The sequence below is a fragment of the Magallana gigas genome, chromosome 9 (assembly GCF_963853765.1).
Source record: "Magallana gigas chromosome 9, xbMagGiga1.1, whole genome shotgun sequence".
Taxonomy (NCBI): Eukaryota; Metazoa; Mollusca; class Bivalvia; order Ostreida; family Ostreidae; genus Magallana; species Magallana gigas.
In genome coordinates this window covers 19,961,968-20,201,247 of record NC_088861.1, presented here as the reverse complement: position 1 = coordinate 20,201,247, position 239,280 = coordinate 19,961,968, and the positions used below count along the sequence as shown (strand labels likewise).

Sequence of the window (239,280 nt, the reverse complement as noted above, 5' to 3'; positions counted from 1 at the left end):
TGAATTGTTATCGGTCACTGAAATGTATCTAAGTAAATATACATGCATATTTTTGAAAATGTATACAAATATCGTTACCGTTTTATAATTTTCTCTTGCAAAGTGTTTTATATACTGACTTATCCCCGCACAAGTCTTTCAAATTCTACATGTATATGTATGAATTGATGTGAAAATAAGAGTGATTTTAGTAGGTAAGGGTATCTTACCTTAAGATGTTCTTAATAAGTTACTACCGAGCTACATCTTAAGACGTGTCTATCTTAAGTTTATCTTACTAGGATGTTCCTTTTTTCACAAGTCCTATCTTAGAAAGAAGAAACACTATTAGGTCATATCTTAATAATTTAATTCTGGTTGTAACGCGGCATCTGATTGGATATAGTAATTCAGTTTTTGTATAACATGGTTTGCACGTCACAGGACACGTCACAATGCAATAACGTCAAAAACGTACTAGTCCGCCTGATGTAACTTTAGAATTTTGAACAGATAAATATCAGTTTTAAATGTAAAACGCACTCAATTTGTTCGGTAAATAACAGAAAATTAAATTTCAAGGAATTTACTTAATATATACCAAAATTATACTGTTTTTAGCCGGGCTTTGCTGAAAGTAGAGTCTCAGCTGTAGGCAGGCAATCGCCAATGTTACAATGAATAGCACAACTTCAAAAGTAAACAAAAACCAAACAGCGTTAAAGTAAAAGCATCCGCTATACCAAATAGTTACACAAAGAGCCAGGTTTTGACAAAAGTGTTGGTATTTTGTTTCTTTTTTTTTAATTTCGAGAGAATTGTCTATCTTTTTTTAGTTTTCTTATTAAAAACGTGTTTTTAAAACAAGATTATGCATTTTGGACACATACAATGCGTATGAATTTCCATGAACTACTTTGCTGCGCGTTAAAGAAATGTTGGTTGAATACATAACGCTTGTTGAATAATTCAAGGCAGCAACTGTTGAACTTTTTTCTACTAGACAGACATATTTTTTGTTTATAGCCGCTTACAAAATGTGGTCGCTCTCTGACGCTTTGCCGACATTAAAACATGAGAGAGAGAGAGAGAGAGAGAGAGAGAGAGAGAGAGAGAGAGAGAGAGAGAGAGATTTTCAATCTTTACTACACAATATACATAAAGACACACCAAAAGAGCCCGGCTTTCAGTACTTCAGTACTTTGATTTTAATTAAAGCGCTAAGCATAGCCTAGCGCTTTATTTTCGTTAGACTTCTACTTCCGGTGCATCGAATAACCGCCCCATATGAGCAGAAGTATACATCATTTAAACTGGTTAGGGAACCAGTTTCAGGGGTTTATGCATATAACTGCACGGGCTATTGTGAATCATACGGGCTATTGTAAATTTAATGTACGGGGCTTACATGCATCATTGCAGGGGGTGTCACTTAGTGATGAGGAAATACAGTATAGTGTCAATACAGAAGCTGAAATGTTATATACATACACTGTTTATCCTTAATATACATTCAGAAGCTGGGTTAGCGCTTTTCAGTACTATGAGTACTTTGATTATCTTGTTTAATTCAGTCTGAGTATGAGGAGTGTGATCACACATAATATTAACAGATCTCTTCAATAATAATATACATGTGCTCTATTTACACATATACTAGTATACATTGCATTTTGCTTGATCCTATCATGGTTTAGAAAATCAGCTGACATTTTACACAGTTTCATAAATTTATGACAAATCAGTTGTTACAGACACCATTATAAAATTCGAAAATCATATCGCGACAGTGACATGTAGGTACCTAATGTAATTTTTAGTAACAGGTGAACAGGTGTACATGAAGGCGGAAAAAATGGGAAAAGGCGCTATACCCTTTTTTCTATTCCGAGATGTGCAACTATTGGCCTTAAAAGTAATAACATGCGAAGGCCTTCCTTATTGCATTCTTTCAACACTTCTAATATTTGTTAAGTGTTGAGGAGGATCACTTAAATCTGAATTATATAGACGTGTTCCCTCATTGTACGCGTATAAATACCTCAATTAATAAACTTTTAGATTTATTGTCACTTGTTCTTTGATACTTTATGAAATAAAATATGCCGTGCTTTTCATTGTTTCTGAAGTTTATGAGGTACACATTTGAGAATGTAATAACATGTACATAATTTCCTTGTGAACGTGATGGCAAGAGGTTCTTGGCTTGTTTTCAGAGTCATTGGTGAATTTTTCACTAGAGATGAATAGCGATTTTTAAAATCTACAATTTCTTTTACATGTAATAATTACTTACACCAAAAGTAGTCATCCATGGTTTTGTGGTTAAATTGCATTAATACTTAAGGTATCCGATCCATAATAGCCCATGTTCAGTGAATCGCGATGCATGATATGTATGGGTTTAGTACTCAGTATACTTGGGCATACTTTTCATGTTAAGTATCAGTATGTAATTATAGTGGACTGTCTTAATAGTTGACCTTTTCTTTTTATCGAAGAGTTGCCCCACTTTGCTTTTAATCTATAAAATTCAGTTGTAAAAAATCTATATGGTATAAAATTTCAAATAGTTTTCCTATTCTTCATGATTACTTGCAGTTTTCCACCAGAGATACTGATAATACTTGTAAAAATGTGTTCTATGGTAACCACAGAATAATGTCAACTTTTTCATTAAAACATGTATCTGGAGAATAGTCAACACTGTACTGCTCACAGACGGCTTCGTTCTTATTATCCATAATCATTTATAACCAACAGCTGGTCACTGGTCAAGCTGAAGCATCTCACAAGAAACTTAATTTGTCACTTGCTCCCTCACTTTAACTCGTCAATAGAAAATACAATACGGTTGCATTTTGAATGCCCTCCCTCCCTAACCCCTAATCCCACCCCCTATCCCCCACCCCACTCCAAAAAACAACAAATAAAACATATCAGTTTCCCCACAATCCTTTATTATACCTTTATTGAATGTATTCATTTCGAAAATATTAAACCATTAAACTTTTCAGCAACGTTTCTATTATTATTTGTACACGATCCCTCATATTTGGTTTTCAAATTAACCATGACTGTCACTGTTGAATCAATATTACTTTCAGGAGTGAATTACATTGTTAGATATTGAAGCTGTTTGACGGGGGTCCTCCCTGTCAGCGGCGCTGAATTGTAACAGTACTATTGTTTATTTTTACAAGGTTTTTTTAAGGAATAAGGAATCATTCTTTGAGTATTATGAGGTGATAATTTTGGTCGGGCTTTATGATAGATTGACCACGCTCCGACCGAAATTATCACCTTATAATATTCAAAGAATGATTTCTTATTACTTATATTTATTATTATATTATTTCCAATTTCTAAACTTTAAAACAACATTATTTTAAAAACACTATTTTTCATATAACACATGCTATGTATTACTACGCGGCGCAGCCATTACCGTTTTTCGATTACTCAGTATGCTACAAGACACGCCCACTATGTGTCACTCATGTTTTATGAAGTTATTGAATTTCAGTGTTCAAATTTGATTCGTAATGTTATCATAGACAAAGACAGTTTAAAATGTAAATATTTTGACGTATTTACAACGAACACAATATATAAAACACATATTATATCCTCGCATATATGAAATACCGTGGAAACATTCAAATTCGGGGGAAGGGGGGTGCAATGTTCGTGGATTGTTGGTTCTTTGCTCATTCATGGGGATACATTAGTTTCGTGAATTTGGGTTTTCAGTTTTAGTAAGAAAACTAACTCGTTCGACATTTGTTTCTGTCAAGGATGTAGGTTCGCTGGGGAGGGCTACTCACGAAAAATTAAGCCACCACGAATTCTAATAATTCCACAATACGTCCTCAAACAATGACATACTAAATTCTCTCCTCACTTCTGCGTGTTCTCTGGGAACGGCCGTGTCAATTACCCCTCTTCACTTCGTAGACTCCCCCATAGCTAAATAAACCGCCTACTTCCATCTCTCACAACTCTATCATGCACAATAGACAAATTACAACTACAGAGGTTAACTTACAAATGATAGATACTGTGGAATCATTAAATTTCGTGGGGGCCAACTTTCGTGGATGGCTTATATTTTACAGGTGCGTTGGGACTAATTTCGTGTATATTCATTTATATACAAAAGGAAATATGACACTTTTACCTTAATTAACAATTCGTGGATGATGTTATTTCGTGGATGAGAGGTAACCACGAATTCCACGAAAATTGAGCCACCACGAAATCTAATGATTCCACAGTACTCTTGGGAAGCAGGGCTACAGTGCCTGCATCGCGCACCTAGTTACAACCTTATCAACTCTTTCATACAACTACCACCACCTTTACTCAACATTTATTAATGATAATTACTCCAGGGGATATCAATGTTACTGCTGCTTGGTCCGATTTTTTTTTTCCCAATACAGTTTTTAATGATATTCCGTACAAACCAATTCTAGTAAAAATTATACACTTTCACCTATTTACATCTTCAAAATCGGTCTTTCAATGATAGAAATATTGAAAGTAAATAAAAATAGTTTCTGTATGGTAATACAAAAAGTTCCTAAGTCATCAACTTACTGACACTAGGGGACCGTTTGATTCGTCCCTCGATTACTTGGAAATGTCCAGCTCGTATGTATCGATTGTAAGAAAAAACGAAGTTCGTATTGCTCTTGTTAAATATTTTTTTTTTAATTATTTGATGATTAATCTTAAAAGCTGACTAAAACAGCATTTTCTAAGTAAAATGGTATATTTCTTCATGGTTTTTGGCCTTTATATCATTTAGGATAGGCATGTCCCTAAAAATTTTTTCAGATATTCTGATAGGTTTTGTTTAAAGAAGTAGATGAAGATAGAAATTTTAGGGGCACTCCGGCCTTGGGGTCGATTTGTGCAAAACAACGACACGAAATTTCGATACTGATATTTATCATAGTATACAATTATTTAATGCTTGAGCAGTCAATAGACCAGAATATTTTTCCCGATGTGCAGGGAACAGCTCAGTATGATTTACTGATCATAGATCATACTGAGCTGTTCCCTGCACCAAGGGAACAAAATTCTGGTCTATTGACTGTTCAAGCATTAAATAATTGATTTATTACCTAATTCCTTATTTAGTTTTCGGGGTTTACAATTATGCAGATGGTTTTCGAGCCATTATGCAATATACTAAGATTTTTTCCCCATCTTTTACATGCACAAAACCTGTTGCATGCATTACAACATCTCAATTTAATATTAGTTTACATAAAGAAGTGGGAGTCTTCAACCCATTAGATTTTAAATACATGTAGACTTTTTCCTTATATGAGGTTTTAAAACTATTGATTATTTGATACTCCATTTTGATAACATTGAATTAGGTTTCACCAAGTACCTGTACTAAAAACAGCGTCTATGTAAAGGAATATACATTCCCTGAGAACTATCGAAAGGATGTAACATTAACATATCCGCGTTCTGAAATACGTTGCCGGTCCAATAGATCGCAGTCTATTGACCTATTGTAATAGAACAACAAAATCCCTTTGATTAGGTAGGTGGTCTATATTTACAGCATAAAGGTTCTGGATAGGTCTGTAGGTGCTGAAATACTGGCTATTTTACACAAGAATCATTCACTCTGTGTTACTCGAGACAGGTGTGTGGCAACACACTTTGAAAAAATTACGCACTTTGAAAAAAAATGTCAAAGTGCATTAAATTTGGGACCAAATCAATTTTTGATAGTTGCTTAATATGTCCTTTGTAATAAAAGAACGCATATATTAAGATAATGTATTATAGAAAGTAAACTAAAAAATAAAAGTTAACGATAATTAAGTAAAAAATGTCCATAAGGCATAAGTCATACTACTCGGACAACGACTGTGAAACTTTTTATATTGACACATTATGAGAAGTAGAACTTAAGAGCATGTCTACGAGAAAACCATGCAAATATGGAAAAAATCTGTGGCAGCAAGTCTCAAGAATGAACAGAATTGTATCATAGATTTAGAGGATACCCATCTAAAGTCAGATATATGATGTTTGTTTTTGCACTGGATGTTTCTATTTATAGTAACGGCCAGTATTGCCTTCTGGTTAATTAGCCTCTAATTATAAAATCCAGTAAAGTTAAGAGAAAAATTGTCAAATTCAGTAATTAATTACAAAATGTATAAACAATGTTTGAAAAAAATAAGACTATATTCTTAAAGAGGAAGTTCAAACCTTTAATCGTTGCATATTTTTTGTCATATTTCTATTTACACCATGAAGTCCCAAAGAGTGTAAATGTTGGCAGGATGCCAAGAAATGATATTTATATATTTTTGTCAATTTTTCAGAAAGAATTTCTCAGAAAGTGGCGCATTATTTTTTGAAATATCGAGTTAATAAGAAACTGTCTGATGTATTGTTACAAATATTTTAAATCCATCTTTGGACTCTCAAGGACTAAAAAGTAATAAATTAACAAAAACATCCCATTTTCAAATAAAATAAAAATTTATTGGTTTTTTATTTTACAAGCGATTTTAATCCACTGAAGTCAATATTTGTAATTAAACATGAAAAAACACCTTATTTTGCTTTTAATTTAAAAAAAAAAATAGTTGTTATAGTTGTTATCATTGTTTCTCAAAGAATTCTTATTCATTAGATTTGCATTTCATGACTACTGTTAGAATTGTCCCCCCTGTTGCGCTCTTCTGTAGAGAAGGTAAACTAGTCAGAATGTTGACAAAGCTATACAAGTTCAAGTTCGGGCAAAGTATTGAGAAATGCTGTGAGTGTTCTTAATATATATTATGATATTGAATGATTTTAATTGCAAAAAATTTGCCCCATCTTGTTAGTGTTATTCACTGTATCACATATTGAAGTTTGATGGAGACTTGTATCTAGTCTATAAACTCAGTGCTATTTTCGGTCCCGATATATTTAAGCACCACATTTGGGCGATTTTTAAATAAAATATACAAACCTGTGATAGAAGTGCAATTAAAATAGATGAAGGGGAAATTTTCGAGATAATTTCATTCACAGATTATCATATTTTACTCGAAAAAATCCACAAAAACGAGAACTGATTTCTTACAAAGATTTAATTTATAATGGGGTATGTTGAAATTAGATAGAATGATATATCATTAAAATGACATATGTCCTACGGACATCACATTTCTGTACGTGTATATTTCACTGGCCATCTATAAACCACTCGGGTTAGACTCTTATAAGCTTTAATTTTGACTGTTTGAATTTCTTACATGTAAGCAAACAAATAATTGTAAAAGTGAGTAATTGCACCCTAAACTAGTTATCCCAAATATTAATAAAACATAACTTGTCTTTGTGGGATTGTTATTTAGGATGATATTTAATCACAATCCATCATAAGAAGACCTGGTCCCAGAATTATGAAGCAGTCTAATAAAAAAGCGTTTACACTCTTTTATTGTCTTGTGATTAAAAAAATTGAAAAAAATGAAATGCTAATAAAAATGTGTCTCTATATTATATTACGCTGATAAGCTCATATTTACAAATTTGAAACGTAATTTATGATGTATTATATTTTTATTAACAATTTTTCAGGCTTGATATTGGGTCCCTCTACCCCTCAAACAATAAAAGTGCAATCCTTTATACTGTCGGACAAAAATAATTACCAAATCTACCTCATTCTATGATTATGTAATGTGATGGACATTCATTGGCAATGGGTTCCAGACCACTTCCATATTTTAAATCAAAGTACTGAGGTACTGACGGGAGTTGATTTTATCGATTATCATTTATTCAAAATCAACGATATGTGATTTTGCATGGCAAGTAGTATCAGTAATCGAAATATTTCTGAGAAATTGTATGGATTCAGGCAAGATTGAACTCCTGTCTTGTTCAACCAAACGCTCGGCTGTCTAGATCTCCGTTTATCTTCGACAAGCAATAGAGAGTGTTTTGTCTGATATTAACGGAGACAGCCAAGCGTCTGGTTGAACGAGACTACATTGAACTTTAACGTAGGAATACATACGACTTAAAAAAATATCTAAACTGTTGGTACAATTTAAAATCTTCTTATTTTCATGGTACTTCAGTACTTTGAGTTTTGTAGTTTTGCCCCTGTAATTATTCATTTGTGTATCTAATGGGCACTCTGCTTGTCTTAATGTGTAGCACTGGCAAACAATGTGGTGTGGGGGTATGTAAGCTTGCTTACTTTTTCTTTCATTAATAGTGAGATTTTTAAAAAATAGTTAAGTCCTTTTCAGCTTACATGTACATGTATATTCAAATTCCCATTTTCCCATGATATCTCGTGTTTTTATGGCATTGATTTTATAAAAACCTGAAATGTGTTGAAGCAACCCTTCAGTTCATAAAAATATTGTTTGGCTCGCGAATATGTCGGGTTTTTTTCCCATAATACACATGTGACAATGTAAAGCTAACGCTAAACTACAGATTCTGGAGAGTTTTAAAAGTAGAAAAAAGTCCAACTTGAAGATAATATATTTGCAATATTATTGAGAGTCCAAAGACAGATGTTTGATGTATTATAACTAGAAACAGATTAAGTGAAATTAAAGTGCCACTTTCTGACTTTTAAGCATTAAAAAATGCAGATTTTTACAATTTTACAAAAAGTTGGAAACATGCCAGATTCGTGACCCATCTGCACTGAACAGAAAGAATATTTGGGAATTCTCACAAAATGAATTACACAAGTGTATCTTGTTAATGTTAACTCTAAATGACTTTTTGAATTTATACAATGTATATAAACTAAACTCAGAATTCTTAACAATAATTCGGTGAATTATGCAAAATTTTATTCTTAAAAGGGTCAAAATGCTATTTTTAATAACAATGCTGCAGAACCAAGTTTAGACTGACCACATCAAAAAAAATTTTGTGGCAAATTATTTCATATACATGTAGATGCACACTGTTACACACAAAATATGAAGTTGATCAGAGAACCTTGCTCCCACCACCTTTTGCATGGTTTGCTCATAAGTGTTTACTGTGTATGACCTAAAAGCAAGAAGTGGGACGGAAATCAATATGCTTTTTGTAAAGACAGAAACCCAATACCGGCCCTATAGGTCAAATCCTATGTTATATAAAAGTGTTCCTTTGTAAAGTTAAGTTTACTAGTATTTTGTAAACAGACTGTGTACATCATTTTGACCATAATCTTGAAAACTCATGAACTGTCTATCACTATTCATACACATTATAAAACCGTCGTTTTACAACGTTTATAAAATTTAATATAAATCGGACCAAGCTTTAAATGTTTCCTTCCTTGAAATGCTAATGTATAACTCAAGTCAGCGAAAATGAATCTAAAATTCTTGGAACACACATTCACATTCACTGAGTTTATTGGCATTTGCTGCACTATATGAAGGAGTCATTCTCCGATTTTGTCTTGCTAGCAACGTTTCTACTTATAGTGAGGTTTTCAGAATATAAAATTGAAAAATCATATATAGTAATAAACAATACTACAATATTCTTGTCAGGGCGATTTATTTTACATTACATTTTTTATCTATGATAAAGTTACTAAAATGTAAAGATAACATCAAACATTTGATCGATAATTGCTTTTCTACCTTTATTCATAAGTTCAAACAGGTAAGGATGTCAATTTAGACACATTAGTGAATTCATGTATATCCCCTCTCTCTCTCTCTCTCTCTCTCTCTCTCTCTCTCTCTCTCTCTCTCTCTCTCTCTCTCTCTCTCTCTCTCTCTCTCTCCTCGATACAAGTAACATTGCTGTCTCTCTTTTTCTAACCAATAGTTCCTCATTTATTGAATGTTTCACTCTTGTTCTTGTCTTTTTTAAACTCAAAAGACTTCATTTTTGTAATAATTATGTAATTATTTCGAGTGTGGTAATTCCTGAAGCACCAGTTGACTCACAGAGGATGCGTGTTATATTCAAGCCGTCGCTTCCGGCAATCCTAGAATTTCTTCCGTTTGTGTCTAGTCTAATACAAAGAAATGAGTTTCTACTTATGTTGACATGCAAGATAAATATGTTGACATGTAACTTAGTTATGTTTACATGCGAAATAAATATGTTGACATGCAACTTATAAGTTGCATGTCAACATAACTAAGTTGCATGTTGACAAAAATATGTTGCATGTCATCATATTTATCTTGCATGTTAACATAACTAAGTTACATGTCGACATAAATAAGTGGCATGTTGACATAAATAAGTTGCATGTCAACATATTTATCTTGCATGTTAACATGAATACGTAGCATGTCGACATAAAATGGTAGCATCTAGCATCTTGGAAGTCACATGTGGGCGTTATTTGAGATTTTTTGAGATTTTGTATAATTGTCACGGTGTAAAATTCAATCTTTCGGACTATTTTTAATTATTGTGTAAATTAACTTTTTCGGACTTTGTGTTAATTGCTACAAAAACTTTTCATCTATTTCGACAATTGTTTTATAAACGTTATAAATTCCGCGCAGCATTAATCCCACCTGAGGCACAGTGATGGACAGCTAATCTTTTAATTGACTTCCGTTTATGTTTATTGACACTTAAGCTTCTTTCATCTTATTAATCCTTTTATGTACATGTTGCTAAAATGTCCAGAGTTACTCAATAGCTGTATGATAATTGATTTACTTACATCTGTACTTATTATGTTAATCCTGCATTGTGTTATTCCATTGCTCATTATATGTTATTCGGAATTGTAAATTATAGCAGTTGGAATCAGACCATCGGTGCTGATGCATACCAAACTCGTGTAAAAGTATAGTTCATGTAAAATCTATATTAAAGTCTGAAAACTAAAACGCGTGTTGGCTTGTTGGAGGTTTTATGAGGCTGGGTCCAACAACAAGAGAATAAGCTCACGGTTGGCCCAGTATTAGTCCTGCACGGGAGAGAGCCCCCCGTAATATAATTCTTATTTGATTGCAGTTATCTTGCATATCAACATAGTTATGTTGCATGTTGACATAATTATCTTGCACGTCAACATATTTATCTTGCATGTCGACATATTTGATTGGAAAATAACTTGGCCACAAGGGGCAGAGATATGCCACCATAGTATAAAGGTTGTATTGTTATCTTTACTCTGTTTTTTTTTCTTTTGGGGGGTAGGGGATTGTGTGTGTTAAATCAAAACAACAATGGGTAGGGATTTTTAAACTGTAGAGAAAATTCAGACTTGCAGATTTTGGCATAATTGTTATTAGACAAAGGAAAGAACGAAAGTTTGAATGCGGAAACTTTGTGCTCCTCATAAGTATATCATAAAAATAGAAATGACATATAATTTTGGATGATGTATAACCGATTTGTTGAGTCTATACATTTTCATGATATGGCTATATTGAAACTTTCAAATTGTAAATTTTAAATTTACTTTCACACCTACAGTGCTTTTTAAAATATGTGGCAAAGCAGTGTGAACTATATTTGCCTGATTGAAATAAAAAAAAAAGATTTGTATAAATAACAACTATTCTCATCGGAACAGGAAAAGATTCATCATACCATAGTCCAACTTAAATCCATTTCATGAAACACAAAGCTGCACGCACAGACACATAAATACTCACGGCGGCAAATGCCAAAATGGAAATGAGATAAAAAATGTTCACGGAGGGCGTTTTTTTAACAGGATAGTACAAAATAGTTTGATGCTTAACTTAGATTAACATGATCTGAGAACAAGGTTGGAATTAAATATAGGTTAAATAAATTTACTATTTTTATCATTACATTGTATTCATTTTAAAACAGCAGACAGACTTATCTAAATTGATATGCATGTACATGTAGACAAGTATTAAAACTGATTTCTATATTTTATTTACATAAATATATATATACTAAATCAGATTGGTGTATATTTTTTCAGCACTTTGAATTCATGGAAAGCACAAATGTGTGCCCAGGCACATATGGTGATACACATAACACGCGCAAACAAAGAAAATTCACAGTATTGAAGGATCGTTTCTGGGGGTGCGGAACCTGCTGCACATTGAGAGTTCACCCTAAGGCCCGTAGTGAAGTAGTGCTCAAATATTGTAATTTATTCGTGAATTTTATATCACATTTTTTTACAATCTGCAGCTGTTTGTTTAATTGAAAATTATTGCCATATGTTTTATAATATGTGTGTCTTTATGTGTCTAATATATACACGTACTTGCTTTCGGTGCCGACCGGGTGATAGACACCTCCTTACAAACATTGGTATCTGAGTTTGTAGTGTTGTAGGGTTTTATTGAATTTAATAATGAGGTTCGCAAAAATTACTTATATATAATTTGAAGTTTACAAAATATATTGTTATACTTTCATGTTAAATACTGAAATCTGATTGGTTAAGACGCAGTTAATAATATTTACTATTACCCTCAGCGTTAGCAACGCACTTGGCAACGGGTAACATTAAAAAATGTTACATGCGCGAAAATTATGCGGGTACGTTTCGCTGTAGAATTCACGTTATTCCTATATAAAAGCAGTAAAATTTTCTTAAAATTTTTAAAAAAGACATTCAGTATAACATTCCGCTTCGCGTCGGTTGACAATGGTTTTCTTGGGGTGTCAATTTCAACTGTTACCCTCCCAAACAGGCACTATTTATATAATGACAAATTCGAATACTTTTGGAGTTTTTCATGGAATTTCCGAACTCCGAGATACTAGTTTATTGATGACTGAGCAACACATTGCCACAACATAAACGAACCCTCATAACTATATTGATGTCCGTTTGTCTGACATCTCTTTAATTTGGACAAAACGCAAGGAAATTTAACGAAAATTGTAATAAACACAATGTTCAAAACAAAGGTTTCGAAAAAAAAATCAAACTTACCAACATCATAGAAATGAGATATCATTGTTTAAACTTTGCAAATAAAATGATGCATACAAATGTTAGGTTATAAATGAATCCTGTAAATAAATAATATCTTATATGCTTAACTTCTTAAATAGATCGTGGTCTGATATTGTCTGATAATGGTTTTCCTCGGTAACATCCTCTTTAACCGTTGATCGACATTTGATGTACTTCCAACATTTTAAACTTTTGAACACCAGAAGAAGGAGGATAGCAGACACAGAGAAGCAAATGATCATCACAATAAAAAGAGGACCCGATGCGCCGGCAGATGTATGGATGTCTTGTTCCCCTGTGGATAGGTTAGACAATATCAAGTTATAATACTTATTTTATATATCTTTTTCTTAAAATTTCTAATATACTCAACTTTCCTTATCAAACATATTTGCATGTTAAGTACAAAACACATTCAATGAAAAAAAAAAGTAAATATATTTGTTTTCTCTCTAATTGAAAATATATATAAAAGATAATGATGAATGTTTAAAAAAGTAGAGCTGCTGATGATAAATTTCAACCCTTCGTGTATTTCCTTAATCATCTTTCCAGACATTTCCGTTAAGTTAAATGGCTGACTAGTATTATTCATCTTGGGATCTCGGACAAATTCTACATTTTGTTCCAAACTAGGTATCCTTAAAAGCTATACGAAAATGTATTCAAACTTGAGACATGCTTCCCTTGCATTTGCTCTCATTTGCACATGCTCATTAATGTGCAATTGGTGATAATTGATCAGTTGTTAATGAATGTTGTTAATGAATGGCCTCTTCCTTATTGTCAACATACTTTTATCATAGATAAAGTAGGGACTTTGATATAATATTATTACTTCTCGAATGAATAACATTTATTCAATGGTTATCAACATTTAACATTCATCAAACAAACAAAAAATCAAAATATTTTTACAGGAAACCATCATAAAAACCAGCGCGAACAATTAATATATTAATCAACTTACATGTTTTATTTTCACAACCCGTGGAAAAGCTGCAATTTTCTTTTGAACAATTACATTCTAGTAAGCATTTCCATCCATAACTTGGATATACACACTGTCTGCTACAGCTAGGTCCCGAATATCCAATGTTGCACTCTGAAAAATTAATTGTTTACATCATTACCGTTGTCAACGATTTACTTCATCAAAGACCGAACGTCAAACGATCGTGATACAAAATCTATGGTGTCATTCATTTAGGAAATTATCTTTTGTCATAATTACATTGAATAGTTAATAAACATCGGTTCTTCATTTCAATTTATTTGATGAAGACAATCTATTGATAAGTTATCTGTGTTCGACGAATTTTTTTCAATTCGATCTAGTGCACATGACTATAATTCATTACACCATACCTACTATTTTTTAGTTTATATTGTGTTGGATACAGTTATTTTTATACTTTTATATAGAAAAAAGAAGTCAATAAAACCAACCTGTACAGTTTCCTAAATCGCTATTCCATTTGTAACCAGAACAACATCCATGTTCATATCTACATAAAATAGTTTTAAAAATGTTGAATGGTGAGAATCACAAAGTCTGATGTCAAGGCTTTCAAACGATTTAATATATTTTACGATTACATGTATCGTTACAAACACACTGACGATTTCCGTATGATGCATGTATCGAAAACTGTAACAAGGTTACACAAGACATTACCTGGAGCAGTTTTCATTATCTGAGAACGTAAAATACAAACAGCTGACAAGAATAGGAACATAGGTTAACACGATACTTCTACATTTCATTTCGCCCGTATGCCTTTTAACACTTTGGCTTTGTTAAATTGTTATCAATATGAAATAAGGAAGTTAATATTCCTTTATAAACCGCGGCTAAGTATATTTAATAATGTTCCCTGTCTGAGTGATACGTTACATCGCCACACGCGCACATCGTTTCTACTTATACATCAACTGCAGCTACTTTCCCCGCAAGATCCTCAGGTTGACATAAAAGTAGACAAACTTTTGCTTATCCAGAAGACTCCCCTGATTTCCACCCTGTTTTAAAGACAACCGAAATATATAATGTGTATATATATTGACCTACAAACATAATTCAAAATACTGCATACGCTTCAATCAAAGGCATTGAGAATGTGGCTGAAGTACAAGCCAGATTGTAGCAAAGGGAGAGAACATATGCCCCGGACAAGAGTTTTTCACATAAGCTAAGTGGAAAGTATTTTTGATTTGAAAAGGGTTTTTGCGTGGTCCGATAAGACCATTTGACCTACAATCTCTATTCAATACCATTACTTAACAATAGCCACTCAGTAAGTGAAATATGAGCTACATGTAGATAAGACCAAGGGAGAGAAAATATGTCCAGGACAAGGATTATATATATATATATATATATATATATATATATATATATATATATATATATATATATATATATATATATATATATATATATATATATATATATTCTACTATGACTGTAGCCTTAGACATAGAAGTATGGTTCAATGTCACTGCTCACCCTTATCCCAAAAGGCACTATGTAGGTGTAGTATGAGCCAGATTAGGACAAGAGGAGAGATGATATACTCCAGACAAGCGATCTCGGGTGGACAGACGGAATGATGGACGGAATGACAGATGGACAAACAGACAGACTGATCACCATAGGGCACCCGCTCTACATATGTAACAGCTTGACAATGCTATCAATACAATCAATTGCAATCTGCACAGAATCTATTCTTATATTAGTTTATCGACGGTATTTTTGTTAATTTGTTAATTGATAAAACCGTAAAACCAAAACAAATCGTGCGATACTCTTGTCATTATTTTTATTGCAGGAAAAACACATATTAAAAATTTATTCAATTACATTACGAATCAATTTTGAACCCTAAAACCCGATAACTTCATAGAATATGCGCGACACAAAATGGGCGTGTCTAACCAAGACTCGGTATTTGCTGCGCCGCGTAGTAATACATAACATAATAATTATATGTGTTTCATGAAAAAATAGTGGTTTAAAAAATGTTGTTTTAAAGTATAGATGTTTGAAATAATTATGCATCTATGCCCTGTGTATATAGGAATACGATGCTGTTATCGAAGGAATGCAACTTTAGATTTTCCTTTTCCTTGTTAACAAATTGATTACCTCCCCCTTCAGTAACTAATTACTTCCCTTTCGTGTATATATTTATCATACGAACGCATCCCAATCCCCCTTTTCCCATAAATCCACATCAAGAAGTAGGTTTGTGCATTATGTGTTCAGAAATTTTTATGCAAAACATTAGTTTTTCAAAGCCCAAACCCATTCTTCCTTTACAGTTTTTTACTTATGATTATGTGATTATTCATTGAAACACGATACTGCTGGTTCTAATTCTTTATTGCAGACTATCCACCATTAATCATACCACCTGGCACGGCTGCACACCTGAAGCATATCGAGCGACTCTTCTCTTAAATTGTTAAATGCCCAGTTGTTCTTGTTGAAAACTTTGACCTTGAAAACTACCTCCCTGTGTCAAGGTCATATATGCTGAAATTGTATATGATTTGAACTTTGACTTTGAGTCTTGCACTTCACAGGAACATGGTCACATTGCTGTCATTTGATAAACTTACAGTTGTTGTTGTTGTTGTTTGAAACTTTGGCCTTGACTACTGCACCTCCCAGGGTCAAGGTCACATTTGTTCACATTGTAGATTAATTTAAAGTTTGAACAAACATTGTATATAAATTCTAAATTGAAAAATATACATATATGTATATGTCAGCCGTGCCCATTATCGCCAATAAATAGCTTACAAAACCTTTTTTGTTTTTCTTGCAATCTCTGAGATAATATAAATATCGACAAGTTATTGCAATGTTTGTGCTTATTATATGTATATATCTATGCAATGTGTATCGTCCCGATCCTCTCAAATTGTCGTTTAACTGCATTCCACCTGTATCTCAAACGACCGTGTAGTGAGCGACCAGCGCGCTAGTTTCCCTTCGTCATCGAAAGCAAGATTTTTGTCTTGCCTAGATGGCCCAGTGGTTGGCGAGGTGGCCGCTCACTGCTAGGAGAATGGGTTCCAGAGGTCGTGAGTTCAAGCCCCGGCTGGGGCGGAGGTGGAGCTCCAATAAGGTGAATTTCTCTGTGCTTTATGTATATCTTTATCATTCACTATGGGCAGGTATATGTCAATTTGAGAGTTATTGCAATGTTTGTGCTTATATATATATATATATATATATATATATATATATATATATATATATATATATATATATCAGGCTTGGGGCGAATTACATTGTAAAGTAATGCATTACATTACCATAACTTCATGAATTTGGGCATTAAATTACCATTACCATTACTTGATTTTCTTGAAGTAATGCATTACATTACCATTACATGAGTAAAGTAATGCATTACCATTACCATTACTTTGTTTTAAAAACCTAAAGCTAATAAAGAGTTTTTGCAAATGTTTCAAATATAAAACACTCTTTAACACATCTGCAGGTTCATGTTCAGTATCAGGTTCAAATGCAATGACTATACAAGAGTCATTCTTTATTTGCTCAATATATAATCATTTTGTGGCATTATGAACACCATATAACATAAGTAAAAGATACTTATACACATTTGGCATGATACAATGTCAGATATGAAATAGAGACAAGGAATTACATGCATAACAGAAAACAATTTCCGGAATAATGTTGCGGTTATTAAAAGCTAAATAGAGATATTTCCCCAGATTACACAAATCTTTATAATTTTGGACACTTAACTGTATTAATTTATAAACCTAGGGTTTTTCCCGTTTATATTTCTTAATATATTCTATAGTCTGTTCCAAGTTATTGCTTCCATCGCTTTTTGATGATTTTTAATAAAATTACACATACCTGTGAAAGGAATACAGTTGAAATCGTTAAAAGGGAATATATCCAAGATATCTCATTGAACAATTATCCCTTTCCACTCAGAAAAATTCACAGGAACGAAAACAGATTCCTTACGGAGATTTATAATGGGGAATGTTTACATCTTTTCTCCATTCGGAATACACTCGGAATACATCGCACAATTTTTTAACGTTATCATCCGGGCTTATTAATGGCTGTTGCAATGCAAAATCTCCGTAGACTTTAAATTTCGGGAGGTGTATTGAAACCTGAAGCGGTAGAGGGGGCGTTTCAAAACATATAATCTGGACTTTTTTTATATTAGTGGATGAACGTAGTTTGAGCACAAAGGTATTTACTATTATTGAAATATCAAGCAAAAAGTGGTGGAAGCAAAAACTCGGGACAGAGTATAATTGGATTTCCTTATACTAAGGACACTTTAAGACAAAAGATTGCTGTTGCACTTTATGAACTAAGTTTCAAAGGGTTGCATCCTGTTAGTTTGAAAATCTTCCCAGCTATACTAAATAAATGTTTTACAGGAGCAGTGGAAGCTGGGACTGAAATATTGTTTGGCAATCTTTATCTCAGGATATATTAAGCGGAATAAAAATCTTGTATTTTCTATCAGTCCAAACTAATGTACTAATGTAATTAATATGAGAGAGAGAGAGAGAGAGAGAGAGAGAGAGAGAGAGAGAGAGAGAGATAAATTCCATGACAGCAGAATGAGGTTAAAATAAGTAGTTCAATGCTATAAAGGTTTTATTGTTATCTTTACTCTTGTTTTTTTTATTTTTGGGAGTAGGGGGGTTGTGTGTGTTAAATCAAAACAACAATGGGTAGGGATTTTTAAACTGTAGAGAAAATTCGGACTTGCAAATTTTGGCAAAATTGTTATTAGACAAAGGAAAGAACGAATTCAAAGTTTAAATGCGGAAATTTTGTGCTCCTCCAGGCTCCGATTTCACAAAAAAACTTAAGTTTTTACCTAAGTTTAAACTGAAATCCTGAGAATATACTCAGCTGAGATTTTTCTCAAATTGCATTTCACAAATCAAACTTAGTCATTTCTCAGCTGAGTTGATTTTTTTACTTAGCTGAGTCAAGAATTTTCATTGTCACAAGTGGCCCCTTATAACTTCTCTTGGTTTTTTTATTTATTCTCAATAAAATCAAACGTCTGCTTATGTTTTCAACAGAGGAAAATCGGATTAAAATAACAAGAGTCATACAATGTTAATCAGTCATGAAATGTAACGTTACACTTTGTTATGCTAGTTATAGATGACATATCTTCATGATCTTATATATTATATAGCAAACAAAAGAACACATTTAATACATAATGGTTACCTTAAAATCAATAGAAAGTAGAATCACTGCACAGTTATTCCATTTAACGAGGCCGGGTCTAATTTGTTCTGCCCTAGATTTTTGGATGAAATTTTTTACATGAATTTCTACTGATATAATTATTATTTTAAGATTAAAAAATAAGACATTTACCACACCGTTTGTTTAGGGGGTCATCTCAAAGTTTGTTAATCTTTAACATAGGCCCCTATGGGATTTTGCATGAAATGTATCAATTTTGCACATTTTTTACATTTTTTTTAAAACTTCTGCCCTAGGGATTTCTTTTTATGTCCTACATATTAAAGTTATTGCTAAAAGGCATCAAATGGTCAAATAAAAAAAACCTTTTACCTCCTGGTTTGTTCCAGGGGTCTTATCAAAGTTTATTTTTGTATGCCCAATTTCCAAGATTCGTCAGATAATGGCTATTTTTTATTTGACAAAGGCGGAAAAGGTGATCTATATAGTATTATTAAAACATTGAGACATATTTAAGTAATAAAAAGATATATAACATCACATATTAAGGGTCATTAATATAAAATACATGGTTACTGTCTTGAAATATATGAATTAAGCTATATTTACGCGGGTTAAGAAAACGTGACAGAGGGCTAGGCTTGCTGAATCCTCTTCACGTTTTCGACCCGAGCCCAAATATACTTATACTTCGAGACATTTATGTTTATTCCACAATATAACATTAATTTTACGCATCAAACGAGCTATTTTGAACAAACTTTGCTGAATATCTGCAGTTGAAACTATCACGCCATGGCGTCAACCAAGCAAAAAGATGACGTCACAATCCAAATGAAACGCTGCGCGAAAGCGTGCGTACTCGTTCTGTACTCGGCCTCGTTAACACAAACAAATGAATTAGTTCCCTTTGTTTACATTTTTGTCAAGGGAGATAACTCCGCCAAAATTACTATTTTTTAATGAAAAAAATATTTATCAAACCTGGATGAAATATTGCATATACGCTGATCATTGAGTGGAATAGATCTAAGAAATGAACATTACAGACAATATAATACTGTATTAATGATGTTAATGACATATTCATATTTGAGATTTGACATAAGTCTGCTATGGAGTAAACTTAAGTTTTTTCTCAAATTGAGTAAAAAACATGACTAAGATTTTTTTGTGAAATACAGAGATTTGAGTTTTCTAAAATTTGAGAAAAAACTCAAATATTTGAGAAAAAACTCAGACTTAAGTCTGAGATTTGACTTAAGTTTTTTTTTGTGAAATCGGACGCTGAGTATATCATAAAAATAGAAATGACATATAATTTTAGATGATGTATAACCGCTTTGTTGAGTCTATACATTTTCATGATATGGCTATATCACTTGCGTCGGAAGCAAATTGGAAGTGGGGGGGGGGGGGGGCTAGACTGATCCTCAGAAATATTGAGAGAAAAACCTAATTCCCAAAATCATGCAAAATCCTAATCCGTTGGGGGGGGGGGGGGGGGGGGGGGGTTAAACCTATACTTCCAAAACAAAAAATCTTGCTTACCATAAAAATTTTCCCCCAAAACCATGAAAATCCTAATCAGTGGGAGGGGGGGGGGGGCTAGTATGCCTTTGACTCCAACTTCTCAATCTTTTAAAAGTAGATTACAGTGGGGGGGGGGGGGGCCTGCACCCTCTATTCTTCTATGTGCCTAATGGTTAGGTCTAACTATGCAAAAAAAGTTGGGGGGCTAAGCCCCCCCTAGCCCCCCCCCCCCCGGTTCCGACGCCTATGTATATTGAAACTTTCAAATTGAAAATTTTAAATTTACTTTCACACCTACAGTGTTTTTTAAAATATATGGCAAAGCAGTGTGAACTATATTTGGCCTAATTTGAAAAAAAAAAAGATTTGTATAAATAACAACTATTCTCATCGGAACGGGAAAAGATTCATCATACCAAAGTCCAACTTCAATCCATGTCATGAAACACAAAAGTGAATGCACAGACACATAAATACTCACGGCGGCAAATGCCAAAATGGAAATGAGATCATTTTTTTTTTTATTTCAGGGAGAGCGTTTTTTTAACAGGATAGTACAAAATAGTTTGATGCTTAACTTAGATTAACATGATCAGAGAACAAGGTTGGATTAAAATAATTATAGGTTTAATAAATTTACTATTTTTATCATTACATTGTATTCATTTTAAAACAGCAGACAGACTTATCTAATTTCATATACATGTACATGTAGACAAGTACTAAAACTGATTTCTATATTTTCCTTAAATAAATATGAATATTAAAATCAAATTGATGAATATTTTTCGGCACTTTGAATTTATGGAAAGCGCAAATGCGTACCTACACGCACACATACACATAACACGCGCAAACAAAGAAAATTCACAGTATTGAAGGATCGTTTCTGGGGGTGCGGAACCTGCTGCACATTGAGAGTTTACCCTAAGGCCCGTAGTGCACAAATATTGTAATTTATTCGTGAATTTCATATCACATTTCTTTACAATCTGCAGCTGTTTGTTTAATTGAAAATTATTGCCATATGTTTATATATAATGTGTGTGTCTTTGTGTGTCGACTGTATACTTGCTTTCGGTGCCGACCGGGTGATAGACACCTCCTTACAAACATTGGTATCTGAGTTTGTAGTGTTGTAGGGTTTTATTACATTTTAATAATGAGGTTCGCAAAAATTACTTACTGGTATATATAATTTGAAGTTTACAGAAAATAATGACAAATTCGAATACTTTTGGAGTTTTTCATGGAATTTCCGAACTCCGAAATACTAGTCTATTGATGACTGAGCAACACGACATAAATTAACCCTCATAATTATATTGATCTTCATTTGTCTGGCATCTCTTTAATTTGGACAAAACACAAGGAAATTTAACGAAAATTGTAATAAACACAATGTTCAAAACAAAGGTTTTGAAAAAAAATTCAAACTTGCCAACATCATAGAAATCAGATATCATTGTTTAAACTTTGCAAATAAAATGATGCATACAAATGTTAGGTTATAAATGAATCATGTAAATAAATAATAGCTTATATGCTTAATTTCTTAAATAGATCGTGGTCTGATATTGTCTGATAATGGTTTTCCTCGGTAACATCCTCTTTAACCGTTGATCGACATTTTATGTACTTCCAACATTTTAAACTTTTGAACACCAGAAGAAGGAGGATAGCAGACACAGAGAAGCAACTGATCATCACAATAAAAAGAGGACCCGATGCGCCGGCAGATGTATGGATGTCTTGTTCCCCTGTGGAATGGTTAGACAATATCAAGTTATAATACTTATTCTATATATCTTTTTCTTAAAATTCTAATATACTCAACTTTCCTTATCAAACATATTTGCATGTTAAGTACAAAACACATTAAATGAAAAAAAAAGTATATATAATTATTTGTTTTCTCTCTAATTGAAAATATATATATTATAGACAATGATGAATGTTTTAAAAAAGTAGCTAGAGCTGATGATGATAAATTTTAACCCTACATGTATTTTCTAAATCATCTTTTCAGACATTTCCTTTAAGTTAAGTTATTTACTAGTATTATTTATCTTGGGATCTCAGACAAATTCTACATTTTGTTCCAAACTAGGTATCCTTAAAAGCTATCCGAAAATGCATTCAAACTTGGGACATGCTTCCCTTGCATTTACTCTCATTTGCACATGCTCTTAAATGCGCAATTGATGATAATCGATTAGTTGTTAATGAATGTTGTTAATGAATGTTGTTAAGAATGGACTCTTCCTTATAATAATTGCCAACATACTTTCATCATAGATAAAGTAGGGACTTTGATATAATATTATTACTTCTCGAATGAATAACATTTATTCAATGGTTATCAACATTTAACATTTATCAAACAAACAGAAAATCAAAATATTTTTACCGGAAACCATCATAAAAACCAGCGCGAACAATTAATATATTAATCAACTTACATGTCGTTTTATTTTCACAACCCGTGGAAAAGCTGCAATTTTCTTTTGAACAATTACATTCTAGTATGCATTTCCGTCCATAACTTGGATATCCACACTGTTTGCTACAGTTAGGTCCTGAATATCCAATGGTACACTCTGAAAAATTAATTATTCAGTACATCACTATCGCAGTAGACGATTTACTACATCAAACACCGAACGTCTAACGATCGTGATACAAAATCTACAGTGCCAGTCACTATAGGAAATTATCTTTTGTCATAATTACATTGAATAGTTAATAAAAATCGGTAATTCATTTCAATTCATTTAATGAAGACAATCTATTGATAAATGAATCTCTGTGTTCGACGAATGTTTTTTTAAATTCGATCTAATACTAGTGCACATGACTATAATTCATTACACCATATCTACTATTTTTTACTTTATATTGTTTTGGATACAGTTATTTTTATACCGATAGAAAAAAGAACTCAATAAAACCTACCTGTACAGTTTCCTACGTTGCTATTCCATTCGTAACCAGAACAACATCCATGTTCATTTCTACAAAAAATAATTTTAAAAATGTTGAATGGAGAGAATCACAAAGTCTGCTTTAAAACGATTTTAGGTATTTTACGATTACATGTATCGTTACAAACACGCTGACGATTTCCGTATGATACATGTATCTAAACTGTCACAAAGTTGTACAATACATTACCTGGAGCAGATTTGATTGGAGAATGAAAAATACAAACAGCCGACAAGAATAGGAACATTGGTTGACACGATACTTCTACATTTCATTACGCCCGTATGCCTTATAACATTTTGGCTTTGTTAAATCGTTATCAATATGAAATAAGGAAGTTTATATTCCTTTTTAAACCGCGGCTAAGTATATTTAATTAAGTTCCCTGTCTGAGTGATACGTTACAACGCCACACACAGTCACATCGTTTCTACTTCTAAATCAACTGCAGCTACTTTCCCCGCAAGATCCTCAGGTTCACATAAAAGTAGACAAACTCTTGCTTATCCAGAAGACTCCCCTGATTTCCACCCTGCTTTAAAGACAACCGAAATATATAATGTGTAAATTGACCCACAATCATAATTCAAAATACTGCATACCCCTTATAATCAAAGGCATTATGTGGGTGAGTACGAGCCAGATTGTAGCAAAAGGAGAGAAGTTTGCTCCTGACAAGAGTTTTTCATATATTATGCTAAGTGGAAAGTATTTTTATCTATAAAGTATTTTTGCATGGTCCGATAAGACCTTAACCCTTGACCTACAATCTTTATTCAAGACCACTCTGTGAGGGAAATATGAGCTACATGTAGATTAAACAAACGGGAGAGAAGATATGCCCAGGACAAGGATTTCATATATATAATTCTACTATGACTTTAACCATAGACATGAAACATGGTTCATGAAACATGGTTCAAAGTTACTGCTCACCCTTATCCCAAAGGCACTCTGTGGGTGAAGTATAAGCCAGATTGGGAGAAGAGGAGAGAAGATATGCTCCAGACAAGTAATCTCGGACGGACAGACAGACGGACAGACTGATCACTTTAGGGCACCCGCAGAGCGGGTCCATAATAGCATTTTGACAATGCGATCAATACAATCAACCTGCACAGAATCTCTTCTTTGTGACGGTCTCACATTAGTTTATAGACGGTATTTTTGTAAAGTGATACAACCGTAAAACTAAAACAAATCGTGCGACTCTCTTATCATTTCTGGGTTTTTTTATTGCATGAAAAACACATATTAAAGATTTATTCAATTTACATAAACATTAAAAACACAGATTGTTTAATTATTCAGTCAACACCTGCTCGTTTGTGTTATAAAAGGAATAAGGAATCATTCTTAGAGTATTATGAGGTGATAATTTTGGTTGGGGCGTGATCAAATCCAATAAAGCCCGAAGGGCTTTATGATAGATTTGATCACGCCCCGACCGAAATTATCACCTCATAATATTCAAAGAATGATTCCTTATTACTTATATTTATATCATTTTAAACCATCTTACGATTAAATATTTAAATATAAATAAGCAAACCCCGCTGGCGCCTCAATTTGGCTTAATGAGTTATATAGTACAAAATCGACACAGGAAAATATAAATATACGACTTTGAACAACTTTGAAATATTATTGATTTGACATCCTTTTAGCGACTTGCACTGGTTTTGTATGACCATCGTTTGACGTTCGGTCATTGATAAAGGTCAGCGTTAACCACTGTCACGTTTTTAAAAGTTGTACCAGGCATGCATATGAATGTAGAGGAAAAGAAAACCAAATTATATTTTGTTATAAAATCAGGAAATATTAAAACATAGAATATCATATTTACTTATGACATGTCAACAAATTTAGGTTGGAATTTTCTCAGTTAACAAGAAAATCTTCAACTCATTTAATTTTTGTTTTTGTTTTGCAAATGTGTATTATGTTTTTAAAAAAAAAACTATGAAAAATTGAATTGCAAAGTGATTTAAAAAACGTCTTCAGGTATACTACCCCTTCATATTAATTTGACATCTGAATCTTGTTATATCTTGTATAAAACTTGTCTTCTTCAAGCTGTAGGTCAAATTCATTTTTGTAGGAATGAGAACATGTCTTGACCCCGGAACTGGCTATAAAGTGGGATTTTCCTCCTCTATAGCCAAATTCCCCTTCCCCCAGCAGAAGGCATACTACTATTACTTATTAGGTTAGTTACTGACTCACTACGGAAATATATTGGGTTGATCAATCTCATAGATGGCGAGGCGAAAACCTAATAAGTGTTTTGTTTTCCCAAGGACTATCAAGCGACATATTCATTCACAAATAGCGGTGATCTACGCAAAGCAATGTACAAGATGCCTTACATCTCGTCCAGTTAAACTCATTTAAACTCTTAAAAATGATCAATACCACCTTTCAAATACACTTAAAAAATCTTCGCTTCACCCATATTACTTACAATGTTTTGTTGCTATTCAATTTTAAACCTCTGCAGAGATTTGAGCCAATTTCGACGCTGCCATTTTGCTCTGCTCCAGACATAACAATGTGACGTCAATATTCAAAGGGCAACTACTCTAATTTAAAAATAATTCCAAAGGGCAACTACTCTAAATATTTTAAGGACTTACTGAACACGATTTCTGTGTTAAATAATATGATATATCGAGATGAGTAGGTGAGGCGGATGCCAATGACGGCCATATTGCCTAATATAAATCCTCAAAGAACCTACATAGAGATATATGAGGCAATCACGTGCCATGTTTAATCCAATGAAAGTGTGACATTTCAGTCCGAGGGAAAACAAATGTATATAGTAGATTTCCTCCCTTTCTATGCAGTCATAGTTATGGCGAACTACTCACAGCAATTATGCCTCATCTTTATCAAGTTAGAAATTTGATCCCTCTAAGTTTTACGAGCATAACTTGATCTGTGGAAGCGAGAGTTTTCCAAACTGAAAAATGGTTTACCAAAGTAAGAACCCCGGCCTCGTATTATTACATATTAGGTAAACCGGATGGACCCACGGTCACGTGTCCCGTATAAACCAATGAAAGTGTGTCCAAGGGAAAGCAAATAGCAGTAAACAGCGTATAACCCAGAGAAACTACTAAACTCATTACTTAAAGTTTAATTAATTCTCGCTAAAGCTGCTTGGTCGGTTTGATTTTATAACAAATTGTGTTCGATATGAAGCGATGGTTATTCTGAGTACATGTATGTGTATAATAATAGACCTAGCAGTAGTTCTCCCGATCAGTTAAGCCATTATATTTCAATGACGAAATGATGTACATGTACAAAATTTGTTAACAAAACAAAATTTACATAAAGGACACCGCGCTACTTCGCCCCTTTTTAAATTTTGCCCTGATGTCGAGTTGGGTATTGTATATTACTACTTTGATATTCGCCATAAATAAAGGTCATAATGTTTTGGCAAATTAAAGATAAACCTGTTCACTTTATTCCCACTCATCTTTGTGAAGTTTGTTGGGTCCTTCCACCTTTCAGGTGAAAGACCTATTGTATTCCTTTTTTATTATTTTTTTTTCTTTATTTTTTCTCGGGACAGCTTTATATATATATATATATATATATATATATATATATATATATATATATATATATATATATATATATATATATATATATATATATATATATATATCAGGCTTGGGGCGAGTTACATTGTAAAGTAATGCATTACATTATCATAACTTCATGAATTTGGGCATTAAATTACCATTACGATTACTTGATTTTCTTGAAGTAATGCATTACATTACCATTACATGAGTAACGTAATGCATTACCATTACAATTACTTTGTTTTAAAAACCTAAAGCTAATAAAGAGTTTTTGCAAATGTTTCAAATATAAAACACTCTTTAACACATCTGCAGGTTCATGTTCAGTATCAGGTTCAAATGCAATGACTATACAAGAGTCATTCTTTATTTGCTCAATATATAATCATCTTGTGGCATTATGAACACCATATTACATAAGTAAAAGATACTTATACACATTTGGCATGATACAATGTCAGATATGAAATAGAGACACAGAATTACATGCATAACAGAAAACAATTTCCGGAATAATGTTGTGGTTATTAAAAGCTAAATAGAGATATTTCCCCAGATTACACAAATCTTTATAATTTTGGACACTTAACTGTATTAATTTATAAACCGAGGGTTTTTGCTATTTATATTTCTTAATATATTCTAATTGGATTTCCTTATACTAAGGACACTTTAAGACAAAAGATTGCTGTTGCACTTTATGAACTAAGTTTCAAAGGGTTGCATCCTGTTAGTTTGAAAATCTTCCCAGCTATAATAAATAAATGTTTTACAGGAGCAGTGGAAGCTGGGACTGAAATATTGTTTGGCAATCTTTATCTTAGGATATATTAAGCGGAATAAAAATCTTTTATTTTCTATCAGTCCAAACTAATGTACTAATGTAATTAATATGAGAGAGAGAGAGAGAGAGAGAGAGAGAGAGAGAGTAAAATTATTTTCAAATGGGTTATAATATATATTTTGATTTTCATCATGGATGGACAGTGCATTCATTTTGCTTTTAAAGGTGCACGTCTGTTCCTCTATTCTTTTGGGACATAGCAAAAGGAAGGGGATAGGGGTGTTTAGCACTTCTTATAACAATAGATTGTTATGATACTTAGATTATCCTGGGGGCATATAGTGTGTTGTTGACATTCTTTGCTGAAGTGCAAACTAATTGGAGTAAATTGTTTAAATGATTTAAAACTCTTAATAACAACACTCTTAAAAATGTTATTAAATTGTGTAGTTATAGTCCTCCATGAGTTTCATTTTAAATAACTTTTCCTAACTCTCTAACCCTCATATTTATATATGTTCACCTCTGACCAATTTATAATTTATATGTATATTATTTATTGTCCTCATGTACCATATGATTGAAATGGTTTTGAGCGAATAAATGAACTGAACTGAACTGTTATATCTACTAATATTAACATATTTTAAAAGTCTTTTTCAATATTACAACTAAAACATTTTTATCTGAAGAATTATTTCTTTCTTCTTAAAAATAAATTTAATCAATTCAATTTCAGTTATTCATCACATTTTTTAAAGTGAACATGCATAAATAAGCATAGTAATTCAAAGAAATGCGATGTAATGCCAGCATTACACTAGATTTTGGAAAGTAATGAATTACATTACCATTACTTGTAATGCTAAATTTGTGGCATTACACATTACTAGCATTACTTTGTAAACATGTTATGCATTGCAATGCATTACCATTACATTTAGCATTACCCCAAGCCTGATATATATATATATATATATATATATATATATATATATATATATACTAGTATATTGAAACAATTAATTTTTTCTTTACATAAATGACCATTAAAATTATGACAGCAAATGGCTCTTTGCGTGATAACTTCTAAAACTTACAGTTATTGCCCTTTGTGTACAAAATGTTTGATATCGCTACTTCTCTGAAACCATAAGCGATAAAGGTTTGAAACTTTTACTAATGTTTTTAGTTTACTTAGAGGCGTCTTTAATATACATGTATTAATTACTGAAAATCTGATACCCCTTACAGCAGCAGTTGTCCCTGAATAGAAACACGAACAACTTTGAACCATTCATCATACAGACATCGGACTACTTGGAATGTACATGTAAGTATATACCTTGGCCGATCAAAATAAGGTGAATGTCAACGGTCAAGGTCATTCAGAAATCCGAAAATTATTGATTTTCATATCTCTTCTGTAGGGCGGTAAAGATATAAACTTTTTTCATGGATATAGTAGGACTTATTAACTAAAGTCATTTCAAAATATCCCTTTAGTCCCCACCTTATAAATAGTTACATGTAAAGAGTTTATGTGCCTTTTTATGAATTGCTTGTTATCGCTACTTCTCTTAAACCTCAAGAGATAGAAACTTGAAACTTTTATTAACGATTAAGTGTGTTTAAAGGATTTTTAATTTATTCATTACAAAAGTATCTGATGTCTCTTTTATTTTTCTTGAAGTATCGAAAGAGAAGAAAAATTTGGTATTTCCTATCAGTTTTTTTAACACGAGACACTATGCACCAACACCATTTATTAATATGATACACAAAATAATATGAACTATAATATATGTTCAGATGGTTTTGGAGCAACGATGCGCTCTATACTTCCGACGGTTAAATATGGAGAAAAACTTGTGAATTTTTCATGTGTTTGAGATATTGCCCTTTTACGAGACGTCATACAAGAACGATGTTGTTCAACTTTTAAATTGCTGTCACTAACATATTTAGTTTTATATTCTATTAAAATATCAGAATGATATGATGTTTTTTAAAATTTGTGAAAAGGGGGTGGGGGAGTGTAGTCAGATATTGGACCTATTCGCATATATGGTCCTTTCGTTATTTCAGTGACATACATGTACTATCAATTAACATCATTATGCATGATTTATTTGTGATTTATATTCTTGTTACATCATGTAAATTGATTTTACTCATATAGATATGTGTACTATAGCAATAGATTTCCAATGAGTTTCTAACTATTTTCCTGATTGACTGATAGTGGTCCATCGTGATTTATGCCCTGTCAAAACCTATAAAGTAACTTTTACAGACAAATAAAACCGGCAACCAATCTCAAACTGCTTGCTGTTTGTGGTAAATGTTACCGCGTTGACCCTACCGCGTATTGAAGTTCTTAAGATCAGTCTATTGAAAGGTACACAACAGGTAACGATTCTGCGAACAAAACAGTCAACTTACAAACCTATTAACCATAACAAACATTTTATCATTGCAACAAATACATATTATATGAAAAATTGTCAAATAGGTACTTTAAACGATGGAAAACAACGTTTTGATCCAAGACCAAAACTATTCCGTTTCATTTCTTTGGCAACCGGTAGCTAGTTTTCTAGAAGGCCTTAACAGTTATCAAAAACAGTTTAGATGACCGGTTAAGTATAGGAAATTGCAAAATACCTGATAAAACGGACTTACCTGACTTAGACAGAAATTGAACAAATTTGCCGAAGAAAAAACAAAAAGCCAGACCCCCCCCCCTTTCTATTCCCCTCCCACTAAGTTAGTAGAGGGTATCTAGACTCCCAGGACTTCACTGATTTTTGCTTTAAATTATCCTTTTATGAGTATATATATATATATATATATATATATATATATATATATATATATATATATATATATATATATATATATATATATATATATATATATATATGAAGATGGTGCTTTCTAATATGAAGGTGGTGCTTTATTATATGAAGATGGTGCTTTATTATACGAAGATGGTGCTTTTTTATATGAATTTTTAAGATGGTGATTTTTAATGTGATGATGCTTTTTAATGTGATGGTGGTCACTCGGAACTTTATTTTTGAAGACCGAGTAAAACATTTATTATCTCGAAAATTAATAAAGCACCATCTTCATATACATGTAATAAAGCACCATCTTCACATGAAATAACCACAGCATAATATACATGTTTATAAATGCATATATTTAAAAAAAAAAGGATATCTTATTTCCTTATGTTCTTTTATAAGACATTTATCGCATATCTAAGGCAGTAGTTTGAATGAATTTTATTCATGACATGAATTGAATATCGGATGTGGGAATTAAATTTTCGCGGTCGTAATATTTTGACCGCAGGTTTCAATATTCTATGGAGATGGAAGGCGATCTTAAGCAGATTTTAAACCCGTATACAAAATTTTGCGAGGTTAAAACATTGTATGACATCGTAAATTGAATTTTATGATTTAACGAAACGTCTTAAAATATAGAATCAAGGTTTGTTCAAATATCCTTAAGTTTTTTCTACATGCAAAACCAAAAGCTGGACGGAAGCTGATCTGCCCGAAATTCCTTTTCCAATAAAAAAAAATCCTTTATATATCAATTTTCATAGATGCATCATTTTGTGATCAAACTACATGTATTCAATCTAAATTTGTGGTACATGTATAATTCCTCATCGAGTGCGCAGGTATGCTATAAATACCCAGTTATGTAATTTAAAAAATCAACGGGGATTAAGTATTTAAAACGAAATTAATATACACGTGTTGAAAAGTTGCACAAGGTATTCTGCTGGAGACTACTGAATGGCTATTTAACCGTTTTATACTGTCCTTATCAAAATCTTCGTAAGAAAGAAAGTGAGCGCACAAGATTGTAAGTTTGCAGGAATCCTCGACACGAATCAATTAAGATTTAAATGTCTATAACCTCGAAAGGCTATGTACAGGTTTCAACAAAAATATATTATGTTGAGAGTCGAAGTACATGGCTATTCCGGTTATTAAAAAACCCACAAAGCTTTCAAAAAATGGCAATGAGAGGTAAACCGATAACTAGTTGGAAATGTTAATGAAAACATATTTTAATGAAGTTATATTGTGTATATCCTAAAAAACTAGTAATAAGAACAGAATTTTTTTATAGTGTTCATACAGCAGATCTAGAAATCAATAAAAACAAATTAAAATATACCGGTATATTATAATTCAACATCATGTTATAATAACAAACATTTAAAACAAAATAGTTTAATTTTTTTTAAAAATACCACCAGTTGGATTTGAACCCAAAACACTGAATGTATGTATTCACTAAATCCAGGACGAAACCACTGAGCCACGGAGACTTGTCGATATATGCTCTATAAAGAACTGTTTGAAACAACACTGTCATATCAATGGACTTTGTTTTTTATCCTTCAAAAAATAATTTGAAAAAGTACATAATCAGTCATCTCTGGGTCATCTCTCCATCTTTTTTTAAAAAGCGACATTTTTAATGTTGAAATATGTTACCTTTACACGTTTCAAATTTGTGGAGAGTAGACCCAGAGACAACAAAATCATTTAAAAACAGTTGTAAATAAGTAGGATTTTGCATGAATTGCATCGTGTTGCTTTATTTAGACCCATATTATAATAAAACCTTTTGCATTTCAAATATTTTTCCACTCATTCCACATCCAACAGAAACCAGATAACGGTTATAATTCGAAAAATATTCAAAATCAATTGATGAAATTTTCACTCTCCTTGTGCGCCCAGATTCCTGCCGAATCTACATCTTAAGCGCCCACATTCTTTGTTTTAAATTAAATGTATACTTGATCATTTTCGTCAAAGAGTGATATGTCAAAGACGAAATATCAAATGTTTTCTATCTGATGATTTCAACTGTTATTCACCAATAGTTCTGTGCATTTACAAGGAAAATCAACGACAAAAAGTGATGGATATGGGAACTTAAAATAGACTGTAGTTTATAATTTGGCGAGTTATATCTAATTCCCTAGGTACTGGTCGAATCGTAAATCATATCAAACAACATGAACAAGGGTGTAAAATTTAATCAACATTCATTTTTAGTAATTCAAAATAAAGAACTTGTTTATGATGCTTGTATGTACATGTAGATGAAGGCTTTAGTATTTTCGTAAGCATATATAAAAGTAAGTAGTCGAAAAGATCTCTGATGGATATTATAAATAATCATGTCAGAACAGGAATTAAAATCAAATTTGGCATTTAATCAATAAAGGCTTAATAATCTATGGACTCAGACCAGGAAGTAAACGACACTTCCGTGTCGAGAAAAGATCTCTGAACTAGATTAAATTTTACATGAAGGTAAAACACCACTGTAAAAATATGCACGTGAATAAACAGGTAAGTTTTAGAGTTTGTCTAATACTGTGCATACAGTTGAGGAACGAGGATCAATCTTTAATATGAGGTGATCAAATACAGTCCATGGTGATCAAATCAAATAAAGCCATTCGGACTTTATGATAGATTAGGTCACATCAACCGTATTTGAAAACTTAATGATTCCTTATTGCTTATATTTATTTAATTTGCAGCTATTGTCCAATTAAATATTGAAATAGTAATTGTAAAAAATGAATTGCAAAATCGATTCGTAGTGTTTTTATCCAAAGAAACAGGAATTGGAACATTTATTGATAAAGGGGAAAACTTGTGAAATAGACCTACCCCATGCACAATTATTATATTGTGTATGATTTACATGTAGCCTGGCACACGTAAAGCATTTGTCTGCAATTTCGAGTTGATTCAATTATAAATTTTTATCAATTCAAACAGGTAAAAGAACAGGCAAACTTTTATATCCCTTCTATGGTTGATGATATTCTTAATGTAAAAACTAATTTTATTAATGAAAAAATGTTGATGATTTAAAAAGTTTTCAATATATTTCTTTTACAGCTAGAAACGTTTCGTGATGTTTCATCGGACAGCGCGTTTTGCGATGTTTCATCGGACAGCAAGCAATGTCGTCCTTTTGTTGGTTCTCTCAGTTAGCATATGGACAAGATCGTCTCTCTGTGTAAAGGTAAAATAATTCTACAAATATAATTAACATTATAATATACGTAAGGACATTATCATAATGGACTTATACAATGTATAATTATGCATTTTTTCAAAAATGAAAAGTTGTTGCTTCCCCATTTTGCCTCATATATAATTTAACAAATCACATTTATTGACATAAACATGTAATTAACTTTTAAAACAGGAACTAAGCATCAATGAACATGTCAAAGAAGTCAAACAATGTCCGTTTACAAAGAATGGGTGGATCAAGGCAGCAGAAAAGAAAAACTGTACAGGTTATTCAGATCAAGGGAACAACAAACCATATGTATACCATTGTGTCATCAACGAATGGGCCAACGCGACAGTTGAAGTTTGTGCCGAGAAAAAACTAATAATCTGTAAGTCAATGTGTCAACAGTCTTCTTCTATATATTTATGTAGAATATTTAGGTACATTTAGAATATTTAGATAGCATACATTTATTTATTAGTAACCAAATTCGATGTCACATATCTAATTAGTTCAATTATCCTCAAGTGTGGCAACAAATACATGTAGTAACTGCGCATGCAATAATATAAAATAAACTGTTCAACTGTTCAACGACAATAGGAGACTTAAAAATGAAATGCTGTATACAGGGTTATTTTTGCCCCGTGTTATTTTCGCCCTTCTACACTTGCGAATAGCTTCGCCAAGTCTTGAAATCGCCCAGATACAGTTGTGTTAAAAGAGATGTAATTTGAGACATTTAAATTCGCCCAGTCTGACAACGAGTGCGAATTTTAACTGCTTACGAGGATTGATGCTTTAATTTTTAAAGGACGGTAATTTTAAATCCCGTTGCAGTACAAAAATGCCCGGAATACAACGTTGAAGCAAAAAAAATTCAAGGCAGTGCCATGAGATCATGTAAAACAACTAATCCCCCGTGTCCACGCGTGTACAACTCTACAGATGCCTACAAGTGTAAGTAGAAAAGCAGGGGCGGATCCAGGATTTCAAGTCGAAGGGGGCGCCAATTAATTTTAGGAAAGGGTAAGGTGGCCCCAGTGGGTTCAGGGCAAAGCCCTGGTGGGGCTTAAGGGGAAAAGCCCCAGGAAGCTGTTGGATTTGTGTAGGGAAAAAATGTTGCTTTAAAATCTAGACTTTTGTGATATTTTTCTCATGATTATACTTAAAATCCGATTTATCAAAACTCTGCTTAGAAAACATTTCCTTGTAAATGAGGGCCCAGGGAGCATAGACCGGGAAGCTCCTGGATTCTAGAGATTTTGTTGGATGAAAATAATTTTTTCATATAAAGACTTTAGTGTTATGTTTAAATTTTTTCTAGTGATTATACTTAAAAGTAATTTTGTTATTTACAATTTTCAAAAATTTGTAGATTTAATATCTGCAGAAATCCCATTAAAATCCTCTGTCTTAATTGCAAAAATATTACGGAAGAGTCAGTTAAACCCTAGCTAGGATAACCTAGCTAGAAGTGGGTGACTTATCACATTTGAACCCGAGTAGAGTGTACTAGAAACTAAAATGTGCTCTCACAAGCTAAACATTTTTTATTTGCTAGAAGAATAGGATTAAACTTAATGTTGACAACTTTTTTTTCGGGCGGGGGGGGGGGGGGGGGGCTTGGTGCGCTTTTCAAGGTTAATTCTGCAAAACTTTTTTAATCTTCTACAATAGCAAATTAAACATGTGACATAGTATTATATTGTGCATAATTTGTTTGATTATGGAGAAAAATACATTAATTTTGCATACTAACTCATCTTCTTTTATCTGTAGATAAGAGTTGTTATAATTTCCGGATCGATTCGGAAAATAAACAAAATTGGTCAAGTGAATCAAATTCGACACGGCCACTGTTGATTTTACAAAACAATCCAGTTGAAGCTGGTAGCGAATTTTGGGAAATGATTTTTCCTCTTTCAATGTAAGTTTGAGTGTTTTAAGGCAAGTTCTGTTAAAGCAACATGTCAATAAGATAATGTATACAGACAAAGTGCTGGCATTTAAAAGGATGATCAATGTACAGCTATTTACGTGGCGGTATAACCCTTCGGCATTATACATGTATATAAAACGTTTTAATTAATAAATAAAACTGATACCAATACCAAGACATGTAAATGACATACATTGTGACGACTTAGGAGACACCGTGGGTTTGTATAAACATAGAGGTGCACAATTTACAGAGAGAAGAAACAACACAACATTTCAAAACCAGATCCGTCATTTTGGTTAATACAAAAATGACAATTTGGTGAATATTTCGTCAAATATCCGCAGCATGTGATTTAATTCGTTTAATTTTATTCTGTTCATCAATTTGAAAAGCTGTGGGGGTTTTTTATTTGATAAATATCTAATTAATCAAATTATAACATTTGGTTCAATATTTAATCTTCATTCAGTTATCATTCGAGATTTCCAAGTTTTTTCTTCTTTAATCTACTTACAGAGGAGTTGTAGTATTTATTGTGCTGGTGATTTCCCTTTTGGCTTTTGTCGTACACCTCCGAAGAATAAAAAACTTGTATACAGATGCACAAACATGTACGTTTTTTACCATACCTTATATGGATCAGCACAAGAACTTTATCGTTTATAGAATGTACATGTAGATATAAACATGTATTGTAATGATTGGGTTTTACAGATGATTCCGAAGAAGTGTCAACACTTGTAAACCATGTGCAAAATTCAAATTTGAAATGAGGTAAGTGCATTGCAAATGCTTTTGAATTAATTGAATACTTAACTGCCACATTTTTTTTAAAAGTATGTTTTATTAAAATTTTTAAAAGGGTATTTGTTACCTCTATCACCTTCGCTTTTGTTTAGGGCGAAAAATATACGTGGTGTGGACTGGAGATACAAGCTTGGTGAAACTAAAACGGCACTTGTCAATCAAAAATTCATCGTAGTTTGTAAAGCAAATTAAAAATATTTATTATCATTCTGTTTATCTATCATATTCATTATGTTTTCATTATACTTTCCATTTCTGATGCTAGAAGCTGCAAGTATAAATGGTCATGATCCTTTGTCTTGTGTGTGTTGTATTATTTACAGTCAGTCTTATGTGTTCTAGTATTGGTTCATGTAATAGGTCACTTTGCCAATTCATTTGATAGATTTGCGATATTTTTTTTAAAGATAAGGTGCTTGTTATATATGCATTGTCAATAAAAGAAAAAAATGCACCAATGCATAGATATTTGAACAGCTTGGTCTTCCTTTATCTAGATTTAAATACAGGTGGGATTTTATGAGGGGAAGCACTCATAAAAATCTCACTGTGTACGTGTTAACATACATGTATTGCTTTGTTATGTCATTGCATCAGTCCTCATACATGTAGTTCGTTTAGGTATACCTTTGAAACAATTACAAAAGAAATCATTGAAACATTTGAATTCCTCCATTTAATGGTTGTGATATGCTAACTGTTATTGTAATTGATAAAGTGATGACACATTCTACGATACCCGAGATACTTGGAGATCTAAAACTACCAGGATGTTAATTGTCATTGGCTGTATACAATATTTGTGTGTATCTTACGTCACATTTTAAATCCCCTCTTAGGATTTTTTTTTTAAATTAAGATCTTTAATTGTTCGTTATAGATATATAAACACAGAACTGAACAAAGTTCAACCTATTTACGGTAAAATTGGAAGAACCGTTTTGTATACGCAAGAAATAACTACATGTAGAAACTTACTGCGCAAAATGACTACGAGCGTGTCATTGTAAGGACAATGTTGGCACATGCATTGATCAGCAAATGCGTTAAACAGAATTTACTTTGTCAGGGTTTTTGTTTTCAGAGACTTTTCCAAATTCTTAAAGTATTCTGGAAATAAAGCCATGTTTTGCGCGTATTAATTTTCATTTTTTTCAACATCATTTAGATTTCCATATTTTTAAAGTGCTTAGCCATGATTCATTTTTTTTTACTAAAAATTAATATAGAAATTAAGGGGTAATACATTTCCTGCATTACCTGCATATTTCTTCGACGCGGAAGCTCGGGATATTGGAGCTGTCTCGGGGGACAATTTCCTTGCTACTGTTAATTGGTTTTTAATAATACCAAAGAACACTTTATACACTATGTCATCGATATAGAATATACTCTCTCTCTCTCTCTCTCTCTCTCTCTCTCTCTCTCTCTCTCTCTCTCTCTCTCTCTCTCTCTCTCCATGTAGTTCGAGTTGAATTTATTGTACCGACTTCGATGTCATAAGAACAGATCTGATTAAACGCGAGAGAAGAAGTGAGAAGTTTTCATGACTTTTCACGAAAGGCATATACACTAACAATATTTCACGGTTAACATTTTATACTTAGTAAATCGGGTTTATTCGTCGTAATTTCACTTTCAAAGTATACACAAATGTAAAATAAGCATCTGTTTGAACAAAAATTATAAAGTACGATGCAATGTTTGCTTTTCTTTTAAAAGAATCAATGACGATTGACTTTCCGCTTATACACGCAAACCTAAAATAGATTGTTCAAATAATTTTTTTTATTCATAGGCTGGATCAAACGCTGGAAAATGCATTTAAATTTTCTATCGTAAATAGCGCTCCATTAAAAATTAGTTCTAAAAAGTAGCATTGATAAGAATTACTTTCTCGCCACTGAGACAACGATAATTTGTGAAGAGTTTTCTGTGATGATAATGGATGTAATTACGAGTACAGGGTCCGAATGTATTATCTTTTATAAGAGTTTAACATAACTTCTTAATGAAAAGAGGCCCATGCGCCACATCGCTCATCTGAACAACAGTTCCTTGTAACATTCTATTTCGTAGCATATGCTATTTCTGTTTTAAACTTTGGACCCCTTTCTGGAGCCCCAGTAGTTGTCCTGGGTTTATTGTCAACTTGGCTTTAACAATTTAGAATTTTCACTACCTGAGGATCCTTGCATAGTTATCTCACAAACTGTAGTTCTCGAGAAGAAAATTTTTAGACACCCTCCATTTATATTTCTGTGTTAAACTTTGAACCCCTCTTAGGGCCCCAGTATTAGTCCGATGGTCACAGCTTTATTAATTTACAATCTTCATTATTTAAGAATGCTTGCATAGTAATCTCACAAACTGTGACATTGTAGTTCTCATTAAGAAGAAGTTATAAAGGTTTCCTGTATATTTCTTTGTAAAACCTTGAACCTCACTAAGTGCCCAAGTATTAATCCAGGGGTCACGACTTTAACATTTTAGAATCTACAATTATAGCCAATAATGTATGCATTGTAGCTCTTGAAAAGAAGAGTTTAAACATTTTTCTTAATATACGTGTTAAACGTTGAACCCCGTCTGGGGCCCTATTTTTTGTGCAGTGGTTCTTGAGAAGTTTTTTAAACATTTTTCTTACGTATTTCTTTGTTAAACTTTAAACCCCGCCTGGGGCCCCAGTTTTAGTCTGGGCGTCACGATTTTTACAATTTAGAATCTTCACTATATGTACATGTACAAGCTTTTGTGTAAATATTGACATTTCTGGTGCAGTGGTTCTTGAGAAGAAATTTTTTAAAGACATGCACCCTATTGTCAAGTTTGGTTAAATTTGGTCCAGTGGTTTTAGAAAAGAATGTAATTAAAAATGTTAAAAGTTAACGACGGACTGACTACCGACGGACAACGGATGATAAAAAAGCTCACTCGAACCTTCGGTTCAGGTGAGCTAATAAATACCTTAAAAGGATAAAAACCAGAAAATTTCGTATTATTTAGGTTTTTAAGAACTACCTAATATCTTTTATGAAATAAATAGCATTTTCCTCTTTTTTACTGTAGTGGATATATTACAATATTACATTATTACATGTAACAATGATTGCGATAAAAATAATCCGTTCTCTCAATTTTGCTTCAACTGTCCTTGATTTCACTTTTTTCGGTAAAAGAAATCACAGATACAAGTACAATGTAGGATGCCCTCCTAGTTTCACCAATGTACCGGTATTTATCGTTTCGAATATTGTGAAAGTAATGAAAATAACCCGACAATGGTTTTTTACAACAAGTATATTCGTAAGAAAACTCCAGCACATACGATCAGGTTTATACATGTATATACATACATTAAATTTTTTCCTTTTTTTTTACCATGATAATAGATAAACAAATAGAAACACGCAAGGTAGAAAATAGGAAAATATTTTGGGAAAAATTTGATATTTCAAATGAACATTACCATACTATTATGAACATACGACGTAAATAGTTTCGTTGATTTAATTAATGGATAAATTGCCATCAAAAGTTGCATCAAATGTTGTATTTAAATACAAATAGCTTTATTTATTTTTATTGGATAGCTCTTTCAGCAATGTATTCGTTTGAACACATTCATCTGGACTCAAAATTTTACTTGCATTTATTTACAGTTAATCGTGCAACAGTTTGTAATGGGTAATGGACAATGAGATAACGAACTGATAATCAATATTGTAAAACATAAATCTTTAAACGATTGGAAAATTATTTTTTAACGCCATGTACATGTAGTTAGAATCAAAGTTGATATTATCAGTCGTCTCAACAAATCCAAAACAATATACATCAGGACAAGATGCAGTTTATAGACGCTGTCAGCCTGGGATACAACCGCTTATAAAGCAGCCTTTATTTTCGGTACTGTCTCCTGCACACTGTAGGCCTCCGTACATCGGGGTAGGGTTGTTACAACTTCTGCTCCTGGTAGCATGGACGGGATTAAGACACGTGCACTCGGACCATTGACTCCACAAACTCCATCTACCGTCAACTACAACCAAACAAGCCTGTTATGTACAGTAGACAACAATAGCTCTATAGAATCATTAATAACGCCAACATGTACATAAACATGTGTATTGCTATCCCTGTGTCATGTTGTAAATTTTGAATTTACCGGGTGGGTGTAAATACAAAATTTACAACATGACACCTGACTGAGATGCTTAGGAAAAGAATGTGACATGTTGACTAGCTCTTTTTTTGTCAAAGAGTTAGTTAAATGTTTCAGAGGAAGTGTTGATATAGTTTTTAATGTAATATTGATATTAAATTCACTTACTCAAAACAGGTATTTTTTGTCGCCCCTTTACGTTTTTGAGTTGAGTTGAACATTATACATATATTACATGGCTTCGAGGGCGACATACCAGAATATTTGCCCCGAGGTGACAGGAAAGCCCTGGAGTGTTATGTCGCCCGATGCCGAAGGCAGAGGGCGACATAACACTCCAGGGCTTTCCTGTCACCGAGGGACAAATATTCTGGTATTGTCGCCCGAGAAGACATGTAATATATGTTATATAACATTTTTAAACAAATCAAACTCGGGTTATCAACAAATTTATTTACATGTAATTCACAAGGCAGAGGTAAATGTTTTTAAAACACCTACGCTTGAGTTTATCACTTTTGTCGTATTTGCCGAATTTTTTTCATCAATTAAACTATCGAGTTCATCTGAATTTAGATGAACAAACCGCAGACGTTGGCCTGACATGTTTAAAATTCGCGGATCTGTTTACGTTTGCTTAGCAACTGGCTCGTTGAATTTTGAACCCGACGTAATTAATATGCAGAATTCTTGCACGCGATGGTGATATTACAGTTTCGGGAGGGCAATATAACTATTTCCTGTGAAATATAACTGTTTCCGGGAGGGCAATATAACTGTTTCCGGTGTGATTCAGCAATTTTCAGGGCATAGTAATAAAATTATCTCATTTGTGACATAACGAGAAAACTTATTCAAAAATGGTATATATTTTATTGACTAATGCCAAAAGGATTGGACACAAGTTCCAAAAACTTAGAATGTCCTTCCTTGTACATAATATATTACAGTGCCATACAATGCCAGTTAACATTGATAACAGTTATAGAACATGTAATGAAATACAAATAAATCATTAGTTTTAAATCTAGAATTAGAATTAGGATGGATAAGAGAGTTATGCAAATAATTTAAAAAAACTTAGATAAATCTACCACACTTTTGTATAAATGTATGAACTTCTTTAAATATTTTTATGTTTTCATCATAAGATAAAGTTTTGTCACCCCAAAGTAACAAATGTACATCAATTATATTCAAAAAGTTCAGTAATAAAATATTATACATAAATGATTGTCTTAATATTACTAAAACCGATTTGGTTTGACTTTTCCGATCGCGTCGCATTCAACTTTTTCAGCTACGTCATACATAAACAATACCCGCACCTTCACCACAGTTTTTTTATTGGTGGATTCAGCTTACCGCTGATTGGCTGCTGGTTAACTGAGACTAAATTATGCACGGACAGAACAACAACATATCAGAGAATGAAAAATTCACATGGGTACTCGTGACTGTCGAAATTGGGCTATTTTTTCGAAAGTGTACACTTGTGATAAAACAATACATACGGTACATAACATATATAGCTGTAGCTCTGTGTATAAATTTTGGGTTAGAAAATATAAAGCTACAGTGCATACAATACTTACATGTACAAAAAAACTTTACGGCAATTTGCCGCCTATAAAAATAACACTATTTTTTAAAAATATTTACATCATACCATACCACATTTTGTGCAAATAATCCATTTAAATAATTCTTCATTTAGTTTACTACTGTTAATAATTGTAGCTTTACCCGCCCCAAACTTTCTCCTATTAAACAACCTTTAACCGTACTCGGAAAGCGGATCAAGAACTGTATTTTTTATGTATGTAAACAAACCAGTGTTCATGTATGGAGCGGGTGATCGGGGGTTCAGAGACAGGTAAAATAAAGAAATCTGCAGTAAATGGTTTGTGGATATTTTAGTATATATATTTACACCGAAAGTGATAGGGCAACAGAAGAGAAACGAATCGGACACTTGCCTATTGAAGACGCACATGTACAAACCTCCTTGCACTCTCCACTTCCGTCTCGTTCTTTCACACCATCGTTCAATACTTTTATTGACTGTCGATTGCCGATCGAAAGGTGTAGAAATCGAGGAATTCATACCTATCACTTTGACTGGCAAGTTAGTAGGTAATACATGTGCATTATACATTTACGGTATATATATACATGAAAAAAACGCTTAGCACATGCAACTTTTAAATATTATATTTTTATAACGCCGTACTCTGGACCGTAGCTTGAGGCTATGGTTTAACGCCCGTTTACACACACAGAGAGAGAGAGAGAGAGAGAGAGAGAGAGAGAGAGAGAGTTTAGCACAGAATTTAAATATACGAGATAGCCGATTTTGAATGAATAATATTGGGGGGAAATAAACTGTTCTGAGAAATCCTTCAGCTCTGGCATTGCATAAGCGTGTACTGATAACTCGGCCTAAAAATAGGAGTTAACCAATCATATAGTTTTCACACCGGCGGCGTGTATAATTTATGCATGACGTAGCTGACAGAAATGATCGTGACGCTATAGGAAAAGTCAAACCAAATCGGTTTTGATAATAATGAATATTTTTTACAAACGAAGAACAAGTGATGTGCATCTTCTAAACTTCCACATGAACACATTGGGATGGCTATTATGTTACACCGATAAAGATCACAATTGAGAACACAATTATGCCTTAATTTCGTATGAATGATATTTAAGAATCTTTTACCAAAAGAAAAATACTTAAGAGGTTTTGTATAATTGCTCTGTAGTGATTTCTTAATAATATTTAACGAAGTAGCTTCCTTGGTATTATTATTCAGACTATTCCACTTACGAATAGTGTCAGGAAAGAATGACTTGTTAAAAGCTTCTAATTACTTTTATTTTGCCCTACTTCACTTCCAAACGGTTTTGCCCCCTTTTTGACTTCGCCCAGACAATGTTGCGTTCATAGAGAGATTATTTGAGATATTGAAATGTGCTCAGTCTTAAATTCGACCAATAGCAACAAAGGTGAATTAAAGGGACGAAAATCAAAACTGGGCGAATATTTTCCTGTATAAAGTGTTTTTAATAATCATCTTAAATTCATTCCAACATTCTTAATGTTATAATTACATTTACTGCTTTTTAAGGAGGCTGGATATGGTAAAAAATAAACCATAAGATCTGCCTCGAACTTTTAGATATGATAATTTGGCCCGAAATTGTTATTTAGCAAAGAAAAAATTCAAAGGTTTTACAATTAAAATTTTGAACATTTTTCTATACATGTATCTTTAAGTGTTTGTTTGTTTTGTCAAAAGAAGGTAGATGTGGCCTTAATGTAACCATGAACATCCAGTCCTTTTAAGTTTATGCATGAAAAAATCATGCAGAGATTAAAATCATGTTTCGTGGAAAAATTCAGATGGATAAATAATAATGGTACACTATTGTTTTCAATGAGGCTTCGTGTATCTATAGATTAAACATACTTGGACAGCCGTCCGTGTTACAGGCCACGGTTTCGTTTGATAATCCCCCGCAATTATTTCCGCCGTAATTTGGTGAGGGGTTATTGCACGACCGTTGACGGGAATGATATCCCCCTCCACACGTGACCGGACACGTTTCCCAGGCACTCCATCCACCCCAGCCACCATGAACTTAAAACAAAAACAAAACAAAAACATTAACATGGACGATCTATCTATTCAAGTATAGATATATAATAATAGTTTATTTCCAATTTTGGGCCAAGAGGGCATACAAGATTACAGATATTAGATAGAAATGCCTTAAAGATAGATTCTACATATAAAAATAGTCCATATATATATATATATATATATATAAACTATACCATGAAAAACAACCCACAAAACAGCAGCACACATTGACTCTTTAGTGCAAATGTACTTGTAGGTATGGATTATACTAATATCTCTTCCCAAGACAAAAACTGTTAGACTTTATGGCGGTTAATTAAGCATGGCAATTTCACATTCAAGCTTTGGTCTTCTTTTCAATAAATCAGGCTAAACCAATAACGTTGTGTAACAGTCTGTAGATGTTTACCTGGGGGCCTCGGTTCTCTCTGGAAATTTTTGATGTTAACATTTAAATGCACATAATTTACTCTACTATAATAATACAATGAACTCCAATGTAATCATTTTTTTTTTAAATCTGCAATTTCAGTTATCCATTTTTGGCAATATATACCGGTCCAACTAGCTAGATTGTAGTAAAAAACAAGACCGGTGAATTAATCAAAGTTCTTTCATCATTGAGTTCCTTTTGCTAGAAAAAGATAGCTGAGGCATGCGTATGTATATAGCTCTCAGTGGACGTTGAAAGCTTTAATCGATTTAAAAGTTTAGTTTGACTTTTAAATAGGAATTACACGAAAAGAATAATTCGTTTCATTTAACGATTTAGCTGATAATCCAGTAAATCAACAAATGACGTCACCTTCAGTTTTGATTTTTCCCACCCTGAAGATGAGGATTTAAAATATTGTCTCACAATGCAAAGTTCGCTCACATTGAACTTAATTTTAATTGAGACAATTTCCCGATTGTTAATGCATCATCAAAAAATTGAGATTGAACCAGGAGGTGTTTATTTGTCGTAGCACAAATTGATTAGTATGTCGTAGCACAAATTGATAAGTATGATCCATATCTTAACCCAGTTGTGCATGTTTACACAGAAAATGTACACACGTGAATATTCAATGAGATCTTTACTTTGAAATATCAAACATTTAGTATACACAATTCCAGAACCACCACCCCCCCCCCCCCAAATAAAAAATATCTTTTACATTTACGAAAAGTTTTTACCCGGAAGTTCACATCAGTCAGTTGACTTAATACAAAAAAAAAAATAATGTTGTTACCTGGAGGGTAACATATGTAGCTCATGGCCGACCAGGTTCCTCCAGGTGGACAGGTAATCTTGTTTACTGGTCCTACTCCTGTGTATCCACTGTTACAGACATAGGTAGCAGTTATTGGTGAAAACGTCCGCACACTCAAGTGTCCATTAGTTAAAGAAGGGTAGGGCTCTGAACATTCTGAAATGTATTGGAAAAAAACTTAACTGAATAATAGAGTCGAATATGAAATCTACTAGTCTTAAAAAATAGGAGTCGATCAAATGCATTCCTTGATTAAAAAATGATCAATTTCGTAATCGGGTGCTACTTAGTACTTAAAATTCGATGTTCAACGTTACAAAGTAAGATTGCCAGTCTGAGATTATATTACAAGATAAGAATGCAGTTTTTATGCAAATATTTTTGATAATCAAAAACAATAAACTTAAGGTCTTTTGACGTAATGTTCAGTTTCATGTTAATAATAAGAGTTTTCAAAAGGAAATGTAATTAAACATATGTGATGCAATCAACATTTTTGCAACCCTCACCTGTTTCAATACAGACGCTGTTTTGGAAAAGTGTAGAAATGCAGGTGGAGTAATGATTACAAGAGCTGAGACCACATTTTTTATCTCTTCGATCAGCCTGAAACGCAAACACGAATATTAAGTCACAATATGATCAATGCAACCATACATGTACCTAGTACTTGTAATAGATATCTGCTTTTATTGTTAGATGATTGCTATAATGATCAGTAAAGGACTATATATGATAAGGGCCTAAAATGGCCCCATAAAATGAACATCATCATTTTACTATCATTCTTTGTTTTCTTAGTACAGATATGTATGTGATGTGTTTACATAATATTCATTTTGGTTCAAGTGCCCACAATTTAGAAATATGACATTGTAAAGACAACCTTTTCCCGCCAATTTTGCATTTTTAGCGTAAAACAGCTTGTTTTCAAGCAGTTTTTCCTTCCGAAAACATAGAGCGCATTCTTGAACAAATAAAATATTTTAATCAGAGATGTATCTAGCCAAGACTAATAAGTGACAAAAAAATGTTCCTTGTTCAAGCATGCGCTCTACATTTCCCATTCGTAAATAGATAAGAAAAATGTCAATTTTTGGTTGATTTTGATTGAATTATAGAAATGGCGTCACTTCTGACGTCATATACTGCCAGTAAATGCAAATAAATCAAATAAATAGATGAAAAATATATTTTATATCAACTCTTCTAAAAAATTAGTTAACATTTTACGGTACCCGAAACACTTAAAAAATGGCGAATTATGGGGGCCAAATTTAACTCTTATCATATATAGTTCTTTAAATTGCAAAAAATAATTTATCTTTATTTAAAAATTTTTGATATAAATCCGCATTAATGCAAGATGACATTGAACCGCAGCTTTAAGTTGAGTTCTTGTACAATGTAATCCGTTGCCAGATTTAGTTTAAATTTGACAAAAAGTAAGAGATGGTACATGTAGGTTGCGTTAAATGAAAACATGAATTGAGTCCATTGCAAATACCTGTAACCGTTTCGAGATTTTGTTAAAAATTTGACAAAGAAGTAAGAGAAATGGTAGGTTGTATTAAATGAAAATAAGTATTAAAACAACATTCCCGTAACATGATGTATGGATAATATTTTTTTCCCTACAAACGAAAATGGTTTCCAATATAAATATTTGTATGCTTAATTTGACCCCCCCTCCGAAACCCTGTTTAAGGTAAATGGATCATGGTTTCAACAAATACAAAATTAGATCGTGATTTTTTCATGTTTAGCAGGCTTCATGGTCAGTAAATCAACATTCTTAACTTTAAGATTTTAAAGACAACCCACTCTGCCACTACAAAAAATTTCTTTACAAAACTTTTCGAAAAAAAAAATGTTTAAAAAAAAAATAATACTGGTTTTCGCCCTTTTATGCTTTTTCAAAAACTTAATTATGCATTGCAAATCGATTTTGAAGAAAAAATCAGAAGTTTAAATACGTTGATTAAGATGAGTTAATATAATTTAAAAAAAAAAAAGAATTGAATACTATGAAATAACTCACTATTGCTTCCAATTCGACGTGAACAAAATTGGAGTTGGATTCAAAAGGCGTATCCTCAGTTTTCTTCTGATTAAGTAACTCACAATAGTTATTTTTCCGATGATAATTTACAGATAGACAATCACCGTGAGCTTGGCATTTCTCATAACAATCGTTTGGTCCGATTTCGTGGTAAAAGTTGATGGGGAATACATCAAGTTTTCCTTCTTTGTCAGAAACATACCGACCGAATTGACATTCTGGTGTACTCTTATAAACTGGGTATGTAAAACACAACAGGATAGCAATAAAGCAAGGCTCAATATTAAACGACATCACGTTTGGAAAAAACTAATACAAGATTTCTACGATGAATTTATGAACACGTTAACTTTCTATCTCTGATTTTCAATCTGATTTCCCCCGTTTTGAGTTGTGTTGAATAGGAATAACGTTAACCTTTTATGACCAAAAAAAAAATGTATAATACGTGTCATTTAAACAACTAATGAAATCAATATTGACATATTGATGCTCTTAAATGGAAAAGATAGAATCATCTTAATTAGTTTAAACAATATTTATTGATATTTTCCAATAGCAGGTACATGTACTTGGCATAAAGTACAATAAGATTGGGAAATAAGCCAAAAGGCTTATACAAATCCCTCTCTTCTGTGGAACATATAAAGTTTCAGGGCGCTGCACTCTAATCTTAACTGGGAATGTAGAATTTGTCCATTTCTGGATCCAAGATTATAATAATCGGGAACGATTTAAATATTTTTTAAAATTGTTTAAAGAAGGGTTGTTTTGTATTGCATTAGGTAGTGTATTCCAGAGCCTTAACGTACTTGGAAAGAATGACTCATAATATAGCTTTGTTCGTGCGAAAATTTCTCGTATGGAATTATTACTTCTGGTATTATGCGTTCCATCTTTAGAAGTTTGAATCATCTTAATGGGTTTTATTGCTTTATTTTATCCCATTCATTGAAGACAATGACATTGATGCCAGGTTACTTCATTTAGTGTCATAGCAAACAAATGTGTATGAAGTTGATTAGTAAATTAATTAATTTACTAATTTATTAATTTAATTAATTAGCAAATTACGATTTTTTCTGGACACACTCAGAATGCTGAAAAAAGTGGCGCAAAAATACTCTACAAAACATTTCTAGCTAGCTAGTTTTTAGCTTCAGGATGGATGCAGGGGTGTATATATATTGATCGATGGATGAATGTATGTAAAGACAAACTAATCGATTTATTGATTGAATTTGACCATTTCTGGTTAAGAAATGTTATCACTTAAATCATTCTTAAATTGCAATCCGTTTGTCTAAATGTATTCATTATGATGGTGTCCTGTTCTTGCGGGGGGGGGGGGGGGGGGTTTCAAAGCAAAAAGCATATTTTTCAAAAGAATCAACACTTCAATCTTAAAACGATCAAAAATAAAATTGAATAAGCCAATGAATACGTAATCGTTGGTAACCTTTTTTTCGAGTACCATGAGATTTGATGGTATAAGCAAAGCGAGGGGCCAAATCAAATGGCGAGGGACACTTTGCACATGTTTCACAGGAGAAAGTAGGTCTTTGAGATTCTCTCTGACTTCCCTTGTTCGTATTTGTCTGTTATCTTTAGCATATGATTATCTTATTAATTAAAAGTATGGTAATTTTCCTTCTGTTACTAGTAATTTCAGTAATAGTGATTACAAAAATACTCCCCTCTGGTAAATTTACCTGCAGCTATATCCAAAACAATTCACTAAGGTTATGGTATTCACATCCTAAGGAAAAGCTTTTTTTTTAGCTTTATTTAGCTTTAATGATTTATATTTTATATTTATCATTTACTTTATTTAGCTTTAATATACATTTTTTAAGGTTTGGTCATATCATGTCGACATGTTTTGAAAATGAGGATTGAAAAGTGAAAAAAAAAAACTCCGTATTTTTAAAGGTGTGAAACATGTACGAAACATAACCAACTAATTGGAAAAAATATTATTATAGAAGGTACATTTAGCATACAATATAACTATAAATTACAACTCATGCAATTTACGTCTTAGTCCAAAATAGAATACCAAAGTGCTAGGGGGATGAAGTGCTCGGGGGTTTTTGGCCAAGAAAAATAGGAATATATTGTTTCGTTAAAATGTCCAACTACTGGAAAAGAGTTTTTGTAATGCACTGTTTGCTTTAGAAAGAAAAATCAAGTCACATTATTTCTCGAACAAAGACTTTTCTCAGATATCTAAAAGGATTTGTTTGTTAAAATGTTACAATATTGATGCGTTAACAGATTCAAAAGCTGTAAAGTGATGTGCTTTTTTGTAAAGGGCAATTTAAAAATTCAATACGTTAAATGGTTCTGCACTTTTCACTATTTACATGTCTTATTACCGCTAACAATAAGTTAATATACATAATAAGAGTTATACAAAAATATGTTAAGGTATATACTTCACTTATGCTTATGCATTTTTCTCTCATACTGCACCTTTCTCTCATACTGCACCATACCATTGTATTTTATAAAAGTATACTGTTTCTGATTTTTTAAATAAATAAAATACAGATTTGGAGCTCAGTGGTATTCTATTTTCTCAAAAAACATAAGAAAGCTTACATTGAATCGTTAATTGCTTCTGAATCATAAGACCTTGTATCTACTTGCAATAAAATAAACAGCATAACATACATGTAATAACTATGTATTGCAAAGAAAATTTAGTTGTCTTCTCACATACTTTTATGGAGTCATGTGACTTTAAAAAATAATAATCGTAATTCATAAAAACAATTTTGCATAAAAAGAGTTTTATTGGTTTAGACTACCAAGTAATTGTAGATAATTAGTAAAGCGCTGGGTCTCCCGTGGATTAATATTTAACCTCTAGACCCCTGGTCATTTTTTTCGAAGCTATGAAAATTAATTTTGTAATTCATGTAACCAATTCAACTTTTCAAAATAAAGAATAGGCGAAAATACATGACTGTGTAAAGGGGTGAATGTATGTTTGAATTAACAAATTGGAATATTACAATGACTATATCTTTATCCGGTTTTTTTTTCGGTTAGCTTTGTTTAGATATATGAATGTAAATAGTTAATTCTACTTTCCAAGGATCATCAGTTGTTGAAGGTAGAGCGCACTATATTTTAATTTTATTCTTACCATGTCATTCCGTTCAACATTTAAAATTCAGTAAATATGTCTGATGGATTTTAATTAGTTATGAAAATAACGTTTTGTATTGATATTTTTCTTTTTAAATTTAAAATTTCCTGTCTCAATTGTGATTGCCTTTGGTATCATTTGTCAATATCGTACCACGAGTAACAAAAATTAAAAACACGGATCCGCTTTAATATATATTGTTACCATACACGTAACTCCTTAATCGTTTATGCAGACTTGTAGCGGTATATTGTCGAAGATAGTTCAGACTGATTTACTCAAAAACTTTTATTTAAGAACAGCTTTGAGATTGAAAGACATTATCAATTTAATTAATGATGTATAAAATTCCTACTGGCTAGTCAATTGAATTACTTAAAAAGGATATTTCAATTGTTTAAGATATGATCCATATTTTTAATAGTATACAAAATACATGCACTTAATTATGTAACTACAAACTGTCAGAAGAAACATAAATAAAGTTGATTATAATTAACTTAATAATTTGAGGTTCTAATTTATCCTCAAAAATTCATCACTCGAGTTCTCGGAGAGGATGAGGGTGTTTTCCTTAATTGCATTGATTTCTGTTTCATTTGATAGACTTTTATACTGTCTTGTTTTGACAACTATTCATTGTCTTAATACTGATAAACCGAGTCAGTTCCTCGCTTTAGTAACGCTATGATTGGAAATCAATATATTTAATGAATTAAATTGGTTTTGGACATAACAATGTTGTTTCATCGTAACAAGAATGTATGCGTATATTGAAGGTGTATACGTCACTGATTGCTGTTTTACATGTAGTAATGATTCCTACATGTAGTAATCCTTTATACTAAAATCTAATATAAGTAGTGATTCTATAGTCTGTTCTTTTTTATTTATATTTTTTCCCTGTATGAAAATGTACCTGTTTGTCTGCACCTCTGATGATTTGTATTTGTATGTATTATATATATGTTCCTCTTATACCAAATTATTTGGTCTGAGTGAATAAACTGAACTATAGCAAAAATAACAATTTAATGAGTCAGACTATATCCTATAAACGTAATCAGTAAATCTATCAAAAGAATCGGCGAGTCCATTTTAATGAAATTTCAATAACCGTATGTCAAATTGACTTTTATGACGGTGATTAATAATCTATACATATCCAGTAATCAACACTGAAGGCCATGAATAGAGCACGACAGCTTCTGTTAAAAGAATGGTGTGACATTCGACCATAGAAAACTAAAGCAAAACCAATAATTTTGGGAGTTCTCCTTTATTTTGCATGTACTTAATATTTGATATACGTACCACTATAGAATCCTTTTTTTAATCAAAGATAAAAAGAAACAGCAAGGAAGATATGCATCATAATTTAAATTTATTAAGTTTATGGTAGGCGAACAGTGTTTACATTCAATCCCAGTACATTTTTACATGAAGCTCCGCCCCACATTTTAAAAGCTTTTAAAAATTTCAATTAGCGTGTTCGACGTGACTTTATATGTCATTAACATTCATTTCTGTGAAAACATTATTTGCCTGCTGTATTTTTAATGACTGTAGAGTTTGGTGATAAATAATTTCTTGCCCGATCTGCTTAAGTATTTCATATATATATCATCTATTTTACTAAGGTTCATAGATTTCATTTTTTTTATCCATTAAATGGACACAAACAAGTGCGAAGTTTATATTACTTGGTCTACAAAACCATCGATAATGTGCCATCCATTACTATAAAAAAAACCTGTCCAAGCTTTTAACACCAACAAGGGTTTTTGTTTTTCTTTACTCTCATTTGAAAAATCAAGGTGTATTTTGTTTGAATCACTGTATAAAAAGGGTTTGCTGATATATGCTGGGATGTCATACTTTCTCCTATGATGTCTATCTACATTTGAAATAATCATGAATCAAACATATAATATTATCTATATCAAATATTGATTAACATATTTTGTGTACAGACTCAATATCACTAATATTCAATCTGAATGGTTTTGAACCATTTTTTAATTGGAGAGAAAAATTGATTTTTAAGCATTTAATGCAACTGTCAAAGAAGAATATTCAGAAAAACATTTTTTATATTTCATAAAGTCGCTTCTATCATCACTTATTCAAAAAAGAGATTCATTCTTTCACTTTCATGGAATGACCATAACAGTCGAACACGTGATCAAACCCGATAAAGCCTGAATAGCTTAATACATGTATTGTAGAATTGATCACGTACCGACTTTATTCATTTTTTAACAATTTGTTGTCATGCAAACCCTCTTGCTTCCCAAAAGTGCACACCATTTCTCACATCTCGATTTTTTTTAGCACAGTAGACCATGTATAATCACGCTGAGCAAACCAACTACGAGATGCTGTTGAATGTCCAATTTTTAGGTAATATGCCAGCGGCAAGCTAAATGAGGCCGGTTCGGGTTTTTTGCGGAAAAACTACAATAGCGAAACTCTTTATTATTAAACCATATATCATTTACACCATTTCTAGTTTATCTGCGAAGTTTCACGAAAATCGACCTTCTGAGGGGCCGTCTCAAAATAGGGGTACAACCGTATCCTGTGAAATGAAGTACCCTATATGCAATATTTTGCCAAAAAATGACTAAGTTCAAAAGCTGGGGTTCTTTTCATAAATTATCAAAAATCAAAATCCTAGCAATATGCACACCTCTGATATGTGTTCAATTGATCTAAAAAAAAAAATAACTTCCTATCTTGAAAACTGTAGGAGGAGTTATTCGTACAATGAGGGTACCCTTTTGGCAGCCGCCCGCCCGCCTGCCATTTCCACCATTTTAAAAAACCGGATTTTTCCGTTGGAAAACCCGGTTAAAAACTGTTGTTTTTGGAAACTGGATTGTTGTTTATTTTGTGTTCAGGAGGGGGGGGGGTGTTTGTAATTCTTATTTTTTTGTTTCTTTGTGGATTTTTCTTAATCTGTAAATATTTTTTTCTCCTTAGATTCTATGATACTCAGCCTCAAAGTATTTTGTCATTCTAAAATTGTTATTTTTCTTTAAAACTGTATAAATTAATTGAAATAAAATGAAATGTTTAGATGATATCCATGCATTTTACAAAGTTACTAGTATTGCAAATTTGCCTACGATGGATAAAATGGTATAAATAAACAAGTTGGGTTTGAGTTGGAAGAAAAAAGTATTGGTTGCTCGAACTCCCTGTGTAATTGAATGGTAGTTCTCCGTGGATCAACTACGCCAAACATATTGTTGTGTGGCATTAGGGAATACTAACATTAGAATTATAATGAAAAATGTCTGTATGAAAGTCAAATTTTTGATACGGATAAAAGTTTCCGGATAATTTAGAGTTTTCAATTGAAACTTGTCCATAAAGGCTTCTGTTAACTGGAAGAGGGAGTTGGACAGCCGTCCGTGTTACATGCCACGGTTTCGTTTGATTTTCCCCCGCAATTATTTCCGCCGTATTTTGGTGAGGGGTTATTGCACGACCGTTGACGGGAATGATATCCCCCTCCACAAGTGACTGGACAGTTTCCCCAGTTATTCCATCCACCCCAGCCACCATGAACTAAAAATAGAGAAGTACAAGAGTCAGTGTCATCAAAACGCTTAGCTGCAGGACTGTAGCTCCCGGTCTGACAAAATTCGGATGGACGACCTGGGAGCTACAGTGCCTACCATAGGAAAAATCTGCAATTTACGGTGCACAAAAAATTGCGCTAGTTTTGGACTTATTAACCTTATTTTCACACAAATTCTGTCCATTAAATTATTCAGTCAATTTACTACTGAAATCGTCACTTTATTTGCCTCAGACTTTCTCTTAAAAATGATAACCGACCTCGGAAAATGAAGTATGTTAATTTACGTCGAGATCGAGAGTCGCCATTTTTAAATGTAAACAAACTTGCACCACTTTAATTTACAGGGCTGCTGATGGTGTTTAAAAAAATATCAGAGGCAAGTGAAGTGACGATATCTGTAATAAAATGTCCGAGGATTTTTTTGGGATCAAATATTTGTACAGAATGTGATCGTAAATGAGATTAATCGGTCCAAAACTAGCGCATTTTTTTTGTGCGCAGTAAATTGCTGTTTTTTACTATGGGAGGCACTGTAGCTCCCAGGTCGTCCATACGAATTTTTTCAGACCGGGAGCTACAGTCCTGCAGCTACGAAACGCTTGCACGTACCTACTACGAAACACGGGATATCCTACTATTTTGATGGTTGTAGATCCTATTTAAGATGAATCACTAACCCCAATTATTAGGGTAATATATGTTTATTCTCTCTTTAAATCTTACGTAATTCAAACGTCAAATAGATAAATGTCCTGAATGGTTATTCACTTACCCTCTTTAGGCTCATTTTGTTTGAAAGAGGCATGGTCACGATTTTTGTTGACCAAATTTGATTTTTTTTATTTTAATTGTTTACAATGCTTTAGTGATGCAGCCAAAATTTGAGTATTAGTTGTAGAGTTATATTGCAAGATACAGAGCTTACAGATCTGTGTCAGGTAAACAAGGATCATGTGTGGCAACGCACTTTAAAAAAACATTACGCACTTTGAACAAATTTTCAAAGTGCGTTAAATTTGGGACCAAAGTGGTCCCAAAATTAACGGAGTTTGAAAAAAAAAATTCAATGTGCGTTATTTTTCAAAGTGCGTTGTAACAATTGTGCCATGTTTTTGTTACATTGGTTATTCAATATACCGTAAAAAGTTCTTTTTCAAGCTGATTTTTCAATCTGCTGATATTTTTTTGAACATAGATAAAAAGTTCCTAACAATTGTCAGATCAATTTTACTTCTAAACCTAGAAAATTCAAAATGTAAATAACCCACGACCTGAGCTTTGTTTACATATAACGATGATTTTTTTTTTCATTGTAGGCTCTATATTTCATTATATTATCTTCCAATGAGTATGATTCGTTCATTTATTACGGAAACGTGTAGTTAATTCATAGCTCTATAGAAACGTATGGTGGCATATCTCTGCCCCTTGTGTGCAAGTTATTTTTCCATCATATATGTCGACATGCAAGATAAACATGTTGACATGCAAGATAATTATGTCAACATGCAACATAACTATGTTGACATGCAAGAAAATTGCAATCAGATAAGAATTATACAAAATCTCAATAATTCTCAAATATCGCCCACTTGTGACATCCAAGATGCTAGATGCTACCTTTTTATGTCGACATGCAACTTATTTATGTTAACATGCAAGATAAATATGCTGACATGCAACTTATATATGTCAACATGCAACTTATTTATGTCAACATGCAACTTATTTATGTCAACATGCAACTTACTTATGTTGACATGCGAGATGAATATGTTGACATGCAACTTAGTTATGTTAGCATGGGAGATAAATATGTTGACATGCAACTTATAAGTTGTATGTCAACATACTTAGTCGCATGTTAACATAACTAAGTTGCATGTCGACATAAATTAGTTGCATGTCGACATAAAGAAGTTGCATGTTAACATAACTAAGTTGCATGTCGACATAAATAAGTTGCATGTCGACATAAAGAAGTTGCATGTTAACATAAAGAAGTTGCATGTTGACATCAATAGGTAGCGTATCTAGCATCTTGAATGTCACATGTGGGCGATATTTGAGATTTTTTATTTGATTGCAGTTTTCTTGCATGTCAACATAGTTATGTTGCATGTTGACATAACTATCTTGCATGTCAACATATTTATCTTGCATGTCCACATAATTAATAGAAAAATAACTTGCACACAAGGGGCAGAGATATGCCACCATAGAAACGGCTAGACTGAAATTTAAACGCCTCGTTTATCGACTGGTTGAAACCAACAGTGACTGAAACAGACAGGAAACTGACAGGACTGAAATCTACACGCCCCGTTTGTCGATCGGTCGAAACCTACAGCGACCTAAGAAAAATTGACTGCACGAAATAATCATAATAATGATCAAGCATGTCTTGCATTTACTAGAATTTTTGTAAGAAATATAAAATCATTAATATAAAATTAATGATTTCTAAACTGATGTAGAAAAATTGATAGGGAAAAAAAGTCGATTAAAGAAATCAAACATTAAAAGCTCGTCTAAATAATTTCATGGTTTATTGGCGTAAGGAAGAAGTAAGAATTTTATTGAGAACAGAATGCTTTTTAACGTTACATTCGAATTCGTGGCAATTGAAAAGATAGGAACATAATTATATTGGTCAACATACTTTTTTTCCTTTCGACGATTTCTAGAACATTTATACTCATGCAAGTTTCGCTTGATCAATTTTACCTAAGAAAACATTTTATCGAGTTATATTTCTATCCAAAAAAGCTGGGTCAATTGATTCGTTTGTTTTAAAGATAGTTGACGTTTCTATAGATCAATAGTTAGCCATGGAATCTACTTTGTCATGTTTATAGCTATTATAGGTACGGTATGAAAGGGTACATATATGTATATATAGTAAACTTTATGTATATAATGCAACTTTTGGATTGAAAATGAAATTAAAGATCAAAACCTGTTTGTGAATTTCTTGATTTTCCAATGACAGTCAATTCGTATTTTCAATTTACTGTTTACCGTAAAACAACGATGACGTCACTCGACTAACCGATCGATATCTTTAAATGGAGTTTCAAACGATGTACAAATTGAATTTTTATACCATGATGTTCCCTTTGTGACACAGATAGATACATTTTAACTATCTTCGCTTTTGTAGTCTCCTGATCGATACGGTTACCACTGGCTTAATGTTCATTGAAACAATAACATGTCTTTATTATATGATTCTGCAATGATCGCTACCTTCATAACCGCATAAATCTTCAAAGATAACATCTTATTGTTTATATCTACATGATCTTACTTATAACAAATTTATATATTCAACGTATAAAGTAAATAATATTAACTAAATCATCGTTCATATACAGAAGAACGTTAGATAATGGAAACAGCCTAACCAGTGACTATATGAATTTGAGTCTGAAATCATTATGTTTATTCCGTGTTGTTCGGGGTATTTTTTCGGTTGCTGAAGTTTTCGACCAATCGATAACCTTTTTATTGTCTGCCCCAATTCATTGCATCAATCACATTACTTTTTGATGATTTTTAATAAAAAATAATACAAATACCCGTGAAAGAAATACAATTGAAATCGATAAAAGGGAAAGTATCAAAGATCTATAGCGAAAAGTGGTGGAGGCAAAAAGTCGGGACATAGTATAGATCTGCTTCGAGTAGATTTTAGTCCTGCAAGCCTTTATATAGCTGTGAATTACAATAACTTCCCGTTAGATAAAGAAGGTATCAAACGTACTGTGTGTTAAAGGGGCATGGTCACGATTTTGGTCAAATTTTATTTTTCTGTTTTTATTATTTACAATGCTTTAAAAATGCACTTCTAACGATCAAATGAGTTTTGAGAGTTAGTCGTAGAGTTATAAGCAAGATACAGGGCTCACCACTCTTTATCATGTAAACAAGGCTCGTGCCCTGTTTTTGTTTACATATGTTAAATATACCAGTAAAAATCTTTTTCAAACTGATTTGTCTATCTTCTTATTCATTTTAAGCATAAATAAACAGTTCCTAACGTTTAACACATTACTTTTGGTCTAAATCTGTAATTTTCACTTCAACATTCAAAATGTAAACAAATGCTTTCTTTACATAGCAAAGAATTGTAAGCTCTGTAACTCGCTTATAACTCAACAAATGACACTCAAATTTTGGTTGCATGTTGCATATTAAAAATGCCTTACTGAAGCATTGTAACATTATAATTGGAGAAATAATTTTTGACAAAAATCGTGACCATGCCCCTTTAATATATTTCGAGTTAACATTCTATATGTACGAAGAAACGCAGGAAGAACTGTTACATACATGTACATGTATATGTTTACAACTAGGATCAAATCAGTCAGAAGACTTAATACAAAAAAAATAATGTTGTTACCTGGAGGGTAACATGTGTAGCTCATGGCCGACCAGGTTCCTCCAGGTGGACAGGTAATCTTGTTTACCGGCCCTACTCCTGTGTATCCACTATTACAGGCATAGGTAGCAGTTATTGGTGAAAACGTCCGCACACTCAGGTGACCATTGTGTAAAGCAGGGTATGGTGCAAAACATTCTGCAAAAAGAAGTACATTACTTAATTTGTGTTTAGATGCGTCATCTATCGAACAGAGAATATTCAACTTCGTACAGTTAGATCCAAAATATCGAATTTTTTTTTTTAATGGAGACAGTTTTTTATTAAAATATACTGCAAGTTCTGAACGTTGAGTTGGGCCTCCTTTACATAAAAACATGCATTCTTTTACTCACTGGATATCATACAATTATCGACTTCATTGTAAGCCGATATGTGGTTGTATGGACCTATGTCGGGTGATATCGACCGAAGACACAGAAAATGATATTGACGGAGGGTTTAATGGTTTGTTCCCGTTTTGCACACATTTGAAAATTAGGTATCGAAAAAATGTGTGCGAAACAGGTCGTTATCCTTTATACGTCACTGTATATTCTCGAATGATTTATTATTGGACAAAAATGATCCAAGGTCAAGATAATAAGATTGTGTTTACTGTTTACAAATATTTAGCAAACCAATATATGTATAATAATGACTGTGTAAATCCATGGACTGATTTTATACGACATATTTTAGACTCATGTGGGTTCTCTAATATCTGGACTGAACAATGTACTGCAATAGTTAATGATAAGTGGATTTCTGCCGCCATCAAACAAAGATTGCAGGACCAGTTTATTCAGAAATGGGCAAAAGATATAGATAATTCATCTAAAGGTCAAATATATAAATTTACAAACAAAAGTTTGGTTTTGAAAAATACTCAAGCATTCTTACTAAAAAAATTTGGAAACCACTGTTAATAAATTCAGAACAGCAAATCACCGTTTACCGATTGAAACCGGTAGATGGTATGGAATTCCTGTAAATGACAGAAGCTGCACACTCTGTAATAGTGGTAAATTAGCGGACGAATACCATTTTATTCTTGAGTGTAAATTTTTCTTAACTTTACGTAAGCAATTCCTACGTACCAAGTATTTTCAAAAACCAAGTACATTAAAATTTAGGGAACTGCTGATGACAACGAACATCAAAACATTGAAAAAATAATCTCTTTTATATTGAATATCCAAGAGCAAGTCTGCTGTCCAGCCCAAACTATATTAGCATTTATTATTATTATTACTCTCCGCGTATTGAACACCAATGAAACATTGTATTAAATTTTTATATGATGATCTATTTTTTTCTACCACTTTTTGTATTATTACTATTTTTTTTTCTCTTACGTACCTATGCTTACTAACACATGTAATACTATGTTGTATTACAATTTATATATAATTTATTAGACCCTTGACATCACAATTTAATGTAAATATGTTATTGTACCTCATGTACCATTGTATGATAATGGTTTGAGAGAATAAATTGAATTGAATTGAATTGGGAATCTAACCAGGGGAGATAATTGCTTAATTGCTATAGTCTATATCACAGTCCCTGTGAGGGCAAATTGACAATAAAATAAATAAAACATATCTACTCCTTTTTTGATATTTACATTTATTTTATGTTACAATATAAAATGCATAAAAGCACATTTACATAACAATTGACACGCATGTCTTGAATTTAATTTTAACACCAATTTGTACATGAACAATTTTTTATTATTTTATTTAAACAAAAGAGATTATTGCAAAAATTGTTGGATATGTAATGCTTTTGTTTAACTTGCTGTCTATAGGAAATGCATGCACAAGTTTAAAGAGAAAATATATTTTAATATTAAATTATTGCTTTTGCTGACATAAATGGAGGAAAGGTGTCTTTTGAAAACGCTGCTAAATATTTCTCATTCATGCTGTTGCTTGAATAATCAAAGAAAATATACAAACTGTATGACGATAAATCGGCAATTTTATATGCTTCAAAAACTGTAAAGAGATCAAATGTAGACCTAATTCATGCATGTTCAAAACTTAGACATAACTGTATCTTAAACTTCGACCTTTTCAGAAAAAATATTTTGGAAAGCCCTAATAGCCAATGCGAATTACCAGAAGATTCTTATCATTTGTTTTTTGGTTGTAAAAATTATACCAATGCACGAAATGAATTGTTTTCAAACCTTTTGAACTTAAATCAAATTAATATTATTAATTGTCATTTACTTTTGTGGGGAGATGAATCTCTGAGTGTCAATTTAAACCAACATATTTTTTTAGCTGATCAAAGATTTATAAGAGATTGTGGCAGATTCTTGTAATTTCAATTTTACTGCCTAAACCAAATTCAACAGATCTGTTTATACATGTATGTTTGTTCAATAACTTAACTATATTAGTAATATCCATTTCTAAGTACTTTCCATTCTAAACTACTATACAGTTGTAAATTATTATACTTGGTAAGAACCTCGTAAGTTGTAAGAACTTGTGTTCGAACCATTTTGTATATGTTTATACAATAAAATATGTTCAAACCATGTTCAACCTTCTTAACATTTTTGTGCTTCGTGTATTTAGCTACTGATTTGAAAAAAATCAGAAAGTGACCCGCAATATATACTAAAGCGGTGATGTCATAAGAACTACTGTCAAAGCCGCTACTTCAATTGCAAAGATTGAAATATTTTTTGATAAAGATCTATTTCCTTTCATAATATTCTTTCTGTTGATACCAATCAACCAATTATAAACATGCTTTTTACATATTTTGCAATCAAGTTGTAAAAAGAGACACGGAGTACCCCATCATTTTCACAGCGTCTTGACGTTGTGAAGATGATCAGTGAGTGGAAATTTAAGACTATAAAACATATCATTATCTTTTTTTATTACATAAAAAATGGTGATAGTTATAAGTTATTAGACCTAAAACACAACAAAATATCTATATTCTTCTTGTTTCATAGTAAAGGCGCTGATAAAACACAGGTAAAAATCCAGGTAAAAATCTTTGACTGAAAGCAGACTATAATTGCTATCACAACACAATTCACACCCATTGTTCTATACCCAATTATCAAATGTGTGCAAAACGGGAACAATATATTGACCGTACAATCAAGTCTATAATTGTTATAATCACTCGCATCACAGTTATCGCTGTCAAAAACTTCGTTTAGAACAAAATGCTTAGGAAGTGTACATTATGACGTCAAAATAATCTATATTTTAAAATATTTAAAAATGCATTAATTACAAATCAAGCTATCCCTGCTTTCATTATCGCATTATGAACTAAGAAAATTAAATGCCGCCGGTAAATAGTTTTGATGACTTTTCACCAAGGGCAGATAGTACGGAAACTACTTAGCATGTTTTTACCTAGAAAATATTCATAGATATGTAAATAATATATATTCTACGGGCGCGCCTTAGCGTTGATATCGGAAAAAGACGAATGTCACATAAAGTACTCACAACCAATGAAAGTGACGAAAATTATTGTTGTATCTCTCAATATATCATTGCTAAAATTGTATGGAATCATTCAATTAACCATTACCTGTTACAATACAGATGCTATTGGAGACAGTGAAAACACAGGTGGAAAAACGATCACAGGTAACCCCGCCACAGTGTTTGTCACTTTGATCAACCTGAAACGCAAAAAATATGGATGGAATCATCAAATCAGAGAGCTTTACCTAAAACGCGTGTTAACAAAGTGGGAATCTCAAAGGAGCTGGGTAGTTGTGGCCATTTATAGGCTATATTTACCTCCGCGAGACGAAGAGTTCTGTATATAGTTATAGAAACATGCTCAATTTTAAGCTATCATGTTTAGTGTTTTCTTTATCAAAGATAACTTTGCCAAATTAAAAGATATCATACATCAAAGTTTTAATAAATCTGATGGTTAATTTGTTGATCTTCCAGCTTCCTTAATGAATTAAAAATAAAGGTTTTCTTATATATCTACAATACATGTACAATATGTAGACAAATTACATGCTTTGAGCTGATTTAAGCGGGGTTATTTTGTGAATATTAAATGATAGAATAATGATAACACAGAACATAAATGTAATTAATGCTGTCTTATCTATTAATGTTTTCTATGATAAAATGTTGTTTAAATTGATTTGATAACAGGCATCAGATGTATTGAATAGCAATGGGAGAAGTTGAAATATATTTTTAATGCGTTTTAAAATCCTTTAGTAGTAATACAATGCATCACAAATTGTATTTATTGAGATGTTCTAAAAAAGTATTGTTGGACATAGAACCATCTTAACAATACCTTGGACTTTCCGTAGGGCGTACATGTAGCTATGTATTCTCTGCGTCAAAACAAATTAAAAATGACGCGGTTTCAGGCAAAATATGCACCGATTGCATAGTCTTAGCTTAAAAGCCAGACAAATCTTGTTGATTTCAAAGAGCCATGGCTCTGTGGCTAGCAATGAAATAGACAGGCCTACATCATATTGCTGTTGACACATCTACCCAAAGTCCAAGCTCCTGTTAAAATAGTTGTAATTCCATGTGGAACTTTGAACCCCTCATTGGGGAAAATAATAATCCGAAGGCCAGTTTGATCATTACAGATTTTACAATATCCGAAAGATTGCATTATAATAATGAGGGTGCCTTTGCGGTCACCTGTGTACCATGATAGCTCTCAGATAGAACCGTCAGGACCCAGGGGTCATTAATTTCACAATTTGGTATGGACATCATTACTATGCATTTTAATTATTTCAATTATATGTGCAAGTGAAAAAGAAGACTCTCAGAAGATTTAATACTTTTCACTTTATGGCCCCAACCTTTGGTTTGAGCTACTGACGCAAGGGCCATCAGCTCAGGTAGAGTGGTACATGGATACGCAGTGTAACCATGAATCAAATTTTGTACTATTATACATATGAACGTAGAAACAAAGGTTCTCTAAGATTAAATCAATTAAACTAAATACCGTAGTTAAATTGGCCCCGCCCAAGGGCCTGAAGGATGATGCAAAATATGCCAGTAAATTGGCGAATTTCCTTTTTTTTAAATAAATATCTCTTTTTATTTTGCATGTACTAAATCTTTGATATGTGTCCTCTAATAAAATCTCTTTTTTACCCAAGAAAAAACCCAATCAAATGGTAGATATATATAAATCATTATTGATCTATGTTTAGGTTACACTGTAAACATTGAATCTCCGCAGACTTTTAGCTCCATCCCACATTTGAAAGCCTTTAAAGTACACGAGCCCATTTAGGTACATTTCCCCCCTACAGCTGGTAAATGTACATGTATTTTGTCAAATATGTACCCCATTGCGTTCATGTGTAACTTCATCAAATATGCAAAAGTCCATTACGTCTTTCTGATTATATACTGATGCTGTTCACCCGGTGTGGACTCCCTTTTTCTTTCATAATGTTACTGTAGTAGAGTGAAATTTTATAGGTTTTTAACAATTAAATTTCAGAATATTGATTTCTTCATTATTATTGACATGTTCTAATCTATTTGTTACTTTTTAGGAATTTTACTATTGCAGACTTCGATTCATTTAATTACATAACAGAAAATGATTTATCAGTGGTGAATAAATAAATTATTTAGTTGAATTAATTTAATTTGATATTTAGTGTTTATTTTTATTTACATTGGTTACTCCTCTTTGGAGTACACCTGTAGACTCTATTTATAGCATTTATTTGAGTGGTCACTTAGATCTGGTCATGTGATTGGTTTATAGGGGTACTTGTATTTGTTCATTTCTGACTCCTGAATTTCATGCTAAGAGGCTAGCCATGCGGTTTTAACTGCCATATTAGAATTTTGAAGTTGTTCTATATTTTATTCATCTTTGAAGTATTTTCCTGCACTTAGAAGGTTAGTTCTTTTAGTGTATTACAGTGTAATTGGGTTTACAATTTGTTTAATTATTCATTTATCTATTTCCACTTCTTTTCCCACTTTGAATGAATGTTGGAATGTTTAAGATAGAATTAGAGGAGAGTGAATGGCTTATGTGAGTTTATATTTGTATGAATGCAGTCATAGTAATTAAAGTAATAATCTTCAAATTAGGTTTATCAGGTGTAAATAATTGTGTTTTTCTTAATAAGTTTAAAAGCTAGGAGAACGAGTGTGAGTGCATTATACATTGTAATTAAAAATTTTACAGTTTTATAATGCTTAAATATAAATATCCATACATGTCAAAATCATATTTCTTTCACATTTAGTTTTGACATACACTTACACACAACCTACATGTAACTGGTAGAAGTTTCCATGACCTTCGCACCCCATGGGAGGTATGATATATATGATATGTATGGAACGCCTCAACTGCCTCATGTAGGTAATCTTCATAATATGATGATACTTCATATAATGAAGTATCAGCATGTAATGTTAAAGTATCAGCATGTAATGTTAAAGTATCAGCATGTAATGTTAAAGTACCATCATGTAATGTTAAAGAATCAGCATGTAATGTTAAAGTACCATCATGTAATGTTAAAGTATCAGCATGTAATGTTAAAGTATCAGCATGTAATGTTAAAGTACCATCATGTAATGTTAAAGTATCAGCATGTAATGTTGAAGTATCACCATGTAATGTTAAAGTATCAGCATGTAATGTTAAAGTATCACCATGTAATGTTAAAGTACCATCATGTAATGTTAAAGTATCAGCATGTAATGTTGAAGTATCACCATGTAATGTTAAAGTATCATCATGTAATGTTAAAGTATCAGCATGTAATGTTGAAGTATCATCATATTATGAAGATTATCTACATAAGGCAGTTGAGGCGTTCCATAGATATGTCTGTTTATATGAATATATTTTCATCTCATTGTTGAAAAATATAAGTATATTGGACAGAACTATTGCTACATTTGAAATAATGTTGAGAAAAGAATTTGAGTTTATATGCATAACTTGGTTATATGTTTTGTTCATGTAGTTCAATTGATTTGCATGAGTTATTTGTTATTTGAAATTTATTCAGTTTGTGTTAAACAGAAACTTTCTTTGAGTTGAGCATATTTATAAAAAGCTAATAAGAAAGTTTATTGTTAATTTGAATTTGCTTTTAAACTTTGGAAAATTGTTTTGTTTAATTTTATCATAAATTCAATACAAGGTCATGCATGCAGAATTTGCATCAAGAGTTATCATTTTTGTATTTATTGTATTTTATTATATTCCAGGGTCGGGGAATTTTATTCTGTAATTTGCCATACACAAACAAACCTACAATAACCTGTCTTATTCCACTCGGTTTCATTACTCGTCTACACCCTCGTGTCGCGTGACATAGATTTCGGTAAGCGTGTTCGATGTGATTTACCATATGTCATTTACCTTGATTTATGTGAATACATTATTTGTTAGATTGTTCTATTGTTAAAATGACAGATGTCTTACGGACCCGGTTTAACTTACTGTGACCTGAGCGTAGCCTGGTCACGGTAAGATTATTCTTTTTAATTATTTGTATTTGATTTGAACATATTTTATTGTATATATATAACATACATAAACAGATGATTAGACATAAGTTCTAACAACTTACGAGGTCTTCACCTTTATTTTATGTAAGTTTTACTAATAACGGATTCCCTTTGTAAGTTTTCTCTCAACTCGAGAGAATTTGACAATAAATAAAGCCACGTGATATATGAACGAGCTTTGTCTGATCTGCCTACTTTCTTCATATAGATAGTGTTTATTATACTAACCCCCCCCCCCCCCCCCCCCAATTTTATTCAGTTTTATTCATTGAAAGAACAGGGTAACACACCAGAACGATCGATTAAAGTACTTTAGTTAACATAAAAAATCTTAATGACCAATACTTTTAACTTATTCATCTAATTTTCATAGATTTTTTTAAAAGATACTCACTATAGTTTCCAGTTCCATGTAATCAAAATTAGGATTAGGTGTAAAGATGTTCGTTTCGCTTTTCTTCTGGTTAAGTAACTCGCAGTAGTTATTTATCCGATGATAATTTACAGATAGACAATCACCGTGAACTTGGCATTTCTCATAACAATCGTTTGGTCCGACTCGGTGAAAAAATTTCACAGGGAATACATCAAGTTTTACTCCGACTGCATCAGTTTGGTTAAACGGACATGCTGGAAATCCACTGTAGTACGGAAAGGTGGTGAAAATCAGGACGACCGCCACAACACAAGGCACAGTCTTCAACGACATCCCGCTACGAAATATCAAAAGATTTTTCCCCTCTCTCTCTTGCTCTCTCTTCCTTTTACTCCGGAGTAGGCATGACTGTCCCTTTCTCTATCTATACCGATTGTCTATCTGCAATTCCCCCCGCTTTTATTTAATGATATATGATAAATAAAGGTAGCTTAGGGATTTAAAACGTTCGGCTGTATTATTCCAGTCAAAGGTTTTAGCTTTGTTATGTGGAAATGGGATTGTCATTTAATGCACACCATTGAAACTGTTCAAATAATTATATCTACATAACAATTAAAACGTAATACAATTTTATAGAATCAGCAGATTGCATTATCTGATTTCCTTTTGATTTATATTTGTTATAAGCCACACTTTGCTGATTTCATTTTATTGTTGAGTATCTTCTGACTATAAAACTTGTTCTATATTGTTGAAATCGTTTAATTAAAACTTGTTCTATATTGTTGAAATCGTTTAATTAAGACTAGAAGCGGGGGTGTTTAAACAAATTAAAATTCGAAATTTGTTTACATCTGTTTTAGTCGATTGGTAATCAATCATTTGTAACTCAGTACAACAAATAAATATCACATTAAAGTTTTGCAATTAAGGTCTGGAGTTGCAGTTACATGAGACTAAAAGAAGCTCATCTATATTCATAGACTGTACAGGTTGGAAAGGTGTTCGCCAAGATCTCCTGTGTTGTGTGAAATTGACGCTATTTCAATTGAAATATACAGCCCTGGATGAAGTCAAACAAGTGCCACTGGGGGTATTTTTGTGCAGAGATACATGTATTAGATGCAACTATAATCAATCATTTAAATTTTAAATTAATTACTTAGTGCTTTAATCTTGATTAATTAACTTAAGCAATACTGTAGTAATCTAAATCTACTTTAAAAATTTACAATAATGCACCGCACAATAACAACAACCCCCCCCCCCCCCCCCTTGGTGGGATTAAGAGGATTGTTGATTCGTAAACGATGACGCGATTAACTCTTCACGACTCCAAAACAAGGTGACGTCATAACAGAGTGTCAGTCAAGGCAAGTAAACAACGGACACGCAATGCGATGGTTTGCTATGGAACGCCATAGCTGCCTTAAGGTCAATTTCATATTATATGAACTGGTATTTCATTTATATGCAAGAGTAATATCATTATATGCAGTGCTAACATCATTATATGCAGTGCTAACATCATTATATGCAGTGTTAACATCATTATATACTATTATTTTACCATTATATTTAGGGGTAAAATCTTTATATGAAGTGGTAACATTATTACGTGATGTCGTAAGATCATTATGTGCAGTAGTTTATTCATTATATGCTATGAATAAATCTTTATATGATATGATAAACTCATTTCATACAGAGCTTAATTCATAATGAACCATTGTTCAATCGTTATGTTATATGGTACACTCTTCATGTGCAGTTGCAAAATCCTTTTATGCAGTGCAACTTCTTGACATTAGGTGATAAGTTCATAATATGCAGTACTAACATCATGTTATGGTGTATTAAAACCATTATGTATGGTGGTAAAACCTTTATGTATTGTGGTGAAAGCTTTACATGCAATTGTAAATCCTTTATATGATGTGACAATTTTATAATATGCCGTTGATGAGTCATTATATTATGAGGTCAGTTCTTTACATGATGTGATCATTTCATTATATGGAGTGGTAACTTCTTTATATGCAGTCGTAACTCTTTATGATGAGGTTGTAAACTGGTTCTCGCTGAAAAGTTTTAATGGGGAAGAGATCCAGTTTTATTTTTAAAAAGATGCCGCGTTCGTTGTGACGATGCACATTTCCTGGTCAACTTGTCGTTTGTTTTGAAGAGAGAGAGAGAGAGAGAGAGAGAGAGAGAGAGAGAGAGAGAGAGAGAGAGAGAGAGAGTTTATCTGTCCTTTAACATCGATATCATAATATCAATCATTGAACCCATTTTGTGTGAAAAATCTTATTTATTATTAGTAGAGTATGCTTTTAATTTAAGAGTAAAAGAAATTACAAATCAAAGTACTGAAAGTACTGAAAAGCGCTAACCTAGCTTGGTTCAAAGAAAATTTACTGTGTGCAAGCGTAGGCGGAAATGAGCCTTATTGAAATTTTGGTTTATGTTTAATGAATATCAATTTAAAGTATCGAAGGCCAGATTTCTTTAAATATATGTTACTTTCTTAAGATGATGTGAATTACAAGCTGGACTTGTATATGGATACTTGCCTGAAAAAAGATATGTTAAAATCACAAATTATACCTTTTGAACAGTAATTTTTCACAGTTTTTGACATTTTCTTGCAAAGAATCGATTTTATTTTTCTATATTTTAGCTTCTGAATACGCACTATATTTTTTCATCACTGCGTAGCATCCCGTGCTGATGTACGTAAGCCCCGCAAACCAATCGTATCTACTCGGCCATTTCCGTCACCCAGATAACTGGTTCCCTTTACCTCTAACCAGTTTAAATGATGTATATTTCTGCTCATAGAGGGCAGTTATTCCTTGCACCGGAAATAGAAGTCTAACGACAATAAAGCGCTGAGCTATGCTTAGCGCTTTAAAAATGAAGCAAGCGTTTCAAAATCAAAGTCGAAAGACCTTTGTTTCAATGTACCAGGTAGATGCTACTCCTCGCTGATTAATGCCTCCAACGCAAAAGGAATAGACAGATTATTATTCATAGACATAAATAAAAATTATTTTTCATTTTTCTTAAAATTAATTTGATTTTCAAGAATTAATAAAGAAATTGGTTGGTCTTAACCTCTTTTTATGGTTGTTTCATCCACTGTATAAAATTTAAGCTCACCGGGTATGTATTTTTGTATTTTAAATCCAACAAAGAAGGTGTTGCAGTTCCTGTGCTATTTTCCATAAAGCTGTTGCAGATATTGTCATATCATTTTTATAGGTCCATTTTATACGCGGATCAGTACAAAATTTTCGGGGGGGGGGGGGGGGTACGATGAATACTGAAGTTTGTCGAAGGGGTGGGGGGAGGTGGGTCCGAGGCAAATTTTTGGTAATTTCATGGAAATTTTAAGAAATTTTAATTTTTCTGGGGCGGGGTCCTCCCCGCGACCCACCCCCACCCCGTTCAAGACCCCCATGCATTAAACAAATTGTAAAATGGTTTCACTGAAAAATGTGACTGGTTTCAAGGCATATCCGATTTTTGTTTCAAAGAGGCATGTTTTTAAAGATTAAACTGCGAAAAAAAAACCTCCGAAGTTAAAAAACGGTGTTTTAAATCTTAGCAAACTTCATCGTTTCTAGTATAGCCGAGTGGTTACGCAGGATGTCCGAATAATCACCGAGACTAACTGCTTGGTATTTTTTAAATTAATTTTTGAAAAGGTAATACCCCTATTCCGATGGTTTTGAAAATAAATGATGTCGGGATAAATAAGTTTCAAAACGCTTGTCATTGTAATATTTTATATGTGTGCTGATTTTTTCAACGTTACCGACTTTGTTCACATTTTAAACATTTGTATCTGCAGATCTGTAGCTCTCTGGTTGAAAAAATTCGGATAGACAAATTCCGAATTTTTTCAACCAGAGAGCTACAGGTCTGCAGCTAGAATACTTGCTGCTGAACGAGGAAGTAACGCATTAATCGATAAAGTTAATGTATTTTTTTTTGTAAAAAATGTCGTTTTCAAAATATATATACACATTGTTCGACATCGTTAAAAGCAAGCCGTGCAATAATGTATGAATCAGCAAAATACGGATAAGTTTGTTCCAAGCACCACGGTTTATATGGATGCTATTAAAATTATTTTAAATAACAATCAAGAGCAAAGTAACTCCTCAATTTAAACGTTTTTAAAGAGACAGAATTAGATTTATTAATTCAAAAAGCTTCAAAGAATTACATATTTTGTTTAAAACACAATAGCAAGTAGAAATCAAATTGTTCTATGTTAATATCAAGATACATAAAGTGATCTTCCTAACTGTATGCGCGGATCTAGAAGCAGAGGGGGGTATTTAATTTCTACAAAATTCAATCATTTTTTGAAATTTATTTTACTTTTAAAATTAAACGCGTACTCTACTAAAATTCATTCGATTTATCACACATCGATGTCTCTCTCTCTCTCTCTCTCTCTCTCTCTCTCTCTCTCTCTTCAAAACAAACGACAAGTTGACCAGGAAATGTGCATCGTCACAATGAACGCGGCATCTTTTTAAAAGTAAAACTGGATCTCCTCCCCATTAAAACTTTTCAGCGAGAACCAGTTTACAACCTCATCATAAAGAGTTACGACTGCATATAAAGAAGTCACCACTCCATATAATGAAATGATCACATCATGTAAAGAACTGACCTCATAATATAATGACTCAACAACGGCATATTATAAAATTGTAACATCATATAAAGGATTTACAATTGCATGTAAAGCTTTCACCACAATACATAAAGGTTTTACCACCATACATAATGGTTTTAATACACCATAACATGATGTTAGTACTGCATATAATGAACTTATCACCTAATGTTAAGAAGTTGCACTGCATAAAAGGATTTTGCAACTGCACATGAAGAGTGCACCATATAACATAACGATTGAACAATAGTTCATTATGAGTTTAGCTCTGTATGAAATGAGTTTATCATATCATATAAAGATTTATTCATAGCATATAATGAATAAACTACTGCACATAATGATCTTACGACATAACGTAATAATGTTACCTCTTCATATACAGATTTTACCCCTGAATATAATGGTGAAATAATAGTATATAATGATGTTGGCACTGCATATAATGATGTTAGCACTGCATATAATGATATTACTATTGCATATAAAAAATACACCAATTCATATAATATGAAATTGACCTTAAGGCAGCTATGGCATTCCATAGTTTGCTATCATAACGGATATAAGGATTTGCGAATTACTGTGAAGTAAAACCAGGTAGAACATCTGTATGTTAAATCTTACGGTCGGCGGAATATCACCAGTAGCCGTTTGATGCTGAGGATAATTTGGAAATGAACTTTGCACAAAATTGAATTCGTGAATTCTTTGTTGAGCTGAGAAAATTACGTCGATCTGTTTTCTATTAATTTCTTAAATTTTGGTTTGTTTCTTCATATAACAAAACAAATGTTGACTGTATTTTCAGGCAACATTGATTATGTTAGCCCCCTTGGGACGAAAATATTGCCCTCCGCTTCGCGTCGGGCAATATTTCGTCCCTCGGGGGCTAACATAATCAATGTTGCCCTCAACCCCAGTCAATATTTGTATAATACAATGTATTTATTTACAAGATGAAGTAGAAGTCGAGTCTCACAATTCTCAATACAGTTACAATGTACATGTATACCAGATATTTAAATTTTAAAACACAATGTTTAATAATTCGTATTAAAATGATGAAGTCAGACTCAAAGTATCACAGGAGACTATTTATCAATCATCTTCTCTCCAACTACCGCCATATTTATTTAGTTCTATACGAATTGTTATCGATATTATTTCACATCAAAAGTTTAAATATTTATCAAATTAATCTGCAACAGTTAAGTTTCAAATGTTAAGTTTTAAAAGTTCAATGTTTCAATTGCACAGAACTCTTTAACGTATATGTACATGTATATAGAAATTCGAATTAATGTGCACAAACGTGTGAATTTATTCTGAAATATTTTTCAATTTTATTGTAATTTGTTTTAAAACTCTCTCTCTCTCTCTCTCTCTCTCTCTCTCTCTCTCTCTCTCTCTCTCTCTCTCTCTCTTCATGCATGACGAAAATAGATAAAGTGCACGTCTACCTGTATGTAAAGACTTAAATTTTAATTCACTCACACACTCCATGCCTCCACCTGCACTAAAATTTTAAGTATAATATACTTGTTCGTTTCAACAGAGCACGGTTATTCGAGGTATTGGACACAATTATAACATTTACAGCAAACTACATCGAAACGTTTAATAGGCACTTACTCAAGAAAAGTTTCTACGTAATGTTTTGAGTGACCTTTGTCCAATCAGATCGTAGAAGGCGGAGTTGAGACGTTACCGCTCGTGACTTAATTAGAGAGAGAGTTAACTGGTGAATGGAGTAAATTATAGATGACGCAGATGAGCGAACTATCTATCAACAAGAGTTATCCTATAAAGTGACAAATCATGGTCTAGTATACCTTTGTATAAAAATGTTCTTAATAAATGGTAACTAAGTGTGAAACATCTCGGACTATATGCTCGGAAATTTAGTTGGTTAGCTACGTCATTCTCATCCATGTACATGTTGTCGACGGCGCGCGGCCTAAGAAAGAACAAGTGCACTTAAGCTATAGAGAATGGGCCCTTTTTCAGTGCCGTTTATATGTAGAAAATATCATCAAATTGCTTTTTTCTCATAATAGTTAAGCACTCATGGATACTTCTGATTTATATGCACGCTTAAATTTACCAAAATTAGAATACAATTAAAAAAATTGAGGATTTTTAAATGCCTATAAATAATCTAAATTCGGAAAAATCGAACCGAACCTACTTGAATTGTGTCTATTTAAATCAGAGGGAGGAGACATTTAAATCAACATTGCTCTGTTGGTGGATCGATTGGCGCGTTTGCTGAATTATACTTTATGCATTATTTTACGTCTGAAAAAAAAATCGAATGAAGCTTTGAAGTTGCATATTACCATAGTGACAAACAAATATTCCTGACCATACAAAGATGAAGGAAAGCGATCTAAAACGTGTCAATGTTTTACAGTGAGCACATTTGACAAACGTTTACCTGGATAGAAACCACGTGATTGTTTGAAATAATTTATTCCATGCGTGAGTTTAAACATGGGTCACGCAGGTAATAGATTTCGCTTGCTATAGGAAAAACCTTGAAATTTTCATACGTTTTTCATTTTTTAGGTACCAGCCTAACCGAGTACAATCTTCTTACTTTCACAGGAGTTTACTAAATGTATAATGCGTATATTGTCTTTTCCACAAGTTTGTACTCGGTTAGGCTGACAGTAAACAAAGGCTTTAAAATGAATGCCTGTCCTCGATTTACTATACAAAATCACGAATGTCTGCTGACCCCTACTATGTTTTAAAGCTTCGTGCTTTTCATAAACAATAATTTCAGCGCTAAAACTTGTTAATTCTTATGGAATAGATATCAATAGATAATGTTAAGGAAAAAAATATGCTTAATTTGATTCTTCATTTTTTCACTTTTCACCGGGGCCCATAAGTACACTCGTCCTTTTCACAATCGTTCTTTAAAACGCTTTAAAGTTATACCAATATAGGATATACATGTAATTTTTATATACAGACCTTAATTAATTTGTTTGCAAGCTTATATAACTAATGATTATTCCTTCATCGGCACCACTTATAATTTACTCAATTCTCTCTCTCTCTCTCTCTCTCTCTCTCTCTCTCTCTCTCTCTCTCTCTCTCATTCAAGTCACGAGCAGCAATGTCTTGACTCCGCCAATTAAGCTTTGATCTGATTGGACAAAGGTCAGTCAAAACATTACGTAGAAACTTTTCTGGAGTAAACCCTAGTTTGCTGTATTAAAATAACTATAGTATATACTTTGACCCGTGCGTGCACGGGTTGACATTGCATATCGGACATTTACGAAATAGGTACATCGACACACCGTATTATTCACATTTACATAACAAAGTTTTAAACCTACAATAATGCAATTAATTTCACTACACTTTCCTTAGTTTGAATAATCTAACTTTGTCTCGGGAAAGTTAGAATACCTCCCATATACTAGTACCCGTAATGTAGCAGAAAATTGCAAAATCGCTCCGGAACGATTTTGGAGAAAATTAATGAAGTTGCCTTGAAATTTTTTTTCAAGGCAACTTCATTAATCTTCTCCAAAATCGTTTTTTACCTAGTCAAATTCATCATAATAAATCTGTTTGGGATAAATACCTTTCATCTAAAAATTTTAATCCATATAGTGGAAGAATTCAACACTTTTTCACCAACGTACACGTAATATCTTAGCTACAGAAACAATACCCGGAGCGCATTCTATCATAAAACTGGGTCCGTAGGACATATGCATTTTTACGATAATACATATTCTATCTATACTCTCCTAAGAAATATAATGTGATTTTTTTTTCCTGCAATCAAATATTTTTTGTCATCACGATAACAAAAGTAAGTACATGTACTTATTTGTTCTTTTATACTTTCTCTCATAAGAAATCATTAATATATATGTACAGAATATATAGCAAATTTCCCATGAAAATTTGCCCGTATTTGTATTGTCATCTCTGAATTTATTCATGCAAATATGATATTGTGGAAACATAAACTAAAGATCCCGTTAGCGTGAATACATGTATATTGCGCAAGAGCAAAATTGTAAAATCCAAAAAATCCAGATGATTTCCGGGATTTTTTGAGGAATTTTCGTTGATTATCAATTAGCGAAGCTTAACAGAGAAAAAATAAAAACAAATTTGTAATCTTCAAGTACCAATGATGTTTAAAATATATAAAACAAAATACAGTATTCTTCCGATTTATCGGTATTAAAAACCAAAAATTCGAGTCTATTATTTTAATATAGATAGTATAGATGCTGCGAGATGACATGTTTGTTTGTCAAACATGGGCAAAGGGAGGTAAGGCGGGATAGTTGAATAAATAAAATTCCAAATATTTAGAGTTACCGAACATTGCTGAGGATCGTTAAGTATCAATTACAATTGGTCGTACGTGATTCTGGTAGACTACAGTCGTATTTTCATTAAAAAAAAATTATAATCGTATGTTAAAAATTCTTTGGTAAACTTCATGCAGATTTCAATGGATTCACCAAACTACTGTCACGTGATCAATGTGATAGGAACATTTTTCCTAAAGCTGACCAAAAATTGAATTGATTTCATTAAATACGGATTGCTCCCCCCTTTCACCGTAGTAGTTCTATATTGAAGTTCTCCGATCATCGGCCTTAAAGTATATTTTTAATGGTATCCATGCATTTTACGAAGTTATGGCAATTTTGCTACAGACAATGATGGAATAAATAAATGTATACAAGTTAGTAAAAAAGGTTGTACCGTTGCATCGGTGGCTTGAACCCCTTTGCCTCTGGGTAGAGGACTCTGTTGAACCACTAAGATAAGCGCTTCGTTGAATGGCATCACGTAATATCAACAATTCGAAACGAATTAAAAATTTTTTATATAAAAAGCAAATTTATGGTACGAATATATAAATTTCAGATAATTTGGAGTTATTGAACATAGCTGAGGATCGGAGATCATTAAGTCTCAGTCACAATTGGCCGTACGTGATTCTGGCCGTCCACTGTCATATATTTATGAAAATAATATCAATATAAGTAATGTTCCGCCATAATATATCAAGTATCGTTGTGGAAAATTATAAAATTTTAACTTACTGGCAGGGTGTATATATACATAACAATATTTAAGAGATGTTGTCAAATTGTAAATTTTGTATCACCCGCCCAGTAAATTCACAATTTACAATTTGACAATAGCACGTCCTGTTATATGTATTACTTATTGTTTGTGGGGGATATAGGATTGCATCGTGACAAACAGGAACAAGGTACATGGAATTGATTATCAGTATATAAATAGTGCCTGTTTGGGAGGGTACCAGTTGAAATTAACACCCCGAGAAAACCATTGTCAACCGACGCGAAGCGGAGGTTGACAATGGTTTTCGAGGGGTGTCAATTTCAACTGTTATCCTCCCAAACAGGCACTATTTATTTTGTTATACTGAATGTCTTTTTAAAAAATTTTTAAGAAAATTTTACTGCTTTTATATAGGAATAACGTGAATTCTACAGCGAACCGTACGCGCATAATTTTCGCGCATGTAACATTTTTTAATGTTACCCGTTGCCAAGTGCGTTGCTAACGCTGAGGGTAATAGTAAATATTATTAACTGCGTCTTAACCAATCAGATTTCAGTATTTAACATGAAAGTATAACAATAAGTTATATTACATGAAGTTGATTTTGAAGATAAGACCGGTGGTATGTACAATACATAAAGTTAGCCTTTCAAAATACCCATGTAAAAAAATATTCGTGGTTGCTCATTTTTTGGGAACTTTGCTGGTAACCCATGCCACAGAATTTTAATCCTTAGTCATAAAGTTAATCAAATAAATTACATTTCCTTAAGGTTTTCCGATCCTCAGCCACAACATATTTTTTTCATCAGAAAAATTTGACTTACCTTTAAACTCTATAAATGAAATGAAATAAAATGAATTTAATTGATGGTATCCATGCATTTAACAAAATTATTAAAGGTTTGTCCTAGATTAATAATGGAATAAGACACAAGCTTAATTAATTAAGCTAAGACAAATTTTTTAAAAAATGTTTATACTGTTGCATAGGTCGATTGAACCCATTTACCCTAGATAGTGATAAGCTATATCAATAGATATTCGTGGACCCACTAATCCAAATACTTCGTTGAATAACCATTCAAGTTATGAACAATAGGAGATTAATTACATTTGTCTATGTAAAAGACAGATTTATGGTACAAATAAAAATAATTCTGAATAATTAAGAGTAATCGGACGTTGCTGAGGATTGGAGATCGTTACACCTGTATAGGAAACCTGCCAAAAATTCAATAATATCTGTGCATTTAATCATTCATAATTACGACGATAGATTGCTCAAACTGAAGCTAAACTAGACTCCAATTCATTTAAATCAATCACTATCTAGTGTTTCAACATCATACATTCAGTTCTACATTTTTAAAAATTGAGCACCTTTGAACAACTACAGAAACAAGCATTCTGAGAGTATTGCATAAGCAATACACGTCCCCTACCGGTAACCCCTTTGATTGAGAATGGCAAAAGTTTGAGACCCTGTATATTAAATATCCCCTATCATAAATGTAGTAATTGTATAGTATGAAATTATGAAAAATGATTATAATAAACAGCAAACAATCTCAAAAATCCATTAAAAAAAATACATATTTGAAGCAAAGCAAACACAGAAGTCTAGTCTATTATTCAACAGCCCAAACCCGATAACGAACCCGATTTTGATAATAATAATGATAAAACCCTGCCGTTAAAATTTACACAATACTTGACACCATTTTACAGAACTTTTTTGTTTGTTATTAGAAATGATAAATGTAATAATACAAATAATGCACGATATTATTTATTATTTTACTGACCACATAATGTCCTCGTTCACACTGAGCCCGATAACGAACCCGATCGATATCATTAAAAAAATTGGAGTGAAAAAAATTAAATTTCTGGAAATTGTGTTGACCAGACGCTACAAAAGTATAAACTTGGTCTGCTGTTTGATATTTTTAAGCTGCTCAGCAAGTTTCACATCATTCGTTAAACGCATGCAGAAAAAAACAACGGAAAACTGAAGTGGGACAGACAGACGGACGGACGGACGGACAGACGGACGGACGGACAGACAGACGGACTGACGGACGCAGAGGAAAGCTATAGTCCCCTCCGGTGAAACCGGTAGGGGACTAATAACGATATCACTCAAGAAATTCATAAACATTATTATCTACAATTTTAGTATGATATTAGAATTCAATATGTTTATTGTTTTTTAACGTTCTTCTATTTTCATGTACAATGTCTTAATATCTATCAAGAATTTGAGAAAATAACAATCTTTTTTTGTAACTTATTCTATGTAAGATAATGTTTTTCTTTGGAAATTCCATATTTTTTTTTCACAGGAAAAGCATTGCAAGTACACGTTATTTGCGCGCGATATGCATGATAAATAAAAATACCGAGGAGTTAAATTTTGGTGTCCTTATAGTCTTAGATTAAAAAAGATGGAGACCATGTGTTATATTTGTTATTATAAAGTAAATAAGCCAAACAAGAAACAAGGGCGTAAAAAAGAAAGGCCATTATTAAAATCACACATTCTATATCTAAAGAGCTGTTCACTTGTAACGAAATGGGAGAAATAATGACGGACCAGACTGGAATTGGAACAGGCACATGACATCGTTTTTGAAAGTGGAGGGGGGGGGGGAGGGCAGACTCATCAAAAAAAAAGGAAAAAATTTACTTTCCAGAATCCTGAAAACCCTAATCCGGGGGGGGGGGGGGGGGGGGGGGGGGTTGGGGTTGGGGTTATACCTTTTACTTCAATTTCACTGATTATTTCCTTATTTCAATTTCATTTTTTTAAATGGTCCCATAAAAGTGGGGGCGGGGCAAACTCCATGTTAATTCAATTTTTTGTTTGTAAATTTAAGAAAAATCTTAGTTGCGCAAAAAAGTGGGGGGGGGGGATGCTACGTGCCTGTTGAACCCTGGTGCTCTACCCACTGAGCTATCTGGTACTGGTTTTTGAACCAGCTGATCGTCACATTCCTCCCCTTGTCATGATTACACATACGCTACACACAGTTAAGTCGATAGATTGTCATACCTTTGTACAATTGAAAAATTGTTTCTCTTTCATGTTAAACCAAACGTAAATTATATATATGATTGAAAATAGCCTAGGTCTGACCAATTTGATGCAAGCTACACGTGCTTCGTTGGTGCAGGTTTTGCAAACGCAAAGCGAAAGCTGTTTCATTGCCAGACTATGATACTATGAGTAAACAGTCGATATTTTGACATTCTTGAACAACAAATGAAGGTATTCGGATACACAATGGAGAACCTTCAAAGTAATGCATTGCGCTTTGACTTTAAACTTAAAAAATTTTGCAAACATATTAAACAAACAAACATGTATTTGTTTCAATTTAATTTTATTTACACGGTCATTACAACACTTTGTATATGTATGTAAGTAACAATGCTACACGTGCCAGGTTCGTTAGAGTTCAAATAGGTTGATACTCTCCGTTTAATTGATTATCATCCGTTCAAAGAGTCTGAGTGTTTCCTTGATTTCTCATTGGTAAAAATGAATTCAATTTGCATCGGTTGTACCCTGATGATAGGTAATATTTTTAACCAACATATCCCGTTCTCTGCTGTAGGCGACCATGATGTATTTACTTCTATCACCGACCAAAAAAGCAACCTAAAAAAGATCATTAATAATGAAAATATAAACTTAAGCTTAATCTCTCTCTCTCTCTCTCTCTCTCTCTCTCTCTCTCTCTCTCTCTCTCTCTCTCTCTCTCTCTCTCTCTCATTTTGTGACAATACCACATTAACCCATCAAATACATTCCACACAAAGACTTACCCGGACAGTTGTCGGTGTTGCTACCTGAGGATTGTGACGAGGCTCCGCTGCACCCCGCACCCCCATACGCTGGAACGAATTAATTTTTTCACAAGCAAATCTATGGTACGAATTTATAAATTCCGGATAATTTGGAGTTATTGAACATTGCTGAGGATCGGAGATCGTTAATTCTCAGTCACAATTGGTCGTACGTGATTCTAGCCGTCTACGGCCGTACATTTATGAAATTGATATCAATATAAGTAATGTTCCGCCATAATATCAATGTATCGTTGTGGCACATTGTAAAATTTGAATTTACTGGCTGGGTGTATATACAATATTTAAGAGATGTTGTCAAATTGTAAATTTTGTATCACCCGCCCAGTAATTTACAATTTGACAATAGTACGAGAGTCCTGTTACATGTATTACTTATTGTCTGTGGAGGATATTGGGTTGCATCGTGACAGACAAGAACAAGGTACATGGAATTGATAATCTGTAAGTTATAAATATATTACATGAAGTTGATTTTGACGATAAGACCGGTGGTATGTACAATACATAAAGTTAGCCTGTCAAAATACCCATGTAAAAATATTCGTGGTTGCCCATTTTTCGGGAACTTTGCTGGTAACCAATGCCACAGAATTTTAATCCTTAGTCATAAAGTTAATAAAATAAATTACATTTCCTTAAGGTTTTCCGATCCTCGGCAACAACATATTTTTTCATCAGAAAAATGTTATTCATCCTTTAAACTTTATAAATGAAATGAAAAAAAAAATCAAAGTACTGAAGTACTGTCGGGAGTTGATTTTATTGATTATTATCAATTTTAAAATCAACGATATGTTATTTTGCCTGGCAAGTAGTTTCTAATCTTTATTTGAATTATGCACACAAAAGTTTCGAGAAAATCCCATATGAATCATGTTGTGTAACATTTTTAAAAAGATATAATTAATTTCATCAAACTGTGTATCAGTAATCGAAAAATTGTACACGTCTGGATCCAAGCAATATTGAACAACCAGACACTCGGCTGTCTCCGTTAATCTCCGACTACCAAGAGAGACCTTCTGCTTGTCGGAGATTTACGGAGACAGCCGAGCGTCAGGTTGAACGAGACTATATTGAACTTTGGCGTAGGAATACAATGTCATACAACTACAAAAACCAATTAAATTATTCGTACTATATAAATCTGACTATTTTCAAGGTATTTATCAATACGTTTCTTTTGAAAAAACAATGGTACAGCATACAGTACACCGAATTTATCTATTATTTTCAAGATCTATGTCTTTTCAGCGATGATGATTTGTGCTTCGGTCCAAACACTGTTTCACTTTCGGTTTGCCAGAGTAACTGCATAGGAGAGTTGATTAAAATCAACTCCCAAAAATTAATTGATGGTATCCATGCATTTAACAAAGTTATTACAGGTTTGCCCGTAGATGATTAATGGAATAAAATACAAGCTTAATTAAGCTTAGCTCAAATTTTCTTAAAATGTTAATACTGCTGCATAGGTGGATTGAACCCATTTACCTAAGATAGTTATAAGCTATATCAATAGATCTTCGCGGACCCCCAAAGTCAAATACTTTGTTAAATAACCGTTCAAGCTATTAACATTTTAACGAGGCCGAGGACAGAACGAGTACGCACGCTTTCGCGCAGCGTTTCATTTGTATTGTGACGTCATCTTTTTGCTTTGTTGACGCCACGGCGTAATAGTCTCAACTGCAGATATTCAGCGAAATTTGTTGAAAATAGCTCGATTGGTGCGTAAAATTGATATTATTTAAGAAATGAAGATAATAATTTTTCTATTGATCGACGTATCAAAGAAAAAATTGACCGGAAAACTTCATCAATGCGCGTAGCGCATTGATGAAAAAGTTTTCCGGACATTTTTTTCTTTTATATGTCGATCAATAGAAAAATTATTATCTTCATTTCTTATCATTTAATAAAACATTTTCAAATAAAAAAAATGTGAAGTGTCATTGATCAAAAATGTAAATAATGTAAATGAAGCAGCGCGTATGAATACAAAACAACAACAGCAACAATATTCAAAATGGATTCGCCTTCAGCTGATGCAGAGCTACTGGGCTGAATTTAATGGATTAAACACAAATAGTGAGTTAAAATCTGAACCGGCTGAATTGAAAACGAAAGGAAAATACATGCGATAGCTTGTGATATCATTCACTGTGCAGAAAAACTCGTATTAATTAAAAACTAGTTTTCATGTGTCAGAGATCGCTGGAATATGCAACTGGACATAACCATCCAAGGAAAAGCGATCGTGGACGAAAATAGCTGATATGTCGACAAAGAATAGTATGTATAAGCGACTTTTGTAAACTTTGTGGTAACTAAATAGCCAGTGATGTACTTAAATGGTATATATATTATCTGCCGCTTGGAATTCACCGAAGGAGTTGATGCATTACTCATAGCTTTTCTTTACGACGCTTATTTTGATGACCGATCATCTATGTGTGTAAATTTAAAAATTATCGTTACCAAATTTGAACAGCAGTGTTACCGTGAAAGTTTATATGCCTATATGTTCGTTATAATATTGAAATCCATAAAAGGAACAGCCAGCCTCGCTGTAAATGTTGATTGATCTCAAGCAGACGAAATCGTGAGAAGACGCTTAATTTTCTGTTTCGCGAATCAAACAAAGTGTTTTGTTTATTTTTGAAGGTTAAACTTTCAAGTTTTTATATTCACAAGTTTGCATTTTGTTTGCTGACAATAAAACAGACACAACTTTACATTTTGTTGACAGTGTTTATCTTGGAAATTCACGTTCTATAAATAGTGTTAGATCAGAGCAGTTCAGAAAAGTAGATCCGGCGAAAATGTTATTGATGCAGGTATCAAAGAAATTTTTCAACCAATCAGAAGCGCCGATATCTCATCAAACGAATAAATATTAAATAATATTGTGGAATAAACATAAATGTCTCGAAGTATAAGCTATTTTTGGGCTCGGTTCGAAAACGTGAAGAGGGTTCAACAAGCCTAGCCCTCTGTTACGTTTTCTTTACCCGCCTAAATATAGCTTGATTTCTATATTTAAGGAAGGAGTCTTTTCTGGTTTTCAACTTGTCAAACGTAAATTTGATTAATTGTTCATTAAATCAAGATGAAAGGAAATTAAAATAGTATATTTTTCTTTCTTTTTTACTATCGTACAACTTGGCATAGAAAAATGTAATCAATGTTTAGAATGGAACAAGGACTATATTTTGGGCGTAATATTGGCGTAGGAAAATATCACATGTTGCGCAGTTCAGAATTGCTGCAGATTATATATATATAATGAGTCTGTTTTAGCATTTTAAAAACAATAACAATAATGTTGGATTTTTTTTACTAATGTGAACTAATAATATGATACTTGGGTTTCAGAATATGTTTTCAAAATATGATTTGCCTATCAAATAACATTTTTATAAGCTTTTTAAAGCGCCCATTCTATACATTGATTTTTGTGAAAAAATCACTAAAATCAGTTTTTCTCTCTTATGAAACGGTCAATATATTAGCTTTTCTGTCAATTTATATCTTTATATAAAGTCTTCATAATACATAAAAATTAGAAATATTTTATTATTGGAAGCATAAAAAAATAATCAAAATTTCTTCAAAATTTAAGAAAATTAGAGGAAATGCGGGCTAAGCAATATCAATTTTAGCATAAATATTTATTCCAATTTAGTAGTATAAGCTGATAGACACTCTCATGGTCTATGATTTCATTGAAGATTTGAATCTTCAAATCTTAAACAAATGTCTACAGAACTATAAAGAGCTACACTTATTTTTATCACTCTTTACGTTGAGGAAAAAAGGTAGTGACCTTGACCTGACCTTTATCCGAAAACAAAAAGGTCAAATTTAATTTAACTGATAGAATCATTAAGTAATATGATCCGTTTGACTGTGTCAAAATTTCATGCATTTCTTATTATAAGAAGTATCTATACTACTATATTAAAATAACAGACTCGAATTTTTTGTCTTTAATACCGAGAAATCGGAAGAATACTGTCTTTTGTTTTACATATTTTAAACATCATTGGGACTTGAAGATTACCAATTTGTTTTTATTTTTTCTCAGTTACGCTTCGCTAATTAATTATCAACAAAAATTGTTCAAAAAATCCCGGAAATCACCTGGATTTTTTGGATTTTACAATCTTGCACTTGCGCAATACATTCACGTTAACGGGGTCTTTAGTTTATGTTTCTGCATGAATAAACTCAGAAATGATAACACAAATACGCGTAAATTTTCATTGGACTTTTGCTATATATTCTGTTCATAATTATATATTAATCATTTCTTATGAAAGAAAGTATAAAATAACAAATATACATTTCAACTAAGTACTTACTTTTGTCTTCGTGATGACGAAAAATATTTGATTTCATGCAAAAAAGTTACATTATATTTGTTAGGAGAGTGAAGATGGAATATGTTTTATCGTAAAAATGAATAATGTCATACGGACACAGTTTTACAAAGAAACTACGTGTACTTTGGTGAAAAAGCGTTGAATTCTTCCATTCTATGGATTAAAATGTTTAGCTGAAAGGTATTTGAAGTCTCAAAAAGGTTCTTTGTGATGAATTTGACTGTTATTTTCAAGGCAACTTCATTAACTTTCTGCAAAATCGTTCCGGAGCCATTCTGCAATTTTCTGCTACATTACGGGTACATAAGGGAGGCATTCTAACTGTGGTGAGGCCCTTTCCCGGGACACAGTTAGATTACAAACTAAGGAAAGGGTAGTGAAATTAATAGCATTATTGTAGGCTTATAGCTTTGTTATGTAAATGTCAATACTAAGGTGTGTCGATGTACCTATTTCGTAAATGTCTGATATGCAATGTCAACCCGTGCACGCACGGGTCAAAGTCTAGTGTTTGATAATGAAAAGACTCCTTCCTTAAAGACATTAACCATGTATTTTATATTAATGACCCTTAATATGCGATGTTATATATTTATTTATTACTTAAATGTGTCTGAATGTTTTAATAATACTATAAAGATCACCATTTCCGTCTTTGTCAAATAAAAAAATAGCCATTATCTGGCAAACTGGGAAATTGGGCATACAAAAAACAACTTTGATAAGACCCCTGGATCAAACCAGGAGGTAAAAGGTTTTTTTTATTTGACCATTTGATGTCTTTAAGCAATAACTTTAATATGTAGCACAGAAAAAGAAATCCCTAGGGCAGAAGTTTTAAAAAAATGTAAAAAATGTAAAAAATTGATACATTTCAGGCAAAATCCCATAGGGTCCCATGTTAAAGATTAACAAACTTTGAGATGACCCCTTGAACAAACGGTGTGGTGAATGTAATTGTATCAGTAGAAATTCATGTTAAAAAATTCATTAAAAAATCTAGGGCAGAAAAAATTAGACTCGGCCTCGTTAAGACTAATTACATTTGTCAATGTAAAAGACAGATTTATGGTACGAATAAACAAATTCTGAATAATTAAGAGTTATCGGACGTTGCTGAGGTTTGGAAATAGTTACACCTGTATAGGAAACCTGCCAAAAATTCAATATTATCTGTGCATTTAATCATTCATAATTACGACGATAGATTGCTCAAATTGAAGCTAAACTAGACTAAAATTCATTTAAATCAATCACTATCTTGTGTTTCAACAGCATACATTCAGTTTTACATTTTTAAAAATTGAGCACCTTTGAACAACTACAGAAATAACGATATCACTCAAAAAATTTATAAACATTATTATCTACAATTTTAGTATGATATTTGAATTCAATATGTTTATTGTTTTTTAACGTTCCTCTATTTTCATGTACAATGTCTTAATATCTATCAAGAATATGATAAAATAACAAATGAATCTTATTTTGTAACTTATTCTATTCTTAGTAAGATAATGTTTTTCTATGGAAATTCCATATTTTTTTTCACAGGAAAAGCAATGCAAGTACACGTTATTTGCGCGCGATATGCATGATAAATAAAAATAGTATACTGAGGAGTTAAATTTTGGTGACCTTATAGTATTAGTTTAAAAAAGATGGAGACCATGTGTTATATTTGTTATTATAAAGTAAATAAGCCAAACGTAAAAACAAGGGCGTTAAAAAGGAAAGGTCATTATCAAAATCACACATTCTATATCTAAAGAGCTGTTCACTTGTAACGAAATGGGAGAAATAATGACGGATCAGACCAGGATAGGAACAGGCAAGAAGCATCGTTTTTGAAAGTGGAGGGGGGGGGGGCAGACTCATCAAAAAAAAGAAGAAAAAAAAGTTTACTTTCCAGAATCCTGAAAACCCTAATCCGGGGGGAGGGGGGGGGGTGGGGTTATACCTTTTACTTCAATTTCACTGGTTATTTTCTTTTCCATTTCAATTTTTCACATGGTCCCATAAAGGTTGGGGCAGGGCAACTCCATGTTAATTCAATTTTTTGTATGTAAATTTAAGAAAAATCTTAGTTGCGCAAAAAGTGGGGGTGGGGGGTGGGGCTGGTCCCCTGATGCTACGTGCATGTGGAACCCTGGTGCTCTACCACTGAGCTAACTGGTAGTGGTTTTTGACCCAGCTGATCGTCACATTCCTCCCCTAGTCATGATTACATATCCGCTACACACAGTCCAGTCGATAGATTACCATGCCTTTTGACAACCGAATATCTGTTTCTCTTTCATGCTAAACAAAACGAAAATTATATGATTGCAAATAGGTCTAACCAATTTGATGCAAGCTACATGTACTTCGTTGGTGCAGATTTTGCAAACGCAAAGCAAAAGCTGTTTCATTGTCAGACTTTGATATTATGAGTAAACAACCAGTATTTTCACATTCTTTAACAACAAATGAAGGTATTCAGATACACAATCAAGAACCTTCAAGCAATACATTGCGCTTTGACTTTAAACTTAAAATTTTTGCAAACACATTAAACAAACAAAAATGTATTTGTTTCAATCTAATTTTATTTACACGGTCATTACAACACTTTGTATGTAAGTAACAATGCTACACGTGCCAGGTTCCGTTAGAGTTCAAATAGGTTGATAGTCTCCGTTTAATTGATTATCATCCGTTCGAAGAGTCTGAGTGTTTCCTTGATTTCTCATTGGTAAAATGAATTCAATTGGCATCTTGTTGTACCCTGATGATAGGTAATATCTAAAACCAACATATTCCGTTCTCTCCTGTAGGTGACCATGATGTATTTACTTCTATCACCGACCAAAAAACCAACCTAAAAAAGATCCTTAATAATGAAAATATAAAGCTTAATATCTCTCTCTCTCTCTCTCTCTCTCTCTCTCTCTCTCACTCTCTCTCTCTTTCTCTCTCTCTCTCTCTTTCTCTCTCTCTCATTTTGTGACAATACCACATTAACCCATCAAATACATTCCACACAAAGACTTACCCGGACATTTGTCGGTGTTGCAGTATGAGGATTGTGACGAGGCTCCGCTGCACCCCGCACCCCCATACGCTGGGTAGGGATTGTTACAACTCCTGCTCCGGGACTTTGTACCCGTTTCACATGTTTTGGTACATGAGGACCAGCCACTCCAATACCCCCATCCACCGTTTACTGAGAGCAAAAAGAAAACTGCTGTTAAGTCAGTGTTTACAAAGCTTGGTATTTAGAAATCCATGTAATCTTATATCATACTGTACTTAGAAAAAAATTATCTGCAAAAAATTTTGATAAAATCTTCTTCAAAGAAGACTAAAATTTCATCACTTGGGGGTATTAAAACAATTTACGCTTATGAATAAGCTTATTTTTTTTAAAAAAGACGTCGTTTTCTACGTTGAAGTTGACAAGATATCCTTTTCTTAGGATTACCAAACTATTAAAAGAAACTTGCAACAGCAAACAAAACAAGTTTTACATAATCTGACTTTTTAATGGCTACCTGTTTGTAGACGCGGTTCAGATTTAAGGTCAGACGACACGTTCCTCGAAAAATGATATTATTTTCAAATTTTCAACAGCCTGGCTCCACCCTCACCAAAAATTTCAAATCCCTTAACTCATTCCTCAACTCAAATCCTTTAAAGAAAAGTGCATAAACTTGAGGTCAAACCTCAGATTTGAGGCTGAGTATTGACTTGAGGAAAGTTGGTGATGACGGAGCCTGATAATATAACAAATAAAATTAATATCATTCATTATCATTTTTGAAATGATGTACAAATATTTTAAATCAGCAATTCAAGTATATTTTCACAAAGAGTATATAGGAAATTGCATGTCTAGTATCTTGCACAAATGCCTGGTAAGGTACATGTACCTTAATTTTTTGCAAGAATGCTTGTCAAAGTAGTAGTGAATCAATAACAAGTTCCTGGAAAAAGTTATATAAAATTGAAGAACGTGTCGCCTGACCTTAATTACATGTAGCTGTAGAACTTTAGCTCCACGGGAAATTTGGTTGGCTGACCTTGGTCTCGTGCAGCTACATTTCTACACCTAAGATTTCCTGAGAATACTCGGTAGTTTTTACAGTGTATTTGTCTTTGATACAATAAAAATTCAAATTTCGTTTATATTTTTGAAATTTCTTCGTTGGCAAATTTATGTAGCATGAAATCGGCGTGGTTAAGTGCATTTTGTGGCCATGCATTGCGTCGCGTGGTAATACATGTGTCAGATGACGTACGCTGTTGCGACACAGGCGGCCTTTTGCATGTTGAAAGCGAGGTACTATGTAAATATGTTAAAACCTTTTATTGTACATACAATAATTGAATATAATGTAAATTTAAGTACAAAAGAAACATTCTTTGACTTTTATGAGAGATCAATTACGGTCGGGACGTGATCAAATATATTATAAATCTCAATGGCTTTATTAAATTTGATCACGCCCCGACTGTAAATGATCAACAGCGTAGGTCATTTGTCACATTTATTACCACGCGGCGAAAAGCATTGCCACGATCGAGATGCTATAAAATGTAAATATTTGCAACTACTGAGGATTCTTATGAAATCTGAACGTATTCAAATGGCCACTAACGAAATAGAATCATGTTGTACATGTAAATCAATCTGCTGCTTATCAAACACATTACATGGCAGTACAGGCACCTAACATTGTTTTTGAAGCTAGAGGAGCAGACCCATAAAAAAATCTTTACAAGCCAAAAAAAAGCAACTTCCCAAAATGATGAAAATCCTAATCCGTGTGTGTGTTGGGGGGGGGGGGGCTCCATGATAATTACTTTTTTGGGAGTTGATTTTAATCAACTCTTTTATGCGGTTACTCTGACAAACCGAAAGTGAAACAGTGTTTGGTCACTCAGCACAAATCTTTGCTGCTGACAAGACTTAGTTCTTGAAAATAATTGATAAATGCGATGTAATGTATGCTAAAGCATTGTTTTTCAAGGAAACTTATTTATAAATACCTTGAAAATAGTCAGATTTTAAATGGCACGAACAATTTAAATATTTTTTGTAGTCGTATGTATTCCTACGCCAGAGTTCAATATAGTCTCGTTCAACTCGACGCTCGGCTGTCTCCGTAGATCCTTGTCGGAGATTAACGGTGTCAGCCGAGCGTTTGGTTGAACGAGACTAGAGTTCAAAATTGCTTGGATCCATACAATTTTCGAGAAATATTTCTACTACTGATACATAGTTTGACTGAATTAATTTTATCTTTTAAATATTATTTAACATGATTCATATGGGGGTTTCTCGACATTCTTGTCGAAAAAGTCGAAAAATTCATATTATAAAAATGTGCGTAATTCAACTTCATGAATTGGAAACTACATGTACATTGTACTTGTCATGCAAAATAACATATCATTGATTTTAAAATAAATAAACATCGACAAAATCAACTCCCGTCAGGTCTTCAGTACTTTGATTTTATATATCAATTCAAGAAAAATGTTTGATGCGACAAAAAGTGGGGACTGCACCCACACCCCCACCCCACCCAACTCCACCTCATACGATGCTACGTGCCTATAGTGTACAGTTCAAAGGGTTTACATTCTTATGTCATATTGCGTTATATATTACAATACGTGAACCATTTTATGATCGAACAAAACTCGTTACAGGAACACTAATTCCACAGACTGATGTCACACACCTAGCTCCAATCATTCAAAACCTTGATTGTACATGCTGTATGTCAACAAAGCATGTCCACTTACATGTTCCACCACTCAGTGGGTTTTCTCAGCTTCTTTACAAGTAACGGATAGAACCTTACCCGGGCAGCCGTTCGTATTACAGTATACTGAGTCTGAGGAACTTCCGTAGCAGATGTTTCCTCCATACATAGGCGTGGGGTTGTTACAAGAGCGATATCGGTACCTCGTGCCGCCCCCGCAAGTGACTGGACAGTATCCCCAGCTTCCCCAACTGCCCCAGCCCCCATGCACTGAAATGAAAAATAAATTATAATTGTGTGTTCAACTATCTATGACTGATAGACTTATTTAGAACATTGACATGTATTAAATTAAGGATGATTAATAACAAGTACAAAAATGAGTAATCAAAATGGATTGATGAATTTTTATCCGGCGTTAATCAATTGTCATATGAGATAAGATATTATATTTCAAAATTATTAATGATTTTGATATAAATCATGCTTATCAATTAATTGATTGTACGTTAATTGTGAAAACATTCCTGTAACACACTATAAAAGATTTTGAATGCCCTTTTCCTTTTATATTCTGGTTAGTATCAAAATGTTGAAATCTATTTTCTTAAAGCTGATTGTTTCGATTGTTTTTGGCAACATCAAATACCTTGTCAAATATTTTAGAAGTAAAGTACGAGTTTTTATGAAAGTTGCAGAATAACCTCCGAAGTCGAGAAATATTGTTTTGAATTATTACAGAGGCGTTAACCGAGATTTTTATACAAGTATTTCAAACAACATTTTGAGACCGATGATGTTATTCTGCAACATTTACGATAACAAGAACTTTATTCTACTAACAACGCAGATTTCCCTCTGATCTTTTCTCCTAAAGAGGGACGAACTAGGTCATTTAGACTGCTGTTCCGTGTAACCCCAAAGTTTTGTTTGTATAGCTTTGGCTACCGATCAGACTGATAGGCAGACGACATATTTTTTGTTCGATAGTAAATACACCTTATGAAATACTTTGTGAAATATATTTGGTTTGAACATATTTTAATAATTTTATTCTGGTTGTAACGCGGCATTTGATTGGATAGAAAAATTTAGTTAAATTTGTATAACCTGGTTTGCACCTCACAAGACACGTCACAATGCACCAACGTCAAAAACGTTTTGAATTTTCAACAGATTCGCTTCGCGGATTATGTAGCGTAAATTGCCACAACCCAGGTTATACTCGTATAACTTGGGTAGACATTGAGTTCATTTTTTAATTGTATATACGATATACAAGAGGTTCGAACACAAGTTCTTGCAACTTACTAGGTTCTCACCCTAATACAAGTAATTTGCAATTGTCATAAAGCATGGTATATACATATATGTTGAAAAAATGGTAAAGAACAAAATAGTATACATGTACTTATACAAATCTGCGAGAATTGGTTATAAAGTTCTGCACAGCTGTGAAAATTCTAACATTAGTTTTAATTTATAATCTAGGTTGTCATTACCCCATAGTAAAGTATGCGAATCTATAATACCTAAATTTTGTATTTGGAATAGTTCATTAAATAAGGTATTCCTTGCGTTAGAAAATAGTTTGCAAACAAATAAAAAATGATATACATCTTCTTTCTTTCCACATATGCAATTTGGAGAATCAACAATATTTCTTCTGTGTAAATCATAAGTTAGTAAACAATTGTGTCGTAATTCTGTATGAATGATATTAGCTACTCTTTTACCATAAAGAAAATATTTAGGAACTGGTATTATTACAGATGCTTCTTTGAAACTGGCGCGGATGAATGTTGAATTTTTTTTTTTATTTAAGGAATGAATTCAATATTTATTTGTTTTATACGATATAAAATGGTTTGAGGCAGTTTACGCTTTATAAACCGCGAGGCGTTAGTCTTACTATGACGTAGGCAACATTCTTTATACGATAAAAATATAATTTTTTAGCCAATCAGAAAGCGCGTTACAACCAGAATTCAATTATATCCGAATAAAGTGAGTTCTATGTGCCTAAATATTTGAAATATATTTGAACCTCTAGATTTTAATGATGATTTAAATACGACCGATTTATTAATGCTACTCTTTATCTATTCTATGTAGTGATACGCAGTGCAAATGTTTTATCTTGTAAGGTCCTTGGAACAGCAGTATTGAGCTCTTCGAAATTAACATTTGAGGCATCACGCATCGCTTCTTCTAAAACTAAGACGTGAAATTGACATTGATTTAGAATATTTTATTAAAAACATTTTTGCGTTTTTATGTAATACTTGAATGAACTGTGCGAGGCAAATGGGTATTTCTGATCTGATAATTTACTGATGACTGATGAAGTTCGGGGTTTATTGGAGAATAATGTCCGCTGCATCTCTTTGATCTCAGAAATAACTATAGTAGAATGTTAAATAAACCATCTTTGAAAAATATACTGTATATCTTGCATAGTTTTCATCTTTAAATTGATACCAGTGTTCGAGCAAATTAATATATTTTGTGTTGAAATTTCCAAAAATGCCGAACGAAATTTGTACATGTACATAAACAAAATAAAACTGTCTATTTTATCAAATATCAGTGTTAGACTTGCAAAAACCAGTAACTTTAGATTTGTTGTTATTTGGAGATGATGACATATCATATGATAAAAATACTGCACTCGATTCCCCATTGAGGTGTCTCATCCCACCTTAAATGAACTCCGTTCTATTTAGTAATATCTCTCTTACCTGGTGGTTCACACCTGTAAGATAAAGATGACCATTTCCCACCGGGGATACAGGTAACCCTGTTTACGGACCCAACTCCAGTGAAGCCGACATTGCAACCATAAGTGGCCGATATAGGAGTAAAGGTACGATCAGCGATAGCTCCGTCTTTTAAGTCTGGGTAGACCTCAGAACAATCTACATGTATATTTACAGTATATGTATTACTTATTATTCTTATAATATTAAATATTATTTGTCTCCCAATAATTTTTTAATAGGAAAGTTAGTTTTTATTTTATCTCCATAGACATATTAAAGAAAAAAGTTCTTAATTTTCTAAAGACGTGATCGCATTGACATTTCAGTGAATGAATAAAGTTTTCAAAAATAAATGCTTAATTTGATAAAAATTTACATTCTTTTCTTTTTTTCTACTATCTTATTTTTTTCTTCAAAAATGTAAACATTTAGGCGTCCATTACTTTAAAATCATATTCAGGATGATTAAAAAAATAAAACTTTTATGAGATTTTTTTCCCTCTATTTTAACACAAAACTATTGGAGGTTTTTGCCCACCTGTGGCAATGCATAGGCTGTTGTTTAAAGAGGTCCGGATACAGGTAGAGTAGTTATTACACGGCCCTCCATCACACGTCTTCTCAATCTAGAAAAAAAATACTTGTGTGGGGTTTTTTTATTACATTAAAAAAATTATATTTTTGTAACAAACATATATTTCGATATTTTGTTTTTACCTATACAATCAATAAAAAAAAAAGAAGATGTAATTTTGTCGATTATCTGAGTTCAAATCATAATATATTTCATATTGAACATGCTCAAAAAACCACCTTATATTTTTTTGGCAAATTAAAGGTATCAATGAAAGCAAGCTGTAAACGTAGAATTTGTAGATAAGCAAATTCATTACATAAAATATCAAGAAATAAAAAAAAAACCGCCAAAAACAAAAGTTTTCAGACAACAATTTTCAGAATAAAAAGAGAAGAGATCTTACAATTTCTGTTATCTCCATATAAACAGAATCCTGGTCGTCCACCAGGGGTTTGGCCTCACTCTTTTTCTCGCTGAGTAACTCACAGACAAATAATTTCCGGTTAAAATTGATGGAAAGACATTTTCCGTGTGCCTTGCATTCCTTGTAACAGGAATTCAAACCCATCGTATCAAAGATTTTGACTGGAAACTCTTGGAGTTTTTTCCCCGACATATAATTATTCCAATCTGATTTCGGGCATATGAAAACTGTCTTCACGACAGAACAGAACAAAAACAGAGCAGGCATAGTTTTGAATAACTGTTGATACACCATCTTTAAAGTTTGAGTAGTTGAGCCAGGGGACAAATCCAGATATATAGTTCTGATGTACCGGGTGAACGGATGCAACCTATACAGTGGATTGTTTACGCATCAAAGTTGTGACATTAAAGATAAATCCTTCCCTATGGCTGGATTGGCAGGCTCTGTACTCGAAGTTTCAAATAATAAATCTATAATCGATAGACACAATAACCAAGTTTTAATTATGTCTGATCAAATATCTCGAAAACATTTCATAATCTGAAAAAGTACTACCGATACACGAGAAAAAGGTGGGGTTATTTCAAGAGGAACTGGCTCACATTGAAGTTTGCAGGAATAAAATAACTATATCGTTTCAAAATTAAATACTAGAGCAGACTGTCAGACTAATACAATTAATGTGAATTCAGTTGAATTAAATCTGAAAATGTCACTATTGTTTTTTTAATAACTTTTAAATTTTTAATGATTTGAATAAGCACTTCCATATTGATTTTAAAGAATTGGTCTTTTTATTAAATTTTATTGATTTACGTGTATTAGACTCACTCTCTCTCTCTCTCTCTCTCTCTCTCTCTCTCTCTCTCTCTCTCTCTCTCTCTCTCTCAATTAAACTCACCATTTTTTTCTCCGCCTGTGCATGCTGTTTGCTTTATAAACAAACAAAATATATTCTCATGTAAGATAAAACCTTAACGGCCACAAATCAATGAAAACAGTATTCTACCGAAGTGTTTCTGTCATTACCCACTTATTACATCATTATGAAAACTAGGAAAAGTAAACTTTAAATCGGTGATTTGCATCACAGGGGCCAAGCCCCTTTCAACATTAATTTCAATGTAACTATAAATAAATTTATGGTTACGTTAAAACGGGCTTGGCCCCTGTGCTTCTAAGGTTCATTCGGAGTACTAATTTATTGTACGCGTTTGATAAAGTAATAAACGTGCAAATATTTGTCTTGTTCACATCAAGATCAAATACACTTTTTCTTTGAATTTTAATAATCAATTGATATAATTTGTCATGCACAAGTGTTTATCACTTAAATCATTCATGTGATCCTGTTTTTTAAAGCAACACAGGGAAAATGTAATTACTAACTTGAAGTATTACACTGATTTTCCATTCTTGATACATGTACATATCTTGTTAAGATACATTGTTATACTTTCATGTTAAATACTGAAATCTGATTGGTTAAGAAGCAGTTAATAATATTTTCTATTACCCTCAGCGTTAGCAACGCACTTAGCAACGGGTAACATTAAAAAATGTTACATGCGCGAAAATTATGCGCGTACGGTTCGCTGTAGATTTCACGTTATTCCTATATAAAAGCAGTAAAATTTTCTTAAAAATTAAGACATTCAGTATAACAAAATAAATAGTGCCTGTTTGGGAGGATAACAGTTGAAATTGACACCCCTCGAAAACCATTGTCAACCTCCGCTTCGCGTCGGTTGACAATGGTTTTCTCGGGGTGTCAATTTCAACTGTTACCCTCCCAAACAGGCACTATTTATATAATACTGGCACGCCAGTAAAATCGCAAGAATCATCAAACTATTCACTCAACTAATATGTTGTAATTTTAGCTACAGATCTGTGAGCTCTACGGGAAAATTTCGAGTCGACAGTCCGTATTGCTAAATTTTCATTTCTTATATTTTGGACACACAAAAACTAGGTTTTTTTATTATTTGCCCACAATAGTACAATTAAATGTTCGATAACAAAGCAAAAAGAAAAAACAAAAAAACTCCTAAATTATTTTACTAAATATGCATGTCGTCACTTAACTTGATTTTATAAACACCCTCAGCATCCCAGTAAAGTAGTGAGATTTGTTTACATGTAACATGCATATGGCGACTCTAGATCAGCAAGTGAATTTACATTATTAAATACATACTTTACTTTCCGAGGCGTGTTTTAAAACAGAAAGTCTGAGGCAGGTAAAGGAAGTAATGATATCAGTATTATAATGTCTAAGGATTTTTGTTACATAGTATATCAATGGAATACGTTTGATAATCAAGACTCCATAACTCTTAAGGTGTGATATCCCTCTGCTATTAATTTCACCATATATTTTTAAAAATTTTCATATTGATTTTCATCAAAGTCAATTAATATCAATAGATTCAGATGAAACAAAGTTGAAGTAATGAAGTTCTGTGTGTGAGTAACAGTAATGAAGTTCTGTGTGTGAGTAACAGTAATGAAGTTCTGTGTGTGAGTAACTGTATCTCTACGGTCTGCCAAATCAAATTTTCACGTAAAGCTACATATCTGTAGCTTATGTCATGCCGTTCTTTTCAATCACGTCCGGTCCAAAGTCAATTATATTCTATTCACATTTAATTTATGAGAGATAAGACTATTTTGACCTCCAATTTGATTTGATGCCCTTGACGACCTGACGAGTGTGGGTGATCTTAATCAAGTTTTTGTATATGAGGTCTACACCAAGAATATCGCTCTTATCAATATTATCTTGAACTTAGGGATTGAGTTTGACTTTCATCAGTCATAAAGAGGTATATTTTACAGCAACGTACTTAAAAGTACATGTACTAAATTGCATCATACATTGTTAAAAAATTTAGTTTCAGATGATTTTCAAACAAAACAAAGCATTTTTTAATATTTCCAATTTTTATTTGTAGATCTCTCTTGCTCACGAACGCAATACAATGACGAAATACCGATGCACACACATAGACCAATGCAATACTTGGAATGGATTTAAACAGCATCACAATCATCAAATGAAACAGTCTAGACTTAGCTCCATCAATCAGTGAATCAGCTAAATGGATTCCTCATCGTGGACACATGGCGTGTCGACCCCCGTCCACAGGGATCTGGGCTCCTGTGATGAAGGAGGCGCTGTCGGACGCCAGGAAGGCGATAGTGTTAGCGACCTCCTCCACCTGCCCAGGCCGGCCTAACGCATGCGTTGTTTTGCATCGCTCAAGAAACTGAAAGATGGGGTTTTTTTTAAATGTAATTTAAATGTATCACATGGTTTCCTCTTCAACCTTCTTCATTTCATCAAATCAAAATGAGCATTCGAATGTTAAGCCATGAAATTTAACAATTTCTTTCGAAAAGTAGAATTTAAATTAATGAATTCTAATAATCGTTTTGTGTTCTTGCCTTCTGGTAAGCCTCCTCATCCATCCCTCCTCTTTTGTGGATTTCTGTGATTATCACACCAGGGCTACAATTGTTAAAACATAACATTATCGGGTCTAAGTTCAAAAGGCCTAAATTCCCATATAAAGTGAAGGAATGGAAATATATTGGTATTAAGGTATTCAATGTATAATGAAGGGATATTAAACAATTTTGAATCATTGTACATTAGTTTAATTAATATGTATTGCTAGATAACTATGAGAGCGAATTGAACCAAATTCACATGACAGACAACATATAAGGAGTTGGTCATTTTGCATCTTTAAATTTTCTTAAGAGTTATCTCCCCTGGATGAAAAGAAAACTTTAAATTTCGTCAAAATATCAGCAGTAAATGATTCATTTTATTTCATATTTTAATAAAGAGAAAGTTTACGAATGTTTTAACCAAAAGAGTTTTACAAATTTTGAGTTACTTTTTACAATGTCTTAACAAAACATATGTTGCCCATGGACTTCAATGCAAAGTTCAAGGTGTAATTAGATGAGACCATAATCAAAATTTTGAAAATTCCTTTGGTGGAGTATTTTTATTTAATAACACCTTCAAAATGATATGATTAAGAATAACGGACCATTCGTTCATTAGGTACAATATGTAGTTGTTATACACTGAATATACACACTGGCCTACTTCCAACATTGACCCAGTCACCAGCAGCAATGTGGCTTAATTATTTACGTCAGAGAACAGATGCATGCTGGGGAAAAATGGATTACCTCCATAAACCTTTCACTGAGAGTGTTAAATTGATGAAATAAACAAAAAGGTAACAAACCTCATTTTTAAGTTTCAAAAGGCTTTTAAAATTTATTAAGCAACAATTAATTTTTTTCATGTTCACTTCCTTTAATAATAATATGCACATCTACGTAATGTAAAAAGAGGCCCATGGGTCACATTGCTCACCTAAGAAAAATTTCTTGTACCACTCTATCATGAAATATTTAAATTTGAAACTCTTTATAAATATTGTTAAACTCTCATATATTCCAATTTCTGACTATACATTAAACGATAAATAGAAATAATTAATTCCAATCTACATTGTTACATGTATTATTACATGTAGTAATTGCAAGCATACATGTAACAGTAACTAAAATTAGTTGAAACTGTATACTCACTTAACACTGTTAACTCTGACTTGCTTTGGAGCCAACTCTACAAATCAAGAAAAGTTTCCATCAAATAAAAGTTTTTATCAAATAAAAGTTTTTTTCAAATAAAAGTTCTTATCAAATAAAGTTCAAATGGTCAATTATAAGAAGCAATCTAACAAAATTTTAATTCTCAAAGGGCATCACACATTGGTAAAATGAAAGTTTGATCAATTATTTTTTTTAAGAAATAAGTGTCAACCAGTTAATTATACTTAAATTACAGACCCGGAAAGCAATCTTTATAAACTACTGTACATAATTATGAATTTATTAGATATCAGTCAAACTTATACATACCTTCTTACATAAAAACAAATATAAAGATATTACAACATTAAGTAAACTCTGCATGTGTTACGATACCTATGGCTGTACATCGTGTGAACTGGTCGATGGCACTCTTGGACATGCAATAAGCCAGGACCCCTCCAAACTAAAATTTAAAAAAATCTATTTCTATATATGTTCTCAAGACACTATAATTATGCAAAAAATGACTTATTGCAACCTTAAAATTATTTCACGTTAATTTTTTACCAATACTCTAGTGACATCACCATATCGTTAAATCAATAATAAGATACCATGTATAAGTACATTACAAATCAGAATAATAATCTCCATTCATTTACAAGAAATGAAAAATAATCCTTGTCATGGCACAGATGTTCTGTAAACTCAATTTAATGTTTACCAGACAGATACTAGAGTGTAACTAGTGTGCTATCACGGCAAGGGACTCACAGATCTGACTCCGTTGACACTGGACACATTCACTATGCTACCCTTGGTTTTAACCAGGTGAGGAACAGACAGCATGGTCAAATGGTAGATGGACCTAAAAATTTCAAAAATTAATTATTCTGTAATTGCGCACGCATTGCTTTGTTTAAGAAATTACCAAAGCAAACAATATACTGGTAACCAAGATTTAAAAAAAAGAAAAGAAAGCTTATAAACCCTGGAATCATTATATATTATATATTTTTACATGGTTCATCACTTTCAGTCACTAGATATCAATAAATTATTTAATACAATGTAGATGAGTTATTAAATATACAGTAGTATATTTTGATGTAATGCAGTATCCATAGTACCAGTAGAGTCAGTAATTTCCTGATTGTCAAAAAAAGGAATAGCGCTCATAATTACACTTCACTGCCAAAATCTCTTGAGGTCCTAACCAAACCTTTTTTTATCTATCCTTTTCATAAATAACATGAAAATGATTCCATCATCGGACTTTTTTCCGTAAGAAAAAGAGGGAATCGTTCTTCGTAGAATGTGAGAAAAGTATTGTGTTCATAAGTATGAAATATTTGGTAAGTTATTACCTCACGTTGATATTCATGACTTCATCATACTGTTCCAGGGATGTGGTCTCTATACTGCCTACTTTAACAATTCCTGCATCATTGACCTATTTTCATAATTATTACAAAAGAAATTTTTCTGTTATATATATCAGGAAAGAAAAAAAACATGCTGCTTCGATATGGAGTTTATTTAAATGCTCTGGGCTCTTACATAATGACTACTGAATTTTCAAATACTTACAAGTATATCCAATTTCCCATAATGCTTCACAGTATCATCTACAAGCTGCTTCACAAAATCTTCACTGGTCAAATCTCCAGCCAATTTAAATGGCTACAAAACCAACAATACCTTATTAGTGTTGCTGTGTACAGTATTCCCAGAAAATAGCCATCATCGTTTAAATATCCTTTACTAGTCTATTACTAATTTGTTGACTGGAAAATATGAAACAAAAATGTTTTTGACGTTTAAAATTTTAACATCATATCTGCTTTCCGCTTACTGGCAGCCAACATACTGATAAACTATTTCAGAGTTTTTACTCATGAATATCCACAAATGTTCAAATTTTTTTTTGCCTTATTATTACCTTTTTTCCATTACTTTTCTCACACTCATCAGCTGTTTTAGACAAATTTTCAACATTTCTACCTGTAATAGCAACCTCTGCACCCAGCTTACAAAACAATATGGCAGTTCCTGCTCCAATACCAGAGCTTGCACCTGAAAATAAGTTTATCTTGTGGTTTAGACTCCTGTTATCGAGGACAAAGCCCTCACATGGTCCAAACAGGCCCGTGAAAAGAAGCTCCCCTATAGTAAACGTGTATATGTGAGAATATCTGAGTAATGAGAATATAGAGGAAAAAACTATACCCTATAAACTTGAAAAATCATCGTTCAAGATGGCAGTCTATACTCTTTGCTACTTCTGTTTTTTAGCATGCCCAAAATTTAGATAAGACCAGAAATTAGTCCTGACTTTTACCCATTTCATTTGTAACCAGTAACAAGGCACTGATTTCTGGTGACAAAAGTAACATAACCTATGACAAAATTGTTTATTTTCTTTCCGCTGGATGGTTTAATTTCATCCAGTAACAATGGTTACAACTATACCCTATTGGTGACAAAAGGTAACAGAGGTGACGAGCCTTTTTCTGTTTAGCTGGGGTTCTTATTTTATTTGGTTACAATGGTTACAGCTTTATTCTCTTGGTGACATAGGGTAACATACGATGGCCGATAGCGGCCGCCACTCTACACAAATGTTTTGTGTGTAGCGTGTACAACGTTTCACTGAAACTTACTGACACATAACACCTAAAAGTAAAAGTGTACAGTGTCAATGTAAAATTCAATGTACACTTTACACCAACGTTATGTGTGTAAAGTGTCAGGAAAAGTTTAATGTACACTCTACATCTAAAGGTGGTATCAAGTAACAAGTCAATAAAATAAAAACACGTGGTTTCTTTTGTGCCTCTTTGTGCGTTTTACATCAGCCTGGGAATATTAAAATGCCGACAAGATCACATGGTACATGTAAGTTAATGAATTGAAATAAAGAATTATAGTCTATTTTAATTCTAAGATATTAAATGTGTATTTATAGGCTATAGAGATTCATTATCTTTTTTTTCAGTAAATTATAAATGCATTGGAGATGAATCCAAAAAATACATTGACAAAGCAAACCATAAGTCCAATTTATAGGCATTTCTATCCAATTAAATGAGGAATGATAAGACATTTATTCTTAATATAAATGTAAAATCAAATTTATTTTATAAAGTAGGCAAGTATAGGGTCGATATTATTATGCATATAGATTAACATTTTTATTTTAAAAATTATATGGGAAGCAAAACGTATTAAAATTATGCAGGAAACATAAGCAATGAATTGTAAATTACTATATAAAATATCTATATATTATATATATTTATATTCTGCAAAATTAAACAATCAAAATCTAGTTTACACATTTTGGCTTGTCGTTTTTGATATTATGCGATGAGTATTCTGACTGATTGTCATCGTAAACATGTAATAATATGACAATACTTATCATTACATTAGCAATTAACATTTCTATTTTATTTAAAAGATAAAGTGAACTGTAAAGTTTTTGTTTGATATTAGTGATTCTGTGATTAATAATATAGTAAACAAAATGGAATGCAAATGTTTTTAAACGCCAGGCAGTACTTGAGCAAGTCGCTAACTGTCAAAGGACGGTCCTTCGGAAGAGGAAACAAAACAATTGTTTCATCATCCTCCCCCGAATTACATATTGGAATGCACGAAAACCTACAAACAAACCAAAAATAGACAACTTCCTTCTTTGTTTTCGATTCCGCATAAATTTGGAAATTATATTTATTGATTTTATTTAAAATTTAAACATTTAAAAATTAGTAACTTGCATGCTCCACATTAAGAAATTTTTTTTTCTCCACACTGTTACTTGATACCACCTTTAGATGTAGAGTGTACATGAAACTTTTCCTGACACTTTACCCACATAACGTTGGTGTAGAGTGTACATTGAATTTTACATTGACACTGTACACTTTGTACACTTTTACTTTTAGGTGTAATGTGTCAGTAAGTTTCAGTGAAAACACTGTACACGTTACACAGAAAACATTTGTGTAAAGTGATGGCCGCTATCGGCCATCGTAGTAACAGCGGTGACAGTCATTTTCATGATTTACAGGGGGTCTTTTTTATAAATTGGTTACATTGGTTACAATGGTTACCCAACCTTAACCTAAGCCTAGTACTAACTAGTACAATTGACAAATGTTATGCTCATAATCCACGCAAAGAAAATGATTGAATGGGTTTTACAAAACGACCAACTCAGTGTTTATTAACACTTGCCTGTAATTAGCGCAACTTTTCCATCTAATCTGGCGATTGATGCCATATTAGTCCTCAAAATAATACCGGTTGTGCTTTTCGCTTCATTAATATAAAAATCAAAACTGTATAATTCATATTTCCGGAAAATGTTAAACCTTGAAGAATCATGATTAAATAGTGAACTGCTGCCCACCTCCCAGAATTACTATTAAATTCAGGCACGTAGCATCGTTTTTGAAAGTGTGTGTGTGTGGGGGGGGGGGGGAGGGGGGCAGACTCATCCAAAAAATCTTGACAAGCAAACAAAAAAAAAGGGGGGGGGGGGAGGGGGATCGAGCCCTTAGGTTACTTTCCAAAATCCTGAAAATCCTAATCCGTGGGGCGGGGGGAGATGAGGAAGGTATACTTTTCTACTTTTCACTTCAATTTCACTGTTTATTTCCTTATTTTCAATTCAATTCTTACATGGTTACAGAAAAAGGGGGGGGGCAACTCCATGTTAATTCAATTTTTTGTATGTTAATTTAAGAGCATTCTTTGCTGCGCAAAAAAAGGGGGGGGCAGCCCCCCCCCCCCCCCCCCCCCCCCCGATGCTACGTGCTTGGAATTGAACTGTTGGCTGCCAAATATTTTTTCCCAAGATCTCGAACAGGGTCATCTTAAAGCCAAGAAACATTTATTTGTGGTCAAACGAAGAGAGATTATACGTTATACATGTAAAAATAAATAATTTTAGCTCCTGTTGCATGAAAGCCGATTTAGGTTTTGTAAACTTGATACTATAGTATATATTTTATTTTCTATGTTTGAAAAGAAGTACTCAAATTTCATAGTATATCTGGTGGAACAGGTTTTACATTTCTGTAATGGTGTCGGTCATACATATTTATGTGGTACATGTACATGCGTTTGTTAGTATAAAGTAGCTTTGGCCACAAATAAGATATTTGATTTTTCTAGTGGGGGGATTATTATGCCCCCCCCCCCGCCCCCCCCCCCCATCCTCGGCAAACTCCGGCAAATATTCCTCGGACTACCTCTGGATAAAAAGTATGCATCCGCTCATGCATTCTCTCTCTCTCTCTCTCTCTCTCTCTCTCTCTCTCTCTCTCTCTCTCTCTCTCTCTCTCTCTCTCTCTCTCTCTCTCTCTCTCTCTCTCTCTGTTTTATATAGATCTAGAGTAAACTGAAATAAGTTATAAGTTTACGTAAGTTTAGTAATTGATCTGCATGGACATAGACTGAATATTGCTGCATCATTGTCAAGATAGAAGCTAAAATATTAGATTTCCAAATTCAAGTAATGATGATTTACACACTGTGCCACCGAACTGCTTCATCAGTAGATCGACAGCACATAGAAGATCGCATGCTTACTCGAATTGTCAATGTTTCTGATTTGTCCAAAAGTGTCTGCATTAATTTCCAGTCTGCATGCTATATATATATATACATGTATATATATATACACACAAAAACACATAATATACTAGTTATTCATGCGGGATATGAACGTAGTAACATTGCGAAATGCGGGGTTCTTTTGTTTGTGTTTTTTTTTTTATAAAATGGCTCTATCTAATTAAAATATAATCATCGTTTCATCAAACATGAATAACCATCAGCGTGCTTAAATAGGGTACGACGACAAAGTGCATTCGTAAATGTGAATTATATTCAATTTATTTTAATTACACCATCATGATATTTATTATGCATCATCAAAAAACCCACATCTTTTCCAATAAAATTATTGATCTCAATCTAATTCCGGTTTGGCTTCGGTATCTGATTCCGGTTTGGTGTCATTTCCGTCTCCGCTCCTCTCTGATCCGGGCTGTGCTTCCTCCTCTTTGCGCGGTGTCGGCTCCTCCGTATTGTTTGTTTCCGGTTCTGGTTGAAGATCACAGGCAACGACCTCGTGCTTTTCTTCCTTTAACTCAAGTTCAGGTAGTCTGACTTCCGGTCTCATAACACAAACTGTTGGTTTATCATCCGGGTCATTTTCACAGACAGGGGGGTCGTTTTGGTTCTGCTTTATCTCACATTCGCCCGAGTTATCTCTGCTTTTCTTTCTGTCCTTTTTGGACTTTTTGCGATGTTTCTTGTTTCGCTTGTCCTTGTTTCGCTTGTCCTTTTTATTTCCCCTAGATTTGCTGGAATCAGAAGAAGAAGAAGAAGACGAGGAGGAAGAGGAGGAAGTGGAGTCGGACCGGGTGATTCTGATTTCCGGATTGACACAGCTATCCGGGTGTTCGCGGGGACTTCTCGATTTTCTTCTCGCTTTCGGACTTTTTTCCGTACTGATAGAACAACCCATTGTGATGATGCGTTTTTATCCTACAAAATGTTAGAATGCTACTCTAAAAGTATAGGTCATTGAATTTTAGTGAGAGTTTCTTTTCAAAAGAATGCATGGTAATCAAGCAAATTAAGCCAATGCTATCCTAATACAAATAATGAATATTTTTTGTTTCAATAACTCATGTGAAATATATAAAACAGAAAATCCATCCGAAAAGAGTTGGTTGAAATGTTTTTCTCATGTACCGCTGTTAGCTGAAAACAGACCCGTCTAAACACATTGACCCTCTATAATAGCCCCAAAGAATTCAAATACTCTTCTTTTTCGTACCAAAATGCTAGACATTGCAATGTTCATGATCTCCTTTGCTCCGGCTTTCTTTTTTTAACCAACCGCACCCCCCCCCCCCCCGCCCCAAAAAAAAGTATGATTTCAGTGAAAATAGAAGGTTTTATAATTATCATAGAAAATCTACTTACACAGCACCTGTCTTGGATGTGTTGTATTACAGTTATTCTTTGGAGCCTTGTAAATGTTGAACGATATATAGAAAGGGAAAATTAAACTAAGCTGCTGCTCAACTGTTTATGATTAAAAGTTCACAGGATCGACTACATGTACTTATTAGGGATTAAACATAAATTAAAAGTCCATTGATTGAATGGCGCGTGCATGTATTGTTCTATGTAGTTTAATGCACGAGCTCTCACTGTATCTTCCCCGACTGTCGACGATTTAATTCTGATCCGCCCCCTTTACATAACCCGAATTTGTAAGGAGCGGGGCAGAAGTATCGGGCGTTTGGAATGTGCATTTTCTTCTTTTAAATTGAGATGAGATTTAATGTTAAGATTCTTCATTTCAACTGTTACATTAATCTTTTTAAGACTCTTATTAATCTCCCCATTCATGTAAACGCATGAAGCACAGGTGAAATTAGATTAAGTCATTAAACCACAGGAATTTGTTTATCCGGTCCACGCATAAGACATTGAACCACTGTAAGTTTGGTGCTTACCAGTTATACTATCACCTGACATGCTCATTGTTTTTTTTTAATAACTACACATGTAGATAAAACGAAAGATAAAAAATGTTAAATAATTAAACTTAAAGACATTGATACTTCTTGCCACTGCCTTTAGCAGCTCATCGATCACAAAACATTGAAGAACGTATATTTTCAATATTTATTTCAAACATGATTCAGAAAGACTGACTAACAGTTTAACATATAATCCTTAAAACAAATGGAAAAAAAAAACATTTCAAAAGGGATTCGCAAAGTGTCCGTGAAAAGGGATAACAAGTACTACATCAACATTTTAAAAAAATCTTTTAACTCATTTCAAATATTTATCAGAATCTCTGTCTGTCCGGGGTACGAAAGGTTGATGGATATAAGAAGGAGGGTGAATTTTGTCTGTTTGGATCAATCAAAAGTTTGGCCGGCAGAGATCAGGTACTGGATGCATTATAATGGACAGTAATCGTACACAACATATTATACTCTCCATTCTACAGAGAGTTGATCATCTACATACAGATTAACATACATTTATGGTCATGTTTTTTTTTTAATTAAAACAAACTGTATACCAAAGATAAAATTCTGTCTTTTCCTTGCTTGGGAGCTGGAAGTTAATGAAGCTTTGAAAGTATGAATTTTTGACCTAAAATAGTGAGCAACATATTAATTGATCATTTACATTGATTAAAATGTCTAGTAGGTTAGTCTTTTTGATAAAAAATTTGATTAGAGTATATGAATGCCTTGAACTGAAAGAAGGAGGTTTGACTTTCTAAGATTCACTTATAAGAATAAATACAAGTCTTTTGACATAAATTCTCGAATTCTACATTCTAAAAAAAATTAAAAATCTTTTTTTTTTTCGAAACACTTTGACAATTGTTTCATACAACCATGAAATTGTTTGTATATATGGCAGTAAAAAAAATCCTTCATCTTGTATGAATAATATTTCACATTCATATTACGGTTACAGTAACAAATAAAATAAATAATAAGAATTGGCACACCAATTAAGTATCTAAGGTATTCTGAAATATATTAATAATTGCATAATACATGTTATGCTTAAAAAAAAATAAACTTAAACTTTTACTATATCTACATTTGTATTTTCAAGATTAATACAAAGTTGGCACAACATAATCAAGATGATGTGTGTAAAACTTTAATTATCACACACCTAGCACAATAAATACTGTACATAGCAGTGGGCGCACAACCTCCGAGATCCACACTGCCTTACAAGTATGTTGCCAACTCAATTACACAATTCCTATCAATGTGTACACATATACTCATTTGCAAAAATGAAAATTGAAAACATTTTTCGATTCAAATAATATCATAAAAAATAACAATTATCAATAAATATCTATCAAATTGCAACCTTACATGTAAAGTAATAAATTATAATTCCTTTTGTGATGATAATTGAAGTCTCAAAATAAATTATCGTGACATAGGGATTTTTTTTACCTGGTTTAAATTGGCTCAAATAAGAAAAAGAGGAATCAATAAAACAAGGTGTACTGGTATCAACATGTACAAAGCACTCAATACATGCATTATTAATGCATCATTTTTTGAAACCCTTTATGTTATCAAAGGTTTGTTAGTATCAACATCATTAAACACACAGTCATCACAAAGTATTGCACAGTATTGCTGTCTGATATCAAATACTATTATATTTTCAAAATTCAAAATATTGGTGGAATTCAATAGTCTCTCTCTCTCTCTCTCTCTCTCTGAAGTCACATACATGTATCAAGGTTCATTGAAAGTAGGACTAGATACATTGTTAGCATTTACATCATTAACAGTTAACATTTTGCACTGGAGAAAAAAAATTCCCCAAGGTATATACATTGTAACAGGTTTGAGACATCATTAGAGATGTTTGTAATATGCGGACATACTGGCAGGAAAATAAATGTAAAATGCTTATACCTACAGAGACAAACATAAAGTACAGCATATACATAGAATAGTACTCTACATGACTGTCATGTTGGTAAGGAATTGAGCTGCAAAAACCTTGCATGTATAGTATCTTGAATAATTCAAAAACTAAACGTAAAATAAGGTAAAATATCAACAACTAAATTGTACATATACATGTATACGAGAAGTTGAGAAAGTAATTATGGATTCAATTGCTAAGGGTAAATATAATCATCAAAAAAAAAAAAAGAATTGCAACAAAATGTTATATATAACAGTTAAGCAAATCACAAAAATTACACAGTAAAACAAATTGGTGGGTTCAACAAAGACTTGTACATGTATAATTTCATCGACAGTTTACATTGTTTCTAAATACACTTTTAACTACAAATTTATATACTTCCTCAATTACACATACATATTTCTGATTTTGAGTTAAAAATTGAATCTCAAATTAGAAGAAAAAATTGGAAGATTTATTAATACCCATACCCAATATGAGAACAACATCATGTTCCAATCTATCATTACTTAAATATGGTTGGGTCTACAGAACCCCTCAGATCTCCAGACCTCGGAGCAGTGAGGACTCGAGAGTGATCTGGAACTCCTCCAGAGTGCTGAGTATGTGGACTAGGTAGTTGATGTGACTGTAGTTCCTCAGGAAGGAATTCTCCTCGTACATCTGGTCTGTCACTGGACTGCTGGCGATAAGGGGAAGTAACTTCTGCAGTATATGATCCCTGTAAACAAAATGAGATTCCTCATTAAATCCAAGAATATATATGTAATCAAGTGCCTTTTTTTTACTTTAATAATTACTGTTTTAGATGGATTGAACAAACCCAGCATTCCAAAATGCTATGAATATATACCAGATGTACATGCTTGCTTTAAGAGTACTTTTTATTTATAAATAGTTGATTCCTTATTTTACAAGAGTACTTAATTCCATTATTCAACTGTTTAGCATCAAATCACAAGAATGTAAAATTGCAAATGCCAAATTTTGGTCATAGTTTCATTTCATTTACATCTGTCCGAAAAATAAAAGTGAGATTTTAAAATATGTGAACTGTGCTTCTGACAGTTTTACGCGAATATTAATTCCTTGGGTTTAATTAGGAATTTACTTACAGTATATGTGTTTATTGATAAATAGAAAGCTATGAATGTACTGATGTAAGCCCTGACCTGATACCGACGCAGACAAAGATCTGGAACTTGCCGTCCTTGCCCACAGACTCGGTGGCACTGTTGATCTTCAATAGGAAGTTACAGTAGATCCAGTAGCCGGCCCGCGCCCCCTCACTCAGGGCCTGTCTCACCTCACCCGTCAGTACCCCCTCAAAGTACTGCTTCACCTTCTCTGTACATAATGCATCCAATTTATTGTTAATCAACTGTTTTGTTGAATTTTACTTTCTCTACAAATATTACATCAAATATAACCTTTTCAAGGCATGCATTTACATTGAAAATAAACACAAGATTAAATGAAAGTGTTTTGGATAAGTTTCTAGATTCTAACAAATCTAACTAATTGAAAACAATTTGAAATTCTAATCACATTCATATTTATATTGTATTTCTTTTCCTTCTTTTTTTAAAAAGCAACATTTGAAAAATATTACTTTTAAAACTCTCAATATGTAAATTGCATAACATGCTTATACATGTATTAGTTGGTATTCTTCTAAAAGTCTATACAAACCAAGGTAATCCCAGATGAAGAACTTGTTTCGGAACAGTCTGGAGGAGCGGAAGCCGTACTGGAACACCAGCTCCAGACAGTGGACCAATCCCTGCTCGCCACACAACAGGTACGTCAAGTTCCCTCTCTGAAAACCAAGGAAGACAAAATTCATCAAAGTGTTTATTCTTTTTCTTTTTTTTCTTTTTTTTTTTTTTACAGATGTATATTCGAGGCTCCTTTATCTCTTTTTGAATTTTTGTTATAAAAATCTAGGTACATGTTCATAATTATTAAAAAGAAAATGTGTCCATGAAGTAAGTGGACCTGAATATTGTAAGAGTTGTTGCCCTTGAAAATGCATTTCTCTAAATGGACAAACTTTTGATATGTCAAACACTGACAAACAGCACTTTGTAATGTTTCTTCTCTTGTTTTTTTTCCAAAGTATATATACACTTTGTAGATTATACATGTATACAGATATTTCTTAATGTTCAAATACATTTCATAGCACTGTCTGCCACCTAACCTCTTTTTCTGGTTTGTAAAAATGCTTGACTAGGTTATTTATGGCATGTCCAAGTCTCTCCTGAATTTCTGGAATGCTTAGGGATCCTTCAAAAATAAAAAAAAGCAATTTGTGACTATATGCATCTTATTTATACAGACAAAACTGGCATACAATACCATTTTACCATTCAGAATAATGTTCTATCAAATTATGGACAAGAAAAGATCCTACATACTGATAATTTCTACACATAAAGCAATATCTGTGTCAAGTACCTGAATCTGGTGACTTCTTGGGGGAATTGGGAGACAGCGCTTTGTTCGGAGGTGAAGAAGCAACTGCTAAATCTAAATCTGAAACCATCAAAACAAACATTTTCAGTTTAGAAAAAATGATAGGGTCATGAAATGAACCAACTGTTTTTCTATTTAAAACTTGCATCAAAATACATGTTACAGAGTTTGATCTACCGTAAGTATCAGAGTGCTGTGGAAGAAGCTGAGCCACCAGTAACCTTTCTGTACTGCCATCATCCACCATCTTCCCTAGCCATCTTCCACAAGGAAACCTGAAATGACAACAAAAGGTTCTGTGTCAAACTGAACAGGAAAAACTGTATAGGCATTTACATTTAAATATAAAAAATACACGTACTTATCATTGTTTCTGCATTGAAAAACTGTCTTAAAAACTTATTTGGCTGTTGCCTTCATAGAGCTACAAATGAAGCTGGTGGTTGGAAGATACATATACATAGAGTAGAGTGCATCATATGATTGCAATCATAATGGCATGATACACTTTATAAATCACTGAAGCCTTACTTGTAGAGGTGACCTGTCAACTCGTTGCGGACTAGAACATACTCCACTAGCCAGCGAGGCGTTAGGCCAGTGTTGTCATGTCCAATACGAAGTGTCGTCAAAATCCCTAGATTCTTATGCTGTAATAAAATTTAACAATCAGCTCAAAATCTTCTATTATATATCAACGTAATTTGTAACTGTTGGTATAAATATTTTTTTTTGCTTCTGCAAATTGTCTTCTACAATGTACACAGGTACATATACTGCTAAAGATGTTACAGGTAATTTTCTTTTTTTCCACAATATAAGTTGATTCCTTCACATCAAATTATTATATTTCCTTATAAATCTGTGTGTGTCATGATTCTAACAAATAATAATTAAAACATTTGCTATACAACAATAAATTTTATCATCTAGTATGCATTCAGTGAAATAAAACTGACCAATATTGGCCAGACTATAACCATCAATCTTCTATGAATCATCAAGCTACACTCAATGATGTACAAACCTCTACGTTGAATTCCAGACAGCCCTTTGGAATTTCTATGACTCCTGTTTCTCCGTGCTGGCCAGCTAAGCTGATCCAGGGGTTAGCACTGGTGGTGGAGCAGCCGAACTTTGGACTGGGGTAGATTAGCACTTTGTATGGCACAACTGTAGGCAAATTTTTCATTGATTAGTATTTAGCTTTTCTACACTACAAGAATTGTAAACACTTGCATCTAAAGTTATTCAAAGAAGTGATTCATTTTTGTGCAGTCTGTTTAAAAAAATTTTAATTGAAAAATCATGTGATTTTTGTACCTGTGTTAAGGAAGGAGTTTGTGTAGGAGAAATAATCCACTGCATTCAATGAGAGTAAATGGAATAGAAACTGCTCTTTCTCATCCTCACATCTCAGAAAGGCATATCTCTTGTACAGGTTCCTATCAAATCAGAAAAAAAGTTAATTCACAAACATAGTGTACTGTCATATTTATTTAATGGAAAACATTATCAGTTTTCCCAATCTTTTTTTTTGTTAGAAAATTCAAAAGATCTTGAAATGCTTATATAGCAATTACAGACTTCTGGATCTTTAAGTTATTGGTAATGATAAAGTTACAATCGAAAGAAATTCATAGACAATCTTCATCAATTACCTGAGTAAATCTGCATCAGACAGAAGCTCTTTTAGATGAGATTCCAGCATCTTTTTTTCAAGAGCTAGCCTGACCCATGCTCGAGCATGTCCCACGTCTGTTCTAATATCTACCATTTGCTGCACTTTCCTTTACAAATTATAAAAAATATCATTAAATACATGTATACTACTGGTACTTACAGAGTTTCAAATTTTATATCTCCCTTGCATGTATTCTGCATTTATCTTTTTATATTGTATACACAAAACTAATGTTTAACATAAACTGTGTCATAAACATGTACATTCATGTCTAAACAAAAGTCATAAGAAAACCCATTTTGACCTCAATGTCATTTGAGTTTGAATAAAACTAATACCTGTGAGTTGAGAAGAAGAATCCTACATGGACACATGCAACACCCCCCCCCCCCCCCCCCAAAGTTCAATGGGTCACTTATTACCTCATGTCATAGGCCAGCGAGCTGGGCAGTGGAGTCAAGGTGGGTAACTCTATCCTCCCTGTGCTTCCTTTACGGCGGTGTGTTTTGATTTGACTGGGGTGGTCTTGTAATCCTTCTGGACTCAACGACATCACTGAAATATCTGTCAAATGCAAAAGATGGTCCATAAAATAGTTTAGTTATGATTGAAAGTCATGTTAAATTATATTTTCAGTAAAACTGAATTGCTTTTCTAGATTTCTTTGTTTGTTAATTCTAACTCTATATTAATTACATGTGTGCTAGCTATTACGGTATTTGGTATTATAATTAATAAGCTTTTGAAAATTTATAAAACATGTCTATGTGCATAGTTTTACCCGCCTAGAAACAAAAGAAGGGAACTTATAACATTCTAATGGTACGTGTATTATAAAATAGATATTTTACTTAAAACTGTATTATTATATTTATGTAAATGAATTTAAATAATCAAGTTCACATTATTGCTGGAATACATAAAAAAATCAACAACTTAAAAATACACATACTGGTATTAAGAAAATAACTTTCAAATGAATACAAAAGTAGAATATGCCATCAGATGCATGCAGTGAAAACCAACATCTTCTGTACTACACGTTACTGAGAACATAACAATTGAGGAGAATAATGACATCATGGAAGAAATAAACTCTGGATATGATGCTTATTGCTGATGTCTGTTGATTCTATTACACAGATTCACATATCTAACGATCTGTAAAAACAATCCACATATGGGAATATTTCACGTTACAAATTTACAGTAACAAATTTACGGTAACAAATTTACAGTAACAAATTTACGGTAACAAATTTACAGTAACAAATTTACAGTTGTACAGTAACCGATTAACAGTCACTGTTGATTTTTCAATGTACTTAATTTCCATCTTTCTCTAAGCGGGCATAAAAAAGAGCACAAAATTATTGAGAACAAGTGTGTGTGATATGGACCATATTACCTTCATGTTTCATTCTTAACTTTTATTAATAAAACTTACTTTTCTAGAGATTGATCTTATTGTTATATATGTATTACTTTTTTTAAAGCTTTTTTGAATACCTCCAACATATTTTTGCAATTACCAAGTGAACCCTATTGTTATTATTTTACCCAATAAATAACAAGTAAGATGCACTGGACCTTTATATTTGTTAACTTATTCACATTAACAAAGAAGGAATTTGGTCAAGTTTGACTGAAATTAAACTAAAAATCTTGTTGATAATGAAATGGTTAACAAAAAGTCCCTTGACAAAGAGTGATCTGAGTACTCTTGATCATTTATATGTGTATGTATGAGGCCCAAGTAAACTAAAGAAAGGTACAGGTTTACAGAACACAAAACACCAAACCATAGAGGAAGAAGGGAACACATCCACTGAACACACCAGTGTGTAGAAAGTAGGCAGATCTACAAGTGCTCGCCAAATGATATTGTAAGAGAAACTATAGAAAACATACGTGATGCATGATTCCAATGCTCTTTTTGGTAAAAGTACAAAAAGTATTTAAATTGAAATTAAAAGTCATTTACTTATAAAAATATAAAATTAATGAAGATACACATATATACAGAGTAATTTGTTAATTGCATCATTGAGGAAAATTTATTGTGGTGCCAAAAGATGTCTACTGTTAATTTCCTTATGCATTGCTTAAATACACTAAGATGAATATTTTCCACATGATATGGTTTTATTTAATAAACTGTACTAACAAAGAACTGAATTTGATATCAACATATATTCATGAATTCCATTGAAAGAGTAGGACAAAAGATGTGAAAATCCAATTGAACACAGTCTAAAGCAGCTGCATGCAAAAGTGATTTATTTCTTATTTATCAGGAAACAAATTTCTCTCTCTCTCTCTCTCTCTCTCTCTCTCTCTCTCTCTCTCTCTCTCTCTCTCTCTCTCTCTCTCTCTCTCTTTCTCTCTCTCTCTCTCAAACCTACTTATTTAATCTTACTTTTAAATGTGAAAAACTAAAAACTTATATTTTTGAGAAAAAAGGAGCAGCAACAAACAAAATTACACTGAAATTCTTTTTAAATACAATTACATTAAAAGATTTCATAAAAGGTTTAAATAAACCAAAAATCGGGCAATACTGCAGCTGTAAAACATTTGAAAAACAAAAAAAAAACAAAACACAAATAAATCTCTGAATTCCTTCATTTTACTTACTGCTGCATAAACAATTGTACAATGACCTAATGGACATGAATTGTACCCTTGTTCTCTTACGAATAGGTAAGTGTAGGACTAAAACAATAAAACAGTGATCTATAAACTCCTCATCAATCTGATTCAATCAACAACTATGAGCTCAGGCCCTGCCGCCACCAACATTTTTAAATCACTCAACTCAGTCCTCAACTCAAATTCTTAAAGAAACAGTGCAAGAATTTGAGGTCAAAACTTGGATTTGAGGCTGAGTACTGACTTGAGGAAAGTTGGTGACAGTGGGGTCAGATACAAGAACATGTTACTTAGTCTACAGAAGTAAAACTAGTATTTTAATTTTGAATAGATAAAGTTTAAGTGAGTCCCCTCAAACAAGAGATATCGAAAATAGAGTATAGAGAATTGTCAATGAATGGATATTAACATTTTTGATTTTTTTATTATAATGAGTGTACATTTGACTTGCGTTTAGGAGACTAATTCCTACCTGGTGGGGCCAGTTTGTTGCTGTCAAGGCACTGGTTTCCATAGTTACAGTCTTGTAGCTCAAGATAACTCAACAAATGTGACCAAAGGGCAGACTTTCCCTGCAAAATATCAGATCATTTCATTTGTAACAGCTGATACATGTACATGGAATCGTTATAAACAAAGTTACAGTCCAATGTATTCAGTTTATGCTGTGTAACTGAGTTACATTTTCTGCCCTGCTCAAACAAAATACAATGCATTCTACATAATGAATAACTGATACAGCATACATAAAGTTTGAAAACATTTGGGTCTGTATTTGCATATACTGTAAACGTATTACATTTGGCTTTGTATTCTATTTAGCGTTTTTGGCGGAAAGCGGCGTCCGCTAAATCAAGTACATCGCCAAATGTAAAATGTGTAAGTAGATAAATAGTTACATTTAGAAATGCGCTTAATCAAATCTACGCTAACATGTTCAAAAATCATATTCCGCCAAATATCGTACACGCTAAATATAATACGTTTACAGTATTTTAAAATATTTGGCAAGAAAAGTTTAAATTCCTTAAAACTGTTTGTACATGTACATATACATGTATATATTCTCTGTATTTACTTTGTGCATATTCTACAATGCCTAGATGGTTTTAAGTTTGATTCTACAGAGCTAGGACAGACTGCTGCCTAGGACTCTTAGATCACCTTCTTGGACTGCAGGCCGTGGGACCAGATCCTCTCCAACATGTCACACAGGCTGGCGATCATCGTGTTCTCCTCCACGCCGTTAATGTTCGCATCCCCGTGACCTAGTTCTATTGCTTCGTGTCCCATTTTCTCCACCAGCATTCTTTTGGTCTATATTAAATACACAAAATAATAGATATTTAATTAGCTTTTTTCATCAAACAACATTGCTACTCGATATGAAACAACTAAGACCATGTATTTTAATTTTATAATAATTTTAAGTTGTTTGATAATGTATCTCAAGAAAATGAGCATATTGAACTGCAAAATTCAAGTTTGTGTATTTCAGTTTTAAAATACAAATTGTTCAGTAAATGTATCATGACAGAATAAGATTCATATTAACAGTTTTTGCCTCCCAGAAACCTGTACCTTTCTATGACAGACATTTTACCTTGTTTTTGATTTCCTGGAGCAGCGTCTCCACAAACTTCCAGTTGGTCTGCATCATCCCTGCAGCTGACATGTCAGTCAGCTTGGGTTGTCTTACATGTTTGAGGCGGGCATCTTGAAGGTACTTCTGCAAAGATCATAAGTACAAAACTGACTATCACTGATAAAAATTCATATTCATAAAACTGCAATACACATATTCATTTTTTAAAATATTGCACAATAATGTTACAGAAGGTGATCACAATTCTAATTAACTTTTAAGATATAGGAAAATAAATATATAAGTTAAATATTAAACATCAATTCTTTAAATTAAAATACCTTAATGCAAAATTAAAAAAAAAATTGCAAAAATTACTTTAAAGATAATTAGATATTATTATTATAGTGTATTGACAGTTTGAAAGCCAATCATGTAATCACGAAATAAGGAACAATCCTAAATGTTGTAAACTTAAAGACTTAATAACAAACCAATGCCAATTCTCTTGAGACAATTTCTAATGCAACATGATAGAAAATATGAATTATGTATTTCTAGAAATTAGATCAGAATGACTAGTACCTCTCTCTGCTCCGAGGTCAGAGTTATGTGTTCCGAGTGCTGCATGGACCTGTCCTTTCTCCTCCACATGGCACTCTCCCTCTTGCTTCTTCAAACAAAAATGTCAGTGTTCTGTTACAGAATTTCACTGGCAAATTGTTTATGATAACTACATAGTAATACATAAACTATAATGTTGATTTGATCATGTTTATAAAATCTGTTGATTTCATGTAAAACACAATTGCATCAGGGTAATGTTTAAGACATTAAGAACAAAGTGCAAAATGTAAACATTTTCAGATTCTAAAAACTGTTTTGTGGTGATCTTAAGAGTCATTTATGAACTGACATAAATTTCAACCTCAAATAACATTTCCAGCATGAATCCTACTGCAGGGACTTTTGATTTGTTTGCATCACATGTAATTCTGGAACATTTATATACAGTAACCTGATTCGCAATAAAGAGAGAGTCACTACATAACTAGTGATACATACGGTTGTTGAGTGATCTGGACGTTCAAGACGTCAGTTTCAATCTGTGGGAAGAAGCCAGTCTCTACCGTGGCTGGACTGGTTAGGTCTTCCAGAGTGTGTGGGCGGAGGGATACATGATCTATGTACACGACTCTTTTCTCCAGCATTTTTTCTGAAATAATTTGAATTAATCATTTTATCAGTCACCTACCGTATATAAACCTGTCTTATGATCTTCAGAATAAATGTATTTTTAGCCTCCTATTCAGGTGCGTTTACTTCAATTAATTAGTACCGGTAGTAAGCATTTAAAATGCATCTCCTGTGATAAGCATGTGTGTATCATCATAAATTACAGAAGTGAAGAGTTTGCCATATTCATGTCTACATGTACATATTTTACATGTAATTAAAGAATTCAAATCAATGTCAGTGATAAATTAACATATAAATATTCAGATGGAATATCAAATAAAATAGTAACAGTTTGAGCATCCTGACAGTTCCAGATGGGTCATATATAATAATAGGAACACTTATACTACAATAATTCTCCTTGAATGTTCAATCTACAAACCTGTATCTTCTACTGTAGTGCAAGGACTATAGGTGTGAGTGATATATTCTCCAAGTCGTTCCCTGAGGATCTTTAGTCGTGAATCGAAAACTCGTAGATTTGGATCCACCTCGTCAAAGTGACACAGAATCTTGTTATCAATCAGAGTCGCAAACATCTGAGTCTCCGTAAAAGAGGACATGAAAGGGAGATAACCCTCTGGCTGGTCACTCAGAAAGGCCGCCTTGTCAAAGTTCTGCATGATTTCTCTGTTAGTCAGCCATGACTCCATGTCTTGTGTAGGCTGGATCACAAAGGTCTCATAGGAACTAAACAAATGCAGGAAGTGGTTGAGAAATATCTCTCTGATCATGTTGTTAAACTTCAAATGATCAATCTGCCTCTGCCCCATGGAGGAGGAGTCTTTGATTTCTAGGTCTTTTTCCTTTTCGGACTTGTCCGAGAATTCTTCAATAGAAGTCCACACACCGGTTTTCTTGGCAATGGCAGATATTTTTGCAAAAGCCTCGCTTTGATTCAGGATTTCCATCCGCTCTGGCATGTTGGTCCAGCTTTCGTTGCGACTGATGGTAGATTCTTCCTTGTTGCTCCCAGACTTTTTGGGACTGGGCGTTTTGCTTGAGTCTTTACCCAGGGACACTTTGTACAGGTTAATTGCCCGAACAAGCTCTTCCTTTAGTTCCTGATGGTGGGGAAAGGGAGGTAAATCTTCTGGAACATCTACTGTTTTGTCATCAATGTCCACAAAACACATATTGGCCTATGAAAAAAAATTAGCCAGAAAGATTATTGTATAATTTATATTGCTTAAAACCCAATTTAGGAGAAATATAACATGCATGTTCATCTGCTAATGTTCTGTTTTTTTCCAAATACTGAAGTTTTTGAAAAACATATATGTATTTTGATTCTTCAAAACCATAAAAGATTTTGAGCATCAAATTCTATTTTATTATGTTTGTATCATATAAACAGATCTCTTGTGTCTATGCCTGATGTATATTTTTACACACAAATGCATTTCATAATCATTTGAAAAATAAGATGTTAACCAAGAACCTGGTTTGGAGGTCTTTGTTGGTAATGAAAGACTTCCATCTTTGGTCAATGCAGTTTTATACAATACAGCACACTGCCCATGTGCAGATCGATCCAGAAAATTTTTCCTGGGGGGGGGGGGGGGGGGGGGGGGGGGGGGGGGGAATCCGATGGTAATTTCAGTTTTCCAAGGGGGGAAGGGTCTGAGACATTTTTTTGGTAATTATATGATGTAAAGTTAAAGAAATTTGAATTTGCAGGGGGGATCTGGACCCCCTCCCCCCCCCCACCCCATCTAGATCTGTGTATGCTGCCAGCTGATATCTTACCTCACTTGGAAGAGTCAGTTCTGAGCGTTTTTCTCGTCCATGGTGTAGGCCCATGATGAAAGGTACAGGGGCATCCAAAAAGTGAGTAAGAGATGCTGGCAGTATAGGAACATATACATGCTGCCAGGTGAAGGGGAAAGTTAACACATTGATACACTCTGCTACTGTCATCAGTTTTTGGTAATCTGTATACAGATAGGGGGATAAAGTTATATAAGATATCCATAAGCAATGCAGTAACTGGTTACTGACATTCAAAAAAATATCTATATATTTACACAATAGACATAAAATTGTGCTATTACTGGAATGTCTTTAAATAAAAAATATGTTTATCTTGAAAAAATAATCCAAATAGTGGGTGTATAAATGTTATAGATGGTCATATCATAAATCTGTTCTGACTACCAGAATGACCAGTACATTTATTTTTTTTGCAAAGAAACTGACCAATACCAGTCAGTTGGTTGAACATAGGGCTGGGACGATACTGTACTGAGCCGATTCGGTACATATCACGATACATGAGATGCGATACGATACATATCACGATACATTGCAATTAAATGAAAACATGAATAAAAGTTTAAAATTTATTCAACCTGCCGATGTATTACCGCATGTCCAAAGTTATTTTGTTATATTCATAATGAGCGTTGCACAATTTACAAATTACTTTAGTCTCGTGTAAACTAGTTTTTCATAAACAAGTACTCCAAAAGTTTTCTACACTCCATATTTAGCTTCCTAACAGTTTTGAAAACTTTACGAGGTTTTCCGCCATCTTTGTACTTTCATATTAGGCGCGCGGACTAAAAATAGCCGATATATGAAGCTCGGATATTTTTGAAAAATAAAAAAAGTTCGGTAAGGTATCGTTGTATTAATGGTAAATGTATCGATCCAAATATCGTCAAAATAAATACCGCGATGCACCGGTGCATCGGTGGATCGTCCCATCCCTAGTTGAACACGAACTTACCGCTTGAGTACAGGAGAATCTGGTGTTCCAGGAGAACACTGGTGAATAACAGAATCAGATCCTTGACCTCCAGGAAGCGGCACAGATCCCAGAGGGAGAAATCAAACAAAGGGAGCTCACTCACACCTACAGAGTAAAACAATTATCCATGATAATCAAACAAAGTACATGTATATTGTGTAGTGAATAAGGCTAGACGATACAAGTGATTAAAATAAGTCATCAGATTATTTTTGTGTCATTATGAAATTACGTGCATAAATGATTCTTGGATTAATATGCTAAATTGAGACCATTAAGAATGTTTATAAGTTGTCAGTTGTTTAAATGAATAATCATAATGCCTAACAATACTGTATACATCAATAGAAGTTTTAAAATGAAGAGCAAACTTAAATATATACATTGTAAATGTGAATATGAAAACTTTATGTAGTTAAATACACATTTACATCATAACATGTACATCTACAATGATATCTCTTAAAACAGAATTGAAATTTCAAAACGTAAAAAACATATACACACAATGTAATAAATGACACCAATTAAGCACTTCTGATCTGTCTAAATACGCATAGAATTTGCTTATGTTCCACCCTAGTACATGCAAAGCTAATAGTTTCGCATTATCATTTACAAACACTTCTTGCGGTAATTGTAAATTGAACATTCAGCCAATCCCTTTGCTCCATGCATTTCACTATACATAAGAATACATACACTGTATACCATGTATATATAAAACTGGGGAGGTAGTTCTGACACCAGAGATATATACAACATTAGTATTTACCTTTAACCTCCCTCCAGTCCACTTGTTAGAAAATGAGCAATACAGTTTAGTTAGTACTAGTAGACATATAAGTACCAGTTATAAATACATGTGCAGTTTATTGCATGAAATTTGCAGGGGATATATAACACACATTCTATGATTATTTTTCACATTGCTATATCACTGTACACTAGGTAAACAGTAGACAAACACATGGGGTCATGCTAGGGAAGAGGTATGTACATGTATATGACATGTTTGACATTTGAAAATGCTGCTATGTTTCAATTCTTGTAATGTTTCTATCATTTGCATGTCATTAAAAGATAAGTCATAACAATAGATGGCAAAACATGCACTGAAAAATGTGTGGAAAGTATAATATATATTTGTACACCTGTAGATATACATCCACTCAAAATGTGTAGTACCTTTTTAATCAGGGAACATTTTTATGACAATTCACATTAGTTAGAGTCTACACTTTATGATGGGAATAAATCCTGTGAAGAATCTTACTCATAGAAAGTTTACATGCACACTTATAAACCAACAAATCATATCCCAATTCCTAATTTTTATTATCAGTTAAAAATGTTAGCCTTTACCCAAAATAAGCCTATATCATGGCTATACGAGTCTTTAGAAAAAGTCATACCATGGGTAATTGTTGTAATAGAAACTATAGAATATGCATGTTGCACATGTTAAATTCAATATCAAATCTTTTTTCTTGAATAAAATTACAATCATTAGAAAAAAATAATGATCAACGTAAATCCAACTGAGCTTAAGTCTTTGCCATCACATTATATTTACTGCTGATTAAAGTAATTAAACAAAATTTGGACCTCAATGTTCAAATTCTTCAATCAATTTCTTTACAGGTTTTTCATTAAAAGAATATCATTTTAAAGTTATTGATTCTTTGAGTATTTTGATCCATCATTCTTAAATCAACTGATTCAAGAAATTTGTTCAGTTTGTTTTACATGCACATATATTAATTGAAACTTACTTGGTCTCTGTGTAAAAACTGGCCTTGAAACCCCATAGAACTTCATGCTTCGTCCTGGCTGTGGCAGGGGAACCTCAAACAGTATATTGTAAACATAGCATTCTAAGGGCAAGTGTGACTTTACAGGTTTCTCCACAGCTTCATACAGTTGTCTTAGGTATTCTTTCTGTGCGGTAACAAATGGATACTGAGTGATAAGACATAAGCACTTGGTTACATAGAGAGTGTCTGATTTAGAATCAAAGACTTTGACACTCTGCCTGGGACTAGATCGTCTGGTGACTTTCGGACTTCGGCGCAGCTGTAAAGATGGCTGGTTTTCTTCTTCGTGCTCATCTTCTGGCTGAGCACGATACATGTGCTGTAAAGTCTGCATAGCAGCACATATTTTTGTGTCCCTGACCTCTTCATAAAAGGTCAATGCAGACCCAAACACCCGAGATCCATCCTCTTTTGTAATCAGAAAGGAATGGAACCTTGGTCGTTTTGTTTCTTTCTGTGTACAGAAGCCAAGACCTTGTGGCATGCACAGCTGAAAATATAAAACCAATTGTTGTATGCATATTTTTCAATCTTCCGATCTAGATGAATCAATCATTCAATGACTTCCAGATACAATGTATTTTTTTTTTTTAATTATGTGTGCTTATCAAAGAATGTAATAATTATTATTCTTTTATTTCTCTTTTTCCCATTGTTGTTTCCCATTGTTGTATTATGAGAGAGATTTCAATAAATAGTTGAAGTAAATTATAACAGAATGATAAGTGCATCACTTTTAATATTAATATATGTAGGTATAATGGTTCATTTACCATTCCAACAGCTGTTTTATCAAAAGGGTTTGATGGGACATTTTCAGGAACATGTTGAAGTACTTTTGATTTAAATGGGCGGTCAAGTGGTGGGCACTGTAAATTATCTCCTGGAAAAATAAATAGCAGTATTAATAATATCATCATTATTCATATTAAGAGTACAGTGCTTATGTAAACATGATGAATACACAGATATACTCAACATTCTTCTGACACATTACATAAAAATTATGACACGTTAGTAGTGTTAAATTAAACACGTAATTAATTTTAAAATAAAGAGTACATTAAATACACTTGACTACATTTGTATATTTCAAGCAAATGAAACGTATTTTAAGAAATCGTCAAGTGTAGTAATATCTGAAGTCTGTCAGTGAAGATTACGTACCCGACAGCTGATCTGGTTCAAGACCCGTGCTCGTATCTAGTCCACATACAACAAAATAATCTGCAAACCGCGTCGCAGACGACTGTAATGACATTATATTGAAACAGACTAGTTATTCACACCTATAGTACAAGTAGAATAATCACAGAACAACAGTTCAAGATGACAAAAAGTCATTGTTTTCATTTTCAAGAAGTTATCTTTCACTTCCGGTTTACAGATGGCGCTATTTGACTACGGGGTTGCCTAAAAATGTTACCAATACTATGGAGTTCTGCATTTCATCGAAGTTGTCAAGAAGTTAATTATGATTAAAACTTAACATTTTGTGGGAGATTCACAAATGCTCCAAATTTCTAATCTGAAAAATGATGCTTGTTACATTTCAGTCAAATTTTTAAACTCTAAACAATCTGCAAAAATTATTGGCTTATCCTGTATTGCGAGGTGTTCCGAAGAATCTGAAGCAGACGATGGAAAGTAAAGTTATGGTCACGATGAAATCATTATGATTTTAAGAACACTCCGGTGCTTTAAATGTGAATTTTGTATACTTTCAGATGTAAGGTGTTAACGTCGAAAAGAAGGAGATTTTAACTTAATTTCTTATGATGCAACAACTGAGAGAAAAACAGCAACCTTTTTTTAAACCCCTTTCCTTCAATGAACAAAATGTGAATGAAAAAAACCGGTTTGAGGTAAAACATTTTGCGTTTTCAATTTGTAACTTTAATTTTGTTAAATTTTAATTTCTAACAGTTAAACTCCTGAAATTATTAGCATAAACAGACTCCCTTTGTTTCATAGACTTCACAGGCATCCCAAGTACAAGTGCACCCAAAGTTCCAGCAAAATTCAGCACAATTTCAGATCAATAAAGTGAGAGGTATGTACAACAAAATTCATACCTAACAATGTTCTTATGCATGAGATAACTGCATGATATAACTGCTACGCTGCTGTTTTGCAGAGCAACACACTGGGTAAACTATCCACATTTTACAAAAGTTATGTCCCTTGGCCGCTATCTTTGGGGAAAAACCCATATATTTCTCATAGTAGCCTTTGTACTTTAGAGGGTTGTAACTTCATCATTTGACATAAGCCATCCGTTTCCGCTGTGAATTTTGATTGCCCCAAGTTGGGGCAACCCACACATCGAAGGAATTAATCAATTTTCCAAGAGATTTCTTCAGAAGACGCCCAACTATTTGGTTGCATAAAGAATGCAAAAGTTGTTTTTTCCCTTTTAAACTTTTAATTTACCCCTCAAAGGGGAACAACTTTTGCAAAGTGTGGATTGGACTATATATACATACTTGTAGCGGGATGAGAGAAATAATGAAGGAGACCAGACCGGGATTCGAACCCCGGGCCCCCTGAATCTCTAATCAGGTGCATGCTCTTAGTCTACCAACTGAGCTATCTGGCGCCGGTATTCGGACCGGTCTGACCGTCACATTCCTCCCCCCTTAAATGATCTTTGCCCTTGAAGATCATCCCAGGCTCTTCCCCTGGCAGGAGTTCCCAACCTGTCAGTTCCAGGGGTTGGTCACAGCACCAAATGTAACGGGATGAGAGAAATAATGATGGACAAGACCAGGATTTGAACCCAGGCCCCCTGAATTTCTAGTCAGGTGCTCTACCAACTGAGCTTTCTGGTGCCGGTATTCGAACCGGTTTGACCGTCACATACTAAGGGAAAAAAAAAAATATGTGCGTTTCCTATTTCATCAGATTTAAAAATAGGGTAGGTAGGTCGGCTTTTTTTTTTTTTTTTTTTTTTTTAAATGAGCTTTTCAGTTTTCCCCTTTCCTAGCATATGATTTTTCTATACATTAATAAAATGTATTTTACAGGTGGAGCAATTGTGAATAGTGACTACTGTTACAGAATTAAAGCTTTATTATACCCCCGCAAACGAAGTTTAGGGGGGTATATTGGTTTCACCCTGTCCGTCTGTCTGTCCGTCCGTCTGTCTGTAGACGCAACTTTGTCCCCCCTATAGAATTTTTTGTTACTGCATGGAACAGTTTGAAAATTTGTACATATGTTAAACACCATCTGAAGATGTGCACCTGCAATTTTTTTTAAGATCAGACAAGATTTAATGATTTTATGACAGTTTTCATTTTCCTTATTCTATATATTGTACACTAATGTTGAAAAGTAAGGGAGGTAATCCTTACAGATTTTATTAATTAATTAATAGAAAACACTCTAAAATATATTTATATAAATACATCCAGATGGAGTTTTTTGTCTTTATGTCTTAATTAATATAAAAAAAATTATTTTTTATAAGTATTCTATCAACTGACAATGCAAAGTTTTTGTTTGTCAGTGATAAATTCTTAGGAGCTAATGAGAACATCAAAGACAAGTGTGGCTGAATTCATTTGTCCCAAGGGAGCCATTATCTGAGCCATGGTTCAGATGGAGCATGTGTTTAGGGGAAATTGATAATCTGTAAAATGGGTGATGGTTTTGGGGCTATTTTGAAACTGTTTCATGTAAACCAAAAGGTCTATCATTATAAGGAAATAAATAATACAATTATTGATAAAGAAGTTAAACTATTTTTAGAGGTTGTTTAAATTTATTTGTCAAGTAATTTGATGAAGTGACCCTATTGGGCATTAATTTAAATGAAATTCAAAATTACTGATATGATTGTAGTGTTTTGGCAATTTAAAATTGTTTGTAATATTAAATTTTCTTTTTTACATATTTTTACATAGTATGGTAATTATGGTAATGTTTTGGGAGTTTATTAAATTTAACAAGCTCATCAAAGAAAACCATAGTCCTATGGGATCAATTTTCTGATATGGAGTTCAATTGTGCCATAGGAGAAAGTGAGGAAAATTTGAAACAACTACCCGTAATTGCATCTGTCAAGACTCTTATTAGAAAGATATTGAAAGTTTTATCAACAGAAGAGCATTGCTTGGCTACCGGTATTTCTATTCACTGCAAAGGGAGGGGTTTTTGTCATTTTGTTGGTTTTTCTTTAAATCAATTAAATTAAAAAAATATATCATCAAATACATACATTTGTAAATGTATTACTGTTATAGATATGTATTTACAGTGAAATTCTGACAATTTTGATTTTTCTTTGTTAACTATTTTTTTTTTTTTTTAAATTCTAGAATTTTTTTTTTTATGTGTTCCAAACCTTAATTATTATTCAATTCAATTATTTGTCCCATTTGAAATTAGCCTAGCGGGGGTATTAGTCCCATTAGGACAGTTCTAGTTAAACTTAAGATTAATTTGGAATGTCAGTATATGAAGATTTTATTTTCATGTAAATAGAACATATAAATATGACAGCCACTATAGATTAACTGAGTATAATGCTCATTACCACAAATATATTATATAGTAGTTATTAGTTCTATTTGCCTGGTCAACTGACATAACAGTAGACATTAATATCGTAACTGTAGGTGCATTCATAAACAGAAGAAATTCTGGTTGATCAGATGAGAGCCTTAGAATTAAATCTTTTCAATAATTTAAAAAAAAAAATGAATACATCATTAATAGTTTAAGACTATTTTTTGAAATTTTGCAACTGAAATGCAGCATTTTAAAATCATATTTATAATGTGAATGATTGTTGGGCCTATTCAAAGACTTACGATGTCTGCAGTCTCCACACCCAGAAATATAATAAAAAAAACTTTGTCTCTGCTTTTTTCATGTACATCTTTTATTATATTAATTTTGAACACATCACTGCCCTAAAACTATTTATTGCATTGATAATTTAGCTAAAATAACCAAGGATAACTTTCATCCATGCTGTTAATCTGCACTTAGAAATCTTTAAAACGCTTTGATAAGTGGTGTTTTCTATTGAATTGTTAAAAGCGTTTTTTAAACTCTGATTTGTAAAGACTATTGTTTAAACCAATTACGGTTTATAATCTGGATTTGGAATAAAAAGTGTTAGGGTCGGCGCATAAAAAATAGGGTCGGTCGGGAAACCGGAAACACACATATTTTTTTTTTTGGCCTAATTGTAATATAGTGGATATGACATTGTTTTATAAAAACCGTCATATATATATCTTAACCTGTCAAAACAATATCTGAATTAATGTCCTTCAAAATAGCAGTACTGTAATTACTTTGAGAGGGTTAATTTTGAGTCAATTAGTCTTTTGGTTTACTTAATGAAATATATACATACAAAATTAATATGTTAATTGAGTCCTATGATATGGTCATTTATGGTACGCCAAACTCACAATAATGAGCTATACTGCAGTAGTCTGTCCCAAGATATTTATGCAGCATATTTTGCCTATTTTTAATAAAAAAAACATATACTTGTGAAAGAAGTACAATTGAAATTAATGAAAGGAATCATAAATTTCCAAGATATCTTCATTGACACATTATCATTTCTTACTCATTTAAGTTCACAGGATCAAAAACAAATTTTTTATCAATAAAACATATGTTTTTGTCATTAAAATTCAAAAAATACACGTACAACTAGTGTACTAATTAAGAAGTATGAAAAGATAGTTTTAAACCTATTTGTTTGTCAATGCATGTGGATGCTCTTAGCTCCCTAGTAATTTTGCCAGCTAGATTATACACTTTATAGTTATAAAGTAATTAAGTAAATTCACTTAATTTATAATTATTTATTTTTACTTGACAATAATTTTTTTTTTTTGGCTAAGCATTATGTCTCTCCTAAGTAAAGTATGTTCCTTAATTAATATAAGATTACAAAAATTATTTTCAAAAGCTATAAAAAAGAGAAAAATTATCTTAAAATCAGAACTCTTCAGCAGTCCATATTAAAACTATATGTTACACCAAATTTCACTGGATTATAAGGTATAAGTCATCTACACTAGGTGAACATCAGTATTGACAAATCGAGCTCATCTTTAGTATATCAAATGTGAAACTGTGCATGTTGCTCATTTTTGTGAATTTGGCATGCCATATTAACTGGGTTGCTTGATCTACCTTTACAATTTTTACACAATAAACTTAGTGTGTTAATCATGACATAATGAATAAACTTTCGTTTGTTTCGTTCACATTTCTCAACAAAATACAAAGGATATGAGGCACAAATTAGCTCTCTTTGTTTTAACCAAAACTTGCGCAACACTCAAAAAAGTACCTTAACTTCATTGAATGGTAATTGAATTCCTAGCTAGGTAAATTTACTGGTTTGATCCAATTTTTTGCAGTTAAAGGACTATGAGAGCAAAGAAGTTTAATTTACGATGCTGTCAAAAAGTTTTTCTCTGCAAATATTTAATAGCTTCATGCAGAATATTTAATACACATGTAGCAGCTTCATGCAGCTCATTTCTTTTTCATGCACTGGCCATATAATAGCTCACTCTATCCACTCAGTGGTGTGTTCTGGTTATAATTGATGTAAATGTACCGGCCTGCATCTCGATGCCCTATCAAAAACCCATTTTCTGCATTTTCTTCAGCTAACTGGGTACATGCACATATAAATACATGTAGTTTTAGATATATACTACCGGTATTTGTTGTTTATATCACCAATCCAAAAATTACATCAAATTAAAAGAAAACTCAAAGTACCTGACCTTTTATACCCAACATTTATTTATAAGTTAACCACATTCATGTGACAACCATGCAGGCACAATAGAATACTTGTATATTCCATATTCTTGTTGAGTACATGAGTTCTCTCCCTTGATATTGTGATGTCAGATTTTACTCAGATCGTACTCATAATTCATTTGGATCATTGCACATTTTTTATTATAATTAGATAACAGCAAAATTTACAAAGGTAATTATTGATATAATAAATATAATAAATAACTGTCCGGATCCATTACATGGTGGTATATTAAATTGATCTAATATTGGTTTATATGAAATACGCCTGAACAGGGAATTTTATAGTACATAAATTTATAAAACATAATGTAATCTTTGCATGCTATGATGCAGAAAATGAACAGTCTCAGCAGCAAGAACAGGGTCAGAGCAATGAGAGAATCTCCTCTCTACACGTCAAACTACAGCAGGAAGCTGATCGCATCAGGAAGTGGAAAGTCCAAACTGAAATAGAGATCAAGCAAAAAGTAGGTTTTAGTATTGTTACGGTATCTGTGAATTGTAACTGAGTTTGATCAGTACAAAAAATTCATTTTAGCACTTTAGTCGATTATGTATAGAACTATTTACATGTATGTGTTAAAAAAATAAACCAAAATCAGTTAAAATTTTTTAAACAAGATCTACCAAATTCTCTTTTTAAGGACAAGAAAATCAAAGAAGCTACACATACCATTGAGAACCTAAGAAAGTCAATCCTTGAGCTTCAGGTGAACTTTTGATAGCTCTATAAACTCAGTTACTTGTATACTATTGACTATTATGTACGTGACACAGTTGTTTTGCTCCCTGGATTGAACCAAGAAAACAAAAAAATGAAATTCTGAAGGCACCAACTAAAGCAAGCTGTCCCTCCAAAATGGCAGTCATATCTATAGATAAAATTTTATTCCAAACAAATGCAAATCATGAGAAAATTGTAAAATTATTTTTTTCAATTGAGAAATTGTTGTTGACAGTCAAAATCTCTCATTTTGTTAATTAAAATTGGTATATGGGAGCTTCTCTCAGGTACAGTCCCTGAAATGTTCTACTTTCCTACTTGGGTGGTGATTAAATATTGAATTCTACAAATTAAAATCTAATTAAAATGATGTCTCTGATATGAAATGTAAGTTTCCTTCTACCTTTACACACACATTCTTTCCTTATTTTGTTGTAACTCTCAAAGACCGATCCTTATAACTTTGGAGTTCCGAATGAAAATGAATGAAGATTGACTGAACTATAAGTGAACGCTGAACGATCGGTGAGCGCAATGTAAACGCATTGCGAATGCATGCCATGGTGAGCACTTTATGAATGGAGTGCACAAATGAACACATGGAAAAATGGGAAAGTAGAACGTGTCAGGGATTGTACATGTAGTAGCTTCGAAAAGCATAAATAACAGGTATGTTAATATCAAAAGTTAAATGGATGAACAATATGTCATTTTCACAATTTATCTTATATATAGCTTCAAAATGAAAGCCTTAGTCTCCGACTTCAAGAAGAAATTAGCAGTAGAGAGGAAATTCTCCACAGGTTCTTTGTATCCTGTTTACAATACATTTTCAAATTTTCCTTTTGAAAAGTTCTGCCCCATAAGATTTCATTCATAAAACCAACAGAGTGCATGATCCAAAAATTCTTACTTTTATATTTAATTTGATTATTAAATGTAAAATATACGTGTACATGTTTTTTATCAAGTTTACCTGTTTCAGGATAGATGCAACGAGAGAAATGTGTAACCTTCTTAAAGACCATTCAGCTGTAACTGAAGAACGATTACAAAAGTGTAAGTTACATATACATCTTGCTTTATATATCATAAAAATAGTGCCTGTTTTGGGGGGTAACAGTTGAAATTGACACCCATGAGAAATCCATTGTCAATCGACGCGAAGCAGCTAGAGGTTGTCAGTGATTTTCGAATATCAGTTTCATCTGTTACCTTCCCAAACAGGCACTATTTATCTTATTATACTAAGCATTATCTTAATTCTAAAGAAAACTTTACTGCTTTTATTTAGTTAATTAAACTGCGTTATTTCAAATGACTTCTATAGGAATGATGTGAATTCTACGATAACCGTATGTGCATATAATTTAGGCACATGTAACAATACGTTGTGTTACCAGTTGCCAAGTCTGTTGCTATGGCATAGGGTAATAGAACGGATTTTAAACTGCATTTAAACCAGTCAGATTTCGAATCACTAAGGTATAATAACATACAATTTTGAATGTGGATGTATTTGATAATGAACCTAGTGCCTTACACATCTAATTGAAGTAAGTCTTAAACATATTTGGTGCATTTGTTTTAGGTGAAACAGAGAGAACTGAGCTGAAATACCTTGAGAAGCAACATGTGAAACAATTTGAGGTATATTTAATACAAAATATTAATTGATACAATACAATATCAAATACAGTTGATTACATATTACACATCTGGTTATAATTATATTTTTATAGTGTTGATTATTGATCCCTGTCAGTTTTATGGTACAGATGTCATTTTAAGATATTTTTTCTGTATAATCATATTTAATTTAAGGAATTGTCCGAGAGGTTTAATGGCCTTGATATTACATCAAGGAAAGAAAAAGAAGAATTAACTGAGAAATGTGAGTAATGGTTTATATTTTAAACTTTACTTTACAAGTAATATGCATGCATTTCCTGTTCTTTTTATGATGTATGAATATTTCTTTATTGATTCTAAAGTGACAGCAGAGTTGAATAAAAGAGAAGAATTGCAAGTAGAACTAAAAAATCAGAAAGAAGAAATGAAAACCACAGTAAGAATGTTTTGAATACTCCAGCTAACATTGATGTTCACACTACACATAAATACATGTAGCTACCAAGTAAGACAGCCATGCAAGATTTTATATCCTCACTCGTGAGACCCCTACTATGAATATACTTTAAACTGTTAAGAGGTCTGCATTTTTAAATTATATAGGGGTTGTAGGTATAGCTGCAATGAAAGAAAAATATCACAGAAAATGCCTTTTACAAGTAGTGTTCAGCTCCAAGGAATATTTTTATTGCTAGTAAAGAGTTTTAATTAATTTCTATAAAATTGCACTAGATTATTATTGTTAATTAACAGTTGAATGAGTTGATGAAACAGTGTGATGAGAAAGATGAAGAGATTCGTGATGTCAGAGCAGAACTCTGCAAGAATGAAGATCAAATACATAAAATGAACTCCGTGATAGGTATTATGTGTTAAAATCTATTTATCTTGGGTAAGGGGCATGTATTAATCTTTGACTCGAATCAAAGAAATGATAGCAAATTCCTTAGTTAAATCCTTCTGTAGGGCATATTTTCAACCCCCCTACCCTTGCCCTTTTCTGGCTCATAATTTTATTTAAGGAATGTTAGCTGGTAAAAATGGTAGTCAAAAGTCAAAGTTTATGCAAATATCTATTACCCCCCCCCCCCCCCCCCCCATTCTAACGCAGCATTCAAAGAGTACCAACTAGTTTTAAAAGATGCGTAGTGACTTTAAATTTTAACAAAATTCCTTAAATCTGTGATCAGGTACTTTCAAAGTTCCTTTCATTCTATCAATAAAAATGTGGCCCTTTTGATAATGATTTGTATTGTTTAAATGTAACTGGTATGAACTTTGACTGAAATACATCTGAAAAATGCTTTGTAATGCCATATTTGTAAAGTTAATGTACATACATGTATATGGCACATAAATGGATGAGTACATGCATGCATTATAAATTCTATAAACTGACACTTTTAATAGTAATGATAGATCGATGATCCATTACCTAGAAATTTTAGAACAGCTTAGAGATTTCATATTATTTATTACAAGGTTTCATATATAACTACATGTACTTGTATTTTTCAAAGATGGATTGCAAAGTGAGATAGGAAGTTTGCATTGTGAGTTGGAACAAAAACAGAGCTGTATCACAGAATCTGGAGAAAGACTGAATAAAATAATGGTTTGATCAATTTCTAAACAGTCATGTTCTTTTAAAAATTACTTATAGCAGTGGATCAGAAAAAACCAAATGAATTCACTGTAATCAAATTACAGAATTTGATTACTTATATGAAAAACAACTCAATACAGTAAAACATGCTTATAGCAAAGACATGTATTAATGAATTGGCGCTAAAGGTGATTCAGAAGTGATTTTTATTTCCTGTGGGTTATAAATTAACATATTGTAAAACTAATACATATGATGAATTATATTTATAATAAGGCAGAATCGCCCATTCCTGGCACTCCATTATAAGCATGTTTTACTTTGATGTTAACCTTCATTGTAACAGTTTTCAAATGTCAAATTTTATTAGGAAGATTATGGAAAATTGGAGGAAAAATTGACAGAAACAAGCAAATCTTTAGCAGAAAGCCAGAACAGTCAATTGTTATTAAAGGAGAAGTTTGAAACAAACCAATGTACATACACTGAGGAAGTAAATACTCTTAGATGTCATCTTGAAAACTTAACCTGTGTATTGGATAAAGAGAGGTCAAGGTAATATCATACTTAAAATTCTTAAAGAAAAGGTGAGTTCAATCATTCACTAGAGTTGTACTAAGTAGTAAAAAAAAACTTATGTTGCGCATTTCTATGTTTAAAAGCATATTGGTTGATGCATGGAAAAAAATAATGAGAAAGATGTCACTTCCTATTCATAGTTTTATTGTCCATTAAAAGGAAAGTACAATACCATGTTAATGCATTAAATCCTAGGTGTTTACACTAAAATTTAGCGGATGTTGTGCTGATTTTACAAATTAAGGTAATGGTCCATACCCCACTTGATAAATAAAATGCGAACAGAATTTTTTCATATTTTTCAAACGTGTATCTGAGGATATGTTCTTATCAAATTTTACCCTGTTGGCTGGTCCATCGGTATTATAAAAGCTAGGGCCGTTGCTAAAAATAGAACCGATTGCGGAAATGGCGCTTTTCTCATACACAAAGAATATAAGCCTAAGCCTGAAATTTGACTTTTACAAATTCTTTTTTTGACTTATATCCTATGTAAAATAAAGGAATTATTATTTCAAAACAAAAATTTTTATGTTACACTTGCTTATTTATCAAAAAATAGATAAATCTGCATACAAATTAGATAAAATGAATAAATTTTCAAAGAGAATATAAGCTCTTATGATTTTATTTACGTACAGAATTCTCTAAAATTTTGATATTTTTTACATCTTAACGCCATTAATCAATTGGAAATAAAATTACCCAAGGGACCGGCCTTTACAGGATCACAATTGGCATATTTTTGGTAAAATCATTGAAATATATATTTTGAAAAAAGATCCGTAAAAATAAAACTGTGCATAGGTTAATTATTTCATAACTCTAAACAAATATGTTTTCATTATTGTTAAATAGAAAATATGATTTAAACAAACTGTAGATTAATCTGTATCATTTAAATCGCAAAAGATGGTTTCTTTGGATATCGGTTAGTATTATGGATCGAGATCGGTATTTAGAAATTGCGGATACATGCGTGGATAATGCGAACTACCTGATATATGCCTTCAAGACAAAACCTCTATTCAAACTTTTTTTTTACTGTTTTTAAAGACTGTTCTTATAATGAAATAACTTCTCTTCAGCGCATGGTTTTTAATTCTTCTAAAAACATTTTTTTTGTGGAAAACAAATCTATGCTCGTTGCTAAGCGAATAGGATAAAGATGATATAGGTCAAATTATTTCCCCTTGTGTTTTTATATCCCTTATGCACTGAAATATAGATCTCGATCAGGATTTCATTTTGGATGTTTATGGACTTTCAGGGATTAATGTTAAAAGAATTTGATTAAATTCAACCTTATAATGGATTGATGTTTATGCAGCACAAAAGTAAGCGGTCTGTATTTTCAAAACGAGTACGCAATCGACACAACCTAGTCATGTTATTTCGCTGATTAATACCCCGGTGGGCCTAATTGATTGCAGTTGCCAGGATTTTTGATATATTTGTTTTGAATCAATTTCTATGTCAGCTTGATTTCTTTGTTTTGAAATACGCCTTTTAACGTTAGGTCTCAATTAGATCGGGCACGGATAAGACGTAATAACGCGTGAATTACGTCAGACGTTGTTTTGTGACGTATGGATAATGACCTTAAAGCAAAATTTGGAGGTTTTGCTTTCCTCTGCCATCTTAAAACTAACTTTACCAGAGTCCCTCTGCTGGTTGAGCCATGGTTTCATTTTACTCAGACTAAAGTGCATGAGTTTGCATGAACTCATTTAAGTGATCTACAGCGACCGTAATATGTGATCGACCATAATATGTGATCGTACTTGCTCAAAGTCTTTTGATGAAAGTTATAGAACTGAGATATATACCAACCATGTATTTACAGGGTGTCAGAACTGGAGACTTCCCTGAGGACAATGGAACACTTGGTGGAAGATTTAAAGAGTGCAAAAGGTACTTGTGTAGTACTAAACTACATTGCATGTATATATAGATATATTCTATTTGTACCCTATCATGGTTGATTGCATATGTGTGATTTTAAACATTTTCAGATATTTTAACAATGGAGAAAAGTGAGGTTGAAAGCAAAATACAAGAAATATTTGGAGAAAAGGTAAAGATAGTTTTGTTTTCTGTTTGAAATAAAATCAAAATTATTGCAATTTGGTTACTGTGGAATCATTTAATTTTATGGGGGTCAGTTTTCGTGGATTGTGGGATTTTTGCTTATTCGTGGGGTTGTAATTTCGTGGATGCGTCGGTTTTCAGTTTCAGTAGGAAAACTAAATCTTTTATAATTAGTTTTTGTGGAGAATGTAAATTCGTGGGTGAGGGCTACCCACGAATACCACGAAAATTGAGCCACCTCGAATTCTATTGATTCCACAGTAGTTATTATAATAGTTTCTGTAATTAAGAGACTATCAGTACAGTTAAAAAATCAGAAACCCAAATTTTATTGTTATTATATAAGAAACTTCAACAATAAATAATTTCATTTACAGACTCATAAACTCATAGAATGTGTTATTCTTTTCTTTATGATTGTAAAGGTGTATGTTTATCATCTTAATTTTATTATGATTCAAGACTGCCATGATTCAAGAAAAAGAAATGCTTGTAACAGAAAAAGCATCCTTAACAGCTGAAATAGGAGAACTAAGTTCAGAATTAGCAAAATACAAGGGAGAAAACTTTGACCACCAGGTATCTTAAATTTGTAAACACTTCGGAATTTAAATTTTTTTAATTTGATTAATAAATGAATATATTGAAAAGATAAAAAAACAAAAACAGGGTTATGTTTTAATATATATATAATTTATAATCTATTATCCCTTTTGGCATGATATTAAATTACACTGCACATGTTACTTTCCAGGTAATAGAATTATATTGAACTGTATTTTGACCCAGCTAGGGACATTTTTTTCTTGTAGAGAAGGATTTGAACAAACATGTACATTAAAATTTCATTTGTTTGTAGAATGAATTGCAGAGTCTTAACAACAGTTATGAACTGTTGTTAGAAGAAAAGAAGAAGATCAAAGAAGAGTTAGATGCACTGAACCAAGAAGTCCTTGCAAGAGAAGTATAATTTCTGACAAACAAATTTGATACAATGTCATATTATATTATCGCAATGGAAAGAAACAAATTTAATTTACCGTAATCTTTTGTGCAATTTAATACTAATCAATAAGTTTTATCCTTGCTATAAATGATGTTGAATTAAATTGATTTTGACATAAAATTCAAGGCAAAATTTCAAGACATAAGAAAATTATATGCAGAGAAGATGGATGCATCTTCAGCCCAATCTGAGGAACTTGCAAATATTTCAAAGATGCTTGACGATGAAAGGTATTCATGATATATCTATAAATATATATTCAAACAGAGTGGTGAAATGAAATGGATATTAATGTTAAAATAGCATTAAATTGATTAAAATGCAGTGTCCTGTGCTCTTGTTGCTTTAAATAAAGTAGCACATTTATAAATTTACATTTCATCTTGAGAGAGTCTTCAGTTTACTTTATTTTCATGGTGTATATTGTTGGTATAATTGATGATTAAAATTTTAGAAGAATGAATGAGAACCTACATTTAAAAATCCAAGAAGACGAGGAACTGATATTGAGCCTTAATTCAGCAATAGATAACAATAAAGTTGAGATCAATCAACTTAATAAGGAAGTTAAGGTATGTATGGATGACATAGTACATATTTACAAAATTATATGTGTGTGTAGATCCAGGAGTTCTGAGTTGTTAAGGATTTAATATGTTTCATAAATTTTAGAAATGGTTTGGATTTTACAAAATACATTTGCATGATTTAATTATTTATCCGTAAATGCACATAATAGAGATTAACATATTAACTATCAATTCTTTTCATTATCAAGATGTCAAATCAACTAAATCTTTGTTTATTCTCCTAAAGAAAATGCATTTTATCCTCTTGAGTTTATATGTTTGATTTCATTTTCAAGTCTCTGTCAAAAAAAGAGAAAGTCTTGCAGAGTCAGATAGAAAAGTTAAAAGAAGCTGAAAAACAATATGAGTAAGTGAAATACATGTACCATTCAAGTATAAGAAATATCTATCGTTTCGAATGTGGAACTAAAAATATTTGCTACTGTACTTAAACATAAATTTTACCCTCAGAGAAAAACTTGACAATGTACAGAAAGAGCTGGAAATTGCTTTGGAAGAAAATGAAGCTTTAAAATCTGAGAAAGAAGAACAGGTATAAAAAGAAGTTCTTGAGTTTTCTCTCAACTGTATTTAACCCATCATGTAATGACTTTATTGTGTTTTGATCAGGACAAGAATCTAAATGGAGAATTAGAAACAATGTCAAAGGAAACTGGAAAGCTGGAACAGAAAATGAGGAGTCTTAAGGATGATCTTTCTGCTAAAAATAAACATTCAAAGGAACTAGAAAAAGAGGTAATCGTCAGAAATATGATATTAATACTATTATATTAATGATTGTTTTGGGAGAATATTGCATAGTCTTCAGATATTTAACGTAATGAATATGTATAAATACCATTTTAATGTGACAGAAGCTTTTGTTCTTTATCTGCATTAGATAAGAAGCTTGAAATCCAAGTTAACTTCCCAAACAAAAGCAAATGAGAGTCGGGACAAAGAAATTGAGGAACTGACAGGCGAGAAAGACAGATGTCATGTAGAATTACAAGAACTGCAGGCTGCATGTGAGGAATTGAGAGTTAGCGTGGAGAAAGAGAAAAACTTCACCAAAGATGCCAAACAGGAGGTACATATGATATATGTGTATCGTGACTATCGGACATTCAGTTTTTATGGATGAATATAAAATATGTTGCTTTTATTTTGTTTTGTTATGATGCTAGATGTGAAGCCTGGATTTTAATTATACTTTACAAAAAAGTTACTCAAATCACAATAATGTTTCTTTTTTTGTATACATGGTATTTAAGGTGAAGGACATGAAGAGACAGTTTGATGACATGCTGAAGGAGAAGGAGGTCACAGAGAAGAGGTGTGAACATGAGATACAGGAGCTGATGTCAACCATGGAGAAGTTCCACCAAACCAATGGAAAGCTTGTGGAGGACAAAGACAAGGAAATAGAGAATCTAAAGAAAGAAATCAGTAGACACAAAGACCTATCAAAGTCTGAGGTACAATGTCACTATATTTATGATTGACCAGAATATGTACTACTGTATTAAGCAGAAATATTTGTTGAGGATTTCATTTCGATATTATCGTTGGCAGTATAAATCAACAAAATTAAATCCATATTGAAATTTTAACCCAAGTATTAGTGAATACAAAGTGATAACGATATGACGAAATTAAATGCCAATAAAATTTTCTTTGGTTTAAAACAACGAAATTTTGACCCAACGAAAATATGTGCTTCTACCTACAGTATACAGAGTAAATCTAACAATGCATTGTTTTCCTATTTGTTTGTTTGTTAGTGCAATAATCCTTTTTTATATACATGTATATAACAGAATGATGCAGCTGTGCTTGAACTTCAGAATGAAATGGAGCAAATGCAAAGTCTTTTGTACACATCTAATGAAAGTGTGGTGAGTAAAAAAAAATTACATTTATGGTTGAAAGTAGTGCATTTAAAAGTTACACTGTAGGGAGTAAAAATTTTTTAAAACCTAAAGTGTGCATGTTTATTTTAGCTTTAAAAATTGACAAACTTCGTGAATTAGTACATGTACTTTCATTCAAGTGATTCTTTTATATTCTTAGTTTAAAAAAAACTACATACTGGAATAGTATGTGTCATTCAATTTTTTTCCTACTATCTTTAAAAACAGAAGTCTTTACAAAGAGAAAATGAAGACTTGCACATAAGAGTGAAGAAATTTGAAGAGAGCATTGATAAGGTATATCACAAAACCATGATGTGTAAATGTTTCTGAATTGTGTATACACATGTACATGAAATTTCCTATTTTTAGCTCACCTGAGCTGAAAGCTCAAGTGAGCTATTCTGATCACATTTTGTCCGTCGTCCGTCTGTCCGTCTGTCCGTCTGTCTGTCCGTCTGTCTGTCCGTCTGTAAACTTTTTACATTTTGAACTTCTTCTCTAAAACCGCTTATCCAATTTCAACCAAATTTGGCACAAAGCATCCTTATGTGAGGGCGAATATAAATTGCAAAAATAAAAGTCCGATCTTTATTCAAAGCGGAGAAAACCTTGAAAATGTAGAAAAAGGGGGGTGCATTTTTAAAAATCTTCTTCTCAAGAACTACTGATTCCAATTCAACGTAGTTTAGCATAAATTATCCTTATGGGAAGGAAAATATAAATTGCAAAAATTAAGTGCTAATTCTGTGTCAAATTTGAGTTATTACGAAAATAATAATAAAGGAAATGGGTGTTTCAATCAGTTTAATAGCTTCGGGCTCGGCATCCGGTAATCCGGCATCCGGTAAAATGGGTAGGCAAGACTTGGTCTGGGCAAAACAAAGATTGGCAGATATTAATCTGCCAATCTCATTAAAATATCAGGATATTTGATGGACTAGTATATTTGTATTCGCTGTAAATATTGCTGCAAAATAATGCGTATTTGGAATTGACGATTGTCGATCTGCCTTGGCTTTTATTTTGCATACCCATTTTACCTAGACTCGTATTCCATACATCTAAAACGAGGTTCTTTGTTTAAAGCAGCCATGACATTATAAGAAAAAGGGTCGATCTGACTATGATGAATTTGCTTGTTGTGCAACAGTTCGCGTATGAAGGGAAATTTTTGAAACATGCAAAATATATCGTTGCCGATTTTGTGAAGTAAATTGAGGCTAAATATTTCAATGCGTTGACAGTTTTCACACATGACGTTGGTGTTAGCTTGTTCCGATTTTCGTTTCGTTTTCATTATTTCTGCTTGTAACCTGGGAACAATCGTCTGTATTATTTCGTGATTTTTACGTATCAAATCAAACAGAGACTTTGGTAAATCAAACAGTTAACTGTTTACCTGCGCAAATTAAGCAAAATCTGATGTATTAAAAAATAATGAAATACAATTCATTCTACCGGTAATTCGATCGGCATTATCTTTTGCGTAATGGTAGATTAATGCAATAGGTTTTGTTGCGATGCTCGGCATTTTCTCGAGTTTATTCAATTTAAATAAAGTTTGACATTGCTGACGGAAATATGTAGGTATATACATGTATCTATATGATTCATTTCGAAAAAATAAATTGTGTTCTTTATTTGTTATAGTGAATGTTTCTTGTGTTTAATTGTTTTCAATTTCTAATCACTAACCATATTTGAGTGTTAAGCTTCAAATTATAAGCAAGATACAGAGATTTGCTCACAATTCTATGTTTGTACACAGATCTTAAAAACTAAAGATTAAAAAAGTAAAAAATTTGTCAATATTTATTGAGAAAATTTTCAAAGTCTGTTCGTTCAGAAACCAACTTTAACATCTTATTGTATTGTAAACTTAACATTTTTTCGTCATTATTACTCCTACTGTACATGTGATCATTCACTGTGTTTGTGTACATTTGTATAAACTGATTTTGAACCTCAAATACCAGTGAACTGGTATTGAGTGAATAAAAGAATATAAAATCTTAGGCCATTCTTTTTTTCCATTTTAAATGCTGAATAGGAAATACCAAGTTAAAAATCATAAGCTGAATGTAATAAACTCATGTGAACAAAATATGAATCAAACCTAGGCGAACTGTGAGCTCTGTATCTTGCTTATAATTCTACAATTGACGCTGAAATTTTGGTTGAACATTAGAAAATCTCTATGAATTAGAGTATGTTAAATACTTGTACAAACAAAATAAAATAATGATACTGTGAAATCATTAGATTTCGTGGTGGCTCATTTTTCGTGGAATTCTTGGGTACCTCTCATCCACGAAATAACATCCTTCACGAATTGATGAATTAGGGTAATAAAGTCATATTCCCTTTTGTAGATATATATGAAAACACGAAATTACGTCCCCACGAATCTGTAAAATTTAAGTCATCCACGAAAATTGGCCCCCACGAAATTTAATGATTCCACAGTATTCTGTATATATCTACTCTCCCTCTCTTTATACAATAAATAATGTGAAATCTACATCAATTTTGATAGTTTTTCAGACACGAGTAAATAAAAACGACATCTTTAAAACAGTTTCCATATTTCTGACACATTTCTGTTGCGGGGATAAAGTAATTATCGCTATTCCTAAGAATATCACAGCGGAAAATTATCCTGGTTTGTACGCGAAGTAAATAACAGTCATTTAATTGTAATGGAGAAGACAAATAAAATTTTTGAATGTTTTTAATTTGAGAAATTGAGCACATTGAGGTACAATTTTCTTCTTCACATCTATACATGTAGGGTTTTTAAAATAAAAAACAATAACTATTATTTTTTTTTAAAACAATAACTAGTAAGTAGTGAGTAGTTGATGAAAAAAATGTAACTATATGCACTCATATATTTTGATCGCTTTACAAAGTGGGGGGGGGGGGGGGCAGAACGAAAATATAGGGATTTGGAAGTTAACAACTTAACAGTAAACCTCTACCAAATGTTTAGTTTTATATCTTGCGTAGAATTTTCTTATTCTGGTAAAAAATAGTATTTCATGAAGGTACAATGTCAAAGGTCAAAGATTACATGTATACAAAAAAAGTGTAAAATTCGAATACTTTACAATATTTATTTTTTGTTTTTCTACCGAGGGACCATATGGCACAATATCTTTTGAACGCCCATTGTTGCTCAGGTGAGCGATGTGGCCCCATGGGCCTCTTGTTTTTGTAATATGTTAAAGTTTCTGTGTGTATTAATCGACATTTTTGTTTTTACAATAAACAGAAAGATACAGAGTTGACACAATTGCAATCTGAAATCGACCAGTTTAAAAGAAAAATGGAGTCTTGTGAAGAGGATATGGTATGAATTTGAAATAATTTATTGAACAAATTAACTACAAGTACAATGAAAATTGCTGAATTGATTGCTGTTTTACTCCTATCCAACTGCAACCATCAATCAATCTTAAAAGCTTGGTTTTATTGTGTTATTTTTTTATTTCATTTCACACATTTAAGAAAAGTTGTTTTACCATTTTTTTTAATTTGATACAATATATGCATTAATTTGTGTCAATATATATATTATGTGTACATTTTAAGTCTAGCAAAATGCTGATAACTGTTTTAAAAATTTCCAGAATAATGCAGAAAGAGAGAACAAAGACTACAAGGAAAAACTGAGGAGATTTGAAAATGACTTGCATGATAAGGTAAGAAATTATATGTACTTTTGTTAACATTTGGGGCAAATTTTCTCAAAGGCTTTTTGTATATTATTGAAATGGTATTGATATCATTTGCAGGAATCAGAAATACAGGAATTAATGACGAAGATAAATGACCTGAAAGTAGAGAAAAGAGAACCTAACTCATCTTTGAAGCTTAAGAAAAAGGCAAATGGCAATCAGTCTCATATTAAAGAAAATGTTTCATCCACTCCCAATGTTTCCACTGTTCCTTATGAAGATGAAGCTGTAACTAAAGTCAGCAATATCAAGATGACACCTAAAGTCCTTACAGTAAATAAATCCAATGTAATATATGTCCAATATTCAAGAAATAGAAATAGTTTTAATGTTTACGGAAAATGATTTCAAGTTTGCTGAAACATAATTTGCTTTAAATAAAAATAGAGTTTTCCAGAATTCACTAACAGATATTTTTTTTTTGAACTCAAAAACAGTGCACTACTCCAAAGTACACTCCATCAAGTCAGAAAAAACAAAATATCAAAAGACCAAGCCCTACTGCAAACAAGACTGCTACTCCTATGTTAGCAGCACTGAAGACTCCTCAGAGGAGTATTCTGAAAGCAGAGAGTGGAAATTCAATTGTCAAAAAGAGGAGGGTGGTTTTTGCATCTGATGATGAAAATGGTTCTGATTCTTCATCTTCAGAGATGATGGAAGTTGAGGTAAGGTATTATCTAATAAAATTGTCATGTTTGAAAGGATATATTAGTTATAAAAGTCAGTTCATGTATATACATCATGTACATGTTCGTGTGTACATCTTAAAGATGAGTAATATGGAAGATATTACAAAATAGAAATTAATTTTTTAACAGATTAATGAAATAGAGAGTCGACTTAAATCAACAACTCCTAAGATGACCCCATTATTGTTGAAACCATCTCCAAGGGTAAAAACGCCTGACCGGACTGTGGACAGTGAAAGTGATGATGATAGTGATGACAACTACCCACGCAATCCCAAACAACTGGCCCTGAATCGTGTGCCCAGGGCTTCAGCAGCTACAAATCAAGTAAGTTTTATTATAAAGCTTGATTATTGTATTCTCTTTCATAATGATAATTACTTGTACCACATGTAGCATAACACTGCATAAATTCCATACAATATTTAGATATACATGTACTCGTATCTGGAGGAGAATAATAAAAAAAAAATCTTAAAACTTAAAAAATGTTTTGTTTAATTAAAACAGAAAAAGAGAAATGAAGCAACCAAAACTCAAAAGATTGATAGTGATTATGAGAAGGTATAGTTCATATGATATTACATGCCTGTACATTCGTTTATACTTTAAAATTTGTGCATAACTATAATAAGTTATGTATTTACTTTTATTTTGAAAATTTCATTTATTTATTATTTTTGTTGAGAAAGAGAGACTGGAAAGAATGTATAGAATAATGTTTCTTTCTTTTAGACTGCTTCATCAGAGAAATCTCAGAATATCAGAAAGGCCCCATCTAAACCTCAAGGGAAGTTCTTCCTGACTTCTCCCAAAGAGAGGCTCAAGAATCAGAAGAAAAATTCAAAGCTGGCCAAACTTAAGAGAACTGAAGACTCCTGGTTTGAAATGGATTCAATTTTTGGCTTTGAAGACTAGTCATATAAAATTGACTTCGTTTGCTGGGTTTTTTTCCTCCAAATGTAGAGTACGTTATCCAACAAATGATTTAGTTGTTGATAACTGGTACATTTCATATGAAGATTATTTGCTGGTTGACTTTCAAAATATATCTTTCATTGAGCTGTGATGTCCTCTAATTGTGATAAGAAGTACTGTGATATTGTATCATATATACATACTGTATACAGATGCATATTTGTTAACTTTATTTGGAAAAAAATTGAAACAACTACTGAAAGAGATAGGTAATTACATGTACATGTTGCCATCTTCCTTCAATTGAAGCCTGTGATAAGTCTACATGTATGTCTTATCTATTTAATGTTTATTTTTATATTGTCCATGTCCATGAGAAATTTTCTTTACTGTTGGTTAATGTGTTCAATAAATCATCGTAAAATATTATTATAAAGGGCTCCCTTTGATTTTCTTACAGTATGTCACTCTGTTAATTTTGTACATAAATATAGTAGTGCTCAGTGATATTAAGCTTTCTGGAAATTTCATCTGAGGACTTAGATTTGATCTAAGGGTGCTATGTTTTTCTTTATTTTGCTACAGGCTTTGCTGTTTCATACTTTATCTGATAAAATTTGGGCTATTTCAAAATTACAAACAGAAATCATCCAAAATGTAAAAAATAATTGTCATGACTTTCAGTTTTATTTCAAGAATGTATTAACAATTCGTCAACCCATGAAGCTTGTTAGATGATTGTACAGAAATCACAATTTTTTTTCTTCAAGATTTGATTTTAGCTCAATTTCAATTTCAACTGTTATCCTCCCAAACAGGCACTATTTATTTTGTTATACTGAATGTCTTAATTTTAAGAAAATTTTACTGCTTTTATATAGGATTAACGTGAATTCTACAGCGAACCGTACGCGCATAATTTTCGCGCATGTAACATTTTTTAATGTTACCCGTTGCTAAGTGCGTTGCTAACGCTGAGGGTAATAGAAAATATTATTAACTGCGTCTTAACCAATCAGATTTCAGTATTTAACATAAAAGTATGACAATATATAAATAGTGCCTTTTTGGGAGTGTAGGAGTTGAAATTGACAACCCGAGAAAACCATTGTCAACCGACGCGAAGCGGATGTTGACAGTGGTATTCGAGGGTTGTCGATTTCAACTAAACAGGGAGGGTAAGAGTTGAAATTGACAACCCGAGAAAACCATTGTCAACCGACGCGAAGCGGATGTTGACAGTGGTATTCGAGGGTTGTCGATTTCAACTCTTACCCTCCCAAACAGGTACTATTTATTTTATTATACTGAATGTCTTAATTTTAAAGAAAACTTTACTGCTTTTATTTAGGAATGACGTGAATTCTTTGGCGAACCGTACGCACATGTTTTACGCGCATGTAGCAATTCGTTGTGTTACCCGTTGCCAAGTGTGTTGATAACACTGAGGGTAATAGTACGGATTATCAACTGCGTCTTAAGCAATCAGAATTGAGTATTTAACATGTATGTAAATATTGAAGGGGAAAATATAAAACACGAGAAATGCGTATGTTATGGTGGCATATCTCTGCCCCTTGTATGCAAGTTATTTTTTCTATCAAATATGTCGACATGCAAGATATATATGTTGACATGCAAGATAGTTATGTCAACATGCAACATAACTTTTAACATGCAAGAAAATTGCAATCAAAAGAGAATTATAAAAAATCCCAAAAAATCTCAAATATCGCCAACTTGTGACAGCCAAGATACTGGATGCTACTTATTTATGTCGGCGTACAACTTATTTATGTTAACATGCAAGATAAATATGTTGACATGCAATTTATAAGTTGCATGTCAACATTTATCTCGCATGTCAACATAACTAAGTTGCATGTCGACATAAATAAGTAGCATGTGAACATAACTAAGTTGCATGTGGACATAACTAAGTTGAATGTCAGCATATTTATCTCGCATATGAACGTAACTAAGTTGCATGTCGACATAAATAAGTAGCATGTGAACATACATGTAACTAAGTTGCATGTGGACATAACTAAGTTGCATTTCACATATTGAAGTTGCATGTTAACATAAATAAGTTGTATTTCGACATAGATAAATAGCATTTAGCATCCTGGATGTCAAATGTGGGCGATATTGTTTTAATTCTTATTTGATTGCAATTTTCTTGCATGTCAACATAGTTACGTTGCATGTTGACATAACTATCTTTCATGTCAACTTATTTATCTTGCATGTCGACATATTAATATTTGATAGAAAAATAACTCGCACACATGGGGCAGAAATATGCCACCATAATTTTCTGAAAATTTTACAGGAATTTTCTATCGGATAAAGGTATTTCCGACAGGTATTCAATTTAGATTGGTAAGTTTTCTGCTTTTTAGATTTCCGAACGGATTTTAAAATATGGGTGTACGTGTGTTGTTCAAATCCTACACGAATTTGAATTAAAATTCCTAGAAAATTCTAGATATACATGTAATACCCACCCCCTCCCCCCCCCCCCCCCCCCCCCCCCCAAAAAAAAGGAAAAGAAAAAAAAGAATCAATTTCATAAAGATGCTATTACATGTAACTAGAATTTGGTTTAAAAAAATTCTACTTAAGCCGAACGTTCTGTGATGTAATGAAACTCATTGTTTATAAACATTGTCGTTCGTTGAGGTGGATTCCATGCGATCTAATATTTGTTTCTCCATGGAGAATGTCTTCAAATTTTGAATAGCAATAATTATTTACTTTTTCGAAACAGACATTAGGTATAAAAAAAAAAAAGTACAATCTAAGGAATGTTCTCGAAGCTATCGTCTGACTTTTCACCCCCACCAGAAGCTATGGCCGCTATCTATATGGACGAACTGATCATTTACCCTGTTTTTACGAATTTTTTTTCAATAACAGAGTAGTAGAGAAGTTGTCTCGCTTGTCTTATGATTGTAAACCCATAATAAAATGACTGACAGGATCTGTCTTGGTAAACTTTTATACGTTTTCGAAGTATATATAACAAGTAGATGTGGATTTGAGAAAAAAAACCTTAAATACAAAAGTTTGCGTTGTTGAAGTCGAAAATTTAAACATTCTTTTGGCGGGAAAATGAAAAACCGATTCCGATTGGTATGGTAAATATTTTTTATATATTATTTTGTTTTTAAAATAAGATTTTGTTACTAAGTAAATATAGTGTAGTACGATTTACATTTCTTAGCGTTAAGTGGTAATTTGCTATAAAATGCAAAAATGCTCCATAAATTAATTTTCACGTCCATAAAAGATATTTTATGGTAAAAAAGAAATTGCTGACTGAATAAAGCTTTGATTCTTTTGCACATAATTATTTAACATATAATTTTCTTTATTTGGTGAAAAAATCTTCTGTAAAATGAACAACGTTAAAACAAAGAAATTGTTACTTATGCATGCCATTTTAGTTTCTGTTCTTTTTCTTGTATGTTGTTTTCTTTTAATTATAGAAAATCAATAAATAAAAATTAACCCAAACTTCATCATTAAAATCTCCCTTTCATATACACCGACAGAAATGTGTTCTTATACCAGCAGTAAAATAAAGACAAAGAATTTAAAAACTCTCTATAATTTTGACATCTCTATTTTGAGGCAAAAATCAATGATTTGTTGGCTTCAAGTTGGAATTCGGCAGGTGCAAAATCCTGATAATCATATTTAAACAATTAAAATGACCCGTCCCGTTCCCTCTTGCCTTTGTTGTGTTGTTACCGATTTATTTGGAAAAATAAAAACTAATAAAGTCTTGATCATTTGTCGGCGCTTCTGTTATAATCACTTTCCTATTAGATCAATTGCTTCTTCAGATTGTACGTATTTGCATTGGATTCGGGACCACAAATGAATCGTAATCGCATGTGCGTTTTCCTTCCATTTTTGATAATCTGTCTGAAAGCGAGAGAGTATTTGGTTAATTCTAATTAGCATTGTTGGACTTATAATGGGAAAGCGAGAGACATTGATTAAGCCAAACAAGAGTTGCCAAACTTGGTGATTTTAATTGGAGATAAACAAATAATAGAAATTGTATTCACGACTGCTATTTGATCTTTTTGTCACTTTGTACCTGTTCTCTTAGATATTCCATCATCTGATGACACCTGCGAGAACAAATTTGCATATACACACTGAACATCAAACAGCTATTTACTACACATCTCTCTTTCTCGCAATACACGGTACATACGACTTAGTAAGTTTTTTTTTCGTTCTTAAAGACCTTCAATTTTTTATACCCTGCAGTTTCCTTGAATTTCAAAGAGGCTGATTTGGTACACAAGCTGATTTTCAACCCATTTCACGAGACTTTTTAGGTTTATCACATTCATCACCCGTACCTCTTTATCAACTTTTGTTCGTTTTTTCCTTCAAAATTAAAAAAAAAACCCAAAGACCATCTTAGGCAATTTACAAACTACGAAAAGTATTACCTTGTATAAATCGTTAATGATATAAAATGATTTAAAATCAGCCCTTAAATAACATCATTATTCATTTTGCATGGTAAAATAAAATTGTTCCCCCGTTTAAAAAGTTTAGCGAACATATGGAGAGGTTCTCCTCTGTGCGGTGTCTAGTTGACTTCGCCGCCCGTGTTGAATTTCTCGTTTCAGTTTTCAAGGTAAAGAATATCCGGGAGGTAAAAATGTAATAATTACGTATGACATCTCATCAAACGCCGAGAAATCGACGGCTTTTTCTATCGGGATCGAAAGGACCCCGACACCCGATACTCATTCAAACAACCCTTACTTCTGACTGTTTCAGAAATCGTGTTTATTCAAAAGATAGAAAGTTTTGAAATTGTGTTCCCCTGGAGGTGTAATGGATCGTCTAGCAGTAGGTGCAGACATTTGATCTTGTTTGTTCAAGCTCTTGTCTGTAGGATATACCGGTCTTCGAGGAGAGAGAGAGAGAGAGAGAGAGAGAGAGAGAGAGAGAGAGAGAGAGAGAGAGAGAGAGAGAGAGAGAGAGAGAGAGAGAGAGAGAGAGAGAGAGAGAGAGAGAGAGAGAGAGAGTTTTTATACATGTTAAGTTATCATCGACGATGTCATAGATTATGAATACTGAAAATGGGATATTTTCAGGTTTTAATTTTAGCTACAACATATTTACAACATATATATGGTTGAGTGGCTAGGAGCATCGGTTTATAAGAGATATGAATTAAAAGGACAATATGCATCTTCATTTAAAAGAAAAACTCCCATCAGTTATCGCATTTTTTTTAAATTGGTTATTCTTGTCATCAGATTCTAGTCCATATGCTTCGCGTCGGTTGACAATGGTTTTCTCGGGGTGTCAATTTCAACTGTTACCCTCCCAAACAGGCACTATTTATATAATATAGAGTTTATTGGACGAGAGTAGATGCACAATTTATAATGTGATATTTTGTAAAGACAATATTGTCTTCTGCAAAATTGGCATTAAAAATTGATAACGATAGGAAGCGATGTCTTTGGCTAAATTCCATTAAAACCTGAACATTTTAAAATGTAGATATTTTGTTAAAACGTCCGAGTGTCCATATCTTACTCCCCCCCCCCCCCCAAAAAAAAAAAACAAAACAAAAACAGAACCAAAAAACCAAAAACAAGATTTTGTTTCTCAATTTGGCGCTACCGTCCGATTTTCACACACAATTATCACTAAACCGGTATCTCTTTGATTTTCAACCACCGGAAAATAATTTTACAAAATGTCTGAGTGAAACGAACTCCACCTGGAGTTAATTATGTCACCTCATTTGAATTACTTTTAAAACAGATCGCCCTATAAGAGGGATATGGAAGAGCTGGTGAATTTGTTGACAGCCTTTTCAGTACCCGACGCTGCATTAACAAGCGGGTATCGCCGTAGCCCGTGGCCGTATTCGTCCCCGGGTTGTCTGATGTAGCGTGAAGGTTTCGGCATTTAGTATCACGATTAATTGACTTCTAAAAAGCTTAAGTGATTTCGGTAGGAGAGAAAGAAGACTTCTGATTGGGTGATGTTACGAATTCGTTCAAAATGGCGATCAATTGAAGGGGGGGGGGGGGGGGTTGACAGTTAGACAGTGAATTGACAGGCAATTGAAGGCTTTTCTTGGTCACTTGTGAAAATTGATAACAGTCACCTGTAATTTATGTTTCTTGTACATCCTTTGTTAATTATTTCATACAGTTGAAATACCCATTTTACTTGAGGCCAATCTAATCTCCATTTTAAGATAAAGGTTCTTCAGTATTTTGCATATAAGGTTCAGTTCGCAGGATCCAGAAATATCGTTGACACCATTGTGATACCACTTGATATTTCTTTGGTACAAAAATTATTTTTTCTACTATGAAATTATATTTACAGAAAGAGTAATGATACTTTAAAGGGATTAGTCATTATTTTTGAAAGGAATTGAAACTTAAAATGTCAAAGAGAATTTATTCCGATTGCACCACAATTATATATCGGTTAAAAAAGATCAAGTGGTATTGTCGGTGATTAAAGAAAATATAACCGTCTTTTGACCTACGGCGAGACAATGGATAACAGTGCTGCCCTTTTGTTCAACAATATGTTCTAACTTTTATTTAAGACTTCGTAAGGCCTCTTGTAGGAACTCATGAATGCGCTGATCCTCTTAAGCATGTCAGCACGATTAAGAAACATGCTTAATTTTATGTGTATTACAGATTAATTCTGTGCTCTGATTAACTTTCGTTATAATCGCGCACCTGCACGCTCAGAACGACTGACCTGAACAGTAACAGGATAATCTGTACTTACGTATAATGGATTAATTCAGACAGAATTGTTTGGACAGCTTAGTATGCAGTTAAATATTTGACTTTTTGGGGGTACTTTGGCGTGTTTGCGGCGGGCTGTAAGTCCTGACTGGGACACCACAGCTGTATACCGAGGCTCAAGTCTGTAGCCAGTCGTAGGAATTGTAACGAGGCGTAACGCGGTTACGTAACCAAGTAACTTGATTTGTTAGCTTTTAAACTTTCTGTCTGTGATATGCTAAGGATACTTTTTTCTTACACGGGTTGAGCATTTATAATGTCTGTTGTGATTTCTGATTATATAATATTTTGAACATGGTTTAATGAAGGACCATTTATTCACTTATACACTGTAGTTTTAATGATTCTGGCTGAGTGGGTCTTTCTTTGTCACATAATTCCAAAATTTGTATAGTAATACATATATACATGGAAGTCATACTTGGCTTTTCATGTTTTATGCAAATTTAGTACTTTCTTGAGGGACTTGATTGGTGAATGTTTTGACTTCACATCATTTTGAAGCAGAAATGCCAAATCGATATGCTTTTCCACAAAGCTGATAAATCTTAGGATTTTTCGAATAAAAGTACATGTACTACATTTTTTATTTTGGTTGAATTTGCATGTTACCTTGAATTTTATTATAGGCAATTCAAGTCAATATTGCACTTTTTATCACGTGACATTGAGAAAACCATGCAATCAGATTTATTTTTTTACGCAGTAAAAATATTATTACATAGTAAACTATATAGTTTTGCTAAATGCATGTACATTGAATATCAAAGGCATTAAAAGCTTCTTGAATACTTAGGTGTTATTCACTTGCCTTTCATATTTCACACAAATTTATTTTTTGTCCATCTTTAATTGGCTCTCTGTATATCTTAACTCTATCATGCATGTGCATATGTTGCATTAAAGTTTTATAATTCAGAAAATTTAAAACTATCTATAACAATTTAAATTGTTATAGATAGTTTTAAAACTATTTATAACAATTTAAATTGTTACAGATAGTTTTAAATTCTCTGGAATTATAAAACTTTAATGTAACAGGTTGTAATTTCTGAATGTTAATTCAGCACAAGTTAATTTTTATATTTTTAGCATTTTAGATCGAGTTACAATTTCTATTTCAAAATCATCTAAATTTTACGTATTTCAATTGTTATATTTTTTTTTCACTATAAAAAGTGATACTTTATTTCTTAAAAAATATATAGACATTTGCATATTTCTTATCTTCTCTCAATTGCATATCATTAACTGACTTCAACCTAAAAAATATATGTTTTAACAAATGCCGTTGGTTGATTGTTTTCCTCAGATGAAAGAAACCATATAAAAAGCAGCGATATACTTTACATTCCTAATGCTCTTCATTTTTTTTAAATATCTCAAAAAGCCTTTAATGGGAAGAATCGTGTTTCTAAATACATGGATTGTTAGCATGTTTCAAAAATCTTACACTGATAAACTTATTATTTCAATCTTGAAAATGTGTTATTTAAATTATCAAGTCATTTTTTATAAATGATATAAATACAGGTATTGTTTCTAACTTCCATTCGTCAATATAATTACTCACGAAAATATTTCACGTATAATTTAAGTGTCAGAAAACTTAAAAGAATTGAAGTTGCCAACATTTAAAATGATTTGCGACTTATTTTTCTCATCTCATCTCAACAGCAATACCCTGCAATGGTCTGTGTAGGGCTGCCAGCTTATACCAATGAATAACATTTAAAATTGTCAGATTTATTTCTTTTCATGACGACTATCAACTTAAACTGATAAGACCTCATGCACATGTGCACACTTAAGCAGCCGAGGTCAATAATTAATACCCTTTATGTAGATCAATGGCATGTTTTTGAGATAATCCTTCGACAACAAACTCGCAAAGATTTTCACCTTATAATTTTATTCTGTAATTACATTTTCTAACATTTGAGCACATATATTATTCACAATCAACAGTATTGCACAACGACACAATCAGAAAAAAATATAGGAATTCACACCCGCCGTGCGGTGAAAGTAACGAAATATTACATGCAATTAAAACTCTGGATTTCAATATTGGGTTCAATTTTCTCATTTTGAGTGCACCAAGTAAAACAGATAGCCCTATCTTCGATTCTTGAGAGTCGACGAAGACAAAAGTGTGTTTAAAAAAAATTCAGCACAGTTTATCTAAAACAATATATAAACTTAACAAACAAGACTTGTGCGTATTATGTAAAATGTATGATCTGAAAAAAATATAACGAAGTGAACTGATGCACCAAAATGCTAAAGTAGAACAGTGGACTAAAATTCTTGTTCCTGGCAAGTAAAATCAACGAAAATGAACTCTCTAAAAGTTAAAATTCGTACAAAAACGAAAATGAAAAAAAAATAGAATTACCCTTTTAAGGGAACAAAAGAATACAAATCATGAAATTTTTATTGCCTAAGCGGCTTTTTGATGGAAAATGAAATAATATAATGTAAACAATGAAAAAGATATGAAATATATTGTAAATATGTTGATTTGTTGATAATGAAGAGTAACATAAGTATAATTGTAATAACGTCTAATTCTAATTGACATCCCACCTACGTCATAACGAGATGAATGATATATGTACATTGTTAAAAGTATCAAGAAACAAATCCGAACACTATGCGCCTATAAACTGATGCACCAATCAAAATAATAGTAGCACGTCACGTGACAGTAAAACAAAGTATTAAATGAAAAAGGGAATGATTGCTTCAAAAGTGACATCTTCGAGTACTTTAAAAGTAGCCACTTGAACTTGTATAAATATGCGAATTTTCCGACATGTGAACACGAATTCCACAATTCATTATGGATCAAACTTCAAACACAAATAACGTTACGATAGAAACGTATTTTTATTAATACATTGACCGTGAAATGCGGTGAAGAAATATCATTGAATACCGCCGAAGGCTAACTGAAATTTAATTGCTATCTGCTCGGGTAGAAATTGGTCCTATTATTCCGATAAAGTGTACATTGAATGCCTTTATTGCATTAGCGCACATCAATGTTATTCTATTTAGTTTGGGATTTTGCTGCGGAAAAGATTCAATTTCACGAGTGTACAGAATTGGCTTGAGAAAAACAATCCACTGAGAAACAGTTATCCGCTCCACGAATTTCACGATACGTTTGACCCCTGTCCATTGTTCCGCGTTCGGAGATGACTTAATCAACAGAGTTGTGTTACAAGTTTTTGAGACAGAGAATGGGAAGTTAAGGCGATACCCGGGACCAGACACACCATATATTGATTAACACTCACCAGATTAAATAAAACTAATTGCCAATTTGATTTTTCTAAATTTCAGCACAGAAATCAAATACTGAAAATAAAATGGACTGAGGACCAGTTGAGAGGAATTGAAGGCAATTCCTCAGAAATTCGAGCCTCTTGTTGACATGAGCGACGCCGATCGGGCTTGAGATCCGTTTTTTGCTTCCTGTCTATGGCTGCAGCCACTTCCGGAATTGATTTCCGAACTTGTTTGCCTTATAATTTCAAATATGACATTTTGTCTCATATCAGAAATCACTCGATTTAAACATGTCAATTAGAAGCCTCTCGATAGGAATATTACCTATTGTCTTTCTGAAGAACAATTCTGCAATTGTGTTTCCACATACAGTTTTTAGTGTCGGGATTGACAATAACAATTTCCCAAACCGGAATGGTTGGGTCGGATAGGTGGCTTGAATGTATTTGCTTAGGGTTAACTGAGCTTGATCTTGGAGTCCAGCTACTGTGTGGATATCCTGTAACGATTTCTCATCAGAGTTTTGAGAGTTGCCAAAGGCTGAAAAGAAAAAGAAATTGACAATTTAAATATAGACATGCACAATATAAAGCTAGCTTTAATAAATTATTGCCACAGAAAAGATGTTTGATTCATGTTTCAGATGTATAGATATCGCTAGACGGAATGAGCCTTTCAAATGATTTTGCCTACATGTTAAAGCAATTTATCTTTTATAAAAGCATATTGTAAAACGACTAGACTTGCATTTCATACCTGTTTTAAAAAGAACAATGCCTTTAAGGCAAGCAAATTCGGTGGGGTCAACCTGCAGAGATTTAAACTTGGAGATGATTTCTTGAAGAGCTCTGATTTCTGTCATAAAGCTGACGACTTTTTCAGCGGGTGCATCTTCGGTGTTCAGCCCTAAAAGACCCAGCAATGAATGAGAATTGGATTTGATTTATCTAAAGATTCAATTAAGTCATCATAATGCAATAGGAAAGTATCAGATTTTTATATAAGATAGTCGAATTACCTGCTACGGCAAGTAAAGGGCCAGCTTCTACCGGCATCTGGAACTGAGCGGCTCCAAGAACGAATAACTCCCTCCAACCCTCCTCAAGAAGCATGACTTGATCCCGAAACGGAAGTCCCAAGAATGCTGGGACATTTTTCGCCCATTTGACACTCATGAATAAAAGTCTAGCCGCAACCTCGCACATGGCTTCTGGGTTGCTGGAGTACGCCTGCATTATTTCGTGTGGATACTGTAAAAAATCAGATTTAAATTGTTTTAATCATTGAATCATAAGACGATGTAACACTGAAATTTTTCATAACATAAAAAACATATATACTCATGAAATTATTCATTTTTCAGTCTTAAAACAATTAAATGTTACCTTTGGAGTTGGCTGGCAGAGAATTCCTGGAGATACAGGGGAGGGCGGGGTCACTGTTCCTAGATCCACGCCATTTGCCATTGGATCCAGACCGTAACAGCTTGGTAAATATGGCGGACGGAAGGGCGTCTGGGCGACGAATGCTCCGTAATCTCTGGTTTCCTTTAGATACATGGCGACCTGCCTCCGTATGGTGGAGTTCCTGGGTCCCCTCTCATGTTGAACGGCTACAAGGATAACGCAATCCAGTCTTCAATCTTTATCGAAATATTGTTTCTTAATCTCGATATTTGTAATTTGTATTAGCATTTCTTCAAAAAATGATTTTCAACTTTTTAAGACTCTATAGAATTGTAGATTTAGTATAGAGTCATGTAGAATATTAGGTTTTCTGATGTAAGTGTGCTCACCATCTTTATTCATGCCTGCCTCCAGACATTTCTTGAGGCGGCACGCCCTGCACTGGTTTCTGTGGGTCTTGTCCACGGGGCATGTCCCCTGACCGCGGGACTTGCAGATGTACTGTCTGTTTCTCCTGATGGATCTCTGGAATTCAAAAAAAAAATCAAATGCTCAATTAAAATTTAACACATTGAAGGATTAGATAATCTGGAATTTCTTGTTGAACAAATTTCTTGTACAATATTACTGTAGCATTGTATATGTATATGTATAATTAAAAATACACGCAGACTTGTCATCAGCATTTAGAACCTTCTTTGCATATATGATAATCACTTTTATGTACAAATTGGAATTTCTAAATAGTTCAATTTATATTCTGTTCCCCCCATTTTTGTCACATGTTTTCGGTAATCTTCTGTTTTTACAGGTGTTGCAGAATGTCACCTTGCAACTTGCAAGCCAATTTAAAAGAAAGAGAGAGAAAAAAAAAGACTGAGGCCAGCTATGACTGTGCTGCGCGATCAGAATTTTTTAGCTATGTTTGAAGTGAAGTCCAAACGCAAAGAGAAAATCCGTCTGTAAATAAAACCCGAATTCTGAACCAATCTTCAAAACAAAGGGCTTATATCTGTACACGAGTGTTACCAATGTATTGATTAATAATCGGGTTTTTAGGGAGCATTGCTGTCGAATTAAGGGAAAATGAGGATGTAGGAATTAAACAGTATCAGTGCACTCTGAACTTTAAAGCACAATGTATTTTATTTTGTCCCAGTAACAGTCAATCACCTGAGACATGCCCTTGATAAAGCCTTTAAAACGCGTAGATGCCGCTTACCAAGGATTTAAGGTGGTCAAATATTGACTTGGTATTTCGCGAAAGTCATATTTGTTCTCTTGTTGTTACCTATTTAGAAAGACATTTTTCATCGGGTTTAATGAAGACCTGAAGTGTTTTAGTATTCCTGATTTACGCACTCGAATTTTTTTTTATATAGAAATAAACCTTGATTTTTATTCCATCAAACAATACTCAGAAATTTTGTGTTAGATTTATTTAACACCTTTTCAAAGTGGCTTAATGAGGAAAAAAATAATTGTTCTCTATTTTGACACCTGTTGATACGGGAAACTTTTACATAAATATCAAATTTACTTTTTTTCGTGAATATGTAGTGTATATGTACAATTAGATGGAGTTTTATAGGATTAAGAAATATTGCTAAACCTCATCAGTGATGTCAGTTTTAAATCTTTGTCTTCACCAAGTGCTTTATGCAGTGAAACGACTAACAAATTTGACGAGTATTTTTTCCAAGAAATTCAAAATCATACATAAATTTATTTATGTATTACGTAAGTCTCGATACAAGTTATGGGTGACCATTTGCTAAAAGAATGAATGAACCGGGGGTTTTTACAGTAAATAATTTGGTTTCAAAATATTGGATGAATACCTTAAAAAACCCGGCACAGCCGTCGCATGCATAGATCCCATAGTGTTTCCCCGACGAGTGGTCCTGGCAAACTTTACACGGAATATCTGTTAGAATCCGACCTAAAAAAAGTAAACAAATGGACGTTACTTTAAGATAACAATTCATTTCAAATGTTTTAAATTTCTTTCTTTGAATATCATGTACACACTGTTGAATGATGAATGGTTTTATTCTACATGAATCGAAAACTCTCATTAAATTATATTTAAACTTTTAATTATATATTTTAATATTTTTAAAAAAAAATCACAGTCGGTTAAACTGAATTTTGATGAGTATCTTTTTATAGGTGAATGATTCATACACAAAACGGGTATTCTGATTAATTTATTTATCTGTTTTATCAAAAAACTAGTTTGCCTTTGATAACATTTCAGACTTTTTATACACAGATCAGGTGCAAGTCAAATGATGTAAGAGCAGATAACGGTATCCCCTCCTTATCAGGGTATTGTGACATTTAAATAAACGTGCAGACAGACTTTCACTGTCATTTGATCCGATATATTATTTTCTGTATTTCCCCCATTAAATTATTGCTGGAATATTATAAGGAAAATAAGTTTTGATTTATTGTTATTTTCAATCACGCTCATTTAATTCTGTTCACGAGTTGTTTGTTTAAACCTTCACATTTCTGCTATTTCAATTAGTTAATGGTTATTTTTGCTGCGATATCCCGACAAGAAGTCAATATGAGAATAAATAAGAATTAAATTTTAAGGAGTGAAATATGTCCGCTTTTTTATCAGAATCTTGGGCAGCAACCACGTTAGATCCTAAGCACGTGCGGAACGAGCAGACGGACTATTTCCGAAGTTAAGCTCATTGGGGGAAGTTAATCTTTTCGACAGAAAACATTTGTAATTAGAAGTGACATTTTTATTTCTGTCACAAATTGATTGCCCCCCGTGCGCTCAACTTCCTTTAGAACGCTGAGTAGAACGGGCCGTTTCCAAGCATTTAGAGGAATTTTGAAAAACATATGTTACATTAAATATGTCCAATAAGTTATTTATCAATTGAACAATGAACATTTGTTCAAATTCAAGCATTCAACTACCTCGCTTCACATATAACTCTTAAAGCCGGCGAACAATCAGGTATTTATATAGATAAGTCATGTCAGAAGATTCATCCTTTATATTGTGTGTGCTGACGGTTAGAGAGTGACTTATGTGGCTTTTTTGTCCAATAACGCCGAGATATTCTTTTAAGTCCGTAGCTGCTATGCCTGATTCGGTGCGGGACTCTCACGTAAGACTGTCTCCCGGGTATGCCAATGTTTTTGTATTATTTAAGCTGTATAAAACGACACAGGTGCTTCGCTGGAAATTAGGACTGGTTTTCTTACAATCCTAACTCATAAAGACTTCCCTCAGGTGTTTTTGCTATTTACATTCGAATCATAATATGGATTAACCATATTAACTTTATCACGAATTCGAAATTCAATTTTTTTTTCTTCAAAAAGACTCTGATAAATGGCGTTTCTCCGTTCCTGCTATCTCTTAGAGGTCTTCTCATAACTAGATATTGTTGACAAACTCAGTTCAACTCCTCTCGTGATAATAGAGAAGTCAGTTTTGATCGTACTTGAAGTTACAAAAAAAAGTTTTTATTCAATGAATATTAATCTATTCGTACGATGAGATTTCTCAAGACGGTTCAAGTTCGTGTAAGTCAATACACCCATACACCCATTCTTGCTAAAAAAAAAATTAAGAACTCAAGAGAACATTTTTCCCTCTATACTAAATTCATTATTATTAATAAATATATTTCTAAAAATATATGAATTAAATGACTACCTATTAATAAACGCCATTTTTGTTATTAGTAATCATGAAAAAAGTTGGGGTTTTTTGTTAAAAAAATTTAAATGTGATTAATATACAAATTTTCTTATTATTTAATTTGAACTGAATGTAATGGTGATCAAATGAGAGGAGATATTAAATTAATAGTTCACTTAGAGCAAATATTGGGAATATCCGAAATTTACAAGATTCTCCATTGCAAAATTAAATTAATGAATAATATATTAGAACGCTCATCGATAAAATAAAAGCCAGAAAAATAATCTATTATTGTGCATCATACTGGTGTATTGAAAGAAATTAACCTGCAGAGGGAGGACCAGAAACGGAAATTTCTTTCGATGTAAAAAAAAAATTAACCCATCATGTAAGATTGCCACGTTCAAACGGTGAATCGATTGCAATTTGGCTTTCTTTTTACCTCCTCTCTCTCGCCATCGTCTTTATGATCTCACTTTGGGTTTGACTATCAACTTCGGATTGTCACCTGCGCGGCAGGTAATTAAAACAAGGTTTGTTGTCGCTTCTTTATCAGTCTTATTTCCCTTTGGCTTCCTGCATCTTCTTTTGTAGTCGGAGTTGACTTTCCGGGGTTACCCCCGATAGGTAGACCTATATGGGTTAAGTGGCTTTTAAACATTAATTAAAGACCCTACAGTCTTTGTAGTAGAAACCCTGTTTGCATGCAACACATGCATTTTTTTCGAGCCGCCAAAACCGTTTTTTATCCTTTGGAGCTGTGGAGGAATCTGAGCGGTTATTCCTGTCGGGGGACAGACGTGTCGTCAGAATTGTCAGCGCTGGGTAGCTTGGATATTGCGTGATTTCATTAAAGTTTGGATTAATTTGTTTATCTAACACACCAGCATTTCCGCTGAAGAATAAGGATCTAATGACTTTTTGAAATCCAAATATAACTTGCTAACCTCATAAAGCCCTGATAAGGAGTTTACTGTTTTCCTAATGTCTTCAAGAGGAATTGTAAACTTTGTTTCATCAAAGAGAATAGAAATTACTTTACAGAATTAATTTATTCTCTTTCCTGTTTTTTAATCAACTTCATCAAACATTTGTTAGGTGCATTCTTTTATATATCCTTATTTAATTATTAGTCTATTTTTATCCATAATACAGAGTTTAAAATATATATGTATATATATATAAGATGAGTTAAAGATGAATTATTTAAAGTATATTAAATATTAACCAAAAAAAATATGGACATAATTGAAGAAAAATAATTATTTATAATAAATTTTTAGACTCCAATAAAAATATATTTTTTTCCCCAACTTTACAGTCAATATTGATGATATTACTCGTATAATAATTACTATGTTAATAAAAATGAATAAATTATGTTAAATATAAGTGTGATGGAAATAAACTTACTTGAAGTGCCTGCGACTTTATTCATTTTCTGTCTTTATCCTCTTCAGAGTCAAAAAGTCTTGAAAAGTGTCACAAAAGAAACAAATAGTTTGTATAAATATTGAAATAATGTCTACCATATACTGTCTAGACTTTGGACACACCGATACACATCAACAGACGACATCAACTTCGTAACGTTTTCGACCTCATGAGGCAGACCAACTATAAACCCAAAGACAAACCGGGCGGACTTTTTCACTTATACAGCCTCCAGGTTCACTCGGCAAAAAGTTGGAAAGTTATCCCCGAGATCTCAGGTCTCCATCGCCTCTGTCACCCCCATATATTGTCCCTAAACAATATTACAACTCGCGCTAAGTCCTCCAACTCGGAATAGCGCGTCGTGATTGGTTAGCAGTGGAACAATGCTAGTACCTGCCCACCTTTTGTCGACTCAATACTTAACCTTTTACATCGCCCAGGTAGACTTCAATTGATCTGCTTTAATCTCGCCTTGATAGACTGGGCATTTTGCTGCGATCTGTCTCTCATTGTTCCCCCTTTTTTGATATGTCTCCTCCCCCAATATTATTTGACGTCTACGTTTAATCTAATGATAAATTTCGGTGTTATAAAATCGCGTTTAATAGACCGATATAGCGGGCAACATTTTTTTAAACATCGACAAAGTAAAAAAAAAGATATCGTTTTTATATTTAAAAAATATTAGAATAGTTTTTATAAAGTAAAATATCTAGTAAATAGAGAAATGTTTACATACCGGGAAACCTGGGGAATTTTCAGATATGGACAAATGATTTAATTACAAACATACATATGTACTTACATGTATAATTGTATAATTAAAAATAAGTTACATGTATATATAGGTCATTTTTCGTATTTTGTGGCAAATTACAAAATCTTAACAACGTATTATAAAATCGCCACACCATTTAAAAAAAAACAGCATGTAAAATTTCAAAGAAATTTATTCCAGTTTTACCGGTGCTAATATATAATCAAAACAACTGAACTATTGAATACTTTAAAGGACTCAAATTACACCCCATTAATTCCTAAGTATACATTTGACCTCATAAACGCGACCGTCAGGACAATATTTTTTGACAAATGTTCTACTTCCAGTTCATATTCTTGAGTAAAATTGCAACTTTAGATAAGCATAGTCCAAATTTGAATGACAAGAAAAGAGAAATACTGTTGACAATGAGCCTGTTATCTCTTATATCTCATGTCGAACGTGTACGTTTTATGAATTGAAACAAGTCTTGGCGGACTTTTATCAGATTTAATTTGCTACAATTCGATGATCTGTCTTTTCAGTAGAAAGCGATTCTTATCAGCTTGTAGATGTCGCCATTTCCATTGTTGGGTTGTAAATAGGAAGACCTCTCTTTTTTGTGGAAAGCTTAACTCAATGTTTTTGAACGTCCCGAATTAATTTGATAAACGTCTGTGGTTCAGCCGATTTGATTTTGAGACATTCTAAAGTATTTCTTCTTACATATTAAACAATCTTTCGTTTTGTTCAAGTATTTACAGAAATCCCCGACGTTACTTTTAAAATTCCTGTTTCAAATTTCAGATATACCGCAGTAGAAGTGTACATATCTCATATGAGAGAGAGAGAGAGAGAGAGAGAGAGAGAGAGAGAGAGAGAGAGAGAGAGAGAGAGAGAGAGAGATTGACAGAGAGAGAGAGAGAGAGAGAGAGATTGACAGAGAGAGAGAGAGAGATTGAGAGAGAGAGAGTTTGCAATCTAAAAAGATTGAGACTGAATTATTATAAAATTCAAAATAAAACCACGAAACAAACAAATACCAACGTCGTTTACATGTAGCTTTATATATTATTTATTTATGAAAATCATGAATTGCAAAACTTTCTGAATCATCATCATTACAAAATTCACTTAATGTTTTTGCTAAGCTTTGAAAATTTCTTTTACTTATCACCGTAAAAAGGGCAAGTTAAAAAAAAAGATCTAGATTTTGATTATATAACCTATAATTAATTTTAAGTTTGGAACTATGAAAGAATCAAATCAGCTAGTGACAGTAGGTTAAAACGGATAAACTTGTCAGAACACTTAGCGATTTTAATAAGGGTTTTTAAAGTATTTTAAGAAAATCTTACCAGTATTAATTTGTACATTTTTTTAAAAAATATTCTCTTTCATGTTTTGTTGTCCTCTGACGTTATTTGTTAAATTGTAAACTATGTGTTTTGAACCTCATATACCATCTATAGTGTGGTCTGAGTAAATAAACTGAACTTGAACTGGAACTTGAACATGTAACAATATATATTCAATATAAAATAAAGCACGTCATTTTTCGAAAAGGAGACAAATTATATTATTAAGTTCACTAATCATCATTTAATATTCTGATGTAGATTTATGTAAAAAATAAAAAAAGAAATAAATATACGCTGAAGTAATCACACATGTCATATATCTGTGGGGATTTAGCGGGGGTGGGGGTGTTCAAATGTTCCCTCGGTCATCTATGCTGTGATGACATGATTTGGCGAGACAGGTAACATTCTATTTTAAATATAACATAGCATCGTATCGTCAACATCTTCATTCCGCGCGATAAAAAAGGGCAAAATTTCCCAGGATTCGAGACATTAATTACCTCTTGTTGTTCAACAACAGAAATGTCAAAGATATAATAAACAAGATAGAATTATATCTCCTAATTTCATCCCAGATTCAAAAACACGATTTATTTCGTTAGACAATGGTATGACATCGGGCCTTGTTTGCCCGGGCTTGCTATCACTAAATGCATCAACTCTTCCCAAAAGCCAAGACTCTAGCTTGCGGCCAATCGGTCAGGGTTTGTTTTTGCTGGTGTTTATTTTTGACGGTTCGAATGAATCGGTGACTTGTTGGGAGGAATCTTTCTACTGTTTATTTATGGCTTAAAATCTACCTTCCCACCCAAATCTGTGAGTTTTACGCATCCGTCCTGAAGGAGTTTAGATTCCATTAAACCATAGTCTTGAATGTATGAAAAATAAATCGTTTCAACCAAAAAGGCGAATAAATAAGTAAATTATTATCATAGTTTGCCCTCAAGAATCAAAATAAGTGGTTTCGTTTTCTTTCCATTCTATCTGTGCACTTATTTTTTTCGCTTAAAAAAATCTACAAAATAAAAAGTGTCGTCGTTGGTTTGTCATTTTAAAAAATGTTTATTTATTCAAATTAGCTTAATATTAAAGTACAGACATCTCTTAGAAAAAAAAATGGCCCTCGACCCTGTCTTGTTGTTGCTTTCATTTATAATCTATTTCTTTTTTAACTTAGTGGAGAATTTGAAAAGGAATATTTTGATTAAAATACGAAAAAAATGCTGTCCGCATCTTGAGAAAACAAAATATAAATTCAACCTCAAAGCACTAAATACATGTAAAAGGAGAAAAACAGAAATATATTGAAACAGAGCTAAAATGCTGATATGGTCTAAAATGATTATTCAAAAGGATTTTTGGCTAGAGAGCAGATATTTTCTAAATTCTAGACTAAAATTCAGACAACATCAACATAAATTTCAGAAGCAGAAATTTAACATAACTTAGTAAATATATTATATTTGAACCCATGGTAGAATTAAATTTTACACTCAATATAAATAAATGTATATATTCAATGAACTTCATCTAAAATGCATTTCTAAGCATTTCATTAAAATTGCATTTAAAGTATTAACATTTTTGTTATTGCTTATCTAAAAAATAAAATATTTCATCGAATGTTTTTGAAATACAATGATTTATTAAGGCGATAGTAATTAATATATATAATATGTATTAGAAAGTCTTTTGTGGTTTTTTGTTTGCTTAATATCTGACTTTTTATTCATTTTAATCAAGTAACAACATGTAACAAAAATTCTATATTTAATGAAATCATTATGATGTTAAAATGTACATTTCAAAATCAAATAAAAGAAATGGAAATGTTTTGGAAATAAAATCTTAATATCTCAGTGAAATAAAAAAAAATAAAATAATTGAACTCACAACCAGAGTATCTTATATCATTATAGAGTTGGGGTAAGGTGTTTTGCTTTTGAGATATCTGGGGGGTAAGAATTCGCCTGGTCATGAATTCAACCTGTGACCTTTGCGTACATTCTTGGTGTTTGTATTTTGGCCGATTAATTTTGACTTCTATTTATTCAATGTTTTCTTTCCATCAATCTGTAAGACGTTGACCATTTCGGACGATAAATGCACCTGAAAATATAATTATATACAATGAATTGAAACTCTTTTCTCCATCAAAAGCATTAATTTTCTCTCCTGCAATGCGACCCAACGGGTTTATTTTTTTTATAATTGCAATCACATAACGTCCGTGTCTTTTCAGTTGAACAAAAGTAGACAATGTCGGAGTCTAATTGTGCAATAATACACAGAATGCAGTAGAGGCCTTTAATTGCCGTGCATAGCAGTGTCAAATGTTTTACACGAGAAAAATTCCACTAAATGGCTTTTTGCACAAAAGGCAATAAGTATCCTGTAATTGATCACACTGGAGAGATATTGGAACAATCTCAAAATTTTAATCTCAAAATAGTTTGAAAAAAATATTTAAAAATTTTCAATGATAAAGTACGCGAAAAAAAAATTGCTCCCCGTTATAGAACATATGATCGACATTGGAAAAAACACATTATTGCATCAAATTTATTTCTCTAGCGACACAACACCAGCTTCCTGCCATACAATTGATATTCAGCCCTGCCATTATAATTCTTTGCCCCTCCAGTGAAAAGTAAACGTCAGTGCGTTCAAACTTTAAAGATATAATGTTTAAATAAACTAAATATCCATACAAAATTATGTATTTGTAAACCTTTTTAAATAATGGCTTATTGACTAAACTTTGAGATCAGAAAGTCAATCTATACTCAAATTCGCTTTTTCTATTTTACTCAGTATATAACTCCTTTGTCTGTATAAGAATGCATCTGCTCAATTTCTGCGGGTTTCAAACATTCCTTGCGGACCATGCCTCCCCCAAACGTTGAAAACGAGCACTGCACCAAATCATCCCGAACACGCCTTTTGTATCCGGGGTCACGTGACTGGGTATTCAATTAGATTAGCTATAGAAAAAAAAATGAAAATAATCAATTAGGAATGATTTGAAAGATTTGAGGAATTATGAGCAGGATTAGAAAAAAATGGAATTGCCTGTTTTTAGCACCACTTTTTTTTTTCATTTGTACTTTTCAATCAGTTAGTCAAAATGAGAGAGAGAGAGAGAGAGAGAGAGAGAGAGAGAGAGAGAGAGAGAGAGAGAGAGATATTTTGCATTTTAGATCTGAATATTATAAAGTTAGACAGACGGCTCAGTTATTTCAAAATTTAAAAAGCAAAATTGAAAATTTAGATTTCTAAAAAATAAATGCGACATGATAGCTCTAAATTTGACCAATTTAAGAGATAAATTGTCTATGCGATTTATTTGTTGGGTGTTTTACGCGAAGTTAGATGAAAAAGCTCGTCACATTCAATTGCAAATATTGTAAAAAGTATACCAAAAAACTAATTATTCGAAAAAGTGGTATATTGATAAAGAGGTTGGTTGGAGTCCAATGTATGGGATACAAATTGCACCTCTACTACTGTAAATTATAATTTAGAGCTAAAGGGCGTATTTTACCATGTGGTTGTGTATTAAGTCGTGTGCAGGTGTCTAGCAGAGAGAGAATAAGGACTGGAAACTTTAATCCGCCGGTAAATAAGTCATTTAAAAGTATATGAAAATTAGCGAAACCTCGAGTTGACCTTAGGGGAAACTGCCAAAGACACTAACCCCTAATACGACCAAATATGTAGAAGCTGTTTTTTCGCTTAATGCAGATACTCGCCGAAGGCAACCATAACAGCAGAAAGTCTCGGTAAGCGGGATTAGGCGGAGAATTCCGACAAACCATCGACCTACCTTAAAGCCGGTTAAAAACTGTTGAATCAAATTCAGATGTTATAAAAAATGATTTCGTCAAGGATAATAGTTTGTTAAATTGATTGGTATTTAATCTTTATTAAGCAACAATAGAAGCATTTGCAACGTGTGGAGAAATCTGGGCTTGTATCTGTGTTCAATCGTCTTTGAATTAAAATCAAACCATGATTTACGCATTTAATTAATTTTGCATTAAGACTTTTTTTTGGAGGAATTATACGTAGGTCATCTCAATGTTTGGTTCGGGGTACTGGTGTATTCATTTTATCTCATTATCGCGTTTCCTGACTTTTTTCCAATCACCCAATAAAGCCGCTTGACTTGACTTTATCTTTTTAAGCCCGAGGTCAAATCGACCCGGTGACAAGAGATAATGAACACCGCTGCCGATTTCCTTTTTAGGATGTGATGTAACTGACCAAGGGAAATAATACAGATTTCTCTGAAGGGACGCACGAGAGCGGACTCTAGGGACCCTCATTGAATGAACTTTTGTGGTAACTTTTGACACATCTAGGTTAAGATACATTGATAAGTGGCCTTATTCACCTAATACATTTTCTAGTTCTAATTCTATCCAATTTACCAGTAATGAGAGACGAAGCGCTTTGTTGACTTATAAGCGTTTTCGTAACATTGATTGCATAAGTCCAAAATATCCCGCTGGTTCTGTTATAAAGTCAGTGTTAATCTCTTGCTGACGCAAGATAACCTTGTTCAAAATTGCAATGTTTCTTGGGTTTTCAAGCATAAAATTTCACGAAGTGAAAGAGTATGGATGAGGTGGAATATCATACAACAGAAAAGACCCCCGTAATATTTTATTTGAGCCATACAGGCATAAAAGACCGCACGCTCAAATTAGAGCTATGTTACCAAAATAACGCAATAGCATTAATAACCATTGCATTTGATACTGACTTTGATATTGCATTAATTCTTGACTTACTATTAAAAGTAAAAGAACTGCAACTACTGAAGAGAGTTGATTTTTTGAAGATTCTTGATACAATGAGTACAGAGACCTGAATGACTTGCACTACGCACCGGTTGATGGCGTGGAAGAGTTGATGAAAATGTAGAGGCAATCAACTGACCAATTCTTTAACTTTGTTCTGATGCTCGATAAATCAGAAGCCAGAGATCATGTTAATGATAATCAAATAATTGTATACAATCCAAACATATCTTTATTCAAATAAAAAAATCCTTTTATTATAAACTCTGATAAATCAATTTAATAATCGAAATAGTTAACATTATAGACGCTACATGTATAAAACATGTTTGTGAGTCCGAACCACTTCCATCAGAAACTGCGAGGTGACATATGCCACTAATCTCTAAATGTGATAATTGATTAACCACCCTCACAATTAACCAAGGATTACAGGAACAAATCAAATTATTGAATGAAGGGTTAGACAACTTCTCTCCCCTTCTTTCAAAAGATGGAGCTATCAAACAAGCGTACCTCCCTAACCATTTAACTGACAATGCTGTACACCCATCAAGATTTTTGAGATTTTAATTTCAAGTGAGCTTACGAGCGATCCTTGTTTGATGCTTCAAGTTTTGAGATAGAGTTAACCTTTGTTGTCTAATAATAAACCAGATTCCAACTAGATACGTCATCGATTTATATGAGAAGTTAAGGGTGCATTGGGCACACTTTCATTATATCGTTTTGTAAAAAATGAAATCTTTGACCTGTAATGACTATGAACATAGTTATTTAATTTGTTGTCGAGGGCTCTTGGTGTTTAAGTGGCATCCTATCAAGAATGCAGCTGACACAATACTGATTAAAAATAAAATTTGTTTTTATTTTTAGAGGATTGCACGCGCTCGCTGATTATTTTTTTTTGTTAAGTCTGATACTTGGAGTTGTCGAGGTGAAAATTGGTAGGGGTGAAAATATAACTGGTGTTATAGTACTATATCGTAAAAATACTCTATGGGCCAAACTATGTCATTGTTAATGTAAACGTGTAATAGACGGATGAGTGGAAGGATGGAAGATCAATGGATACCTAACATGCAGCACCAGTACTTGATGTTGGATGAATAGATAGATAGATAGATAGATAGATAGAGATAGATAGATAGATAGATAGATAGATAGATAGATAGATAGATAGATAGATACAGAAAACGACACATTTCCTAACTCATTCCGCGGGTTAAAATAAGGATTGTCCATGCGTAAGTCTTTATGATAGGTACACTCCAGAAGATGTTCGTCTTATTGCTGCGATCATTGATCTTAGCGGCCCCCAGAACTCCAAGGCTGCCACCTGGTCAAGTGGACTTACGAGGATTACGCGACATTTGGAAATTTTAAGCCGATTTTCAACTTTGCTCCATTGTTCTTTTGACTAATTTGACCAATAACACGACATTTAACGTACGTGGAATGTGAAATCGCTTTTCTTGGCCCTGTTACCGGTCGTCTGGGTGGGTGATTTGACAGACTAACGTTTTAAGCTCCCCCAGTCTGGGTGTGTTTTGGTTACATTAGCGGGCATGATTTCACTTTTACCTTCGTCTATATTTCTGTGGGTTTATTTCATTTAGATTTCATAAGATATTTATTTAAGTCAACTATGCTGTTTCAAAAGTCAATTAGTGATACCTTTAAAGCGGTTTTGTCGTCTGATATAGGCAAATAGGACAACCAAATCCAATCCGTCCGTCAGTAGAAAAAATACATGTATATATCGTGATATATATTAAATAAACTTCCGAACTTTGATAAACGTTATTATTTATACATTGTTTACACTCGTCTGTTTCAGTGGGTTCAAAAGCACATACACATTCTATTAGCTTAAAAACGAGAGCTTCATTGTGAAAATTATTCATATTGATTTTTTTAACATGTAATTTGAAGTAACTGTAGAAATACAAATTTAAACGATATTTCAATGCGGTTATAATTATAAACTCGTGTTGCACGGTTTTTATTTAAATTATAATATATATTTTTAGTCATGTTGCAGATAATATTTGAAAGTAAACTCAATTGATTTCATACAGCAACCGCCTTAGAACAATGATCTTTCCAGTTAAAAGCAATATCTTCGGAATTCACGTACTGACGTCACACTTCCAAACAATTTTAGCAATAACCACAATGAAAAAAAGGTTCTTCGTTCCATAAAAGGTCTCTCCATGAGAGACAATGTAGATAATTCACAAACTTTTACTCACATAATATGAATGTTCCAAGAATTTTTTTTTTTTAGAAAAAATGCCTTTTTATGGTTTGTACGGGCTATGAAGGTTGCGATCATTGCAGAAAAAATTACACAACCCCCTTCAATCTTGGCACTGTTCTGTTTGAGTTATATATATGCTACCGCAACATTATCTGGTGAAAATATACACCTCCATGTACTAAACGTGTATGTAAACAAGGTTGTAAAGGAGCATCCGACAAAAGTCATCCTAGAGGACGCGGTCTTTTTTCTGTTGACATAAGCGGCACGTCAAGTGTCAAGTGACTTTACCAGGTGAGCATGACATACCCACAACTAATTTCAGCAGCGGCCTTTTTTTTCCCTTCCCCTCAATACCATTATGTCGGGGCGCTGTCAACAAGTCAGCTGGTAAATTAGCAAAGGGGTCTATGATTCCGTGACACCTACTTTGTGTCTACTGTCGGTGAAGAGGTGTCGTGTTATTCTAAGCATATTTGTCACAATCTGATGTTTCAATTTTGAAACATTTTTGCAAATCATTATCGTGTCATCGTATATCTCTATACAATCTAGAGCAGACGGTTTGGGAGCTTTACATGGTCTCCATAAGGTTTTAGTACTCTATTCTTGTGGTTAATTTCAGTGTTTATCTTTAAGATAGAGATTTGTGATGATAAGTTATGAGTAATAAAGTAAATTGTCCAGTTGTCGTATAAATGAATAGAAGAACGTAAAGGAATCATGGTCGTTTTGTGGTATTGAATCGCTTATCAGTTTTCACCTTATTTTGGATTATAATACTATTAATATTAAAAAAATGTTTAATTATTGGCACAAAAATTTGAAGCAGCGATATGTTCTTCATTGAATGCTAAAACACAATCGTGAGAAAGATGACCAAATATTTTAAATACCTCTTCGGATAATAATAATTGCCACAGGCAAAAAGAAAGCCAAATGACTTTAGACCAGATACCGTTTAATCGGATAGGGTGTCTGATTAAAATCTGTCCGAAGACTCAAGAAATATGATCTATTATCTTCAGCCTTAAATCCCTTTAGCCTGACCACACCGAGGAAAGCGTTGTTTACAAACAATTCACTAGGGATTTTGTACTACAACTGTTCGAAAAGACCACGCCAAGCAATCAACAGTGAACACAATCCACCGGGCAGAAAATACAAACCAGACAACATCAAAAGACAACATTCGACCAACAACTATAACACAATATCATCAATAATATATGCACGTTTTTATAGCAGATGACAACAATCTGACAACATCAGACACATAGTGAATACACCAAATCATACAAAACCAAAGAATCATTAGATCGACCACTTTTGGCATAAAAAAACCCAAAACACTTCTAGACAAAACCAGACAAAAGGTTACAGATAGACAACAACAGACAGACAACACCAAACAACAAACATATGATATGCATTAAAGAGGCCGAGTTTAATTCGAGTGCGCATGACATTGCACATGATTTTTACGGTATTTTCATACAATCATTAATGTACTTAAATTTGTTAAGTATTTTGTTGTTTTTGTTTTTTAAAATCAATATTATTTTTTTTTTGCTGAAATTGACAATATGGTGACTTTTTAAGTAAGTTTAGATATTTATGAAAAAAGAAATCCTTAGTACAAAAGAACAAAGTATATGGAAAAAGGGATCATCTGGCGCATTCCAAACAATTTACATAAGGTCAAATAGTAGAAAATTGTCACATTTAGACAATCCCTTAGGAAAAGTATGGTCTTATAATCTTAATAAAAATGATATAGAAATAAATCTCATGCAAGAATTTTTTATCACAAAATATAAATTGTCTCGGCCTTGTTAGGTGTATAATTCATCATTATAACTATTGTAATCTGCATGCCAACAAAAACGATCAAGATAAATGTAACGTTTTACATACATGTTATTATAATACTTAGTATAATGTCTATTTTGTTGTTGCAAAATATGATCTTAAATATAACTGAAGCTTCGTCCAATACACAACCAATATATTATTGTCAATAGTCATTCAGTGGTTTAACATTCCACAGTTAGAAGAAATCGGTTTCGGATCTCTTGAAACCAACCAGAATTTTACCTAGACCATGTTAACATTCAATGAAAACATGTCAAGATGGCTTTCCCCAATACACACTTAGCAAGTGCATTCCTGAAAAAAAAAGATGGAATGCTAGAGAGTACAACAACTTTCCTAGCCCGCCCCCAGAAGTAGGGCCCTCATCATCCATTGACCAGATCTACCCCCGTCAGGTAATTTGGTTACTTGTCCGCCAACAATGTTAACAACGCTGGCTTCTATGTGTGACTTCCCACTGACTCCCACAGACGTGTGGCCTGCCATGTAATAGCTAGCCGTCGTTGGTGAAAAAAAACATAGACTGACTTTTCCAATGAGTCAATATTAGCTGTCAGTTGCCTCTTTATCAACATTGACAAAAGCGCTGGGAAGGTCGGATGGGGTGTTCTCTCCCCCGTGTGTTGCTATTTCTGGAGAGTAGCAGCCACACACCTTGCCAAATTATTTGTTCCTGTGTGGCCCTGTTAAAGTTAGCTTGTTATGATTGCTGTTAGAAAAGTAAATATATTGAACTATTAAGTATGTATTCAAAAGTACAGTCAGTCATCGCGTAAATTCTGTCTATTACAATCATCTTGGAGTTTTACTTAACATTCTAACTTTGTTGACGGCCAAGGCGTTTTCATTCAACTAAATTTTAAAATCTAAAATGTTTATTTTTTTGTTTAAAAACAATTCGATACGATACGATAAATGACGCTGACCTCCACACCGTTGTAAGCCCCATCATATCTTGCTTGTCATACAGACCTACCATACTTCGCTTGTCATACAGACCTACCATACTTCGCTTGTCATACTGCCCTATCATACTTCGCTTGTCATACAGTCCTACCATACTTCGCTTGTCATACAGTCCAACCATACTTCGCTTGTCATACATTCCTACCATACTTCGCTTGTCATACAGTCCTACCATACTTCGCTTGTCATACAGTCCTACCATACTTCGCTTGTCATACAGTCCTACCATACTTCGCTTGTCATACAGTCCTACCATACTTCGCTTGTCATACAGTCCTACCATACTTCGCTTGTCATACAGTCCTACCATACTTCGCTTGTCATACAGCCCTATCATACTTCGCTTGTCAAACAGTCCTACCATACTTCGCTTGTCATACAGTCCTACCATACTTCGCTTGTCATACAGTCCTACTATACTTCGCTTGTCATACAGTCCTACCATACTTCGCTTGTCATACAGTCCTACTATACTTCGCTTGTCATACAGCCCTATCATACTTCCCTTGACATACAACCCTATCATACTTCCCTTGACATACAACCCTATCATACTTCGCTTCGAACATTTATGTTTTTTCTGATATTCCTTTAATTAAATTGAACTATCGTAGGTTTCAAACGAAGTGTTTTTTAGGCGTTCGAAGTGTACATATATCAATAGTTTGAAAGTAAGCGACAGAAAGAAAAAAGAAGGAAGTTAAAGGGGTATTAAGAATGAAATTCACATGGGAACGACAGTTGCCAAGTATTTTATTCACAGTGTTTACTGCAGTACGCTGTTTTAAAATGTTGCAAATGGTGATAATGGGTGTTACTTAAAGACAGCTAGATACGGGGATTGTCTATTTGATGTCTTTTTGATTTAAACCTGATACGAGTTATATTTAAAATGATCTTATTGAGAGTAAACATTTCTTCATTTATTATTTTGAAATGTGTCTTATTCTTCTTGTATCGCTATGCTTCCATTCATCAGAAAGTGAAAAGAAATAAAGAAAGTTACATAATAAATTGTATTAATATGCAACTCATGCCAGGTGACGTTAAATGAGGAAATCGTGCCTTTTGAAAGGACGGTACATATAGGCAATGAGAGCGTATGTTATAACTTGGATTAAATTTGTTTAACTTAACTTGAAACAGTAATTGGGAAGACTGAAGTGATCTTTCCAATCTGAAGTTGACAGTTGTTCTAAAACTGTCAAGTACGTGACAAAATGACAAGAAGTAAAGATATTTCAATTTTCAAAAGATCTCTTTTGTCAAAATTGCGGATAAGTTAATAACTCTAGTAAAGATCGTTTGTAGGAATACCGCACACATTTGTATAGTGCTTGTTTGCACATCAAAATGAACATTTTTTGTCAAGAGATGAAGTCAAATAAGATTTTGCATTCAGGGGACTAAAATAAAACTGAAATTTGACAAAAGCCAACACTGAAAGATGATAAGGTGATATTTTGATCATATATACACCAGCTGAAAAAATTTGCATTCTGTTTGGCATGCATCTCCAGAATGTTCACCCTCAGATTTTCAAGTACTGGGAATATTCAAATTACTTTCACTGGGTGAGGAAAATAATGAAAAGTAAATATTCTCTCACAGCTTTTCAATCTGACAAATATTAACTTAAATTCTCTTTTAAATATTTACCAAGCGCTAGTCTTTGATTAAATCTCTCAAAAGCCAACACAGAAGAAGTGATTTCACGGTTTCCCTATTTGAAATTGACTCTGATTAACACTTGATTTTAAGTCTATGTTTCCAAAAAACCGCGACGAGACTCTTTCAAATAAACAGCCTTGACCGCTTGAGAAACTAATTCGCCATATTCCGACATATATTTGCGCAAGGATATTTACTGTTCTCCGTAAAAGGACATCTGTGAAAGGGAACTATTTGTCTACACCTTATTTGCCTATTCTCTGTTTTCTGCCTGACTTTACACCCATAACACGTAGATTTGTCAAAGTCAACAAGTGAGGGTAATCGAATACTTTTTAAACATTTTTAAATATTTTGTTAGCCAGCGCCGATAATTTTTTATACATAGGCATTGAAGTAAAAAAGCAAATATTTGAGAATCCTGTTAAATCTATGATGTTATACTTTTAGAATTCTCTTGTTTGTTTAAATTATACATTTATGACCAAGACATAGGTCTGATATGAATTTGGGACAAAATATAACTACATACGAACTTATAAAAGTAAATGTCAAATGAGATTTGCTTTGACATTTTTTTACTTTAAGGACTGAATTTTAAAAAGCATTGTAAATACTTTTTTAAAATTTCGATATTAAATGCTTGATTACGTAGCTATATTCGCGGCAGGCATCCAATAAACTTGTATTTTATTTCAAAAATTCTCAAAATGTAATTATTTGTCTTATTTAAAGAGTTATACATATTAATTGGTAATTAAAACTAAAATTGACCCTCAAGTTTATTTGATTTTAAGACATTCATTTATAAGTCGAGAACAAGTAAAGACATCATTAATTAGATATGATGCTGTATTGCTCATATCAGAGCAAATCATGCAGAGATATGAGCAATATCTAGAAAAGTGTGCTGAAACTTGAGAGGCAACAAAACGTACCATTGTCAGTTATATATTGCAAACAGAACAAAGTATTAAACATCTATCATCAAAAATCATAAATACTTTTTAGTGAAAATTCTATCAATACAGTTGCCTTTTGACATTTTCCTGGCGTCTTTTCATTTAATAAGATTATTACAAAAACGGTTTTATTAATCTTACTTAATAAACGATAAATAAAGTATTTAAACAAAATATGCTGATTAATTTATATAGAACAAACTTGTAATTAAATATTACAGAAATGTTAAATTGTTGCATTTTTGTAGTATCATGCTATTGTGATCAGTTTTAAGAATTCATTAAATTTGTTTATCTGCAATTTTTGAAAAAAAATATCTGATTCTGACAAAAATAGAATTAGCACCTGCGATATATTAAAATTCCCTAGATTCAATATTCTGGACAATAGGACCCTATCTTATAAGAAAAAAACAGACCACACACTCCAACGATAATCTTCATCTCATTCTCGTCTCAGAAAGTCTAGACTTACTGTCACAAAAACCTCTGTCCAAAATCACTGAATAGTCGAGGAATTATTTCGACAATCAAGACAAAGGTACTTCAAAGATTTAATTCCTTTATTTAAACCACTTTATATGTGTTTAAAATCTTTCAAATAACATAAAATCTATGTAGCTATTGTCTTGTTCATAGAATAAAATGGCAGCATATTAAAGAATAGAATCATTGTTTGATCTTTTTGACGGGGTATGTCTTTCAGCGCATCCTCGCATCTCCGATTAGTCTAGCCCTTGTTAGTGTCGCCCTTGCTCCAGAAGCCAAACCGATATATAGAAAAACATATCCTCTTAAACCATTTAAGGGGATTTAGTGTCCTCCCGATCTCATACACAGGTGTTGGAGTAGGAAAGCTGTGTTTGTTTACCTTTAATGGTTACTGGCTAATGATGTGGTCTTGGAGCAGATTAAATTTTAGTCGAATCCATCTTGACCATTCATTAACCTGCCTACAATAGCAAAAGGAAAGCTAAAGAATGCCACTGTCATATGAAAAGACTTCTCACTTGATATCTGTCGTGTGATTGTCCCACCTTCTTCACATGTTGTTAAAACGATGCTATTCCCTAAGCATGGGCATACAATAGGCTAGATAAGGCGCTGGACATACTTTCATTTCATTATTTTCTATCAATTTCATACAAGATACATTCTTCTTCCTCATCAAGATTACTTTTGACTTTTTATTATAGAAACCGGTGATCTTTAAATTGGTAAAATAAATCAATTTATTGAAGGTTTATTTTAATTACTAGTAATCATTTCAAATTCTCAACATGTGCAATATATATAAAAGGATGGCTTTTTTTTCTTTTTTTCGACATTTTCACCCAAGGAATTTTTTTTAATTGATATAGATTTAAAAATATACAGTTATATATATAATTATGGTACTGTGACCGGTTCTAATTGTACCCATCTTTCCATTATAACGCATTATTAATCGTAATTTTTTAAATACAAATTTCATATATTTTTTTGTTCCTTTATTTATTGAATATTTCAATCAAGGTTCAGTACACGAGTGTAACTTTTATCTTGAATCTCTCTATTATATCATTTGATGAATCATTGGTTGAGAGAATGGTGCTGTAATAACAAGTTACATTAATAATGTTCTCTTTGGAACGATTAAATTTAGCATTTATCTTACAAGTTATTAACTGAACTACTGGATTACAAATTAGTGTCGTTTTAAAAGTACTCTTACAAAAGACAAATATTCTACAATTTTGCTAATGTCGTCGGTGGTCCAAAGAATTAACATAATTTACTCAAAAATCGGTTTCCGCCCAACGCCTATTGCTCTTAACTTTCTAATTGGAATCTAGTTTTACAAAGGAGCCTCTTTCTTAGACATTGAAACGGAATCATAGACTTTCAAACGCAATCAAATTGACGAAACACAAACATTTTGATTCGAGAACAAAGAACACTAATATAGACCGTGACAGCAATCTGACGTTTGAACAATCGGGGGTACTTTGCTATGAAAGTGAAATCGTTAATCGGTAAAGACCCTCATTTCGTTATCGCCACGGGGCCTCTTTGTTCTTGCACAAGGTAAGAAACGCAGGGAATTAAAACACCAATGAGAAAACTGCATATTTCTTTTTTGAGGTCCTGTCAAATTGTGCTACTTAGATCAACGACTTGAAAGAGAAGAGGTTAAGTTTGATGTTCGTTCTGGGGAGTCGGTGTTATTGATTCCGTTAGGGGGAGGATTGCTGGTTTTCTTTACAGCAGTGTTAGTCTTCACAAGATAGAGGCATCATTTAACTGTCGTTGACTTAATATTCTGTACATGGACTGTCAAAATGATTAGAGACATCAAATGTACTCGCCATTCAGGCGGTTGACAGCTAGCAGAAGTAAAGTAATTCCTTTGGATTGTTTGATGTATGAGTAATTAGACAAAAATGGCTTGTAGATTAGACGCAATATAGAAGGAACACCCGTTGAGGACGACAGAGAGGACAAATGAAAATATGCAACATCACATTAGAAATATCAGGGCATGAATACGAACGTCAGCGGGACACAACATTTTTGGTAAAGAACGTTTATGATATGGTATGCTGAGAGAACGTACGATTTAGTTTGTATTCTCTTTGGGTTATTAAATTATTTTAAGTAGCAGGAATTGTAGCAGGCAGACTACAAAAAACGATGCCTTACTGATAAACATACAAAGGGGAAAAAGTAAACAACATTTTTATTTTTAAAGTAAAATATTCCAACAATAATCTAAATGACATCATCTTGGATTATAATTTTACAAAACAATTATAATGAGAAAATTGCATATCAATCGTATGGATGAAGATTCTCTCAGATAACGTTAGAAATATACATATGTATAAAAACTTCACTTCTGACGCTTTTGTAATTATTTGAAAGTACAAACTTCTATTGCTTCTGGAAATAAGTTCGGGGTTAGCCAAAGTAAACTAGCATATTGTGTATGACCTTCATCACTTACCCGGTAAAATCTCTCGCGGGGAACGTAGAGCTTTTGCTGATACAATCAAATGCAGACCGAGATGCTTCTCATTATCACGGCGGGTTTCTAGACATAGTATTCAATGAAAAATTATAATTTGTTCAAAACGAACAGTTTGTTCATAAAAAATTCAGCCACTAACTGCAATCTGAGAGAGAATTAAGTAAAACTCTGGAGACGGAAAGTCGACGCCATACTGTGTGCGGTCCTGTTACTGTGACGTCACTAATTTGTACAATGTGAAATTATGTCTAAAATGATAACTTTAACACAAATTCCATACAAAATTTGATATTTGGTGTATTTACTTTCTTGGTACATGTATCAGTCCATTGGATGTCTCACTTAAATTAATGATTATATTAAAAAGGTTGAATTAATATTTCTTTTAGTTATCAAATGTTGAAGCGTCAAATATATAATATATTTCCGAATTCCGATACTAGTTCTTTTGAAGACTGATAACTACTCCATGTGGTATATAAACAGGACATGATAATATAACAAACTTTGTATCTTCATTAAATTTTGTGGACCTGTGAATACATTGTATAGTTTTAATTGTCCTATCTACACGATCCAGGTGGGTTCGATGAGACTGTAATTAACTTCGAGAGGAGAGACTGCATTATATTTACATAAATCATGCTTACATTAAATGTTCGTTAAATGGATAAAATAACGAATTTCATGCATGGGTAGAATTACAAAATAAATTCCGAGAATTATCATGGTACGAGTTAAAACCATATTTACAAAAAGTCAATTATAAAAATATAAAGCCATGTATTGGCATTTATAAAGGACCCCTGTGGTACCAAAATACGATTTCGTTTTAATTGTTAATTAAATTGAAATCAATTTTTCTTTTTGAAAGTCAACCCTTTAATTTATTTGTACATTTCTTTAGTAACCTAAAGATTTGGTCTGCTCGACTTGGTCCGTTCACGTTACATTGTCAGTATCAATTTTCTTATTCTGACAATACTTCGTCGCAGGGTGCTGCTATCGGATGAAATTCTGGGCCTTAACGTAAATTGACTTATTGTATGGGTAGGAACGAAGTCTCCTTCAAGAGCCTTTTTCAGACCAGAAGAGTTTTTTTGCCGTATCTTTAAGCTAGATTTTTAACAGATATGATTGTTAATTCAAAGTTATTTGATACTTTATTAAGAGCAAACTTCAAAGAGCTCTCTTCAGTTACCGAATCATTATAGAATTGTTAAAAATCAGACGCTCACAAGCAATGCATTCAGTTTTATTCTCTGAAAATTGATAATCAAATATGTAAAACTAATACAACGTGACATATTCTTTAACTCAAAGGTAAAATCAGTAAAACGTAAATATTACTAACAAAAATTACTTTAAGAACATTTATTTTAGCACAATGCTAGTATATAAAGATGATAACCTAACTGCTGCATTAAACATAATTATTATACATGATGCTTTCTTATGGCTTTTAACCAAAAATTGAAGACATGTTATTTGTCATATTAAAGGTTCATATACTCTAAACTTAGTCTCTTTACACTATTTCAGTAGTTCACAGCTGGAAAGCCAATTCACCTATCCTAAAACTACAAGAACATCTAGGGTGTCATTCCATCATTTTGAAATGATCAACATCTCCATTTTGTTCTCAAACTCATCTTGCTGGCCAGTGTACCTCTTGACCCAGACATATAATCAGATATATACGATTTCCCATCCCCAAAGTCCAGGAATGAAGTCAGTGGATTTAATTGAAGAGGACACCTGGGCAAGGCTCATTACCGCACCAACTACCATCAACAGCTAACAATCCAAATGAAACCCTATCCGCTCAATAGGACGACCACAAATGTTATTCTTAACGTTCAAGTTAAATTACGTCTGCTGCTTTGGTTTGGACGTTTATCAAAAACCCACCTACATCTTCAGCAAGAGTGTTAAACTGACATGTGAAGCATTACGGAGTGTATGCGTATAGTGACAAAGCAGTTTGTCATTGGTGAAATAACTTTGCATTTGGTATTGCAACGAGCTATTTTAACAGATTCAAATTAAACAATTAATTGATATTGGTATATGGATATTTTATTTTTTCTTTATATCTTATTTTTCTTATATCCTTACAATCGATTGTTATTCATTTCTACAATAGAGGCACAGTTTTCTGCAATTACAGGACGAATCGAAGGCAGTATAGTATAATCATAAGTTTCATGTGTAAAAAGAATTAGTTTTACGTGTAAAAATACATGGAGATAAATATACATGCACATTTATTAGTAAATCAGTCTCAAACTATCATAAAGCTCAAGTGGTGTGTACAAAACTAGCGTTTTCCTTTCATTGTCATTCATTTTATTTTCCCTTTGATGTTTTTCGGCATTGTAGTAGTATTGACATTCAAAGAAATAAGGAAAACAGGCGATGATGGTGTTGATGCTAATATTTTGTAACCACCACTGCCTTCAGCAATGTGCAGGTGTAGTGAAATACCTTAAATACTGATAATCTGACCAGTCTTTGTATTGGAGACATCTCACAATCCAGACCATTATAGAAGTTAATGATTTGGTCTACGCCGTGTTTGGATAGGTGCGAGGCTCAGTTATATGTCGCATTGACCAAGAGGTGTTCTGATACTGAGATTAACACAAAATTAAACCACCCGTCATTTTTCTCCCCTTCTGACCACAAACGTTTGGCACAACAGGTGCTTTAGGTTCCAAATAAAGAGAGAGAGAGAGAGAGAGAGAGAGAGAGAGAGAGAGCAGAAATTTCTTAGTGATTAAGTTCCTTCCAACATCTTCATTTGAATACAAAGCATCATCATGATTGCTTTTGCTTGCTATTACTAGACCCTATAGCTATCAAACATAATTTGCCTATGATATCCCTCAGTGATATGAAGTTGCAATAGAGATTCATATACAATGTATGTGGGAAATATAGACAAGAAATCCTATAGCATTGCTTTAATTTTACTGAGAACGTTATCTTAAGAGCACCTACATTTAAAATACCAGTATTCCCGTTTTTCGTTAAAGTACTTGATCGCATCGATTACCAATATACATTGCTTTAATACATACATGTACTAGAGAGAAATATGAGTAGTTTGATTGTCAGGGCAATTAATGAAACTGCTGGAGTTAGCTTTGTAAAATATAACAAACACATCCATGGTAAGGTTTACACAATATCAGCAAACAATCAAATCTGTCATTAAACTAAAATAATGTAAAATATCGATTCTATGCTCTGCTGAAAGTGCATAAAAATGCATGGTAAGTTTAAGAACTGCGTACCTTTATAAGTCAAGCATTTACCTTTTACACTTCTTGCTTTATTTGCAGATTTCGAAAGGGTTTTACTTCGTTGTGTAATAATCATTATCATGATATTTACTTTCAAAAAACATCAATTGTAGAACAATACCAAAATATTGATTTAAAGAATGTGAGCTACTTAAACGCAGAGGGAATTCGGACAGTCAATGCCACGCAAACACAAGTGAATAGAATGTAATCTTAAAGGATGTAAAAATACAACGTCAAACAAAGTAAACATTACTCGATGACTCCCTGTAAATTGATATATAAGATGTGTGTTCTTTTTTACAAATTGATTTATATATAAGTAATGCTGTGATAAGTTGTGAAGATAGGTAAGTTTTCGACAAATTATTAAATAAAGGACTATATATAAACGATATGAGTCAAATTTGGCCACAATAGTTCGCCAATTTTTGAAGTGTTTCAGGTACATTAAATTGGGAATTTATTCTAAAAGAGTTGACATAAAATATATTTTTCACCCATTTATTTGCACTTATAGTAGTATATGACATCAAAAGTGACGCTATCTTATAATTTAATCAAAATCAGTTATTAATTGACATTTTCCCTATCTTCTTTTTTTTTTGAAAGTGAAATACCTGTGTAGAGCGAAGCCTGAATAAGAACGAATTTCTTGTCACTTATTAGTACTGGATAGATACTTCTTTGGTAAAAATAGATTTTGTTCAAGCAATCTCTCAATTTTTTTCTTAAAAATAAACTGCTTGAAAACCAGCCGTTTTAGGCTAAAATTGCGAAAATGGAAAGGTTATCTTTATGATGCCATGTATTTAAATTGTGACACTGGAATCAAAATGATAATAAAAAAAAATATGAATAAGTTTAAAATGTTTATCTTTACAAAGATTTACAGTAAAATGATGATGTTCATTTTAGGGGAGGGGGTAGGCGCTAATCATATATAGTCCTTAAAATTATAGTTTATAGTAACTGGTTTAAATAACTACAAATACGAAATTGTTTATGTACATGTATATGAATATATACAAATTAACAAGCACAAGAAGATAAGTATGCTTTCTTTATTACATAAACCATTTCCAATACAAGAACAGATTTGGAAAAAAAAAGTATTTGATATCTTCAATTATATTTCCTCAATCTGACATAAATATATTTCATATTTTGGTCATTCAACTATTAATAAATTAATGGAGTTGAAATGTTGCTTGTTCAATATATTAATTGAAATCTTATATGGAGTTATAAAGTATTAATAAAACCCAATGTAAATACCACAACAAATCCGAATACATTAAATATACACACACGATTATTTGATAAGACAATAATAAATAATACACAAAAATAAAAATTTTCACTTTAACCCATGTCTTCACACTATTTTGCCTAGGGTTTGAACATATTATGTTCATTCACTCAATGCTTAAGCCCTTGATAATTATATTTCATTAGCACGAGTACTTTTGTAAGTTCTTTTATACGAAATACTCAGGTTTATAACTAATAATGCACAATCTGTAATTATAAAAAAAGGTTTATGCGTATCTTTTAAAAATAATGATCAATAAATTCTCGAGAGTGTCAAAAATCTCCAGATTTGAACATATCTACTATCAATTTATCTATGGGAACATGTCCTATGGTCCGTTTGAAGAAAATGTCCTCAATAACTTTTGAGGAAACAGTTTGCAACAGCGGCAGCAGCAGCAACAGTTTACCAAAACGGAACGGCTGTGAAGGGTAGGTCGATTCAATGTACTTGCTGAGGGTTACTTGTGCCTGGTCTTGCAGTAATGCCACGGCGTGACTGTCTCTTAGCGTTTTCATTTCGTGAACAGGATTCCGTAAGGCTGAAAAGCAAGTACCAGAACTCTGCGTCAGATATTGAGTTATGTACTTAATAAATAGAATATATATTTCTACATGAATACTACACAAGTTTAACACTATCACTATCAATTTCACAACATGTTTCGACAAAAAATTGCAGTTTTCTCCTCCTTGTAATATTATTCATTTTGTATTAGCGATTTTCGTACCTGTTTTGAAGATTACTATAGCTTTAAGACAAGTATATTCTGTTGGGTCGACATTTATCAATTTGAACTTATCGATGACGTCATGAAGTGCTCGTATCTCCAACATGCAAGCGGACATTCTCTCTGATGTCATTTTACTATCTGATGTTACACCTAAAACGATACGTTTTTCATATAATTTTATTCATTTACTATATGATGTTGACAGTAAAGAGAAATGCAAAAAATAGATTTTTGTTAGACATTTTAACTTCATAAAAACAAGTTACTCACCAGACGCAGTTATAAGGACGTGAGGTTGAATTGGGAGGCGGAATTGCGCGAGACTTAGTATGAACAGATCCCTCCAACTCTCTTCAATAAGAACAAGTTGGTCCCTGTTTGGTAGTCCAACGAAGGCCGGTATACTTTTGGTCCACTTGATGGTCATGAACAAGATCCTGGCAGCAGTTTCACAGACAGAGTCAGCGGTGTTTGTGGGGAAAATGAAATTGCTCATTTCAGATGGATACTAAAATTAAATATGTATTATAATAAATATTTATGCATTTGAAAATCATTGATTATTTTTTTTTTTAAATCTTATCACTAATTTTTTTACTCTTGACCTCCACCCTAATATCAATTAAACGACATTATGTTCAATTCTTTTACGAAATAATACTGCAATTTCAATTTTATTTATTATCTTCGTTTTTGTTGTAAATAAAAGCTGTTCAGACTATATTTGATCACGTTTAAAGTTACTGTAATGTTTTATACCCTTGGAGTTGGATGAACAATGACTGAAGACGATGGCGTTGAAGATGCAGATGAAGCAGACGATGTTGAAAGCATAACGGCTTCACACATTCCTGGTGGATTCATGCTGTAGAAAGACGTAGGAAAGTAGGGCGAATGTAGAGGAGCTCCAGAGAGCAGCGTAGTGTAGTCCGAGGACTCCCGAAGGTACATTGCAACTTGCCTTCTCAAAGTTGAGGTTCTAGGTCCACGTTCGTGTTGAACAGCTAAAATATGATATTATACTTATAAAAATTTCAAACGCTGCTGAATGAATATGTGAAATGCAATATCGAAGGAAAAAATGAAACTAGTACATGTTAATCAAAATGATGTTTACCATCCCTATTCATTCCAGATTTTACACATTTGTTCAGTCGGCACGCTCTACATTGGTTTCTGTGTGTTTTGTCGACTGGACACTTGTTCTGATTTCTCGACTTGCACACGTACTGTCGATTTCTTCTGATGGACCTCTTAAAACATAAAATAAAGTTTAAAAAAAAAACTTTTTGAATATAGATTGCCTATCTTTGAAATGTTTTACTAATATCATGATTTTTTATACATAATTTCACGTAACCAAAAAAAAAAAATCACATTGAAAAAAATACATTATTTTTTTTTTTAAATAAATACATACCTTAAAGAATCCTGCACACCTGAAATGACAATATAAAACATAAACCAAAATTTAAAAAAAATCATTAAAATTGATAACACCTTTTCTAAATTTGTTATACAATCCATTTAGTTATTAAGGAATAAGACTTACCCATCACAAGCGTAGATGCCGTAATGCTTGCCTGATGAATGATCCTGACAGACTTTACAAGGGACATCAGTAAGAATTCGACCTGTGGATTACAAAAGGAGAAATATTGTTCTTTGTTTTACCAACGGTCAGTGAGCATTGCAATGATGTTGTATAGAAATATAAGCTACACTAGATGATACGTCACTGCTAGACTTTTAGTTCGTAACCAATTAATTTTTGGTATTGCGTCACTCATTAAAACACTTTCAATACTCATGCCAATGATACATTTTTAGTTAAGCTAGGATTCTTTAAAATTAATCAAAAAACTAAAAATATTTTTTTTCATTTTGCTGAAGTACGTACGTACATAACCAAAAATCTAGATTTGAAACAATCAACGCATTTAAAACGTTTTTGCTTGTGCTTCGAATTAAACCCTGTTGCTGATCGACACTCAGCTCTGCCCTAGGAAACAAATAATCTGTAATAATAACCTCACAGTGCATTTTATTTTTCTTAAATTTCCTCATTTTGTTTAACTTACACATTTAAACTGCAAGTTGAAGTTGTATGCATTTCGGACTAGAGGCGTGTTATTTTCTTGAATTAGTGGCATATTTACTTTTCTCAGGTTATATTAAGAACGATCTGACATCAGATTAAGTTTTGAAAAATACATAAACTTAAATGGAATATAACGCCTTTTAGTAATAAAAGTAATATACATTTCGAATAAAGACAGATAAATGAAACTCCAAACAGTCAAAAGGTCAACCTTATTCATTACACTAAGCAGCTTTCTTTTGAAATATACCATGTTGTTATTTCGTATTTTCACATTATTTTCGTAAACCCAGTTCAAATGTTAAAATTACCTTTGACATATTACCTTTTGTGAAAGAAAATATGATTTCATTATATAATTATGTCTGGCAACAAAACAGAATTGAATTCCCATTTAGATCAAGGGCCAAGCTTTTAAAACCCTCCTTTAAAGCCAGTCCGGTTGGCCTAAAGTTGTTGACTCAACGCAACGGATATGAATTTTTGACGTACAAACGCCAAATATTTATGCCAAATGCTTTGCAGAAAGGCAATCCGTAACATAAATATGACTGTATAATGTCTGAGAAGGAGAAAGGAAACTTGGTTCTCCGACAGAGCAATTTCAATGAGAAATATCTCATATTACAGGTTCCGTGCCACAAGAAGTTACTTTTAGCACACAAGTAACAATGCCATTAATCAAGAATTGCATTTAGCAAATATTGTCATTGTCCCCTGGAAGTCATTACAAAAGGACCTTTATACATTATTTGATAGCATGCACAATTAAAGGAGGATTTAGGTGAAAATATATGTTTGTTCTTTTAGTCTGACAAAAACTAAAATCCCACTAATATCTGAATCAGACTTAAATTGCTGTAAAGTATTTTTCAAGGTTTGATTTAAAACGAAATTAACTTCTCTGAAATGTTACACTTGTCTCAAAACTCTTATCTGGTCTATGCTAAAAAGTCAACACATAAAACATAAAAAAGTTATTCATTTCGCTGCAAATTCCCCAAATCATGACATATTTATAGGAAAATTTTATCCTGCATATTTTGTTTAATTATTTTGAAATGGTTTTTGCGACTTAAGCACCACATATAAATAAGATAACCTTCTAGACTTTCGTTTCTTCTTTCATTTGCAACATTCATAAAGCATTGCTCTTGGATATAAATGTGTTCCTCCGGGGGTCGAAACAAATATTTGATCAGATGTACCAACGCGGAATTGTACTACAGTTCCAGGTATCTTTTTAAAACTTAATAAAAATACCTTTCCCATTTAACATATAGGATTATGCAATTTGTAAGAGTATTGTCGACGTTGTATTTCAATATGAAAAGCCACAATTCAGATGAAGTAGGACGACTGACATTTATCTTTATTTAACCTAGGTTACGAATCCAATGCAATCAAGGTTCTCCTTTAAATTAAACTTTACGATAAGACGATTTCTCAATAAAATTCGATTTCGAGACGCTTTTTGTGACATCAGTTGCATTATATATTACCCGCTTTGTGTGTTTTGTGTCGAAGAAGATGCACGATGGAGGTTTGCATTTCAATCTTATCAACATTTAAAATTACTTTTCCGCCTTCCGTTGAGGTTTTATTAAAAGGATATGAACCTCCCAGTCCAGTTGAACACGATTTTGACTTTCTTAGTTTACACAGCAACGATCTTGTCAAAAGAAAATGGACATTTCCAAACGAAGTTGTTAACACTTATATCCACTCTTTTGAAACATAATAAATATCTTGTAAATTTAACTAGATTTAATACCTGGCAATTTATTTCACTTTTTACATGTAATCAAACGAAAAAACGACGAATAAACGCCAGAAAAAGATAAGGCAAACTGACATTAGAAAGCCAGATTGGAAATAAAAACAATATTTATTAACTAATTCATCAGTGCTATACCTCGATTTAAAGAAATATTATCGTGGTTATTTGACTGATATTTACGCTATTTCACTGGTTGTAGAGTTTGTTTGTTTAAACCTGTACAACCGACATATTACAGACAACAGGCAATGCCTGATATTGACTGGAATTTTAAGGAAAATTTATTAGAATTTTGTTTCTAGTCAAATGCTATATGGCGGGAAAAAACTCTGTCTTTATAGATGTAGAAAATTATTTCAGTTTAGTTTATTATAATGCTCTTACATTTGTCTAAAGGTGTAACGCACAATATGATTATGATTACAGAATGTTGTATCAACTAATCTTTTTGATTTATGTAACCACGATATAACTTTTTTCGAAAAACTGTAAATTTCCTTTGATGATGAAATTAAACTACATTAGGATAATATTAAGATTATTGGATTAAATTACGTGTTAAATTGGCGTTTGTTGCTTGATGTAATTTAATTATGCTATTCCAAATAAAGGCATTTAAGCAAATATATCTCAGGAATTACATCGATAAAAAAACATATATATTATTATGATAAGATGGATTTTGTCTAAAAAAAAAATGAAAACAATTTTTTATTTCTATATCGCGTATACATGATTGATTAAAATGACCTTAAAATAAAAATCTTAAGGTAAAGCAATGATTATGAAACATTGTATACTCCTAAAACCTTTTAGAGTATCAGTAATTCATAAAATCTTTTAGAGTATCAATAATTCATACAAGAATGAATCAATTACAATGAAATTGAAATAAGTTTAATCCTTTAAAGAAAGGGGGAAAAGGAAATGTAATTGAAGAAAACATAATCGTTCCAAAAAAATTGTTTAGGATATTTCTTGGAAAAGTCAAGAGTTTTCAAATTTTTATTTTCAAAATTTGCATTTTTGACAGATGCCAATATATCCAATATGAAAACTTTGATGTTTTTTTTTAGTTAGTGTGTTTGTCTGTATTTTTTAAAAGATAAATTTCACATTATGTAGTTTCTACACTGATATATATCAATGGAAAAAATATATGACAAATCTGTAATACTGATTTTTATAAGAATTTATGATAAATTATACACTTTACTGCCAGACACTTCATCTCTGCACAGGTAAAGTTAACTTTAACTTTAACAATTGTTTGAATTTCATGGCTTCCGCCTGCTGTTTCCATGCCTTAAACAAAAGACCAAACACCAGTACAGATGTGACAGGTTTATGAGCTTTTGACTTTAAACCCAGGGTTATATTGAGTATCTAAGAAGAGGAGGCTTTGATAAGCATATTTGATTCTTTTTGATTTTTTTGAATTAATTTATTTATATATCCATAGGCATAAAATGCATAATCAATAAAATTTCAGTCAGTCGTATGTGTATTTTTGTACTCTTATTATTATATAATTTACATTGAATTGCTTATTGCTAAAAAATTTATCAAAGTATTTCTAAATAAACCAGATTTACATTAAAAAACAGATATAAAAAAAGAATTTTTACTCATTTCAAACACTTAATTTAAATTATCTAGTATTTGTTTTATGCTGAAGAAAAATATATCAATATTTCTATAAATATCTATATATTTTTTATTCAATAAGAATGCATCTATATAAAATTAGCCCAATACCATTTTCTACGAATCATTAAAGAGTTCATAAAAATATTCATAATGAAATTAAAATCTTACAATATAAATTATGATTTTTTTTCTCAATTAAACAAATAACAATTTTTAAAAATTGCAAAAACTTACTAGGTGTTGCTTGACATTTGTTCATTTTTAACAAGAATGGTGAATTCGTTTCAGCTGTTGAACAACAAGTAGTGATGAGACCCCTCGCTATGCATGGAGAACAGCATTGATAACTAAGGAAATTGAATAACTCAATTTGACAGTGCTGATATCAATTGAATACGCACAGTGGTCCAATGACAAGAGGGCTTTTCATATCTTGATCATTTTAAACCCGATTAATTTAAATAAAATTGCACCGCGCTTTCAAGAATGTATTGATTGCAGGAGTTATGACAGCAAGTCTTACTGGACAGTGAAAACACTGCTGCGCGAAGAAAAGAGAGAGTTTTCTCGTTGCGGGAGAGTTGCAGTATATAACGGGCCTTGAAGTTTAAACTTTCAAATCAAAGTATTAATTCACATAAAACGTTGTATAAGATAGGGTGGTGATAACATTAGGATCAAGTGCGCCTTAGAGGGTTTAAGATATAAATCAACTGGGAATCACTTGATCTGTTTCAAAGAACTTATGTAGAAATCCCGTATCTTGGAAATACTCGATCGTGTCATTAATACATTATATGAAATTCACGAATAACTAAGGCGTTTAAATGCTTTCTTTGCACATCTAGGTGGTCCAACACTTCACATCCAGTTTGCATCTCCCAGAAGAGTCAGTGCAAATGTATTTTTAAATATGTGCAGGATACGTTATTGAAAATAACTTTAGACTTGCACCATATACTACCTAGCGTTCCCAATTAAATATTTTTTAGCAGTTTTAAGTTCTAGTTGATCTAATGCTATGAGATTATGGAATATTCTTAACTAGTAAAATAATCCGCGTGGTATCAAACAAAATATTTTTTTGCCTTAAAAAGTTTAAAAATGTTTATGGAATATTTTTCAGCATTTTATCATTGATAGTACAATTTAAAAAAATTCGATAAAAGTACTACTTTACTTTTAGGCTGATAAGTTTTGACGGGAGGGAATACTCTCCTATTTTCTTTTCCTTGTAGCTAAGCTTATCTTATGTTTTGTTTAATCTTAGTGGCCGGTAAAAGGACAGGAAGAGGGGGCTGTCAATTTATGCTCTATTTTTCACCGTGTAATGAGAGGGGAAGCGAAGTGAAGCCAACAGCATTTAGTTATAGACAATATTGATGTCATCTTTTTACACCCGATAGGCTCACAAGTTTAAGCCGCTTATTTCATAATGAGAGTTGTCTTTTAGTTTCTCATCCCATCTTAAACTTTTGAACCACAGTCTTTAGAATTAAAACGTTGTCGTTTTTATGTTAATGTCAACACTCCACGGTAAGGACAACTAACTACCTTATTTACAGAAGTGAACGATGCAGAAATGATGTTTAAATTATTATCTGAAAACATAATGATATCAAAAAACGAGGGTCAAAAACCCGCGACGTATCCAGTTGCTATGGTTTATGTTCAGATTGTGAAAATCTCAGCTCATAGTTACAATTGTTTCCTTCGAGGGAAGATGTATCAATCTTTATCAAATCACGGTAATTGAAAGCGTTAGGATCGACTTTCAAACAGATAAAAACCTCGACAAAGTAACTCGCTTGAAATTAGCATAAATTGAAAATGTTAGAAAAAGAACAAAACCTGTGTCGAATTTCGGAATCGTAGTTTGCGTTATCAGAATTTTTAATCGAACTTTCCCCGTGACGTAACAAAGAACAAATGGCGTTGTCAAAAAGACCGATGACGTTTGATAGTATCGAAAACATCATTGTCGAAAGAGAACGGGGTTTTATTTCGATATCAAACTCTTTTTTGTAACGCGTGACACTACTCTTCAATCATTGGATGCTAGTTTCACCTGAAAATTGGCAGGCACAGCGCTATCCATTTTCACTTGCTTAATCATGATACTTATTATAGCAGAGTGATAAATTATGATTTATTACGGAGAAAATATCAGTTCTTTTGACTAATTATTAAAATCAAAATGAAGTTTGGAAGAGTTTTAAAATTGAATAAAATAGAAAAGAGAAGCAATATCACTTTCATCATAAATAAATTCAAAGTGCCAAAATGATTGCTAGTAAGTCTTGTTTTATATATATAAAAAAACATATCTATTGTATTAATTCCTATTTCTGGGGAAGCTGAAAATTAGGATTAAAATCAAGACACTGTCATTAAGGATTTAGCTAACGAGGAACATTGACCAACACATTCACGCTTGTCCAGAAATGTCCTGATCCATGACTTTGCTTTGATAGTTTGGGGAGACTTTTGTGTCCGAAGCTGACATTATCTATATAATTAAGTAAATAGCTTTTTATTAGCACTGTAGAGTCAGTGACGCGAAAGCGATGTGCATTAACGAGTTTAAATAGCAGTGGTTAAGGCCTACACTATATTAACACTTCGTAAATACTGACCGTCGCCAATGCAGCCGAAAATTGACGATATTTTCACGCGCAAACTAATCGCCATAAACCTGTCTGCCGCCTGTTTGTGAGGGAGTGAATTGAGACGGAAACATTTTGAACGTTTAGGTGTTTTTGAACGGCCATGGCAAAATCTCCCATTGCTTTGATCCGGGTCTGCTGACTTGCAGGGTAGCTCCAAAGTGTCGACTGTCCCTTAAGATTACAAGCTAATTCGGCTGGCAATTTCTTGCCGGAAGGTTGTGCTAATTAACTTGCCTTAATTTGTTTGAAGAATGACTTTTCCTTCTTTGTAGGAATGACCCTTTGTCATGTTTGGTCAGCGTGTATCTTGAACAGACGACCATCTCTCCTGAATATTTCAAATGTAAAATTGATATATATATATTTGTAAATTATCATGTATAAAATATTCAATTAATATTCCAGTAGAATTATAAAACTATTTCAATTTACACTGCAAATTTTAGCGTAAACAATTTTATACACTGATGCCGCCTTGTTGCACTGTTTATGACAGTCAAATTTTAAAAAATTCAATTTTATAGTTGTTGATATAATTTTTATTTATATCTGGAAAGAGTCAGAGAAATTTAATGGTAAGATTTTATTTTACTAGAACTAATTAGTTTATGAGATTAAAAATATATTACAGCTATCACACTCCAATATATTGTATTGTATTAAAACACACACACACACACACACACACATATATATATACGGTTTAAATGCATAAACTGACCTCTGTACTATACTTGTAGACGGTTGTAAATGTTTACAAATAAATACTAAGAGACTTAGTATAGTATAACTTTGATTAAAACTAATATTTTACAGACTTTTATTTTTTCACTTAAACAAATGCCCTTCACCTAACTTTTAAAAGTGCCAACATTTAAATATAAATGTATTTTTTTCAGCATATTGATAAATTATTTAACATTTTGTGTGAACAGTTTTGGGTCTGATCCCCTACTATATTGTTATTATTTTTCGTCATTTTTCATAAATGACATTATTCATCATGCATAAGTGTTAAGTTCATTTATCAGACAGTAAAAACGGAGCTGCGGCGAGGTTGTGCATCATAAGAAACATAAATATAAAATCATTTGATGATGTTTTAACTGATTAATGTAGTTTTATAATAAACTACATTATGACATTTTTTTTTAATTTAAGATGCGAACTCAATTGAGAAGAAAGATGAAGACAATTCGTTTTTCACATTCAAATCAAATTTATTGAGTTTAGAAACGGGGTGTACATATTCATTGGCATTCATCACTTTCAGAAAACTTGTCTACGTTAATTAGTTAGTTAATTTTACGGCAGTATAAATATACACTGTATAAAGAAGGTTTCCGTATGTGCATGGTTAAGGGTTTTTTTGGTACCATTAAAGATGAAGAGAAAAGTACTAGAAAAAAGATTTCAGAAATTGATTATAGATCGATACAGGTAACATGCAGTGTGAAACAGTGTTTCTGTTAAACTATATACATAAGAGCCAAACGTTTAAAATATCATGAAGTATATGTTTTTTCCAAATACCGGAGAAGAAAAGCGTTTCGTTATTCGATGAATATAAGCTTATATCTTTTTTTTTAATTACAGGTTTTTCATGTGTTAATTTTTTAAACACTAGCTTTGACAAATGTCTATTTCGAAGCTTGAACTTGTTACGTGAACTCAAAATGAAAAAAACCCACCACAAAACAATGGCATGATATGATTATGTTAACCAGGTAAATGACAAAGATAAACCCAAGCCGATTACACAGACAACTACCAATGCTATTATACACTAGCTTAAAAGCTGGACAATGTCTTACGATGGAGCATTGAAATAAAAAAATGCCACGTTGAAGATTATAAAAGCCTCTATCACAGATATTGTTAAATTACATAGTTTTTAGAACAACATGATCATAGTTTTAAATATTAAGAAGTATAAATAGTCCAAAGGGCATGATAAATACATACAGTACCAGACATGATAAGAAAACGAAACATAACTCTTGCCGTTTGAAAAAGAAAAAAAATTAACAAAAATAGTATTCTTGACTAAAGAAAGATAAATCTTCCATATAAACAATTCTAACCTAAACTTTCAATAAATATATATCCTGGTATATAGATGTATGTATGTAGATATCATCCGTAACGTTCACAGGTTAACTTCCTTTTAAACACATTGTATATCAATGTCTTTAAAAATTTTGTATTAATTGGCTATTATATAGCAATGTTAATTAAAGCTTAGGTATAGAAACTATGGATCTTATCAGTAAATATAGCCAAGATATATAAATAACCATGATTAAATAAATGAATGATTGGTTTTGAAAATGAATAGTTCAAGTCAATTTTAAAAGGATGGTAAACATGTACATGTAGATCCCAATTAGCTAGCAATTAGTAGGAAGTAAAACTTAAAAAGACGTATATATATATGGATTGTTTTATATATGGTGATGTAAAAATCTATCATAAAGAGCTATATTTAGAATTGATCAAGTCAATTATATTTATGCCCACCTTCGAAGAAGGGAGGGCATATTGCTTTGCTGCTGTCCGTCTGTCTGTCTGTTTATCGGTATGTCGGTCGGTCGGTCCACCAATAGAAATATAGAAATTTGATATATAGATTTATCAGGATAATATCTAGGTCAAGTTCGATTTTGGGTACGTTCGAGCAATTTTCGTCAGAGTTATAATATGCCCTTTTTAATTCCAATTATTTGCAGCTTCATTTTCTTCGTAGATGTTTCCAAGGGAAGGGGGGGGGGGCATTAGAGTTTCACAAACATCTCTTGTTTTTTTTAGAATCCCATGTACATATTCATTGGTTCGTTAAGTTTTAAACATCATTCTGATAGGTCATACTGGTATGCAAGCGTTGTGAATTTTGTAAAATATTGTTGATAGCCCATTGTTGATGCGGCCTCAATACTAGTATTCGTGGTTTTGTTGTTACCTCTAACCTACGAATTCACGTTTCCAAAAGCTTGGTATTAAGTCGTCTCAATCCATCAATATTTATATAACAAAAACGTCAATAGGGAGCCTTAACCTTGACCGACTGAAAAAATATATATTAACATACATTTTTCCCATTTTTTTTTTATAACATGGCACCATAAATTGTATGCATTTATTTCTCTTTACATCATCAAAATGACGAAAAAACGATCATATTTAATTCTAGAGTTAAAAGGAAATTATTAATCGGCCAATACTATGAATTTTCGAAAACTGTAAATACTAGGGTTAAAGACGGTTATGAAACGATTACGTGGTGATTTTGAACACAATGAATTTAAATAAATTATTTCATTTAAAAGCATGGCGTTTCCTTTTAAAAATAATGAAGGAATAAGGAACCATTTTCTGAGTATTATGAGGTGATCCTATACAATCAGAGTAAGAACATCATAATATTCAGGGAATGATTCCCTCTTATTTATGTTTTATATTATTTTCAGCAAATGTGTGTTAACTTTATATTTTTAGTCATTGCTGAATTATAAAAGATAACAGCAAAACACCGATAGGCGATTTGGTCATTGCTTATTCATTTTTCAAGTTATACCAAATAGTTTAACAACCGACATACCACCCACTTGGTGAGCAGGTATTCGGCTGTACACTAAACAAAACAGAGTGTTCAATTAATCGTGCTTCTCAATGCAAACAAATGTTCAAGCAAAAAGTTATTCACAATAATGAATGCAATCAATTGTTAATGTCAATCATTGAAAGTAGCCGAAGTAATCAAATGCATAAACAATAATGAACCATATATGTATATGATTAAGGTTGGTTCATGGCTACCCCCCACCCCCCCCCCCCCCCCAACCCCCACCAACACCAACACCACTTCATACTGGGTCTCCTAATCCATAGCACTAGCACTTCCTCCCCAAACAGTTCATGGATGTCCATTGGTATGCCTCCTGCCTTATGCCTACCTTTTAAGAAAGCTTCAGTTGCAGCACCAATACGAGATGAGTGCGACTTGAACGTTGCATGAGGGATTTTAAGGTAACATAGTGTCTTGGCAAGTACTGCTGAAAAATTTGTAAGGTTTGTGAAGTTTTCTATCGAAACTTTCGAATTAGCAAAGAAATTGACAAAGTGTATGTGGTCTAATGGAAATAAATTTTGTCAGAGCTTGTTGCAAGATTTACGATTCATTGTCAATGGGAATTCTTATATGTATAGTAGCCTCCTTGCCATCTTGATACCTTTCGAGGAGTAATTTAAATGTATGGTATTTGCAAATGAAACAGCACTTAATTGTGTAACTCTGTCTTGAGCGGCTTTAGATGTTATGGATAATTCAACTACGCGCAGAAAACCAAAATATGCCAACATGTAATCAGAGGGAAACATTTGAGTCTCATAGCCTTGTATGTGCTTGGGAGTTGCTTAATTATTCTATGTAGAAGGTATAATGTGATGGATCTACGAATGTTAACAGAAGGCTGCTTCCAAAATAGGCCTTCTGAAAGCTTCTGAATGATGAAGGATTTTGGGATGTCTTAAGTGAAAGGCTATAACTGACATGTATGATTTAAAGTCAACGGGACCGTTTTCATGCAGACTTGTCTGCAATGAAGTTAATCAAGTGGTCTAGAGGTGAAGGATTTGTATCTTGTAATTGGTAAGACTTTGGAAACTGCAAAAAGCCAACATGCTTTTTGAGTTAGTAAGCTTGGTATTAGTTGATATAGATGCGCTAAACAGTGTATGAGCCTCGTCTATAAAAGGCTCAAAAACTCTGATGGGACGGATGTTGGGTTATGTGATACTGATGGGGCAAGCGGACGAATAGGTCCCACTGAAATCGTGAAATAGAACCAATTACTTGATTACAATACATAGATATATATTCTGCCTTAATTTGCAGATTTAATTGCAAACACTTTAATACTAATGATCTAATAAGAGACACGATAGTCCGACTTTGAGGATTAAGAATTGATGATAGCGACAAGAGCAATATTGTCGTCTGTGTGAAGCAAAAACTTTAAATTCAACAAATGAGAGCCCCAAATATATATACGCCCATTACGATTGGAATGAATTCTAAATAAAATATGTCCTGTCTTGTGTTAAAGTACCAATTAGATGGCCATGGTATATAAGCCCATTCCCCATGAACATTAACGCCACCTCCTGTTAACTAACATGTAGTGCTAACTGTGAAAAAATCTAAGTCGTTGTCTAAGGACCATAACTGGTCAGGAAATTGGCAGCAGCCATTTCAAGAATATAAAAATGTCAGTAACGCTAGTGCGTTTTGGTTTATTCCGGAGTTAATAGGAATCATATGGTGCGGTGTTGTATCTTCGAATAAATGCACGGGCTGCTGGTAATGCTTTAGAACAAAGTGCTAGTAACCCACATAAGTATTGTAAGTGTTGTAAAGTAATATGAGTGTCTGTGAATAATTAAAACGTTTTCCTCTGTAAAATTGGAACCAAAATCCCCATCCCATACCATGTGGCCCAACCCTACTCTTGAAGATTATGATTTTGACAAATTTTAATGTACACTATCTGAACTGACTAAAGTTACAGCTTTCAAGGCAAACTGTGTTTAAGAAGATGATTTTTAAAGATTTTCCCCTATACATATTCCTATGTAAAAATTTCAACCCCCTCTCCATTGTGGCCCCACCCAATCCTCGGGGATCATGATTTGAACAAACTCGAATCTACCCTCCCAAGGATGCTTCCACATGACTAATAGCTTTTCTGCCCGATCGCACAAAAAGAAGTATAGCGCACTTTTTGGCCTCAAATATAGCCTTATGCAAACATCAGACATTTTCAATATTATACAATATTTAGTTTAAATATATTAAAAGAAACACAAATTTCACAATCACCATGCTCTAGGAGTCTTAATTATCTTACGCGACATCATTAAGATATTCAGGTTTTGTTAGGGATATATAGGAAAGTAGTCAGTATACGATAAAATTTGGATATAGACTATTTGAACCACTCTAAACCAAAGACATCCAATTAAAATTATGTTCTACAGGTATTGTAGTACACATTAACATTGAATTCGTTTTGGTTTAACGTAGTCTTCGTACTGAAAATTAGACAAATATTTCAATTAGTGTCTTTTCTAATACAATCATGTATATAGCCATATATATTGAAAATGCTTGTGATGAAAATGTTAGATGCGTGGCCTAGTGGTAACGCGGATGTCTATTTGATTTTGTGGTCGCTGGATCGAATCCACTAAGTAGTATTTTTTTTCACTTAAATTGAAACATGAACAGAATAGAGAGGTTAAGCTACATGTATCTATTCTTCTGTGTTTTTTTTAAAATTATATTCTTTAATTCAGTCTGAGTATGAGCATACCCAATATAAACAGATCTCTTCATTAACACAAAAGATGTACTCTATTTACACTTAGATCCATTGCATTTTGCTTGAACTTATCGCGGTTCAGAATATCAACCACTGTTATACACAGAGTTTCCCGAATTTATAACAAATCAGTTGTTACAGACACCATTATAGAATCAGTACAGTGTATCCAGGTTTCGAAAATCATATTGCGAGAGCAAGGTACCTGAAGCTATTTTTAGTAACAGGTACTTTCCGTTCAAACACAGGTGTAGGCGAAATAATGGGAAAAGGCGCTATACCTCTTTAAGAATATTCTTTAAAGATTGTTACTTATATTGCTACTTTAACATACGTTTCCTAAAAATAAAATAGAAATGCAAACGCAAATCTTATCTTAATTCAAACTGATTACCGGTATTTTATTTTGAATTGAAAAAAATGCTTAATCTAGTTTTAATGGACAAATCAAAACCACCTGGCTCGGTCTGCACCAACTTGAGGTGCTCCATGATCAGGTCTCTGCTTTTCAGGTCCGTTAGGGCAGTTCTTCCCCAAGTCTCCTTTGGCCGGCCTCCATTCCTTTTTCCCTGGGGTGTCCATCTTAGGGCGACCCTAGGCAGTGAGTTTGGGGCATGCGTAGGACTCGACCAAGCCATCGCCAGCGTCTTGTTTGGATGATCTGTGCTATTGTAGTCACTCAAGTTCTTTTCAACAGTTCTTAATTTGAGATGGTTTTTGGCCATAAGATATATAGGATAAATCTGAGTGATTTAGTAGAGAGGGTTTTCAGAACTCTGTACCAAATAGGAGGACACTGTGTACGTTGCTGTTGAAGATCTTGATCTTGGTGTGGATGTTAAATGCTGTAGATCTCCATATAGGTTTCAACATTGTAAAAGTTTGGTTTGCCTTATTGATCCTGGTGTTCTGTAAACAAGGATGTTTCTTTGTTTTCTATTGCTAGAACCTACATACGCTAACGTTTACGAAGGTTTTTGTGGCTTCTTGCATGTTCAGAATCATCAGTAAGAATTGTGGGGAAAACGCACTCACAAATGTTTAGAAAATCCCGAATGTTTGTTTCTATACTCTGTCCCGAGTTTTTGCTTCCTCCACTTTTTGCTTGATATTTCAATAATATATAAATAGTGCCTGTTTGGGAGGGTAACAGTTGAAATTGACACCCCGAGAAAACCATTGTCAACCGACGCGAAGCGGAGGTTGACAATGGTTTTCGAGGGGTGTCAATTTCAACTGTTATCCTCCCAAACAGGCACAATTTATTTTGTTATACTGAATGTCTTAATTTTTAAGAAAATCTTACTGCTTTTATATAGGAATAACGTGAATTCTACAGCGAACCGTACGCGCATAATTTTCGCGCATGTAATATTTTTTAATGTTACCCGTTGCTAAGTCCGTTGCTAACACTGAGAGTAATAGAAAGGATTATCAACTGCGTCTTAACCAATCAGATTTTAGTATTTAACATGAAAGTATAACAATAGTAAATACCTTTGTGCTCAAACTACGTTCATCCACTAATATAAAAAATGCCCAGATTATTACGGGCCGCCGGAAGGCGGTCCGTTATTTGATACACATTTAAATATTGTTACTGCGTTTCTGCGGGATAGTTCTTTTTTAGTAGAATTAATACTATGCTTATTTTTATGAATTAAAGGTAAATTTGCATGTAGAAATATGTTTTATGCCTTTTAGAAAATATCACATATTTTTGTTTATACTCGTAAATGAAAAGTAGGTCATACTTAGCAGATTGTCGTATTTGGCGCGTTTTTATCGAGACTATAATCTATTCGGAAAATTTCGGAGTTCTTCATTCTTTTAAAATCGGTATGCGGGACATACTAAAGACCTGATATACTAAAGACCTGAATGTGATTAAATTTTATATAAATGATATACATGTATTTGAATTTCTATGTGCCGTGTCAAATAAAATGACTTTGCGTTTGTATTTATTATATTTCCATGTAAAATTGTGGTAGAAAATATCATGGAATGACATTATATCAATTATTTACGCAAGAATATGACAGAAATGAAAATTTGAATTGACTGGAAAATTTGAACTAATCCATTTTTATTTTAATATGAGGTCCCTAGAAATTATATATTAAACTAATGCATTAAGTTTACATTCAATACAATGCAACAAAAAAAACCCCACAAAATGGTTCAAAATACATAATCTCCACCAGAAATTTCAAATGATGAGTTGAACTTTGTATTAGAGTAATGTACAAATCAATGTGTTCTCCATTACTTCATACTATGGCAATGATCATACAATTTCCGTTAGAAATGCTTACAGTAACGAAATCGATTCTTTATGATAATAGGAAAATGTTAAAAACTTCATAACAAGTTGCTGAAAGTATATTAAAATTTACCAAAGTAGTACAACCAACTCTAATTTTCTTCTTTGTGGTGTGATTTTATGTAAACAATCAATGATTCATACAACAATTATATTTTTTGCGGCCCATTTGACGCTTGCGTCAATATGATTTCTTGTCTGTTTTGAAACGCCCCTTCTACCGCTTCAGGTTTCAATACACATCCCGAAATTGAAAATTTTGCATTGCAACAGCCATTAATAAGCCCGGATGATAACGTTAAAAAATTGCGCGATGTATTCCGAGTGTATTCCGAATGGAGAAAAGATGTAAACATTCCCCATTATAAATCTCCATAAGGAATCTGTTTTCGTTCCTGTGAATTTTTCTGAGTGGAAAGGGATAATTGTTCAATGAAGATATCTTGGATATATTCCCTTTTAACGATTTCAACTGTATTTCTTTCACAGGTATGTGTAATTTTATTAAAAATCATCAAAAAGCGATGGAAGCAATAACTTGGGACAGACTATAGCACTGCACGCTGGCTTCTGATTTGTCTTGCTTCTCCGCTGTAACGTATTAATTATATAAACACAATTGGCAGCTTATATTATTTTTTGTAGACTTTCGACAATAACATGATGACCAAAACGTCTTACACTTGTTTGTAACATATGACCAAAAAGTGTTCACGGTAATCTGATTTGAGTTTTATATCCTTACCTAAGTAAAGTATATAAACACAATTGGCAGCTTATATTATTTTTTGTAGACTTTCGACAATAACATGATGACCAAAACGTCTTACACTTGTTTGTAACATATGACCAAAAAGTGTTCACGGTAATCTGATTTGAGTTTTATATCCATACCTAAGTAAACATGTTTAGTACACCCCCCCCCCCCCCCCCCCCCCCGCCAGGCAGAGATCGTCCCTCTAGGGCAGATATAATGAAAAACAATTATTAGTCCGTCTTTTTCCTCTCTAAATTTATACCAAACATTATTCTACAGTGGCGTCGGAAATTCCTTACCACAAACTCATCGCGACGTCATTTAAACGTTTTTTCCTTGGTCCTATGTTATAAACACCTTACAAGCGAACGGAAAACATGAACTATTCTTCAATTTTCATCTTTTCTTTTTATTTAAAATAGCAACAGTTACGTAAACTTTTTATTCTTTATTTTTTGTGGAAAAAATCGAGTTCTTTCTTCCCAAAAGTTAACTTAAAGTGAAACTTCTTTACATTCATTCTGTACATTTCTTAGAACTGTTAAAATCAGTTTGTGTTGTTATAAAAAGTACTTGATATTAAGTCCCTTTGTTTTAATTCTAGTTAAAAAATCGGTAAATAAACCCCGATTAACTAAACCTTTTGACCTCTTTCCATCGTAGAGTTTTCATTTACGCAATTTCTTGGCCAAAAAGGTCTTCTTCCGAGATTCACACCAGTTTTATGTATATTTGCTGTGCCGCCCCGACGTCAAAATTCAATATACCGTCTCAGTCAGATTTTTATTGCTTGGTCAATATTTTAGTACTCTCTTCGTATTTCAACTCCAACACTAGCAAAACGTACACAAAAGTTTATTACAATAAATAGCAAAATGAACATACATTTGATTTCTTTTATAAAGAATTGTAAGTCTAACAACACTCAAAGAGAAGATGTTTACGATTTTGAACCAGCGCCGGGTACTTCCACCACCGACTTGTTTATGTACTGTCTTAAACAAACTATTAATTATTTTGTAATATTAGTTTGCTTAATTATTTGTTTAGGATTCTTCAATGTTTATGCTATGTTAATTTTCATTCAAATTCGCCAATCAAAAAGAGAGATATTTGTGTTGTCTCAACAATTTCCGAACAACCCTCGTACAAGCCTAGCTTGTTTACATTTACATGTACACTTCGCTGTACCTGGCTTGTAACTCGACAAGAAAATTATTACATGTACTAATTCGGAGATTTCTCAGTCAAGCTGGTATTGTAAAAGATTACAGATAAAATAACACAGTAAAATTCGTCAAAAACTCCCTACAAATTCTGATATTTTTTTTTTACATATTTCATCGATAAAAGAATTCTACTTAAAGGCCGGGGCCCAGGTATAAATAGCAGCCAATCACAAAATGAATGGGAAATTCAATTTTCTTTGCAGCTTTCAGTTCAGGGAGAATATTTTCAAATTAATAGCATTATTCATAAATAAAAAATTCTAATTTTTGGTGTGGAAGTAGCTACCAAGGCAGCTATCAATTGACGTCAAAATTTTTACAAACAAAAAATTATTAAAAGAGTATTCATCTTATAAAGTTCTGAAGCAGCTCAAAATTTTGAATTCCAAACTAGTGATTGACATTTGAGGCGGAGATTACCAATGTTTTGTTTACACAGGAAGTGGCTGTAGCCATGTGCTCTGTAGATTACTCATCACAGCATGAGAAATGTCTCGGCGAAGATCTTTTACCTTTGCATTGATTAAAAATTAATCCATCACATGAATAACACTGTTGGTGTGATAATTATTGAAATTTATTAAAAACCTAAAGTTAAAATTATCACATTGCTTTTAGTTTCACATCTTCATGAGTCCGCAATAAAGATGCATAATGTCCCGTCTTTGGTAGATAAATTGTCAAAAATGCAAGTTAATTCATATGCAAAACTTCCTATTTTATTAATACATCTGGGTTATGTTTGATATCTCCCAAAAATTCCTGTGTCGAAAATTAAATCAAGTTTCTGTCCTTCCAATGGTGTGAGCTACTTTACACGAGCTGCACATTCCACTAGCCACCATAGTTTTGTATGTGATGTACGAAACAACACAAGCAATGCTGACATTCTTCAATCTTCAGTCTCCCGAACCTGACTTATCACAAAGTCATCAAAATGTGGGTCACTGTCCTAAGAACTTTGTAATAAACCCATATTACTGTTTTTCTCAACAGGAACTTCATTAAAATCCCAACTCAGTGTGTCAAAAGCTAAAAAAAGTTTCTCCACGACATTTAGTTACTTCTAAATCTGGAATATTCAATTCTCCCTGCTTATTGTGATGTCCTTCCATTTCCCTCCAATTTCACTCTGGTTGCTGGTTCCCACCAGAAGATGATAAATATGGGGTAAAGAAGGGGTATATGAATATATATTTGCTTGTAAAAGCAAATGAAAGTTTTATAAACGTTGTAATTGAGTTCTCAACAACCAGCTGTTAATTAGTGTCCATATTTTCTTCTCACATCGTAATGACAATCTCCTGAGATTTTAATCAGTTGAATGAAAAATATCCCTAGAGAACCTCTGATTATTCTTTGTAAGCGGGGAACTGCTAAATGTTACTTGGATCAAGTTTCATGCTTGTAACCATTATTGTTTCAGGGATGCCATATATCAGTATTGAAATTTTATCATCTTCACACATATATGTTACAAAACAACATAAATGAAATTGAAAACTGATCAAAATCCCTCTATATGAAAATTTACACAGCCCCTCTTAATAGATTGGGTTTTCCCCAGTATATAAACAAAGCGGACTGAGCCACATGCAATGTTTACTCTTATCAGCATCACCGACAGTGATGGAGGTAGCCCCGCCTTTTTGCCCTTATAGGCTTAATTGTCTACCAGGTGGCAGAAAATCTAGGTCGACCCCGGCCTTTAACAATATACGTTCACAACGAATAAATTTCATTGATTGGTTGCGAAAACGAGGCGATCGCAGGGAATTTACTGATTGGCGGTGTAGTTCATTGTTTTCATACACACTTTTAATATAAGTATCATTACAATTTTTACGTTATCTTTGAATAACATACGATATGTAATTACAAAGAAATGGCTTTTTTAAAAATCATTTTTAATTTTTTTAACCGTATATAAGCTGCTTCAATTTAACCAAATCGCCAGACGGTACCGAGCTATTTCTGAAAACATTGGATAAATCTACCAAGGGTTGTAGAGGAGCGGACTGGATCGTGAACTCTTTGCTACGAAGATCTGTTGTAACAAATGTTTGGTCAGCGTATTGTCACTTATAGTCCCCTTTCCTACTGTCCTTTACAAAATTTTAGATTATTGAGAATCCAAATTTGTACATGACAACTGTTGTCATGTACAAATTAGAATTCTCAATAATCTTAATTTTTGTTAAGGACACTGCCTTCTCTAATAATCGACTTGTTTTCAATATTTGATTTGACAGATTTAATGTCATATGCAATTCAATAATATTTTTCACTTTCGATATCGCGTTCTCTCAGATTCTAAAGAATTAGCAACGATTGGCTTCGTGGCATAACAAAAATTCTACCTTGCATGACAGACAGGTTCAGACGATATAAAGTACACCAAAAGCAATCATTAAAATCAACACTCAGAGCAGAAACGCGGAAGTTTCAGATTGGGGAAACACCATGTGATGTCAGTCTTGATTAATGTGCGATCTCGTGACTTGTTGTATACGAATATTAATGCGTTTTAAATGAATATGCATATCATTTGTTCTAATTTATAGCATTCATGTGCGGTGATTGCTATTCGTGTTGCGTTCACGAGCGATCATTTATTGAGACAAACTATTATTATTGAAAATTAAATCAACAGCAATGCAATGCAAATTTTACTCACGTTAAATAAAGATTTGCGACTTTACATCTTCCTTTGCAATGAGAACTAACATTACTTATAACTTATTATATATGCATAGGGATGCCACTTATTGCTTTTACCTACCTTGAAAGAATACAAATGACAAGGAATTATGCTTGTTCTACATAAAAAGGGGCTATTTAAAATAGGAAACATGATATATCTTTATTGATCACAACTAAGAAGATTCAAATTACACGGTTAAAGCATTGGCATTCTCGACGATTTAAATCTCAGTTATTATGTAAGGAAAAATATTTAAAGGTAATCGAAGTAAACAAAGTGACTAATTGTGCCCCCCCCCCCTCCCATGACGTAAATGCTTCTTTCCATATGAAAGATATCCGGGTTGTGTATTGAGTCAGTTGACAGAGATCTTTAATTGGAATTTTCATAAATCCCGACAACGTTTCTTGTTTTGTACAATTGGACGAATACAGATTCTATGTGATACTACCTTATCATCGTTAAATTTGGCTGTAACGCTGTTCAGATAAGAATGGTTGTGTTCTTCTGCGGGACCCTTCAAATAGTTGTTTTACACTTGTTTATTATAACAGAAGCATTTGCAGCTCTCCATAAGAAAAGCGGGGACAACTGCTATTTTGGATCAGCTGAATGTAAATGTCAAAAAGTTCCTTACAACCTGCTGAAAGTCGATTGTTCTGGACGACGACTCCATGCCCTTCCGGTATTTAACACCAGTGTGATATGGATAGACCTGAGCAATAATGAGATTTCCAACATAAGCAGTGGGTTTCCAAGAAATGTATCCTACATTAATTTGTCCGATAATAATATACAGGAACTTGTTATGCATCCTTTCCATGGATTATTCAATCTCAAAACTTTGAATTTGGAACGAAATATGATTAATATAACAATGGTGTACAGTGGTCTATTTGCCGATCTTACTTCTCTCACTGAGTTGAGTTTAAAAGGTAATATACAAGACAAATTCAAGCCAACAGTGATTAAAGACGATGTGTTCTCCGAATTAAAATCATTAGAAACCCTTAAAATTGACGGACCGGCTAATGTAACATTTGGAAAAGGATTTCAGAGCATTACTATGTTGCAAAAACTTGATTTATCTGGAATAACAGGAAATTGCAGTTTTCAAAGGATATCACATAATATGTTTTTGAATATGCCTAAACTCACCTACGTCGATGTATCTGCTTGTGATATTTTGGATATTGAAGAAGGTGCATTTGGAAAGCTCCAATATCTCGAACACCTTGATGTTTCTCATAACAAACAACTCGGATTTGCATCACTTCCAAATATAACTCATAACCTAAACAAAACATCGATAAGGGTTTTGCGTGGTAATGGAATAAATTGTTTGTCAGGAATCGGCACAAAGATTCTGAAACGTCATTTTGAGAACTTGAAACACACAAACATTTCCGAAATCTACTTTGAAAAGAACAGATTAGAGCAATTGGAGCCTGGAGCGTTTCGACTGTTGCCAAACACAATAGATATCATTTCGTTTGGAGAAAATAAACTAACTCAAGGAAGGTATATCTTAGATTATTTCTTTTTACAAAATATACGTGTTTATAACATAAGTGTACAGCTCCGTCCAGCACCTTTCCCCGAATCAATATTTGAACGTTGCGCGGAAAAAACCGATGTTTTACATGCAAATAAACAATATTTTGACAATGAAGATATTCAGGAAAAAGAAGGAAACAAATATGAATCTATGATGAACGATTTCATAGGCAGCAAGTGGAATGAGCATCATGTGACCTTTTATATTCCAAAAACATTGGAGGTTTTATATGCAAATATGAGTCGGCTTTACAGAACTATACCTGAATTTGGAATAAATGCCACTGGCGGAAGAGAATTATATGCACAAGACAATTTTCTGTATTCATGGGATGGACCAATTCACGGCATGGAAAACATAAAGATCATGGACCTCTCAAACAATTTTTGCTCGCATATTTCAAAATCGTTCTTAAAATACGCACGAGGCCTGACGACGTTACGCATGTCCAAAAATGATATTGGTAAGAGTCTGTCAAGTGATGTGGAGGGAGAGATCTTTAAGAACACAGTGTCAATGGAGGTTCTTGATTTATCTTATAATAATATTGTTGATCTTTCTGCGCCTATGTTTAAAAACCTGGAAAGACTACAAACATTAAACTTACAGAACAATCAACTATCGACGTGGCGCGTGAAAGTTGATCATATGAAAAGTATACAATTCATTAACCTAAAACAAAATAGACTGACAACATTTGGGAAAGAAGCACAAATGTCTTTGACAAAATTGTTTCAAATAACAAACCTTTCCATCGATTTATCGGGAAATCAGTTTCTTTGCTCTTGTGACAGTGTACACTTTCTGGAATGGATTACTGGTTATCGGAACCGTTTTGTACATTTTAACCGTTACGAATGTTCATCCACAAGCTCACATAAATTTAATTTTTCGGATGCTGATAATTCTTTAAAGTTACTGAAGAAGAACTGCAAATCTTATCTAGTTATATATATAGTCACTTCAGTAGCAGTAGCTATTATGTTTAGTATTATCTTCGGCATTTTTCTCTTGAAAAATAAGTGGAAAATTCGATACGTGATTTATAGATTCAAACAACGTTTCAAAACATATACAGGGCATTCAATAATCCCTCAGGCAGACTCTCCTTCTTATGAATATGATATTATGATTTCATATTCTGCAAAAGAACTATCATTCGTCCTTACCGATGTGATTCCTCGACTTGAAAACGAGGCTGGTTTTCAGTTGTATGTCAAGGACCGCGATGAACCAGCGGGAATTTCTTGTGGAGAAGCCATTATGGAAGCTATTCAAAAAAGTAAAAGAGTTGTATGTCTTGTGACAAAAAGTTTTCTAAAATCCACATGGCAAGACTACGAATTAAATATGTCAAGGATGGAAGCTATCGAGGACAGAGAAAATTTGAATTTTGTCCACTTAATCCTATTTCCTGATGTTTGCAATGGATCTATTTCCATTCAAACCTTAGATCTCGTTAGACAAGACTGTTTTTCCGAGTATCCAGAGGAAGAGTGTGCGTTTGATGATTTTTGGGAGACATTGATATCACATATAAAAGAACTCAACCGACATTAATATTATTAGCTGTACTTTTCTTTAGTGTGTGTGTTTCGTGGTATTTATATTAATACTTGTTTGTAATTATATTGAACTAAAGTTGCACACAGCTTATGAAAACGAAGAGTGTAGAATTAGTGGACCAAGTTAAAAAAAAAAGAAAGTATGATATGTACGGACATTTTGAAATATTTTTTTATACTGTCATGAAACAGTTATATAAATCACGCCATTAAGGGAAATGCGATAACTTGATAATGAGTGCACTTAAAGGACCGTGCAATGTCACATGAATACTTGGGTTTATCCATGTTATAAGGATTACATACATGTTAATGATACAGGTATTGTATAGCAATTTTCTCCGCTAGTACCTTTTCCCTGCTTTATCAGTAGCCTTTCCCGGCTTTAGTATTAGCTTTTCCCTGCTTCAGTAGAAAACTTTCCCACCGGGGTAAAGCTACTCTATCGTAGTTCTACCACTTAGTGAAGTTTCCCCCGCATTATTATTATTAATGGAAACCCAGTAAGAAATAAAATCAATGTTTGTACATCCCCAGGTTTGATTTATATTTGCATTCCTCTATATAGAGTTTCATTTTGCCGATTTATTATTTTTTAGTAGAAAATGTTAAAAATTGTTCATGCATATCATAAAATGCATAGAACTTAATTTACGTAATTATTTGATAAATTACCTTGTTTGACAAGATATATGTGTTGAAAAATGTTTAAGAATTTATTCACAAATCTAACAGTCCGTAGCCTGTCTGTTTGTGCAGTTTTGTCCAGGCTAAACCCCTGTTTTAGAGAAACTTTGGGAGAACTGAAGGATTGCTGTTGCGGTAATAGTATGTAGGACCTTAACCAATTTTCATCGAGGCAAGGTTGGTATCATTCAAATGTACGTAACACCTACAAGTAGATAAACAATTTGTAAGGACATACATGTATTTATGAAATGGTTTTAATCACAGTGGGCAAGAAATATTCTTTGTTTATAACTTCGACTTGAAAAGAATTATTCATTTAATAATTTGGACATACATATGTGTATATCTTGTCAAATTAGGTAATTTATCAAATAATTACGTAAATTAAGTTCTATGCATTGCAAATGTAATTATGCGCAGATGTGCGAAATTCGAAAATAAATGAATCTTCATGTTATTTTAATTCTTGTTTCGTATGAATTCACATTTCAATATTCATTTCCTCATTTTCAATTCATTGTATCTTAACGGACAGATTAAGTACATCAAAAGTTCGCCATTTAATCTTATCGTCACGAGAGCGTTTAAATTCACATTGCAATGTTCTATTTCTCATTTTCAATTCAGGCCATTTGCACCCCCTCCTTCCCGAAGCTTCGCTCTTGAAGAAGTTGTAAATACTTTTGATTTATTATCCGATCGGTTCTTTAGGGGTTTTTCTTCTTCAGAGTTATATCATATTACTGCTATTTGTATCTTAACGGACAGATTAAGTACATCAAAAGTTCGCCATTTAATCTTATCGTCACGAGAGCGATTAAATTTTTCTAAATCTGTAATTTATGTAAGGCATACAAAACTTAGATATTGAATGCACAATGTGCATTTTGTAATAAAATTAAAAAATTCAAATGCTAGATTTTTGTTAATAAATTTCCAAGCGACGGTCCAGGTGACTTAATGGTTTCTTTTTGGGTGACCCGTGTCCTATCCTGTTGATAACTGAAACCGTTTTTCTCTTTTAATTTAAATTAAAATTGACGAATGTTTTACGTTTTAAAACATAAGACCCAGATTGTATATGAATGCACTTTTGACCAAAAGTTATCATTCCGTTGGTTTACATTCTAAGCTTTTTAAAAAGAAGAAAGAAATTTAACGTCAAACAGATCGAAACTCACCATCCATTATTTATAAGCGAAGCTTAATTGAAAAAAAATAAAACAAATTGGTAATCTTCAAGTGTCAGCTATGTTTAAAATATACTCTGGACTTTGTAAGAGAGCCTCTAGCTGCTACAGAAGCAAATGTTGTGTCTTTAGCAAGAATCCTGTTCCATTTCTATTTTCAAAAAGGATAGGTCCTGGCCTCTTGTTTCCCGATTTGTTCGATTCCACAACATATTTTCTGTATCTTGTTTTAATGTATAAAATCTCTCTCTTGCTAGCTCCCTTATGATGTGGAGTTCTCTTGACGGAGCACTGTTGCCATATCATCCCATACTTTTTTTTGTTTCGGGTTGTCAGCAATATGTCTGCATTCTCCTTCTACATATGTAGATGAAAAAAAATTTACTAGGGACATAGATACTCTATTCTAGTCTCCCCTTTTGTGTGTGTCAGTGTTATCTTCAGTCCAGTCATTCCCAAAGCATGGAGTATCATCGTATTACTTTATCCTAGTCTTAGGTGGATGAGCATGAATCATCCTTGCTGGTTTTTCTGGTAGGATCGTGCTAATTGCTGGTACTGTGACTTATAGACGTTTTGTCTAGGTACTCGTTGGTGAAACTTTCAATATTACTGAGGTATTCTATAAGGAATGAATTATTCTTTTTTATGATTGAAATATTTTCAAATGGCTTTAGCGAAATACTAAAAAAAAAAAAAATTCATGGTAATTATCTGTTTATAAATAATTACAATTCATGGTAATATGAAATTTATTCCCAACACACCTGGCATTTGATTTTTTTTAAAAACAATCTAATATAATCAGCCTTACATGATAAATATCTACAACAAAAAGAGACCAAAGCAATTTCATATTAAGTTTCCGTATTGATTCCTAATTAAGTAGCTTAAACAATTTAACATATATTGCTAATTTTAATTTCTGTCGTCTTTATCAATTACAATTGGAAAAAGATCCTCGCCGATGCCCAGTGATTTCTCGAGTCCCGCCATGTTGAATTCTTCTGATGACGTCACGCACAAAACTTGGTGACCTCGTTTATAATCAAAAGTACAACAATAGTACAGGTTGATAATCATTGCTACAGACTGCAAACGTTGGTGACCTAATATACCAATGGCAACAATCTGTTGAACCATGAACGCATCTTTTGTTTGCAACCGGAGGCGGGTTAAAGATTTATCTTTACGCACTTGCGGAGAAAACAGATGCGTTGGCGTTAGCTTTCACACACATTACTTTATTTAATTTATTGCACTAAAACTAATGCAAAAATAGATTTTAACACAAATGAGGATTGTTAGAAAAGTTCGCGGACAGGTTGGATTGTGAGCGGACTATTAAAATGATATCAGCAAAACTTTTCAGATTTAAACTGTTCTAATAAAATATACGTAAAGATTTGTTGTTTTTTTTAAATGCACCATTAAAAAATTAATAGTTTACTTATTATGATTTTATTATGATAGATATGCTTCATGGAGCATGTCAGTTTTCGATCTTTAAAAATATTTTTCACGCATTTTCTTATTAAGAAAATGTCATAAAAATTTATGATATTTCATTTGACGTTACTATAACTTATGAAGGTCAGTTTGTGAAAATTTCAATGAAATTGAAGAATTTCGGACCATTTTATCGCCGAAAATAAACGGTACGAAAATTAAGTAAAAAATGTTAACGTCACAGAACATCTTGGAGCACAGGGCCTATATATTTGATGAGACCAAAAGGTTCTTAGGTGCTGCTAGAAATGACCCACGTATGTCCAGGACAATAGTTTACAAATGGAATCAGATGTTTGAAGATGGAAGGACTGATATTTTAAGCTGACAGCAATCTGTGATCAAACCTTCGGGCTTCACAGGATTTCATCACGTGACCAACGAAGTTCATATCCCGGTGAACTTTTTAACTTGCTGTTTACTTCTTAAATAGTCTTTATAGAAAGATCGAAGATTTAAGAGTACATTAAAAAATTACATTGAGGTACCTCAGTATAGTTATGTAAATTTATGAATAACAATCTGAAGTTGAAGTTTTCGTACTCTTTTTTTAATTGTTTACGCCATCTTAAAGTTAAATAGAATTTCCTCTGTTTTCCCAATAAACGTCTTTGAAAAAGATAAAAAGAAAAGAAAAGAAGAAGCATAAAACAGTCTATATGAACTGATAGAAATACTTTTTTTATATTGCTGTCATCAACTGGTCATAATGAATCAATACTGTATATTTTATTTTAATTAAAAAGTAGACATAACAATAACTGAATTAAAGATATACTTTAAAACAAAACAGATTACAGATACTTACAATTGCATTTAATACTTTGAAGTTGGGCAAACACATCACGTACATGTTTTGTAGGATAAAAAAGGTCTTTAATTCTAAATTATATGTCATTAACATGTTCACTCTTCAAACCGACATGGTGAGTTTTAATGCGTCAAATCCTTACAATCACTCAGTTCACGTTCCCAAAAACTTTTTTTTTCATTTTTACTATTGCATTGGTATACTATCCTTTGACACGGAATAAAGTGTTTAATTGTTTTTAAAAAAATTATATCGTTGAGTTGTCGTCATTAGCATGAGTTGTCTTTCTTTGACCTGTCGCGTCGGTGAGTTTTACTTTCGATAAGATGACTTTCGGCGATTTGTTGCATTCCAATAGATGTCTTTCGACGAGGTGTCCAGTACCGCAATTACTTTAAGATAAAAAAAAATGATTTATCTACCATCCTAATTTTCTAAGGTTTTGTCTCAAAAGTTAAATAGACACTTTCTATGGGACCCTATGGGAATTAGTTGAAGTAGCGCTATATTTTCACGTTTTCCCATTATTTTTGTGTGTATCTGCACGGAGGATTTCTTTTTTATTCTTTCAAATATATGAAAACTATTGTAAAAAGTCAATAAATTGTAAAATTGAGAAAATCACCTTGTGGTATGATCCAGTGATACCAAAACAATTGATTTTGTTTCTCAAATATTTGCCTATTGTGGTATATATTGCCTTATAAAAATTAACATTCAAATAAATTACGCTTTTTTTGGTTAAATAAATATATTTTAAAGTTAATGCTCTATCAATGTATTTTTTTAAAAACCAATCGTCGCCTTGATTAAATTAGCAAATCACACTTTTACTTGGCTTATGCATAGTTTAAAATACCGGATGTTGCGTAAGCGCCACAATATCAAATACATAAAATCACAAGTTTAAACTAATAAACGGTACATAGGTTTAATGTTTATCTAGTATAAAAACGCAATCTAAAAGAAAGTTATAACTTAGCACATACGGTGGCATGAAAATCCAAAGATGCGCAAAGTCATGTGCACTCGAACTGTACTAGGCCTAGTTAAATACCCTATAGTACAAAGTAACTTATCTCTCAAATTATTACCAATATCTCCTTCTTTGTTTCAAAATTCGTTTACTCTTTGTTTCACCAATGGATATTCTTCTAGCAGTATTGCATCACACGATTCAGCAATCAGTTATGTACATAAACCGTATTGTACAGCAGATCTATGTACATCTGTTATGGTCATGCAGGGTTGCCATTATATTGCTCTCTGTAAAGATACTAGACTACCCATTACATGCCCCATATTAGTAATTACACAACTTGATACAAGGTCTCAAGTCCACCATTAACAATCAGTTCTTATAAAACTTTATAATTTCATATTAGCTTTCAATGGATTCTTGTGTAGGTGAATTAAAGTCAAGTCAAAGGGTTTAGCAATGATTTGTGTTTTATTATATTTTACTATCATGGTTTGATTTATCTAAAGGGTCAGATATAAATTGTTTTGAGATAAGCACTTGTAACATTATCACAAAGGTAAAAAGAAAACTGCTGTCAGTGTTAATATTTTGACTGTACGCAGGTCGGAAGCAACCACTGTGTTTTGAAAACTTACAAATATTAGTGATAAAATATCATTGCTTCTATAGATCTGTTGAGGATGAGTGGTGTTTATATATTTTTGTCTTCTTCTATTATCTGGTTTAAATGACAAGGCTTAAATTCTATGTATGTTCCAGATTTTATCAGTGCCTACTGGTTCTCATGTATAAATATGTGTAAAAAAAAAAGCAGTATCTGCTTAAGGTTTAAAAAAATGTCGTATTGTATAATTTGTTCTCTCGTTGATCATTTTACAATGCTTTAATTATTATCAGGGGAGATCATTATACTACTGTATCGGAATAGAATAAAATATAATTTCTGTGATCTCCCCCTTTTTTTTGCATTATCGATATATGTATACTAGAATTCATATGTACAAATATATATCTATTACCTTTGTAATTTTAGTAATTGACAACTTACAAATCTTTTGTGTTTGTGCCTTTTAATTTAACTTTTAACTTAGGCAGTGGAATGATTAAGCAATTCCTTCAAAGTTTAAAAAAAAAATTTCATACAGATTACTGTTAGATAATAGTATTTAAGTAATCATTGTGTTTTGAGATGAAGTTGTTTATAAATATAATCATCTCGTCAGTTTGATTAGTTAATTAAAGCCCTTGTATTTTGTACGTTTGAGTTGTATGTCCTATCTTTGATTTGTACGTCGTCGATAACGATATTTGTATCACGTGCCTGAGATACGTCATTTGTTAATTTTGTTTGTAAACAGGATGTAATAGCTCTTTTGCACATTAAGCGCCGCCAGATTAAATTGCCTCATTCAAAATGTGTATCAAAGGTCGTAAGTGGAAAACCAGCGTAAACATATATAGACGCAGCTCGCTGACAATTAGGATTTTCCGCTACCTTTTAAGACCTGTTCGTGTACTTTTTTACTCCTATTTTGACACACTGTAGTTATGAATGAAGATCAGCAAAAATTAACCCAGTAAGATTTTGCACATTAGAAAATTCCAGCTTTAAGAAGTTATTTGTCATGCTGGGATTGTCGTCTGTAAGTAATAAACAAGAGATGGACGCCGATGCAGTAGCATATTCTGTGTACATGTAGTTGCCTTTGCATGCCGTCCACCTCAATTCTGCTTGTGCCAGGTCCACTCGCTTAGAAATAGTGATTAAAAATGATCAACCCCTAAAAAACTAATTTTTCACTAGCATTAACATTTTCCAAGGTTAATTTCTGAGCATTATAATGCATATAAACTGTAAACATGCTGTCACCAATTCAACATTTTCCCGCTATTGCCAATCAAAAAAAAAGAAAAATATAATAGCCGAAAAACAGAAATTCGCGCGGATCATACAATTTATAATATGTAAACACATTCACAGAAAAATTATAAAGGTCTCAAAACTACATGTAATACATTTATAAAAAAAAAAAATTCTGGCCACTGTTATTTACAAAATACTTAGCTTCGGGGGGGGGGGGGGGGGGTTGCAATAAAAGGTTTATTACTATTACTGCTACAAGTAATAATAAGCTTTGCTCCTCGCAACTGGAATAGCCCTAATTGTGTACATGTATATTCACATTCAGGATCTTTGAGATTGATGTATGGCATTTTAAATTTGTATTTTATATCAGAAATCAGAATCTATAGGAAGCTTTAATAATAGGTGATGTCTAAACAACTATGGGTGTTAATGAGATTGCAGTTGGCCTTCTTTATTGAAGATTAACGTACTGATTTTGCTAAAAGTGGTAATTATTTTAAATTAAAAAATGAAACATGATTTCATAATTTTTTTAAAGTCGTAACAATGCTTGTTTGATTTTTAGAGATTTTTAGATACTAGAGTGCTCGATCTTTTCATGACGCCATAATTCATTTATTATGGGTGTTAATGAGATTGCAGTTGGCCTTCTTTATTGAAGATTAACGTACTGATTTTGCTAAAAGTGGTAATTATTTTAAATTAAAAAATGAAACATGATTTCATAATTTTTTTAAAGTCGTAACAATGCTTGTTTGATTTTTAGAGATTTTTAGATACTAGAGTGCTCGATCTTTTCATGACGCCATAATTCATTTATTATATGTAGTATTTTTCTTATATTTAATGATCATAAGAGAATGAAATAGAAAATAATAAAACATACATGACTTCCACTGAAATTATTATAAAATGTAAATTTGTTGTTAAATTTCGGAAGCTGGTTTTCTTTGTATTGCATTTACATGCAAAAATTAAAAACGCTCTTTGACCATGTTTTTCTCAATTAAGTCACGATACACTTTATGAAATCGAACTTCTGTTATGAAGCATTATTTATCGAATTCATGATTCAATTTTAGAAATATTCAGGCTCGTCATCGTATTATGAATATTTAGGTTGCTGGGTGAAACACTACCGCAATAAAAAGAAATCAAAATGATATATTTCAACACATCAAATTATTGAAATGTGTTTTAATCTACATGAAAAAATCTATTTCAATGGTTTAATTTACATGTCAATGTAATTTTATTTATAATAAATGAATAAACAATTGTATGGAACCCGTTTTCATATTAAAGAATTGTGAGAGCTGTTTTTTTATTTTTTGATAGGATTATCACTATTTTACTTTAAATATAATTTATGTATCTTTGTCAGAAATACAAGTAATTTTTTTCTGAATTTTTGTTTAAACTCGAAATAGAAAGAGGGAGCCTTTAATATTAATCAGATCAGGAATGCGGAAGTTTAAAACAGGGAAACTCCCATGGAAATCCTGGCCTACATTGGATTTAGCAAAAATATAATTGATACCTTCATGACTGCGTTTTAAAACGCAGCTTACAATTACAAACATGAAACAATGAAGCATTTGGATGTTGTAACAGTAAACTGCTATCTGTATTGCAGTCAGATGACTAATTACTCTAAACGGATATAACTGCAATTTGTCATATTCAATTGAAAGTTATATTTAATGTATTTTGTTGATGTTAGATGATTAAAATACCTATATACATGTACCCTCCAGAAATTTTTTCTAGCAAAAGCAGTCAATAAATTTCAATTTCATTATTTCAATAGTATTTGGTTGTTTTGTCAAACCTTGTCGGATTCCAAATGATAAAAATATATGAAAAACAGTCTAACTCCAAAATCTGTTTTAGCAAGTAAATTCACAGTAAAGTGTTCGTTGTTTAAATAGTTAGTTCGTGATGTGATGATTGGAACAAGAGAAAATGATACATCATTTACTTTCAAATCTAAACTGTTTTTTCCCGGTTAGGAGCTGAATGAGATATAGATTAGATTTAAAAACAATCACATTGACTTGTGGCTTTACATAAAATTTTGCAACTACTAGTGTTATTTTAAAATATCAGCACACGAATAACCTAATATATAGATACAATTATTTTTTAACCGACATTGAATGATCATGAATTATTCATGAGTTGAAGGCAAAGAGTTAATCTAAATAGGAAATTATTTATTTATTACATACATGTTTTGATAACGAAGACTCAAAATGCCTTTTATTAAGAAACGACACTGAAAAAAATATGACACTGCACTCGGATTTTGGAAAATTCACATGAAACTCATACCAAAAGGGTTGCCAAAGAGTTCAAGGTAAACAGGTGTTTACGGTGTGGTTTTTTTATGATTTAAATGCTATTTTTTCGCCTGAAAAGATTCCAGTGTTAAGCATTGACAAGGATCTTTACATGGGTTTTCCCATCTTCCCAAGTCAAGGGTTTCTGATGCGCTGTGCTCAGATTGCAACGAGCAAGGTCTGCCCTAAGTAGCAAACCATTACATGTACCGGTACTAGCAAAGAACAACGGTCCTTATGTAGAGCACAGCGGATCAGAAACCCTTGACTTGGGAAGATGGGGTTTTCCATAAATTCCGACAATGCTACCAGTTTTGTACTTTTGTACAATCTAATGACGAAAGGAGTTGTATGGCCCATTTATCTGTAACTGGATTAAAACTTTTCAATGTAATGCTATGTCCTGTGTGTCCCAGGCAGGCATTTTATCAAACTTTTTTAAACTTGGGCGAGGCTGTAGACAAGGTGATCCAATATCGCCTTACATTTTTTTATTATGTGCGGAAATATTGTCAATTAAAATGAAAAGTAATGAAGATATTACAGGAATCAAAATTAATAACACCCAATATTTAATATCACAATATGCAGATGATACATCAATAATCCTTGATGGAACTGAAAAATCATTAAGGGCAACCATGTAAGAAATAGATGACTATTATAAATTATCTGGTCTTAAAATAAACCAAGAAAAAACTCAGATTGTGTGGATAGGAAGTAATAAATATTCTGAAGAAAAAATCTGTTCAGAAATGAATTTTCAATGGACAACTCAATTCAAACTTTTTGGCATATGTTATGATGTAGATTTAGATAAAATTGTAAAACTTAATTATGACAAGAAACTTGTTAGGATAAAATCTGTAATAGAACAATGGAGCAAACGACACTTGACTCCAATTGGAAGGATAACACTGGTTAAGTCTCTTTTAATTTCACAATTAAACCACTTACTTATAGCCTTACCAAACCCTCAGAGTAAAACATTAAAAGAATTAAACAATATTCTATTCAATTTTATTTGGAATTCAAAATGTGATAAAATTAAAAGACAAGTATGTATTCAGAAGTATGAACATGGTGGGTTAAGAATTGTTGATATAAATTCCTATATTAAAGGATTAAAGTCTACTTGGATTAGGAGATTAATTAAGGATAATAATTCAAAATGGAAAACACTGCTGGAGAATTCTATTAATTTAGAAAAGCTATTAAATACAGGTTCAGATTATATTATGCAAATGCAAGAATCGTTAAAAATGATTTTTGGAAGGAAGTTACCATAGCTTTTAAAGAAATCCAAGATAACTTAAATGTAAAATCATGGCAGGAATATTGTTGCCAGCCATTGTGGAACAATAAAAAATTTAAGATAGGAAATCAGTCCCTTTTTTTTTTTTTATAAATCATGGTATGTTAAAGGAGTAAGATGTGTTATTGACTTGTTTGATGAAAATGAAAACTTTTTAGATTTTGAAATGTTGAAAAGAAAATTCAATATTCAAATGAATTATTTAACATATATGGGAGTATGACAAGCTGTACTTTCAGATCTAAGGAAATACAACTTCATTAGAAATGAAGTTTTCAAACCTTTTATTCCATTTAATATTAAAACCTTTGTATTAACAAAAAAAGGTTCAAAACCAATGTATGATATATTAAATCAGACAAATGTAACACCAGTGGGAAAAGAAAAATGGAGTAGACATTTTGTTTTTACAGAAAAACAATGGGTTTCAATATTTCATTTACCTTTTACTATTACCTCAGACTCTAAATTTCAATGGTTGCAGTACAGAATAAACCATTATATATTAACTACAAACAGTTTTATGTATAAAATTGGTAACATGGATACTAATCTATGTACCTTTTGTGAAGATGCTGAGGAAACAACACTTATTATGGGAATATCCAAGGGTACAACATTTATTAGCAGAATTTGTTAGAGTTTGCAACTCTTAAGGAATAAGGATAGTCCTTGATAATAAGACTTTTTGGTGTCTTAGATGGTGTGAAGTCAAAAGTATTCAATATTGTACTCATCATGATAAAAAAATACATATACAGAAGTAGATGCCAGAAAAACAAATTAACAGTAAATGCCCTTATGAATGATTTAAAACAGTTATATAAAGTACTCCAATTCTGTGCAAAAGAAAGAAGTAAAATGGATAAGTTCAATACAGACTGGGAAATTTGGACCCCTGTGATTAACTCACTTTAGAGTGCTATCTCTCTCTCTCTCTCAATAAAAAAGGTGCTCAATATGTATTTTGTTTTTTTTCTCTTAATAAACGTTCATTATATATGCACTATTGATGTAATTGTTTCGTTGCTTTCTTAAACATACTTTGTGTCCTTGAAAATTTGTGATGTATGTATGTGATTTATGTAGAAGCAGTTGGTTTATTAATAAAAAAAATCTTATTTTAAATCTATATATCTTTTTTCCAAAACGTTTATCTAGTGAATTGATCAAGTAAATTATATTTATGCCCCCCTTTGAAGAAGGGAGGGCATATTGCTTTGCTGCTGTCCGTCTGTCTGTCTGTTTATCGGTATGTCGGTCCACCAATAGAAATTTGATATATATATATTTATCATGATAATATCTATGTCAAGTTCGATTTTGGGTACGTTCGAGCAATTTTCGTCAGAGTTATGCCCTTTTTAATTCCAATTATTTGCAGTTTCATTTTCTTCGTAGATGTTTCCAATGGAGGGGGGCATAAGAGTTTCACAAACATCTCTTTTTTTTTTTTTTTAGAATTCCATGTACATATTCATTGGTTCGTTTAGTTTTAAACATCATTCTGGTAGGTCATACTGGTATGCATGCGTTGTATCAGAATTTTGTGAAAATTGTTGATAGCCCATTGTTCGTGCTGCCTCAATATTCGTGATTTTTGTTGTTACCTCTAACCTACGAATTCACGTTTCCAAAAGCTTGGTATTAAGTCGTCTCAATCCATCAATATTTATATAACTAAAAACGTCACTAGGGAGCATTAACCTTGAACGATTGAAAAAAATATATATTAACATACATTTTCCCCATCTTTATTTTATAACATGGGACTATAAATTGTATACATTTATTTCTCTTTACATAATCAAAATGACGAAAAAACGATAATTTTTAATTCTAGAGTTAAATTTTCGAAAACTGTAAATACAAAGGTTAAAGACAGCAATACGCGGTGATTATGCACACAATGAATTTAAATAAATTATTTCATTTAAAAGCATTGCGTTTCCTTTTAAAAATAATTAAGGAATAAGGAATCATTTTTTGAGTATTATGAGGTGATCCTATACGGTTAGAGTAAGAACATCATAATATTCAGGGAATGATTCCCTCTTATTTATGTTTTATATTATATTCAGCAAATGTGTGTTAACTTTATATGTTTAGTCATTGCTGAATTATAAAAGATAACAGCAAAACACCGATAGCCGATTTGTTCATTCCTTATTCATATATCAAGATATATCAAATAGTGTAACAACCGACATGCCACCCACTTGGTGAGCAGGTATTCGGCTGTACACTAAACAAATCAGAGTGTTCAATCAATCGTGATTCTCAATGCAAACAAATGTTCAAGCAAAAAGTTATTCACAATAATGAATGCAATCAATTGTTAATGCAAATCATTGAAAGTAGCCAAAGTTATCAAATGCATAAACAATAATGTACCATATATGTATATGATTAAGGTTGGTTCATGGCTACCCCCCCCCTCCCACCAACACCACTTCATACTGGGTCTACTAATCCATAGCACTAGCACTTCCTCCCCAATCAGTTTATGGATGTCCATTGGTATGCCTCCTGCCTTATGCCTACTTTTCAAGAAAGCTTCAGTTGCAGCACCAAAATGAAATGAGTGCGACTTGAACATTGCATGAGGGATTTTAAGGTAACATAGTGTCGTGGCAAGTACTGCTGAAAAATTTGTAAGGTTTGTGAAGTTTTCTATCGAAACTATCGAAATGGCAAAGAAATTGACAAAGTGTATGTGGTCTAATGGAAATAAATTTTGTCAGAACTTGTTGCAAGATATACGATTCATTGTCAATGGGAATTCTTATATGTATAGTAGCTTCCTTGCCATCTTGATATCTATTGAGGAATAATTTAACTGTATGGTATTTGCAAATGAAACAACACTTAATTGCGTAACTCTGTCTTGAGCGGATTTAGATGTTATGGATAATTCAACTACGCGCAGAAAACCAAAATATGCCAACATGTAATCAGAGGGAAACATAAGAGTCTCATAACCTTGTATGTGCTTGGGAGTGGCTTAATTATTCTATGTAGAAGGTATAATGTGATAGATCTACGAATGTTAACAGAAGGCTGCTTTCAAAATAGGCCTTCTGAAAGTTTCTGAATGATGAAGGATTTTGTGATGTCTTAAGTGAAAGCTATAACTGACATGTATGATTTAAAGTGAATGGGGCCGTTTTCATGCAGACTTGTATGCAGTAAAGTTAATCAAGTGGTCTAGAGGTGAAGGATTTGTATCTTGTAATTGGTAAGACTTTCGAAACTGCAAAAAGCCAACATGCCTTTTGAGTTAGTAAGCTTGGTATAAGTTGATATAGATGCGCCAAACAGTGTATGAGCCTCGTCTATAAAATGCTCAAAACTCTGATGGGACGGATGTTGGGTTAGGTGATACTGATGGGGCATGCGGACGAAAAACGGTCCCACTGAAATCGTGAAATAGAACCAATAACTTGATTACAATATACATAAATATATTCTGCCTTAATTTGCAGATTTAATTGCAAGCACTCTAATACTAATGATCTAATAAGAGACACGATAGTCCGACTTTATGGATTTAGAATTGATGATAGCGACAAGAGCAATATTGTCGTCTGTGTGAAGCAAAAACTTTAAATTCAACAAATGACAGCCCCAAATATATATACGCCCATTATGATTGGAATCAATTCTAAATAAAATATGTCCTTGTGTTAAAGTACCAATCAGATGGCCATGGTATATAAGCCCATTCCCCATGAACATTAACGCCACCTCCTGTTAACTAACATGTAGTGCTAACTGTGAAAAATTCTAAGTCGTTGTCTAAGGACCATAACTGGTCAGGAAATTGGCAGCAGCCATTTCAAGAATATAATCAAAGGCCTGAAGGGCCATAATGGCTTACGGGTTTGATATGACTATATTTACATGGATCGAGTATGATTCCCTCTATTTCTTACGGAAACTTTAGTTTATTTAAAGCTCTATAGAAAGTAACTAGCTACATGTAATTCATAGATCTATAGAAACTTACAGGACCTATATCAACATGCCCCATTTGTTGATTGGTCGAACCTTAGTGACCGAAACAGACAGGATTGAAATCTAGACGCCTCTTTTATCAATTGGTTTAAACCACCATTGCTTTTTGGAAAATCATAGACTGCATAAAATAATAATGATGATGTCAGACTCAAACTCCAATATGAGACAATTTATATCTTTCTTTTATCCAACGACTGAAGTACATTAACTGTAAATTCATTCAACTATAGAGGACACAAAAACACTTAAAACCAACATGCTCTCTAATATCAGTATACCTTGTATTCCTATGCACTATGAACTTGCGCGAGAGTTGGTGCACGGTGCGACGTAACAGGGCCACAGCCAGCGCGAAATCATTGCGCGTAAAAATAATATAACCAAATGATAAAATGTACTGTAGTGTATGTTATGTACTATAATTAATGAATGCTCATGAAATCTACACCAACAAGTATTATTCCATTTTATTTGTATTTCATTAATGTCTATTTATTCATATTTTTCTGGGTTTTTTCTACTTTTTTAAGAGACTGACCTTCACAAGCTTTCATAAGAAATATAGATTCACAAGACAGTTCTAACACCTTCTATTTTATTTTTTTTCCCTTTGTACAGAGATAAACTTTGTACAGAGGGGGGGGGGGGGCAAGAAAAAGACAGAACTATGCAATTACAGCAAACTTGTTTTGACACCAAATTTAATTAAAATTAAGTACTGCACTATAACTTTGCAGTCAGTCTCTCTTCACATGACATGTGTACACAGTCATTTTCAGAGGCATACTAGGCCTATACGATGTCTCTATGTTATAGTAATGTGACATCGCTTCCGTATATGACTTGCAATCAAGCTTAACTGTATATTCTTTTCTTATTTAAATACATTTGGTCTCAAGTTTCCAATATTTTACGACCAAAAAAAAAAAAAACAGTTCAATCACAGCACAACCAAGGTAACTCCATCGAGGGAACATTGCGCTATTTTTAGATCTTGGAAAATCCCCAACATTTGATAATGGCGGAGGTGTCGAAGAAGGTACATTATATTAAACAAGTAGTAATAAATATTTATGCATTTATTACCGATTTATAATCCCAGTTTCAATATATCTCAATCATAAGTTCAGTTCTTTAACCGTTAAACACTTTCCCCCTTGCTGATATCGATGTCGATCGAAGTTAGCGACGCTCTCTGCGGGTGCAAACGTTTTTATGAAGATTGAACGAAATAACGACAACTTTACATTTACTTATCACTGTTAGGATCTGAAATAATTGGGAAAAGATTTTTTGCTTATAATACATGTAAGTATGCATAGCGGAAAGCATGGCGGCACTGTGTGATGCATGGCGGGGGCCTATACCTCTATGCAAAAACAGCCTAGGGAAAACACTGCAGTTAATATTCATTCGCGTTAGATTTCGAGTTTATTTAAATAAAGTCAATTCATATTGGTTACAATAACATAAGTGATAATAACATATTGAAAATATAATTTTCCTCTGTAAAATTGGAACCAAACTCCCCTACCCACACCATGTGGCCCAACCCTACTCCTGAAGATTATGATTTTGACATTTTAATGTACACTATCTGAACTGACTAAAGTTACAGCTTTCAAGGCAAATTGTGTTTAAGAAGATGATTTTTAAAGATTTTCCCCTATACTTATTCCTATGTAAAAATTTCAACCCCCTCCCCTTTGTGGCCCCACCCAATCCCCGGGGATCATGATTTGAACAAACTCGAATCTACCCTCCCGAGGATGCTTCCACATGCCTAATAGCTTTTCTGCCCGATCGCACAAAAAGAGGTATAGCGCATTTAATATACGATTTGGCCTCAAATATAGCCTTTTGCAAACATCAGACATTTTCAATATAATACAATATTTAGTTTAAATATATTAAAAGAAACACAAATTTCACAATCACCGTGCTCTAAGAGTCTTAATTATCTTACACGACATCATTAAAATATTCAGGTTTTGTTAGGGATATATAGGAAAGTAGTCAGTATACGATAAAATTTGGATATAGACTATTTGAACCACTCTAAACCAAAGACATCCAATTAAAATTATGTTCTACAGGTATTGTAGTACACATTAACATTGAATTCGTTTTGGTTTAACGTAGTCTTCGTACTAAAAAATAGACAAATATTGTAATTAGTGTCTTTTTTAATACAATCATGTATATAGCCATACATATTGAAAATGCTTCTGATGAAAATGTTAGATGCGTGGCCTAGTGGTAACGCGGAGGTCTTTTTGATTTTGTGGTCGCTGGATCGAATCCACTAAGTAGTAATTTATTGTTCACTTTAATTAATACATGAACAGAATAGAGAGGTTAAGTTACATGTATCTATTCTTCTGTGTGTTTTTTTTAAATTATCTTCTTTAATTAAGTCTGAGTATGAGCATACCCAATATAAACAGATCTCTTCATTAACACAAAACTTGTACTCTATTTACACTTAGGTCCATTGCATTTTGCTTGAACTTATCACGGTTCAGAATATCAACCACTGTTATACACAGAGTTTCCCGAATTTATAACAAATCAGTTGTTACAAACACCATTATAGAATCAGTACAGTGTATCCAGGTTTCGAAAATCATATTGCGACAGCAAGGTACCCGAAGCTATTTTTAGTAACAGGTACTTTCCGTCCAAACACAGGTGTAGGCGAAATAATGGCAAAAGGCGCTATACCTTTTTAAGATTATTCTTTAAAGATTGTTACTTCTATTGCTACTTTAACATACATTTCCTAAAAAAATGAAATAGAAATGCAAACGCAAATCTTATCTTAATTCAAACTGATTACCGGTATTTTATTTTGAATTGAAAAAAATGCTTAATCTAGTTTTAATGGACAAATCAAAACCACCGGGCTCGGTCTGCACCAACTCGAGGTGCTGTCTCCATGATCAGGTCTCTGCTTTTCAGCTCCGTTAGAGCAGTTCTTCCCCGAGTCTCCTTTGGCCGGCCTCCATTCCTTTTTCCCTGGGGTGTCAATCTTAGGGCGACCCTAGGCAGTAAGTTTGGGGGCAAGCGTAGGACACGACCAAGCCATCACCAGCGTCTTGTTTGGATGATCTGTGCTATTGTAGTCACTCATGTTCTTTTCAACAGTTCTTAATTTGAGATGGTTTTTGGCCATAAGATATATTGGATAAGTCTGAGTGATTTAGTAGAGAGGGTTTTCAGAACTCTGTACCAAATAGGAGGACACTGTGTACGTTGCTGTTGAAGATCTTGATCTTGGTGTGGATGTTAAATGCTGTAGATCTCAATATAAGTTTCAACATTGCAAAAGTTTGGTTTGCCTTATTGATCCTGGTGTTCTGTAAACAAGGATGTTTCTTTTTTTCTATTGCTAGAGCCCACATACGCTAACGTTTACGAAGGTTTTTGTGGCTTCTTGCATGTTCAGAATCATTAGTAAGAATTGTGGGGAAAACGCACTCACAAATGTTTAGAAAATCCCGAATGTTTGTTTCTATACTCTGTCCCGATTTTTTGCTTCCACCATGTTTTGCTTGATATTTCAATAATAGTAAATACCTTTGTGCTCAAACTACGTTCATCCACTAATATAAAAAATGCACATATTATCTGTTTTGAAACGCCCCCTCTACCGCTTCAGGTATCAATACACATCCCGAAATTGAAAGTCTACGGAGATTTTGCATTGCAACAGCCATTAATAAGCCCGGATGATAACGTTAAAAAATTGCGCGATGTATTCCGAGTGTATTCCGAATGGAGAAAAGATGTAAACATTCCCCATTATAAATCTCCGTAAGGAATCTGTTTTCGTTCCTGTGAATTTTTCTGAGTGAAAAGGGATAATTGTTCAATGAAAATATCTTGGATATACATGTATTCCCTTTTAACGATTTCAACTGTATTTCTTTCACAGGTATGTGTAATTTTATTAAAAATCATCAAAAAGCGATGGAAGCAATAACTTGGGACATACTATAGCACTGCACGCTGGCTTCTGATTTGTCTTGCTTCTCAACTGTAACGTAGTAATCATATAAACACAGTTGGCAGCTTATATTATTTTTTGTAGACTTTCGACAATAACATGATGACCAAAACGTCCTACACTTGTAATGTTTGTAACATATGACCAAAAAGTTTTCACGGTCATCTGATTTGGGTTTTATATCCTTACCTAAGTAAATATGTTTTGTAACCCCCCCCCCCTCCCGGCCAGGCAGAGATCGTCCCTCTAGGGCAGATATAATGAAAAACAATTATTAGTCCGTCTTTTTCCTCTCTAAATTTATACCAAACATCATTCTACAGTGGCGTCGGAAATTGCTAACCACAAACTCATCGCGACGTCATTTAAACGTATTTTCCTTGGTCCTATATTATAAACACCTTACAAGCGAACGGAAAACATGAACTATTCTTCAATTTTCATCTTTTCTTTTTATTTCAAAATAGCAACAGTTACTTTTTATTCTTTATTTTTTGTGGAAAAAATCGAGTTACTTCTTTTAATTACATCTCATAATTAATCTGTTCTTGCCAATTTTTAACCATCCATTGTCAGTAATATTTAACACAAAAATTATAAGTCATACAAGATAGACATGTCAGGTAATATTGGCTCAATAATTATATTTGTCATACTTCCTGACCCCCCAGAACAATCTGGAAGACTAATTTATGGATAAACCTGTTGCCATACAAGGAAAGATCATAAATCCAGAACAAGCACATATGCAAGATCATAAAATTCTTCAAGCAACCATATTAAATAAATAAACAGACTTCCTGACTCCCAGCACAAAGACAAGGATTCAAGAAGTTTAAATAAATAAACTCGCTGCCGCACAAAATATGATCATAATTCAAGATCAAGCACAGATGCAAGATCATCAACATTCTATAGCAACTATTTTAAATAAATAAACAGACTTCCTGACATGTTATAAGGAGTCTTGCCTCACACTGTGTAACATGTAAAATTAATGATGCTCAGACAACATGACTCGATTGACCCATGTAAATAACATACATGGAATGACTTGATGTGCCGTAATTATACACTAATTGTCAATGAGCCATTATAACTGCATTTCCATTCTTAATAATTTGAAATAGACTAACCCAGTTGGCATCTAATATTGATACAATAATACTTATCTAGGAGAATGCACAATAACCGCATTCCTTATGCTTCTCCAATAATTTTTCATTGGCGAGGGGGGGGATCCCCGGGCTTCAGGCTTCTCAGCGGAGGGTTGGCGAGGTGCACGCCATCTCTGCCTAAGTGGGACATATCTAACCAAAATCCCCTGTGTCTCCAGTAGAAGATGTTGCTCAATGTCTGTGTTTTCTGTGTTAGGAGATCATTAACTTCCGTCACACTTTCTTTGTATCCCGGGGGATTTGCGGAAGGATCCCTTCGCAGAAGCTGACCGATAATCACCACTCTTGTCCCGAGGCCGTATATCAGGTACTCGGCGAAGGAAACAATGTTGGTTACAATTTGCTTATTTGGTATAAAACCAATGTCATTGCTACCTATTTGTATAAAAAACATACTGGGAGTCTCTGTAACGTCCCTTATCATTCGATGCAGGTCGTATGTTCGTAATCCTCCTCTGGCACAAACCGAGATATTATACCGGTCATCGTCTAGATTTAGGTTTTGCAAATTCGGGTTAACGGTCATAAATTCTGCCAGCCTACTGATGTATGAGTGTCCGAGGAGACAGACGTGTGTTTTTGTTGATTCGGGATCCACCCCTGCCATGTTAATTGAAGATATCAGTAGACTTACTTTCTGATTTCACTGCATGCGTTAATTTTGCACCTCGTATTAAAAAAAAACTAATTTGAGCGGCAAAGGTTTTAGATTTTGAGAGTTGGATCCCGATCAAAATGAACTTAAAGATAATAGAAACAATACCCAGAAATCGGAAGATTTGAAAAATTAAATAGCTAATTAGCGAAGAAAGTTTGTATATAAAACATTTGATGGAACATACAATTTTATTTCTTAGAACTGTTAAAATCAGTTTGTGTTGTTATAAAAAGTACTTGATATTTAGTCCCTTTGTTTTAATTCTAGTTAAAAAATCGGTAAATAAACCCCGATTAACTAAAACTTTTGACCTCTTTCCATCGTAGAGTTTTCATTTACGCAATTTCTTGGCCAAAAAGGTCTTCTTCCGAGATTCACACCAGTTTTATGTATATTTGCTGCGCCGCCTTGACGTCAAAATTCAATAAACCGTCTCGGTCAGATTTTAATTGCTTGGTCAATTTTAGTACTCTCTTCGTATTTCAACCCCAACACTAGCAAAACGTACACAAAAGTTTATTACAATAAATAGCAAAATGAACATACATAATTTGATTTCTTTTATCAAGAATTGTAAGTCTAACAACAGTTAAAGAGAAGATGTTTACGTTTTTGAAACTCCGAGTTTGTGCCAGCGCCGGGTACTTCGACCACCAACTTGTTTAATGTACTGTCATAAACAAACTATTAATTATTTTGAAATATTACTTTGCTTAATTATTTGTTTAGAATTCTTCAATATTTATGCCAATTTTCATAAAAATTTGCCAATAAAAAAGAGAGATTTTTGTGTTGTCTCAACAATTTCCGAACAACCCTTAGTACAAGCCTAGCTTGTTTATATTTACACTGCGCTGTACCTGGCTTGAAACCGACAGAAAAATTGTTACATGTACCAATTCGGAGATTTCTCAGTCAAGCTGGTATTGTAAAAGATTACAGATAAAATACTCAGTAAAAATCTCAAACACTCCCTATAATTCAGATTTTTTTTTTTACATATTTCATCGATAAAAGAATTCTACTTAACAATATATGTTCACAACGAATAATTTCCTTTCATTGATTGGTTGCGAAAACGATGCGATCGCAGGGAATTTACTTATTGGCGGTGTAGTTCGTTGTTGTCATACACAATTTTAATATAGGTATTATTACAATTTTTACGTAATCTTTGAATAAAATACGATATGTAATTACAAATATACAAATATATGCCATTTTTTAAAAATCATTTTTAATTTTTGTTCTTTTTTTCACACGACCATTTCTTTTAATACCTCTTGGACGAAAAAAAAAACGTATATAAGCTGCTCCAATTTAACCTTATCGCAAGACGCTGCCGAGCTATATCTGAAAACATTGGATTAATCTACCAAGGATTGTAGAGGTGAACTCTTTGCTAGCGAAGATCTGTTGTTACAAATGTTTTTGTCGGCGTATTGGCACATACAGTCCCCTTTCCTCCCTTCTCTAATAATCGTCTTGTTTTCAATATTTGATTTGATATATTTGACAGATTTAATGTCATATGCAATTCAATAATAATTTTCACTTTCAATATCGTGTTCTCTCAGATTCAAAAGAATTTTAAACAACGATTGGCTTCGTGGCAATGCATAAAAATCTACCCTGCAAGACAGGTTCAGTCGATATACATGTAAGTACACCAAAAGCAATTATTAAAATCAACAATCAGAGCAGAAACGCGGAAGTTTCAGATAGGGGAAACACCATCTCAGTCTTGATCAATGTGCAATCTCGTGCCTTGTTGTATACGAATATTAATGCGTTTTAAATGAATATGCATATCATTAGTTCTACTATATAGCATTCAGATGACGTGATTGCTATTTGTATTGCGTTCACGAGCGATCATTTATTGAGACAAACTATTATTATTGATAATTAAAACAACAGGAATGCAAATATACTCACGTTAAATAAAGATTTGCGACCTGACATCTTCCTTTGTAATGAGAACTAGCATTACGAATAACTTATTATAGATGCCTTGAAAGAATATAGGTGACTATGAGTTATGTTTGTTCTAAATAAAAAAAGGCTATTTAAAATAGAAAACATGATATATCTATATTTATCACAACTATACACGTTCAAGGCATCGGCATTCTCGACGATTTAAATCTCAGTTATTATGAAAGGAAAAAGAGTTGAAGGTAATCGAGGTATTGTGCCCCCCGTGACGTAAACGCTTCTTTCCATATGAAAGGTATCCGGGTTGTGTATTGAGTCAGTTGACGGAGATCTTTACTTTAAATTTTCATAAATCCCGACAACGTTACTTGTTTTGTACAATTGGACGAATACAGATTCTATATGATACTACCTTATCATCGTTAAATTTGGCTGTAACGCTGTTCAGATAAGAATGGATGTGTTCTTCTGCGTGACCCTTCAAATAGTTGTTTTACACTTGTTTATGATAACAGCAGCATTTGAAACTCTCCATAAGAAAAGCTGGGACACCTGCTATTTTGGATTAGCTGAATGTAAATGCCAAAATGTTCCTAACAATCTGCTGAAAGTCGATTGTTCTGGACGACGACTCAATACCCTTCCGGCATTTAACACCAGTGTGATATGGATAGACCTGAGCAATAATGAGATTTCCAACATAAGCAGTGGGTTTCCAAGAAATGTATCCTACATTAATTTGTCCCATAATAATATACAGGAACTTGTTATGCATCCTTTCCATGGATTATCCAATCTCAAAACTTTGAATTTGGAACGAAATATGATTAATATAACAATGGTGTACAGTGGTCTATTTGCCGATCTTACTTCTCTCACTGAGTTGAGTTTAAAAGGTAATATACAAGACCAATTCAAGCCAACAGTGATTAAAGACGATGTGTTCTCCGAATTAAAATCATTAGAAACCCTTAAAATTGACGGACCGGCTAATGTAACATTTGGAAAAGGATTTCAGAGCATTACCATGTTGCAAAAACTCGATTTATCTGGAATAACAGGAAATTGCAGTTTTCAAAGGATATCTCATGATATGTTTTCGAATATGCCTAAACTCACCTACGTCGATGTGTCTGCTTGTGATATTTTGGATATTGAAGAAGGTGCATTTGGAAAGCTCCAATATCTCGAACACCTTGATGTTTCTTATAACAAACAACTTGGATTTGCATCACTTCCAAATATAACTCATAACCTAAACAAAACATCGATAAGAGTTTTGCGTGGTAATGGAATAAATTGTTTGTCAGGAATCGGTACAAAGATTCTAAAACGTCATTTTGAAAACTTGAAACACACAAACATTTCCGAAATCTACTTTGAAAAGAACAGACTAGAGCAACTGGAGCCTAGAGCGCTTCGACTGTTGCCAAACACAATAACAAGCATTTCGTTTGGAGAAAATAAACTAACTCAAGGAAGGTATATGATAGATTTTTTCTTTTTACAAAACATACGTGTTTATAACGTAAGTGTACAGCTTCGTCCACCGCCTTTCCCCGAATCAATATTTGAGCGTTGCTCGGAAAAAACTGATGTCTTGCATGCAAATGAACAATATTTTGACAATGAAGATATTCAGGAAAAAGAAGGAAACAAATATGAATCTATGATGAACGATTTCATAGGCAGCAAGTGGAATGAGCATCATGTGACCTTTTATATTCCAAAAACATTGGAGGTTTTATATGCAAATATGAGTCGACTTTACAGAACTATACCTGAATTTGGATTAAATGCCACTGGCATAAGAGAAATACATGCACAAGACAATTTTCTGTATTCATGGGATGGACCAGTTCACGGTGTCGAAAACATAAAGATTATGGACCTCTCAAACAATTTTTGCTCGCACATTTCAAAATCGTTCTTAAAATACGCACGAGGCCTGACGACGTTACGCATGTCCAAAAATGATATTGGTAAGAGTCTGTCAAGTGATGTGGAGGGAGAGATATTTGAGAACACAGTGTCAATGGAGGTTCTTGATTTATCTTATACTAATATTGTTGATCTTTCTGCGCCTATGTTTAAAAGCATGGAAAGACTACAAACATTAAACTTACAGAACAATCAACTATCGACATGGCGTGTGAAAGTGGATCATATGAAAACTATACAGTTCATTAACCTTAAACAAAATAGACTGACAACATTTGGAAAAGAAGCACAAATGTCATTGGCAAAATTATTTCAAATAACAAATCTTTCCATCGATTTATCGGGAAATCAGTTTCTTTGCTCTTGTGACAGTGTACACTTTCTGGAATGGATTACTGGTTATCGGAACCATTTCATACATTTTAAACGTTACGAGTGTTCGTCCACAAGCTCACATAGATTTAATTTTTCGGATGCTGATAACTCTTTAAAGTTACTGAAGAAGAACTGCAAATCTTATCTAGTTATATATATAGTCACTTCAGTAGCAGTAGCTATCATGTTTAGTATTATCTTCGGCATTTTTCTCTTGAAAAATAAATGGAAAATTCGATACGTGATTTATAGATTGAAACAACGTTTCAAAACATATACAGGGCATTCAATAATCCCTCAGGCAGACTCTCCTTCTTATGAATATGATATTATGATTTCATATTGTCCAAAAGAACTATCATTCGTCCTTACCGACGTGATTCCTCGACTTGAAAACGAGGCTGGTTTTCAGTTGTATGTCAAGGACCGCGATGAACCAGTGGGAATTTCTTGTGGAGAAGCCATTATGGAAGCTATTCAAAAAAGCAAAAGAGTTGTATGTCTTGTGACAAAAGGTTTTCTAAAATCCATATGGCAAGACTACGAATTAAATATGTCAAGGATGGAAGCTATCGAGGACAGAGAAAATTTGAATTTTGTCCACTTAATCCTATTTCCTGATGTTTGTAATGGATCTATTTCCATTCAGACCTTAGATCTCGTTAGACAAGAATGTTTTTCCGAGTATCCAGAGGAAGAGTGTGCGTTTGATGATTTTTGGGAGACATTGATATCTCATATAAAAGAACTCAACCGACATTAAATTGATTAGCTCTACTTTTGTTTCTTTATTGTGTGTGTGAGTGTGTGTTTCGTTGTATTTATATTTATACTTGTTTGTAATTATATTGAATTAAAATTGCACACAGCTTATGAAAACGAAGAGTGTAAAATGAGTGGACCAAGTTAAAATAAAAGAAAGTATCAATTTATGATATGTACGGAAATTTTGAAATATTTTTTTTATACTGCCATGAAACAGTTAAACATGTATGAACGATTATCTCTTTTATGAATCACGTCATTCGGGAGATGCGAAACAGGTTGATTCCCCCCCTTTTTGAAAAACATTGAGCAACACATAAACACCTTTTCATAATGTCGTTTCAATAAATGTTTCTTTAAGCGGTGTCTGTTTGAAATTAGTTTAAAAATTATGCTTCTTTGACTCTCAGCCTTGAAGGATTTATTCATCATTAGAATGATTATTTTTTTCTTATCATAAGAATGTAAAGTGTCCTTCAAATTTAATGAGTTAACTGAACTGAAAAGAAATTTATTGGTGGTATCCATGCATTTTACAAAGTTAGTGTAAATTTGCCCAAGATGGATGTACGTGTAATCGAATAAATATACAAAGGCAAGTTCCAGCGGTGACAGAATAAAAAAAATGTTTGGTACACTCTGCAGGAAAATACATCAAATTATAAACAAGATATACAATAATCAGTGAAATAAACCACAGGTGCTTGAGGACAGGACCACCCCCCACCCCCGAGGTATATAATATAGACCCCGGGACTTTATTCATTTTTTTAATTAAACTTTTAAGTATCCTTTTAGAACATATTTCTAATCTAATATATATTTTCATTGCATAAAATTACCTGAAACAAACATTTGTTTAAAAATCAGACTCTCTACAAATATGATACAAGAAGGTTGCTAACTTCGTCTGACAGCCGAGAGGCACTGCTGATGAATAATTATGGATATGTACTATCAAACTACATCTACCAGTAAGAATGGTGACTTTAATTAAGTCGTAGCACGATAATTCCCATCACTGAATATTTGCATGCCATGCCCGTGTAAATACTTTTATTGGGTGAATTAGGACAATTTTCAAAGTTTTGAACCAACGGAAGTGAAGGTTTATCGCAAGGAAGATAACTCCGCTCGTAAACAGAGCAATTGCACTCAAACTCGAAAAAAATACAATTCATTAGAAGTATGAATTCTAATCAAGCCGCGAAGACATGAAAACTTTTTTATCGTCTTGGGTACTGGAAAATCTAAAAGAAGGCACTCATACTGATTGCATTGCAATGGAAGACATGAAAGAGAAAATAAAAAGATTAATGTCGCGAGTTATCTTTCTCGCGATAAACGATTCTAGATCGACGAAGTTAGCAACCTTCTTGTAATATGCGTATCATAGAATGCATTGAACTTAATTAACGTAAATATTTGATAAACGGAAGGGGAAGGAAGAGAGTGTTTACGGTCAGAGATAAAAACAAACTTTCGCGCGTGGTTAATGCCCCAGTCACACATTGACGGATTAAATGCCGGATTAGCTACGGAAGCGACCCGGAATCATTCGTGGCGATATGTATTGACCCGTGGCTTTTCCGTCTGTTATCGTATCCAAACGTAGCAATACTTGTATAGCTGCGACAATTTTTGAACATGTTCAAAATTCCACTATGGATGAAACCACCGTAGTACTTCCTTAGAAAAACTTACTAACTAACTAAACTAAACTTTTAGAACGTAGAAGTCCGTTTTAACTCCGTATAAATCCGTAGTAATTCGTATGTATCAATTTGTATCCATTCCGTAGTGCATCCGTACTAACTCCGTATCATTAGATTTTCCGGTGTCAACCGTGGAAATAATCCGTAGTAGAACCTAGGAGATGATCTGTGAATGTGTGACTGGGGCATTAACGATTATTTGATTTTCCGGTGTCAACCGTGGAAAATATTCCGTAGTAGAACCGTGGAGTTGATCCGTGAATTTGTGACTGGGGCATAAAGAAAACAGACGAAGAACTTACAAAGATATAACAGGTATCGTAAATGAGGGCAACAGTCATAGATTTTGTACCAAAACCATTAAAAGAAAATTTCAAGAGCTTGGATATAAACGGAGGGTTGCCAAGAAAAAAGTCGCTATTCGCGAGGTCAACAAAAAGACTCAGTGTAAATGGTGTAAGGAGAGGAGAAACTGTACTGTTGATCATGCATGGCTGGAGTAAATGGGTGTTTGGTGATGAAAGCCTGATAGTAATTGAAAAAAATAAGAATGTTTATATATGGATAAAAGACGACGAAAAATACAATGCGCAACTTGTGTGTCCGCCATCGCGACGACATCTGAGTATCATGATCTAGGGATGTGTATCTATAAAGGGAATAGGTACTTTAACTGATGTAGAAGGTAACATAAATGCTAGAAAATATATTGAAATATTAGACAATAACCTTTGGCCCGTTTTAACCAGATATTTCCCTGATTAGCAATACTAGTATGTATTTATAGACGACAATGCTCCAGTACATAGAGCCAATTTAGTAAAAGAATACATTACCAATAACAATATAATTACAACATCATGGCCTGCCCAGTCTTCTGACCAAAATATCATCGAGAACATTTGGTTAAAAATAAAAAGAACACTGGAAACCCGTGCCGAATTCATTAACACAAAACAGCAACTCATGGCGGAAATTCGGACTGCCTCGGAAAATATACCTACCGCTTATATTGAGGACCTTTATGCAACCAGTCCTGGAAGGTTAAATGAAGTTAAAAATGAAAGGAACTTTAACAAAGTATTGAGGTAAGACAGGCATTTATATTAAATTTTTCATACATCCTAAATATCAAGGGGCGCAAATTCGAAGTCCGGCGGCTAATTCGGCTGGCAATTTCTTGCCGGAAGGTTGTGCTAATTTACTTGCCTTAATTTGTTTGAAGAATGACTTTTCCTTCTTTGTTGGAATGTTCCTTTGCCATGTTTGGTCAGCATGTATTTTGAACAGACGACCATATCTCCTAAAAACTTCAATGTAAAATTGATATATACTATTGTAAATTATCATGTATAAAATATTTAACTTTTCAATGAATATTCCAGTAGAATTATAAAACTATATCAGCTTACCCTGATGCCACCTTGCACTGTTTATGACAGTCAAATTTTAAAAATTTCAATTTTATATTTGTTGATATAATTTTTATCTATACCTGGAGAGAGTCAGAGAAATTTAATGTTAAGATTTTATTTTACTAGAACTAATAAGCTTATGAGATTAATACTATATTACTGGTATCACACTTCAATATGTTTTAAATGCATACACTGACCTCTGTACTATACTTTTAGACGGTTGTAAATGTTTACAAATAAATACTAAGAGACTAAGTATAGTATAACTTTGATTAAAACTAATATTTTGTGTGAGCAGTTTTGGGTCCGATCCCCTACTATGTTGTTTATATTTTTCGTCATTTTTCATAAATGACATTATTCATCATGCACAAGTGTTGAGTTCATTTATCAGACAGCTGTGGTGAGGTTGTGCAGCGTAAGAACACATAAATATAAAATAATTTGATGATGTTTTAATTCATGGTTTTATAATAAACTACATTTTTAAATTTAAGATGAGAACTCAATTGAGAAGAAAGATGAAGACAATTCATTTTTCACATTCAAATCAAATTTATTGAGTTTAATTAGAAACGGGGTGTACACATTCATTGGCATTCGTCACTTTCAGAAAACTTGTCTACGTTAATTAGTTAATTATACGGCAGTATAAATATACACTGTATACAGAAGGTTTCCGTATGTACATGGTTAAGGGTTTTTTGGTATCATTAAAGATGAAGAGGAAAGTACTAGAAAAAAGATTTCAGAAATTGATTATAGAT

At 32.8% G+C, this 239,280-nt stretch overlaps 11 protein-coding genes and 3 long non-coding RNA genes across 26 annotated transcripts; 4 read left to right on the top strand and 10 right to left on the bottom strand.

The window, feature by feature from the left end:
- Positions 1-12,678: 12,678 nt before the first annotated feature.
- On the bottom strand, positions 12,679-15,241 carry LOC117680574 (uncharacterized). The gene is made up of 4 exons (XR_010709399.1): positions 14,598-15,241; positions 14,369-14,427; positions 13,890-14,024; positions 12,679-13,214 (listed from the first exon to the last, which is right to left on the bottom strand). It is a non-coding gene; the product is annotated as an uncharacterized lncRNA (long non-coding RNA).
- Positions 15,242-20,970: 5,729 nt separating this feature from the next.
- On the bottom strand, positions 20,971-24,085 carry LOC117692190 (uncharacterized). Its single transcript, XR_010709398.1, has 4 exons — positions 23,880-24,085; positions 23,661-23,719; positions 23,168-23,305; positions 20,971-22,465 (listed from the first exon to the last, which is right to left on the bottom strand). It is a non-coding gene; the product is annotated as an uncharacterized lncRNA (long non-coding RNA).
- Positions 24,086-31,839: 7,754 nt separating this feature from the next.
- LOC105326565 (uncharacterized) lies at positions 31,840-37,389 on the top strand. 5 transcript variants are annotated; one of them, XR_010709552.1, is made up of 7 exons: positions 31,840-31,939; positions 34,040-34,166; positions 34,353-34,551; positions 35,004-35,123; positions 35,946-36,093; positions 36,625-36,882; positions 37,008-37,389. It is a non-coding gene; the product is annotated as an uncharacterized lncRNA (long non-coding RNA). The 5 variants fall into 5 exon arrangements; XR_010709550.1 differs by lacking the exon at positions 31,840-31,939 and adding an exon at positions 33,369-33,478; XR_010709551.1 differs by lacking the exon at positions 31,840-31,939 and adding an exon at positions 33,491-33,545.
- A 3,317-nt stretch (positions 37,390-40,706) lies between these two features.
- LOC105326587 (thrombospondin-2) lies at positions 40,707-48,462 on the bottom strand. The gene is made up of 5 exons (XM_011426719.4): positions 48,028-48,462; positions 46,496-46,592; positions 45,966-46,142; positions 44,557-44,727; positions 40,707-40,957 (listed from the first exon to the last, which is right to left on the bottom strand). The coding sequence occupies exons 1-5, from the start codon at positions 48,340-48,342 to the stop codon at positions 40,782-40,784; spliced, it is 936 nt and encodes a 311-aa protein (XP_011425021.3). The 5' UTR covers positions 48,343-48,462; the 3' UTR covers positions 40,707-40,781.
- Positions 48,463-52,224: 3,762 nt separating this feature from the next.
- LOC117691761 (coadhesin) lies at positions 52,225-67,616 on the bottom strand. Its single transcript, XM_034478454.2, has 4 exons — positions 67,177-67,616; positions 62,809-62,902; positions 59,206-59,382; positions 52,225-54,781 (listed from the first exon to the last, which is right to left on the bottom strand). Exons 1-4 carry the CDS (start codon positions 67,489-67,491, stop codon positions 54,594-54,596), a joined length of 774 nt encoding a protein of 257 aa, XP_034334345.2. The 5' UTR covers positions 67,492-67,616; the 3' UTR covers positions 52,225-54,593.
- A 20,179-nt stretch (positions 67,617-87,795) lies between these two features.
- Positions 87,796-95,305, bottom strand: LOC105347563 (thrombospondin-2). The gene is made up of 6 exons (XM_034478453.2): positions 94,708-95,305; positions 94,266-94,353; positions 93,707-93,883; positions 91,065-91,235; positions 88,247-88,417; positions 87,796-88,072 (listed from the first exon to the last, which is right to left on the bottom strand). Exons 1-6 carry the CDS (start codon positions 95,020-95,022, stop codon positions 88,053-88,055), a joined length of 942 nt encoding a protein of 313 aa, XP_034334344.2. The 5' UTR covers positions 95,023-95,305; the 3' UTR covers positions 87,796-88,052.
- A 2,353-nt stretch (positions 95,306-97,658) lies between these two features.
- LOC105320693 (3-oxoacyl-[acyl-carrier-protein] reductase FabG) lies at positions 97,659-103,697 on the bottom strand. The gene is made up of 9 exons (XM_011418734.4): positions 103,600-103,697; positions 101,300-101,433; positions 100,948-101,040; positions 100,725-100,810; positions 100,132-100,225; positions 99,751-99,820; positions 99,352-99,388; positions 98,182-98,245; positions 97,659-98,003 (listed from the first exon to the last, which is right to left on the bottom strand). The coding sequence occupies exons 1-9, from the start codon at positions 103,643-103,645 to the stop codon at positions 97,845-97,847; spliced, it is 783 nt and encodes a 260-aa protein (XP_011417036.3). The 5' UTR covers positions 103,646-103,697; the 3' UTR covers positions 97,659-97,844.
- Positions 103,698-105,272: 1,575 nt separating this feature from the next.
- LOC105320694 (NKAP family protein) lies at positions 105,273-106,508 on the bottom strand. Its single transcript, XM_034478893.2, has 2 exons — positions 106,366-106,508; positions 105,273-105,921 (listed from the first exon to the last, which is right to left on the bottom strand). Exon 2 carries the CDS (start codon positions 105,899-105,901, stop codon positions 105,341-105,343), a length of 561 nt encoding a protein of 186 aa, XP_034334784.2. The 5' UTR covers positions 105,902-105,921; positions 106,366-106,508; the 3' UTR covers positions 105,273-105,340.
- Positions 106,509-107,064: 556 nt separating this feature from the next.
- On the bottom strand, positions 107,065-124,489 carry LOC105320695 (DENN domain-containing protein 5A). 6 transcript variants are annotated; one of them, XM_066070559.1, is made up of 25 exons: positions 124,263-124,489; positions 123,869-123,978; positions 123,054-123,585; positions 122,694-122,717; positions 121,258-121,383; positions 120,276-120,460; positions 118,909-119,668; positions 118,353-118,503; positions 117,873-117,960; positions 117,306-117,431; positions 116,867-117,019; positions 116,175-116,274; positions 115,688-115,765; positions 114,962-114,982; positions 113,473-113,614; positions 113,028-113,156; positions 112,690-112,811; positions 112,394-112,539; positions 111,898-112,016; positions 111,544-111,641; positions 111,349-111,426; positions 111,092-111,177; positions 110,581-110,707; positions 110,061-110,235; positions 107,065-109,609 (listed from the first exon to the last, which is right to left on the bottom strand). In XM_066070559.1, the coding sequence occupies exons 1-25, from the start codon at positions 124,354-124,356 to the stop codon at positions 109,426-109,428; spliced, it is 3,954 nt and encodes a 1,317-aa protein (XP_065926631.1). In that variant the 5' UTR covers positions 124,357-124,489; the 3' UTR covers positions 107,065-109,425. The 6 variants fall into 6 exon arrangements, with proteins under 6 accessions (XP_065926631.1, XP_034334334.2, XP_034334335.2 ...); XM_034478443.2 differs by lacking the exon at positions 122,694-122,717 and adding an exon at positions 122,054-122,074; XM_034478444.2 differs by lacking the exon at positions 114,962-114,982.
- Positions 124,490-124,684: 195 nt separating this feature from the next.
- On the top strand, positions 124,685-145,813 carry LOC105336094 (synaptonemal complex protein 1). Of its 4 annotated transcripts, XM_034478449.2 has the most exons (33): positions 124,685-124,742; positions 124,823-124,960; positions 125,070-125,148; positions 130,245-130,378; positions 130,556-130,621; positions 131,371-131,438; positions 131,621-131,694; positions 132,227-132,285; positions 132,460-132,529; positions 132,630-132,703; positions 133,021-133,129; positions 133,788-133,882; positions 134,244-134,428; positions 136,299-136,366; positions 136,468-136,529; positions 137,006-137,122; positions 137,403-137,507; positions 137,676-137,779; positions 138,004-138,121; positions 138,415-138,485; positions 138,590-138,671; positions 138,749-138,874; positions 139,020-139,208; positions 139,393-139,596; positions 139,939-140,016; positions 140,260-140,328; positions 143,309-143,386; positions 143,667-143,738; positions 143,832-144,062; positions 144,212-144,442; positions 144,596-144,793; positions 144,977-145,030; positions 145,202-145,813. In XM_034478449.2, exons 2-33 carry the CDS (start codon positions 124,871-124,873, stop codon positions 145,382-145,384), a joined length of 3,543 nt encoding a protein of 1,180 aa, XP_034334340.2. In that variant the 5' UTR covers positions 124,685-124,742; positions 124,823-124,870; the 3' UTR covers positions 145,385-145,813. The 4 variants fall into 4 exon arrangements, with proteins under 4 accessions (XP_034334340.2, XP_065926634.1, XP_065926633.1 ...); XM_066070562.1 differs by lacking the exon at positions 124,685-124,742 and having other exon boundaries at positions 124,764-124,960; positions 143,832-144,047; XM_066070561.1 differs by lacking the exon at positions 124,685-124,742 and having other exon boundaries at positions 124,764-124,960.
- Positions 145,814-154,116: 8,303 nt separating this feature from the next.
- On the bottom strand, positions 154,117-162,363 carry LOC105336095 (nuclear receptor subfamily 2 group E member 1). Its single transcript, XM_011440279.4, has 7 exons — positions 162,016-162,363; positions 158,762-158,862; positions 157,310-157,445; positions 156,900-157,126; positions 156,533-156,764; positions 156,271-156,420; positions 154,117-156,054 (listed from the first exon to the last, which is right to left on the bottom strand). The coding sequence occupies exons 1-7, from the start codon at positions 162,038-162,040 to the stop codon at positions 155,783-155,785; spliced, it is 1,143 nt and encodes a 380-aa protein (XP_011438581.1). The 5' UTR covers positions 162,041-162,363; the 3' UTR covers positions 154,117-155,782.
- A 21,746-nt stretch (positions 162,364-184,109) lies between these two features.
- Positions 184,110-191,151, bottom strand: LOC105336096 (nuclear receptor subfamily 2 group E member 1). The gene is made up of 8 exons (XM_011440281.4): positions 190,837-191,151; positions 186,624-186,705; positions 186,492-186,510; positions 186,189-186,324; positions 185,831-186,075; positions 185,342-185,579; positions 185,069-185,221; positions 184,110-184,879 (listed from the first exon to the last, which is right to left on the bottom strand). The coding sequence occupies exons 1-8, from the start codon at positions 190,859-190,861 to the stop codon at positions 184,611-184,613; spliced, it is 1,167 nt and encodes a 388-aa protein (XP_011438583.3). The 5' UTR covers positions 190,862-191,151; the 3' UTR covers positions 184,110-184,610.
- A 15,837-nt stretch (positions 191,152-206,988) lies between these two features.
- On the top strand, positions 206,989-211,820 carry LOC136271466 (toll-like receptor 4). Its single transcript, XM_066071538.1, has one exon. The coding sequence runs from the start codon at positions 207,161-207,163 to the stop codon at positions 209,783-209,785; it is 2,625 nt and encodes an 874-aa protein (XP_065927610.1). The 5' UTR covers positions 206,989-207,160; the 3' UTR covers positions 209,786-211,820.
- Positions 211,821-232,582: 20,762 nt separating this feature from the next.
- LOC136271538 (toll-like receptor 4) lies at positions 232,583-235,740 on the top strand. The gene has a single exon (XM_066071733.1). The coding sequence runs from the start codon at positions 232,754-232,756 to the stop codon at positions 235,376-235,378; it is 2,625 nt and encodes an 874-aa protein (XP_065927805.1). The 5' UTR covers positions 232,583-232,753; the 3' UTR covers positions 235,379-235,740.
- Positions 235,741-239,280: the final 3,540 nt, after the last annotated feature.

Excerpts from the sequence above, each read along its gene's own strand:
- LOC105336096 (XM_011440281.4), bottom strand. The coding sequence starts at position 190,861 with ATGAACAAATGTCAAGCAACACCTA. Across the intron at positions 186,076-186,188 it reads ATCTGGAATGAATAGGGATG|CTGTTCAACACGAACGTGGA; the intron begins GTAAACATCATT and ends ATCATATTTTAG. Across the intron at positions 184,880-185,068 it reads TATAGTAATCTTCAAAACAG|CCTTACGGAATCCTGTTCAC; the intron begins GTACGAAAATCG and ends CTTGCTTTTCAG.
- LOC105320694 (XM_034478893.2), bottom strand. The coding sequence starts at position 105,901 with ATGGGTTGTTCTATCAGTACGGAAAAAAGTCCGAAAGCGAGAAGAAAA.
- LOC117691761 (XM_034478454.2), bottom strand. The coding sequence starts at position 67,491 with ATGTCGTTGAAGACTGTGCCTTGTGTTGTGGCGGTCGTCCTGATTTTC. Across the intron at positions 62,903-67,176 it reads ACATGGAACTGGAAACTATA|GTTGATCAAAGTGACAAACA; the intron begins GTGAGTATCTTT and ends TTTGCGTTTCAG. Across the intron at positions 59,383-62,808 it reads TAGCATCTGTATTGTAACAG|AATGTTTTGCACCATACCCT; the intron begins GTAATGGTTAAT and ends TTCTTTTTGCAG.
- LOC105347563 (XM_034478453.2), bottom strand. The coding sequence starts at position 95,022 with ATGGTGTATCAACAGTTATTCAAAACTATGCCTGCTCTGTTTTTGTTC. Across the intron at positions 91,236-93,706 it reads TTACAGGTGTGAACCACCAG|TGCATGGGGGCTGGGGCAGT; the intron begins GTAAGAGAGATA and ends TTTTCATTTCAG. Across the intron at positions 88,418-91,064 it reads TAATACGAACGGCTGCCCGG|TAAACGGTGGATGGGGGTAT; the intron begins GTAAGGTTCTAT and ends TTTTGCTCTCAG.
- LOC105336095 (XM_011440279.4), bottom strand. The coding sequence starts at position 162,040 with ATGAATAAAGTCGCAGGCACTTCAA. Across the intron at positions 157,127-157,309 it reads GGCAGGCATGAATAAAGATG|CCGTTCAACATGAGAGGGGA; the intron begins GTGAGCACACTT and ends TTATCCTTGTAG. Across the intron at positions 156,421-156,532 it reads CCCTTTACTTGCCGTAGCAG|GGCTGAACACCGAAGATGCA; the intron begins GTAATTCGACTA and ends TGGGTCTTTTAG.
- LOC136271466 (XM_066071538.1), top strand. The coding sequence starts at position 207,161 with ATGGTTGTGTTCTTCTGCGGGACCCTTCAAATAGTTGTTTTACACTTG.
- LOC105320695 (XM_066070559.1), bottom strand. The coding sequence starts at position 124,356 with ATGTCATTACAGTCGTCTGCGACGCGGTTTGCAGATTATTTTGTTGTA. Across the intron at positions 116,275-116,866 it reads ACGGCCTGCAGTCCAAGAAG|GGAAAGTCTGCCCTTTGGTC; the intron begins GTGATCTAAGAG and ends GATATTTTGCAG. Across the intron at positions 115,766-116,174 it reads CAACAAACTGGCCCCACCAG|TCCTACACTTACCTATTCGT; the intron begins GTAGGAATTAGT and ends TTATTGTTTTAG.
- LOC105320693 (XM_011418734.4), bottom strand. The coding sequence starts at position 103,645 with ATGGCATCAATCGCCAGATTAGATGGAAAAGTTGCGCTAATTACAG. Across the intron at positions 101,434-103,599 it reads AAAAGTTGCGCTAATTACAG|GTGCAAGCTCTGGTATTGGA; the intron begins GCAAGTGTTAAT and ends ACTTATTTTCAG. Across the intron at positions 100,226-100,724 it reads GTCATGAATATCAACGTGAG|GTCCATCTACCATTTGACCA; the intron begins GTAATAACTTAC and ends TGAAATTTTTAG.
- LOC136271538 (XM_066071733.1), top strand. The coding sequence starts at position 232,754 with ATGGATGTGTTCTTCTGCGTGACCCTTCAAATAGTTGTTTTACACTTG.
- LOC105326587 (XM_011426719.4), bottom strand. The coding sequence starts at position 48,342 with ATGTCGTTTAATATTGAGCCTTGCTTTATTGCTATCCTGTTGTGTTTT. Across the intron at positions 46,143-46,495 it reads CAGCGTCTGTATTGAAACAG|AATGTTCAGAGCCCTACCCT; the intron begins GTGAGGGTTGCA and ends AATACATTTCAG. Across the intron at positions 40,958-44,556 it reads TAACACGGACGGCTGTCCAA|TTGACGGTAGATGGAGTTTG; the intron begins GTATGTTTAATC and ends GTTTGGTTGTAG.
- LOC105336094 (XM_034478449.2), top strand. The coding sequence starts at position 124,871 with ATGATGCAACAACTGAGAGAAAAACAGCAACCTTTTTTTAAACCCCTT. Across the intron at positions 130,622-131,370 it reads AGTCAATCCTTGAGCTTCAG|CTTCAAAATGAAAGCCTTAG; the intron begins GTGAACTTTTGA and ends TCTTATATATAG. Across the intron at positions 133,883-134,243 it reads AAAGACTGAATAAAATAATG|GAAGATTATGGAAAATTGGA; the intron begins GTTTGATCAATT and ends AAATTTTATTAG.